Consider the following 252,014-nt stretch of genomic DNA (forward strand, 5'->3'; position numbering starts at 1 on the left):
AATTATTATTGCTATTGCAATAACATCTGGAGGCCTTCATTAGGATCTGGCCTCCCTGCCCAAAGACTCTGTAAGACACAGCTTTTCTGAGCTATAGCGAATGAGACCCCGCAGACTTCATCATGTAAGGGGATAGGAAGTGGGGACATGCTTCTGGCATCTGGGGCTGGCAGGCAACCAAGATGCTCTGGGATTGTCCGATGGGCACGTGTCCAGTCAGGAGAAGGGCCATAGCGCGAGGCTGCAGCTGAAAATAAAAACCTCATAAGGCTGCTTTCACACGCAACCCCATGAGGTGAAATACTCAGCTGCAAGGCAGGCAGGCGTGTGACGTTTCTCCTGCTTTGTGACCTCAGTTAATCCAGCGTGTAGGTTCACAGAGCAGGAGAGAGGCCACAGAGGTGTTCAATAAAAACAGGAGGTTTGGCCTTCCCTGCTCAGGAGTGATAGGAGCCTCACGCTTAGTGCTCAAGGTCTGACAGAGTTTACATAGAGGCATGAAGTGAGATGTCAATCTCTGTCCCACAAAGCTCAGCATCCCATGGAAAAGTTTTAACTTGTGGATTAAGAAAGCAAGGCAGGGAAGGGGGAAAGCTGACAAGAGAAGAGGGTATATTTACATATGTAGCTGGGTGCTCAACTCACAGACATGCCCTCAGGCAGTCTATACCAGCAAATGCAGCAATAAGCTGCACTTGTAAATATATATTTTTGCTTACTCAAACTGTAAACAGTGATGACAGCTGGGAGAAGAGCAAAGACGGGTAGGAGGGAGGAGAGAGGTTTTGGGTTTTTCTTTTTTAAATTTCTCGTGAAGAAATATATTTGTCAATCTTGGAACTGGTGAAAAAGTGCACTGGCATCAAACCATAAACAGTTCCAACATGACACATGCTGGCAGTCAAGGTTTCTTGTTTGGTTGGTTGGGGTTTTTTTCTGAATTATATTGTTTCACAAAGCATTGGAATATTTTCAGTTAAGGGCCAGAGCCTCACAGTGATGCAAACCAGAGCAATGATACTAGTCATTGATGCTACACTACGGAAGATCTCACCATCTAGACGAAATTCAGACACAAGTATTCTTAGAGAAAAAGGGCTTACAAGGCTTTTAAATACTTTTCCCTTGTGTCTTTTAGACAATATTGTTTGTTCTTTTGATTCCGCTGTAACGATATTATCCTTCAGGTTGCTGACTTTGTAGTATCTAGCGATCAGATGAGCTTCTCACTTTGTAACAACCACACCATACATTGCACCGCTCAAAACATTTTAAATCAGAGAAGTCCAATCAATTAAATTCAAACAGTGTGGAAGGGAAGCCTATTCACTTCAAACAATTAAACAATTTGTGTCTCTAAACATATTTTTGTTTGTTTATTTCTTTTAAAGTTCAAGTCAAGCAAGCTGTTTTGATCTGCTCAACCCAAAATATTTTCAGATGGTCAACTTGTAAACTTTTTGACATTGATTTATGTTATTTCTTGCTGAATTCATTACTTTAACTCTTTGAGACTCACTCAGCTTTTAGGATTCCTCTCCTCAATTTTAAATAGTACTTCAAAACCAATTTTATTTAATCTTTTAACTGAAACATACTCCAGTGATTTAAAGCCTCTTTGACCTTCTGCAATCCCAAGACTTAACTTTAAGAAGTTACCACTTGCTTTGTTTATTTGTTCTATGTGTTTATTCTTGATTCCTTCTCTATGTACACTGCTACTCAATATATGTTCCTATGCTCTTCTCATCCAAAAAGTATGTGACTGTTCTTTGATTTGGTGGGATTTAAAATTTTTTGTCACTATTTCAAATGCATATTCTTCTCTTATATTATGGGGGGGGGGGGGGGAGGGGAAAGGTTTGTGATGTAGGATTTATTCTCTATTTTTTTCCTGGGCTTGAAGTGTCTAGCATTGCAGAAGACACTTCTGTTGTGTGTGAGAGAGGATTTATCAGCCTTCATGAAGGATTTTCAATCAAATGTCCTATAGAAACAAATCAAGATAATGATATAGAAGAGAAATACCCAAAAAGCAATCTGTTCAGAGTCTGATTGTTGCACCATTCAATCTGCAATGAAAGTGCAGTATATGGAGTAGCAGTATTAAGCACCAGCTGAGCAAGCTGTCAGCAAAGTCCTGTGGCCTTTTTTTTGTTTGTTTTTAAATTGGTTGGTAGCAGCAGTGCTGAGGTACTGACAGGCTGACTCCTGATCTTACCTCTGCTGTCAGAGTGGTTCCATAGAATGTTTATCAATACGGTGATAGGCATGTTATATAGATAAATATAAATATAAATATAAATATAAATATGAATATAAATATGTATATATATATATATATATATATATTTATATATATGAACTGGGGTTGTGGCAGAGAGAATGATGTAACAGTTGTGTGCTACAAAGGCACAAAGGCTAAAGCACTGATAATGGGGCAAACCCCAGAAGTGTTTCTCTGTGTCTAAGCAACACATAGCTGATCTCAGCTTAGATTGTCACAGATGGGTGTTGGTCTCTTCACTAAAGTGACAGGTGATAGGATGAAAGGGAATGGACTCAAGCTGTGCCAGGGCAGGTTTAGATTAGACATTAGGAAAAAAATTCTTCACCAAAAGGGTTCCTTGGCTTTGGAACAGGCTGCCCAGGGAGGTGGTTGAGTCACCAGCCCTGGCTGTATTGAAAAGATGGGGAGATGAGGTGCTCAGTGATATGGTTTAGTAGAGGACTCGATCATCTCAAAGATCTTTTCCAACCTTGTGATTCTGTGATTTCATCCTACTCTCTGTCATACCGTTGGCCTCCTGCAGGCCTCAGGCAGGTTAGCTTGTCCCTTTGCCAGACAGTTTTTCACCTGTAAAACAGGAATAATTGTAGTACAGTTCAGTTCCATGGGAATATCATGAATGTAGATACTATAAAGGCACCAAATCATAAGTGTTATAAAGCTGAGGAGAACAGAAGGGGTTCACCCTTCTGATAGTTGCCTCTGCCAACAAAGGTCCCTAATGGGATGACAGCACATGACAAGGAAAGGGATTTAGGTACCAACAGAGCTATGCCCTTTCCAAGTATATGCTACAAAATACAAGGACTTTGCAGCAGCATATCTGTGTCAGCGTTGTACAGGTAGAGCTTCTTTTACAGATACTTTTATTTTAAAACCTAAAGAACTGTGAAGGAAAAACTCTAGTGTAGATCTGTCCCAGCCCTAACCATTGAGTATTTGCCAGGCTGACTCCATCAGCTGTCCTTGTAGGCAACAACCACTAGAGGCATGATCATGATTTGTATAGATATAAGTACCTTCCACAAGCAGGCTCAAGGAATAAAAATCCATTTTCCCCTGGAATGTGTCAATGGCAAGAAGTAGTGTGGTCCTTGACTGATCCTGCTGCAAAAAAACGCATTTGACTTGTCTGGCTCTTTGTGTAGCCAGGAGTTGGACTTGATGATCATTATGGGTCCCATCCAACTAAGGATATTCTATGATTCTATGATTCTATGATCTTTGAGATAAGCTCAGTCAAGATTTCATAGCTGAACTGGTATAACTGTTTCTTTGATCTTTTTTCCACCTCTAGAACAAGCACAAGCTAGGCTGATAGCAAGCAGGTTAACCCACTGAAGAGACTTTGCATCAGGATATAAATTTGAATATTTGAAGAATGTGCATATTGGGAGAAGAGACTCAGAGAGAGGGGGCACCTCTTTTGTCACTAGTGCCTGATTTGCACAATTTTAATTGCATCAGCTGCAATAGAGTTTCTCCCATTCTAAACTAATGTTATAGAGGTGAGGCACAGGGAACATCAGGAGAGGACAGTGAGAATTTTTGAATTAGTGAACTGAAAAGTCTGTGCATTTTTTGAGTACAGACATTTCTTACACAGAAGCCTTATGCGAAGGCATAAAGAAAATAATGCTTGTGAAGATGCTAAATGCAATTTATTTTAAGAAAAAAAATATCAAAGAGAGTATTTGCCCAGGATGAAATTTGTGTTTTATGCAAAGCATAGAAAAATACTTGTGAAGCCACTGTTAACAAAGAAAATCCTCTTTGGCATCTACTCCAGAGAATAATAAAGAAAAAGGAAGATAATAAGCTTCTGTGTTGCATTACTTTAAAGATTCACTTGAATGAAAGCAAGTAGTATAATAATGAACTGAGTCAGAAAGCACTGTTCAATTAGATGTAGAATTTAAGGGTATTTATAATAGCAACACTTACAAAGACTTGGTTTGGCTTATTGTTAAGAAAAGGGGGGAAAAAGTTGTGGCGAGTTAAATGACATTTATAACATAGGAGAGTCTGATCAAACTGATCCAGATTAGTCCTCCACAGCAGTAAGACCTTAAAATTAGGTCACAGGGATGAAAGGAGAATTTAGTCTAAACTATTTCATACAAAGGCTATGTGACATATGGAACATGTTACCCCAAAGAGTAACCAAAGCAAGGAGCATGAATGTTTTCAAGAAAGAAAACACTGAACTGCATAAGGAAATTTCCAACCATGAAAGCTTCAAAAGGAATACAGTACCTATTTATTTATGTATTTATTTAGGATAATCAATCATTGTCTGTGTTCTGAAGGGAAATTATGATAAGCATTATTTATTCTTCTTTCCCCCTTCCTAACTGTGGTGTTTGTGGGATTTAGTTTGGTGTGGTTTTATTAGAAGGGCTGCAATTTTGCCTTCCCAGAACACAAAGGGCAAGAGCTAATAAAATGTTAATGGCTATGTATTTTCATTCAATATGTAATGGTTTAAAATCTTTGTATTCTCTTTTGCTTTCACTAGGAGCTCTATGAGTGCAATGATTTTTTAGTAAAAGTCAGCACTTTACTTCTTTTTCATATCTGGAATAACTTTGTATCCTGAATGTGTTCTCATAGCTTAGTCTGTCTACAATTAGACACTGGCAACCAATCACCAGAACAAGCCATGGGACAATTTGTGATAGTACTGCTGGTCCTGTACTGCTGGTTCTAGCCTGCTGTGCTCATTCCTTGACCAAGCTCTTACTTAGCCTCCCTGCTAGGTATCTCAGATACTACCTCCTGCACTACGCATTGTCTGAAGAGGTACAATGCTTTTTTTGATTACTGTAGATCAAGTGCCAACCTGTAACATAACATTTTATGACAGAAGCAAGGACTAAATGAGGTAGAAAAAGAGAAGAGCCAAAACCAGACCAAAATTACAACCTCAGCCTGTAGGAGAAACCAGATTTCAATCCCAGCCTCGGTATGGCTAATTCACAGTGGTGCAGATTTGCTTCACCCAACACAAAGCATGCCATTTAGACGAGTCAGCACTCATAGGCAGGATGGATATTTGCTTTCCAGTGTGGACACTGGAAAGGATTTAAAGATAACCCGCAGTGATGTGAGGGGTTTAAATCCCTTAATGCAACTGTGGGGTTTTGGAGCTGAAACTGAAGGGAAATATTGAAAATTAATCCAGAACTTTACTTTCAAATCTTGAATATAAGACATTATTGCAGTATGAAAATTTCTCTTTGGTTAGAATCAAATAAAAGAAAATTGAAAGGCTATTGTCTGTATACTGTGAATAAACGTCTCTTTCCACTGCCAAAAATTGCAGATTAGGAAGAAGGCAACGTATTTTTGTGGAATGATACATGCATTTTAAGGTATTTCTTTCACTAGACTGTAGACAAACTAGCCCTGTTTCTTGCAGTACTGTTATTTTCTTCCTCTCACATAGCTATAGACCTTCTGACCCAGCAAAACAGATGACTCCAAGTTTCAGAGTACAGATTCACACTTTCCCCAAATTTAAGGGAAAGGAAAAAATTTGGAGAAATAACAATCTTAGTTTCAGATTCTTCATAGAACACTGAAAAGAAGACAAGAGGATACTTTGTTTGGTTTTACAGCCTGGCTGTTCAGAAATTTCCCTATGTGACCTTCCTTCACTTTTCCTAGTGATACAACATGGAAAGATCTAAATACATGCATATTTTCTTCTAAGTTGTACCAAGGTAAATCTGAAGTAGCACCACTCAAGTCAATAGTTATATTTAGTCTAAACAAGCAACTTAATCGTAAGACAAAGCATTGTTTCTTAAATGCCTCCAATTTATTTGGAAACTTGTTGATTGTAAGCATTAACACCTGACCCATTCCCTGTTGGATTTCCTCATAACAACTTACCAGTACTGACATTAGCTTAATAGAAAACCGAGCCAGCTCAGACACTATGCCAGATTATGACCTCAGTTATATGCAACTCAGTCTACAGTTGCCTGCTTTCTGCGTGACCAAAAGCAGAATTTGGCCTTGAGCTTTAACTTTTAAGAGCTGCATACACGCAATTGTCTCCAAGCATAATAACATTTAATAATTTAAAATGGCAATAAATGTTCTTTGCAATTTTCCTTCATTTCTAGCATTCCCAAAATATGTGTCTTATCTTTTGTAAATAACTCTAGCACACTACTTTGCTTGTAAATCCAAGGTCTGCACAGGCACTTGAGTCCTATAGTTCAGATGCTCTGAATCCCCCAGTCTTCACCTGTCAGGTTCTCTTCTGCTTTCTAATCACCTGTATCTTAATCAAAGCTACACTGAAAGTTTAAAATCACAGACTGTACTCCCATATGTATACTATCATGAAAGAGGCTTTCATGGTACAGTCAATGAAGACATTTCTGAGGCTTGATGAAACACATCAGCGTTCAGCCTCGAGATGCAGGTTTAAGGTTAAATGATGGGAGAATGTGTCAGAAAAGAGATATATCTGTGCTTTCACCTTTTTCTGAGAGGGCACAGGAGATAGATTTCATGAGTATTTGTAGGCTTCCCATCAGTGTCAACCACAGGAAAAGCTGCCTTGCTTTGGAAAAACTCTTTACTCCAGCTTGTAGCTGAGTAAAGCTCTGTGTTCCCATTGAGAAAAAGGCCTGAGAACTTGCTAACCCCTTCACATACAGTTAGCCTAAGATGTTGACTGACATCTCATCTTTAGTAGAGTTTCCCCATATGTCTGCCTCCCAAAAGTTCCTAAGGATGTGATTACTTTGTTTTGTTTTTGCAACGGGCTCCCTTCCATATTTTCTAGTAACAGACTGAGACCAGGATAGGAAGATGCTGGTCTTCCACCGGTTCCAGTGAGGATGCTGCCTCATTTTCTAGCACAGATAAAGTCCTGTATCATTTTAACCTGGGCCTGTAACTCAAAATCTGTATAGAATACACTTGCTAGGTTAAGCTTACCACATATTTCTAGGGCCAGTATCTAGACAGACAGGAATATAACAGGAAGGGAGGAGTGTCTCTCCACACACATACCCGCCTTCCGCAGCCTTGCTCTCACGAGTGTTCAGGTTCAGCTTGCGCAGTGTAACTCTGCCTTTAGCAAGGAGAGGAGGGACTGCTCACCCAGTACTCCCTGCTGAGAGGAAGTGAGTGTAGAGGGGGTGTTAAGATGACAGAAGTGCAGAGAGCCCAAGCTTCACCCCTTCACTTCCTTCATTGCTAGCCAAAGTAGCTGGCTGGGACCATGGGAGAGTAAACTGCTCCACAAAAAAAACCAACCCAAACCTGAAAAAGAAAAACAAAAGAAAAAAAGAAGGATGAAGTGAAGTAATTGACTCTTATAGCAGAGCAAAGGGAGTGCGTGAGGTGGTGAAGGGAAGATAGGGAGGAACTGTGACTCTGACTCACAATATATTCTGTGCTCTGCTCTTGGGGAGATGCAGCTGTGCATCTCCTCTTGTATAGGCTACACTGTAAGGTTACACCGTCATCCAAAGTAAGCATCCCTAATTCTCCCACTTCCTGAATCACAACAGCATTTGGCTCCTTTTTAATCAGGGATTTCTACTGTGCAAATTGAAGTCTAGGACCAAGCTTTTCCTATGTGCAGAATTAAAAATCTCTCCCTTGATTGTTTTGTTGGTTCCCGGGGAAAACTACCGAACTGTTACAGCCGATTTACATTGGCCTGCTCCTTTTCTAAGCCTGATTCCAAGTTATTCTTAATTCCTCACGGCACCTGAGATCTTCTACATGAGCCAGCCAAGGACACCTTTGGCAATGTTTTCCACATCCTTTTCCCTTCCTTTGCTTGCTTCCCAGTAACTTCTGCCTTCACTGGAGCAAGGATTGTTTCCCTTTGCTACCACTTCAACAGAAAGAAATGTGGCATGGAAGTACCTCTGATTTTGTCCAGCTGACTCATGGACTTTGCTTGGGGTGAGCAGATAGTTGGGAAGAGGCTAGTCCAGTGGGTAGAACCAGCCACAGCCTAGACCTCATGATGGGAAGGTCTGAATGTCCACTCTCTCACTCTTTTCTCACTGTCCCTTGGGCTCGCAGAACCTTGAAAAAATCACAACCTGTTAGGGCCTTAGTCTCCAAACTGTAAAATAACAGCAAAAAACACTTGATCACCAAACCTGCTCTAAATTAAGGAAAAAAAGCTTCATGCCACAGTGTTGCCATACCTGCAATAAAACTGCTAGCAGTCTTCCCTTATCCTCTGTTACCTCTCATGCACTCACCGCATCTGCTGTTGTGGGGCAGGGGGGGAGGGAGTTGTGCCCAAGCATGATTTCTTGCCTCTCCCAGTGACTAGCTGATGTCTCACAAGAAAAGTAAACTCCTGCAGAAGCGTCTTCATAGCTTGCATCTGACCTGTGATTCAATTATCCAATGATGCAACTGACCTTTGTGGTGATCAGTTGTCAGTAGGATTCTTTCATGAAATGTATGAAGTGTGCCGATGACAAGAGGTGAAAAAAGTCTACTAAAAAAATTAGTTTCTATTCCCAGTCCTCATACCCTGAGAGTTACTTTATTCCTGCCCTTCTACAGATAAAATTCCTCATAAACAGGATTTTTTCAGTAATAGGAAATTTTCTAAAAAGACATTCTAGCTAGTGACTGCCAAAGGAGAGGCAAGTCCCACTGCTGTACATCCCATTCGTCTCCTTCCCATGCCCAGTTTAAAGCACTGCTTTTCTACCAAGTATCTGGAGATAATATGTCTGGCGAGAGACAGCGTGTGTTAAAGTGCTCCCAGTTCTAAAATTCTTCTCTCAAAGATTTTTGGCAAGAAGGAGTGGAGGGGAGACATTGTGTATCAACAGCATAATGGCATCTGGATCGAAAGATAAGAAAAGCATTGTGGTTTCCAAAAAGCAAGGCAGTTTTCAGGCGAGCTTTGAACCTGGCAGAGGTGCAGAACCCGCATTAGCAGGATAGGAGAAACAGAGATCGGGCATTGACTTTGGAAGGTAGGGCTCAGCTCTGCAAATTAGCAGACACTTTGGATGCATTTTTAGCAGAGCATTCAACTGTGAGTTGAAGGAGTGAGCAATCTACATTTCAGCAGGGCAACTCACAAGCTTAAAAAACATACTTTCTGCTAGAGCGGGGACAGAGTGCTCTGCCCTTCCTTGAGGATTAAACCCTAAAACACAGTTGAACTCGCAGCAACGTGTTAACTGAGAGTTAAAATTAGAAAACTTCGGTGTCTCAAGGAGAACTGCATACTGGAAATTTTATCCACATGAACATTGATGAACTAGAGCGCTCACAAGCAAAGTTCCACTTCAGGCAAATTTTTACAAGGAAAAAAATGCAGAGTAGCTAGATTTCCTGAAACAGTTTTTACCCTCAGGGCAGGCCTACATGTAAACAATTTCCTATAAAGTAATGCCAATTAGTACAATGAGGTTTTTTTCTGTAAATGGGCAATGTTTTGGTTTTTTTTAAAAGATTCAGATGCAATGGGAAAAAGCACAACAGCCTTTCATGGACACACAATATATTTGTGAGCTCTCTGTAAGATGGCTTCAGAGGTCTCACTGTGCAGCTGGGAGTAGTTCTAGGAGAACCATTATGATTGCTGTGTGAAACTGCACAAGGTTGAATGGAGAGGTGCTCTCTCATATTAGACCATCTTGTCAGAATAGACTTCTAGACATACAAAGTCCTTTTAATCTAGAAGTTTATACGTTGTGTAAAGAAACAAACTTATAACCTTAAATTCCCCCCCCCGAACCCTTACCTTTATTTTATCAGAAATTCACAACTGCTTTTCTCTGAGAATGACTTTAAAAATGTAGTATTAAACTGGTTGCGAGCAAGCTACTGCACCTGTACAATTAATTATATACTGAAATGCTAACTTCTCACTATGGTCCTGATGCAACAATTGAGTTGCATGCTACATGTTTGATAATATAAGAATTAAATATCAGCTGTCTCCAGTCATACTGTCATTTCCTCACACCTCTTACTGTGCAAAAAACTTTGTCCAATTCATCCTAAATTCAGTGTGGTCTTACTGGTGGCTTTAAAGTATTTCAATCAGGCCGTGAGTCTAGTTCTTGAGAACTCTGCATCAGATACCTTGCACCTGCCTAACAAAACTTTTCTGTTCGGAGGTTCATGAACCTTTGAGGAACAGGGAAAGGTAATTCAGAAAGTGAACTTTGATTCATGAAGTGGCCATGGATGTATTTCTGTACGGCTTTAAAGAAACCCGGAGTCATGGGCTTTTTGCAAAGCAAACACAGGTGCAGCTTTGGCTGAAATGAGACAGGCCTTCCCCACCAAGCCTCTTGTGTGGTGGCTCACCACAATCCCAGTCCCGTGGAGCACATCTGGGGTGGCAGTGCATTGCATGTGGAGGCAGAGCAAGGCTCATACTTGGTGCTTGGGAGAAACCCTCAAGCAGCAGTGCTGTTCCTTCTCAGCAAATGGTACCTTAAAAATTTGACTGGGCCTCTTAAGAGGCAGTGTTGCCCTAACAGCATTCCTACTCTCAAGGCAAACATCTGTATTCAAGGGTCACAGTAGATCTGTCAGAAAACTAAAGAAATGCTCGTTTTTCAACAGAACTATCTCAGGTTCTCGTCAGGATTTTTTTTTTTCCCAAACCAAACAAAAGCTCATTTAATTTCTAACTAGCATTCTCTCTTAGCATATTTGTGTTTCCTTGTGAGTGTGAGGTCTTTCTGTACCCATAAACTACGTTTAGGGATGCAAAGTTTTCATATGGAGACTAACATTTTTAAAGCTGTAACCCTTGTTTTCTTGCTTGGTTTTCCTTACTTCATAAAAGAAAAAAGAAAATGGACAGTATTAAAAAAGATGAAAGAGGAGCTTTTCAGTTTCTAAACAAAACCAAAATTGAAGCACTTTTGTTTTCAATGTAAAATCCAGCCGAATCATAATCTTGAAATTCATAGTTTGAAACAGTTTTTCTCTTGAGTTTCTTAACATCAAAGCCACCTAAAAAATAGAATTTTAAAAATATCTCAATTTTATTCTTTATACTTTTTCCTTACAAAATGAGCTGTTTAGTGGGAATGTTATTGTAAAAACACATCAGAATATCCTATATCACAGGGTATCCAGAAGTCTGCTCTTTCATAGCCTAACAGGACAGGGGCAAAATTCTGATGATCTGAGAACTGTTCCACATTCTCTTCCTGATACCAAATTAGATAAAGCCCACCTCTGGCTTTTAAAAATCAAACAACTAGAGCAATCCATTATAAATCTAGATCACTTCACCTTAACCCTTTCCATGGCTTCCCTTGACCTTTCCAGAAACATACACCAAGTATAGTCATACCTCTGATATATCCAGAGGCCAGACTTGAAACCCCTGGAACTGTGTGGAGGTGAAAGAAGAGAGTTTCATCTGGAGGCTCTCAACTTTAATTACAGAAAGCTTAAGCCCTCAAAGTATCTCTCTGACAAAAATAAGAGGAACTGCAACTGTTGCCTGCCTTTAATATAAGACAGTTAATCAGCCCTGGTTGATCCAGAGTAGGTCCAGGTTGACTTGAAAGGTTAATGGATCTTCAAACTGTTTTTTAAAAAAAGAAAAAAAACTTAGATGGAGTTTCAGGGCTGCAACGAAACATGAAACCAGGCCTCTTTGGTGTGGCTTTGGGCTGGTTACAAACATCTTGCAGAGCTTGAAAACTGCTTTTGATGATCAGCCTAACTTCCCTTTCCTTAGTTTAATCCCATTTTTCCTGATTGTGCTCCTTTGCCCCACCCTAAAGAGAAGGTTCACTTTCACGATGCTTACTCTTTCCAGATCTTTGCACTAGGTTTTCTGTTCATGCCCTTTCTGTCAGCTCATAGCAAAAGCTTGCACATTCAAGAGAATTTCCTCAAGGGCCAGTTATAAAGCCTTTCTAGTAATTTTTGGTGCTCTTTCCTAATCTTCTTCTTATATGACAGTACCTTCCAACTTTCAAGCATCTTTCCTGATTTTTCTGCTGTGCTAGAAAAGATGACAATCCCTTCTTAGACATACAATGTCATGCCTCAGTATTTGCATGTATTAAATACTGTGCCTTTCCAAGGTTTTAGATCAGTCCTGGGTCTGACTAGGCATTGCTCCTTTCTAAGTTTCTTTTCTCCTCTGCATATCATTGCTTAATACCACTGTTCCCCCAGCATGCTAGCTTGTAATTTCTGCTTTGACTTTCATTTTGTAATTTTCTGCCAGTATTTTATGTCCCCATCTCCCCAGCAGAGATTCTATTTCTCTTTGCTCACTGCTGTTTGCATCGCCTCCAAATTCAGCCTCCAATTTAATTTGTTTGCTGCTTGGCCCTGCCGCTATTAACAAACAGTAATGAAAAGATTAACTAACACACAAACAATTTATCGGCTTAAATCATCCACTACCATGATTTAGTTCTGGTGGTTTCTATTCTTCTGTTTGCAAATGGCTTCTCAAAAAAAAAAAAAAAAAGAAAAAGAAAGAAAAAAAAGGAAAAAAAGAGAAAAAAAGAAAAAGAAAATGCAAAACTCTGGGCAAATCTTCTGGTTTTTTAAAACTAAGCACAGGTCTAGTCAAGCCATTGGAATTTTTTTTGATTTAGCTAAGAATATGACCACTAGATTTCTTGTTACTTTGGACAGTTTTCAGAAATACACAGTAAATAACATGTAGAAGTACTTCAGCTTTTGTGGGAATTGTTTATCAAACTACGGCTTTAACTCTTTTTCATGAATAAGATGCGGCTGACTGCTCATCTCAGATGGCACTGTTTTTATTTCCTTGCATTTCATGTTTGTCATTGATCAAACTTCCAGACAGAATTACAGATAGACTTTCCTGATGCAGACAGTGCAACATGAAAACACAGGGCCTGTTGCCCAACTTGCAGCAGAACACCTGTATGAGCTTGCAAACATCATCCGACTGCTGTGCATACCAGTCTGTGCTTTTAAAATGGGAACAATCATTAGTATTAACAAAATAGATGCTTGTGGAATGCTCAAATATCAGTGACATAAGGATGGTAAAAAAAACCCAGGATGATTTACACTGAGAACATTTATGGAAATATATTTTTTAAGATGCCTTGTTACTCTCAAAACAGACAGGCATCTCCCATGCAGCATGCAGGTCATTGCCCTGCAGTGCTGTCAGGGCGTCTGTAGAGAGGAAACGAAATCTTTACTTCTGCTCTCTTAGGGCAGCAAGAAGCAGCTCTTTGAGGGACAAACAAGAGGATGTCAAGGTATATATCTAGGGTAACAAAAGCCCGGCACCATTCCATAGAGTTCCTTACTTCACAGATGTTGAAAGTAATGTACAGGTTTTGACTTGAGCAAACTCTTCCAAAAAATCAGAGCAACCAGGGTCCTAGCCTCACAAATCATTGTCCTGACCTTCTCAACACACCAATTAATTAGTCAAATGGTTAATGCAAAATTAAACTATAGCAGTCCCTGGAGAGACCGACAGGTGTAAATATCATGTCACAAAAACATCAGTCAGGAAAGGTATAAAAGTAGAAAAAAAGACCTAGCAGAGACTGAGGAAAGTCTGCCTACTTCTATAGTTGATTATGGACTTGGGGATATAGCTAGTGCAATTGATGTTGCACTGGACATTATTAATAGTCGAATCCCTCATTGGGATTGCTGGGGGATGCTGGGGAGTGTAAAATGTCTCTAGGAGGATCTTGAGTGCCCTGAACTCCAGTCGATGTTGGTGGCGGGGGAGGAAGGTGTGGGGCCAAAACCTAACAGAATTAACTTTGCACAAGGTGTGAGATACAGCCGTGGTTCCAAGTAGTGAGGTAAGCACTGAGGAACTGCTCCTGACCTTTCTCTTGGAATTGGGCAGGTATATGGAAGACAATCACATTTTGATCTCCAAAAAGATGTATTTGTGGAAAAATCAAATGTAGACACACATGATGTTGAAATCAGCTGTGACTAAAATGAGTGGACATTGCTGCAGTTCTACACAGGGCATATAACTGTTCAGAAAACAGATCGCTCCTTGCCGCAGATGTAGTAACACAAAACTGTCCCTCAGAAAGATGTCACCAGTTGGGAAAGCTGTGCTCAATGACTAGTAGGTTCATGGTCACAACTGTAATCATAAACAGTAATGGAGTTCAGTTAGAAGTGCAGCTGAGTTTTTCATACTTGGGTGAACAGCTGTCTTTCTGTGCTTTGCTCAGCCCGTCATTTACAAAGGAAAAGGAAATGCCAATGACGTAGCAGACTGAACTCCATCCATTTCCATAAGAGATTAGGTATATACTGTTCATTGGAAGCTACTGGGGCTCAGGGCTGAGATGTGTCTTCTTTTTCGAAAATGTCCTTGAGTAATGCATTATTAAAAGCAAGTGACCTGCTGCAGACACTTAAGAAACTTTGGTGCCCTCATCCTCAGATACAATGTGTAGCCACACTCCCCAGCCCATCTGCAAGAGGAATGCATGAGTTTCAAATTGCATAGCTGTAACTTACGGTTTGGTTGGCCCCGAGGATGGGAGGGTTAACACTTAGAGCTGCCGTAACTCAGTCCCACTTGATTTTGTCTCTGAATTCTTCAGCTTCTTAGCGGGTCTGGCTCTAGTGAAAGCTTTAGCTTCAGTCTGTATGTGTTGAAATTTCCGTGTCTTGAGAAATGGAAATGTTCAGGAGGGTCATAACATCTCTAGGGGCATTCAGCACTCCACATCAATCTACCTTAACAAATTCTTATACAGGCACATATTGTATAAATAGCTCTTTAGTATTCTGAAATACAGTGCAAATTTTCGTATGTAATTATTTTGTGCTCCCATCTGTCTGCATACACAGAATACAGTGATACTTTTCTTGTTCTGTACCTTTTCACTGTACCCCCAAGCACAGAGGAGAAGGACTACATGTCTTCCATACCTAGTTATTAGGCTGAGGGAATCAACAGGGCATTCTGCTGTGAAAACAGCGCTTAGCAAGCAATGAGAATAATTACACTGTCGTCTTTGGCAAAAGCCTGAATAAGCTGTCAGCCACCACAAATGATCATTAGTTGTTCAGTCTGAAGAACAAAAGCTGCTCTTAAATATTTCAGAAAGTGCCAAATACTTCAAGCTGACTCACATAAATCATGTCGGGTATTACAACACTGAAAGTAAAATTCGCCAGTCACTTTTCCTTCTATTCCAGCTCCTTTTAGCAATGACTTATATTTAAATACCTAGGCAGCACCTCCCAGCACTTGAATTTCATTATTTTCACAGAACATATTCAATGACACTTTGGTCTTCAGCTGTGTGGATTGTTCAGAGACTGATCCAAATAAAGCAATCAGATTTTTTTAAAGAAATTTGTTTAAATCACCACAAACGAAAAAAAAAAAATCTAATGAAAGCTTTCCAAGACTGTGTAAAGTGATGAGTCTGAAAATAGCAGAAAACAATTTGCTGGAGTCTGTTGGGGATTTAATTTGTTGATGGAAGCAAGAGGTGTGCTTATTTACTTCTCCTAAATTTAGGCCTTCCCTGAGATACCTATATTAGACAGAATTAATACCCTAGTAACACCACAGTGATAGGCAGTTATACAAACCATTAGAGTAAAACTAAGCACTAAGCTACAGTTGAAAGATTGAAAAACTTTGCAATGCATTAGTTTTTCCTTTCTATGTTGTTCATTTTTATCCTCAGTGCCACAAATGTCAACAATCTCAAAATCAGACTTGGTTTGTGCAAATAAAGAGCTGGCTCTACATTACCTGCCATGCTGTGATGTGTGCTCCCAAAACCCCTCTGGGTTATTCATAATGTCTACTTGTCCCTTATTTCCACTCCTTGTTCTTCTTTGCTTCTGTTGCCATGTTTGCAATCACTTTTGAAAGCTGGGGTAGTATTGCTAAGTAAGGGAGCACTAGCACAATACAAAAGGATCTGCTCAAGGGGACTAATATGCCTTCCCGCCTCAATGTCCAGTGCTTTTCCAAATTGCACATAGCAGAGTGTTTCTAAGCACATTTCAAGGCTGATTTGAGAGCCATGTTCCCTCTGCACCCTTTTTAATTATCTCTAGCAAGACCTCAGAGCATCAAAGGTGCGTCCCAACATCTAGAAGGGCACACAGAATAGCACAGCACAAAAGCAGAGGTGGCCCAAAGTTTCCCAGCAGATCAGGGAAAACAGCTTTCTGGAATGTGTTGGCATTCCCAATATATGGAATAGAAAAGGAATTGCATGATGCCTGCCACTGAGTCCCCAGTCAAGTGCTGTTTGCCGCAAGTAGGTAGGTCAAGGTAAGATATCTTTTCGTGAGAATCCATTGATGTGGATCAGTTCTTCTGGATTCATGCTATCTAAACTGATCTGCTACTACATGGCTTCTAGAACAGGTATGCAGTAGGTCCTGCACAGTAAGCTGATTGTCCTGGTTCAAATGGATGCATGTGATACATCCAATATACATTGAAGACCCATTTAAGTCATGTGCTATTATACACTTTTCTGTTGACTAGGCTGTGTTTCACTGCTGACTTGACAGCTTGTGGAAACAGAAACTGAGCTCAGGAACTGCCATTAATGCTCTAGCACAGTCAGGTATCAGGCAGGAAGGAAGTGGAAGCAGGCATCGATTATGGCCTATTCGTCCCTAATAACATTACTTGAGCTGATACTGGACTATGGGGCATGCTGCTGGGGCTGTGCTCTTTGAGCTCACTGTGAAATGCTTGCCTATGCTTGTTTGGCACCCAGACCCGGGCCCCCAACTATGGCAATCTGATCTGTACTTCCTGCAAGAGTGTAAACAGCATTGTGTCAATTTCTAGGACCGCTCATCACACTCACTTGATTGTAAGCGGTCCACAAAGACAGCTTAAAATTAATCTTCTCAGGGATTTACACATGGAAGGTTTCAAGAACTTTGAAGAATAAAAGCCCCACAAGCCTCACAATATGCAGCTAGCTGGAAAAAGTTTAGATTGAACAAAATCAGGTTTTCTACCTGAAAAGAATAATTTTCATTTTAAGAATTTTTCATGAGAGAACAGAAAAGTTCATGTGAAGGACTAAATTCTTGGGGGATTTTTATGCTGTTCTCCAAAAGGCTGAAGAAGGAGCTACTGCTACTGGTGTTGGCGTAGCTTCTCATAAAGTCCACAGAAGCCTGTGCCCTAGGAGCCTAGAAGTTATGTCAGTCTTTTTTAGACAGGCCACTTCTGTTGAACTCTTTTCTCTGAATGCAAATCTCTACAGATAACTTACTTACTATATACTCAGTTGATATACTGAGTACACACTTTTTCTGTTTTGTGAATTACGTTGTCTAAGTATGTCCAGAAACATGATTTGAAAATATGAAAACAAAAATTTTTTGATGTTTTACATTTGTATCTCCTCTGTAATGAAAAATGAACAAAAACCCAACCAACCAAACAAAAAAATGAATAAATAATACAATTTGTACGAATTTCAAGTTATCCTAAATTTAGACGAAGTTCCATTTTGGACACAGAGACATTTATGAAAAGCCCTATTACCCAGCTGTCCAAAGCAACACACTTTTAGGGTTTTTAATACTCGACAGGCCATAAACCAGCTGCAATTTCCCAGTGACGTCCATTTCTCCTAACTAGACTAATGCCTTAGGCATATTCTGAGGTGCTGCAGTTCATCGGCAGCCTTGACATGTTCATCATGGACTGGAATTTCCAAACATGCTACTTATCAACTTTTTAGGTGAACTGCCTTGAAGGAGCTTACTGAAATCACACATATGAGTTCTGAAACATTCTTAATTTTGCAGGAAACAATTTGCCAAGTACAAATCAAACTACAAGTAAAATTTCAGAGTAGTTTAGCACTGTCCCGACCAAATCCACATGATGTTTTATGTTAGGTTCAGAACATTTTTTTCCACTAATGGGGTTCCTCCATGGATGAGAAAAATAATTTATTTGAACTACTCTCCTTCTGAGAGAGCAGTTCATTTTTGTGTGCGGCATGACATTAAAGAGAGTCTGCAGGAACTCCAGTCCTACTTTTCCCACCTCATCACCTGCTCCAACTTGTGTATTTTGCTAGTGCCACTTAGTTTTGAAACTAAGCAGACCAGTGATTACATGCAACTGCACGTTGGCATGAATAATGCTTTCGGCTTTTGAGCTGAGCATTGTCAGAGCTTTGCTCACCATCCTATGGACTGTGTGTCATACTGCGTTTGGGCTAGCCCTTCTGCGTGTTGTAAGAAATCTGCTGAATGACATCTGTTTTATAACATTTTTGCTGTTTTTCAAAGCACATAATTTACTGAGGGAACACCAAATTGCACACGAAGAGGTCTTGTTATGCAGCACGGTCTAAGCTCTGAGATCTCTACATTAAGTTAATGTTTGTTTAGGTATGAGAGTAATTGTATGGTAACTGAAAATCTTAGATTTCTTTTTTTTTCCAAAGCATAACATTGCTGCAAGCAACAGTCTAGATTTAGGTGAACTCATACTGTGACAAACTGAGAATGGAGAAAACACATTTCTTGTCCATAAAAGGGCAGATCACACATCCACAGAGGGTAGCTCTGATTTTGCTGCAGTTCCAAACTATGAAGTGGGGACTCACTGTCGCTGAAAGTAGTTTTGCTTAAAGTGGATAGATGATTCTCCAGTAAAACGTTTTTTCTTTGTTTCTTTGCCTTAAATAGAAAATAGTTTGCCTTCTTAAACACAAAATGGTGACTGGAACAACTGGGAAAAATTCTCTTTAAGAGGTTTGATTTCTTTGTAATTTCTTCTGGGAAAAACACAAAGTACTCAGAATGTCACCAAGAGGTTGAGGGAGGGGATCCTCAACTCAGCACTTGTGAGGCCACATCTCGTGTGCTATGTCCACTTCTGGGCTCCCCAGTATAGGAAACACATGGACATGCAGGAGCAAATCCATGAAGACGATTAAGGGACTGGGGCATCTGTCATATGAAGAGAGGCTGAGGCTTCTCAGCCTGGAGAAGAGATGGCTCAGGAGGGTCTTATCAAAGTGTAGAAATACCTGATGGTAGGGGTTAAAAAAAAAGAGAGAAATAGAGCCAGGGTCTTCCCAGGGTTGTCTCAAGAAAGGACAAGAGGCAATGGGTATAAACTGAGATACAGGAAATAATCCTGAAACATGAGTGAGGTTTTTTGGTTTTCCATTGTTTTTTGTTGTGAGGATGGTCAAACACTGAGAGAGGTTGTCTCCATCCATGGAGATACTGAAAACCTGACTGGGCAAGCTGCTCTAGGTGACCCTACTTTGAGCAATGGGATTGGACTAGATCATCTCCTGAGGATCCTTCCAACTTCATTCAACACTGTTCTGTATTCTGTAACTCCATGCCTTCATTCCAGAGTGCTAGTGGTCTGATATGTAGTGGGCATGTTTGTAGAGCATGAGAATCAAGTCCAAAGCTGTTCTGAGTCATTTGAAGCAGGGCTTCCCACATGGGATGAGAGTGCTCTAACATGACTTTAATATTTTCTCCTACAATACACTACTTGACCAACAGTTTCATTAAAATAGGTGTGTTTTGAAGTGATGGTTTGCTTCCATGATTTAATGTTTTACATTGAAAAAGAATTTAATTTATATATAAGTGCAAATCATAGAATCATAGGATGGTTGGGGCTGGAAGGGACCTTTAGGATCATTGAGTTGCAACCCCCATGCCATGGGCAGGGGCACCTCTCACTAGACCTGGCTGTTCAAGGCCCCATACAATGCGAAATATACAGGTATCCACAAAGAAAAAAAATATCAACTCCTTAGATGTATGCTCAGTTCTCATCTACACAATCAGGATGAAAGTAAGGTTTAGCCAGAAATAACAAAGTAACTTCTGGAAGATTCTCCAAAGATAGAATTACAAGGACAGTATAAAAATCTATATAGGGCAGTTCATGGCAAAGTACGGTACAGAGAAGAAGCACACTTTTATGTCCAGTTCTCAAAATATTTATCTTGAATTCGTTGTGATCTTTTGGAAGAAGTGTCTTCACTTTTTCAGGAGGAGGTCCTCCAACTGTCCTTGAATATTTATAAATACAATTGGTTTTGCTTCACTTCACATAAATGTAACAAAGGAACTTAATTAAAAACAAAAAAAAACAAACAAACCAACCAAACAAAAAAATCCCAACACTGAAAGCCACCAGTAAAAAATGTCCTGTGGATATTTATGAAGTTCAAAATGTAAGAAACCGCACTTTACTGCTTGACTGTGTCCTTTTCCTTCAAGAATATTTTTTTCTTCTAGCACCAGAGAGAAAGAATACCTATTGAAACACAGTGTTTATTTCCCAGTATATGATAATGCTCTTAAAGTCAAACACATGCCATTTGGTGAATAGTAATTTGAGGGATATGTGACACAGTAACACACAAAAATTCACAACACTTAGCAAAGTCAGAGCTTCTTAATTTTATATCATTAGATGATCTGCTACTCTGCATGCTCTTGCAATTTGGAAGCTAAACCACTCTCTAGAATAGACTCTGTGAAATTAACTCAGCCTCTCTCTATTGCTGAGGCCTAGGCACACTATCCCAAGAGTAGCTACCTACCTCTGTAGAAAGAGGACATAACTCCACTATGCATGGAAAGAGGAAAAGTGAGATCATCCTGAAAAGTGCATGAAATATATATGACATAATGAAAACTAAAAAGTCGGAAAATTTTTGCATTCATTATAAACTATAATGATAAATTATCTTGTAATAAGCATATAACCTGTTTGTATCAGTAATGTGCAGAAGATGTAAAATATGTTAAAAACATCTGAATTTGCATGTTTACAGTATTTATTAAACTTTCCTATTTAATTATTTTTGTTGCCTTTCTGTTTCTTTGCAGATCTTACAGGTGAACAAGGTGATGTCCATCTTGTTTTATGTGATATTTCTCACTTATCTTCGTGGCATCCAGTCTACCAACATGGATCAAAGGAGTTTGCCAGAAGATTCAATAAATTCTCTTATTATTAAACTCATTCAGGCAGACATTTTGAAAAACAAGCTTTCTAAACAGATGGTAGATATTAAGGAAAACTATCAAAACACAGTGCAGAAAGCAGACACTCAGCAAGACATGGATGGAGATGAAAATGTGAAATCAGACTTCCAGCCAGTTATCTCAATGGATACAGACCTCTTAAGGCAGCAGAGACGCTACAATTCTCCCCGAGTCCTCCTGAGTGACAACACGCCACTGGAACCGCCACCTCTGTACCTCATGGAGGATTATGTTGGAAACTCGGTGGTGGTGAACAGAACCTCCCGGCAGAAAAGGTATGCGGAGCACAAGAGCCACCGAGGGGAATATTCCGTTTGTGACAGTGAAAGTTTATGGGTCACGGACAAATCCTCTGCAATCGACATTAGAGGACACCAGGTAACTGTGCTGGGAGAAATTAAAACAGGCAACTCTCCAGTTAAGCAATACTTTTATGAAACGAGGTGTAAAGAAGCCAAGCCTGTAAAAAACGGCTGCCGCGGCATCGATGACAAGCACTGGAACTCCCAATGCAAGACATCCCAAACTTATGTTAGAGCACTAACTTCAGAAAACAATAAACTGGTAGGCTGGAGATGGATAAGAATAGACACCTCCTGCGTGTGTGCATTGTCAAGGAAAATAGGAAGAACATAAATCTGCATCTCTTTGCTATATAAATTATTACTTTAAATTATATGATATGCATGTAGCATATAAATGTTTATATTGTTTTATATATTATAAGTTGACCTTATTTATTAAACTTCAGCAAATCTACAGTATATAAGCTTTCTCTCTCAGTAAACAAGAGCAAAGGGTGTGTGCCTCTGCTGTGGGCAACTCCAGGTTTTTTTTTTAGACTGTTTGTGACACTGCTTGTTGGCAGCATACCATAACCTTACTGTAAAATCTGTGTAAAAATCAGTATTTTTCATTCAGTATTGTCAAGCCAGTGACTGTCATTTAGTAAACTTGTTAAAAATCAGATCAATGTCAAAGAGTTGTGTACATATTTATATTCCTCAGCCTATACGTTCACATTCAATTGGACTCCTCACCGCCAAACAAAATGGACCAAAATGTGTGCTGTAGCCAGCAGATCATGCCATGGCATCATGTTTATGGCAAGTAGCCATGAAATACAATTTCTGTGTATTATACCAGTTCTGCCACTGAAATGACCATTTTCCCTCTGTTAGTACTTCAGAATGGCTGCTAATAATCCAGCAACTTTTGTTTATGTTTTTGAAGCACATTTATTTTGCAACTGTTTCTAATGCTGCCAGTTCATCATAGGAAAAATATGAAAAAAATCTAAAATATTTGTAGCAGAAACTTACTGAAGCCAGGAACAAATCTAAACTGATCCTTAATATAATACATAAAAAGATTATTTCTTCAGAATTTAGTATTTATTGTGATCAGCCTTTTCCTCCTCACACAAATCAATTATCTTCTCTTTGCATTGCTGCATCATTCCTCTCTCTCCTAGTTTTTAAAGTGGAAACAAAGCTGGTGGTGTTTTAAGATTAAAATAGCTGTTGGCTTGCAAATTGTATTAAAGAAAGATATGATATCCTGGCATGGATATCAAAGCCACACGTCCATACAAAGCTGTTCTCCTCAGCAATCCATTCCTCATTTTTCACATGGGAAAAGTGGGTAGAACAGCTCAACCAACCCAGTAGCTTTCACAGGGACTTGAAATAAGAAATAATCTGTTTGAGCAGTATGGTGACTGAAATCCAGGTAGTCCATAATTATAATGAAGTCCTTCAATTACACAGGTGAGTGGTTACTTTGGACAGACAAGTGTAATAGCATATATATACCTCAAACTCTTTGTATTGTCATGTAGCTCCACTGGGAAAGGTAATAATTATGCTACTTGAAGAGTTAGTCTCTTACACACTAGCTGTATAATGCCCTGGATGCGATCCCACTCCCATAAAAGTAAATGAGAGTCTTGTCATGGATATCAACAGAGTTGAGATTGGACTGCATATGTTATCTATGTCTAGCTAGATCTTAACACGCAGTCAGAGCTGAAAAATGCCAGCCATTCAAAAAGCATTACAGCTGTAGTGGTCTTTGGTTTTTACAGCATGGTTTTCACTGTTGCAGCGTGTTCAGCATTGCAAATGAGAACGAGATCAGAGCACTCAAAACCAAGGTTGCAGGATGCCTTTGTTCACAGAGCTTTCACTACTGAGGAACCCGCTTCAAATTTGCAACAGGACATCAAAGGTTGCAAATTGGATGCTCTCCCCTAATCCTTTACAGAGAGCGTTGCACATCATAAAACCACCGGGGAACCAGACAGGTTGTTCATGAGGCCAAGCACCGGAATAGCAGTGACACTGAAACACAGGTTGGAGCGTGTAGGCATAATTCTGCAGGGGAGGCCATAAACAAAGGTTTTGAGAACCATCTCAACTTTCAACATGAGACCAGAGTATTTACCTCACAGGAAGTATCATCACCTCACAGGACTAAATCCTAACTTTGCTTCAAGCAATAATAACTTCAGAGGTTTGATACCAAGGCAATCATTAGAAGGAAAGAGAATATGTAATATAATGAGGAACTTGGTATCCGATCTGACTAGAATTTGTCCCACATTCTTCTTCCTTGGAAAACATTTAGAGAAAAGTAAAATCCTCAACAGAACTTTTTCTAGTTTTACTAGTAGGAAAGTTTAAGCTTCCATGTGGAAAACATAATCCCTAGCCATTAATTCTTCGGCTTGGAGGGACAAGCATATTTTTCAGAGTCCTGCCCCACTGAAAAATATTGCAAGCAAAAAACTAATTTTACACCCCGAATTCCCAAATAAAGATCATTTTCAGATGCTGTGAGAAATTGAGAGCAGATATTGTCATGGATCATTAACTTTAGAGATCAGGTCTGTCTGCATATGAGAAGAGGAAGTAAGAAAACTGAGTCTGGTTAGTCATTGGTGCTCACAGAACCTATATCCCATTAATTGGAAACTGCCTTGTCACTGCAGTGTGGATGCCATGTTTGTTTACATCACTGTAAATCCAGATGAATTGTACTGAATACCGGTGAGAAAATGTAGGATTATAGCAATGTAAAGAACATCAGAGTCGACCCTACTGCCTTTATTTCTGTTGACTGAAAATCAAGTGAGGTTCAGATAAAACAATTTGTCATTTTCCTCTGTAAATCAAGGAACAGGAACTGGACTTTGGCTCCTAACTTTATTAATGCATCAGGTATTTTACAAGCAGCCAGCAAAAATGTATCAGAGCAAATACAATGCCCGTCATCTGAAACACCTGAAACACATTATATGAGAAAGAAACATGGTGCATGAGGTTGTTAGATCGGCTGCCTCTTTCCCACCCCAGGATAACAACGGAAGTGTTACCCTCTGGATCTGATCCAGTTTCCACTAAAGTCGGTGGAAAAATTCTCACCTTCTCCTGTGGAAGCCGGATCAGGCCCTGAGCGAAGAAAAAACCTGTAGATCTCAACCAGAGAGCGGAGCAATTGCACACATCAGTTACGTGTTCTTGTAAATCCTGTGTACGCATAAGATGCTGTATAATTTTGTAACAAGTTTGTAAACAAAGCCTGTAATAAATTTGTTAAGGCCTGATCCTGTTTTCACTGTAGCTGGGGATGGTTTTTTTGTCAACTTTAGTCAAAGCACTATTAATTCAAAGTTCCTATCCAATGTTTTTGTATGTGTTTTAAGTAATTAAGCAAAATATTCAGCTCACAATGCTTGTTTAAATTGAATATTCTAAAACTCACTCCCATTAGGCAGCTTAGATGCTCTGTCAATATTGTTTTGCCAATAGCTCATTATAAACCCACTTTTTATTTAGCTTTTCTCCCAAACCACCAAATGCTATTCTGAAATTGCCTGTCTGTGTCAAACTGTATTTTCTCTATTTTTTTCCCTATTTTTTTTACAGTCCATTTAGTAACAGTAAAAAATGCTCCACTGAGGTTTTGGGAAACCATCTGCATTTATTTTATCACCTTTGAACATGTGTTCAGGAATGAAGTCTGTGCAGCGAGTTTACTGCTACCAAGAGATTTGTGCGGCTGCACCAGGAAGAAACTTTGACTGGACTATACAGAGTGTGTGCTCAAAACCATTCTACTCATACTCTTTATTTCGATGCTTTAGCAATCAGAGTTTTTCACTCGGCTCTACGCTGTGTGTCTTGCAGATGACACCAAGCAGGAAACAAGTCCGATCGGGAGTTCCAAAATTTAAAATTTAATGCTATTTCTGACCTTTCAGCATACAAGTTTGCACAGGGTAGTAAAGAGCATAACCATTCATTTCATTTAATGGAAACATTGTGGCAAAATCAATGGGATTCTGTGTTCTCCACACTTGGTACGCGTATGTAATTCATCATGCGTGTTGGGGGGAGGGGAAGGAGGAGGAGAAGGAGGAGTAGAGGATAATAAGCACTACAGCTTGTGAGAAGTAAAGGCTGTGATCCTGGTTGTAGCATTTTCAAGTGTGGAGGGTTTGTTTTCTAAAATGCTTTGCCTGTGTTTTGTTAAAGCAGATGGCAGAATGATGAAGCAAGTGCAGATGTGGTGTAAAAAATGTCGAGCAATATAAGGATAACGAAACCCTTCCTGGGATGGTCGGCCATTCGCTACTGCTGTAGGTCTCTGCAGTTCTGTGGAGGTTATTGCAGAACTCAGCAATGACATTTCCAGTAAAATTGTTTAACAAGCCTCTGTGGCAAAAAAATGTACTTTTTTTTCCTGAAACTCATTACAAGCTGGATAATTTTCTTCTTTTATTTTTTTTTTTTTGTAATTGCTAACTGCTTTGGTACCTCTGATGAACAGTGAATGGTAATGCTTTCCATGAAGGTCCCCAAATATAGATTTCTCCTTTGCTTTACTGCTGAGCTTTGAAGCCAGCGGCACCTGAAAGACATACTTTCACCATGGAACTGGCCTTTTGATGTCATGACCTCATGTTTCCGGACATTTTGATCACAGGATCCTATTTTGGAGCTGTTAGCCACACAATTAAGTGAGATCATGACCAGGCTGCTCTAAATCACTTTTGAGAAGCAGCTGTGTGCACAGCAGCCAAGGAGCGAAAAGAGACTGAGGCTGTCCGATGCCATCTTTATGTCCACCTTCCCAAATCTCCTGCTCTGCTTTCAAGTCTTGAGCTGCAAGTTCCATAATCAAGGGCTGCACAATCAAGGGTTTCTTCCAGCATGCCCAAGGGTTGAGAGGCAAGTAGACCTTTGACAGAAGGACAGCTTCACAGTTTGACTTTTTTGCCTGTCTAGAAACATGCCTTAAGTGAATCTGGATAGACCTTGTGTAAAAGGATGCTGTGGCTGCAGCACGTCAGTTGCTCCCTCTCTAAAACACAGCATGTCATTACTGTTTACCTGTGTCACAGAGAGGAGAGAGCATTACTGGTAGACCAGATCCATTATTTATAAATTATATTGAGACCATTTGACAGGAAGCACTGACGTGTCCAGAGGAGTCTGCTAAGGGAAAAGGTAGGATACTCCTTTTATCTAAGCAAAAATATTTCCACAGAGACTGGGAGAAAAGGAAAGTTAGTGCTGAAAGGAGGAGTCATAGCTGTTAGGTGCTAAACATCTTACATAGACCTAGGAAAGCCAGGGAGAGAGATCGTTCGACTATAACCTCAGATAAAAGATTCTTTCCCGCTATGATAATGGTCAGAGAAATACCATTAGACCATTTGAAACATGCATTCAAAAGGAAAACAAGCATGTATTAATTGGGGTCAATCCCACTGCATTGATTAGGAATTCATGCTCACAGAGAACAGATGAAGTCTTGCTCTCAGCTAGAACTACACAGCCCCTGTTGTCAGCACTTTGGACTATGAAGCTGTTAAGTGAGGGCAGAATTTGTCTCAGAAGGTATTACATTCAAATTGAATGCAGAAGGGGGAGCCTAAGTTGAAAGCATTATCCACCACACAAAGCAAGCCAAGGTTTTAATATCAGTGTCATAAAAATTGCTCATTACTTTGTCTAGTTCCAGGGATTTAAGCTTTAAAATATGTTTTGAACTGCCTGATATGACCAGTGCACATATATTTAGTGGCAATTTACAAAAGCAAAAAACCCAATCCTGCAAATGGAAGTATGCGGTAAAATACCGTGTCTAGCACTGCAAATAACTCGTGTTGATTCTCCTTTATGTTCTCAGTGTCTGAGAAAGGAATTTTAATACAAATCTTGGTTTTGTTTTACATGTGGTATTTTAGATAATAACAACCTCAATTTACTGCTTGTAGATGTTTGCAGAATGAAATCTTTGTGGATAGTGGAGCAGAAATGGGGCTCTAAAGTTGGTGGCCAATGTAGAAGTTTTGAATCTCACAGTTTTTTGCAGTAAACAGTTAAACCAAACGTGACAGTGATGAAATCTGCTTCACAAGCTCAGAGATTAAATGTGTTTTAAAATAACAAATGGCAGCTTTTGTCAAGTTATTACAAATACCTTGAGTTAGATTCATATGTGACGCAGCCCACTGCTCATATGGACTGCAATTTTTTTTTCAGTCTTTGTTATTGCATGAAGCTACTAAATGTGATTCCCATTAAGTACAGGAGATAGAAATTTGTTAATTTCTACACCACTGTCAGAGCATACACCATAACACCAATATATGAGCTAAATCACAGGTCAGAGCATGATTCCTGAATTTATGACCTAAGCAAAAAAACTTCCAGGAAAGAAATTTTGTCATGATATGACAAGGGCCTGTGTCTGAAGTCTCAAGGAGGTAGAAACTGTCTGACTGGAGGGCTGAAGGGTAGAAGTGGGATGAGTGAGGCAATAAGTATTACATTTGTTCCTTGAAAATTAGACCCCTCAAACACGTAAAATAGACTGTACAACCTTTGTGATCCTCCTGATCTCAGGATCTGACTCAGAGGCACATACCCCCTAGGTCAATAATCTTGGCTGCCTTGGATTCCTGAGACCTGGTGTCAGTGTCAGGACATGGTACTCTTCTTAGGCAGGCATAAAGGTGAAAAAAAAAAAATCCCTTCTGCCAGCATAATCAGATAACAGCAACTATGCAAAAGGGAGTTCTCATGGGAACAGTTTTGTCTCAAACTCCCATGGTTTTTCGTTGTCGGGTTTTTTCCACATAAATGGAAAACATGGGTTCCTGAGAAAGGCCTGCTGCAAGCTTTCTCAGAGGAATATGAGGATGCTGGAGAATATAAGTTAGACAGAAAGAGGAAAATTCTCTTTTAGTAGATTAATTTTTTGTTCTGTTTTCCTCTCAGGTTTACTCTTATCATTTGATGGTTCAGTACAAAAATATGTGGCAAAACCTTCTGAAGTAGATCCTGCCATGGGGAGCATTTATATGTGAGTTGGAAAGAGGAACACCACAGTACTATGACTGGACTGAAGAGGGGGGCTCAGCAGTCTTTGTGGCTCCTTCCTCTCTTTTTCTAAATAACACAGACACTGGGGTGTGCCAATGCAGAAAAAGAGCAATAGCAGTATAGCTGCACATCACAATTCCCCATTCACAACAGCCAAGCAAAGAGAGTGTGAGGTCAATGCCATCATCTCACAGGCTGGTCCTGGGACAGGTTCTTTGTCTCCTCCCATAGGAACTTTGAGGTGAAGAATCCATGCTGCCATTTCGTAAATCGAGTTTAAGAATTATCAAGGCAATCCTGCAATGGCTTGGACCCAAGTCACACAAAGTGAAAGAGTAAAGAGGAAAGCAAAAACGGGTGGGATTTTTTTAGCAATAATTACTCTTGAACAGTTCCAGTTGCATCCAGAATGTACAGAAAAAATTCAGTCTGAATAGTGGAAAGTGTTTAGGTCACCCATACAATTTTAGGGGAAACCACTGCGGACACAACTGACAAATGCACAACTCCACTCTGATCTCAAGCAGGTTTAATGCCTGACCTCAATAGGATTAGTCTGAGTTTTTCACTAATACCATAAAGCTTAGGGTTATGCCTGTGACATTTTAAAGCAGGTGGTAGGCTTTGTACTTAATCAGACTCTCAATATCTATATAACATGTAGCTACTGCCTACGTAGCGATATATGATGAATGGCAATGGAATTATTTAATGTGATATATTACAAATGCACACTTCTATGCTGTAGCAGCTTTAAACTACTTTTGCTCTGCATGGAGGGAAATTATTGTCTGACCTCACACCAGGTAAACCCAGGGGCTTTCCATGGCATCACTAAATAGTTTCCCCTGAGAACCACCATGCATAGCATTCAAAACTAAATTAACTTCTTCACATTTAATTTCATTAGGCCTTGTTTTGCTTGAAGAAGTGATGAGATGGAAGTAAAACCTAGATTTTCAGGTACTGGCTACCAGATTTAAATTAAAATTAAATTCTGAAATCCACAACTATTAACACAAGAAATAATACTGCAGAACTGAGATAGCATGTGCACACTATTGAGTCTGTGAAGATGCTTTTGTTCAGAAACAAAACTGCTTTAGACAACAATAATCTAATCTCAGCTAAGACTAGGAACCCTCTCCTGCTGAACAGAAGTGCCCAACTGAGTGTGTTTTTAATTCACAAAAAACTTCTTATTTTGTCCATCCCAAGCATTTTTGAGTAGGCAAATATTGAATATAATTAGGTTATAACTTTCAGAATATTAGATACATTTCAGAACTACAATCTGAAATAAACCGAAATGATTCATTCTGGGTAAGCATCACATCCTGCATTTTGTAGGCCAGTAATCTTTGCCATTTTGTATTACTGAGACTTGGCGTCAGGACCTGGAATTGTAGAACTATCACTGTTGGAAAAGACCTTCAAGATGGTCCAATCCAACCCTCATTGTTACACCACTGACATGCTACTATTCAAATATTTTTTTAATTTTGAGAGTTCTACAATTTTGTAGAATTGTGTTGTGATTTAGCCCCAACAAGCAGCTGAGCACCATGTGGCCACTTGCTCATTGTTCTAACTCCATTGAGATGGGGATGAGAATCTGAAGAAAAAGGTAAAACTTGTGGGTTGGGATAAGGATGGTTTAATAGGACGACAAAAGAAGAGGAAAATAACAAAGCACCTCCCCTGGTGCTTTCTGCCAGAAACTCCAGGTAGGACCATTCTCCTCCGCTGTGGTGTAGAGCACATTTTTAACATCTGGGCCTGGCTTGAGTGGCCCAAGGGCTACTGCATTGACTATCTCCTGTTTGATCTGTTCAAAGATTTATTGCTGCTCAGGGCCCCGATTAAAATCATTCTTCTCCTGGGTGACCTGATAGAAAGGGCTTTGCAATCAGACTAATCTGGAGTATGCACCCTCCAAAACCCCACAACACCCAAGAATTCTTGTGTTCCCTTTTTTTCAGTCAGTGGGGACATAGCTGCTGTTTTGTTGATCACATCCATTGGGATCTGATGACACCCATGTTGCTGTTTGATTCGTCAAAACTGGGTGTCCTGAGCAGATCCCCTGGCCTTACTTCGTTTTAAGGTGAAACCAGCTTTCAGAAGAATTTATGTATTTCATTCCCTCTCTCAGATTTGTTTTGTTGGTTTTTTTTTTTTTTTTGCTGAGTTGCCCCATAAAAAGATGTCATCAATGTATTGCAAGTTCTCTGGAACAGTGCAGTCTGGATCAGCAAATGGTGAGGCTGTGTTACCACCCCTGGATCAGTCAACTCCAGGTGTACTGGACACCCCTCCAAACTGTGGACTGCACTCTGCCACCAAAGGGGTTGAGAAAAACATATTAACAATACCAGTTGTGGTGTACCTCTTGGATGTCTTTGACTCCAGTTAATATTGAAGTTCTAGCACGTCCAGCATGGCAGCACTCAGCACCAGTGTGATTTTATTCAGACCACAATAGTCTACTGCCAGTCTCTACTCCCCACTAGAGTTTTGCACTGGCTATGTGGGACTTTAAGGGGTGATTAGGTTCTGCTGATCACTCCTTGGCTCTCCAGCTGATGAATCATCTTCCAGATGGGGATCAGGGAGTCTTTATTGATTGGTATTGCTGCCATTACACCATTGCAGTAACAACTGGCAAAGTCAGGTCTGTTATTATCTCAGTGCTTCAAGCTCTACACTGGACACATGGTTTAGCCCCAGCTGGCAGCTGAGCACCAGGAGGCTGCTCAGTCACTCTTTCCCCCCACTGTGGAATGGGGTGGACAGTTGCAAGAAAAGGGTAAAACTCATTGGTTGGAATAATGACAGTTTAATGGGACAACTAAGGAAGAGGAAAATAATGCCAACAATACTAATAAAAGAATATAGAAAGTGGGTCATACCCAATGCAATTTGCTCACCACCTGGAACCCAACCCCAAGCAGTTATTCCTCTCCCCCAACCAGCCCTCCCTTCTCCCCCTTCCCCATTTATACTGAGCATGACATCATATGGTATGGAATATCATTTTGGCTAGCTTGGGTCAGCTGTCCTGGCTGTGTCCCCTCATAGCTTCTTGTGAAAATTAACTCTATCTTAGTGAAAAATCGGGACAACCAGCCTTCAGTAATGACTCAATTTGCAAACTGGGGCATACAGCTTGACTTTGTGGGCTTGGAAAACTTCTTCAAGATTTTTCACTTCATCTGCTTTTCCATATATTCTTCATAAATGAAAATATTTTACAGTCCCTAACCATAACCTGAAATGTCTGTTTCTGTCAGTCTTAAGGTCGTTCGTAATTCCATGAATCATAGAATCATAGAATTGTAGGGGTTGGAAGGGACCTCAAGAGATCATCAGGTCCAACCCCCCTGCCAAAGCAGCTCCCCAGCTCATATTGCACAGATCGGCGTCCAGACGGGTCTTGAATATCTCCAGAGAAGGAGACTCCACCACCCCCCTGGGCAGCCTGTCCCAGGGCTCTGTCACCCTCACTGGGAAAAAGTTCTTCCGCATGTTGGTGCGGAACTTCCTGTGCTCCAACTTGCAGCCATTGCCCCTTGTCCTGTCCCCACAGACCACTGAGAAGGGGCTGGCTGATTCCCCCTGCATCCCCTGCTTAAGATAATTATAGACTTTAATTAGGTCCCCCTTTAGTCTTCTCTTCTCAAGGCTGAAGAGTCCCAACTTACTCAGCCTATCCTCATAGGGGAGATGTTCCAGGCCCCTAATCATCTTCGTGGCCCTTCTTTGGACTCTCTCCAGGAGATCCCTGTCCTTTTTAAACCAAGGAGCCCAGAACTGGACACAATACTCCAGGTGGGGCCTGACCAGGGCAGAGTAGAGGGGGAGGATCACCTCCTTTGACCTGCTGGCTATACTCCTCCGGATGCACCCCAGGATCCCATTGGCTCTCTTAGCCACCAGGCATACTGCTGGCTCATGGCCAACCTGTCATCTACCAGGACCCCCAGGTCCTTCTCCACTGAGCTCTTCTCCAGCAGGTCATCCCCCAGCCTCTACTGATACAAATGGTTGTTCCTTCCCAGGTGCAAGACTTTACACTTGCTTTTGTTGAACTTCATCTGGTTTCTAACTGCCCGGCTCAAGTGTTTACTAATTGTCCCATTGCCCCAAGGAATGACCTACTCAGTAGGAACAGTGCAGGCTCCAGAAGAGAAAACTAGAGCTAAGGATGTGTGACTACAGAATATAACACAAGCTCGTAACAAAGAAATTATTAGGAAAGCCAAAAACTGGAGTTTAGCAAGGACAAAAATAAGAGGGAGAAGCAGCAGTTTAGGCAAAAAAAAAGTGCAGAAGTTTGTAATCATAACAAAAATAGATCAGCTGGCCTTTGATAATAACAATAATTAATTTCCTCTTTCCTCCTAGGGTCATCCCCCTCTGATTACTGGCTTGTGAAATCCATTCCTTTCCTATGAAAATAAAACAGAATAGCTTGTACTGAAATGTTGCTGTCAGGGAGATTTTTGTGCTTAAAACATTTTGTGGGTCTCTGCTAATAATCAGGGTAACCAATCCTAACAAATTCCTCACTCAAACCTGCAATCCCACTCTGTCCATCTGGATGTGGGAGGGTTTTACAGATTCATTCTTAAAAAAAATACACAGTTAGGACTTACAGAGAGCCAGTTCCATAGCCCAGGCTTCATTTAAGTGGATTTGGTTCAGTCAGGCTGCTTGCATATGTCTCGATCCAAAATAGCCCTTAAGCATATGCCCAGTTTTAAAAGGAAGAATAGCTGTTGGTAAGATTAATCCTGCACATAAAGCTAAGTGCATGGTCAATTGTTTTTATGGAGCAGGGCAATAATAAGGTTCCTTAGTGATTTTATTGTTGGAAATAATAGCATTTCACTAAAAAAACCCCGAATGCAACAAGAATATGAGCAATCCTACTGGTTTTCTTAAATTTTGCTTAAAATTCCTAGGACCAAACCCCACAACAAGTAATCTGTAAACCTTTAAGACCTGATCCAAGGTCCATGTAAGTTTGTAAAAAGCTCCATAAATTTCCAGTGCGTTCTGGATTATGTGCTTAATAATCGAACCATGATCAATAAAATGCCATGGATTTATAGGATAAAGAAAAGAACACACCAAATAAAACTTATAGAGTGTTTTTTTTTTTTTTAATCAAAGAACAAAATTAGCAGATAAAAAAATATCTAGACTGCAGTAAAGTATTTGGCAGTACTTCATAAATTCTTACTTGAAAAAGTCATTTAAATAGACTTGGATATGAATGCAGTTACCTGGTGGGGAGCTGAGGAAAGGAATATGATTTACATACAAAGATAACTGGAAATGTGCTGAACCAGAGGCATTCAGTGGGTAACCTCAGAAACAGCTTTAGACATGGGGTGAAATGATCAGGACCACCTTATTGACTTAGGTGCCCATATCACTTATTTGAAGGCACATTGCACACTTCAATTAAGAGGTTTGGCAGCAGCACTCTCTAAAATATGCTGAGGAAACAGAAGGGAAAATGTTTTGTATAATAATTTGAGATTAATTTCTTCTTGCTTAGTGACTCTTACTGATTTAGCTGCTCAGAAGGCTGCTACAGCTGCAGTTTAATGTTCTAGTCACATGCCCAAAGAAATTTCATTGCAATTTCTCTGGATTTATCCCTCCTACCATTAACATGCCCTATCCAAGACTTAAGCAAGTTGCTACAATGAGCTTCCTAAGCCCTTTCAAGTCCCTGGTAGATGACCAGGAATTTATGGAAGATTTAAAGCAAACACATGGAAAGTTGAGGGAATTCCTCCAACATAAGACAGTTTATCTAGCATTTGGACTAAAAGGATTTTTGGCATACAAGTCATGTTTCTTCTCCCTGTATAGTAAGGGATCTAGGAGTAGAGTCCCCCAAAGCAAGGATGAGTACTTTTGCCTTCTCATACTGCTTTGCTCAATGTACATTGTGTTCAAAAGGAAGAAAGCAAGCATCCTCCACTTACAAATGGAATGTTCTGTATGAAAAACAGGCCCTATATTCTCGTCTTTCCACTTCTGTTCATAGCTGAGCTAAGTATTGTCTTAACCTCAGAGTCCAAAAACTGTACTGCTCCCACTAATAGAAGTGATTGTTGTTATAACTTTGTTGGCAGAGAGTAGGACACACAACTGAAGTTTGGCCACCTCCATTCACATTCATGAGCACTTTGCATCAAGGTGCCTGAATAGGTGCTGTAGGGGAAGGGCATCCCTTTTGGGAGAAGTAGGTTAGGCCTAAAGTGGGCTGACAAAGTAAATTATCAACAGCACAATATGATTGGTCCCCACCCCCCTGCACCCAGTTGCACATATATGGGAGGAGCATTACCGAAGTGATAAAGTAAATTTAGAGGACCTTAAATCTAGATATATCCACTGTTACCATGAACAAGTCAAACACTTCCTAGAGACAAGCAGTGGTGTACCAACTTTTGCATTAAAAATAGCTGATGCCAGCCTCCTGCCTTGCTGGCAGCAAGTGCCATGCAGACTTACTTCCCTGCCCAGTTCTTCCTCAGTCACAGCTTTTGATGGCTGCTGGAAGACAAAGGTATGACATGCTCTTTAGGAGTAGAAAGGTGAGTACTTATTAATGTGACACTTTGGAGCTCTCCACCCAATGCAAAATACTCTAGCACAAACACAACTTCGTTGGCAGCAGATGGAGAAAACAGGCAAGGAGGCTTTTCAAACACCAAACACAGAATTTGTTTAGGACCATGACAAGATCCTGTGAGGTTGATGTTGCTTATCAGCAGAGAGAGAGAGTAGATATTGGGAGAAATGGGTGGACGAATAGTCATCCTCTTCTGTCTCATGTGATCTGACTAGTAGTCCAGATGCATAAATTTCATGTGGGATAATGAAAATATTTGGGCTTTTTGCATCTTCCCCTGTGGTTCCTACCTCCATTTTTTTCCTTAAATGTGGATGTCATCTTCACTGTTAGGATAGGTGAGCTACCTTCACTGTGGAGATGCAGAGGTGTTAAAAGAAAAGGTTTAACACTTGCTTTCACATCTCTCTCCTCTCCAGTTAATTTCTGGTTCTTGATGGAAGCGTGTGTGTTACCTGGATGCATTGGAAGGGCTGGGAAACTGTCACAGCTGATACAGGGAAATCTATGAACTTACATGTTATGCAGCTAAAGAAAAAGTTACAATCTCGGGCACAAGAAACAACCGATTCTCTAAAGAAAGCCAAACAATTCTTATTTCTAAGTTGAGATATAGGTTGCTAGTCATGGTAAAACAGATTTCTGTTCCTTTTCTTCTTAATTAGTTCTTCAGATTAATTTATTAGTCTATCACCCACATGTGAGGAACTCTGAGGAAAGGTGGCCAAAACCAGACTGTGCAATGAATTGGCCAGCTGGAAACAGCTTGTATGCTGCAGGCTGGACATCCCTGTCTTAGGGAGTGAAGGATTCCATCACAGACTTAAAAGGAGGGACAAAATGAGGATATATCCTTTTTTGGTCAGGATCACAACCTCATTTTCAGACCGCTTTGCTTGCCTTCCATCCCAATGTGTACTGACAGATTATAAGTAGGAACTCTGAGCAGAAAGGGGATCAGGCTCATGAGAGAGACATTTGGCACTGTCAGAATCAGGTGCTCTGAAACATGAATCTAGCTTGTAGAGAGATGAGTTTTCCCTTAAAATAATGAATGATAATAGTTCATCACAGGTAAATATATATTTATATACTTATTGATTCCCTTTTGCCCTTGGTGCTAGATTCACTATAAGAAAGCTGTGATTCTTTTTTTTAATTGTTTTTTTTACAGGCCTGTGGTGTTCTGTAATTGCTGAAGCCTCACATGGGCTGGAAGAATTGTCCCTAGTATGGTTTACCTAGTTAGGTAAAGAAAAGAGGCATGGACTGAGAAGCACAAAACCACTATTTTAACTTAAGGTCTTCTGTGAAGAGGAAGTCCCAGGTGTTTTCAGCTCTGAAAATGAAGTTAAAGCTGTCAACATTGACAGAAAATGAAAGGGGTCATGAGACAGCATAAGCAGAAGGTAGAAATCCCAGGGTAAACAGCTTCAAAGAGTAAAGGAAAAGAGAGACAGAGAGAGGGTGGAGAAAGCAAGGGAGGAAGAGACAACCTCTTGGGACATTTGGCAGGGGGAACAAAATACCAGTCCTCAAATAAAAATGTGTAGTTTACAATAGAGATGATGAATTGGGTACAAGACAATCAACCATTTCTGGGCTGGGCAGGAGACAGGATAAACTAGTAGGAAGATTGACTAAGGTTAAGGAATAGTTGAGGCTAAGGAGCTGAAGGCCACCCACGCAGATCAAATGGGAAAGCGCTAATGGGAAAGACATTTTGCAAGTTAAAAATATAACCAATTCCTTAATCTGGGAACACAGAGCTGTAAAATAACAGCTGTACAGCAAGGCAGAACAAAGTTTTCTTCGGTGGTTGAATGAAAGGTGGTTGAATGGAAAGACACCGTCTGCTTTATCAGAAATAGGCCCTGCCAGGCCCTCAGCCAGGACAGCTTCGTGCAGAGAAAAGGCAGGGTCGCATTCTTCCGAGATGGCAACACAGCTCTGTCCCACAGGCCACAGCAGCAGTCTTCAAAGTAACAATGAAATATTAGACGTTTTAAAAGGATTTCCCACTATATTGATGTTGTTCCCACAACACAAGCCAAGGAGTAGGAAGGCAGCACATCAAAACACATTTGCATGCACTTGGAAACAGGCGTCTCTTCTGTACCAGATAATGCTTTCTACTGCCTGTAAAGACAACATGTGGACAGCAAGTCCATGGAAAATCTTCCTGTGGCACCTGCACCAAAGGCAGGATGTTGAGAAAGCAGCCTCCGTTGCTGATGGCATCTGATGTAACGAAGAAACACATGGGTGTGTCAAACCCTGTAGGGATGAATACTCGAGCTCTTCCCCAGCATTCAGCCTGGCCACTTCCATTGTTACTCGGGCCTTACACTTTAGGATTGCTATGACTGTAGTTCTTGGCCTAATAAGCATAGGCATGAAATATACTGTGATTTGGAGTAATTGCATAACCCTCATGTACAGTTCAGTTCAGAGGTACAACTGATGCAACACAGGCAAGATGCTGTCAAGGCTGTTGCAAGGAGTTCATTACTTGCCTCGAGAGTGAATGCTGGTAATGCTTAAAACATCCCAGAAGAACCACAAGTCACAAGATGCAGGAGACTGCAGGCTCAGGAGCAGAAAACACTCTCTGCACTTCCCAATCATCACATTTTACAACAGCACATAGTGTCTCCCTGCATTCCTCTTTCTGCCAGCTCAGTGTTACCCACTGTTACTGCTCTAATTTTTTTCTTTCAAGCTGCAATACATGACAAATACAAAACAGTGACAACTTGTACAGTTTTTTATCAGCTCTTCCAAAATCCCCTGCAAAGCTTGGAAGAGTCACAAAGCAGAAAAAGACCATCATCTTGCAGCAAAATGACCAACTGCTTCATGATGTAGTAGTTACTACTCACATACTCCCTTCAGAAAAGGTGTTGGCATGCCGGAAGAGAAGGGTAGCTTGCTGAGTTTACTTATTAATTTCCTGCAGCTGAACTTCATTCATGCAAGACAACCATGTGGATTGCTTGCTGCTTCATCAAACATTAATTTGTAGACAACCCTGTCAGTTCATTCTATTGAAACTTCTGCCTCATCACAGAAATCAGCCTAACAAATTCAGTATCTTATCTTTGCAAATTCTATTATTTATTATTCCAAAGTTATTATTCCAATATCTTTATTATTCCGGTATTCTATTTATTCCGGTGTTATTCCTTACTACTCTCCAAGAAGTAGTTCTAAAGCATTCAGTGGCATCCAGATTTTTGGCTGGTATAATAGGATATATATCAAGGATGAAAGCATTTACTGATTCTATTTGATGAATCAATATAGGATAGAGATCTGAGAACGGCATCCATTGAGAGGTAACACAGCTTTTTGCTACCCTGCTTTTTATCACCTGCAGCTGCTACCTTTGCCTTTTATTTTCAAATCAGAGAATACTGCAAAACAGAATCATGCAATAGATGGGGCACCTGTCTTGCACCTGTTTTAGGTATTTACCAATCACAGCAAAGCACTGAGCTGTCTGATTGAGAGGGAAAACAAGAAATATTACTTAAAATTGCAAGGGAAAGAGCCGACGGAAGACTACTTAATGTAATCTGGCAAAGTCCTGCATACTGGAACAGACCCTGCTCTTCGGTACTGGCTAAAGAATAGAGACAATTTTTCAAGGCTATGGACATTTCTTTTAATGCTAGCAAATGATGTGTTACAGCATTTTCACCATGATCAAACATAAAAGAAAAGTCTGACTTACCGCTGGATGAACCTTTTTCAATCCCATATGTGAGATGCAGGGATAAGAGGAGAGGGCTGCGGAAAAGCATACCAGGTACTAACAAGTTAGGAGGCAGAACAGGCACCCAGCACTCAGCAGTTGCAAAATGGCTACAGTAAGACTGGAGCAGTTCGGCTCTGTAAAGCTTAAAGGGCCAGTTTTATACAAGCACACTGGGGGAAAAGCCTGTGTAACAGCGTAATTCTCCGCTGGGAGAAGGCAGGCCTCAGTCCCGGAAATATTTAAGCATGTCCTTAACTCTAAGCATACGAGCATCCCTGTTGACTTCAGTCTGTGTATTCCTGTACAAACAATTAAGCATGTGTGTAAAAGTCTGCAGGGCCATATTTACAGACAGACAAAAAAGTCACCCAGGAAGGTGATGCTCTAGAATAGTGCCTGTTACAGCTTTATCACAAAAGGAGCGGGGTAGAGTCACAGTTACTTCCCCCTCTGGTGAGTTACCCTGATCACCAAATAGCATTAAGATAACTTCTAAGATTCCAGAAAGGAAAAAAAAAAAAAATCAAAATGTGTCCTCAAAAAATCCCAAATTCTTGCAACAAACATTGCTCAGGTATTCATTCCAATATTTTAATATTAATATTAATATCAAATATTTACATTTTATTCAGTGTAATGCTCATAATAGGACCCCATCTAATTGAAACAATTCCAAAGCATTTTTGACTGATCAAAGTGAGAGCAAGTAACCTCAATTACTGATTTCCAACTCCTCTCTCCTCTATAAGTGAATCACAGCAATGCAGTCAATAAAACATCAATGTTTTTAAAGTGTGAGCAGAAACATCCTAGAGGCTGTAGGTATCTTTGAAGGCTTACCATTGGCAAAGCAACCTTACTCATACCCATGCTCTGTTTCCATTTTCTGCTCTCTATGGAAGGAATTATAACATCTTTCTCACTTGCAGCATTCAGCGACTTTCATGATTGATAAGCATTTCAGGTCTTAGCACTTACTCTTGGAATGACCTAGATTAGACTTTAAAAGCAGAAGACACCAAAGCAATATCAGAGGATTTCAAAGTAGAGTTTCTTCTTGTTCTTGCTGCCCAAGAGCATAACAGTATGGCTGTATAGGACCATTGGAGCCTGTGCAGTGTCCTCAGCCCTTTGTGAACTACAGATACCCTAAACAGCATATCTGAGGTTTCCTTTTAGGTATGCCAGGTGGCATCCTGATTTTGGGACAGTAAATAGTGTACTTCTGCACTTACGTGATATAAATAGGCAACAAATATTGACTCAGGCTTGCTCTGAAGTGATGGTTCTCTATAGCCATAAAGATACAGCTATTTGGTTGCTGATGGGATTTATTTCCTTATATTGAATAGGTAGTTAAATGTTGACAGAATTGAAACTCCCTTCTTTTTTTTTTGGCATATTTTCCCCTATGATTTGAAGCTAATCTTAGCAATTTTCCCAATGTCATCATTTTCCTTCTGTTTCTGAGTTTTCCCTATACTTTGCTCAGGTTTTCACAAATATGAAATCAACATTAGAGTCTATTTGAGATATTTTACTTCATAAAAATTCATTAAAATTGTATCACCAAATAAAACCCTGTATATGCAATAACTCTGACTTGCACAGAACCTATAAACCACTCATCTTTGATTGCCTCCAGACATAAGAGGCTGTGACCTTCTCAAGCATCTTAGCGCCAGAGGAATTGCTTTGCAAATTTCATCTGCTACAGTATGTTTTAGTAAGCGTGGTGAGTTTTTCCCCACTAATTGAAATGTCCTGAAACATTGTAAGATTTATTTTGCTCCTACTTACAATACAAATCACTAATTTGTATTGTTTCACAGACAACTCAGTCAAGGTGATACCAGATCAGTAGTGGTTCCAGTGGTGTTCCAGTGGTGTTCCAGTGGTGTTCCAGTAGTTCCCACTTCATATTTTGTGTAGCTGTGTGAGTTAGAGGTTTTTTACAGTGTGTCATTAGCATGATTGACCACATGCTATTAACATGTTGTAACTTCAAGTTGGATTCTTAATGAAAGTCTGGGCCTGAATCTGCTTTTTCTTATACTGTGTTCACTCTGGGGCAGCAACTCTGAAGGCAATGTGCATTGGAGTGAGATTAAAAGGGACGCGTAGGCGGAATCCTACGCCCAAGAACAACTCTGAATATATTGGGTTGGGGTGATGGACATTGAACACGTGGCAACTGGAACCTGAATTTTGCTTGTAATATTACAGACTGCAAGAATTACTAATAGGCTAAGACTTCATGTATTCTGTAATCAATTAATGGGGTTAGGTTTATCATCTCAAGATGTTTTAATAATAGAAATTCAAAGCCAATCACTTCATGGGAATTCTTTATACCCTGCCATTAAAACAAAGTCTCCTTGTAAGGCATTAATACAGGTGGGAAGAATGTACCATACAGGGATAAGAAAATTGGACAGGAACTGGTCCAATGATTCTTTTAAATGTCTCTGGGTTAGGTAGCAGACAAACAGGGCTGAGGAACTTCAGAGAGTTTAAAACCTTTTGCTTTCTGAGCCAGACTGCACTTTCCAGAGACATACTCCTAAAAAATTAGGTACCAAAAGATTTATTAGCTGGAGAGGGAAAAAGTTTTAAAATATTTTTCTTCATTGCTTTAACATGAAGCAGCTCCAAGTGTGTGTGTCCCTAGACATGAAGGCAGAATAAGATTATTCTATGACACAACTATGCTTTGATACAACAGCTCACTTTATAGCTTACTATAACATTGGTTTAATTGTTTAAAAGCTGGATTTTTGCTGACTTGATTATATATGTAGATATAAGAATTTGGTTAAGTAAGCATATACTTGTACTGTATTGGAGCTTAAAAATTCATCTTTTGCCGTATCAAGTGCTATTGCATCCTTTGTTAGATGCTTATGCTACACATACATACTGATGCCTGGTATGCGGCTTTCTGCAGCCAGGGATGTCTCAGGCAATGTTCTACACAAAATGCAAGTGCTATTTAGCATACAGTTGTCTGGTGGTTGTTTTAGATTATATGAAACTGCCTCTTCACTGTTCTTGTTTCTAAAGGTAAAAAAAAAAGCAGCTTTTGTTAAAGACTGTTGGCTGAAATGCATGATGATAAGGAAGGTGGTAAAGTAGTTGCCAGCAGAAACCTGTTATATTTGCAAAAGGAAAAGCAAAAGAAGTGGCCATGATGGAGGAAAAAAAAGAGACTATAGAAGTGATTTCCTGTCCAGTGAAGACAATAGGCACTTGCTTGAGAAAGCAGAGTGGAGCAGTCAACAGCAGGAGAAATGTTTCCAGTGGTTCTCACAGAATTGGAACACAGAGTTTTCGTTGGCAAACGAATTAGCTGCAAGAGCCAAATGTCTTCAGAAACAGCTTATCCTCTGGTAGCTGCCTTTTGCTTAAACTCTCTAAAAAAGCATCTGTAAAGTACTGTGAAGCATGAAGCCATTCCAAATGCAATCAGTTAGATAAGGCAGTGTCCATTCGGACTTAGCCACTTGTTCTAACAAACTTAGTAATTCAAAGCTCTGTGGAGAAGAAACTTCAGGCTGCCTGCTGCACGGCAGGACGTCATGGATTAGGTTCTTATATACAGGCCAAGTGGTTTAGCAAGAACTCAGCCAAGATGCAAAGACCAAAGGGAAAATCCTGCTCTTAGATCCGCAGGGCTGATCTCAGACCCCCACATCTATGAAATCAGAGCACAGGTCTATTGCTGTACATTATTTTTTCTCCTGTTTGCATTCCTGGGATAAAGTACCGAGTGGAACAACAGCAGTTGCTTGCAGGAGGTTTACCCACTTGTTTTCTCTATCTGATATTTGATGGGAAGAGGGAAGAGCCTGCTGGAGAAGAAGCAGTAGTCTCTAGCATTCCACAAGAAAGAGCTTTTCTTCAAGGGAATACATCAAAGTTCACAGATAGTTGCATTTTAAATCCATTCCTTACAGGGCAATGATCTGATAAAAGAGGAAAGTCTCTGGGGACACACTGGCTCATGACAGGAAGTTAATGATTGGTGTGCAGCTTATACTCTGCTGGTTATGTCCTTCTTTGTCAGCTACCAGCAATACAGGCAATTAGAAAAATTCGACTACAGTTGAAGCCTGGATACTGGTTGTCAGTTTGGCACTAGCCTCCCTCCTGTCAGGTCCTAGTTGACAAAGAGTTCTAGTTTAAGAGTGACTCAGGCATTTTATCTCATATATATTTTATATAAATGGTGAAAGGCACCTGAAACAAACAAACAAAATTGCTAGCATGTCTCTTTTATTACCTAAATGGACTTGGGGTCGTGTATTCTATTTAATTCAGCACTGAAGTAAAATTTCACAAACTAAGTGGAGAAAAAAAAAGTTTTCAGAACCAAGATTCTCAGGATCCACTTACATGGAGACTTACATGTGTGCTTAGTTTCACAAAGTGCAAAAACAGTATAGGGCAACACTGTTTGCAGGTTTAAAATGATGATTCCTTATTTCCACACGTTTAACTTTCTCTGAAATATGTGTGGAATCAATTTTCCTTTTTAAGCTAATATTTTGCATCAGTTTTATTTCCCCTCTTTTGTCTTAACATTGTCCACCTCTATGAGAAGAAAGTTTTTCAAATATGAGACACAATGATTATTCTTTCTTTAAAGATGGAAATCCAGGGAAGCTTTGTTATTTGTCATAAGGAGGGTAGAAATTCACGTAGAATTTATTTATTTATTCTTTTAAATTTATGTACACCTAGCATTTCATGGGAAAAAGACACTGTCAGACAGGGCAGGGATCTAGCTCAGGATGTAAGGTCTTCCGCACCTCAGAAGTCCACGTTTCTGCCTTCTCAGCATGTGCAGTTATCAGAACAGAAGACTTGATCCCACTTTGCTTATTCTAACTTTCATCACTTCAGTTTGATTCCTTTTCCCCTTTACCCAGGGGACTTATAAAACAATCATGACCATAATCATACGTAACTATTGTTTTTGGATACCTCTGTTTCCAAGCCATGATGCTGTTTCAGTAGATATTAGAGTGTAATTGGAATGACTCCCCTGTAACATTGTTGTGATCAGATTTATTTACTCAGCACGGAGAGTGAGTATTCAGCTCCTTCTTGCCATGCATGGAACTGCCAAAAACTTTCCAAAAAGTAACACAGGTCATAAGCACCTGTATATGCTTCACTGTTAAGATGAAGATACTCTGTAAAGATTTTCATTCAGAGTTCTACTTATTATCCTGTATGTTCTGCCTCTTGGAAGTCAAAACAAATATTTAGGCCAGAAAAGAAGCAACCAAGTATGCACATCTTGGATCACAGGGCCAGTTCGAGTTAATGTGGGAGTCAACGGAAAGACTCTCCTTGGCTTTGGTAAGGTTTGGGTCAAGATAGAAGCCAAGAAAGTCTACAAATAATTGCCATAACAGCTAGTCTCTTCTGATGACCAAGCTTTGGAGATGATAAGGCAAGTTCTGCAACGTTTTTGCCTTTTCTACTTGATTAAAGAGTCTATATTTGGAAATGGAAAATAGCCCTATATAGAGCATTTTGTAAAAAATGTTAGTTATAGGCAATGAATTTTTCCACTGACTATTTATAGTTATCTGAAGTACTGTTATGTTCAGGTCAGGAGACAAAAAATTATTTAAACTGACTTAGGTCTAATGCCACACTGCAATCCTTTAACTCAACATCGAGAAGCAGTTGTATTCCATGAATGGTTTTAAAGTGTGTATGTCCTTTACAGTAGTGTTAGCACATATAATTTACCAGGATCAGCAGTCAGCAAACCTAAAAGTGTAGCCCCAGGCACAGTCACAGACCACCTTCGAAATACACGTAATTCTACATCCCAAAGGAGCAGGATACAACTTCATGGGGTTTTGATTCTCAATTAGGTAAGGGAATACATCACAGGAAGACCTAGATAGCCTCTAAGTGTGTAGAGCATCCATGTGACCACAGGTCTCATCTTAGTGTGCCATGTTCCTGGCTGCTCCTTGGACCGTGCTTTTGTATGCACAGCCACTGAGAACATTGCTTACTTTTTGTAAGATGAGATATACCTTGATCTGTGAAAGGATGCCATATTTAGTGCTTTTGATGAAGAACATTACTCTTGAAGCAAATTTCAAAGGAGTAATCATTTGCACAAAACTATGTGAAATTTTCTGTATTACATCGCCCCTAGTGCTGGGTGATTACTACAAAGATATTTGAGTGATGGATCTTTTCCCTATAGTCATACCAAACAGGATCTGGTGTTTTCATTGTCTAAACAATTAAGTCAGTGAATGTTCATTAGCAGTACCTTAGGCCTCAGAATCTGAACTGATATCCAGGGCATGACGCATTCCACAAACATAAGAGCCTGATACATTAAAAGGAAAAGACTCAAGGTGGCAGGAAAGGAACAAACCTTTTCCAAAGAATCAGAGAAAATGTTTGTATTTCTTTTTGATTTCCCAAAGTATCCACTGAGCCACCACTCACAATAAGGTACAGGTCTAGACAGGGCTTTTATTTTGGGGTTAGAGCAAGTCAGACTTGCATTCAGCAAGCAGCAGTAAGTGAAGTGACTTGTTTGAAGACACCAGAAGCTTAGCAGCAAATTCAGCTACAGAACTACAACCTCCAAAATCCCACTGTTCTGTTTTTTCAAAAATCTGATATTAACCAAGGTCCTGTGAGTGCATCCAGGGATTTGGGAATCTTTCATAGATGATTAATTCTCCGTTTGGTTACTTCACTGAATTAGCCTAGTATTTGATCATTCCAATACACAGAATTGGAATTAACCTTGTCCTCTCTCATGTGAAAATACACAGACAAGTCCTTTTCAGTCAATATGTGATTTTTTTTTCTCCATGACCTAACAGGAAATATTTCATGTGAAGTATCTGGGACAAAAGGGAATGCAGGAAGAACTAGAGTCACAAAGCCACCCTGGGAAGATATGCACCTGCGTTGGTCTTCATCCAGCATCTCATGAAGTACACACTGCTTTCAGCCAGGATGTGAAAACAAGAGTTCATTACTCTTCCTCCCACCCCAAAAGAATCTCACAGAAATGGTCATGCCCATTAGGCTGCAGAGTAATGAAGAGAGAAGGCAGTAAAGGGGTGTTCCTCTTCTTAATTCCGTACAAATATTCAGGGGAAGAGTTAATTATGTAAAAAAAGGTTGTTGTGAGCAACAGAGACTTGCAATCAGATTTGCCTGATTGTAGCCCAAAGCGGTAGGGTTCTTTGGGTACTATCCTGAGGGATATAGGTGGTGAAAATCTCCTGAAGCAGAGAGTTTAATATTTTTTTTTTATTCTGGGAAAATGCTCCAGGTGCTAACACACCATAGCAGCTTCCCAGCAACAAAAATATTGTTGAACTACTGTTCTCTGGTACCTATTCTGCTTTTCAACCAGGTTTTTTGAGGTTGATGCTGAGTCTCTTTGGTGAACTGTGCCTGAATTTGCTGGATGCATCAGGAATTATGGAACTGCATTTTTCACTACACTGGCTATGCTCAAGAACAAAATCCCACTCAGACTTTCATTAAAAAGTGAATTGTATTAACAAAAGAATATTTGCTAGGGTTAAAGACTCTTGAATTAGCCAGTAAAGTAATAGTTTAATCTGTGGTAGCCTGTGGGGTTGGTAACTTCTACTCCTCACGTGCCAAAGTCCAGTTGTGACAAACACTTTCAAGGAGAAGTTCAAGATGTTTTTGTAACTTTCTAATTCATCTCCGTGCGTTTGCTCTGGGTATTGCGTGTGTAGATGTCAGAATTTGCTATTTCCTCTCTTGCCTAACTCTGCAGTGGGTTTAAAGTTTACTTAAGGACACACTGACCAGTTAGAAAAGATTGTTTGAGTTAAATTTTGTCAAGGTGCCCAGAATCTTTCAGAACAGTGGGTGCCGGGAGTGGGGGAAAGAAAGGGGCACTGTTATTATTTACACATGCACTCACAGCTCATTTCTGCTGTGCCTCCCCTCAGTCTTTCATGTTTGAAATGGGCACACACTCATGGCATGTCTTCCCTGGAGTTAACTCAGATGCTTGGCATGTGAGGCTTTAAGATCGGGCAGTTAGCTTTGACTGAAAATGACACTCAACTGTGAAACATGCATTCACATGGAGGATCACACCATCAGTTATAATGATCTGCCATTTATCCTACCTGTCAATGCATTCCCAGCTTCATTGCATCCTTCTGGTGCAGGTTCTTGAGAACTCCCATAAGTGAACTCTCCCAGTGTCTCCTTCTTAGGTATCAGAACTCTTTTGCATCAACTTCCATGTACGTTTCAGTATCCAACTATCAGATTGGACTCTTGTCTGATGTTGCAGACACATTTGTTGACATTTATACTCCAGATCAGCACATTTCAAATATAGTCACATCAGTGAGAATAGTAGAATCACAGTACTGTCCCTTGAATGAGCTGGTGTAGAAAAAGTAAGTTTCTTGTTTCTTACAAGAAAGGCTGATACAAACCTCTGGCCACCTGGAAGAGACTACAATGAATTCTTTTGAAATCCTGGCCAGGCAGTGCATAGAGACAAAGGGAAGATGCCTACCTTAGTCACTGAGGACAGACTAGTGCTCTAGAAAGGTTGCTGGCCTGGTTTGGAGTGCATTTCTTCACAGGGAGTGCCAGGTCAAGCAGATCCCTCCTTGTGTCACCAACAGATTTCTATGGACCTGTCAAGTGAGATGGGCAGAGAAGCTTAAATTTAAAAGAAATTTTTAATAGCCCCGTGCAGTGTTGCACTCCAGTTAGTCATGCAGCTATTCAACCAGCATTTGGAAGGAGAAGAATTGCTTGTCACAGCACTGCTGCCAGAAGAAATCTCAGTGGAGTCATGGCCAGAAAGAAAAGTGTCTTGGAGTCCACATTTTTAATGAACTTACTCTCTTCTGGGAATGATGAGAGTTCTGCCTTAGTGTCTTATAAAGTGTAGTACTCAGCCCTGTTTACATGCAACCAGTTCTCCAGTACATTTCTATGTTATTCTCACCCTTTCATCCCGGGGAGGAAATTTAAGTTGCACTGACTTTGCCTTTTTTTCTCTGAAGAAGACCTCTGCAGTCATACAGAGGTTCTATCTCATTCTCTTATCTCCTATCTCCCCATCCGTACCCATAGGATCTTCACGCAAAGACTATGTGGCACTTTGTAATCACAAAGGAAACAAGCCAGCATGGGGAGCAAATTTCCATTCTTTTTTTCTAAAAAATGTAGTGGAATCAAGTCAAATGACCTCTACTGTCTCATGTCTCCAATGGGTGGAAAGCAGCAGTAGTGAGAGCACAAAGCTGGGAAATAGGGTACTGAATCTTTAATACAGAAATGATGAGATGGATGGTCATAACTCTGTATCTCAGTTCCCCACCTGTGAATTGGGAATAGGATGATGTACAATTAAGAAGCACTGTGTTAAACCTCAGCATTGCTTCATGACTGCAGAGAACAGAGCCTGGTAGGCTCTATCGACCGGTTCTTTGGAAGCCAGTTCCCTCTAAAAGAAGGAGAGGAGATACTTGCTACCTCTTATCGGGCAATTCAGTGACGCTAAGAAATCCTCACGCACTGGGAAAGGGCTACTGCTTTGGACAGGTTTTAAAAAAAGATAAAAGCAGACACAGCCGCATGGAAACACAAATGACATCCGTTCAGAATTATCTCTGCCCCTTTTATCTTCATAAGAAGCCAAGCTGAACTCCAACCTTTGGATTCTCTCGAGGCATTAGCTTTTCATTATGAATGAATGGCTGATCACATTATGACAGACAAATGATCGGCAGCAGGAGGGTTTACCAACATACCGTGCACTCCCACAGTCACTGAAGGGGAAGTCTAATGAGCAAATAACCTGCTGCAACTTTCTACATATTTCCTGTAATTGAGAACGCTTCTGTAATTCGTCTGGAATGCAGATGCCTGTCAGTCACGGGGTCATAAATAGGATTAGGGGCTGTTTCTGGAAAGGCAGGCAACTAGCTTGAGATGCTCAGTTGAAAATACAGATGTTTTCTGGCTGCATGGCTGTTAGGCGGTGGTATCTCCAAGTCTGTTTAAGCAGATTTGGCTACTAGCTTTTCCCTGAGGCCCCAGTCTTGCAACTGGTGCAGAACCTTACTAATTTTGTGCCTATGCAATCAGTTGCAAGATCCAAGCATTAAAAGCTCTGTACAGAGATATACAGTATATAACTGACTCTCCAGCCTCTATCAAAATGAGCTCCATCGCCTAATGGGCACTGAGACCTTTTTTCTCTTAAGAGACTTGTTTCAGACCACTGCAAGAAAAAGATTAGAAGTTTATTTCCCCCATAAGAAGAATCCTTAAATAACTTCCCTAAGTTATCCTGAGAAACTTGATAAAATAATGTAGTCTTCTGAGAATTTTAACCTCCTCCATCCCAATTATAGCTGCTGTGTGTGACAGAACTGTCTGAATAATTGCTATTTCCCAATATTTAGTTGCAGGTTCTTTTGGTGGTACTGGCCAATGCGACACTACATTTATTTCACCTCTACAGTTACAAACAGCAAATATTTCAAGAAAAGGAAGTTGGGCGGTTTGGTTCAGGGTTTTGTGTGTGTGGTGTTTGTTGCTTGTTGAAGGGTGGGGGATTTTGGTGTGTGTTTTTGGTTGTTTTTTTTTTTTTTTTTTAATACTGCAATGTGTTACTATGAGCTGTGTTGCTTGCACAGCTACTTCGAAAGTTGTATAACTTGTGTCAAAGTGACATGACCACTTAGGGTAACTGACAGGGTTTGCCCACAGCTTTGATATCCTGTTTGTTCCTTCCTTTCTATATCTATACTGGAACTTCTTTCTCGTGTTGGTAGAAGGTCTCTCTCCTATCAGAAAATCTGCTTTTAGGAATGTTGTAAAAGAGCCTTATGATCCCAACCATTCACAGAAAGAATTCTTGCCCCAAACAGCACTTGAATCTCAATAGCTGTGATACTAAGTGTATAGGATGAGAGCTACTGTAGGGAAGTAACTTCCTCAAGGTCACACAGGCCAGACCAGGAATAAAACCTTCACCTCCCACATGTCTCTGTCGTGCTCTGTTTTACTTTGGTAGAAAGGAGTGAGTGTTGAAGCTTACTGGTTTAATGCAAAGAAAATTGCATTGGATTTCATGGAAATGAAGGTGTGGAGAGGCATTATATCTACATTTATCGGCCTACCAAAGCTTACAAAACCCCTGCATGTAATGCATCTGGGTACAAAACCCTCTCATGTCAGCAGCGTATTCAGGATATGCAAACCAGATGGAAGTCTATCTATTACATGATTAAATATACTCTAGATCAGAAAGGAGCAATTGCCAAAATCATCCAAAGCAGTGGTATGAGAGAGGTCATTGTCTTCTATTCATCTATGTTAAGGTCACAAAAGCCTCCACGGAGATAAGGGGATGTGGTCAGTGCCCTGAAAGGCTGACACACTAATTACAGACAGAACAAAGGGGACAGGGGATAAAGCACAAGCCAGGGTAAAGGAATGACGAGGGGTGATGAGGATAAGGCCACAAGGTTACTCAGCAGAGACATGCTCAACAAGGCTGTCCGTGTCTCTGGCCATCTTTGGGTTGATCCTAGTGCAGACAAGGTTCTGGCTCTTTGGGGATATCATTATGAAGTGACCATACCCAAATGCTCTCCTTTGTCACAGGACACAGAAGAAGGTTTCAGAGAAATACTTCATTCTGCTAAACAGTGCTCCTGTATTCTGAGATGATTGCCTATCTCTAAATCATAGCCACTTTCTCTCTCCCCCACACAGAGATACATACTGCATTTACAGGAAAAAAGATGTTCTACCTAACTACCAGCCCTGCTTGTCGATTTTATTTCCAGATATCACCCTCTGCACAAATTAACGTTTTTCAGGTACAAGACACTTAATAAGAATGTTGAGTTGGCAGAATATTTTCCCTTATTACATTTTACATTATGAAAAATCACATTTTGGAATCTGAAACATTTGGATGAGTTTTATCCTGAAAGAAACAAAGACTGATTTTTTTCCTCACATTGTCTTTTTCCAATTTTTGATATGGCATCCTTCAAACTGCCATGAAGAATGGCTGTATTTTGTCCTGTAGCTAAGTTAAAAATTCTGTCAAGGATGAACCAGTCAGAGCAAACTTAGTTCAGTCTAGTTTGACATTTGCCTCAGCAAGATCCTGAAGCAAGGAGTTCCACTTGTCATACACACTTCTGCAGGCAAAAGGAATTCTTAAATTAGTACACAACATGTAATATTTCATACAAGGGACTAACTACTAGTCTCCTATGTATTTCCAGAACACAACTAATGGCAATGAGGCCTGAGACAAGCCCATGAATTATGTTAATGTTGTCAATAGCAGATTTGGATTCATACTTAAATACCTCCAGTTAATCAGAGGCTTTGAGGTGTGCCACAACATGGGCAGTGGACCAGGACCAGCCTCAGAAGCCCTCAGGCCTCATTGCCAGATTCTCAAATTTCACCAGTTTTCAGCACTTTCTTTCCTTTGCCCAGATAGACTCACACAGCCATGAGGACACTGAATTTCTATTAATTTGGGTCTGCCAAAGGCCAACATTTGTCCCTTGGTTTAGGAGATCTGTGTAGTAAATAGATGCCATATTTGTCCTTTCACTTTGTGACCAGTAACACCTTGTGACAATGAGGAGATGTGGAAAAAAAAAATGTGATGACTAAAGAAACAAGTGGAATTAGCCCAAACTACCAAGTTCTCTATGATCCAATGTCATGAAAACTATATTTCTCTGTCTCTGGGGAGGTACATTACTTGAGAAGTTTGACTTAGGAAAAAAGCAAGGTAAATAAACCGTTAACCCTCTCTGATTTTCAGTCTTGGACAGTGTTTGAGTTCATTAAGGAGAACACTCACATTATCTTTAATCTCATGGGGTTTTCTCCTGTTTATGGAGTATTTGACTATAAGCTTTCTTCAGCTCATTCTTTCTCTCAGTTTTCTGTACCAAATGTCCCAGATTTTTCATTACCCATGCTTGTGCATCTCTCAGCTCACACCCACACTGAACTACATTGACTAAAATCCCAGCAGTACGTGCATACCCACAAGCTTCTTAAATCCGCACGCTCCTGGGGTGGCCATTACCTGAGGTCACATACCTGGGCAATAAATTAAATTCCTTATTCCATCTCTGCTCTTCAGAGAAACAGCACCCTCATGCATTTCATGTCTGGAAAAGGACTGCACAGATAGAAAACTGGGCCAAAAGGAGAGACTGGTCATTCAATTCAGTTGCTTTATGTACTTGTCTCTGTCCTTTTGAGCTTTCTTATGGAAAGGCACTGGTCTCCCACTGGACTTGTGACAAATCAGAAAGCCCCATGAGGATGTTTCCAATAGCCCTGCAAATCTATAGGTGGCAGAATTTGATTGCATGGAGGCAAGGTAATTGATCCTTAAGTGACTCTTCTCACTTCTTATAACATCAAGGTGTGAATGTCTCAATCATAAACCACTGACCAAAACAGAAGCCCTGGAGAAAGACTCCTTTTGAAATGATGCTTTATTTGTGTCAGGTAGACAATGGAAGTCTAATGACTCAACCCTCAAGAGGGATGAGTCAAAGTAGAAAAGATTTGTGATAGTCACCAAAGTTGTGTTATGAAAGTACATGAAGGAAAATAAGATGACAAAGGAAAAATTAATAATTTATATATTTAATAGGAACAGGACCCAGGGGCAACACAGCTCTTTCAGCAGTCCTCCATCTGTGTTCATGAACTATCTGTACCAAATAGTAAATACATTAAATCTCCAAAGGACTGAAGGTAACATAGACCTCACTGTGTTTCCTGGCCTCCAGGCAACACATTTTCAAAATCAAAAGTGACGCCTGATGCCAGCCCTGCCTGACTGTAGACCCAGTTAAAAGCATGTTGTGCTTCTTTTACAAGGCTTTCCTGAGCATGGACGTGCACCTTGGAAGTGGATGATTACTGTGTTTTCAGCTTTCTTACCTGTGAACACTAAAACACTTACTACTACTTCAGAGGTAACTGGGATATAAATTGCATTAGCCCTGATACTTGAGCAGCGGGACTGCCTTCAGGGAGCAAGGAGAAAAGAAAAGCTCAATGATCTGTACCATTATTCCTTAACAAACACAGTATTAGGGCACCAAGCTGTTGATCCCAATATGTCCATGTCTCCATTTGGAGCTGGTTTGGGTACCTCTGCCTGGTACTGTATCATGGGGTTGTACTTAGAGTTTCCTGTGGGGAAAAACAAAACTGTATTTTTTGTTATCATTACCTGTTTTTTCCTGATTGTAAATTCATGACAAGGACATTATTTGGTTGTGAACACAACATATTCCTAGGCTAAGATCACTGCTGCTGGAGAACAATTGAAACATTGACCCAAAAATGGGTATGTGAAATATCACTCAAGGATCTCCACTTCCCTGACACTAAGATATAAACACTGAAGACTTACGGAACAAGTAGCTTTGGAGGAGGCTGAATGAGCTCATAAGATGTAAAGTGAGCTGATAGAAAGCATGATATTCTACAGTGGTGAGTTTTATCAAAGGGCACAGAGACATTACAGGACCTGGAAAATCCAAAACCTAAGATTGTTCTAACTACACACTTGGTAGGGGATAATTCTGACCATTTAAAAAAATAAATCACATTAAGCAGACAGAGGAAGATACCAAGTTCTCTGTGCTTCACATCTAAGGTAGCACATTTTGCACAGTGCTCACTAAAATTTTACCCTTCTAGAACCATGGTGGGTATACAGTTAAGCACTCCCAAGTGGATCAAAACTGGATGAAGTACAACAAGTGATGGGCAAAAAATTTGTATCTGGCACTGTTTCAAGCTGAGAAGCAGCATGTAATTAGCTACCAGAAAGGATTCAGTGTTAAACTTAGGCTTGGTAATTTTCTGATTAATTAAATGTAGCGTGCATTAGCATTATCTCTACACTTAGTATGCAGTTAGATTTTGATCTTGGCTACAGGGATTACTACATCTGTACCTTTTCTTTTTCTCCCTGCTGGCTGCCTGCACTGATAGCTGGTAAATGTAGAGGTGAAGATCGGCTCAAAAGATCCAGGCAGCTCTGTACCATCCTGCCTTCCACCCTTGTAATACCTTGTCTCAAAATCCACAGAGGTGGCTTTCCTCTTCTGCTCTTGCCTTACTAAACCAGGAGCCAAAGCCTGTACTCTTTTATACAAATGTACAACCAAAAGCATGCCTTGTCTGGGTGTTTTGCCATAGCCGTGATGCATCTGTTCCCCATTTTTATGCACATCTTTATCACTACAGCTCTGTTCTGATTTTGCCGGTGACTGGCACATATTCTGGCCACCTGGCACCTGTTTTCCTCCTTGATTTCAACTTGGGTCACTTTACACAGCTCATAATCTGCATGTATCTGGGGGAGGCTGGTGGTTGTGGGCGGCTGGGAGGACAAGACTGTAACTCAGGAGCTGAAAATCTTGCAGTTGTTTGAAGGATAGAAGGGCAAGCCTTTATGCTGCATCAAAGAGGATGGCTTTGAATGGAAAGTCAACTTCTCAATTTAAATATTCCTTTGAACTGGGGAATGACACTCATAGACCATTCCTAAGAATAGCACTCTTTTATATTTATTCTTTTTTAGTTCTGAAGAAAACTATTTCTGTCCAAGCATGGTATCTCCTTCACGTTTAGCACTGAAAATTATTTATATCATGAAATTCAGATTCAGGAAAGAAAAGAGGGAATTGATCTCACTGAAACAGATTCCTAGATGAATGCCTTCACTGACTTATTTTACCCCCTTCATTTCAGCTCTGTGTTGAAGGTAATGTCTTCATTGTACCTCCTTACTGTCCTTTGGTTCACTCTGCAGTGTGTTCTCACAGAGCATAGGATTAATTTTGGAGGAAAGAGGCATCAGAACCATACCTGAAGGGCTCCAGTCGTGAATCAAAACTCAGACTAGAGTCAAATTTGACTTGAAGTAGTCTGAAGACACCCACCTCTCAAACGTGTGCGAGGTGGGCTAGTCTGCTTCCATGGTCTGTATCGCTTGCTCATGTGGGTGTAGGCAGCATGATCCCCCACTCTTACAACATTTTAACATATTCCATATTCCTGGTCTTAATATAATATCTAAGGGTTTTGCATGGCTCAAACTGTAGCTTGTGGAGTTGGGTTAAAATTTTCAATAAGAAGCCACATGTAGGCTGTAGCAAGACAAGAGAAATTTACTGACCAGCAAAGAAAAATGCTGAAAATGGCCTAGCCAGAAAGGTTTCCAGTAGAAATTACTAGATAAATACGTTAGTACCAGAAACATCTCTATATATGATAACAGCATTCAAATGCTTAAAACGTGTTTGTACTGCTACAAAATTGGCCAGCTTTTGTGGCATCTGAGCCTACTCAATGACCACATGGTCAAAATCCTGAAACTACAGTTCATAATAAATTACCATCCCCTTCACGAACATCTATGCGTAAGTGATGCCTATTTTTTCTCATCATTCTGGTATATTTTAAGAAAATATGATGGTTAATTGAAAATAGATATTTTTTCCATATGGCCTGGAACAAAGTTTTGGATAAACATAAGACTGAACCGTCTGGAAACAACAGATGGCAGTGTTTTAAAGATGAAGAGATGAAAGCTTGGATAACTAGTGCTGAACGTCAGTAGTAACATATGATGGAGGCAGTACACTTACATCTGGGAATTTAGCTCTACCGTAATACCGCGGGATGGACGTGTGGTCCAAAGTAGAGACTTTTTAAAAAAATGTCAAGGAGGAAAGTGAGCTACCTGCCCTCTTCCAGCAGCCAGACACACAGTCTCCTTGTGTTTAATTTCAATAGTATCACTTTTGGCTGTAAATAATGCTCCCAGATCAGTTGGCAGATGTGTGTTTAGACTACCAGTGCAAAGGCTTAACCTATTTCTATTCTCTATTTACTTAAAATCCTGGGAGAAGTATTCAAAAGAGGACAGGAATAGGAAATTTAAAATGAACATAAAAAGATTCAAATGTGTGTGATAACTATGGTGTGCAACAAATAAATAAATAGCCTACCCCATCCTTTTGCATGTAACACAATCGAGCTTTCGTCTGTAATGAGTTACCATGTAATATATTTACCACACATTTAAGCCATAATTAAAAGGTCTATTTCCTTGACACAGTAAGATGAGTGTAGATTCATTTGAAAAGCACCACGTATGGCAAAGGGAGAACTGGTCCCAATTTTTACATCAGGTTATGCTAATATCAAAATGAGATCCCAAGTCAGCTCAAGGACTGGCTGAAATGATGCTTCCTTCCCCCAGTATAACACCAGCAATGTCTCTGAATTGTTTTCTGACAGATATGTAACATTTTAAAGAGAAACTTCCAAGGCAGAGAAGGAAACAATTCACCTTTTACTTTTCTGTCCAATAATTTGTATTTATTTTTGGAGACAGGAGAAATGGAGGTGTTGTGGGGCAACAGAAATAAGTCAGACTAAAGGATATCATATAAAGGCAAGAGAGTCATTTGTTTTAAAACTTCTAACTCACAGCAGTAGACCTCCTTCTGTTCCTCCAGTCTAAGGATCTGACCTATGTTACACTTTTTGTCACGACTATCAGTGTTAATGTATACTTAATACATAATGTTAGCGTGACATATAGAAGTAACTCCTCTAAGACTATATCTTAGACTATATGTCTTAGAGGACTAAGACTATGTCTTAGAGGAGGAGTAAGGAGGAGGGAGAAATAACTTTGTCATTAGCTTACAAAATTTTTGCAGATAAAGCCTAATATGGGACAACACTGCAATACTTACAGCAAAGGCAGTGTCAAAAATCAGCTATTGGACCTCCAATGCAGGGGTTCACCTTCGCCAGGCCAGACCCCATTCAGCAACCACTGCAGTCCCCAAAGGGCCATGCACAATGCCCCAGCAGCCCACCTGTGAGTGTCCACATCTGCAGGTGCGGATAATACTCCACAACTCCTTTTCTCAGATGCACCGACACTGGGATTCTGGGGATAACACAAGGCAGATGTGCAAAGGGGAAGGAAAAAAGAAAATCTTTCTGTGCCTCTTCATGCTTTCTTCACCTCAGTAATGTGGGATAGCTGTGTTTGCCTCAGCTGAGAAAGGGCTGGGTGCAAAATTTCCTCTTGAGCCTCACTCTTCAGTGCAGAGGCAGAAAAAAATCCATTATGCATTACTGGTATTTCTCTTCTTATTTTATTATTTAGGCTTCACTTTCAGTTTCAATAACCAATTCCTTCCTCTGTCTCTATACCCAGACTGTTAAAATACAGTCCATCACTCTCATGGCTGGATGCTTGAGTTAAAGCCACAGCAGGACATCTGTTCTCACTCTCATTTTAAGTACAGGGTGACTTTTTTGAGAATCTGCAAGTTTGTGTGGTTACAGTTTTATGCAATATTCATACGACTGTCATCGATACATTTCAGTGTTCACATTAATAGAAATTTTCTTAAAAGGCAGTATGTCTTACGCATATTTCATTCACCAGCAGAGCTAAGATTTGTAAAATGGTGGGGTCTTTTTCATTAGCATCCTTGGATTTCTTTGTATTTAACAGCATTTTTTTTAATTTCCTGGACTTGAAATGCTTAAAAAATCATTTCACTGTTCTCAAAACATGTTTTATTTATGTGTTGCGGGTATAAGCTCCCAAATCCTCCTCCCAGCTTCATGTACCTTTCTGTCTGGGAATCACACTAGCCACAGATAGACACAAGCACCTACTAAAAACACCCCCAACAGCATCTTTCCTAAGCAGCAGTGTTAGGAAGTTCAGTAACAGGGCAGATTCACAATCCACACAGGCATTTTGCACACTTACATGTCACCTTCACTTTGGGTTTTGTTTTATCTCCTTTACAGAGCTGGAGTCTATAGAGCCCCTGGTCTACAGAGAAAGGGAGCTGGAACAGATGGGGAGCATGTCTCAGCAATGACAGAGAGAGCAGGATCTGGCTTTTCTTACGGGATTTTTGAGGGATAGTCTCTTCTCACCTCTGCTTTGGTTTATGCAGCTGATTTATGCCAGTGTCTGAGAGAAGAGAACAGGTGGTCACTAAAAAGGGGTGTCTGGTCTTCATGATGCTGAACTGAGAAACCACGCGTTGCCTTCAGCACATGTATGTTTGAAGCCATTTGCTAGCCATTGGAATGAAAACCATTAGGCTTCAGGCAAACCTTGTTAGCAACATCATAAGGGCAGAGGATCCACTGGGCTGCCCAGATGGTTTGAACAGCAAGACTGCGACTAATAGATTTCCTCAGTATCAGATTAGAGATGATAATTGCATCTCTCTTTAAAATGAAGAGAAAAATCTTCCAGCAAATGCAGTCTTTCCAGGAGACCTAAAACATCTAAAATTTTTGGCAGGAATCAAAGGGCCTTTTCCTCTTTCAAACAGGTGAAATCAGGTGTGAGCCCCTTGCAGCAACAAAGAAAGGTAATTGTAAGATAAGGCAGGCTTCAAACATCAGGATTTACAAGGTATTACTGCTCAAATGACATTCAGGCTCCACATCACGTGTAGCTCCTTTTATCCACTAATTGTGTAATTCATTCAAAAGAGCAACCAGATTGGTTTCATCTGTTACATGTTGTATGGACCAAACCCCAGGAAAATATTTCCCTTGGCTCATCCCAAGAAAAACATTCACACACACTGTTTATTTTGATATTTGCAAATACTACTTTTATCTTATGTTTTAGCTAGATATTCCTTTAAACTTGCTTTTCTGATTCTTTGTCCCTTCGGTATCTCTTAATTAGACCTGGTGACTAATTCAGAAGGAATTATTTATTTAACAAATCCCACCCTTTCCTATCACAAAGTATCTACAAGCAAAACAAGTCTTTATTTTTTTCAAGTTGATATTAATTTAAGAAAAAAACTATTTACAGATATTCAGTGCAGAGTCCTTCTGCAGCTTTCCCCTTGTCCTTCTTTGAGATGTGCCATCAGTGCTCTGCTATGATGTGCCATTTGAGACAGTGATGTCCAAATGACTGACATGGGTAATAGCTATGCTGCACCTTGGAACAGATAATGGTTTTGTCCAGATATAGACTTCTCTACAAATACAGACAAATTAATAGCCTCAGACATCTCTTTGTTCCTTAAACAAATCTTTTGCTCATTGTTTTGCTTCCCCAGTTCCAGAAAGAAGCTATGGTCCTCCACAACTTGAAAAGGTCTCCATGCAGTTGTTTGTTCTTGCAGTGGCAGCCAACAGCTGCAAAACGCGATGTGAGCACAGTCTCCTCTCTCCCTGGCTCTCTTCCTTTGCTGATACGCTGGCTCTCGTCACTCAGACAACTTCTGATTTTACTGAAGGGAGAGGAGGAGGGAAAGAAAGTGGGGAGCTGTGTTTACTTCTTCATATTGGGTGTCCACACACCTCGTTTCACCCCTGCAATGCAATAATATGCATTAATGTGTATCTGCATAGGCACGACGATCCCTATGCCTTTCTGCTGACTTTCTTGTACACCCTTGCTCTGGGTGCAGCTGGAGGGGAGAACAGACCTCTGAGATCCCTGTGCTTGTGGCAGATACATGCTGGAAGACCACATTGAACCTTGACAACAAACCTGAGTAAAGGGTCATTTTGTAGGAGACAAGAGAGTTATTGTCTTTTCCCAGGGCTTTGAACCTAATGAAGGAGAAGAAATTTGTAGCAAAGCAAACTTTTTTTTTTTAATCAAAAGAAAGAGAAAATAAGAAACCATACAAACCTGCTGGGGTTACCTGCAGCAAGAAGCACCACTGTTGCCAGGACACTCTGCAGACACATACCCTTCTACGCTGGAGCTGATGCAAGCCTGATGTCACACGTACACACATCATCCTGTCCATATGGTCAGAAATCACAGAGGATACCCTGGAAGAGCATCACTGGAAGGAGGTGACAAACATCTCCTCACAGCATCCCCAACACCTGCAAGGGTTTGTGGCTGGAAGCCCCAGGGCAGGAGCTGCATTTTCACTACCAATGTTCTGAATTGCTGGTTGCAGCGTGGCCAGGCACAACTTGGACACAGCTTTGTAGTCAAGCACCAGCACCTCTCCCTGGTCAGGTCCTCCTATCCGACTTGCATGGGCATAAATAAAGGCTCTATTGAAAAGCCTTTTTAAAAAGGAGAATGTTTCAAAGGAGTTTAAACATCTTTGCAATGACTTTTTTTTTCCCCCTGAATTATTTCTTAAGGAAGTTAACCCCAAATCTTTACATAGCTTTCAGAATGATTTCTTCGGATCAATTTTGCCAAAAACCCTCCAGATGAGCACAGATGAAGCTGGAAAGCGAGGTCAAGCTGACCATCACTGCCAAAAGATAGCAGTGGAAATTGTCTAGAAAATACCTGCTGGTGGGGATGTTCACATAGGGCGTAGGGACAGTCGCTTAAGGCTCAGTCGCAGTCTCAGGAGTTAGGGAAGAGGCAAGAAGAGGGGCTCCTCCCTGTCAGCAGGGGAAGGAGCCGTGCTCACAGATGTTCCCCTTTCCCTTAAGCTGGGTGTCACAGACTTCCTGGGCCAGTGACGGGACACAGGCCTCGCGGATGTTGCTGGCCGACTGCCGGAGGCTTCTGTGATAAATATGTCCAGTTAAGAAGAAACAAAAAATCACTGGTTCAAGTGAGAACTCCTCTCATTCATTGTCACCAAAACCAGCATCGTTTGGGGGGGGGGGGGGAGGGTGTTGTTTTTGTGGGGTTTTTTTCCTCTAAAAGTTTTTCACTTGGGGGGAAGGGAAAGGAAGAAAAAAATCCAAACCCAAACCAGTCATTTCATCCCAAATGAAGACCTCGGTGTTGCTTTGGCTCCCAAGATGCCATGGTGTCTCCCAGGAACTTTGGCTCAGTGGTTTGTGCCTGTGCGGGGGCTCCAGCCACCTTTCCCGCAGGACACGATGCTCACTGTTTGTAAACAAGTAAAGTACAGCACATACGGAGTCAGGAGAGACAGGCGTTGGAAAAAAAGAGACAGAAGATCATATGGGATACGTGAAGCTTGTCTCATGTAATACTTCTCCACAGCATTAGCTTTTGTTGAAGAACTAAGCTGTCTTAATCTCCACTAAAGCTCAGAGAATAACAAGCCAGTTATAATTAATCTATTTTCTGGGTTTAGGAGAAAATCCCAAGTGGTTATTTTAATTCATTTACTAAGCCAATTCCAAGGAAAAACTCCTGTCAGTGTCAGTTATGTGAAAAGCATTTCTGACTGAATTTGAATCGGTGGAGTAGCTTTCAAAGTGCTTTCTCCTTTGATGGTTTTGAGGTGTGTGTGCATTTCATGTCCTGCCTCATGAACATGTCCACCTCCTTTGACTACCTTAGGTATGTGGCATTATTTTCCTTCTGCTTTCTTGCTCCATCTACTGGAACCAGTTCTACATGGCATATGAATGAACAAATCATATAAGTATATTTATTCATCCTTGTTTAAAAACAAACAAACAAACAAAGCAAAACAAGAACAAAAACTCTTCATCCAGTCTTTACAGTTTATTTTAGTTTTATAATGAAGTGCATATTTTTCAAACTAAATTGCCCCCTTCTTCAGGCTTCTAATAATGGCCTGTAAGAAGATTCTTCTGGATGTAAATGTACTCATGGGTTCATGTTCTTACTGAACTTTAGTGTTTCCTAGTACTTACAAGAATATGCTTGTTGATTCTCAAAAGATTAGATGTTGCAAAACAACAATAAGAAGTAAAAACCCTCTTCCAGCATCAGCAGACGGAAGCTTTGTGTGGAATCAGCCGAGATGTGAATTGTACCAGTCATATGTCACTATTTTTTAAAAAATAATAAGTAAAAAAAGCTTTTCAGAGCAGATGGAAAAGGACCTAAAGCACTAGATGCCAGAGGAAATTTTGCACCACATCTGTAAGATTCAAGATAACTTTGTTGCCACATTTGTTTGACATTTATTAATAGAAGTGGCTGGTGGAAAAGTTTTTGGAAAATAATCCTGTTAAGAATCAGCTTTTTAGGGCAGGGCTTAAACTTTCTGTTTAAGTGTTGGGTAGAGAATGTTGCAGGTTCTCTCTGTAATTGTGCAGTTAAAATCTCCACAGTTTTTGTCTTGACTTTGTGCTGCCTTTTCTGCATCAAATTCATAAGAGTAGTCAGGAATCACTCCAGAAACAGGCTTTACCTTGTGAGTCTGATTCAGGTAGCTTTGTGACTCCTGGTAATTTCCCTTTAAGCAGAGAACAATTTGTTCCCTTATCTATGAATTTCAAGTGAAACTGTTAAGACTGATGAAATATCAGTACTTTTGTTAGGGGTCATCCAGCATTAGCTTTAGTAGTCAGAGAAAGAATAGCAATTTATACTGAATGAACCAAGACATTTTCTGCAGCCAAGTTTAGAAACACTGGCAATAGTGAATCATTTCCACTCATCCTGTTATGGTAGTCAGAGCTCCAGCAAAGCATGAGGCTATGGTCTGGAATATGATATTGATAAGTTCTGAAAAGCATGTGCCGACCAACAAACAGCACGCAGACATCTTTCTTTGAACAAGAACTGTGTTATTCTCAGAGCTTCATGGGCCTGTTCACCTTCTCCCCTGGTTCCACCTCCATGGCAAGCTTCTTTCTAGTGTAAAAGGCACATCTTTCATTCTCAGAACAATCTTTCCCAAAAATGTGAGCTTCAGGGCTACAATGACCTTTCTGTCACATTAATTCCCTGTTTATTCTCTCCCTGAAATCAAACCACTGTTGCGTGGGGTAACAGGCTATTTGTCCCCAGAAGTTGTACGTTTTACAGAACCTATGTAGATTACACTAAGCTGTGGGTCAGTATTAGTTTCTTACCTAGCTTATGGTATTTGTAACAGCATCATGTACAGCCTCCTCTTTCATCAGAATGACATTGAGAAAATAATTATTTCATTCCTTACATATTTAAATTCAGGGATCACAGTTTTCAAAAGTGAATTGTAGTTGTGTCTGCAGTAAATCCGTGCCACATGGAAGCACAGAGTAACAACTGTTCTGAAAATCAAGTTTACTAAAGCCAGCCCTAACAAGACACCAGTATGAACGTGGACAAAATTGCTCCTCAGTGTTGAAGAGTGATCCAATCTCATGAAAATGTAGGGTCAAATCCCAAACTGCTGACTGCCCACATTTTCCATAGCATTGACATAGTGGGACTCATTGAAGACCATAGCAATGGAAGGGTTTGCACATTTTTTCACTGCTGTCACATTTCTCTGTCTAACTTTCCTACATTTGGTTGAAAGCTGCGTGCAGTTGCATAGAAGAAAAACTGTCTGAACCAGAGGGTACTGAAGTGAAAAGAAAATCTTCCACTGATTCTGGTGAGATTTGCATCTGGAGATGTTGTCTCAGGTGGCCACATTAGAAACAGACATAATATAATCCCCTGTTAATAATCATTTTTGCTCATTAAAACTGTATCTTGTAGAACTAGGACATCAATGGGAATAGCTTAGAAAATGCTCCATGATGAGTAGAATAGTCATCGTTACTGACTTTCTTAAGAATCAAGAGAAGTAAAGCTGCAGGACTGTGCTGACAAGCAGCCGGAAAATACACATAAAAAGATTTCAGTAGATCATTATGTATGAATAAAGTGTATTATCAGGCTGTCTCAGGAGTTGTTAGGGAATCTGATTAATTTTAACAATTCCATTGGCAGTGTGAAAGAGGCAATAGGGCAGCCTGTTAATTAATGCAATTATTAATAATTTAATAATAAATTAATAATTGAGTACATTTGTAGATGATGGGTAGAGGATGGGAACTGTAGGGAATACTCAGAGTTTTGGTAGTGCTGAGGGATTTAGGAAGGGTTGAAACACATTTGAAAAAACAACTAAAACAGAACCTTCCTCAAATTTGTTGCACATAGGGCATACAGAACTTATACTCATTTTCATGGCAGAAATATACCTCAGCCTCCATTGCCTGTGGGCCTTTCAGGTGGACCAATGTCCTTTACAAGGTAAGGACTGGGACTTCACATGTACACCCTACCCCTTCCGCCATACCTCTAAGTGCAATAAATGCCCTTTCCACTGGTGTATCTGGAAATCTCGTGTTACTGGGCACGCAAGATGTCTTAACCAGCACATGGTGTGGAGGAATTCACCTACAAGAATAGGTCACAAACAAAACTGGTTTATATTTTCTTCTCAAAAGCAAAAGAATTAGACCAGACGGGGAATAGGAAGACCATCTGTGCCTAATTAAACGGTGAGGCTGCATAACAGCAACAGATGTTATATTATTGTAGTCAGAAGAGTTTATTGCTAACAGTGGTAAATATTGTGCATGTTGAGTCGGATATTTCCAAGCAATAATTTAACAGACATACTTCTACATAGGCTACCCTTTTCTTCATGGTCTACATTTCATTAATTTTAGTGTCATGAAAAGTAAAAAAAAAGGTCGAATTGCGGAAGAGGTCTAGATAGCAGTATTTTCTACATCCTGAGAATGCTGAGGACTGAAAAGCCAATGATACCCATCACAAAAGGGCATCTAGTGTTGATGATTAAAAAAATGGGCAAGTCTGGATGAAGAAGACATGACAGAAAGGCCTAACATTCCTACAGCTCAACTCAGTTCCTGAAAGGTCTCTTTAAAACTAGAGATAATAATGGATCGGGGGGGTTCTGTATCTGAATGGTGTTTACATGCATAGATTGACTCAAGAGCAGGGACCTCCTTCAGTCTGGGTCAATTCCTTCTCCCGAATAACTTTCACACAATGTTTGACCCCACATCAATACTCCAAGGGAGAATTTGTGTGACATGGAGCAGCAAACTCTTTGGATTTCCATGAGTTTCTGCTAGCCACGGAGATGGACACACCTTTTGTTGCGTGACAGTTACATATTATAGCTGTGTTAAGGCTTTATAGAAGCTGCATTCCTTCATTTTGTCACTTCCTGTTCTCACTGTTCCGATCTGATGTGCAATTTTGTGCATTCTTATTAATCCAGGCCTAGAGCCTGGATTTGGTGTTTTGTGACTACCTGCAGCATTAGCTAATTGCATACAGAGGGGTGTGGGGTTTTGTTTGTTTGTTTATTTGCTTTAATTGAGCTTTTTACTTACTTCAGAGTTGGAGGAATCCAAAGGACTATGAAATTCTGAACTAAATGTGCAGGAACATCTATGCCTTCCCCCCCCCCCCCCCGCTTACTTTATTCTTTTCTTTTGTAGAGCTTTTAACTCTTTTTCATTGCTAAAGTGAGGAATGACAATAGCTCACAGGTTTTATTACCGCTTTGTGTTTCTGCTTGCATCCGTGTTCTCTTCTTCCCCAGAGAGATCTTTCCATGCATGTCTCTTGAAACAGTCATTCTCTGCTTCTGGGACACAAGCTATGGTAGGGGGGAGCTTTGTGGGTAGATTTACAAGTATCATGCTGATAAAAAGGGATCAGATAAAGTCTTGCTTTGTTTGAAAGAGATAAGTTAGAAACTGGGAATGAATGAATGCCCAATGAGCGATCTACAATTACAAGAGCTGATGGGAAGCAGTGTCAGGAGAATCCAGAGGCTGCCATAGAAATATAACAATGGGTGCAACCCTCAGGGACTGCACCTGAGTCAAGTACCAAACGTGCAGGAATTCCGGGTGAATGAAACACTCAAGTTTAAGAGAAAAATAGAAACCATATCACAGATAAAGATAATTGAGCTGTCTGTCCTGTTTGTGATATCATGGTAGATCCCATCTGGACGTCAGCCGTGATTGCTGCTATGCTGCTTTCCCAGCCTTGTTTGGGTGAAATATATAAACCTCAGGAGAACTTTCAGTGTACGTCTGCTGGCTTCTCTAGTTCCTTTTGCTAGGAAATCTAGAAACACATTATCATTTTTGGACCACAGCAAGGATTTCAGTTGCTCGTTATGGAAATTCTGTGTAACAACAGCCTAATGCATTCAACTTTGGGACAGCATTTTTCTGACTGTCTTTGAGCGGCTCACTGTTTTTAAAAAGACAAGAGGGTATTTCCTGGGCAGAGGGGAGGTGTACAAAAATTGTTCAGTTTTGAGAAGAGTCTTCTTAACTCTGAATATCTTTCATCCAACAAGCAGCTGGAAGAAAGCCATGCAACCTGCAAGTCTCTTTCTAAACCTACCTCCACATGCAGTCCCACATACCTGGAAAAAGAAATGGACCATTATGATAGCCTGAAGGCCTGCCAAGACTGATGTTTCTACTGTTTGGAAACATAAATTTTCTCCCCTTTAGAAGCATTGTGGAGTGGAGAAAAATGATTGCATTTTAATGAACTAGAGTTGTAAACAACAAATGTGGAGTTGCAAAACCCCAAATCTACCACCAGATTACCCCGTAGTGTAAATGAAGAAATAGATGTCCTTAATATTGACTGCTTTGATGTATTAGACCTTGCTATCCCTGACAGGGTTTGTTGGTCTTTTGAAAGTGGAGTGACACAATTTGGTTTTGAGGAGTTACATGGCCTCAATAAAAAGAGGGCGGGGGGTGGGGTTGGGAAACAAGACATGTCTTAGCCGAGTCACAGATTTCCAGAAGGGCGACAAATTCTTACAAAAGACTGATTCAAGAGCCTGGCAAAATTAAAACAAAACAAAACAAGCACATTTAACTGGGGATCCATCAGTCACTGATTCTTTCAATGATCTAAACATCTTAAGCACTCTGACTTGGGAGGTTATGTGCTGGACTTCTGCAATCTAAAGCCCAAGCACACAATTTAAGACAGGCATCAGGGCTCCTGCCAAAGTGCAGGGAAAGAGACAGGCATCTCCTGAGGTGATACATCTGCCCATCTCAGACAGCAGCTTGCCATTGCCTTTCTCTCTTTGGTGACTGAAAAGAGAACCTACCTACATTCGAACAACTATGCTTTGGTCACACAAATCCCATGCTCTCAGCTTCCCCAGATGCAATAACATGACTTTGGGGCCATGGTGACTATGATGTGTTTATACCTAGAAAACGTTTAAATTGTATTTAAGAAGAAGACTGTTTTCCTATAATTTCCCTACCTATCTCAATCCAATTAGAAACACCAAATATATAGTTTATACACAGTGCATTGAGTCAGGAGCTCTTCAAATAGCTTGCTTTCAATAAAGTATATATTGGAAAAGGAGAAACCTTTTACAGTACACATTTTCCCACATTAACAAACTGTATTTGTGGTCTTGATCGTGTATAGTCAAATTGAGATCTGGGCAATATCCCTAGCAAATTGTTATTAATTTTAAAAACCCACAACGTTTCAGAAAGGGGCAGAAATCTCTCTGAATTAATTTAAAATTCAGCAAATTAGTTTTGGCAGGAAAAAAAGAAGAAAACATTTGGAGAGGTCAGACTTTCAGTTCAACAAAGATAAACATTTGCAATTTTATTTAAGATGACATTAGTATTTAAAAATTGATCCACTACATAGGGAAAAATAGCCCCAAATGAAACTTTAAAAATGGAACTCCAGGATGAAACTTTTCCTTTCAGCCCACCCTGAAACTGTTCTCCCATTTTCATTTTCTTTAGTTTAGGCAATGAATAAAAAACCCCCACCCAACCAAACAACCCCCCAAAATTGAAACCAGATTTATTTTCACATTTCTCATTAAATTACCAAAAATTCTTATGGAAAAATATTTTTCCATCTAAGGGGACCAAGAAATTCTTAGGCTTCAGAATTGTGTAAGATATCATTTTAATGTTAAAGAGCAATCATATTGCATAGGATACCTGAAATGGAAACCCATCTTTTGATTTGTGTTTTTGATGGTTTTGAAAGCATTGTAGAGAAGACAAAGTGAGAAGAAAATCTCTTATAAAGGCTCCAAATTTCAAGCTGAGTTAGAGACAGAATCTACAGTACAGAAACAGGTTTTTTAAGAAAATTTTATTTTCTTTTACAACAGAATACAGTTATTCATTAAATGCTTGTAGATTAAAGCCTGGTTAGTGAACATGTTTATCTTCCAGTAAAATGCAGTTCTGCAAAATATTTAACTTTACAGTAAATGCACAACAGCAGCAAGTTTTGTTATTTTACGCAGTGTACATGAAGATGTTGCATGATTTCCAGGGCTTGATTCCATTCTCACTGGCCAGCTATCCACCGGTATTGGTTAGTGGTGCAATTCCTCTTGATACCGGCTGAATTCTCAGTCTAAATGAGAGGGGAATCAAACATGGAGGGTCTTTGGGGTTGGTTTTGTTTGGGGTTTTTTTCAGGACAATAAATAACAATTTAGCTTCCCTAGTTCTAGCAGTTTTACTTCATTCTGATGCGTAGGTTGTGGCCTCTCTGCTCGTTAACACACACATTCAGGCTCCTGCTAAGCAAAGCACAGTATATCTGCAGATGAAAGTGCCTGGTGATTTTCATTGCTTCTGTTCCCACAGCCCTGCATGCTCTACAAAGACAGCACCAAGTGGCAGTGTAGGCAGTTAGGAAGGCACAATGACTCACTGAGACTCCACATGCTTATGAACCATCCGCTCGCTGGCAGCTACAAGCCATGAGGCCACATGTTGCCACACGCTTCGCTGTGGTGGGTCAGATCTGCCAGAAGATAGATACTAGGGCAGGAGCGTGCCTTCTACGTCCCCATGTCCCATAGGATGTCTGCAGGACAGGGTATGGCTGCAGCCTACTGCTGAGGCCACACAATTTCCTCGTGCCTGCCCAACTCAGGTGCATCACCACAAGGACCAGCTACAGACACAATTTAGCCCTTATCTCACACTGGTAAAGTCTGAAAATGCTGCAGCCCAGATAGTGTATAAAATGTAATGGAGACCCTTGCATGTGGAGTTTCTAAGGAAGCAGAAGTGGCCTTCTTTTTGCTCCCCGTCCCTTCCTTGACTGTCTCTCCCTCACTTGCTCCAGGTTCAGAATCACATCACACAGTAAGCAGGTATTGCAGAGGTAAACACAGTATGTTACCCTTCCCTAAGGAGTCACACATCTGTGTGTTGTGAGCTAAAGGAGGCACAGCTGCCTTTCTGACTTCGGTTAAACTGACAGAAGCTGGCAGCCCGGATCCTTTCGCCTTTGGTCCCACTTTTGTGTTTCTGTTTGTCACGTGTGATAAAGCTTTCAATCAGCTTCAGTTTTTCATGCTCTTCCTTCAGGAAGAAGTCAACAAGCACGCTCTTCTCCTTTTTGATCTGTTCGCTGATGTCCTTGGGGATGTCAGGAATCATCCAGTCAACTAGAACACTGAGGAACATCACCAAATTCTGCAAACACAGCAAGAGATGTGAAGCAAGAAATATCCAAAATACACTAGAGCAAAACCAAAACTTTGCCAGAGCAATGAGGCAGGCATCAAACACATTTGGCTGACAGGATGCAGTATTAAGCAGTTGAGTAAGGCCGCAGTTCAAGAAATAGGTCATGTTTATGCACAACTTCCCCTGGGTAGAGTGGCTGAATTAAATGCATGCTTTGGTTCAGTTTGAAATGGGAAAATACTTGGATTCCTCAAATGATTCATGGCATAAACAGCTGAAGCAGCTTTATCCTTTACAGGTGTTTGAAGGTGTTCAGCTCTTCAAAGTCACATTCATTGAGATTGAGTTCAGCATCCATTACTATAAGGGCAGTATCATTGAAAGCATCATCTAACACAACCATACCATGCGGCCTGACCATACAGCAGCTAACTCCTGTGGTCATTCTGTCCTCAAGTCCTTCTGTCTGTTGACAAGCAGGATTTTTTTACACTACTGGAGTGTGCAAGCCACAACCTTGCACCTCAAGTGTCAAGGTCATTATAGTGATACTTTTAACACAGAGGCAGGAAGCTGACTGGGAAAAGTTTTCCTTGCTTGTGAAATTTACAAGTAAATTATGCTTTGGGGTTTATATTATCATAATGCTTTGAACACTGCTGCATTGTGTAATGTCTGAAGATGTGTGAGAATGTGTGCTGACAAGGCTACTACCATGAAACCTCCGTCACCATCTGAGACAATGGAGCTAATTAACCAAGGAATGTACTCTGGCAGAACAACAGGCAGGCTATTTGAAGCCCAGCATAACCAGTTGGTTTCAAATGTTTTGCAGCTAGTGGTGGAAAATTACGGAAGACTGAACAAAGAAGCTTAAGAGGGTAATACAAACGAGGTGCGACTCACAAGTTACACTTAGGAATATTTGGCAGGTGAGGAGGAAAGACAGGCAGGTTTCGATATGAGGGTTGGGCCTAGTTTGACAGTGGAGGGATTCCAAATCATGGGAGAGAACAAGCCACAATAGCAAATCCCATGCCAATGAAATCTCCACACTGGGGACAAGTTACTCAATTTACTTGTAGGAAGTAGCAGAAGACCTTGGAGGATTTATTACTTATGATCATTTCTTGCTTTGGGTAGAGAACAGCACTTCAGAAGCCTACATAGCATTTAGTTACTTTCTACAAGTGGTACCCATGAGTGTATAAAAGCTGAAAGAGCCCATTTAAATGAAACATGCAATAGCTTGGAGTGTTTTTGGAGATCACTGCCCGTGCCAGGGGCTATGCAGGCTGTGGGTCTTCCATGACAGGAGAGGAGATCTCTGCCAAAGGAGGTGTGCCACAGTGCTCGGAAGGGAGAACCTGCGCTGCAGCCCACTGACACCTCAGCGGGCTGGGTGCAAGAGCATCAGGCTGGGTATTTGCAAACAGAAAAGCTCTATAGGACACAGGCTTCTTTGACCTATGCATTTCAGACTACTTATTATAGTATTTCTGTGACTGAAACTGCAGCAGCTCAACAGACTTACCTGAAATAGAATAACAAAAGCCAAGCGAGCGGACAAGACCGCCCAGTACTGTTTAGAAAAGTCATACTGGTTTTGGGACCAAGGTGGTTCTCTGTAGTCTTTGAACCTGTTGATGGAGACAGGGTAGTTATCACAGTTCCAACAATCTCCTCCTGCAACAATTGCTTTGATTAACTTGATTTCCCAATCACATAAAACCCTAAAGAATCAAATCCTCCAGATGTTCCTACTTCAACACTTATGAAATACAACTCCAGAATTAGAGCTGGACTATCTCCACTGAATTTAGCAAGCTTAGTCTGGTTACCACAGTTTCAACCAAAATCAGAATGTGGTTTTAATTTTGGAAATTTCCAGATATTTCAGGATTTACAAATGCCCCCCCTTCTTTTTTTTTTTTTTTTTGTTAATGTTTAATTGATCTCAGTGTACAAGGAATGAAGTGTTGAAATTAAATCATATAGTCCAAAGTATTCTCAGAGTAAAAGAGAGAAGAGTGCATTCATCTCACCCTAACCTTGATTAATATAGGGGATAATTCAGGCCATGTAAAATCTAACACTTTGGTGGTTCCTGTCTTTGCATTAACAACAGGGGGAGCCACGGGAAAGGCACTTCCTAAATTAACTGTCTAGCCTTAGACAGGATAAAACAGAGCCTTAGTGCTTTGGTGTAGACTGATGCTTTTAGTATTATCATCAATCATTTGGAAGTAAACAACATGCTAATAAAACTCACAGATGCTCCTAAATTGGAAAGTTTGGCAAATAACAGGAAACACAGAGGGCAATAAGAAATACAGACAGGAAATACAATGAGAATAATCTGGGGAAATGGAAATAATTAAAAATAAAATAATTGAAGGATCTTTGAAAGGATAGGGTTTGAAAGAAAATGCAATGAAAATAGCCTGGGGTTTACAGTGGCCAACAAGTTATCACAAGTTTGAAATATGGCAGCAGGACAGTATGACTTGTGGATGTATAAACAAAAGTCATGATGGTGCTGGGGGGTATTAGCCCTTCTCTGAACAGCTCAGGTAAAGCCACACCTGGAATGCTGCATTCAGCCACTCAGATGGGGGATTTCAGAGGGGAAAAAACCCACCCAAAAATCAACAAGAAAAAAAACCCTAAAAACAGAAAAAGGAAAATACAGCAATAAATTGAAGGCAGTTCAGCAAAACAATCCAAGGGCTGAGGAGACTGACTCACCAGAAAAGATTAAAGAAGAGCACATGTATTGCTCCACTTCGGTAAGTAACAGCCACAGTTGGATATGATAACCATGCACAAATTGTGCCCTTAGGACTGAAAGGGATAATTTAGTGCTGTTCACAGTGTTTGACTAGGAGTAATGGGATGAAATTAAGAAAGGGAAAATCTGTTTTGAATACCACAAAACCCTTCCTGACAGTAAGATTCATTAGACTGTGGAAAAGCCTCCATCAGGGGATAATGGAGAAGGTTCATATATAAAATCTGTCAGCTTCAGTTTGCAGGTGCGCTTACCAAACTTACCATCAGCTTCTATCCACATGATTTTGCATGTGAAATTATGCATTTACAATCCACACCACCTCTACATCCCACACTCCCCTCCTACCCTCCTTAAGAAACGTGGTCTGAAATGCTGGGTGTAATTCTGTGCTACACATTCTGGAGACAAAGCACATGAGCTGCAACCCATGATTCAGAGAGCGAGGAGGGAGAGAAGGAGAAAACAAATTTAAATTTGGGGCTGTATTAATTTATGGAAGCACTGTCTGGGCTGTGTTAGATCCTGGATTATTTTTGTTCAGTGGTGCGGGCGCAGCAGCTGAGCTCTCCATCCTGTCTCACACAGGACTCCTGTTTGGTCCTGTGCTGTGCCAGCACCTTCAGATTCCCCCTCTAGTACCTGTCCATGCAGTGCGGCCTCCTGCACATTTCCAAATCTGTGTGCGAGGGCTGCAGGGAGGGGCAGAATCAGTTCTCTTGAATTCAATATGCTTGAACATCAAAGCCAAGGAAAACCACTGTGTTTGTTGTGGATTTGGCCTAGCACTATAAATCAATCCCAGTCTTGAAACAGAGCCCAGGTTCACCTGCAAGGGTCACCAACTGTGGTGGGTTTTCCATTTAATGTTCTCTGAGTTTCACAAACTATGTAAGTGTCTCAGGACATCAGACCTCATGGAAATTTCTCCTGGCTCAGATTGAAATCACACTGCTTATGATGCCTGAATCTACATTCAACAGAACACTAGCAAATGATTTATGGTGAAGGGAGATGTTGTCAGAGCTACAGACAAGGTAGCTGCGCCTCCTCCCTGACTCTCTTTTTAATTACGCTATGGCACATAGGACTTCGAAGTACAATAATCCAGGCCTTTTCTAACCAACACATTGTACAGGTAGTTTCTTTTCTTAAAAGTCCCATCTTTTCCCTCACCTTTTCAGTTCCTCATTCTTAAAAAATGTGTTTCAGCAGGTATGCTAGAAAGAGCAAACCGGTGGTCCAAATACTATTATGTTTTAAAACCAGCAAGCAACTCTAATTCCACAAGAATATGAAGTGGTTGGTGTGGTTAAAGAATAAAGCACAGAAAAGTTCTGGGGGGAAAAAAGAAAAATGCACACTGAAAGTAGAGATACACTGTAGAAGTCAGGATGCCTGGAGAAGGCCAGGCAAGACTTAGACACAACTGGACTGCAGGCAGAACTAAGAGAAATAAGAAAGTATACTTTAAGTTTATTGTATGGGAAAAAAAAGAAAGTTTGGTAGGGGGAAAAACAAAACAAAACAAAGCAAAAAAACCCCTGATCTGTTTAATTTCTCTTTTCAGCTGGTCTTTGACAAGAAATTGAAGAACACATGACCGAATCACAAGGAAGTAGTGCTTCAGTATAGCAGGAGTACATAACAATTGTTCAGGGAAAAACATTAGAATCCACCACTGATTACTTGGAGTAGATGAGATAAATCCCAGGGATGTTGAGAAAATTAATAAATTCAAATTAAATTTGAAGAATATTGGAGCAGAGTTGTGTTAAAGGAAAAGTCCCTTTAATGTCTCTCTATCTGCTGCTTTCTTCTTTTCAGTGTGTTCCCCATGCTTTCATGTACTCTATTATCATACCAGATTATAAAGATTAAAAGGCTAAACCGATAAAAACATCATGTAACTTAGCAAGGTTTGCTCTTAATTTGCCTTTAGCTACACAATTGTCATTTGGCTCTGAAAAAGCATAGTCACGAAAACTAATGCATCAGAATGGTGTTATAGCAAATATTATATTATATTATATTATTCCAAATAATTTGGAAGCAGCATCAAAGAGTTCACAATTTTGTCAAAAATGCTGCTCAAAATATTCAAAGAATGTATCTGGATGTTTGGTGGGAGAGTTGATTCTGGCTTGCTATGGTTATTTTTAAGATACCTTAATCTCTGGCAATGCCTGTAAGGAGCAAAAGGCAGGCTTATTGTGACCACATTTATCTCCAGAGGTCACAGAAATCTAAGAGTAAAAGAGGTCAGCTTGTTCCCAACATATTTGCCAGAAACAGAAAAGCAGATTTTAGTTCCAGCTTAAGGGACAGTGTTTGTTGCTTGTCTCTTGGGACACAAGCTAGATACCCCGTATTTTATCACAGTGATAGTTCTGTCCAAAGCTATGATTTTGATAAGATTCAAATGAGCAGGGTGATAACAGCAAAACAGAGAAAGTGGATGCTGGCATCTTTTCCTAATTAATTCCTGATAATGAAACAGAAATGCTTTCATAGTTGTTTCTCATCAGGACCAGTACACAAAGTTTTAGTATATGTTTCTTGTTTGTAATCACATTTTTTTCTTTGTTTTACACAGCGGCATAAATGTGATAGCAGGCTAGTGCTTATTGTTCCTTTCTCCCTGTATTTTGTCTCTGTTGAGTCCATGCTCATCTGAGGAGTGCATTTTGTCACTATTGTTAATGAAGAGATTTCCAAATACACTGGCAGACACACACCATAAACACAACCCAGTGTTTAAGACCAGGTACTTGGGGGATGCACATTTAAAAGTGCCAAGAATTTCACAGACTTAAGAGTCTATCAGAAGGTAGAGTGATTCTCAATACTCTTACAGGTAGCATTATACTAAGACATAACTTAGCAGTACACTGAAGTACACTGGTGTCATTTTGCAAAGAACAAATTGTGTGTGAGTGTTGATCTTCTCAAGGGTATAAAGTCTCTACAGAGGGATCTGGAAAGGTTGGATCTATGGCCTGAGGCCAACTGCATGAGGTTCAACAAGGAGAAGTGCCAGGTTCTGCACTCAGGACAGAATAACCCCATGCAACGCTTCAGGCTTGGGGAAGAGTGACTGGAATGCTGCCTGGCAGAAAAGGACCTGGGGTTGTCAGTCAATAAATGGCTGAACATGAGCCAGCAGTGTGTCCAAGTGACCAAGAAGGCCAACAGTATCCTGGCTTGTATCAGAAATAGTGTGGCTAGCAGGACTAGGGCAGGAATATTCACCTGTACTCAGCACTTGTGAGGCCACACCACACTGCCAGTTTTGGGCCCATCACTACAAGAAAGACTTTGAGGTGCTGAAGTGTTTCCAGAGAAAGGAAAGGAAACTGGTGAAGGATCTAGAACACAACTCTTACAAGGAATAGCCGAAGGAACTAGAGTTGTTTAGCCTAGAGAAAAGGAGGTTGTAGCTGGATGGGTGTCAGTCTCTTCTTCCAAGTAACAAATGATGGACAAGACAAAATGGCCTCAAGTTGCATTTAGATTGGATGTTAGGAAAAATTCCTTCACCAAAAGGGTTCTGAAGCACTGTAACAGGCTGCCGAGCGAAATAGTGGAGTTACCATCCTTGAAAGTATTTAAAAGATGTGCAGATTTGATGCTTAGGGTCATGGTTCAGTGGTAGGCTTGGCAGTACTGGGACATGGTGATCTTAAAGGTCTTTTTCATCCTAAATGGTTCTAATTCTATTCTATTCTACTCTATGCTATGCTATGCTATGCTATGCTATGCTATGCTATGCTATGCTATGCTATGCTATGCTATGCTATGCTACTAGATTAAAAATCTTGCATCAGAAAGACAGTGAGTGTATGAAAATATGCCTAAAAAATGCAAAACCCAAGGGAGGCCAACTAAAGAGCTATGTGAGGTAAAAGACATACAAATGAAGGCTCTCTTTCCAAAGAAAAGGGAAGAGCAGTTTTTGTGATTTCTTGCCATTGCAGATGCTAAGTACAGTCTGAGTTCAAAGGAGTCCAAAAGGAAGGAGAGACAGGCTGTTGAGGACTGACTCGAAGAACTCAGGTTTGAACACTCTTGAGTTGTACTGGCTTAAAACAAATCTTTGAATTTCTTTTTATTAAAAAGCAAGTTTACTTTGAAAGACCTGGAACCACATTATTGATTTCTCATGTAAACTGGAACCACTCCATAGGTATCTGCAGTATGGGACCAGTGAACTAGACACTTTGAATGTATTTTAAAAGAAGCAGATCATGGTTTCCCCAGTCTGAAAAGATCAATCTGAAAAATAAGACATGTAGATGGGGAACAGTGGAGGTTTTAAAGATGGGCAGGATATACTGAAAATTCAGATCTCATTAAGTGAACACTGAATTTAATAAAGAAAAAGAAAGCCTGGTTCTAATTAGTGGGTGTCCATTTTAAAAACTCATTGTTTTAATGGAAGTTATGTTTTTCAATAAAGAAAGGATTATATTTTTTTATTATTTTAGTAAGTCTGCCTAACTTGTTTATTTTGCCTTTTAATGGACTGGAAAAACCCCTCTAAGAGCCTTCTAACATACCAAGAACACTCTAAAAGCAGTATTCTTAAGCCCACCTTTTCAAAGGCACAAATGAGTTCCCACTTGGAAAAATTTTGTTTGACAAAAGACGAAAAGAAATTACCTTGACTATGCAAACTGTCATTAGAAGTACTTTACCTGCAGAATAAAACATCCTTTGCAAACAGGGAGTTTTCTGGCTGTGTTCCAGCCTTGAGATGACTGACATTGAAGTATGAGAGCGTGTGATTGATGAAGCCATGCATGGTTCCATTTTGACTGTATGCGTATTGATACATAAGGCGTGGAATGAAATCAGATGTGACAGCAATTACAAAAGCCTGAGAGACAGAAGAAAAAAAAAAAAAGCAACCACAAAAACAGCAGAAAGAAACCAAAACCACAACCAGACAACGTCGTTGTGAATCTTTTCCTAACATGTTTCATATTAAGTTAATTCAGGTGATAATTTTCACCTTCAAGTAATTTTTGAGCGGTCATGAAGTGAGTGTTAAGTAGCCAGAGCTGGTACAAAACATATACTTATATAAATCTACAGTAACCTGCTCTGTTTCTCCAGGGGAAGGTTGTAGTCAGGGAAGTGGAATATTTCCTAGATCATAGAGTAGCAAAAGCAATTAAAGTACCATACATTCTCCAACCCTTTCCATCCCTGGAGGCATCAGGAGGTTTATCACTGGTTTTAAAAACTACAAGATATAATAGCTAGCTGGTATAATTTGGTGTAGTTATCTGAGATAAACCAGTTTAGTGCAAGGTAGTAATCCTCTGTTTTCCCCTCTACATCAGGATTTACACATCTGACATCAGTGGGTCTCGTCCTTGTATAAGACTGGTATAATCATGAGGTGGATCAGACATGGAAGTATCCAGATCATTTCAATAGGAAAGAATTAGATTAATTTAAAACTATGTTTTGCTAGATAGTTTTTCTGCATCAATATTATTGAGATGGAGAAGCAGAACTGGGCATTCAGTATCTTTTAAAATTGTTTATGTACACATTAACATTTCTGCCAGCAAAAAGTAGCCAATTGATTTTAATGGCAGAAGTGTTCAAGAGCTTGCTTGACACAGAAAATAACCAAGGATCACAAATCTGCAAAGTCTATTCAGATACAACCAAGAGGCTTCAGAGTTTTTCTCATCCAGCACAGATTAGTGCTGGATACTTGAAATCTATGCCTGACAGCAAAATTATGAGTATGTGCAGGGCTGCACAGATTTCCTACCTTAAATCTGGAAACTGCTGAGCCATAAGTGAACAATGCTCAACCCAAGTCAAACACTGCTTCTCTGGAAGCATTATAGTTCTTCCAGTTCTCTCAGCTTACATACTGCTACAGAGTGATGTTGTGCTGGAAGGTATTGTACTACATAAATTGTGTAACACCTCTGCTCAAGTTTCCCCTTCAGTAATGACAATCATCTGCGTTTCCAAACTGCTTTGATATCTTTTATATTTTACAGTTTGATTCAATGATCTTAAAGGCCTTTTCCAACTCAAGTGTTTCTATGATCTGTGGATCAAAACCCCACTATTTAATATTATGATTAAAATCCTAGCACATGGGTCTTTTTTATCTTAAAGCATGTATAGAAAAATTTTATTTAAAGCCTACATGTAGAACAATAAATACATCTGTATGAGAGACACATTTAGTTCATGTAATAATTCCTGTCCTGAGAAAAATGTATTTTTCCATTAAGATTTTGTAGCTTGTGTAACCCAATTAAAAGGAAAACAAAAAGAAAACAAAACCCAAAAAAAGCTACTCTTACGTAAATACTCACTTGGGGAGGGGAGAGGGGAGAAATTATGTTTAGGGACATAACCATACCTGTAAGTAACAGAGCAAATGCAAAGCTAAGGACTTTATGCTCTGTTATATTTACCTGCATTTTATTCATACCAAGAGTTATACTAGCAGAGTAAGAGAAAAAGGCATGGGTATAAATCTACCAATCCTGTGGAGCATTGCCTGCTTACATCACTTTCATTGGTTGTTCTTATATGAATTAATCTTCCTTTCCTACATAACATGGGGTTAGAGCGAATGAGATGAGTGAATGGTCATCTTGTTTGCAATTCACAGAATCACAGAATCATAGACTCTCCTGAGTTGAAAGGGACCCATAAGGATCATCGAGTCCAACTCCTGGCTACACACAGGGCCAGCCAGGTCAGAGCATGTGACTGAGTGCATCGTCCAGACGCTTCTTGAACTCAGCCAAGCTCAGTGCCATGACCACTTCCCTGGGGAACCTGTTCCGGTGTCCAACCCACTCAGTAAAGAACCTCTTCCTAATATCCAACCTAAACATTCCCTGTCACAGTTTCATGTCATTCCCTTGGTTTCTATCACTGGTCACTAAAGAGAGGAGATCAGCACCTGCCCCTTCACTCCCCCTCATCATGAAGCCATAGATCATGATGAGGTCTCCCCTCAATCTGCTTTTCTCCCAGCTGAACAAATCAAGGGACTTCAGCCTCTTGAACTAAGACTTCCCTTCCAGACCCTTCCCCATACTTATTGCACTCCTCTGGACACTCTCCAATACTTTTATGTGGTGCCCAAAACTGTACACAGTACTCAAGGTGAGGGCACACCAGTGCAGTGCAGAGTGGGACAATCCCCTCCATGGACAGGATGGTAATGCCATGCTTGATGCATCCCAGGATACGGTTGGCCCTCCTGGCTGCCTGGGCACCGCTGCTGGCTCATGTTTAACTTGCTGTTGACCAAGTGCCCCAAATCTCTCTCAGCATGGCTGGCCTCCAGTGTTTGATCCCCCAGTCTGTGTGTGCGGCCAGGGTTGCCCCTTCCCATGTGCAGAATCTGGCACTTGCCCTTGTTAAACTTCATGCTGTTGGTGATTGCCCAGTAATCTGATCTGTTTAGGTCTCTCTGCAAGGCTTCTGCACCTTCAACAGAGTCAACAGCTTACCCCAGTTTGATGCCATCTGCAAATTTACTTAAGACACCCTCTAGTCCTATGTCCAGGTCATCTACGAAATTATTAACAAGAACTGGACCTAAAATGGTGCCCTGGGGAACCCCTTTAGTGACTTGCCACCAGCCAGACGTAACCCTATTTACGTCTCGCATCTGGGCTCGACCTGTCAGCCATTTGCCCACCCAATGCATTACAACATTGTCCAGTTGTATGCTGGACATTCTGTCCAGCAAGGTACTGTGAGACACAATACCAAAAGCCTTACTGAAATAAAAAAAAAATACCATAAACTGGGTTCCCATGGTCAGCCAGCTGGGTGACCTTATTAAAGGAAATCAGATTGGATAGGCAGGAGCTTCCTTTTCTGAACCTGTGTTGGCTGTGATCAGTGACTGCGTTGTCCTTTAAGTGTTTTTCAATTAACTCATGTTTTATAGTTCCACAAGAATGAACTGGATAATTTATATGTTATTGTATTTTGTAGTAATTTAGAACATTAGACATCACTTTTAAATTACATTAGAGGCACAATATAAGCTCCCAAGATCATGGTAAGAAATTGGTGTTGCCAAATACTTACATTAATGATAACCGAAAGCTTTCCAATACAACTCAAAATGTTATACCAAATTCCTGTAAGTGAAAAAGAGAACTTATTAATGGGTTTACTCTCATTTTTCTTCTTCCTTACTGAATTTTTTTGCTATCTTCATTGTAATGTTTTTTATTCCTTACTTACCTATATCTTTTGCTCTTACTGTGTCTGGCCTTCTCAGTTCAGTAACAAACTTTTTTGCATCAAGCCGGACTTCTATGATGTTGTTCAGAAGAGCAAAGAGAGGTGCCAGAGGGAAGGAGGCAACAAAGAGTGTGACAAAGCCAAACTGGATAACTGGAAGAGAAATATGCAATGGTTTTTGGTATCTTCTGAAGGAAGATGGTAAATGCAGCTGACAGCAAATCATTGATGGGCTTTGTGGTTAACAAAACCCATAAAATTCCACTTAAAATTTTGATCCCAGTAATAAATATCATAAAACAAGGTTATGAAAGAGAGAAAGGTTTTTCTTTATGCTTTATGAATGTTTCTAATAACTCTTCTAGTCTCTAGCATGTCAGCACAAGCCAAAGTAAATAATAAATTTAATAAAGACAAAGGGTTCAGGGTGTATCCTTCTGCATTTATATATAATTAACTGATTAAGAGCTGCTGTTCTTCTCTGTCCTTTGCCTGAAAGGAAAACGATACAGAAGTAAGCAAGAGGAGAAAATTTGCAACGTGGCACAGTTTCTTCCCAGCTTCCTTTGGAAAGCTCAGTGGCACTTTATCAAGAGCAGGAACAGAGTGTCTATGTAGATGCATGTGCCTGTGCTGTTGTATAGCATTTTCATCGTTATGTCACTGTTATACCCCAAAGTTAGAAATCTTACCTTTTAAGACATAGAAAAGGAGAATGAGATGTTCACTTTTTTTTTTTTTTCTGGCTTTGCAATTTGTAGTAGTTTGTGAGAAAGAAAGCACTAGGCCACTTGTCCTATCAAGCAAGTAGTATTACAATGAAGCACAGACACCCTGGTTTTTCCATGCTGGCTAGAACAGATGCATAAATAATAAACCTGGCCTCTTCCACAAGGGATAAAACCCAACCAACCAAAGAAATCCCTGACATTCTGAAGTAGACGGCACATTTTGTAACATCTTGTTCCCAGTACTAAACTACTAGCACCACAGAGTTCAGCTCAAAAACTGTAGTATAGTGATATTAAAAAAAAAAACCCAACAAAAAACCCAAAGGCTTTTTTTCTGAGTGAATTATGCCTTTTTTCCTAGGGCATAGGATGACCATGGGTTCCCAGTTAGGGCAACCATGTCACACTGCAAAAGCACAATGTTGGAACAACTGTGGTTTTCTGAAAACTCACAGTGCTCTTCAGATACTTAGAATAATGTCATAGAAAGCCAAGTTCATCTAAGGAAGTTTCTTTTGGTTTTGGATGTGGAGAGTATCCTTAATTCCCCCTTCTTTCAGTGGTACTTTAGGGCACACAAAGTCTACCTTATCTGGGTATATCCCATTTGTGTAAAATTTGAGTCTGAAGAGGGTGCATTTTTTATTCCTCCAACTTGCTGAGGAATTAACAAATTACCTAAACCACCGTGTCTTCCACGGAAAGCAAGAAGCATCATTAGTGAATGTTACTCATGAGACTGGATCATTTCCTTGCAAAAACGCTACATTATTTTAATGTAATACTTCAGGGAAGTGACAGTTGTTTATTACTCCAGAAAACTAATGAGGAATAGAAGAAAAGAGTCTGAAAAGCATGCTGCCCAAATGCAAAGACAGTAATCCCAGCAAAATTAAACTAATAAATCTAACTATGATTTACGCTTCAGAATTAAATAAATGGTAGAATAGAAAAAAAAGTTTGGTGTGTATGAGGCCCTATTCATTGTGGCTTCTTTTTCAGCAAATCCCTGTATAAGTTCTTTCTCCACTATAGGAGAAATCTGTTGCACTTATTTTTTATGTAGTACAACTGCAACTGTTTACTTCAAAATCATTTCCTTAGGCAATGTTGTCACAGCCTACAACTAACGGATAAAACAGCTTTCCCAAGGATCATCTCGTGCGTCCACCTTTTTTTCTGTGCAGATTGCAAATCTTCTGACTGATGTTCCTGCTTTTCTTGGTGACGATGTATTTGAACAGTAAAGTGTTATCTCTGTGCTATATATGTGCCATTTTGCTTGTCATTGTTTTGCTTTGAGATAAAGAGTATATCCTAAGATACAAGAAGACAGAGGTTTCTTGAAGCACACAAACATCCTATCCTTGAAATCATACTTTCCTGAATATTTTATGTTCAGAGTCAGGAAAAGGAATTAACAAGGAAATAAAAACAGATGTTTGAGTAATGTCCCAAAAAACTGTGAAATGCTTAGAAAAATTCATAGTGCCAAAATATGCCTTATTTGGTTTTAAGTGAATTTAGCAGGAGTAGAGCTGGGAGGATTCTAAAAAAAAAAAAAAAAAAAAAGAGGTATTTTTGTAATGCTTTAAGAATAAACCACACACATTTGCTTTGATGTTGTTTGCAGTTCCTTTTATTCATTGCCTGGGAAAATGCAGTTTAATTTTTTTTCAAGTTCATGAAAGAATGTTCAAGGTATGAAAAGGACTTCTGGACAATTGTGTAAATATGTCTTCACAGAAAACTCTATGCCAGAAGTGTTTGTGTGGCCATCTTGAAATCTCTTCAGTCTTACAGCCTCCTTTTTATCAAAGTGTGAATGATGCAAAAAGCAGGTAAAAAACCCCATGAAAACAAAATGGAGCATGCCATAATTCACATGGTCTTGAGTAGTAAACTAGCAAGCAACCATTCAAAACAAGCAGTCTATGAACGGCCCTGGCAATTTAACAGTACCTGTGTAGCTTGGTCATTATTTAGAGAAAGAAATATGTCAACAAAGCTGCATGGATTCAAAAGAGAAGAATGCTTGCCATACAGTTCAGGTCGCAGAAGCAATCTAGTCCTAGGGTTCTGCAGATGCCTGCCAGATCACAGTGGAAACATTTACAGTACTTTTAGGGCACTCACAAAGACTGTTCAGGTACAGCCTTACAATCTTACATAGAAGCCCAGTCTGACTAGGGTGACTTGAGTGCTTTGAGGTAAAAACTTAAAGGGACCAGTGCCAGGAATTGAACCAGGGGGCATCCAGCCTCTTTCATAGCATTCCTACCAGGCCAGCCTGGAGACAACAGAAATGAATGTCACTCAGCCTCATGGTACAAACTTGTGAAGAAAGTGATTTGGGGGTGTGTATAAAGGAAAGTCAAGGACATAGGACATAACACCTCCTCTGGGGCATCAAAGCAGGAGACTAGATGTACTGCTAGTGATACAGACTTTTTTTTGGATGAGAGAAAAAAACCACTATTGGTACCCAGGACAAGTCACCTTGACTGTCTGATTTAGGCAGGAAAGAGGCAAGGGCCTCAGAGCCAGCCCATGAGGTGCAGCATTCTCAACAACTGATGCTATGTCTGCAATATCTCATTCAGGCTTATGCTGGCTGGGCCTTGAGGCAAAAACTGTAAAAGACAAGCAGAGCCAAGAGAAAGAAGTCTCTCAGACCAAGGTGCTTTTCAAAGCTCTGCTTTTCACAAAAGGTGTTCCTTTGTGCACTGGGCCTGAAACAGATCAACCCCAACAAAGACATAGCATGCACTGTCCTTGTAACTCCGTCCTCCAAATTACAGTCAAGGCTTTTAAATTACTGATTTGGAGCATGCTGGCTACTGCCCTTGCATGAGGGATACAGAACCAGTTCACAGCATAAAGTTTTCCATGGTGATTATCACTCAGGTTCCACCAGGTTTACACGCTGAGTAGTGCAAGTAACCCTGGTATCTTTTACATTAAAATCTAACCTAAGAGAAGGTAATTGTTTATAATACTGTTGGGTTTTTTCCTTACTTCTGTATCAATATCTGTCATGGGATCATGTGTTACTGGAGATAAACAGTGGAAGAGACAGTCCAGTGCTAAATGACTTTCCAAGTCCTAAGAAGAAACTCAACAATGTAAAGTCTAGCCTGGCTGGAAAACTAAGGAAAAAAGTAAAGGTAATTTACTGGTCTTTGGTAAAAAACCTACACACAAGAGACCGAGTTGCTATTTTCAAATCCATCCTCATTATAGAGATTACAGAAAAATGCAGGTTTCTTTTCAATGATCCTTTTTTTTTTTTTTCTTTTGCTGCCTCACACATTGCCTTTTTGATGGCTTTTCCTGCTTTAGGGGAAATTCTTCCAAACCTCTAAGATTAAGCCTTATGGTAGTTGGTAGCTACACACATTGAATCTGATCATTTTCTTCTTAAAATTCAAAAGGAGGTTTTGCCAATGATTTTTAACAGAAGTTGGATGATGAAACCCTTTATTATTATTTCAGAAAAAAATGTTTTCAATTAATTGCCACATGAACCCCGGACAATTAGAGGGGATAGACTGGAAAAGGAAAGACCAAATGAAAGTCATTGCTGATGACAGTTTCTTCTCAAGAAAACAGTCAGTAGCGGTATAAATTTCACAGTCACATGCATCATTCAGCTGGGTTTGGAGCTGATTTCATAAAGTTTGTTTCATTAGCAATATTTATTGCTACTCTAAACATGAATTTCTTGCCAACTCCTATCACTGAAGTCTCATTACAGATGTTGCAAACTTGCTACCAGCCGGATGAAGAAATTGCTACACATGCTACCTACTTTGGGAATTAATGTGGTCTGCTATGTTGGGCTGGGTCAAAAGTCACTGCACAGTTTAAGAAGTACTAATGACAAATTTGACACATGTTAACAATGATAATTTATGTTTCGGGATTTCTTGAGCAAAATGTACTGATTACTCAGGAGCATTAAAAGTGTCTTTGGTGAAGAGTGTCAACTAAAAATTACAAACATATATCAGTTAATAATATCAAAACAAACAGTCATCAGAAATTTCACTGGTGCAAATCAAAACTGAGTGCAGACATGCTACTGACTGACAAGGCCTATTCAAGAAAGAAGTCCAGCACAGGCTGCTGAATGAAATCAGATTCAGACTTCAGCTCACTGAAGAAATGACCCAGAAAAGTTTTCCTCAAAGGAAAACTTACTTGACTTTTTTTTTAGATTTATGTATGACTTTTATCTTAAAACAAAATGCCTTAGTCTTGATGCTTGCTCTGTATTACATTAAAGTAATGAACTAAATGCTTGCGCTATGTTACATCAGTTGTACTTGATTTTGCGGACCTACTCCTAGTTATATGTTTTCACCTTCATAATTAGTAACTTGAAATGCAATTTTGTGCAAGGGTCAGAATCCATGAAAACATCTTTCCTACCGCTGGCTGCCATGAATTTGCTTGTAGGGTCCACACTGCAGCTGCTGACTCTCCATCAACCAGTTCAGAACTATTGTAGCCCAGTTTTTGCATTGCTGTTTATTAATAAGTTTTTTTCTAAGTAAAACAATTTTTTTGCCTTATCTATCCCAGCTCTGCCCTAGCTACCTATTTCATTATCTTTCTAATGCCTTGGTTTTAGAAAATTCTTGAGTCCTTATTTAAGTCCAGGAATCATCCTAGTGTTACAAGTTGAGCCCAAAGTCTCAAGAAGTCACCTTTCCTGTCTAAAAAAGGGTAAATTAAATGTAGCTGTTCTTCTCCAGGTATGTCTTGCTGGGGTAGGGAGAGCTCTCAGCAAGCTCATGTGTTTGTGAATGGAGAGGAGGGATGTGAAGTCAACAGGCCAGCGGAAAGTATCTTTTCCCCTTTCCATGACATGTAGCAGAAATGATGAGGAAAGCTGCTTACAGAGACATTTTCTTTGATTTATAAATCACTCCTGAAGTGATGGGCAAGGCATGATGGTATAGATGCTGGCTCAGGGACCACTGGAAGTGGGAATCCCGAGGAACAGGATCACCAACAACTGATTTAAAGAGCTGAACAACTTCAGGAGGCCTTCTAAAACACATTAACTGAAAGGTAACACTATTTGGGCATTAGAGTACAAGTTAGCTCTAAGACAGATATAACTACAGCCTGAGTGAATGAGAGAAACTCAGATTGTTCTTCTCTTGACATTTCCCTTTCTCACATTTCTGGTTCTTTGGGCTTACTCTTAACAGATCAATCATGATTAGAGGTACCAGCTCAGTGCTCCCATTAGCCATCACTGCCACTTTTTTAATGCTGACACGGACTAGAGTGGCTGCATTTTGCAGAAGCAGACCCCAGTGAACAAAGGTAGAACCACATTTCCCAACATAAAAATACAGGAGATTTAAAAAAAAAAAAAACCAACACTATTTCTACTAAATTATCTAGACTGGAACTATGGGGAAGGGGGAAGCCTCTCCAAGGCTTCAGGCCTCCTAGTATAAGAAATCGAAACAAAAGTAAATCCCAGAAGTTTTGAAAAGGCCATTCCGAAAGGGAAGCAGGATAGTTACCATCAAAATCTCCTTTACTTGCGGTATAACGTACTGCAGAGCACATCCTGAGATTGCTCCAGACACACTCCCTCAGACAAATGATGCCTCACTGGGGCTAATCTGCTTCATAAGGGAAGGCAAAGAGAATAAATTATTTGCTGCATGGGGAGTGGGCCATAGTCCAGGTTTCCTTTAGAATGGGCACGTCAACCCTTTTGATAGAAATTGGTAGATGAAACTCTATAGACAGGCACAAAAGGCAAGGACTGCCTGCCATTAGGGTACAGTCTAGTAAACAGCAGACCCGGAATGAGGAATCTCAGCTTGTTCAGTGGCCATCTGTGTAGTCTTAAAGATGTCACCCATCCTTAAAAGTAGAGGCATCCTGACAGGACCAACCAGAACCTAGTGAATATTCAGAGTTGCATGATCTGTCCATGCATGTGTCTGCATGAAGCCCCATCTGAAAGGAAGAACTCGAAAGCTACAGTAGGCCCAGCCTAGTTTCTTATTCAGCTGCTTCATTCTTAGTTGAGCAGATAGCTACTGATACCAGCAGAAGCTTGCCTGAGTAAATCAGAGTGAAAATTAAGACCTAAGTTCTAAAACAGCAGTCAGATTTCTTCTTTCTCCTTAATTTCATGCCTCTTATTACATCCTACTTATTCTGCCTTTTTAAGAGATTCAGGGGGAAAAACTATCTTCTTCTGCACTTGCTGTATTGTTTCCCTTCCCTCCCTGCCTCAAATCAAATTTAGAAACACAGGTAAATAAGCTGTGTAATTGCCTCTGGCCTTGCCTTTCCAGCTTGATGCCCTTCAGAACAATCCCAGATGACAGGTTCAGTGCTGAGCTGTATAAAGCGCTTCCTGTCAGTGTGGGTGGTCTGACTCACTCCGCAGTGAATCTGACAGCTGAGCGCGGTGACATGGACCCAAGGCAACACGCGGGCTGGGGAGGTGCAGCTTGGGTTTCATGTGCTGCGCGTTTGTCCCACGGGCAGGGCCTAGCTCACTGTGGCACACTACAAGGTTCAGTGAGCTACTCTCTTCACTTGAGAAGCTGATTCTCCCGTTGTAAACAAATGTTTAGATTAGTAATTCATCCATTCATTTGCAGGGCATCTGTCTAATTATCCCTGAATGACTGCAAGATGAGGCACTCAACATTGTTTATCATCTATGCACAAGGAAGTACAAGTTATTGCCAATGCAGAGCTTTGCATGTAAGTGACGTGCTCATCAATGACTAAAGGGGTGATCTCCTGCACAGATGTCTCAAATCGGGGTGACAGCATCATCTCAGACACAGTGAGTTTGCCACAGGTAACAGAAAGCGAAAATGGGATGCAGTGGTGAAACAGAGAGTGAAAAGAGTTTCGTCCCACACCTGGACTCTGTGTTAGGTCCAACTACATTTAGGAGAAAGCACCTAAAGTGGGAGATTCTAATTCATGACACGCTCAAGGGCCCATCCTGCTTCTGTATGTCAGCCATGCTTCTTGATTACCACAGAGCATATTTAGCAGTCTCTGGCCCGTTATAACTGGGTAGAAGTCTTGCTCTTCCTTACACTGCCAATGGTATTTGCTGTAATTAGCACTCATGCTGCAACAACCAATCAAGGGCTCTAACTCCCAGAATGAATAAGATCAACCACCACAGATGTGCAAGGGCAAGAAATTAAATATTTATAAACAGTTGTATTTATTCTGTTTGTTTATTACCAATAAGTAAAGCTCCTTGTCCTTAGAGAGAACTAGCTAACAAGGAAATTTTGGATGTTAAAGTGCAGACATTTCTGAGTTAATGCCTGAGCATAAAAACATATGAAAATGTTTACAAGGGGAAATGTCTATATTTTTTCACCATTGTTTAACTCAAAAATTGCAAAGAAGTTTGCTTAAAGTTTCCAGGAGGAAAAATCATCTTGGGCTGAAGTAATGCATGGAAAAAAATCAATCCTAAAGGAGAATTTTTCTAAAAAATTATCATCATGTGCAGAAGGGGATAAAGTAGTAGAGGCTGCAACACATCAATGGATCCTATAGTGAGTTGAAATAAACGAGGGAGGGATGATGTCAGGTGGGGGCTTCTTTTTTTCAACTTAATGGCACTGCAGAGAGCGAGATTCAGATCCACCAGCTTATCCATAAAAGGGATCCACAAGTCTGCAATTATACAAAGTACCTCATATACACTTACTTATTTATATATTTGCATAAACTCACCACTATATAAAATTTCATATATGCATTTATAAATATATATTTTATATAGCATATATTTATAAAGCATGTGTGGTATTCACTTGGGCCATAAAATGAGGTTTCTTTCAAATGTTTTGAGAATAGTGGCTTGTTAAAACAGGAGTTGTCACATACAATATTTAACAGATGTCTGGTTTTAGATAACATGCCCATTGACAAGCTGTGGTTCTCTCCTGAATACTTTTATGCCCTAAAGCTTGGGTTTGCCTATATTATTTCTCATCTTCCCCCTTCCTTACCCATATCATTACTCTTTTCTCCTCCCCTGCCTCTCTAGGGTCTACTCATGAAGCAGCTACAGGGCTGAGTGGTACACTGCAATCTTGGTTTGCATCTGGTGTGAAGAGCCTGGCCTCTTACTCACTCCCTAGCATCCCTGTGTGCTGCTTCCTCTCAGGTTCTTTTCCCTGAGGACAGCTGAAGTTGGATTGTGTCCCAGGGCTGCAAGACTGAGTTATTTGGTAATTATTTGCACCTCTGTCCTTCTGGGTTCTGTTGAGTCACAGAGATACTGCTTGTAGTTTGTAGAAAACACACTTAGAATGAGAAAGAATGCATGTATGTATTTAACTTTGGAATTCTCTAAATTCAACTGTAGTGTATTTCTTTATCCCTGTGCTTTACCTGGCTCTGCGGGAGCTGTGGATGAGTGCAAATGGGTGTGTGGAGATGAATGTGATTAAATAATCTCAGTGAAAGGTGAGAGGAAGCAAAAGAGGATTCCATACAAAGTGGGATTATATCAAAAATGCCTAGTTGTTGGTTTTGCTCTCTGTATCAGTTTTACATGCCTGGTACTGTTCTTAGAATTTCAAACATAATTTCATAAGTATCAGTTCAACTGTGGACAATGGAATTACATTTCCTCGTGAGCAGAGTGCAGTTGAGATGCGAAAGGAATCAGACTGCCAAATTATAACCAGAGAGGACCATGACACAGTAGCAAAGATGTTAAAATTAAAACAAGTTTTTAGTGATATTTTGTTTTAACAAACTCAGTGCTTTAAAGTTTCTTTCTTGACTGTTAACTTCCAGATAACACTCTGATACTATGTCTCAAATGTTTTACAATGGACACACTGACCTCAGATTCTAAATCAGAAAGTCTTTTAATGATATGGAAATGAAGGATCAAGTCTCTAAGATTTCAACAATCCACACTTGCAGATAACAAAAGCTGCATACAGTTCCACTCTCACAGACATTGGATCTTGAGGGAGGTATTTGTGTGATGTAGCAGATCCAGCTCCTGGATCCCACCTAGTGGAAAAAAGGAACTGCTGTCTCCTTGACCATGTTGCTACCGATTATATGACTGGTGCCATTTTGCCACTTCAAGAAAGGATTGCTCCTAGTTAAATATGGGTTTCCACCAAAACACTTCTCTAATGTGGAAAGGCAAAGTGTGACATAACCTTGAGAAAGCACTGATCTCTGCCATAGTTCAGCGGCAACCTAAGTAATTGTGAAAAACAGCAAGCACATATGTCCATAAAGATGATACACACAGGGCACGAACCAGAGATACAAAATTAGAATACTATTGACTCTGATAGAATTGCTCCTACTTCACATGGGTTTGAAGGATGACTCACTGTTTGGCAGTGCATACCACTGGTGTGGTCAGTCACCCCAACCGAGGAAGTATGTGTGTGCTGCTGGCATAGAAGGTGGGAGACTGAGAAATAGTGGCCACAAACTGCAATATAGGAAATGCAATTTAATTGTAAGAAAAACTTTTTTTTACTGTAAGGGTGATCAAATGCTGAAACAGGTTGCACAGAGAGGTTGTAGATTCTTCATCTCTAGAAATATTCAAAACCCAACTGTACAACTGAAGAAGTTCTTGAACAACCTGCTCTAGATGAACCTGCTTTGGGCAGTGGATTGTACTAGACGATCTCCAGAGGTCCCCTCCCCTTAGCTATTCTGTGATTCTGTGGCTGTATGGTTTCTATCCACTGTTGTGAGCTGAGAACACTGGACTTTTTACATTAGAAGTATTAACAGATAGCAGGACTAGCAATTCTTGTTGTGCTGGTAATGTGGTAGTCTCGTAGCCCCACTATCTTGTATGCAATTTCTGCAAAGCTACAAGTGTTTTGGGTTTTTTCCCCTTTTATCACGGTATGTTACAACATACAATCATAAAATATACAGTGATTGGTCCTATGTAAAGCTATGGTTGTTACAGAAAGCAAAAGGGAATTCAGAACACTTACTCATTTCCATGTACTCTGGAGTCAGCCCAGTGAAAGGTTCCAAGATGTAGTCAAGATCCCATTGCTGAGGGTCTTTTGAATGGTTGGTGTCCATTTCCTTTGGCTCAGCTCTTTCATCCTTCAACTTCCTAAAGAGCTTCTTTAGCTTCCTGAGGAACAAAAGTTTACATTGAATCAGTCTTTTTCTTTTCCCCCGCCTACAAGAATTGCCTTCAGTCTTTGCATGGCAACACAAACCGTATAGCATTTTACTTTGGTACCCCATAAGGTTAGTTTACACCATCTTCTGAAGTTCTGATGCTGCTTATTGCCAGGTGGCAGGCTGCTAGAGATAGAAGTTCCTGTGTTCCCATGTCAAGAGGAAAGTTACAACAGCATAATGCTGGTAAAATGGGGTCGAACCTAGTACCTTTTAATAATTGTTTTTCTCTTGATCTGTGTTGAATGGGCATTCCCTGAAGTTCAAGTACCTTGGATTTTAATATCAGTAATAAGTAATACTCTCAAAAACAACACACTGGGCACCTGTGCCTCAAGAAACCAGGAAAGAAACAAACATAATACCAGAAGGTTATGTGATGCCTTCATACCTCATGTCTAGCACAGGTTCCCTTTTGTCTCACCATGAAACTTGGGAACTTCCAATATAGTATACTTCTAAGGTCAAATGACCTGACCTATTGCCAACTAAAGAGGGTGCAAGAATGTACTGATTCCTAAACCTGGTGGAATTGCTAACATTTTAGCCAAAAAACTGCCTGTTGGTCAATGCAAAAGGAAGTAAGCCCTTCTACCAGTAAACACGCACCACCAAAAAAAGAAGCATCTCCAAGATCCTGATAAGTCCAAAGCCACTTAGGACTCTAAAAGTGAATGTTATTGGCTTAAAGCCAGCCCAGTGACCACCAGAAAACACCTGCAGTTCTTCAGGTTCCAGTGCTCTCTTGTCATGAGCACATATACCTGAATTTATCTCAATAGACAAAAATAAGATGCTGTTTGTGGTACATTAAAGGGTAATCACTCTTTAACCAAAATGATGCTACAAGTAATAAAAAAAAATGAAATATGTACCTATGAATTCTTAAGTATAAGCAACGTCTTAATTTTAGAAAAGGCCTTTCATCCTGAAGAAATTCCCCTGTTTCTGCCTAAAGTGCAAACAGGGTTCAAACTGACAGAGAATCAGATTCATGAGAGAGTTTCAGCAAGGTCAGTAGAATTTGGTCTCAGAGGTGTGTATCATCCCTGCCATGCACAAACAGAAATCCCACCTGGACTCAGTAACAAATTTTGCTAGGAAAGTGGTACATATGCAGTAACAGCCACTTCAATACACCTTAGTGCAGCCCATACTGGAACTCACTGGGGAAGAACTGAGACTTTCTGTAACTCTTATGCAAGTTATTCCTAAGCCACTGGAAACTTCAGAATTTACTAACATAAAACCTGAAACATTTATTGAATGCTTATGTGAAAAATACGCATTTCTGAGTATATTTTTTCCTGAGAATTTACTGATCATGTATAAGGCAAAGTATGCAGACCTATGTAGACCCCGTGAAACGTACTTCCACGGGAGTTAGGTGCTTTATGGACTAGCAGAACCGTTTAACTTCCTTCAGAGAGCAAGTAAACAGAGATCAGTTATATCTCCCAGCTCCCGTAGATCAGAAGATGTTTTATCAGAGGTTCTCATTTTGACCACATTTTACAATAACATTGTCCATTTTGGCCAGACTCTAAATTACTCACGTGGGTGAGCAATCATTTGTGCAAGTATTTATTTGGACCTCGGCAGGAATAGTAGTATCAAGCACTACCCACTGAGATGGGGATACAAATTTCACAACACTGACAAAAACACAAATTTCCTAAGAAGTATAATCCCAGAGTAAAATGAATCTGTCTCTAAAAGAAAAGTATTTCCAATGCCCCACCCCCACCCCCAGATTACATTTCAATTGCATATGTATCATTAACTTAATGTTATTTTACACATGGAAAAATTTCCATGGAGAATTGCAATAGGACAAGATAATTCTTCAAAACTGAGGAAGTGAAATACAGTTGAATCAATGTCAACCACCAAGATTTATACTTACTGTACATCTTAATTTTGCAGATGAAATTTACCTTTCACAAATATGCACATAATTTTATAGTTTCTCACATATGTGCCATGTGAGTGAAAATCCAGACTAATTCCAGTGATGTTTTGCCAGTAGTGTAACTACAAAATTTCCCCCCACAGCCTGAGATAAATCCTTTGAACTAGAGGTGTGTGGCCTGGAGACAGAACTGTATGGGGAAATGGTAGTAGTTTTCATTTGTACCTCCAGTTAAGCAGAACTGATTTCTCAGACTCTAACTTAAGTAGCAGGGCAAGACTAGCTGGCAAACACACTAAAGGCTTTGATGAGTAGGTTTATTGCTTTGTTCCTGAATATACATTGAACCACACAGGAACACCATGTCACCACAGAGCACAAGGCTCTGCAGCAGCCTGGAAATGACCACAGTGGCTGCAGAATTTCTACACCGACCAGTGTTTGCAGGACCTGTTCAAGTTCATCACCAATAGAGAGGAAATGGGGGTTGACAGGCACACTTAAAACCTATCTAGACTGCATCAGGCCATGCCAGTCCCAGGATCACAAAGCTGCAAAAATCAACAGATCAACTCCAGCTTTCATTCCAGGTACAGCTAAGATATAGGTCATAAACCTGATGGTAATGTCCTCAGTACTTTGGCAATACCCAGATATATTTGGGCTAACCAAATACTTTTTGTACCAAGAACATTCCGTTTGCATATTTTCAATAAAAGGGAGGGGAGATTTAAAATACTTTGCTAGAAAGAATTAGATGGATCCTTACAAAGACATTTACTTTCTACATCATGCAAACTCAGCCATTTCAAAACACTAAAATTCCCTTTCCCCCCCTGTGCTTTTATGGCAATCAAGGGAACTTGCCTGTGACAGAGGTGATGTAGTATTTAGAGGGTAGGAGACTGGGGGCAGGATTTAAAACAATCAAAGAATTCCCAGGATGCTCTTCCAGCATATCCCAATTAAGTTCCTAATGTGAGAGACTCTCAGAGGACAGTGAACAATAAGTTCAAGACAGTGCTGATTTCTGTTCCAATAAAATGATATGAGCTATAAATGTCCCTCACATTTCCGTGGGCAGATGAGATTGAAGAGCATCTTGCCATCACTTTGCAGCAGCTGAGATAAAATTTGGGTGTGTTTAGATGTGAAGCCTGTACATGTGTGATCTAATCCTCTGGTTATAGCACCACGGAGTCAAGTTATGGAGTTTAATGCATACACATAAGTCCCGTGAGAACCCAGTAACTAAAACAATAGTTGTTGTTTTTAATGTTTATTTGGGAATACACTAAGTCCAGGGCTCAGTTGCTCAGAATAATTTTTAATTTTTCATCTGGTTATCTATAAGCCAGGCATAAGGAGTGGCACCTTTAACTATTTTGAGTTAAGCTTTGCAGAGTGTTCTTATTGTTATTTTTATGCAATTTTTAAAGGCTAGACTAACCAAAAGCAAGCCAAACTAATTCTTTCAAATTTTCCACAAAAAAAAATTTACCTTTGTGTCATATCCAAGCATGTGAAGTTTCAGACCAAAGAGAAATGTGTCAGAACGTTAAAGGAACCAGAGAACAAGGATTTGCACAGTGTTATTCTCCAGCTATACAGCAGTAGGGCAATGAAAATGAGTTTTGCAGAACTCTATAGCTACACATATGATTCTGTTATTAAAACTGAGTGAGGTTTTTAAATGCACTTGTGTGAAACCTGTTCCTTAATTACTGAGATTAATGTTTTTAAACAAAGTTGGCAGACATTGATAATCAAGAGCTACTTTAGCTTCTGATTTCAGCATGCCAGGCAGACCCACCACTGAGAAAAAGCTAGGCTTGCCCATTCAGTATGAGTCTCTGAGAAGCTTTGTGCTGAAGAGGCACATGGCAGTAATGTTTCATGAACACACTATCAGCTACATGGATTCGGACAAACAGAGAAAACTGTGGAACTTAGAATAGCCCTTATTTCTGGTCCTTTTGCCATTGAATATAGAAAAGCAAGATACATTCTTGAGGAGACTGAAAAGCACGAAAGCAGAGCGAACACAGGATCAGGGAGAAAGAAAATGAACGGGGCTTTGTCAGATGGCTATGTTTAGACCAGTTAAAAATGGGGCTGCAGTTTCTCACAAGGGGTTGGCACCAAACTATTGTGTTAGATAAGAAGTGGAAATGTAATTTAATTATGCCATTTGTAATTCCAAATATAATCAACAAGCATCCCATTATGTGAGGTAATCAGCATCTGAAGAGAGCATAAATTCGCCAGAGAGAAATGCCCCACCACTGAAGAACCCATGAGATTTTAACAAAAAAGATGAGAAAAAGAAAGAAATCAAAATCAAGTGATCCTGGCTGGGATGCAAGCATACCATACACCTACACAAAGCCTCCTTTTAAAAAAAAAGCAGGCAAATGATTCAACAGTTGTTGTATTTATACAGTAAAAACAAGTAACAGGATTTGGGGGATCTAGGAGAAGACATGAAGGTGACTTGGGAAAAATGAGAAATTTGTGGAGTGAGATGAAGTGGCACTTGTAGAAACTGGAGAGGCAGGGCAGCTGGGAGGCAGGTAGAAATAGTACAGATGCAGGAAAATTACTTTGCTGGCACAAGTCTTTGTGTCATCATTGGCTGTACAGTCCTCACGGTGCATCTCCACCAGAGCTTGCCAGAAAGATTTGAAGTGAAGGTTAGTTTACCAGTTTCTCAAGACTCTCAGTTAAGAGTTGCCCTTGGGTACTGCAAGGCAGATGACTTGTAACAGTCACCAAGAACTGGATTTGAGGCATTGCAAGGCAGTACTTGCTAGAACACAGATGTAAATGGAGATGCTACATGAACGACAGAAGAATCCTAGAATCCAGCTGCCAGGGATGAATGATTATTTCTATCAGGTGTTTTTTTAAGGCTGTCTTTTCCAGTTGGTGTTTTGTTTCTTTGTAGAAAAATTGTACAGGTAAAAAGCTGAACAGAAAAGACTATTAGATTGAATAGCTGGAGAACTTGTGTCTAGAGAAAAAGAAGTGCATTGACTCAGACTGTTTAGTCCTTGGATGAAATTTTGTTTGCTGCTTTGAGAAAGGGCCAGTAAAGACCAAGGATTTTCTTCAGTCATATTCCTGCAGTCTGTTCACATAAGAACAGACCTTCTCATAGTCACAGGTAAGGGGCAGAAAGGGTGAGTGAAAGGACTTTAAACTCTCATCCTGTTCCACACCTTTATGGTATAGTCATGCTTCCTTGGCACACTCAGACCTCCTGAATTCTACAGGATTTTCAGTTGTGTTTGGGATTTATTGATTTCTCAAACAGAAGAAAAAACAAACAAGAACAGGAAAGAAAACCCAACCAACCAAACTCCCATTAATTAAGAATGATTTAATAAATGTGAAAAGCAACATAAAAGCTAATAATTATGAAAAGGTGTCTTTAATTTTTTTTTTTTATTAACTCTGGGTATTTTCATCCAGCAAAACTAAATACATTTTGAAGTAAGGGATGGAAACTGATGCTGAATAAAAAGTCTGAAATCATGGCCCCACTGAAGTCATTAGGAGTTTTGACATTGACTTCAATGGGGCCAGGATTTCACCTAAGGGTTTATCACCAAGGTCAAAGACAGAAAGTAGTAAAATAATCCCATGATTTTTTTTCAGTAAATTCAGAATAGCAGACCTAAAGAAAAGGAGTCTTAGTGGAACTCTAGGTTAAGACTCTTGGGTTCTGAAGCCTTTTAGGGTCAGTTCCCGTGGCAACAGAAAAAGAATTATGGTATGTAGCACATCTGAGTGAACTGAGGCATATTTACATCTGTTAAACTTGTGACTTCCAGACCCACACAGTACACATTTCAATTCAAGGGGCTTAGTTATCCATATTCAACTGTTATTGCATTTGCTTAACTGTTTTGATATTCTTGGGAGCTGAAATTGAGAAAGTAATCACAGAAAGGTTTGGAAGACCAGCAAGTCACATACGTTGTAGCTGTGCAGCAGTTTCTCCAGAAATATTGAAGAAAAAAGCAAGGATGTCTGCCATTAACCCCAACCAATGCAGGGGTGCCATCTGAAGTTTAACTCCATAACTCTTCAGCCACCCCAACCACAGATAAGCCAGAATGAAGACATTTGAATGATGGTTCACAACTGCAGCAACATTACGGGTGCTAGAGACAGGATGGCTGGGGCTTATAAACTCTATCAACCTCTATGAGATAAAGAAACAGCAAGTGGGAATAAAACTTCATGAACTTCTGCAAAGCAATTAAAATGTCTTGGGCTTTATGGAGAATGAAATCAAAAGGTTTTCTGAAAATTATCCTGAAATCCAGAGATATGAATAAGGAAGAAAACCCTTTTGATCTGGGTCATCATATAACATAGCAGAGAGATCTTTCCATGTTACAGACATATAGAGGACAGTTTCAGATTCTGAAGAACAAATTACCTTTTGCCTCCCCATATGGGCAACCTGTATGAGTTGATTGCAGCACTTGTACTCTGCCCTCAGTGAAAATATGAGGAACCAATGGAAGAATGTGTTATTTGCTCCAACTCTCATTCCCTCCAAAGAGGTACAAGGCAAGGGGACAAAAAATGCAGCTGCTGCAACTGGAGATTTTGTGCCACAGGAGGACTGCTCATCACAGTGTGTATGTAGCCTATGCAAAACTAGACACTGGAAAATAGAGAAAGGGCCCAATGAAGACAGAGATATCCTGGGAAGGAAAAGAAATAATAAAAAAATAAATGGTAGATAAAAGGTGTTCTAACAGAGATGGACTAACTGTAAGATCTCACCAAGGAAAATAGGCAGCAGAACAGAGAGAACAGGATATGGTAGGAAGCCAGACAAGAAGGCTGGAGGGTAGAAAGTGAGGGTATGTTTTCTATACCTCTGTCACACCTCTTAACTACAGCATGCATATACGTAGTAGACTGCCGTGCCAGAACTACTATTTGTACAACACATGCATGTTCAGAGTCCCTTTTGGTCTGGATTTATGTGTGTCCAGCAGACCTATGCACAACCCTCTAAAAATCTGATTGACTGGTACTCAAAATGCATCTGTGTGTCTGCGTATTGGGAGGGGCAGGGGGTGGGGGGAAGCAGATGAGGTAGAAGAAAGTACGATTAAGGATCCAATTCAAACCAGTAGGGTGGTCTATGCAGAAACAGAAGGCTAACTCTGATTTAATTAGCTTAAGTGTTCAGCAAAGCACTGTGCAAACAGGTCCAGTGAGAAGGGCCGAGCCCTACAGACATAAATGTGATTTTCTTGAGAAGGCAGGCAAGCAAAAGAAAACCAGATGTGCTTATTTCAGGATGACAAGATAGCATTGTGACTGAAATGAGGTATTTCTCTGGGAAGGAGAGGATGAAACTATGTTTGTTTTTAAACAGTTATTGAGTTTTAAAAATTGAGGCCACCATACATTGTTGGCAAAAGGGTGGAAGAAAATTTTCTGTTTGGACTGTATCAGACTCTGTTTTCATGAGTCAAAAATAATAAGTACAACATTTCTAACATCATAAAATCCCCCATACAAAAGTCCAGTAGCAGTAAGTTTTTGGAAAATGGGAAAAGAAATCACAGAAGGTTTACACTGAGAAAGCTTTAAGTCTTCAACATGTCAGATATTTTGGGAATCATTTACCACCCTTTTCTCAAAATAAATTGTAAACTCAATGAGATGTAGACAGAAAACAGGCCTCTCTATTGAACTTTGACATAAGAATATTGAAACCATCCATAACCCATATTTGATTTGTTTGGGATTTTTTTTTCTTTCCATTTAAATTACTTCCAAGAAAAAAGTTCCTGCAAGGAAAAGGGAGGAAAATGTCTCATTTTAAAAATATTTCATAACCCTTTAAGCATCACTCATCTTGGTTTCTAGTTAGCATAGTCAAGACCTTAGGGATGTGATCCAAAAGCTACTGACCGGAGTTGAAAGACTCTGACAAACTTCAGCAGAGTTGAGGCTTGCATCCAAGCCAGACTCTTCATCTAATGCAACATTTCACAGACCCCTACCACCAACAAGGATGATTCAGTTAATAGAAACATGAACAAACCTCACAAGGGGCAGGAGTGGGACATTTTCAGTGGATTCTCAGTGCCTGAACATCCCCTTGACCCTGGATACTGACCAAGACTTTGATGTATTTGAAGCAGACAACACTGTGCACTTAGCTTCCTGTAGCAGACAGGCACTGAGCAGCATGTCAGCATGTCTCCCGTACTCCAGCTCCTGCGTCACACTGACATGCACCTTAGAAATGTGTGGATTTCATCCGTAAACCCGTAAAATAGTCATAGATGAAGTAATACATTTTAACATCTTTTATGAGCTATTGCTTTTCTCCATGCCATCTCTCCTCCACTTTATACTCATTTGTATTCAGTACTGCTACTCTGAAAGCTTCTCTAAAACTTCCCAAGAGATCTATCACACCTTGCCTGTTTTCCCAGGTTTCTAAAATTAATTTAGATCAATTATTTAATACATTCAATCACTTTCTTTAAGCCATTTACTGCAGATATAGCCAATTATTCAACATAAAATACAGCCAGATCATTTCATCATAACCAAAAATGTGATTTATCATTACATTCAATTAGAATCCACTGAAGGCAGTGGCAAAAGTCCCATTCAGCTGAATAAAGATCAAACCTTTAATTTACTGTGTCATAGGTATAACGCTTGGTAATGGAGAAGGCTGGGATACATACGGGATTCCAATTTCAAATAGATTGTTTTGAATTAGTTGTTTTCCAAGCATGATGATGCTCAGCTGAATGCAGAGTTCCATCAGACAGCCTCCTGGAGCACACTGTAATTAAACAAAACCATAGAGAGTGAAGTGAGTTGAGAGAATTAGTTCAACAGTGCCCACTTGGGAGAGCTACTGATGTCAGTATGTGCCCGTCACCCCTGCCACCAATTTGTGCAGGAGCATGGAGCTTGTCGATCATTGCAATTCTGTGCTTAACAAGGTATTTCATCTCCACTCATAAAACTGCATTATGGAAAATATGCAGAGCTCTGAAATAACTTACTGTGCCCTGGGGCTACTATATTTCCTTTTAAAATATTTACTATATAATCAATGTAATAAACATAATGCAGTATCACCAATACTCTTCCACCATGATGTCTCCCAAGGGGGAAGAAAGTCTTCAACCTTACAAAGACTTATGTGTTAAGCTTTATGGTAAAACCTTGAGTACATCTATTGATTTTCACAGGAATACCCACAGCAGTAAAAAGACATTTTCAGGGAAGAAAAAAAAAAAAAAGAAAAAAGAAAAAAGTGTACAGGTTTAGCACAAAATAGTTATATTTTTTTAGATTATTAAAATTGCCAGGCTTCTAGTGATCTACAGCATGAGAAGCTAAATTCAAGTTCCATCTCTGCCATAGGCTTCCCTTAGTCAAATCATGTTATGTATGTGCCTTGGTGCCCATTTCTAAGCATAGTGATTTTGAAGCTTCATCTAAGAAAGACCATGAAGTCCTCAAAACAGCAGAAAGAATGAACATACAGGTGACTTAGAAGGAAAGTTTAGGGGTTCTCTATTTATGTTGAATATTTAACATCTTGTTTTAACATATTTTTATCTTCTGTCCATACTGTCTCAACTCCATGGAAATACACTGTACAGATATCTCTCTTTGATAAGGAGGTTTTTTGTTTCAATTTCTATGTACTTACCTCTTCCATTCGATAACCATCAAACACATAAACATAATGACCAGGACGACCAACAAATCTGAAAGTGATAAGAATATATGAAATTATAGACAAATAAGAAAAAAGTTAACTTTAACAATGTAACTGTTCATTCACATTAGCTGAAACATTTCAGAGCTAGCTACTTCAATGTGAGTTTAAAAATTTGATTATTTAAAATATATTTTATTATTTTAAATTATTTCAAAGTTGTAGCCCTCTATAAATGTTTCTCCACTACATCTTGATGAAATAGTTCTAATAAAATCTTTTCCTTCTCTTGAATCCTCCTTCTCTTGAGTAGAGATCATAAACAAAACTGGGAATGCATATCCTAATATTCTCTTGCATCTGACTAGTGCCCTGAATGAAGTTATTTATACTTCTATACCCAGTCCTCTGAATACATGGGGATAAACAGTGAGATTGACTGTATCATAATGGTAGAACATTAAAAAATGTTTAAAATCAAAAAAATTTGTGATATTTTTCATTAGTGTCTTAGAATATTTACAGCCTCTGGTAAAATGTACCATTAATTCTTAAATCAATGATGCTGAATAGGATTAGTGAAGAGTATAGATTAACAAACTTTACAGCCCCCAAAAGGAACAGAAAAATGGTATGAAACAGAATCCAGAGGATGTTTTATAGATTTTTGCCAAAGTTTGAGCAAACAATCATTTTAAGTTTCCCATTCAAAAGCATGTGTTATACTGTGGATAACTGAGTCCCAAAAGACAATGATTCTGAACCCATAGGAAGTCACACTTATTTAGCAGGACAGCTGAATTAGCATTTTGGTCAATCGGTTCATTTGCCAAAACATGCAACTTCCAGTTGACTATAACTATTTCTTAATTTAACTTGATACAGGCGAATACTGTGAAGCACTGAGAAAGCAGTAGAGAATGTAGTTCCATAATTTTAATTGAAAAAGGAATCTTCCCTTGCTAGAATATCTTCAAGAAAAAACTGATAAAATGTGGAAAGAGAAGACCTGTAAGCCCTATCATTCACTTACATAAGCAACACCCTTTTTTTTTTTTTTTGCTAAAAGGAACCGTTTTCTGAGGTGTTCTTATTTTAGAAATAAAATTAAAATGGTTGCATTTCAGAACAATGGTCTACTTAAAAGAGAGTTAGACACTACTGAATATCATGTCCTGACAGTCAAAAGACAATCCTGTTTGTGATATTTCTTCATAGCTGATGAAGGTGGCCAGTCCCAGACTTACTTAAGTAGCCCTTAGTGCCCATTCTTAAAGACAGTTCCACTAATATGGACATATAAATACACATTAATACTTATAAATATCTATATTTAAAGGAGATTTATCCTACCTTCCTTTAAAAAAGGCAACATAAAATATTGGTGCATAAGAATTCACAAACTTCAATAGGAATGCCTTCAAAATCAGTCTCTCCTCAAAGGTTTTCTCTGTTTTTGGTACCTCTGGGGGTGCGAGCAAACCGGAGAAATCCATTAGTATGTATAAATATTTATAAACATCCCTGGTATCCCTAAATATAAAGCCAAACTGCAAACTCTGAGATTATACTGATTTTTTTTTTATACTTTTAATGCTCTCACTGACTCCTGGTCTCCAGGGACTCTTTCCAAATTTCCAGATGGAAATTGAATAATCTTTGATAGAACCATTGATAATGTCAATGTAATGAACTTGATTCTCCAAAAGGTCTAAACCAGCTTATTCCAAGTTGCTCTTGGCTGCATATCCAATACCCTGATGGCAAGAAAACCAAGAGATCCTGACACCAGGTCCGGACCTGACAATTCCTCACTTTTTCAGTCTCTTTGATTACCCTGCTGAGAGACCTAGGTAGAGCACATCATCTTCCTCTCTTCAGGCTACATCTGTGATACCTTAGCAGAGACCTCCTCTGCCATTTACTTTGATATCTACTATATTATTAATATATAATGTCAATAAATATATTTTATTAACATATTGTTTAGTATTAATAATAACGTATATGAATTGTTATTATCTATTTCCATGGTTCTCTGACTAGCTCTCTGTAGCTCGCAGAAAAAAATAATTAGATATTGATAGTCAGTTGCATAAAGTTTAAGCAGTATAAGCAGCTTTAATGCATGTAAGTGTATCTCTATTAACATATATATCAGCTACACAACTGAAATAACAAAGTATTAACATTCTCAATTCATGAATAATGAAAGCAAACTGCAATGATGTTCACCCAGAAAAACACTTTAAAAGCCTTCTTAGCTGTGTGTGTACAAGCCTTTTTTTTTTCTTTAATGAGGTTGTTAAAGTGCTTAACACTAAACAGACCACCATTTCTGGATAAAGCATTATGTGAAGTTTTAATTGGTGTGCAAAATAAACGCACATTTTTGCTAATGGTTTTCTATTCACTATATATATGAATTTCTAGTCTTCTTTAGATCCCAATTTCCATGGAAATTTTCTAGCAACAATACAAATAGGTATAAGACAGAAGCTTTTCAGATGGACCAGAAAATTTTCTTTCAAAGATTCTGTATGGGTTGAACTCATGTATAGCCATGCTCATCTAATAGCAGCCGTGCTGCTAAGGAATGTGAGAGCAAATAATTTTGTTGTGGTGTGCTCTTGACTGAATTTCTGTAGCACAACCAAAGTGTGAAATAATAAGATATATCCTGAGCTCTGGCTTTAAGGACTTCATTAAAAATACTGCTGTACTCCTACAGGCTTTTTTTTGGGGGGGGACACAGTTTGAGTGTTTTGTTTGCTTTTGGATTTTTTCCTTAAAAAAAAAAAGGCATGTTCTTTATCTGAACACTAAATGAATAGCAAAAGTCTCATAAATCCCTGTTGCTCAACTTTAATCTGTGATATTTTCAACAATATTTGCATAAAACGTGAACACAAAATCTGATGATCCGTGAATCATCATTCACCTGTATATATAGAAAAGCTTAATTAAACCTTCCAAAGATTTGAACAATTTGTAGATGGCCCCTGTGCTGGATATATTCTCACGACAACAGCTCAGGGCAACAGGAATATCGAGTAACAGCAGTGCAGCTTTTAATTTGAGGGAGAAAAAATCCTAGCCTTTGCCTTATGAAGAACTCCCACAAAGATGAGCTCAGCCTCTGGATGAAAATTTACACACCATATATGGTTCCAGAGACTCTCTCAGTACTTCACTCCCCTCCCCACACTCAGATATACTATACCATACCAATAGAGGCATGCATAGAATTTGTCCTCTAGCTAGTGGAGTCTGTTACACAAGAGATGCATCCAGAGAGAATAGATGCATTAGTAAGAGAGAAAAACTTGCCCCCCCCCAAAATGATGCACACATAATATATGTTTGCTTCTGCAGCATGTTACACCAAAATCAGGCACCAAAACTTTCCAGGTAGAGAATGAACGGAGACAGCTGTGGCATGGGCCTTAGCTCACAGAAGGAGTTGCTGTCTTTGTAAGTGACAAAGACAAGTAGTTTTGATTTTGTCCCCACTTGACTGGGTTCTTCCTTAACCTGAATGAAGTGACAAATGAACAAATGAACTGTAAATAGAGTCTGACACCCCTGATTAATGAAGACGACCTATTCAACCTGAGAATACCAGGATATAATCTGCATTTCTGCTGCTCTGATCTGTGATAAGGGGGCATCACTGTACAAACTCTCTAATCTCTGCCCCCACCCAGCCCCAGCACTAATTCAGCAGGTATTGAGACACATCCTTACTTTGGCCTATGATGAATACAATCGCTATCAGTGGCACTATTCTTGTGCTTACAGCTGTGATTTTTGCCTAGAACAAAGTTTCAAGCATGCTTGGGGTTAAAACAGAAAGCTATGCTTTCAAGAGCTGGCCCAAGTCTGTTCCTCGGTTTGTCGATTAACTGCAGCGTGAAAAGAGAATTGAGTGTGTTTTGCTCTGCTCAGCAAAATGAAAGTTCATAAGGTAAGGAGCATTTATCAGCATGAATGAATTGCAATTTTTTTTAACACTTTGATTATATTTGGCATCTGAGCCTAGCACTGGAGAAAGCTGGCTGAATGAACTTTCTAAATCATGTAATTTGTAGCACTAGAGATTACTCAGACTGGATCCTTCTTAAACAAAACATCTGATGGCTAATAAGGGATGCTGACTAAATAAAGATAGCGGGCTTAGAATTAAATGCAGAGTGACAGAGGTGACAAAAATCGTTGAGTATGAAATTTTTGTTTCTTTCACGATTCAGAGTGGTGCACATTTCAAAGGGAGATTTTCTTTTGGTGCCTCCCTCAGAGAGGAAATGGCAGTGTCTTGCAGTTCCCAGACTTAGAATTCCCAGCCTAGAATCTCATCTTCATCTCTTCCTAGTCTTTCTGCATAGGAGCATCATGGTTGTGCCCTTCCTTACCTGGGCAGGGACAGTGGGAAGAATTGATCAGGTCACGCACAATTAGCAGTTTATCGTTTATGTGAAAGCTGAAAATCTGGGTACAGTTTTAGCCTGGACACTAACCCTGATGTTCCTTATGCCAATAGAAATGAGCTCATTTGTGTAACCCTGCTATATTCTGCCCAAAGCCTGATGCAAAACACAAACAAATAAATTAACCCTATATGGCGACATTTTGTGAAAATTAATTGCTTTGTCTTATTTTTTTTCAAATTTATGAATTTAATATAAACTATCAGGCTATCCTTACTGGTAAAACCGCAGGACCACATTTAAAAATTTCAGGATTGGACCTCTATCATGACAGCTACAAAACTTCAGTTTATGCTGTTCTTCAATGAGATATTTCACTTATGACTTTGAAAATGTCTTGAGCAAGGGAGAATAAGAAACACAACTCATAAGAGTTCCTAAGGTTTTAATCTGAAGTCTGTTAGCTCCAACTAGCTTCACATCCCTGTAGGTTTTACAAGGAGGGAATCTGCAATTTTAAATAACTTAGGCTTCAATTGCAAAAAGTTTCTAATTTGGATTTTTAAGCTTACATGACCAACTCAACAGGTAGAGCATTTGCTACTGTTAAAGCAATCTGTGGCTGCTGATTAATTTTCACTCTTTTGAATTGATTTTATTCTTCTAGACTTCAAAGCATCTAGAATTAGAAATGATGTATAAAATTGTGGGAAACAATACTCAAAGACAGCTGCAAGAATCTCATGTTAGGGCTCTATCAGTAAACATCTTTGGCCTAATTTATAGAACAAAAGAAAACCCTAGCCTAATCCCCTACAGTAGTTAAAGGAGTGACTCATCTTTAAAAGATATTACCAGCCTTGTGACAATAAAATGACAATTTAAAAAATATTTTAAAATCCACCCCCTATTGAAATAGATATTATTATAAAAAGTCCATCCCAGACAAGCCCTTGTAATGACAAAAAAAAAATCCTCTGAGTGGTAAGGACCTAGTAAAAATCACATCAGCACAATAACATTTCTCTGTGTAGCTTCACCAGAGCCAGCAACATCTTTGAAAGAACCCGATGACGTTCAATAAACTGAGCTCCAAGAGGTAAAGATATATATCACACTACATACCAGGTCAAAAATTCTCAACCAGCTCTAGATAAGTGGATCTTGGCACACAGCCAGTGCAATGCAGAAATACCAGCTGAGATCCTGTAAATAGTACAGCTGCGTTAACATGGCATTATGGCCAGGCTAATTAGTCCTATTAGTGGCACACTGCGTGTTGCAGCTCAGACCCCTAGTTCACAGAGGCATGTCTGAGCATCTTACCCCATAGGCCTGAATATTTTCACTGGCACTCTTCAGAGGGAAATATTCCTACTAGAACATCCTTGCATACTCTCATGTCAATACATGTAACGTACTAATGAGGAATGTGGTGAGATAGTTTTACCAATTTCTGTCAGCCATTTGGCAACAGCTCCATAAATTTCATCAAGTATAAGTATCACAACGAGGTTAATGATGACAGCAGTTGCGGTCACAGTCACTCGAACATTTGACCTGGTTGTCTCATTCGTGCTGAATGACAAAGCTGCTGCTGTTGTGATTCGGTACACGATCACACCAAACACCGCTGCAAACGTCAGCATAATCTGCAAGGAAAGGCACAGGTTGATTAGTTCAAGCTTGATACTAGCATTTGAACAGAAGCTTCAATGGGTATGATGGGCTTGTTCCATGAATTGGCATTATGTGGTTACTTCTGAGAGCAACAGTAATACAGAGATAATCAAATCGAAACGTGAGCATGCAAAACTCTCTGACCAGGATATAATAAAGAAAATGGGCGCAGAACTCTGAAATGGCACACCACTTCCTGGAGAATATGCATGTTCTCTCTGATTTAAAGCTGCACATGGTACTCATGCAGTACTGGAAAATTCAGGTTTACAAGTTTATACAGTTATTAAGGATGTTCTTTTACCCTGCAACAGGTTCAGATGGCTTGGATTGAAGGACCTACTTATATGCGCAGTCAGGTAAATAGACCTCACTGGCTGAAACAGCTGCAACTGTGCACAGGAGTGGCACCTTATTCTACAGTTGTGTGTGCTTAAGTGTTACCAAAAATGTAAAAACCAAACCAAAACGAAACACATTTCCTTTAACATTATTATTTTAAGACTGACCTAAACAGGATTACTTAGGGCTTCACCATTTCTGTCCTAGAAAACCATTGGTATCCTAGGCTGGCTTTGACCCATGAGATGAAAGTCAGCCCTGCTACTTTAGGGTCAAATTCCCACAAGAAGAATTTGAATTTCACAGGGCTGTGGTATTCTGGTTTCAGAAAAAAAAAAAAAGAAAAAAAAAACAACCAAAAAATAAACCAGCCAGCAATGAAAAAAAAAAATCAATAAAATAACAATAAAAACCCAGCAAATCTTCATAGCCATGGCAGAAAAAGGGGAGAAGGTACATTTTTCTCTCATTTTTGCCGTTGGCAAGAATTCCAATGTACATTCATTATTTTAGGCCAAACATCTTGAGATCCTCAGATGAAAGAGACTACCTAAATGTGAAAGATTAGACTATTGCAATTATTTCAATGGGCCTAGGGGCCTAGATTCACAATGCAGGTTTAAGGAAATTTAATAGTTCATTTTAATGACCCAGAAATAGTTTATTGAATTCCTGTATACAGAGGGAGGTTGTTTTATGAAAAACTACTATTGCAAAAGAACCAAAACAAGTATCAGAGCTATGTTAGAGGTTGAAAATGAAAACTAGTCACATTTAGTTCTAATAGAGAACTGGTAAACATACTGAAAAATAAAATTTTGGAGAAAGTTCTGGAGATACCAGACAAAATCACAAATATATTTTGTGAGAAAATAGTAATAAGATGTTAGATCTAGTAACACATCTGATACTGACTTTTAAAATAAATATTTCACTGATTTTAAATTAAATGTAGGTGAATGATTAATCTTTGCTTCATAATAATACTTTTCATTCAAATACGAGTCTAAAAGAAAAAGTCTAAAATAAAAAACTTTGAATGAAAACGTTTCAAATGGCATAAAATATTATTTCCTTTCCTTTCATAGTTTTCATGGTGCTGAGAAAGCACTTGTAAATTTTCTGCCAATTTTTCTTTTGACATACCTAGCAAACATTCAGACAATCTGATTTAGGTCAAACTATCTGCTAAGCTCTTTTTATGACAGAATTGGTTCAATTCAAAGATTGGAACTTTTACTTATCCTGTCTATTGCAGAAGCAATCACTGAAATACAGACCGATATCCTCAATAGACAGCATCACATTGTGATAATCTAATTCATCCTTCACCTCTACAGTCACCTTAAACTCTTTTTTTTTTTCTTTTCTTCTTTGTTTGGGTCACAGGTTTCTTCTTAATCACCTTCCAAATACTCTTTTTAAAAGTTTCTTTCCCCTGTAGATTTCTTTGAAATTTTTGCTACGATGGTAGACAAGGAAAACCAGCAAAGTAAACTTGTCTGTATCATTCTTGGGATGATTAGCTCTCTGGGCCTCCATAGGTACCTATTTCCTTCACAGGCTTCCACTTAGAAGTGATACCTTAACAACACAGGAAGAAGACTCTAAACAGAGAAAGAGGAAAATTCAGGTCACTGAAGTCGAATAGCAAACTCTTGACCCGACCAAAGGATTTAAGGGATTCACAGAAATGAGGAAGATTACTGAAGGATGAGATACTATCTGAGACTTGACATATTGCAGCTTCCTCAATTCTTGCAGTGCCATAGCAAGGTATACAACATTACCCAAAAATATGTTTTATTTGTTTAAAGAACAAAGGTACTGGTTTTGCAAAAGCACCAGAGCTTCAGGAACTCAGCTGTATTTAAACATCTGCTTAGGCACAGATGGAAAAACACTCCTTTAGGAGTCTTCATTATCTGTGCATCCAGCAACATGAGAAAATTGAGGAGGGCTTGTAGGAATGCACAGTAACTGAGAGCACAGTGCTTACTCCCCAGACAGTCACTGAAAGGGAGCGGTTCCTGTATCTTCACAGCATTTCTCCTGTTCCTAACAATTCCTCTTTTGACCACATTCCAGATCAGATGGTGACCTTTCATTCAGGTGCTTATTTTGTTGGGTTTTTTTTTTGTCACTGTCAACTTTTCATCTGGCTGGTTCTAAGCCCTACAATGGCAGTTTCTTCACTGAGTATCTAAACTAGTCTGTCAAGGACTGAATTGCTTAGAAACAGATGTGAAAATTGGCTGCAGAGAAAGTCACCTACTGAGCCTGGTATGAATGAAGACAAACAGGAAAACATACTAGATCTGAGAAGGAAGCTATAAAACCCTGTGGACTAGACTGATACCTTCATCCAAGTAGGATAACAATTTAATGTCCAAATAGTTTTTTTGCTCCCCAGTGGGGCTAATGTGGAGTCAAGTATTATGCCATGCAAGTAAGAATAGGGAAGTAGGGTCCAAAAGGAGGAACAGGCTGAACTTTTGTGCCTTGGCACATATTGGTTTTTTCCTTCCTCTCCCTGAGCCATACACAATGAACCCAAAGAAAGGCTCCAGTGATGGCATAGCTGCGTGTCATCCAGCTCGCTTCCAGCACCCATCAACGTATTCATCACATACTCAGAAATCTTTGCTTCAACATGTACTTTCCAAATGCAGAGTTTCTAAACTATGACATATGTTATTACTAATTACACACAAGCCAAACTTGCATATGCCCAGCTAAGCCGAGACTTCCTGCTACCACTGGTCTCACTGGGCAAAAATAAGACTTGTGAACTTCTGCTCTAAAGTTCCTGCAAAAAGTATTGCTTAAATTAAATCTTAAAATCATCTGTCTCCTCTGCGGTCAAGTGAGGCTTTGTGTGCCACAAAGGAGCTGTGACCAGGTTTTAAAGCATCTATAGATGTGCAAAATAATCCTTGGAATTATTTGATGGTGTAAAACATTAAGACCAACTGGGAAAGAGAACAAAATCCAGCAATTAGTTTTTCAGTCTGCACTTATAAAGAAACTTAATAAAGACAGAAGCAAAGACAGAAAGAAAAAAATACAACACAGTTCTTGAAAGATGATTCACAAAAATGAAGCACACAAAAGTATGCAAATGAAAAATAAAGAGAAAAGGCTTTACAATAGGAAACGGTTAGCAGCTTCAAGAATCATCAGTGAAAGTACAGCGTGTTAAGCTGAGGGAAGGAGGGACATAACACAACACAGAGGTGTCATTCCATAGCAGTGTAGAGATCTGCATGGAAAATACCTATGGCTTGTGCCACCAGAGCCTATGGGCCTGGAAAAGGTAGTATTCAGCAATTATTTCTGCAACACTAGAAATTGCAGCACGTGTGTGTGCGTGACTCTGTCTGACTACACCATCTCTGTGTGATGTATACGTGCACACGGACACATACATTCAAAGTTTCATCACCTCTTATTTATATTGTGCTTACAGCTAAAAAAATTAATCTGTGTGAATAATAATGAATGTAAAAGAGACCAGTTTAGTTTCCTGAGTGCAATTCTATTGAACAGACTAAGAGCAAACTTTAGTCTAGTGTTTCCAATTCCTGTTCAACTAATCCAGCAGAAAGGAAGGAAAAAAAAAAAAAGGAAACAAACAAACAAAAAAGGAGAAACATTGCACACAGTAAAGAGGAGACTGTAATTTCCACATGGGAAAGCAGAGCTGGTGCTCCCTTATCACGAGCTGACTTAAATTTCATGCATGATTTGTAAGTTGTTTCCTGTAGAGGCTTTCATATTAATAATGCTTAAAATATTCTAAAAAATTAATTGTGGCCACTTCTGTAAATGGCGAAAGCAACATAGTTCCACTGGACAGCAAGAGAAGTTAAAGAATTAGAGGTCCACGTTTTACCTTTATAAATCTCTCCAAGATGTTACAGTAAGCACAGAGTGTAATACATAGGCTATGACTCAGGAAAGCAATTTAAGCCCATGCTTAGGGGAGATTTAAACGTGGTTAAAGTCAAGAGCACATGTAAGCACCTTGTCTGCAAAAGAATGACTTGTAAAAGCTAAATCGGGGCTATATGCTTAGTCATACTCAGTATACTGTGCTTTAAGCAAAGTCCCAACTGATGCTAGTTAGAGGTTCTGACTACAAAGCAAATGCTTGGTATGGCCTCAGGATGCTGAACTCATTAAAAGTGTTATAAGTACATAGATTTATTTATGAATGACACACCTAATATGTACAGCAAATATATTTAATATACAATACATATATCTTCATAAACATATACACATAGATTTATAAAAATGCAGACCATTGTTTGACTTCAATGTGTATAGAAAATATTTTTGATTGTCAGAAAAAGAAATTAAATCTTCACAGGATATCTGTTGCAGTACATGCAAATTCCAGCGTGTTAGAAACACAGTTAGGTACTTTTAAATAATTTAGTCCCTATGTAAAACTCCCATGCCAGATGCTCCTGTGATGTAAACCAGCATATTTCGTTGCTATTTTACACTGGCTCTAGATGTCAATACATGTTTTTTGATTCAGTAATTCCTGTAACTGAGGAATAACGGAATCCTTGACAATGTCATTTAAGGTTTTATTGAGGTTTCATGGCAAGGTTTTGTTAGCAAGGTGAAGCTACAGGGGTGGCTTCCATAAGAAGATGCCCCCATGTCTGACCAAGGCCAGCCAGCTGCAAGACAGACCCGCTGCTGGCCGAGGCTGAGCCCATCAGCGATGGTGGTAGTGCCTTGTGGATAACAGAGGTAAAAAGAGGGGGGATAAAAATGCTCAACACTTCTGAATGTCATTCCGACAGAGCATATGCAACACTGTGCACACCAGCACAGTGGGCTTCCCTTCATCAGACAATGGATGGAGCAGAAACCCTGTTGGAGAGGCAACATCTATAATGAACTGCTGTCATTACAGCAAGTCATCCAGCCCGCAGCCCTCTCATGAGCAGCCTTTGGAAAAAGAGAACTATGCTGGAGGTGGGCTGTCAGCTCCACGAGTCTTCTTCATAGAACACATTTTTCTCACAAACTATAGGTTACAAACCTAGCTTTATTCAGATTTTTTAGCATCTACAAGAACACTAACTCAGGATTCCACTCGAGATGCTCATTGCAAAGTTTTTTGCAGCTAATAAATGTGAAGAAATGCAGATTATATTACCATAAATAAAATCAATCCAAAGTTTGCTGCATATCCAGGCATACGGTCACTCCATGTCAGCTTCTCCTTTTCAACCTGTGACAAAACACAAAGATAAAATAACAAACACTAGAGAACTGTACAATGGCAAATATTTGAGTTAATAAGGTCTGTTAGTGAAAAACCTTCTCAATTCCCATAGTCCTATTCAATTTTGAAGATGATTATAAGATTTAGAACACTAATATTTTAAGGTAGACTTTAATTTGAGAGAAAAGAGAGTAAGAGTGTAAAGACATACAGAAAATGCCTGCAAAAATCAGAAAATATCACATGTATCTACAATTTTAATATTTGAAAAATTTTTCAGCTTTCCCTAAATTTTATAATAACAGAAGGAAGCCCTAAGATTCACCTTAATTTACATTTAGGCAAAACGAGTTTTAACCATTTATTTTGACTTGTTTCTTGTAAAACTTCTGAAGAGTCGTGCTTGAGACAGAAATCATGAAAAGATTGCTTCCTACCTCTGAACCCAGATTTTTTTGTCTAATGGTTATCTTACCCAAAGGTGGTCCCAAAAATAGTTCTGGCAGACACCCCAATTCCTTCTCCTGGTCTACAGAAAAAAGAAACTACAAAGGCAAGCCCCCTCTGTAATCTCTGCTGCCAACCTTGTTTTCTTCATGTGCAGACAGCATCTCTCTCTTCATTGCATAATTCAAAGCAACTGTGATCAGTGAAATCTAGTATGCTTTTTCTCTCCCCACACAAACCTAACTCCATCTCTAGCAACATGTACATCTAAAGAAGACACTTGAAAGTGGATTTATGTAAGAAATACGATTCCTTCCCCTCAAAATAGGTTTCTTAAAAAAATAATAAGGTCATTACTTTGTTTAAGTTAAGCTAGAACTATATAATTAAATTAACTAAGGACACAGAGCCAGCTGCTGTTTGCATTTCTGTGAACCAGTCGCTATCCCATGGACTAGTACTTCACTTACATTGGCGTTAACCCAGAGTTATTCTGAATTTAAATCAGATTAGAATTCGGGTCAAAGGTTTCAAATAAACCATTTCTGAAGCACAATGGTCCTCAGATAGAAATAAAAATGTGGGAGTATGATGCTTTTGTAAAAGGCTTTCCCAAAGTAGGACTGGGGATACAGTATGTACTTCAAGCACAGAAATGTAGCCGTGGATATTCTCATGGAGCTTACTGGGCTGTGGAATTAGACTGAAGACACAATCCTGTCTACACATCCATTGCCATTGTGGTGGTGCCTCAAACGCTGTGAGAAGTAGTATTACTCAGCATCCCCTCTTCTCAGCTCAGCTGTTCAAACAGACAAGTTAAGCATGTCCCCTCTGGGAGAATGCTGGCAGGACTGGGCCATAGCAAACCCAAGCAGAAGCACAAATAATTTGGCCCAATGTATGCAGTACATAAATAGTCCATACAGTACATAAATGGAGTCCATCATTTAGCTGGAAGGCTACTTTAAAAAACATTTCTGTGAAAACACAGATGCATTTCATTTCATTTTGGCTTTTACCACACAGCGATTATACAGGACATAAAGAAGGTCTAAGTGATTATACTCAAGAAGGCCTGAAGGACACCTTGCCTAACAATTTCACTAGGGGAAGAACACTAAAAAAGCAAAGCAGCAGAATGAGTTAATGCTAGCCAAAGCAGATAAAGGAAAGATTAAAATCTTCTATAACCAGACTGAGGTGGAAAGAGAAAATCAGGATTTGTGCAAAAGGGCCAGTGAGAAGCAAAAATTACCAAGAAAATTGCTTCAAAAATCTCTCTAGTGGTAAGAATTTTGGAAAAGAAATTATAATATCACAATCACACTTTCACATGTCATGAAGCATGCTCACCAAATCCTGAGTGGCAAAATGACCAAGGGGTATTTTTAATGTTTTGGGGTGGGTTTTTTTTCAATATTTCTGGTGATTTAAGACAGTTTCTGTATTTTGAAACATCAGCTAGGATTCTGACATGATCTACTGCTTTCCTAGTCAAGAAAAAAAATTACTCCTGCATAACACCTTAGCAACTTAAAAAACTGAAAAATCATAAATACCTTAAGATAGAGCTGTCCATTATGAAAAAGAAATAGCTATTTGCTCTTTTTTGTCCCCACACACCCCCCCACACACCCACCCTTTCCACCCACACTCACCCCTTTTTTTTAAAATTAAAAAACTTAGGAAAATTGAGCAATGATTGACATGTACTTTTAGGGACGAATATCAGAAGCTAAGGTGTGCCTAAGCCTACATTTTTAGGCATTAAGAGACATTAGGATTAATCCATTTAAGGGTCCCAACTCCATGAGAGTTTAAGCACTACAAACTTTGTCCTCTTTAATCTCAGCATGTGTGTTAAGAACACAGGGGCATCTAGCATCACCAGTCATTTTGGAAGCCCTAAGTTTAGCACCTCAACTCTTGCTTTACATAATTATTACTTTTCCAAAGCACTATATGCCTGATAAGTTCAATAAAATAAGTTCCTGAAGGAAAGAGAAGCATTAACTAATTTTTAAAGTTTCAATTTATTGCTGGGAATAACTTAATGAAATATGGGCTGCCTCAAAAGAACAGGACAAAAATAGCCCTTTCTCTTGGGGTGGGTTGACCTTGGCTGTCTGCCAGATGCCCACCCAGCTGCTCTCTCGCTCTCCCTTTCAACACAGTATGGGGAGAAATCAAGATGAAAATGCTTGTGAGTTGAGGTAAAGACAGGAAGATATTTTGCCAATTGCAATCACAGGCAAACTAGACTCGAGTTGTGGAAAATAAAATTTATCACTATTTAAAATAGATTTGAATGGTGAGAAATAAAAATCAAACTAAGAACTCCTTCCACTTCACCTCCTTCCCAAATTGTTCCCAGGTCCAAGTCCAGTCCTTCATTCCCAACTCACCTAGTTTACTCCCATCCTTTCTCCTCAGTGCCAGGCAGCATTTTACCCTTTTTTAAGCACACTTTCCCAGTGGTGCCTCATCTTGCAAAGGGGCTCAGCTGTGCCCTGTGGTGGGTCCACAGAGAAGCCACCCCTGAAGTCACACTGCCAATGCCTGGGCACCAGCAGCCACTATATCTATGGAGTGAGGACAGAAGGAAAATCACACTGAACAAGGCAATGCAGATTGAGCCAGAGCTCAGTGGAGTGACAGACATGTCAGTAGCGCTTTCCCAGTCTCTTCTTGCAATGAATGACACAAAGGGGGAAATTAGGATGAGAGAGTAAGCATGAGAAGGGACAAGTGGATAAAGGAAGAGATTGGCATGACATCTAATCAGTTTTCTCTTTCATGCTTGTGTGCTTCCTTTAACCTTAGGTGACTTTCATGAGCTTGCCACCCTCTATAGCACGTAGCCAAACAACATACCCGAGTTGCCACATCATTATGAGAAGAAATAAAAAGCCGAATGACAGTATCACTGAGTTACTTAGCACACATGGCACAGACCAAATTCTCAAATTTAAATCATTATCTCAGGCAGATGAAAGCTACGTTCTGTCGTGGCTCTTGCTAAGAAAGTCGAATCTGTGAATTCACTTGGTATTTTCTATCACACCTGATTCTACTCTCTGGCAATAGTGCCATCTAGCCGCTAAAAGACTGTACTGTGAGGTACCAAGAACACCTTGTCAAAATATTACCCTTGCACATCGCAGCGAATGTGGCTAATTCTATATTAGCTGATAAATTCATTCACAAATTTCTCATAGTATATGGTATATGTACCCCTTTCTCACCAATGATGTGCATTCAAGAACATTGCATACATTTTAGACAGGGGCAGGAAGGATTTTCTGAAGGTTAATGAAAGTTCATCCAAGCAGCCAGGGAATCTGTCTGGAGCAATCCAGGAGGTTTATGCATTTTTTGATGAAACAAGATGAAACTGATCATCTGAACAACAATCTCAATGACAGATATGCTATTCTATGGAATAATCCCCAAAAAGAATCTGCATTGCTGGGAAACATTCATATGCAGACAGAAAACCTCATGATAAAGATTACATTTTTGTGATGAGCAAGGCAAATTAAAATATATGTATTTTAAAATCTTTCTTTCGATTTCTTTAAAAATGGTGATGTATTTGCAATTGTGTTGGAGGAAAAAGTAGTTGATGTTCTGGGTGTAGTGAAACATTCCTGTTTTAATGTGGTGTTTCCTATTAGAAAATAAAAGATAAAATGAAAGAATATCAGAAAAGAATAAAATAATTAAGTATCATCTAGGTTTTACTGGACAGTTTATTTCCTTATGAGTTACCTAACATGGCAAGGATCCAACATGTCTGGCTCTGCATCCTCAGGTGGGCCTCTGAGCTGTGGAAATGTGGAAATATACTGCTCTTGGACAGAACCAAGTGGCTTTATGCCGCTTCTGTGTTCTTCTGTGAGGTAAACCACAGCCAGTTTGCTCAGATCACAAGTATTTCAGACTTTAATTTGTATTTTCCCACAAGAGGACACCTCCTCAAAGCAGGTGTTTCCAACCATCAGCAATGCCAGTTCAACCTGCATTTGGGGAGTAAAGCAACATACGTTCTCTCTTCTGCACCCTGGTTCATAACTGCAGTTCTAAAATTCAGGCTTTTCAGTGCGGTTGCACCTGGGAAACCCCAGTGACTTCACTGGACTTGCACAGAGCTGCAGTTACTGACTGGAACTTAGTAACAGATGCTCGGGGAAGAATAGAATCCAGAGCTTCTTTCTCTTGTACAGGCAGCAATAGCAAAAAGCTGAAAAATTTTATTTCTGATTACAAAATCCAGAAGTTCATCTCTAATTATGCCCAGGAAATACCAAATAAGTAAGTGTAATTGGTTATACCTGCACTTTTCTTATTAGAAAGAAAAGATTTAACTTGTGTAAAATACCATGCAGTCCAAATGAGGATCTAGAAATAGGAACTGTGGCATGTAATAGAGGTCTTCTGTATTTGAGTAACATATTGCATGTGCATTGCAGGCTCAAAACAAGGAATGGAATGAGCTTCTTCTAATGTAATTGGTCCCTACAGTTTTACTTTTGGCATGAGGTAAGAAAAAGACAAGGGTAAAAGGATAATTCGGAGCTATTTTGACATTAAAAGATGTTAAGAGCCAGAAAGAACCTGCAGTACAGGCAGTTTGGTAAGACAGTTGATTCCAGGGTGATGATACAAAAAGAGACACAACCAAAGCACATCAGCATTTCTGTGATCTTGCAGTGGCCCACAGTGGTAATTACGGTTAAGAAACTCTTTGGACAAGTTCATGAGACTGTTCCAGGCTGTATTAGGGACCACTGGCCCTCAACACCTGAGAAGAAAAACAGAACTGCTGCCACCCTGGGCATCTGCCAATGCCTGTCTCTATTCCAGTCTGAATCTGTCCCTAGGAGTTGTACCTTCAGACTTATGCAGAAAATGAAAAAGGTTTTAGCTTAAGACCTGTCAAAAAAGAGATCAACCTTTTCTATTCTTCTGGCTTGGAAAGCAGTGATTAACAGTAAAGGTGGCTCTGGTTTTTGAACAATGTTTTGTTTCAGACTTACACAAGGAAAACAAACTGCCAAGACTCATTTGGAGCCAGCTGAAGGACTGCAAAGCCTTTAATTGAAAAAATTTTGCTGTCCTTGAAGCATGTAGAATAGCACAGATGCTGCAATAGCATCTGATGGACAGACTAAACGATTTGCAACAACAATGCAGAATAGAGACCTATGAGAAGAATCATGGAAATTATTGGAATGTAAGGCTAAGCAAGGTTATTGTTAACCATCCAGTCTTGGTTTCCTTTGGAACCACAGAACTTCCTTGAGGTGATATTTTTTTTTTCTATAGGGTTAATAAATGTGTTTTAACTAACATTTTTTTTGAGAAAATTCTCATTACAGCTTGAGCCATTCCATGATGAGCAGTCACAAGCCTTATTAGGTCATTCCAGTTGCTAGTTACCCTAGCTATTGAAAATGTATGGCTTATTTCCAAGCTGAATTTGCCTATCCAAAGCTATCAGTTTGGGCATGTAGCTGCAAATTTATCAGTTAAGAGCATCTGTCAGCAGACTTTAGGTTTTGTCTTTAGGTTCTTACTATGATCAGGCCATCTCTTGGCTTTTCTGCAAGTTTAGACCACTCAAATCAGTTGGAATGGGAACAACCAGTGAAGCTCACAGATATGTTCCATCCCCTGCAATATGATTGGAAATACATCTTCCACAGGCTACAGCCCTGACATGAACCACTCACTTGGCCAACAAGGCTGATCAAAGCATGTGTGAATAGACAAGTCCCTGTGCCTCACGACACGTACATGCACATCCCTTCCACCGGACCAGACATATGATGCAATGGTTACTGTGTTAGGTAAGGGTCATACTTACAGTCATAGAGAACAAGGAAGCCTGGCAAAAAAGATGACACCAGGCTCTTCCCCATCAACTGAGGCATTGGTGGAATGAAGAAGAGGATTTGCTAATCCAAGTACTTTCTAGTTTTAACACTATATTCTGAACTTTTTCAGAGTATGTTTATAAATATATGTTTATACACCTATTCACATACCACTTCAAATATATATGCACACAGGCACGTCCCCAAATGTGTATATCACATGATATGTATATCAAAAATGTTTATCACATGCATTTAATAAATATCTTGATAAAAGCAAGTTTTAAATTGGAAATGAGACATGAGCTACAGTTCATAGACAAAATCTATTATCAATGTTTTTCAAGGCATGCTGAAAGTGGACATTTGCCCAACAATACAAGTACTGCTGGAATAAGGCTAAGCTACAACATGCCAGGTAGATTTTGTACTGATTTTCCCTCTACAGCGACTGCACATACCTAGTCAATATTGGGAGATAACTATTAGCCTTAGCATATGTAGACAGGTAGGGCCAGAGAATCTCAAAATCACACACAGATATGACAATGTTACTGCAAATTTTACCTTCATTTCAAAGATGAAAAAAATAATGCTCCCGGCAGTAGTTTCAGGGAAATATTTCAAGCTGCTTTGTCCACTTAGATATAATGACAAAAGGTTTGAGGTCTGCTATCACTGTACTTTAAATTTGTAAAGCTAGACCTGGTTAATTTAATACATTGTAGTTTATTTGGAAATAAAAATGTTTTCTTTCTCTTCTGTGTTTAAAATTTATTTGTCTTTGATACGTATCTTAATGCATCCAGTGAGCTGTAGCATATTGCATTATTGTTGAAATGGCATTAAGGTGCTTAGTCTTTATATCACTGTTTAAAATCAACTTCTTGATATTTACATACGGTTCAAGTGAAAACTGGCAGCACTTCTTTTTTTACAATGACAGTTTAACATATGGCTTTACAAGTATGAATTATTTATGTAAACTTGAAGCCATTCAGAACATTACCAGAAAAACACTATAATTTACACAAACAATAGGGTTACATCTGTAGTCATAAATATTCATTGTTTATCAATGCTCTGTGTAGATGACTAATAAATCATAATGAGTCTGATCCCGAGAAGGCAAAGGGCCAGATGTACAAATACACTTAGACTTCTGGTGGGATTTCCAAAGCAAATGACTGACAATGGTACACAGGTCTCGCATAGTAGGGACGACCGTAATGGAATGCCACAAATAGCATGAAGGGATATTATGTCCCTTAGTTCATAGCATGAAGGGATATTATGTCACTTTCTCAGCGACTTTTTGGGGGAAGGGGTGTTGCTTTTGTTTTGTTTTGTTTTGTTTTATTTTGTTTAGTGCAAGTCCTGAACCTTCTTAGAGAAGTCAATGACATGATGCACATCGCTTTAAAATACACTTATATAGATACAGTAATATGTAAGGAAGATAGATTCTTCGCCACACAAGAGGCTACTTTAATTTGTGTGATGGTATCAATTTAATATGCTTTGATATTGGCTAAAAATGGAACAAGGTGAGGTTTGAAGACTGGCTTTAGAAAAAAATCAGTTCTCGGGAGTACTCACTAGCTAACGTTGTCCTGCAGTTAACTGGATTTGCAACTATGTTTTACCCTGACGTTCTGGTCAATGCAGTTTTGCAGCACTGCATGGTCTTACAATAAATACTAATCTTGCCCAATTGATCTCTAGATTTTCAGGTCCATATATCAAGTTATTTCACATCTGCTGAAAAAAGACCAAGCCAATGGGTGAAATAGCTTAACATCACGGGATGGTGGCAGTGGTCACACTGGTCCCGTACTGTAGTCTAGTCTTGCATGGGAGATACTACCCTGTAGAATGGAACTTAGTTTTCACTTAATTTTAGTGGAATACTAGTGCATTAAACTCTATAAATCTTTGCAGATACACCTGATTTATAGAAACTAACAAAACCTGTTACTGATTGCATTACTAGGAACACTGTTTACTTGTGTAGCTATTTTGGGGGGGTTGGGGCGGGACACAACAGCCTTGTTAAGCAGTTGTTAGAGATGCGGAGCGCTGAGATTAAGGTAGATGATGGATATTGCAAATTATTTGTTCACATTTATTGATCATTCTGTTCTCCACTTCGAGTCATTTATGGTACGGAGGTCATAAAGTTTATACATAATAAACAAGCTACCAGTAGCCTGCCAATTACATCAGGGCTCTGGCTTTCCTTCACCCAGACTCGTCATTCTAACACCAAATTTGTACCATTAGTCTAAAAGTCAATCTGGTTTCACACTTCCTCATGTAAACTATGAATGTCTGATGGAGAAGATAATGGAATAATAAATGAAGCACATTCTAAAACAGTGTAACCAGAGTAATTTTTCAGGAAAAAATTACGTTTTACTAGATCCCATAATTCAGCCCCATTTTAATATTGGCAGTGTTTTTAAAAGTTTCTCTCTGTAATTTATTCTAAGTACAGGCCTATCTTTTCTGTGTAAGTCCTTTTAAAAGGTGTCAGTTACACAATCAAATGTTCAACTACTTGCAGTATCTGTCCCTCGAATATAAAAAGGTCCTAAACTATGTTATCTTTTGTAACTTTAAGTCTATTTGCCTCAGACAGATAACAGTTTCCCTTAAATTTATCTCTGAAATCACTCATTTAGTCACGGTTACACACTTTAATATAAGCAACTTAGGCCTAATGGAACTAAGCCAGTTGGCAATTCTGCAATTTTCAAAGCTCAAATTACAGTTCTTTATGTGGGAGTCTCTTAGCAACATTTAATAGTCTTGTTACTTCTCAAAACTACATGTATTAGTTCCCTTAATGTGAAGGGAACACAATTAAAAAATTTAACTGAGCATATGGCTTCAGTTCTGGATGAGATGTATTTAGTGATAGATTCTGAGGAAGGATGTCCTTTCTACGTTTCCTTGAGGCTTGTCTGACCCAAATCTGGGCCAGTGTCCTAGTCTGAAGAATCTAGGCTGAAATTATTGCTGCTGTGAAATCAACCACAGTGACTTCAGTGAAGCAGAATCTCAACCCAAGGCTTTAGCATTGCTTTGGCATTGCTTTGGCATGGCACACTTAAAATCACATTCTTCATTGTCTTACATCATATGAAGTCACTTATCCCAACGCTAAGTGGGAGAAAAAAGCATGCAGCACATTATCAGTTTCCTTTGCACTTTCAAATTTAGCTTACACTAACTGTGAATGATAACACCAACAACAGAGGAGAATGAAGTAGTGTAAACTTTAGTAACAATTTTAAGTTGGTAATGAAATGTTTGAGAAGCAGGGAAAGAATTAAAAACGGGATGTGGCTATGCTAGATTCTTTCCCTGACTCCAGAGCATTTATTACCAGCTGTAAAATGTTAATTAAGTTTGTACTGTAACATTTGAATATGCTATAAAAATTGACAGTTGATTGCAGAGCACAATCTACAAAGGCAAACTTTTGCCAATAATATATGGATGGCGTGCAGAGAAGAGTTCTGCGTAAGCAACCAACAAATGGAAGACTTGAAGGATGGGAAGGGGTACAAAAGCAAAGAGGCCTCCTGCTCTCTCCACATAGGCTCCAAAAAGGACACATTTCAAAGGTGCAGGAGACCTGCATGTGCACAATGTCCCACTGACCCATTCTACCTGCTGCTTAGACCCCAGCAGTGAAATTTACCAGTACACCATTTCTGCATTGTATCTTTAACCGACACTAGGTACACATCACCATTCTGTGGGCACACAAAATGTGAGAAACAGAAACACCAGATGTGTTACATCTGTGTCACAGGGACAGAAGCAGAATAAGGGAGGAAGGTACTCACAAATTCTTGCTTCAGTATAGCAGAAGTAATTGTTACTGACTTGCTCTGCAGTCAGTGCAGAAAGAAGCACCTCCAGAGAGAGGAGTCAGGGTGTCCAACCTGGCTCTTGGCCTGAGCCTATGTCTAGGAAGAATATTTCTTTTGTCTGATTATGAAGAAATTATATATATTGAATAGATATCCATAACAAACACCTCCATATCCTCACACACAGCTTCCCCCAAAGCCCAATACAAGAGTGGAAGAGTAGCGAGAAAGAGATGTCAATGAAACACTGGAAGGCAGTGACAGAAATTGGAGACTGATGGAGTTGGAAGAGTAATGAGAGACATACATTCAATGATTTTTTTTTAAATTATATATATATTTTTGACATTATGAAATTGTCATGAAGTACAATATTTACCAGTGATCCCAAAGCTGGAGTTTCAAACCACCAAATCACAATGCCTGGTCACTTCATGCTGACTGACAAGCACATATTACCTGCTTTCCACTAAGCTGACAATAACTTCATAAAAAGTTGTTTAAATGTCACAGATCTAAACACAAGATGGAGAGCAAAAGTTCCTAGCACTCTAATTCCAGATCTTTTTTGATTTCCAAACAGGGAAATAATAACTACTCACACACTAGACTAAAGTAGGTAATATTTATTCAAGTTGTATATATGTGCTACAACTGCATAGAAAACACACAAAGGTCTCCAGGGAGCTCCTTCCCAACAGCATTCCAGATCATTCACCTTTTTTTTTTCTTTTCTTTAAGAAATACTTGCTTTGGTAGTTGGCAGTAAAATGTAGATCTATTGAAAGTTGCCTTGAAACACCCCAGTCAGATTTAATATAATATAAAAAAGTTGGCAGAATTGGAAACAGTAAGAATCAGTCTTTCACATTTTGTTCTCTTGAGAATATTGCATGATTCTTCTATCATTAACAAAAAAGGAGTAGATGTATCAGCAGAATAAATTTTTGCAGTCCCATACCAGAAAAAATGTTTAAAGGAGTGACAATCAATACATAAAATAGTGTTCTAGTACCTAGTCAGCGATCAATATATTATTTGTCTTATATTTAACATAGCGATGACTATGAAAGCAGTCTCAAATGAATTTGCAGATAATCCTAAATAGTGAAGAGGACAGAGATTTAAATACTGGGCTGTTGAAAAGTCAGAAATAAAAGCATGAAATAGAATGATATTCAAGTAGGACAAATTAAGGCTGATATAACCAGGAAAATAGAAACATCAATAATACTCAGCAAAGAAGAAAGTGTAGTATTTTAAATAGATTCTTGGAGAGCAATGAGTTACTGTATAAAAATTAATCTGGAAAGAATAGAAATTGTGGTAATTTATACTCATATAATCCTCACGGGTAGGGAAAAGACATGTTTTAAAGCATGTACAATCTGCATGGGAGTAAATTCAACATATTTCAATCCATGGAATGAACTAAGTGTGTGGCACGCAGAATATCAGTCCTCTAATGAACTGGATTAAAAAAACCTCTGGCATTCACATATAGCAAGGGATGAGACTGTGTTTATGGCAGTTTATACACATGAAAAAGCAAGAATAGAATGGGTACATAAATACCATCGGGTGAGCACAAGTTTGAGCTGATTTTACCTGTGATATTTCTGGAACAAAAAGGATCTCCAAGACAACTGTATATGATGCCACCAAGAGGACCTCTGGAAAGTCATGAATTAACCAGGGTCATTTGGGATGCTCCATTTCTCCTCAGACACTTGCTTAAAGTCCCCCTACCAAGCTGAATATTTTTCTGAACTTCTGGTGTCACACAAAGCAGACAAGATCCTGTTACTAAGATTACTAGGTCATTTAGCTCAGTTGTGGGAGCACGGTCAGAAATACTGGGGAGGAACAGACACCTTCCAATCAGAGGCAAGGCTAAAACGGAGCTCTCTTGTGCAGCATTTGTTGTCATGCATCCTCTGTGGCTTTAGACTGCTGAAATATCTTTTGAATCCTGGGGCATTACCACCCACTGCACCGGCCAGTGCAGAAGACTCAGAGGTCATACTGCAGTGCAGAGAAGAATGTAATGCTGACATGTAAATAAGGGCTTCTCTACATTTCTTCCTATTCTGACACTGTCTCAGCTACATCCCAAAGACCAAAAAGCATTTATAGTAATATGGAATTTTGCAAGTAAATCTTATTTTATAACCAAATTTCAACAAATGTTAAGAAAAAACATTTCTTCTGGAAAGCAGCTTTCAGTCTGAAGTCATCGATGTAGTATTTCCTTCAAGTTCCCATAAATATGCAGACTGATCCCCTCATTTGCTGCAACTGCTTTGCACTGGACTGCTGGAAAACTTTCAAGGTAGACTCTGTCCAAGGGAAAATTGCAGGGATTTGTTGGGAATCCTTTGTTGACACAAATCTGATATAAAGGCTTCCATTACACGTCCCATTCTTCTGTCTAACATATGATATGTGACTGAAATGACAGCAACAGATATGGCCTAGGCCACCTACATTGCTGGTTTGTCTTTGGATGAAGTTTCAGCTATGTGGCCTATAATTTGGGCAGCCAGACCTGTGACAGGCATCTTCTGAAATGTCAGAGCTTCATTTTATCATCACACGCACACAATTGCTATTATGTTCCCCAATGAGACAAAATAGTACTAAAATAAACAGTGTCTCTGAATTGTCTCATTGTGCAGTGTGGTGAGTCTCTGAACTTCTCATTCAAACGTGAGTTAATGGGAGGAAAGGTTGTACAAGGACAGAGAGGGAACTTCTGTGGAGACCTCACAGTCATTTTTCATTCTACATGCCTGGCCTCTTTCAAAAGGCAGAGGGGCACGTTTGTTTTTCACTCTTGAAAGAACATGCCCTGTTCACCAGTACACTTGTGGAGGCAAGGGAAGAAGGAAAAAGATCTCTGGAATCTAGAATTACTGAGGAATTCTCCATTATTTGCTGTTTTGAAATCAAGCCCTTATGCTTTTCTATTATTTTCTTTTTGGTTCAGTTGGATCAGTTGTTACAGGTTTGTTGCAGGATTCATTTAGTGACATTCTGTAACTTGCATAACAGAAGAAACCCTATTATATCAAAATTAAAGCACAGAAGTGTTGGAAAATAAATTTATGTAAAGGAAATAGATGAACAGTCTTTATTGCTGATATGGATACAAAGTTAGCAGGGGCTTAAACTACTACCAGGAAGACTTAGATTGGACATGAAGCAAAATCCTGGAACAGTAAATCCTTCAATCTTTCAAACAGGCATAGCTAAGGCCTGAGACAAGCTATCTAAAGAGTCTATGCCATCTCCACTACTGAAGATTTTTAAAAACAATTTAAAGAAACATATGGCAAATATGACCCTGGGTATAGCTGGTGCTGCTTTGCCACAGGGGGGCAACTCGATGTGTTCATGGGTTCCCTTCTAAGCTTAATTCCTGCATTATTTTTTCCCGTGGTGCCTATGAACTTTGTGGTCTTAAACTCACTTAAACTACTGAGAACATTTTATATTTCTTTTTCTTGTTCTTCAGGGAAATATCAAATACTGATAGATGTCATGTATTTTCCTCAAATTACCAGTAAGCAAAATTAAAATTTGAAGTAGTAACCAGTGGGTTAGTGATAGCATGTGAGTTGAGGTTCTATCACATATAAATAAGCAACTCTTTCATCACGTATCCACACACTAACTCATATAAGCAAATATAACTATTTGAGCATGATTTCAAGGGAAAGTTGGCCATTGAAGACATGCTCCTTATTATGTGAAAGAGGGTACTTATTAGATGATTATTACCTCACAGAAATCTATACCTGGAATATAACTAGGAAATTTGGATGTACCAGGCCAATGGCTTCACAGCAGCCATTGCCTTGACACAAAGCCAAGGAGCTAAAGACACTGGCTGAATTAGCACCTTATGAAGCTAGTTTCATTCATCCCATAGCTAGACAACCTAAAAGATCTGCTAAACCACACATTCCCAGCAAAATCTATCTTCATATGAGATAAGTAGCAATCCCAGCAGTGCTCTTTCTTAACCTCCATCTGAGAAGTATGACTTCCTGACCCAACAGACATGTAACTTGTGTCCTTGATGTCATCAGAGAAAGCAAGAGCAACTGATCTGTAGACCTTACAGGCAAGCAAACATGCCTTCCTATGCACCAAAGTTTTGAATCGATGATCTAAAGCATTCTGTTGTTTGATATCAGGCCAAAACCCAGCAGTGTGAAGTGTACAAAGTCTTGTAACCTACACACCACTCTAATGGAATGATTGCTCAGGGGTCTCTGAGATCCATGACTATCCAGTGGTTCAGACTTAGTAGTATCAGCCCAACAAGCTACAGCTGATCCAAATCAGCAAGTTCACAAGACTTTGTTATATGGCATTGGCTGATTGAGTAAAGGAAATGTCTGATGTCTCAGATACCAGGTGCTACTTTGTAAGCTGTGTTTATTGAGTAAGCTTCCCCTCCTCCTTCTACTGAGGGAAGCAAATTCTTCCTCCATCCCACAGCTTTTTCACTAGTCCATGACTCCTCAGGAACTTTAGGACAGAGACACTAAAGGATATTATCCTCACCTAGAGGGTTTATGAGCATCAAACTCCCCAAACTAAATTCACACATATGCAAGTGAGTTTATTTAGTGGGCTATGGTTTCATGTTGGAAATGTATTCTTTCTTACTGTATTCCTATTTTTGAAGATTCTTCTCTAGTTCTTTTATGCAAGATAATACATTATCCTTGGCCCAGATACATCTAATAACTAAAAATGAATATATTTCTACAATTAATTCAAGTTGACTAAAGTCCTGAGCAGATATATATTACATACGCACTTGCTTTCCTTTTTTTTTGGTGTGTGTGAAATTGTGCTACTACCAGTTTACATAGCTCATGGGATTGGCACTACGTAAAATTCACCAACTGCAAATACATGGAGGTATTATAATTACATCACCGATTGCTTAAAATGCATCAAGGCCATTTTTCTCATGTTTGTAGAAATGCCTAAGTGAACCTATAGGACAATAAAGAAGTCAGACTATATATTCCTGTGAATAATAGGATGGAATCATTCCTTCAGAAATTAAGCAATGTATTTAAGTCTAAACAAAAATGAAAAAATTAACAACAGATTAAGCATCTGGAACCTTTTAAATAATTTGACTAAATGTGCAGGATTATTAAGAAAAGATGTGGGGTTTTTTCTATTGGGATTTATGTCTAATATTTAGTTCACCACAGATGAGCTTCATCAGGCTGCAGGAGAAACAGCCAAAAGAAAACTGTTTGCTTGTTTCCTCAATAAATGAACTATTTGTTCTGTATTTTAAAGAAGGTGAAAACCAACACTGTGCTAATCCTGCCAGGCATGACCTGTGTGTGACTGGTCAACTGAACCCTGAAATCTGGTTCACGAAGTTTTGAAAGCAATACAACATTGACAGGTTCAAAGGAGGCTGGTAAACTCAGTGAACTCAAACTTTCAAATCCAAATTTTCAACATTGTACTTTGGAGCTTTCAGAGGCCCTGGCAAGGAATTTCAGATCCCACATTCTTACTACTATCCCAAAACACGGAACTTAGGTAGATGCTCTTCAGAGAAATTACATGAACACCACCCACATCTAGCCTTTTATTCTTTTGCTGAATTATCCTAATTAATCCCTAGCTCCAGGGATGCCAGGTGGCTATTCTTCATGCAAAACAAGTCATTCAGAGATGTTATTCAGCGTGGATTGCCAGCCTTTGAATCCAGAATGTCCTTTGGGGACAATGAGTGGGTGGGATATTTACCCAGCAATTACAAAAGAAGCTCCATCATAATTTCTAGCTCTGTGGACTTCTGCTACTCTAGAAGTAACCCAGACATCATAAGGCCCCTTTGTCACACAAATTTGGTGTGCATTTTTTTCCATTCCTGCCTTATTCTTTAGCAACACAGATATTTCCTCTGCCCTGCATCCCACGTGGAGTGAGGAGCAAACACCTCTGCAGCAGTGCCTCCCAGAACACCTACTAATGACTTTACATAATTCCTTTCTTAACATTCTTCTGGTCCCATTTCTGCATATATGCTACGTGGCCTCGTCTTAAAAGAACCTCCAGCATACACCTCACTCTTCCTTATCAAATTCTACTTCATCAGGAGACATCAGCCTCTTCCTGTCTTTACAAAGATCTTTGTCTTTGCTCTCCTTTTTGCCCAGTCTTCCCACTCTATTCACAGAATCACAAAATCACTGGTACCACTACAACAAACAGGCATTATGCTATTTTTTCTCTCTGCTCCTCTTACACATCCTTATTGCTCACCTGCTGTCTTCACGCATCCGTCTTAAACTGGAATCTCTCATTGATAAGGATGGAATTTTGGCATAGTGTTCTGTAAAATACTCTCTTTCCAAAATGTCTGTTAAAATGAAACTTAAAAACAGTAACAAAACTTTTCCTTTTCTTCTCCTGTACCCTGGGTGAAATCATAAGAATAATAACAGTAATGAAGTCAGACCAGAGAGTCAATCTCAATTGAGAAGTCAAGAGAGAAGTCAAGATATCTGTTCTGAAGAGGTGGAAATGAAAAGTTAAACTTCATAGGCACTTAATTAAGGTAAAAATGCAAGAACTACTTCCTTTTTTTTTTATGCTGCTGGGTTTTGGGGTTTTTTATCGTTGTTTTGGTTTTTTTTTTTAACCAGTGAAAGCTTTATAGCACTTCAGGAAAGGAAAAAAGGAGGGAGATATGTCCCAAATTAGGATGAAAATGCCAGTGTTTGTTTTCAAAAGTGTTTTTAATTACTGTAAACCAAATGTTTTACGTCAACAACTTAAAATATTTTGTTTTGATTTATTCTATTTTTAAAAAGCCTCTAACATAAAATGCATTTTGAAAGAAAAAGTCACTTAATAACAGAAGTTGGAAACTCCTCACTCTATAAAAGTTGAAATAAGATATTTCATTAAAATAAAAACATGTTTTACAAAGAAAAAAAAAGCTTCAGTAAACAATATTTTCCAGTGAAGACGGGTTTCAACTCTACAATTTTTTTAACTGTCCTGCTCTCAATTTTCTTCCAACACAGTACCAACAGGTGTTTATAGAAGGAAAATGTCATAGGGCATTTCCGGAGTTTGGTGCTCTGTGAATACCTTGCTGTTAATGCTTGTCACGCACGTTCCTTGTTTTTATGTCAAATGACTCCTAATGGTAATGGTAAGAATCTACATAGCATATACTTGTTGGCATTTGAAGACACAAAAAAACTACTTCAGCTCACTTGACCCAGCAAAAAGTCTTAATAGCCTTCCAGCCCGTGCTTTCTTGCATGCAGATAGGCTGCATTCAACATACTCCGCCAGCTTCAACAGCTGCTGATGAAAGGAACACTTCAGAAAGTGATGAGGAACTGTGTGGACCACTGCATATGAGATAGTCCCTACCTGAACCCCAGGACAAAGCTCACTGGTGCACCGTAATGTCCTTTCATTACCTTGTAGCTTTGTGAAAGACTGTCTTGCCCTTGACTAGGCCTCACAAATATAGAGGAAGTACGGCCCTCAGCTGTATTAATTTTGATGTTTATGTCTGGACAGAAAAGTGATGAGACATTAAGGAATGCTGTTCAGATGTGTCAGTCGCTGATGCCTTGAAAAGACTGGTAAGCAGACAATGAGTAGGAGGAAGAGAAGGAAACCTTGCAAAGACCTTCTCCCAAACCTGTAAATGGATTGTGGCAACATACTGAGCAAAAATTCAACATTTGCAAAACCAGGTGTATTTTGTCAGAAAATATTTTACAAATTTTTTGTCAGCATAGAAAAGTAGTCTCTGTACCACCACAATATATGCCCATATTTGTATAGAGAAGCCTGAGAGAAAGCCAGAAAAAAAATCTACCTCATGTAATAGTAACAAAAGACCAAGTATTATGCTTTTATCATGACTATGTTAAGAAAGGACTTGCCACATGCTTGCACTGACAGAAAGAGGGAATATGCTGAGCTTTAACTGCTGTAGGTTCAAAAATTAAAAATTCTAGGCCATATTAAAAAAATAGTACTGCAAAGGTCCCACTATAGCTGAAATCTGTTATCCCACCCTCGAATAGAAGAGTCCAGTCACTACATTTAAATCCCAACCTGTAACGTTTTGAGAGAACTGGAACTTCTGTGTTTAGCTAAAGCTATTTGAAATCGGTAGCTGTTTCTTGCAACACTCACTATTTAATACAACAGCTCTCTCATTATGTTAATGCACTCTGCTAATTGAACTCAGAATTGTGTTCAGTAACAATCACTGGTACAGCTCAAAAGGAGTACACTGGGACAAAATCCTTTTCCTGCAGGGACACAGCATGCTATTCCATAAAGCAGGCAGAAAACTCAAGACATGTCACAGTTCTATTCCTCCCCAGGCTTTACAATCAAGAAAAGACACAGACACTCATCTGGCTGGTGCTTTCGTTCTCTTGCATACTTGGTATCAGATCCTGTTCTGCTGTTGTCTGTGGGATTCAGTCTCCTCTTGGATTCCTCACGTGCAGGAGGATCCATGTTTTGCTTAGTTTCCTGTTCACCATTTGGCCATAACATAGACAGCCACAGAGTAACACTACTAATCTGAAAGCATCTTCTGGTGGGTTTTTTTTAAGTTTTCCTAGTTAGCAGAATCTGTAGCCCAAAGTACCAATTAAAACTCTGAGGAAACTCTGCTGCAGATCTCACACACATCACAATAATTGATACATTTCACAACCTTTTGGAAAGAGCACCGTGAACTATGATATCATACATCATCTGAAACAAATCTTTAGTCTTTGTTTAATAGTTTGATAACACTTGTATTAATAATGTACCCCATGCCTAATACTTGACGCAGGGAAGTTGTAGAGTCAGCAAAACATTAATTGTAATAATAAGTCTCTTTCACAGTATCAGCTAGTTGCTCATCAATCTGCCTAATCATTACACTCCTCAACTGTACTAGATTGGTTTCTGCTTCTGCCATATATAAAACTATGCAAAAGCTGCGTGCCAGGGCACTCGTCAGCCACTTGAGCTATTTAACACCTATGCAGAATATATGTGCGTTTTAGGCAAAGGAACACAGAGAGTGCTTCAGCACAGGAGCAGTCTCCACAGAAGCATCACATGCTGGGGAAGATGCCAGAAACTCATAGAGGGGATAAGAGGTGTGGCCTTATAAAGAAGTGACTGTGATATAGAAACTTAAGCATAATGAAGAGAATGCCAGACAGCCACCTTTGAGACAGTCATTTAGAGCTCTTACCAGTGACAGAGAAGTGTTCCCCGAGAGTTAGACATGGATTTAGAAGAACCTGATATGATGGCAGCAAGAAAGACCAATGACCAGTGCAGACATTTTATATTAGAAAACCTGAATTTTCAACACCTTCAAGTCCATTTTTCTAAACCAAAAAATTTTTGCTTTAACATTTTTTTGTTTTGTTCTACTTTCCTTCTGGGTTTTGAGTCTTTGCTATTTTTCCCATTTTCTTTCTCATCAAGATATCTAAAGTAACAGTTTACCAAAATAACATGATGTTTGTTAGCTGTTCAGGTGACTTCTGAAAATAGGGCTTTTTAAAAGTGTCAGATATTTGGAGGCATGTAATAAAACTTAAAGTGTTAATAGCCTGGAAATTTGTTGGAGGATTTTGAAGATGCTAATCCTTCATAGACAGAAAATTTGACTATACTTTGGGTTCAGTGCTGCCACTGACTCAGCAGCTCATTTCGCCACACTAACAATAGTGCGCAACACTACAGGCAACTTAACGCTGGCATGCCCAATACGCTGCTCTCTTCTTTCAAGGCTTGAACACGGGCCACGACTCTTACAGAAGCTGAAGTCCTGAGAATGGAGCCAGGTCACTGAAGTACTTCCTTTCCAACCCCGAGTCTGGAATGGAAAACTTTTTTTGTGTCTGCATTTTGTTGCTGTACTGGTGTTACTGGGCTCTATATTTCAAGCTGATTCTTGTGTTTTCCTGGTTTTGGCTAGGATACAGTTAATTTTCACAGGAAGCTGGGAGGGGACACAGCCAGGACAGCTGACCCAAACTACCCAAAGGGATATTACATACCATATGATGTCACACTCAGCATAAAAGGGGGAAAGTCAGGGAGAGGTGGGATGTCTGTGGAATTAGCTGATTGTCTGTCTGGTCAACACCATGCTTCTGAATACACATAAATTTGTTCTGAATATGTTCACCTTTGTACTTTAATAAAGGAAAATAGCACAGCAGTAATTGAAATTATTCTTCAACATCTCTTTCCTGATGAAAAAAATCTGTGCCATGTGTCCTTTGTTTTCTCTATTTTTCTTCCATTTTGCCAAAGGCTGCTGTCAAAATCCATGTTGTCGTTGATACTGCAAGAGCCAACTACTCCAAGAAAAGCATCTATAATTGGTTGACATGTTCCTTGTGAATATGTAACAAAAGAGAATAGAAAATGTCTTTTGGCATTTTGCATATCATTTTCATGCCAAAATGTACAATTTAATAATATTCATTTAGATTTTAAATGCATCAGGGCTCAGGAGGAAATTTGAATTATTCCAACTTATAAGCATAAGTTTGGTTTGGCTAAGTGCTGAAACTGAAGCTGAATGCTTTAAAAGATGAAGTTAGAGCTGGTCTGTGCTTCTCCCTGAGTATTTGAAAACAGCACTCAAAGAGAAAACTTACAACTAGAATAAAAGATGGTCCTTGGGTTTTGTTCAAAGCTATTTTATCCTGCTTGGAAAACAATAAAAATAAATATTAAAAAAGTCTTTATAGCAGACATATGTGTATTCTTATGCTGACAGAACAAGAAATTCTCTATATACATCTTGTGATCCTTGAAATTCTATCCCATTGGTTATAAATTAAGAGAAAAAATAGTCATTTTCCCCCAACAATGGTGTCTTGTGGAAAGAGGCAGGGCAAGACCCTCCGAGATAAGCAGGATGAAACATCTAAATAGCAGTTACCTAGAATAGAAATCAATATAAGAGTACGTGCAAGGAGCTGCCCAATGGTACTAGAAATGTCTCAGCCACACAGTTCAGACATGATATGTTCTCTGAAAACTTCTGCAAAAACACCATTATGTACAATACAAATGACAATTTTCCCCCCCAATGGGGAGGCATAGCACAGAGAATGCTCTCCAACAGAATCACTCTTCGAAACATCAGGATCACATCAAAGCATAACTTACTCAGGAGCTCTGGGTGCCCTATGGAGATCTAAACATCCAATCTAATGCTGCAACCAAATAAAGCCATTAGCAGTGATTAGCAATATGAGACATTTTTATATGTAGAAAATCATCAGAAATAAAGTTCTGCATGAAAAACTGAATTCTTCTCTTACAATGAAGTGAAGGACGTGATTTCATGATACATCTAGTTACTCTTGGTAAAAATAAAAACCCCCAAACTGTCATTCTCATTCATCATATATTACTGTATTGTGTGACAGTAATTGACTCAGGGTGTATCCTATGGGATTACATATGACAATTTTATCCCTGTTAAGTAGAGAATTACTTACATATTTATATTTGGCCCACTAAATGGGCCCAAATATAATATATCATCAAATATACCATGTGAATCAGGAATGTATTTTGTGGAGCTCTGGATTGGTAACTGCCTAACTTGACTGGATTTTTATGAGTGAAAGAGCTAATATGAATAGCAGCAGTATAATTAAGAAATATAATAAAATGCTTAATTCAAGCTATTAAAATATTCTGCTAACAAGAGATCAAAATATAAAGTCGTCACTCCCATGTGTATAAACAGTTCTGGAAATTCAGAAGGGGAGGGGTTGGGGGTGAAGGGTGGAGGCTATTTGGTTTCAACTCTTTTATAAATTAAACTGTCCTCTGAACACCAAAACTGAACAATGTGAGGCATAAATTGTGGAGTTCATATGTGAAAGAAATCTCCATTATTCACTGACAATTCAGTTTGGTTTGCTTTCTTTTCTTATACTGCATCATATGCAGAGGGTCAGAGTTTGATTTCAGTTCCGCATAAGTAAATTAGAAGGACTTTCAATTAAGCCTTGTGAATTGCTCCAGATTTATACTAGTTTAACAGAGAACACAGAATCACAGACTCACGGGTATGATGAAGGTATTATTCAGAAATGATGGCTTACACTAGTCAGGAACAGGCTGGGACAATTACAGTTAATAGGACAATTACGGTTTGCATGCACATACATTATATATGATGATAGGAACCTGCAATTTCAGGAAAGACGGTGTATTCCTCACATAATTGTAACCTTCATCACTACCGGAGATTAGACTCAGGGGATAGCTCCGCAGTGAAATGATCATAGTTTTGACAAGCAGAGTGAAGCTAATGCACTGCACAAAAACTTACGCAGAAACAGAAATATGTGCCTGAATATGTGTAAAATACATACTCCATATGCCAGAAGCAGGGATCTGGAGATGGCATCTGCATTCAGACCAGCACATGTAGGTCTGCTACAACAGTGGAGATGGTCTTAACCTCAAGGAAACAAATAGGTATTTAAAAAAAAGGGGATCTTATTCTTGGGCATCTTAAAAGTGCATATCCTCGTCCTACAAACACACACACACACGTGAAAACGTACTGACATGTGACGTATGCACCAGCTTATATTTCTAAAGGTCTCCCAATGCTGTTCATATAGGATAGCAAGCCTCTTTTTAAACCAGGCTTTTAATGCCAAGTAAAAAAAGAGTATTTCAGTAATGGGGAATGTTTTTATATTCAGGATCTCTAGCGATGACTTTCATACTGCAGTACAGTAAGTGATTTTGCTTGCATCTTCTACTAGTGAAAGATGGGATATCTAACACTCTAGGCAGTTGTGATCAGCCAGTTACCTGCTATGCATTTCCAACAGCAAGAAAAGGTCTAATATTAGGCCAGCAGTACGTTTCTAGAAAGGTGGAAGTTCTATTCCTGCTGCTTGCAGAGGACAATGTGAATAAACACACAAGGCAATCAAGGTTATAGACATAACTGTCTTTTTTTATCTTCCCTTTACCTCTTAATGAAAATACAGCGGTAAGCTTTTTAGTAGCCATTTCTGTGATAAATTACACTGTGTGAAAGAGCTTTGAGGTATTAAAATGCTTTTCTATAGTTGCAGTTTGACTCTAGACAATTGACTCTCATTGCAATACAGATGATACTTTTCACAGATCTGAGCTCTTCCTCTCATATTTAAATTTCACTCTATATTCCTTCTAAACTATGATGTCCTCAACTGTTGTTTGTGCCATATTCCTTCTAAACTATGATGTCCTCAACTGTTGTTTGTGCCACAGCACTCAAAAGTACTCCCAGCATCTGTATCATGAAATACTCTTTTGCTCAGGAAAACCCTAGTTGAATTTACATATGTAAAGCTATGTCTCCTAATGCTCAGGGGTATTCAGTGAGGGCAATAATATTCTCTTTTCAATATGAAGTACTTCCATGATGTAAAACAGATGAGACAAACCTGTATACTAACTTGATACCCAATTTCCTTCATGACCTTGGCAGGAATATCTGAAAGAAAACCCAACCTATATTGGCTTAATATTAAAACCAAGTTAAATAAATGTGGTGGGTTTTGTTGATTATACTGGTAGATGTCATCTCAGCTAATTGGCATGTTAAATCTTATCTAAGAAGCAAGGGCGTTTTTGTGAATGCAGTCATAAAACCCTTACCAACCCATAACATTTAGTTATTTTGGGTTGATAGGACAAATAATTTGGGACCTTTCGGCAAATGTTTACATGAGAAACAAATCACATTCTTTTCTTGCAGTCTTCACCAGAAATCTACCTAATAGCTGAAGTATTTATCCAAATATACAAAGAAAGTATTCCAATTAAATTTGCAGGATTATTATGAGACAAAATGAACTTTTGTTCTTTTTAAACCAGATAAATATTCAAACCAGTTTACTATGAGCCCATAGCATTTATTTTGTATTGATACAGAAAGAAGATGCATTGGGTGCATATATGGTGGAAAGCCATATATACAGCTTTACTGTATACTAAATATGCAATTAATTATTCTACCATAGAATACAGTATAAACTCAGATTATCTTAAATTTCTGGGACTGATAGTTTTTAAGCAGGGATTGTACAGCCATTCAGTGAGAGAATGTCAATGCTACAAGAATTATCTTGCATTAACACTGCCTAACTTTTCCAACAGCAGAAGCATCTCAAGAAGATTTCAGTACAAAAGTGGAAAGCAAGACTTATGGCATTAGGCATTAATTGGCATCTTTTTAGTGTTCACTTGTATGATCGAAATGGAATATAATCCTCGCAAACCTGTTCATTAATGCTGTGATACACAGAAAAGGGAATTATGCACTTTAACTCCAAGATAATTCACTGTCAACACATTTTTGACATAAAATCTTTTAAAATATAGATATAAAATACTACTAAGAAGTATTATTCTTTCCCTTCTACTTCTGAAAAATTCCACATTCTCAGAAACAGCCCTATAAAAGAAGGCTATTGAGTAAAAAGCTTACTTAACAAACTTTTAAAGGAAAATCTGAAATCAATAAATTTGAAATCAAATGCATATTGATTTTGCCATTTTCCTCTTGAAAAATAAACTTGTTCAGTAAATTACATGGATCTCTCGAGTCTTGACATTATCCTTAAGACTCTCAAATTCCTCCTACATATGCTTAATTTTACTGCTGTGTCTAGTCCCCAGTTAGCATGATTGGTTCTTGTGGTAAAATCGTGCACATGCCTTTTGAAATTCTTCAAGTTTCACCGGTCTTTGTTCATAAACTATTTTTGATGAAAACCTGTAACAGTTACATCATCTGTACAATCACTATTTCTATCAACCCAAGTCAAAGTCAGGTGAAATGAAACAGGACTTTGTCTAGAGAGTAATTCCTACTGAACAATTAAATCAAAGCCAGTAACTTCTAATGTATGGATAATGGGGGTTTTAATACCCTGAAAAAAACCTTTATAAATATCTAATTTTAATACTATGGTAAAGACAGATATTATGGTTCTGCTTTCTACGATAAAGCTTTCCTTAATGCTCTCTCATGCCAGGACCTTTTCTTACAGGATTTCCATTTGCAGGTCTCCCTTTGACTTCAGTAAGGGCTCTGGAGAAAGGAATAGCATAATCAAACCCTTAATCAAGTTTATTAAAATCCTGATGATATACAACCCAATTAAGGAAAACCTCTCCATTCCATAAGAGCTTTTTACGTTCCCTATAAAACATTTTCTTCCTCACCACATAAAACTTACTGTATGTACTGCCGTCTGTCAATATGAAGTACTAGCATTAGAAATGAAAATGGGGTAATTAAATCTACACAGTATTGCTGATTTAATAATGAAAAGATAAAGCTAATTGGCTGAAGAACTTTCAAGCAACTTTCAATCATGCTATTAGCCACATTGTGAAAACCACAGCAATATTGTGCTATGAGAGTTTCTAAAAATAGGATCTTCCTATCTCATTTGCTGGTACAGTACTTCCCTCAAGTGATAAATGTATTTCTACATGTTTTGAAGTTTCCTCTATGATATCAAACAGTAGAAACACATATCACATTTCCTAATCATCTCACATACTATATTATTACAGAGTTAACTTTTTTTCCCCTGTTGGTCTGGGTTTCAACTGCTTTGTTTCAGATGCAAAATATTTTAGTTGTGCCAATCAGAGTCCTATATAGTGAACATTATCAGCACATCTCTCTTTCAGATATATATTTTGACACATTTCAGAGCCCAACATCCTGGCTTCTGTTAACCTGAACCTCACAAGAGGCAGCTCACCAGTTCTGACATGATCCTAGTTCCATACCTCGACCCACCTCCTTATCACTTTGATTCAATACTGGATCATCTAGGGAAAATTCTGCCAGTCTGTGATAGAGCTCAGATTCCAGGAGGGAAAAAAAAAAAAAAAGGTTGTTTAACCGTTAAGCTCTGCATACTTAGAAATTCAGTATTTCCTATATTGATATAGTCTACCCTCTTCTCTGTAATCATCTCTCTCACCTACAATCTTTTCTTTTCAGATAGACCACTTCCTCTCCTTTAAATACCAATAAGATATGACTCAATATGGTTTTTTTTTCATGTAGATTATCCTGGGTGAAAGCATACTTAAAAGATTTTCACAACCCCATATACACATCTCTTTAACTTGTTTCTGGTTTTGGCACTATTTTTTCCATTGCTTTGTATCTGGCTGGACATGTGTCAGGAAAAAAATGCTATGAAAATGCTATCAATATGCACTTGCTCTGCCTATGTAAACTTTCAAAAATAGAGGTAAAAGGCAATGGATATGTGCTTCTGAGTCCTAGTCATCCATACAAAGTCTTCTTCAATGGTTCAGAGTTTTCTAGAGAAAGACAACTGTTCTCATAACAAATGTAAAAATGTACCAGTAACCTCCATTATGCACTCAACCAGGAATTCTCTATCTGGAACTTCACCAATAGCTTCCATTCAGTAAAAACTTCAATATACTCACACATTACAATTTCTCTAGTGCCTTTTCAGTATTGCAATCTCCCACGCAGCATCACATCAAATTCAGGTAAGCGATTCATCTCAAATTTTCTTCCCAAATGTTCTGTTTCCACTGTCAGATACCAGATAAATCAGGCATAATCTACTTTTATAGTAAGTTAATGTATTGATTCCTTTTCTCTTTTAACATCTGTATATTGAATTATTGATAGCTTTAAATTTGTTATGCATCTGGGAATAGTCCTCAGATGACGATTGCAGTGTAGGTAGCTCCTGACGCACTCATATTTTATGTGTCTGTCCCTCCATATGTGTGAAGAGGGTGGAAGTGAGAGATGTTCAACTTATTGTTTAACAATAACTACTTGTTATGGGATTTGTGACTGGGAATAATGTGTTAAAGCTCGTTGGGTTTAGCTTGTTGTAGAATTTCCTCAGTTGTAGAATTTCTTCCATTAGTAGTCATCCTATCCTTGCTCCCAATTAATTTTTTCCACAACCAGGGCACACCATCACAGAATCTGTATACCACAGTATTTTTACAGTCAAACCAAGTAGATAGGGACTGGGTAAGCAAAAAACAAGGTGTATAAAAGCAAATTGTATTGGTGATTGATTGACAGCTCTGTCTTTCAGCAGCTGATACTCAGGCAAATACAAATACATTCATTAAACACTAGGATGCTAGGAATCTTCAGAAGTCTGCAGATTATAATAAAGCGGATAAAGTGATGCACATACTCAAGAGCAAGGATACTATTCAGGAAGACCTCAGCAGACTGGAATAATGAATCAATAAAACTCATTTACAAACCCTGCATTTTGATGAAATGCGTAGCATATGGCACAAGTGGCAGAAATCGGTTTTGCCAAAAAAGATCTGGTGGTCCCCCTATGTAATAATAATAATCCAAACACAACTCAGCAGTGCACCCTTGCTGCAAAGAAGGACAACCACATAGCAGGCTGTTACTAAAGAATAGCCAGCAGGTCAAGCAAAGAAATTCTCCCACCTTATTTATCTTTTCTGATACTGCATATAAAGACCTATGTCTTGTTTTGAACTCCCCAATACAAAAAAGATATTTATACAGCAAGACAAGTTGAGCATAAAGCCATTGATATGGTTATGGGGATACAGCTTTCACACAAAAGGAAAGGATGAAAGAAATGGACTTGATCAGTCTTGAGAAGCAGACACTAAAGATGTTATTTCTGTAGACAACTGCCTAGAAGGAGGGTATAAGGAAACCAGAGACAGAATCTTTTTGCAGTTGCAGATTTGAGAAGCAACAGACACAAGCTGCAACAAGAGAAATTCCAATCAGATATCAGAAAGGTCTTCACGATGAGATCAATCAAGCATTGCAGCAGATTTCTCAGAAAAGCTGGAAATTTCCATCCTTGGAGATTTAAAAAATTCAGTTGAACAAGGTCTTAAGCAAACAGCTCTAAAGTTGGCCTTGCTTTGAGCAGGAGAGTAAACTGGAGTAGACTGGGAGTAGATCCTTTCTAACCTATAATATCCTGTGGCTCTATGATTAATTTTAATACCATAACTAGATTATCTTTAACATTTTTTATCTTTAACATTTTATCTTTTTCAGCCCCACTGAACAGTGCCCACAGGTGTTCATTCCATTTTCTTCTCTGTATATGTGCACTTACAATTGGTTTGGGGATGTTTGTTTTTATCTTTTGTGGGGTGGGGTGTTTTTTTTATTTCCTTTAAAAAATTTTGCTTAAACTTGACTTTGGGCAATCCTTGTTTACTCTGCTCTCTGTCTGCCAACATAAAGTTTTCTGTGCTGAATTATTTGTTTTTCTCCATTACTATTCAGTATTCTGATTGCTTTCAAAAATCCTCTTTAAAGGAAAATATTCATTAACTTACCTCAGTGATCTTATTCATTAAATTATACAGAACCTTTCTATATAAGTAATTTCTGTATGTTTTTACAAATTTAACTTGAAAAAAACTGAAGCCTTGACCACATTTTTGTCTGTGATCACTTCAGACATAGAGAAGTGACATAGAAAAGCAGAGGGATGAAAAAGAAGAACCAGAATTACGGAAGTGACACCTACCTAACCAGGTAAACAGTAATTGGAGGTTAATGGCAACAATGCAGGAAGTAAGATAAATTAAAAAAAAATAATCCTGTAACTTGAATAATTACAGATTAAAATTAGTATTACTAACTACTGGTTTATTACAGACAGTAAGAGATTGATACAGCTCTTTTCCCAATTAATTTTTTCTTTCCCCATAATCTGTCTTAGATAATATGATCATGTTGTGACAAAGAAACCATTGTGCAATGAATGCCTGAAATGGCTTTTGGGTTGGGTTTTTTTTCTGAATTCAGACAGCATCCTTTCCCTTTTCCAAAGCATCAGAATGTGGTACCTCCTGATCCTGTATGCCTATGTCAACTTCTTTTGAAGGTATACACAATCCTTAGGCTGCATATACCATTTGCAACAGTGTGATGCCTGGCATCAGGCTGTGGATCACATCAACTTTATCATAGGGTTACTACAGTTTCTTGTAGAGAAAAATGTCTTATTCTCCTGGCATTTCAATACTCCAAGCTTATATGTTTTTGGGAATTAAAAATTCCAGAAACTTTCATTGATAAATCTTGCCAAACTACATTTTTCTGCCCTTATCCAGCTAAATAACATTCTAAAGCACATCAGTTATTTTTAAAGAAAGTTGAGGACTAATCCTCAGGCCAAAACAGTCCAACTTTTTCCATATGCAGATCACTTCATAATTAAGAAAAAAGGAGAGCACCATACCTCCCTGTCTTTTCACTGGTTTACCTGATATTTCTAATGACTATCAGTTGGACTCCATAGAAAAACTACCAAAAAAAAAACCCCACACCTTGCTCAGATGTTAGGATGATTGGGCTATTTAGAACATGATGCTTACAGGATATGAAATTTGGGGAGACTTTCTATGCAGATGGTGGTGCAAGAAAAAACAGAATACTGAGAAGTTAAACAAAGGTCCTATCAAACCATTGTGAAGCTCGGTGGCCTTGCTGTAATCATTGGGCTTTGCTATAAGTTCTAGTTGGTCCAAAAGCAAAAACTAGCAACTCATAACCTCAAACAAAAAAACAACCGACTAAACTACCATCAAAACCAACAATCAAGTTTATTAGTTTTCTTGTTTCTTCAGTGAAGTATTGATTTTCTGCTGCTGTGGCACTGGACTGCTTTGCCTGTTCATTACTAGTTTGCCACCAGAAGGCATTTCAGCATCAGGCTCCAGGCTCAAACAAAACAGATCAAAAGTCACATAATGCAGTAGCTGGGAGGGGAATGAATATTATTTATACTTATCACTTAAAAATCAGACAATAGAAATCACTTAAAAACCAAACAATTACTTATGATTTTAAAACCAAACAATACAAATTCCACTATCAGGAACCATCAATAAGGCAAATCCGCAGAAGACTCCATTTTAAATGAGACATATTCTTGCTGCAAACATACTCAAGAAGTCCAGGACTCAAGAGCATAACTACGGAAGTTTTGTTTGGCTTTTTGTGGCTTGTTTGTTTGTTTCTTTTAATCCAGATTCACTTTATCTGAATTATCCACAGCATTAGATTCTGAGCAGATCTGAGAGAAGGTGCATAATGCGAGACAGAAGAGCAGAGAGTAAGAAGATTTACAATGCATAGCCTATATTTTGTTATACTGCTGTTGCAGTAGATAATGTATATCTAGACAGCATGTTTCCTGGATTCTTAATACTCACTGACACAATGCCTAGTGCAACTCTGAGAAGGAAATATGTCAAACCTAGCTTCTTGCACTAGTAGCTTGCTAGTAGTTCACAGATCCTGCCTCCTGCTTGACATTCCACTTTAACACTCTGTCCCATCAGGGTGGTACATGGGACCCAGCTGGCTTAGACATAGCTGCATTCTGTTCTTTATTTTCTACTCATTTTGAAAGTAATAGGACATTTATCTTGGGTAATATTAATAAAAGCAGTTGTTGACTTTGAGCACTTGCAATTTCTGTCCATCGAGCACTCAAAGCAAGAGGCAAAACCAAACCAAAAATAATTATTACATGGCTAGTAATGCTGGGCAACATCTCACATTAGAACCCATAGATTTCCACAGGCTCAGGAGGGGTGTTACTACTTGCTGCCGGCCCCTTATGTTATCTACAGTCAAAATGTAGCTCTGGGGACAGTGTTTCACAGTCTCTCAGAGGAAATAATTTTCTTTTCATGAGGTATCTAAGGCAGAGACACAAGATGAGTATAGATTAATGTCTATCAAGTAGAATATCCATGTACCACTAACAATTTGACCAACCTAAAGCCTTTTTGCCTTGAAAGACTTCTAGCATGTTGTAACAGCCTCTTTCATAAAACAAAATATTTAGACAAATAGAATTGACTCATCACATCAGTCCATCCAACACTGTAGGCAATGTAGCTGCACATGCGATTGAAATTCACTTAAACACCACATGCTGTTACCTTTGTTTTCCTGCTATAATTGCCTCAAAACAGTCATAACTGCCTCAAGAAAGTGGCAGCAGGGCATTCAGAATTATTCCAGAGCAAGGGTTTTACTTGTGGTTCTACACCCATCAGAAAACCTTAAAGCACTAATTACACAATCTAGCCCTAAATTAAAGACAGTACTATACTGAAATTGTAACCTTCTGTGAGTCACGGAAAACAGTATTTCAATAAAGTGTTTATTTGGCCACTAGCAAGAAACAAGAATGTGAATTAGACATTTGTTTAAAATGGTAATAGGAGCAGATGTTAAAATTCACCAGAGAATTAAAAGTTCGGTTCTAAGAATTCAAACCTACAGAAACATCTCTAAGACTTCTATTTGTACTGAATGGCCACACTAGGATCTAGCAGAGTAGAAGGAACCAATATTTTGCTTAGTATTCGTTAATGTCTTAGGGACAAAAGCTTTGGTGAAATGTTCAAAATACTGATGAAAAACTTAGAATTGAAATAGCTGCACTGGAATTGCAATGGTAGCTTCATTTTTCATCAATGGACAAGCTAGACTTGCATTTTAGAAAAGTTATATTTCTGCTTTCTAATTTGCAGCCATTCAGAAAATTATGACAGAAGATTCTTGCCAGGAGTGTTACTGGTTTTTATACAGCTGTATACTACTGAAAATAGACAAAACTTTACTAGACCCCATGTTAAAAATGCCACCTGTAACAAAAGGTTAAAATGAAAATTAACTAAAATTAAAATTGTACAATGGAAAGAAATGAAATGTCAAGAGGAAATGAACATACTTTTACTATGAGCAGGTTGAATACTTTTTGTTGATTAGAGTTTACATTTTCTTGCTTGTCAATGTATAAGTTGTGCAAAAGCATTAAGTGTTACTCTGTGCTTCAGTGGTTAGTTAAATTTAATCCCACACAAAAGCATAGGAAATGGCAGAAAATGTAAGCTCTGCTTTGTCAAACTAATACAGTACCAGAATCTATAATTCATGTACAGAACCTCTAAGGTCCAGGGAGTGTTTCATCTTTGCAACCAGTGATGTTTATCTTCTCTATCAACTACACCGCTTCATGTCAGCATATACCTGAAGGTCAGATTTTATTTAATTTATATTTAAGCCTTACATTTCAATGAGCAGCATGTAAGCAGTCTTCTTAACAGGTCTATAATTATAGTCTTCCCTCAAGACCCAAGAGAAACTGCAGTAAGTTTTAACATTTTCTTCTAGTGCTTTCTAAACCAAGACCGAGCATCTAATTCTTTCCAAACCAGGTTCAGTAAATGTTTATGTACATGCATAAGACTTCAGGCACCCATAACTGCTTGTAAAGCAGATATTAGTGATGTGGAATGGGAGGCGATGAAGGAAAACATCATGCACTAACCAATGGAAAAGTAAAGCCAAAATGGAAAACACTTATTCCCAGTGACTAAATTAAACCACCATGTTACAAAAAAAAAACCCCTCCAATACACAAAAAACCCTCCAAAACAAAACAAAACAAAACAAAACAAAATAACCACCAAAAAAGTGTGTGGGAAGACATGGAGGAGGGAACAAGTGAGGAAAAAAGTTACAGTACTTAGAACATCAGAGTCACACAAGAAAACAACTCAGACAAAGCTTGGTTTTGGCAAGACAAAAACTATATATTGTTCTGCTCTGTGACAATACATCATGGCATGGTGACAAAATCAGCTAGCAACAATGTCTTGGGAGCACAGTCTTCCCCTCTGCCTCATCATCTACAAGGGGTTTTTTTTTTCATTACAAAAAACTGGCACAAGTAGCTGGAGTGGAAGAATGTTATAGCAAGTTTTATTAGTTCTTCTCTACATACACCATTGTGGGTTTTGTCTACATTGGTTTTGGCCTTATGTTTCCTAAGTGGTTAACAATTAGGTTCTGTAAGTTTTTCATAATTACTCTTTTCCTCAAAAGTCTCTGATTATTTTTACTTTTTCATTAAATCCTCTTCTGGTCTTAAGATTTTAGCCCTGCTTCTAATTCTGCACCTTAATTGCTCAGGCTGGTAATGCTCCAGCTCCCACACAAACACATTTAGACTATCTCTTACCATGTACTACAAACCTAGGAAAAATCAGTTTTCTTTTATAAAAATCCAAAAGTAATTTTTAAATTATGCTTAAATGTATACTTTATTTGTTACTCTATTGTAGAAATTCTGGAAGTTAGTCAAAATGACAAATGTCTACTTTCTTCTACAACCTGTTAAAAAAAATATATTCAAGTTCGTGTTTGACTTCCATTTTTTCTGATTCAATTTGGTGGGTTTTTTACTCTGAATCTCCTCTAGATTTTCCATTTCATAAGGAGAAACTAAGCAGTAGAAGTGGTCTTAAATGTCTGTGATATTCCCTGGCTTGGCATTTAGGTGAAAAGGGGCTTAATTGTCATCAACAGCAATTTTATACGGGAATAAATGAAAGTAGATGAAAAACTGGCTTTTTAATGTAGGAGACTTCTAAATGCTGAAGAACAGAGTGGCAGAACCCAGACAGATTTGAACAAGCTTGGGGTAGAAATCATTAAGGAACAAACATTTTTGTTTTATTGTATCTATTGGGAAACAAAATCTGTCAAGAACAGGACTTATGTTCTTCTTATAGCTTTAGATACTCAGATATTTTTTAAGTGATCAGATTACCTGCAAAGCTTCCCACATTCTCTACAGTATTATTTCTTCAAGTGAGCTATTCTGTCCTGGTTACAGCTGAAATGGAGTTTGTTCTTTTTCTAGTAGCTGATATAGTGCTGTGTTTTGGATTTCAGATGAGAATAATGTTGATAACACACTGATGGTTTTAGTTGTTGCTAGGTAGTTCTGCTTATATTAAGTTGAGTACTTTTTGGCCTCTCTCACCTGCCAGGTGCACAAGGAGCTGGGAGAGCACAGCTAGGATGGCTGGCCCAGCCTGGCCAAAGGGATATTCCTGACCATAGAGCATCGTGCTCTGGATATAACTGAGGAAGCTGACCAGGAGGCAGGATGGCTCCTCAGAAAAGATTGGACATAGGTGGGTTTTTTCACATCTAGTGACCAACTGCATTCATGCACAACATCAATGACAATGGTGATGATTCTTCTTCTTCATCATCATCATCATCATCATCATCATCATCATCATCATCATCATCTTCCTTTGTTACCCTATTATACTATCTTTATCTCAATCCTCCGTGAGTTTTAGGGTTTCTTTTCATTCTCCTCCCCATCCCCTTGGGAGGAGGGGTGACTGAGCAAACTGCTGCATGATTATTGGTGCCAGATGGGGTTAAACCACGACATACTCTCAACTCTACAGCACCTTTCAGTCCCTTTACATACACAGAGAAGAGGAAATATGTATTGAAGTTCAAACAGACAAATTCAGCATGACAGTTTTTCTATTGCACAGCCTTATACTTTATCTCATTTCACCTGGATGAATCATGGGACATGCACTTGAATCAACAGGTACACACTTGAACACATAGAAAGATGAAACACAGAAAGAAAAAGAAGCCATGTCATACACTTAGAAAGACTCAGCTGCAGTTTTGAGTGGAAATGTAGATACAGGGGGCAAAATTAAATACTAGGATGTGAAGGGACAACAAAGAGCAAAAAGGCCTTATGGTACACTACCTGAAATGCAAACATTAAAAAATTGATCACATAAATAAATAAAAGCAGACTAAACAGACATAGCCTGAGCGCTAATCCAATCTCTTTCACAGGTAGTCCCATAAACTTTTAAAAGTTATCACCCTGCAGTGATAATGATATGCACTGAATCCCTTGCCATTTGCCAGGAACAAGAGTAGGAAGGCTGTGCACCTCTACCCTGCCTCAGGTACCCACGAGAGACCCTCTTCCCTACCCTTGAACTAAGTAAGTAGCTGCCCTCCTTACTCACAGCAAACTGTCTTCTATGTTTGATCCAAAAGAAAAGAAATGATGAAACAACATCACATGAAGGACAGAAGAGACAAATGAGGCATGAAGCACCAAAGTGTAATGGCTGGAAGGCACCATAGTTGCATTGCCAAATTACTCTTTTTAAAATAAGATTTTTTTTAAAACGAAACTTCTAATCACTATTTTTCCAGTCAATTACGGTGCAATATATTGATTTATAACCTATTAAATATGTGATATTCCCCTTGAGGCATAACACTGTGTGAGTTTATTGAGGTATACTACATTTCCCTTCCTTAGGGAATCAATTACAACATTAAAGACATCAGTTTAGATGGCATAATCTGCCTTTAGTCAACCCACGTGACATTTTGTCTCATTTCTCAAGTACTCCTAGTAAAGTTCAAATTACATTTTCTTTCAAAAAGTGTCTATTGTGGTCAAACTAATTTGTCTGCACTTGCTTGGATCATTTCTTTCCTGCATTTTAAATTGCACAACCAGAGTTGGAAGGCACCTTTGGAGATCATCTTAAAGCTTAAAGCAGGGTAAGTTAGAGCAGGCTTTTCGTGCCTCTATTAGGATTTAATTATCTCCAGGGATGGAAACTCTACCAATCTGAGCATGTTGTTTGACAATGCAGAATTAAAGAGCTTTTTTCTTTACTTTAAATGGAACTTCCTGCATTTCGGTTGGTGCCCATTACCTCTCGTCCTTTCAAAGGACACCCTTAAGACAAGGCTGGTTCCATCTTCATGAATCCCTCATATTCAGGTATTTGAACACACAGACAAGACCCCCCCCCAAGCCTTCTCTTCATTAGGTTCACCGATCTCAGCTCTTGGCCTCTCAAAGGCTCATATAAAGGCATGCCACATGCTCCAGTACTTTAATCAATTTAGTGACTCTTCAAGGGGCTCACTCCAGTGCGCGCATGTTTCTCTGATACAGGGAGGTACCTGGAACTGGGAATAACACTCCAGCTACAGTACCACCAGGACTGAATAGAGAGTAAAGATGCCTTCTCTCAACCTGCTGCCAACAAACTTTGTAATGCATCCCAGGAGGCTGTGGGACTCTGCTGCAAGGGCGCTTTGCTGGCTCATATTCAACTTATTTACCAGAGCACCCCAGTCCTTTTATAGCAAAGACAGCCTGTAATGGTGTGAATTTAAATATATATAGATTATACAGCTGATATCTTTCCATTTCTTTTTTCTGACTCGTTTTCCTGCCTTTGTCTCTAGTGTTAAAAACATCAACGTAATGGAGGAAATGTATTGGTTTTGGCAATTAGAGTCTCGTTTCTACTACATAGATGTATCAGTTAATGGAGCGGGGAGGGCAGAGCAGGAACCTGTTATCAGCATGTTTAAAGAACTTTCAGTTGCTTTAACTTTCTTTTAAAACTCCTAGTTCATAATTAATGTTTGCAACTTTTTATTTCAACTTTACAGCTATGAAAATACTTTCTTAATCATGAGCTACCTTCCAGCATCTAATATCTTTTCTCAGGTGATAGAACATAATTATATCCAGAGTCCTTTCAATTAATTTTTTTGCACACTTTGGATGCAAACAATAATTTTTAAAACTTTGGAATGTTAAGCATCTTCCGTGTTTGACATCCTTCATTTCTCAAAGATTACCTTATTGAAGTAAAAAACTTCATCTACGGACTATTTTTCATTTATTGGATATGGCGTATTTGCTGTCAGTATGGCTTCCAGAATGGCAGACCAGCTGAGAGGGATTTAGGGGTCTTGGTGGAGATGTAAAGACAGTTATATGCAACCAGGGGAAAGAGGAGAATACGATTAGAAGAGGATACGTGAGTTGCAGAAAATAGGAATCAGTATGAAGGATGGAAAGGTTGAAACCAAGTAGAGAGGGAGCTATAAACGAGGTGCAAGAACTGAATTCACTGGGTAGACCCGGAATTCTGTGGAAAAAAGAAATAAATTCTCATCTGACTTAAGGATGGCTTTTGTAATTCATCAACAGAAAGATAGAACTGAAGCTGGACTACTAATCCAGCATTTGTAAAAGAAGGCAGTCTGATTGAGATATTGAAGATTTTCAAATATTGCAGTAGATTATTTTTAAAGATCTATCTGCAGTGTAAGAGAAAAGCATCCACACTTACAAAATTGTATTTAAGTTATTTCAAGCAATGAGGTTCAGCCTGTTTTCCAATCAGTTAATCTCAATAGGAAAATCAAGCACACAACAGAAAATGCTGTCCAAAAGAAACACAGCACAAAGCAAAACTTGGTCCACCAGGTTGTCTATGCTTTCTCTAAGACATTGCAAAGCAAAGATGGCAACTGGTGTCTTTGGGCTAGGAAAGTTTCCAGATTGATATTCAAAAGACCATCACGTTTTAAAACAGTCAGGATGATCTTCATTTTGTTTGTGAGGAAAAGGGGTTCAAAGGGTGGGGATTACACAGAATGCCATGCCAATAAGGTGGCCATTTTAAACACAAGACCAATTTTCACTCTTTATAAAAGGTTATACTCCATCTTTATTTATAGCATTGGTTATGCACCAGTCACTGAGGCTAGAGATGAAGTATGCCATTTGAAGTTGTTAAATTAGTCCATGCATTCAAACAAGCTTTACATTTTCACTAGATGAACAATTAATAATTAAAAGTCTACTCTCACTAAAATCAGTTGTACAACACCCAGGAGACATTAACAGGAGAAAACATTGACTTCAATAACATGGTAAAAATTCAAGTTTATCTTTTACATGAAATATCATGGTGTGAAGGAGCTTCCAAACACAGTGCCATCTTATCCCTTAATTAAGTGAATCATGAAAATCAGCAGATCAGCAGGCAAGTGTTTTTGAATTAAGCATGGTAATAGCTGCAAAAGTTGAGCAGTTCAAACTGACTACTTTAGTTATTTAAGCTTGGAGTATGTGGAATTTCAATCTTCATGGGACAGATGTCCAAAGGAATTTAATGTAAATGCAGTTTATTTCTTTAAAATTGCAGACAGGATTGCAGTATGCATCAAATAAAAAATTCCTGGCAACTAGCTTAACTGACTGTTGTTTCCTCAGCCAATCTGTGTAAATTTTGTCCCAAATCTGGGCTTCTGTTTGACCTTGGAGATTAATAGCATGAAATATACCCTATAAATATGCTCAACAGAAGGTAAAAAATATCCTCCAAGATACAGGACTTTGTCACCAGCACACAGGAAAGGGGAGCTTCTTAAATTCGAGTATCTGCATTAAATTAAAACTCAGTAGACTTCTGGAGATATAATTTTCAACCTGAGACTTTGCTGTAACCCTCTAACCTGTTATTATAGTGTTTCACTGGGTACAATGTGATAGTAAGTCATCCACAGTAACTGCAGATTTAAGGATTAATACTTTATTACTTACTCAGGCAGAATTCCCATTAATTTCAACTACTGATGGATAAAACCTGTAAGAATGAGTCTTTCCATTCAGTTTAATGGGAAAGAGACCTGTATCATCTTTAATGTTGTCACTAAGAAGCTTAGGCCTCAATTCAAAAAAGCACTTATTTGTATCTGCATTTAGGATGTTCACGTGCTTTACTTTAATCATATGTTTAAGTCCCAGTTACATGATTAAACAATGCAAGCATCAGCAGTGCTCCAGAAAAAAATCTTCCTTGAGCCAAAATTTTAATACGCAACCCAAATAAGATCAACAAACAGCAGCCTGCCTTCTCTTGTTCAATGCTTTCTTCTGAAAAAGATCACTGATTTTTATTTTGACAGAAAAAAAAGATCTCACAAGCATTAGATACATTTTTGTGAAAATTCTGGCTCTGATCTGCACCATTTGGCCTTCAATAGTTGAATAAAAAAGCATACAGATTTCCTAATCACCATTTTGATGTGTAAGCAAAACATGATGATTTATTCCTTTAGAAAAGAGAAGCAGTGATTTCATTTACCTATACATTCAGAGAAGAGGAATGGAAGCTAGAGGAGCAAACTGATGTTACTGCGGTGTTGATCTCCATCATCTCTGGAATGACATTGAGATCAGGGAAGGGCCCTGGCAACTGGAGAAAGAACAAATTTTTTTCCATCTTCAAAGAAAGGAGAAAAGGATAATCAGGGAGTCAGCCTCACTTTGGTCCCTTGGGAAGTGGTTTTGAAACCCATTTCTGAGCACATAAAGGAGAAGGTGATTGTGAGCAGTCACAATGATTTATGACTTGAATTTACCAAGGGTGAATCATGCTGCACCAACTTGGGAGAAAATGATTATACTTATGGACAAGAGGAGACTTGTCAATGTCATTTGCCCTGACTTCAGCAAAATACAAGTTAGATGGTATGGCTCAGAAGGTATTAGCTAATGAGTCATCCTCTATCTGAAGCCCTGTAACAGCTGGAGTATTGCTGGGGTCTATAGTAAGACTGCCCTGTTTAACATCTTTAAAGAAGGACCTGGAGGATGTAATGGAATGTTTGCTCATCAAGTTCGCAGATGACACCACACTGGGGGGAGATCAGTACATGACTGCCATCTAAATGAGAACAAGGTGAAAGACCAAGCCAACAGTCTTTTGAAGAAACAAATTCTGCCTATGAACACTCTGATATACAACTGGTGCAATCCAGAACTCAAGTAAACATTAAAATAATCATAATTATAAAAATTACCCTTCAAATGTGACTTGATCCAATTAGCCAACCCAATATTGGTACAATAAAGAGAATGAGTTCTCTCTCTAAGATTATCATCATAACTGTCCTCATGTATTTTCTGTCATTCTCCATTTTTTATCTTCAAAAGTTAATGATGCAAGGAATAAGTAGAAAAGAAAAAAATAAAAGATCAGTTATTACATGTTCCTCTTACTACCCCATTTGCTAGGAAAGTTTTTTGTCAAAGTAAAGCAATGAAACAGGCTGGAAAAACATTGTATAATTTAATAAATACTGGATCAACATTGGTGTTTTTATCACCTTGGTGATATGGTCCAATAAATGCTAAAAAATATATTCTTAATATCAGCAATTAAGGAACTCTGGGTTTCTTCAGTTTTTTTAGAGTTCTGATTGTATAAATTAGCATTTATAAGCAATTATCTTGGTTTCTTCTACAGAGTTGCAGCTAATATATAAATAATATTTTTTCCCTTCAGTTAATCTTATCAATGACTTGCATAATAAAGACATGAACTTCAACATCTGAGGTGTTTCTTAGGTATTGTGGGAGGTTTGCTTATGCAGAGCCAGGTAAGGAACCAACTTGTCACAAGAATTACTATTTCATGTTTTGCAATGCTGAGAATTTTAAATAAAAATATATATTGAAAGTATTCAGCAACAATATATAATTCTACCTTATATTTACCTGTGTCATCCTTACACTAGAAACCTTCGTCTTCAAATGATCTTGCTTTAATTCAGTTAGTAACTGAAACAACAGTTTGGAAATAATTTGGGGTTTTCTTTCAATTACCAGTTGAATTAACAATTTTTATTAGCAACTAAGTTATTCTGCCATTTTCATATTCAAAATTACTTAAAGCCAGGATAGAATGACAGATTCTGTTATTTCCAGAGTTTGCTCCAAGTAACAACAGGAGCCAAGAAACAAGCACTTTTTTCTATAAAGAAAGTTCCTTGCGAAGTATGTAGAATGAGTTACTTGGTTTCCTGCCAAATAGGAAAGATAAGAATATATATGATGTTGCATCATGTTAGCCAGATCAGATGGACATTTAATGAAAAGTAGTAAGGGCCTGATCCATCCCTCCCAGGAATGACTGGAAGGTTTTCTTTCCATCCGCTCCAGTGAGAGTTGGATGTAGCGCCATCTGTGTGATATCAGGCACAAGACCAATTTTAATTTCCTGACCTACATGTATTTCCAGTGAGAACATTACTATTGCAGACAGAGAGACAAACGGCTTATCAGAAGATTACAAATATCCAACACCTTTTTTAGTTAACATTCTGCAGATATAACAACTTTAGCTTTATTTGTTAAATATCTCTATCCACACCCTCAATGTTACAGTGTATTAAACAAGAACAACAAAAAATAATAGGAATTGCTTTATTATGATAACTGCCTCTGCCATATTTGGATGAATATATGATCAGACACATGTGCACTCAGCTCTGCTGCCAGGACAATGAAGCCTTTGAATGCACATGAATCAAGAAGCTCTTCATTGCAAGCCTTTATTTACATGACCACTGAGAATCAAACAGTGCCACAGATTATAAACCAGATCATTGCAGGTTTCCAAAATCAGTCCCTTAGATTTTGTCATTTTTCTAAACGTATGTTTTAATTCATAAAGTCTATCTGTTTATGCATATGCTGCCTAACCTGAGGCATTTCATGTAAATGCTTAAACTCCTTTAGATTTAAATTACTTCTGAAACAGTAGAACCTTAGGGTGTTATTGTAAGAGCAACTTCACACCAGTCTTTTGTGAAATGCTCGAAGCCCTTACAGTTTCTTTCCCACTTTCAAAATAACCAATAAAATATTTATTAAAACAGCCTGAACCACATAGTGTGGTGTAGGCTGAATTTTTTTTCTTTGCTTATTACAGTAGCCAAAATAACCTAAGTAGTATTTGTATGAAAGCTATTTTCTGTAACACAAACCCCATTGGGCAAGTAATACATTAGATCTGTAATACTTTCTATTGCCAGTCTCATCAAGCTGATTTGGAATTTGTTTCCTGGGTAGAGTGACTCATATGTTTACTGGGCCTGACAGGTGCTGGGCATCTTCCACGCTCATTAAAGTTAATGACTTCAACAGTGGACAGGGAAAACTCCATGCTGAAGTAGGTTTCCTCCTAACAGGTATTCCCAAGCTATCATTTAAGAAGTTTATGCAAGTGGTGTCAATTTTTCCTCAGCAATCACAAAACCAGTCCATAACCAAACCATTATCCCTTCATTGCAAAAATAACCCAATTAGCTTCACAGGCACTCCTTGCTGGAGTAAGACAAGGAAAAAAAAAGAAAAGGGCTGTACACAGAGCTTTCCACATAAAAGCTCAGTTTCTTGCCATAAAACTAGCTATATCCTCACCGGAACAGGGGAATTAACATACTGGAAATAGGCCAGTAATTTTATAGAAATATATGCCTTTAAGTAAGCTCTAAATCAGTATTCTCACAATAGCTGCAGCTTTGGCATCATTTCTGTCCCAACAAGCCACAGCTGCTGAACTGGATACTTCTGACTTCATGTTAGATAAGTAATGAGAAGTTTTAGGCAGTGGTGCCAGAGCTTGTCCTTTGATATCAACACAGCACACTACAGTTGTTGACCAGCTACACCCAAAACATAAGCCTTTAAATTACACTAGTTAGCTAAAAATATTCAGGCGAGAACTTCACAGAGACGTGTGCCATAACGTTATACTGTCGATCAAGATATGATGAGACGGACCTCACAGGCATCTGTGTACTCATAGAACACCAAGAAATTAGGAGGGCTGAATCTTTAACTACTTTGATACAAGTCCAGACACTAGATCTGCACTATTAATATGACAAAGTCCTGTACCCTGGCTTCCACTCAACAAGACAGAAGTAGCAGGCCGGAGACCTCACAGAAATCTGTGCCTTAATATTAACCTGACATTCAAAAGCTCCCGAGCTAATGGTCTTGCAATCAGTATAACATATGTCCATCTGAAGCAGGAGAAAGAAAAGATTAAGCCATCTAAAAATTAGGCAGAAGACCTACTGCAGTCTTAAATACTCATCAATCTCAATGTCTAACTTTTTAAGATCTTCCAAAGGAAAATGTAATGGTGCATTTCCACAGTTACATTAAACATATGATTTCAGTTAAAGAACTGTCCTTTTCCTCTTCAGCATGTCTCACACAAACATTTCTCTCTCTTATAACATCATAACACATTGAGATACAAACCTCTAGCAACTCATCTGCCAAACCTGGACTAGTGTACTGTTTGCTGGTAAGGATTTGCAGGAAATAAAAAAGTGATTGCAACAAAATTAGTAAGCAAAATATTGACTGCTGGAAGGCTGCTCAGAAGTTTGCAATATATTTCAGCAATTTGGGAAGAAACGGTAGGCGGTAAATTGCAGAATTAATACATTTATTAGAATTTTACATTAATCAACCCAAATTAAATATTCTGCCATAAGAAATTACTTCAGAATTAAATACTACTAAATGTTTTTTACACTTTTGCAGTTTGAGGTTCAAAATGCCTAGGTCAATTTCCAAAACAAGACTTTGCCTCCTGTAAGGGCCCTGAAGAAAGTTTGCATTTGCCTGCAGATGCCTAAAAAATCTTGAAACAAATATATTTCTTTTTGAGTGCAGTTTTTCCGTAGACATCAATATAAAAAGTAATTGGGGGAAAAATAATCCGAGGAAAGCCTTTCCCTTCGTGATATCTGAAAGGGCTGCTTCACATTTTTATAGTGCTGAATCTTCACATTGTTTATTAATTTTTATTGTTTGATTTTAACTTAAATTAATTTCTAATTTATAATGATGTAATATATTTGCGTGTCTTTTAAGCAAGCTAATTATCTAAGACTGCCTCATGGCAGCAGGAGTCTAATATTCTACAGCATCAATCCCTGACTTGTTTCCTGATTTCACTTTCAGTCAGAAAAGCTGAATGGCAGCAGCTGCTTTATCTGTCTTTTACAGTCTTTGATCCTTCCCTTGGAAGGCCTAGAGAACTACTTAATGTGTAAGGAAATACCTCCCCATAGCGCTATGTCAAAGTCCTTGCTCGTATTGGGCAAGATCCAAAGCCTATTAAACTAATTGAGAATCTTTCAGTTGTCTTCCGTGACGCTTGGCTAGGCCCAGCAGATGAAAGGCAATCTCACTGAGATGAAATGTTCACTGGAAATACTTCACAATCTTGACAGTGATCAGCAGAAGAAAGGGATGGTTAAGTTAAACTTCAAGGCAAAATTTGTTGGACCAAACCTGAAAACAGGAGCATTCTCCAGATGCTGGTCCATGATGTTTAAACAAAGCAAGCTGGTTTCTTCTACCTGGAAACGGTTTTGGAATGGTTCGGCTTTGGTGCCGCATGCGGTGTACAGGAATAAGGAATGTTTAACCAAGCCTAATAGAAAAGGTCCACAGGAACTTAAAAGTTCTTAGGAAATAGATGTTTTTCAGCATTTTACAACAGGGGATTGGAAAAAAAAAAGCCTCGAGTATTTCTTCTTAAGTTTGAAATAGCCAGAAAAAGCCTAAACACACTTCAATGTAAAAATGTTATAACAATTATTATTTTTCAACTTAAAGTTCTACCAAAACAGCACAACTGTGTAACTGTAACATGACTAAAGATGCCAATGTTACGTATGCAAATGAAATAACTATAATAAAAGCTTTTTTCATTATTATCCACAAAGTAGTGAAACTCTAGGTCATTGTTACAATAATTCTTGTGGTGATTATCTTACTAATCATTCATCATTCTACAGGTTATATCCTGAATCATCTGTCAGCCATATTCCCATGCAAAATGCTTTACTTTGCAGAGCTACCAAAAATCATGACCTCAAGCCCTTCAGTGGCACTGCATAACACCATAACCATAGCAAACAGCTTTAAAAGTTGATTAAGAGAACCAAAAAAGTGTCCTCTGCAAACTATCCATCAGAGACAAAGATAATCACAATTAACAAATAACAAAAAAAAAAATCCAAAGTAATTGAAATAAGTAATTAGCATCTTACTTTATTTGAATTTTCTGCAGTCGTGTTTTTATTTTTCAGCTTTTTCTGCAGCAGTTTGGTTTCATACTCTGGTCTGGGATGCTCCTGAAAAAAAACAAACAACAAAACCCAAAAGTGTGATTATGATTAAGAGAAGAGAAAATAAATTAAAAAAAAAAAAGCTTCTGGACACTTATTCATGATCTAAGGTATTAAGATGATTCAACACCACAGCACCTTTTGAACTAGGGGGATCACTGCCTGGAGGTATGGGATGCTTTATGGGTTGCAGGGGAAGAGTATTTAATGATTGCACAGGACTTGGTATGGGATGCTTAGTGGAAGATCCAAAGGTGAGGAAGAGAGTCATCTAGTTCACTTGGAGTGTGGAAAGTAGGGTGATAAGAAGATAAAAAGGGCTGGTCACATGTGAATAATTTTCTGGTCTGTATGGAGGACTGAACACCAGCGAGAGCAGGTGTGAGACTGTGTGTGTGACTAATAGTGGAGGTTGAACTGGAGCAGCTGGCAAGTAGCTGAAGTGCCTGAAGTCTCTAAGGGTGAGACATTGGTGGAGTCAGTTATGAGAGGGACCAGGGGAGTCCCAGCAAGCTGCCAGAGAGACCACAGGGTCCAGGGGTCTCTAGTGGTGAGACTCGCCTGTGTGCATGTGTTTCTTTAAGGTCAAGACCAGGGTGGGTTGGCTGCAGGGGGACCAGTGAAGTCTCAGCCAGCTCTGTGGGAGCAGAGTGGATGTGTGTGTAAGGGGCTGCAGCCTCACATATTTGTACCTCTAGTGCCAGCAGATGGGGACACTGGTGTCCACGGTCTGCAACTGGGCAGACTGAACGAGCCCAGCTCCTGGGATGAATCTGCATTGTATATTGTATATGTGCATATATATATTCTCACTAATAAACTTTCATCCTGCTCAACCAGGGAGAGGAGCAGCAGGATGAGGTCACTGTGCTCGGTGTGTGTGCTGGCTGTTTCTATCTGTGTGATCTGTGTGACTGGACATGTATATATGCACATATGTATGTATGCTTGCTGGGAATACATGCTTAACCACACTATAGCCTGGAACTGGGAGCATAGACCTGCAGCTGCCTTGCCTCTTGTAGGCTGTTGGATCCAACCCAATTTCCCTTATCGATAATCTTTTAAGGTTTGCTTCCAAATGATACTGTTTTTTCCCAAATCTGTCTTCAAATTCTCTTTGGTACCAAATGTCACAGGTCACTAACCCTGAAAAGACTAGAAATAGTGTATAAGCGGTATCAGCAGTGCTTTACAGTCAGTCACCTCTGAACAGTCCCTATCCTGTTTGATTCATGCTATGGAAACTAGCTAAAGAATTCATTTCATTGTATCGAAATATTAAAAAATAAGTTTGGGCTTCTACAAGAAGGTAGGCCAAAGATGTGTTGAATGACTTCAGAGGCATCATGGGAAAAACATTCACTTGTCAAGGCTTTTGCAGAAATGCCTGTGTACCATGACTTAAAAGTTTTATTTCCCATAGTTAGAATATGTTTATCAGCCCAGTCACAAAATTGACTTACTCACAGTTTTTAATGAATCCAATAGCCATGAAGAGAATAAAAAACATTTAAAAAAATTAATCTACATGGACAGTAGAACAGGAATTGCATGGAACACATGCCATTCATTTACTGTTATCTGATGTTTTGACTACACCAGTCACCGTCTTGAGCATTCTCTTTTGCACATGAGTATGTAGACACAGAGAGACTTCCGATATATTGTTTATCCTGATCATGAGATTGTCCTGAGGCACTGAACAGGTATATGAACACACTATTGTTTAAATGACTGCTTTAAATGCATATTTCCATATCTTTTTGAACTCTATAAACAAGTCATATGAATGTCTGCCCTATATGTATGTCAGTCCCACAAATGGTACATGTATTGTACTGCTCCGCAGGGGACTGATACTCATGTGACAGGCTTGAGGGAACTTTTATTCTCTAAAGCTCAAGTATGGCTATGCCTCTGAGACTCTAGTACTACCATGCTGTACCAAACAAATACAATTAAACTGCTAGCATGACAGCTTGTTTTACACTTATAATTTCATGTACTATTCAAATTAATAATACATGTTGTAAGGGTGCAATTGTATAGAAGTCCAAGAAATAATGAGTCACAGGTCATCACTGACATTACTGAAGTTGATTATCAGAAAAAATGGCAGTGAGCAGGTGGGGGCAGGAAAGGCAAAGACACAGTAATAAGTGTTTAAATATGCTGTGGTGAATGCACATATCTTGATGTTTTGTAAGTTTTCACCAGCTTGTTGATTTCCATTAATTTGTATCATGCTTCCTTAGATAAGGTTCAGAGGTCAGATGGAAGAAACATCTTTAGACTTAAAGGAAGAAAGGATGCAGGCATCAGGCACGGATAGCTACATGAAAGGAGACACCTCAGTGAAAGTAGGGAAATGAAATAAATGAAGCTCTAAGAAACTGAGGAGATGTAGTCATACTATGGGAGCACCTGCAGAGCTGAATTGGCTTTCTTCCTTTTTTTATTTTCTGCTTAGCAAAGAATTCTGGGAGACCAGGGCAGCTGTCAGGGGTCAGAGTAACTTTTGAAAACTGGCTTGAAAGGAAACAGGGTGAGAAAATAAAATGCCAAGCAAAATGCTGTACTGTAACTTACTTGTGTGCTGCTGCCAGTTCTGCTTTGAGTGCATATTCTGTTCAAAGTTGGTCATGCTAAGTTTTCCTACTAAGACACTTCAATGTCCTTTTAACTGCATTTCATACGCCTACATCTGGATTGGAAAATCAGTTGATCTGTCTGCACTGTATTTGCCAAGTCATCTTACTCTTGACTGAACAGATCACAGCACCTCCTGGAATGCGTGTTATCTATGTATTCTTTTTATGAGTATATTGCATGAAACATTTCTTTACAATACAGATTTAGAGATACTTGATCATATATACATGGATGTGAAGAAGCAATTCCACTCTGCTGTAAAAAGATTGTGATTCAGAATCAATTTTTTGTCTGAAAATGGGAAGAGTTCTACACTTAGGACAATAAGCTAGAAATAGTTGTGATGACTTGAAGAAGGCCAAATGTCCATGTAGGGATAAATATGAATCCCACGATGCTGGAGTTTTGCCAGTACAGCTGCCAGACACTTATTGAAAACCATGTGAGCCAAGGTACTTTGAGGCCAAACGAGTGCTCAGAGTAGAAAATGATAATTCACATCCTGAAAACAAAGATCTAAATCATGAAACTTTTACTCAGACAAAACTCAGATTGACGTCAGTGGGAATCTTCCCTGAGAATGGTCTCCAGAATTTGCCTTAAACATACAACACGTGTATCCACTATACATTGCAAATTAAGTAAGTAATGATCCAGTTTGATAAGAATATATATTCTGATATTATCTGGAAGAGATATACGTGAACCTCCTTAGATTAACAGACCAAATTAATTATCAGGAAAAAATAAGCCAACATACTACTTCATTTTTACACTTTAAGGCAAGTCAAAGAAACATTGTGAATTCATTGAATAACCTTATCCTAATATGCTGAAAACTAGCAGATTAGCAAAGCAATGCACGCTGGTAGGAAAGAAGGTTTCCACAAACAAGACTGGAATGACCCAGCTACTGTCCCAAACCAAGCTGGAAACTTGGAATGAAGAGAACAGAGAACCCAGATGTTTTCTGCTGCAAGAGGGTTAGTTATTACATATCAAGGACTAAACCCCTCTACTTATGATGACAATGATGATGACACAGTAGATAGTGGATAGAGAATTCTAAGAAAGAGATTGATCTTTCACACCGGTGATTGATTTAGACTGGGCTGGTAATGGGAGGTTCATCCAAGGAAAAGTACTTTTATATCTCAGCATGTGTGAAGGTATCACAGGTAGATGTTGACAAACTTTTTAGACCAGATCACGTGCACAATAAATTTGATTTATGTAAAATTAAAACAGAAGTTTAAATAAGTCATCTAACACTATTTTAAGTTTAGGGATGTTAAAAGACAAAAGCCCCTGTACAAGTACATAGGAACTCAACTGTCAAAGGTATAGTAAAGCAACATAGAATGTAAGTATTCAAAAGAACCCATAAGATATCCTATGGAAATATATTTGATGGATGGATGGATGGATGGATTAGATAGATAGATAGATAGATAGATAGATAGATAGATAGATAGATAGATAGATAGATAGATAGCTTTTATTTGCTCCCACAGAGCAAGACCAGTAGTAGTGCTTTGCAGCATGGCCTTCAAAACTAAATTTTAAAATAGGACCTCAAATATTTAAGTGCCCTTAAGACCAAAGAACAAAATCCTTCCATTGCAATGTCAAGATGTCATATTTTATGAATAACTGCAGCAGAGTATAGAAACATTTAATTTTGTTCATTATTCAATTCAAATTCATCACTTTTAAATACTCCTACATTGCTAAGTGGAATTCTGTGAACATCCCCTGAACTATGGTATTGAAAATTTTGCTTAAAATTATTTATTCTACTGCATAAGTTATAGCTGAAACAAATGAGCTGACAAACATAAAGCAAGCCAACTGTTGCATGCTAGCCTGTTAAAATGGGGCATCACCCAGCTTGCCAGTGGAATGACTACCATCTTACCCTATTGCTCTGCAATATTACCTGGACTCTAGAAAATGTCTGTGCATATCAGTGTCACATATATTGTTTTCACTTGGTATGCTGGTATCAAGTAGTTGCAGTAATGAACTAAGACCCTATCACTGTAGCCATTAATATCAGCATAGAACCCCTTCTCCAAAGAAATATTCTTAAAAAATGGATTGTATCCCCTCTAAGCACTGTTCTCTTTTATTTTATTTTTTTTTGGTATGATAATGTGCAACAGTGGGAACACTTGGCTGTGGAGGCACTCTTTAGCAGAATGTGTTTATTGAAATTTTTCCCTGTCAATATTTAAGATTGAGTGTACTTTGGATGGATTACAGATTTGTAGCTCTTGCAAAAAGAAATACAATAAACACTGCAAAACCCTTCAAATTTAATTTAAAATAGCTGTTTCACAAATTATAACATTATGGTCTCAATATAAAAAATATCCTACAAATTAGCAAGGTTAGAAACCAACTGTTTCCTCCAACTAGGACGAGGTATTTTTCTTCTAAGCAATATCAAAATGAATAGACACTGGGCCTTGAACTTTTCATTGGCCTAAGGCTACTTAGCGCACTTTATACACCATGGTGATCCCAAGAAACTTAAAGAGAAGTTTCACTGATGCATGCAAGGGGCAAATATTTTCTAAATTCATCCTGCTACAGCTTGTCAACTGTCATCCATTTTAGATCTATGATTGAGTGAGCAAATAGCTGTCAAAGTTGAATGCTAAATCAAACTTAATACTCAGTACTTAGATCAATGTCACAGACAGAACTACTGCAGATTAGCTTCCCTGCCTTGCCTTTACTAGGGACAGATAAGTGAATATAAGGTAAGAAAGTTTCTAGCATGACACATCTCAAAGTCTCTATCGTTTTAATAAGGATGACTTGTAAATAGGCCAGGTTTTTCTGCCACACAGGAAATTCTCTTCCAGGTACTAATAGATTGGAATTTTTTTATAAAATAGTATTTTCTCAGCCCTGGCTATTTATGATATTTCTGGATTTTCAGTTCCCTGGGGTTTTCTTCCTTTCAGCCTGTGTGTACCTAGGACCCACGGTTTTCAGGCAACCTGGCTTACTAGGTAAAAACTATGGGACTTTATATAGCATTTTATGGTACATTTCCTAAAGTACATTTAACTACATACATTGGAGGCAAGCCAACAAAAACCTTAAAATATCTATAATTATCTGGTGCTAGGAGGTGTATATTCTCACCAACTACTCTTTCCAAACCATTGTGAACTCACCAACTTGAACCATGATCTAAAGCAGAACATTGGTTCTTCCCTCATGTTGAGAAAATCCACATTACTTTAGCTGTTCTGAACTAAAAGTCTGTCTTTCACCATAAATATTTGTTCAGTCTTTATTAATTTGTTTCAGCCATACTAGTGCCTCTTTTAATTGTTTCCCATAAATATCCCAACTGGATCTACAGGCAGGAATGTTCATGAAAACTTATTTGAAGCAAACACAAATGATGAATTTGTAGTCAAAAGCTTTTATATTTTGGGTTTGAGTTTCACAGCGGCGTAAGCCAATCAAGCCTGGGTTCCCATACTCTGAGACTCAACTTCACCTTGTGCTAGCCACACATTTCCATTTCTGTCCTTACATGGACACCAGAGCATATGCAGCCGCATGATATCACCAGAAAAAAATCTACACCTCACACCCCCGGATACCCTTTAGCTGGATCAGCTGCCTGAACTGTTCACCACTCATTTGAGTGATTGCCAGCATGCATGTTAGAGAAAGAACATGATTTGCCCCGTCCCTGGAGGTGTTCAAGGCCAGGTTGGATGGGGTCCTGGGCAACCTTGTGCAGATCCAGGCCTGGAGATTGGTGGCCTGTGGCAGGGGGGTTGGAACGCTATGATCTTTGGGGTCCCTTCCAACCCAGACCATTCCATGATTCTATGATTGCATGGATGGGATAATAGCACCACAGTAGTGTTGAGTTAGATTACCTTAGGCTGCTATGCAGTTGCAGTCTGTAAATTAAGTTGCATGATAGAGATGAAAGGTTTTAATGGGTCACCATTGCTAAAAGGATCTTCCTATTCCACACATTCTTCACATCCACTGCACAATGCACAATGTGAAAACATACCTAATTGGTATCCTCCATCACAAACATTGTCCATTTCTGCAATTACTTCTTCACATGTTTAGTCAGTAGTTTCAGGTGATAGAGAAGACACTAGAATGGTGTAACATAAAAGTAAGGAAGCGATCTCTACCTAGTGGTATCTGTGACCTATCGAGACATTTTGTGCAGCTTCACCCTGGGAGTCTAGAACTTCCAAAGAAAGATTTCAGAGAAAAACAAACAAAAGAAGAAAAGTTTTTTAACACATTTCCACATTATTTCATTGGGGTTAAAACAAAGACAGCCTCCATTCATACACACTAGTAAATGTAAAATGCAATTTTAAAAGAAAGGACTTCCTTCAAAAAGAAAGTTCTTTCCCAACACAAGAGAACACATAGTGATGAACTAGATGAACTTTAAGGTCCCTTCTAACCACAGCCATTCTATTATTATGTGTGTTGCTGAGGTTCCTGGATTAACTGGCCAAACTAGGACCAGACTCTCATATCCTTGTTAACACCAATAGCAAGGGAGGCTGTCAGGGTGTCTAATGTACCTAATGCAGAATCAACTCAAAACATCTTCAGTGCACAGGAAAACTGGTCATGTTAGGTACAACAGAAGAAGACAGAGGGGAGGAAAAATACAGTGAGAAAAAGCAATGGTGTCTAAGAGGCCTTTGTATGAGAGAGCTGGGAGATGCAGCACTATGACTTTGGGGGACCTCAAAAGAGCGTCTGTGAGGTTCTGAGATAAGAGAAGGTCCTTTTCCACCTATTTCCCTCAGAACACACACTCCCTTGCAGTACCTGATCCGCTATCCTCACTCCATATCTTGCTGCTTCTGCAAGAAACACATCACTGGCAAACCTTACTTGTCCAACTGGTTCTCCTGTGTCACTGTTAAGGAGTAGAGGAAGAAGGAAAGGCCTAGAGATGCTCCCTGAGTCTAGAGGGGCAGTGTTGTATAAAGATAGAGAATGCAGTATGTCAAGACAGAGGACTATTGGAAAGCAGGACTTTCCCCCCTGTTGCTCCTTTCCTCTACCAGGAGCTACTGTTTTCCATTATAAATGACATGACCATACCCTGGGCAACAACAACCACAGCAGTGAGATGTGCTGCACTGGAGGAGAGCCCACAACATCCTGAGGAATCAAGACTACCTACCTATAAGGAATCAAAGAGCTTTGAGGCTTGTAGACAATTCTGTCCTAGAAAGGACATGAGGGGTCGTTATAATCGCAAAGGAATAGAAGAAAGGAAATGAAAGCATGTTTATATACTTGGTAGAAGAGAAATAAAAGAGGAAATCAACCAGATTCCCAGTATACTGTGACACATTTCTGAATCAAGTCTTGGAACAAAAAAAATGCAAACGTATGTCATTACTAACTTGGCAATCAAAGGAATTATCACCTGCTTTAGTTCTTATAGTTTACAAATTAAAACATGTTTAAGGTATGCCTTCATGTGTAATTTTTTAATGGAGCAACAGCTGGTACGAAGTAGTTCCCCCCAAAGCCTGAGGTAAAACATCCGTTTTTCAACATTCCTTTACCAACCATCTTTAAAAAGCCCTCTCATTCTCCTAAGCATAACACTTAAATCTAATATTGGAAGGACTTGTTCAGAAAATAGGGGCTATCCTAGGATCATTAGATAAAATGTGTTAATGGAAATTTAATGTAGATGACAGAAGTTTTACTAGAAGGTGTGTTGAAACCCAAGAAAATGTAGTAAAGAAAACGATACAAAACAATCAAAAATATTTAAAACCATGAGCCTAACAGGAAAATCAGAATAGACATGGGAAAAATGTGAGATAATGCATCTGGGGAAAATAACCCAAAATTAAGATCTCATTGGCACAGGAAACCTGAAAAGTAGTCAGGATGAAAGAAGAGATTTGAGACAACACAAAATATTATAGCAACATATTCCCCTTTTACCATTACCGACCATTTTTTTCCCAAAAGGACAAAGCTGTGAATATAGCTATTTTATTAGAATCTGCTTTTCATTCCTCCAATTTTTAGGTGAACAAAAATGTCTTGTACTGCCTGTTTCAGTAGACACTATTAGAACTTCAGAAAAGAAGTCTGCTCTTATAATTTGCAAATTGGAAGACAAGCTGAAAATATCAAATTAATCACATCACAAAACACTGCAAAAACATAGTAGAGAAGATCAAGATAGGCCATGATCGAGGCAGGAGAGAATGTAATATATCTATAATCATATTTAATGTCACCAGGTCTGCTGGCTATTTAGTTTTGTTTTACCCAACCTGCCCTGCTTATTTCTTTATCTTAAATTAGGGATAATCCACACAGTATCTTAGGGTCTTCCCTTAAAGGGTCAATAATATTTACTTTTTAAAGTCACTAAACAGCAAAAAGAGAAATGGGACTTTGGGAATAAGTTTGATAAGAAAGTCTGCAAATGTTTTACAGTGTTTAGGACTGTAATTTAAAACTGTAGCTCACCAGACAGGTTTCCAGCAAAGACAGACACCTATGTTCCTCCTTGTTATACTGAAACAGTATAACAACATGACTATTTGAACAATAACAAGATATCAAGTCGTTGGAATTTCAGTTAGTGTAGACTTCTGTCCTTGGTTTTTTTTCTGAGTTCTGCTCCAAATTCTAAGATTTCAAATCCTAAAATTGCATTTCTATTACAGTTTCTACAGGACTGTTGGTGAGATAAAATATCTTCCACCCGGAAAACCTAAGGCAGGAACATCCTGAGTTCTAGTAATACAATTTCTGAAGATTCATGGGTGCCCAATAGTTTCCTCACCCCACATCATTAATTAAGAGTTCCTTAGTATTTCTTCACTAGCTCCTACACAAGTAGAAGAGGGTATGGGTTCTCCCTCCTCTATACCAGCTTGATTGATGGCTATATCCCTTATTACACAAACTGAAAAACAAATGCACAACCTGATTGACTGGGTTACCCAAAAATTTATCTGTGGCGTGACACAGTGAGTGCTTATTCATGATATTTCCAAGGATTTGTCTGGTTTTGTGGTTCTGGTGTGTGATTGTTCTTTTCTCTCCCCCTCCTATTTAGTTACCAGTCATTGAATTTTTCAAAACAGTTATCTACTTTATAGTCCAGTACCCAATGCTACCTATCATTTTTGTGGATTTCAAATGTGGAAACGCAAATCCTGAAGTCTGTACAGCTGCCAGCTGCAAATATGCACACAAGCCTTAGGGAGTCTGCTTTCTCAGACTGCTGTTGCCAAAACATTTACAAATAAATGGACTAAATTAATCTCTCATGTGATGCTTTTGAAGCAAAAGATTTGGCCCAGTGTTTTTAAAGAAAGTTATTTTATTGAAAAATTTTTAATCAAGAGTCCACAAAAAATACACTGAAGGCATTTATCTCAGAGTAATTCACATAATACACTCTCAGCTTTTCAACTTTTATGGTTGTTTTACTCCCCGGTTTTGGTTCCATAATTTCCCTTTCTAAAAAATTAAATAATAAATAACTTAAACACCTACATTCACCTACTCACTTATACATTCTGTCCCTTTCCTTTTTGCTCTGTTAAGCAATCCTGTGCCTTCCACAGCTAGTTCTTTCTGACCAAACCTGACACAATTTTCCATTTTCCATTGTAATTTTCCACATCTGTAAAGACTTGACCACCAGTGAAATATGGTGCCAGTATCTGTCTTACAGACAAATTTATCCTCATCTTTATGAATCTAATGGATAAAAGGTGAACAAAACATGATCTAACTTTTGCAGTTTTGCTCTAGAACTTGAAAATGTTCAGAAGGTAACAGGAATATACAGATATCTACAAAATTATTTAAGAAAAGAGTCTGAAAGAGCAAGGCTAGTTCATCTTTTTTAAAAAAAAGGGAGAAAAAGATGTGATATTATGTTGAATTCTTTCTAAGAACAGGACAGAGGCAAACTCTACGTTTGAAAGAAAGAAACAAGAAAAAAAGAAAAAGAACATTTAGCAAGGCTGTTTAAGTTAGACACTAGGAAAAGCTTATTAGCAGTACAGATAGATAAGTATTAGAATAGATTGCCTAGAGAGGAAATGACAGCTCCACTGCTGGATTTATTTAAGAACAAATTAGACAAACATCTTTTCATAATGATTTAAGTAGAGTTGATCCTACCATGCACAAGGGATGGCCCCTCAGGTCTATTCCAGTCTTATTTTTATGATTCTACATTCTTAATTCTTCAACTTGTGCTGAGATGTGTCTGGCACTCCTACACTTGTCATAAAAAAAGGATTCTTTCTGATCCCACAGTTCCTGTCCACAAACTGTTACCACTTCAGAGCTCTTCATCACAGGACCTCACAACTCTATAGATTCTTTACGGCATTTTGCAAAAATCTTTATATTTTGTCCAGCAACTGATGAACTTGAAATGTAATAAAATCTGGTAGGTTCATTGAGTATGCTACAGAGCCAAGACAAGGGAGTCGAGCATGCCCACAGTAAATTTTCAGATGACACTAAGATTGGCGGGAGTGTTGCTCTGCCAGAGGGTAGACAGGCAGTAGAGAGGGACCTAGACAGGCTGGATCAATGGGCTGAGGCCAATTACATGAGGTTCAACAAGGCTAAGTGCCACAATAACCCTATGTAAAGCTGCAGGCTTGGAGAGGAGTGACTTGAGAGCTGTCTGGAGGAGAGAGACCTAGGGGAGTTGATCAAGCAGTGTTCCCAGGTGGCCAAGAAGGCCAATGGCATCCTGGCCTGCACCAGGAACAGTGTAGCCAGCAGGAGCAGGAAAGTGATCCTTCCCCTGTACTCAGTGCTGGTGAGATAGGACCTGGAGTGCTGTGTTCAGTTTTGGGTCCCTCATTACAAAAAGGACATTGAGATGTTTGAACATGTCCAGAGAAGGGCTTCAAGGCTGGTGAAGGGCTTAGAACACAAGTCTTATGAGGAGCAGCTGAGGGATCTGGGATTGTTTTGTTTAGTCTGAAGAAAAGGAGACTAAGGGGAGATCTTATCACTCTTTACAACTATATGGAATATAGTTGTAGTGAGGTGGGGATTGGTCTCTTCTCCCTGGTAGATAGTGACAGGACAAGGAGAAATGGTCTGAAGTTGCATTAGGGGAAGTTTAAGTTGGATATTAAGAAAAATTTCTTTACTAAAATGGTTGTCAGATATTGGAGGTGGTTGAGTCACTGACCCAGGAGGTGTTTGAAGGAAGAGTAGATGTTGTTGGTGATACGGTTGGACCTAGTAGGGCTGTATAGACATAGTGTTGGACCTGGTAGGGCTGTATAGATGGTTGGACTTTATAATCCTGAAGGTCTTTTCCAACAAAAACTATTCTATAATTCTGTGATTCTCAGTTTGTACTATAATTAGTACAAAGCTCTCCCAGGCAGCTGTATGATGCTCTACATGGGACAAATAGTAATTTCTAACGTGCTGATGCATTTGTTTTGAATCACAACATATAAAGTGTTAGTACTGGGTTATACTTTGAGCTTCATCTACTTCATAACTGAATGAAGTGTAATGAAAAAGCTGAGAAACATGAGGCAAAATAGGGGAAGTTGTAGTGAAGCAATCAGTGATAGAATACTTGAGGTGTCTCCCTTACACTAAAGACATTGCTAAGGGCTGCATCTTGGAACAGTGTTGGAAGAAGAGGAATACTGAAATCTGATGTGTGTTCTCAGGGTTATGTTTTCATTTTATAAAATTATTTTTATCTGAGGAATAGACAAAAGTGGAAAAATATTATTCACATGATGTCAGCTAGGTTATTTTCACTCTGCTGCCTGTTAGAACTCAGCTCAAGCAATAGGGTGGGAGGCATGTAAGTGGTCTTTTGCTTAAGAAACTGTTCCAGAACATGAAAAAATGGTTTTGAATCCTCCTACCAAACCAAGGTAGGCTTACAACTCACCTTCCAGAAACCTGACTACAATTTATTAAGTTGATGAAGACAGCAAGGCACACTGTATTGTTCCATACAGGTACTCTGCACACCATTAAAACCAAAAGAGAATCTAATCACCACAGTTCTGAATTACTGAATATGACCCAGTTTTAGAGCCATTTATTGCTAAGGGATATGTAAAGGAAGCTCCAAGTTCTACTTGTACTTAATATGATATTTAAGTCTAGTAGCTGCACTTCCTTTAGTCAGAATTAGAAAATAATCCTCCAGTGAAAGTCAACGATTTAAATAGACCACAAGGCATGACATGTGAAACAATGCCTTAGAACAGAACTAAAAACAAATTCAGGGACATTGTAAAGAGTAATGAACAAATCTATCTCACTTTTTTGGTGAACTCAGGTACAGCTAGAGGCCCCATGAGCTGATTGCAAAGCATTTGAAAATTGTTCTCAAGAAACCAACTCCATTTGGTGATTGTAACAGCTCTGTGGGTGAGTACCTAGAGCTCAGCCATCACAGATGCAGCACAGACCTGGACACAAATATTATTTACATTATCCTGACATGTTACAATCATCATCACAGAGATTTTTTGTTATACATAATGAATATGTTCTGCATCATTATGTTACTGCACTCTGTATGATGGCACATGGGCATTCTCAGCAAAGAATGATCTGCTGTTATCTTCTAATCCTTTTCAATGTTAGTTATTAAAATTACAGTGCTGACCAGTAAGATTTAGGTGGGGATTTCTTTAATGATACGTTGGGACTCAAAACTGTATCTGTTACAGTAATTTAAAAAACACGGCATTGCGCTGGAGAACACTCATGAGAAATCTAAATATCAATGCATATCTTTGGATATAGAATAATTTATACAGTAAATTAGCACAGAGAAAGGAAACTTACCTCTTCTTCCTCCAATCCAGTTAGATCCCAGAAGTAACTCAATCTCATCTGCAAACGCTTCCATTGTTCAAGGAACATAGTAGCTTTTAAAAAAAATGTACAATTTTAAAATTATAAATCTAATGCACTAAGGTGAAAGTTAAAATTATAAATTCACTGCACTACAGTGAATTTTTGTGTTACTTATAAGTCAAAAATTATATTAGAAGCCCATTATGCTAGGCCCTTTATAAATAAGTACTAAGAAACATCCCCAGGCCCATTTTTAAAGAAGAAACACAAGCAGTGTATGGAAATAATAATTACTGTCTTTTTAACACACACACACAAAAAAACCCAGAAAGATTGCCCAAAGGCATTGATATGTTCTTGTCAGAGGCTGGAAATGAACATATATCTCCTGATATCCACCCCAACAACATCAGCTCTCTTAATTGTAACGAGTCATTCTATAATTCATTAATACAAAGCATATGCTGAAACAAAATCTAGGTCTAAATATTGATTTGCAACTCTTTAACTGGCCAAACAGATTTTGCTGTGTCCATGTTTATAACCAGACAGAAACAGCATGAAGAGGTAGGCATAGCCTGCTACTGAAACAAGTCATCAATACAGGAAAGTGGGAGAGGGACTGTTAAGCATGGAGTGTATTGCCAGGACAAGGGGCAATGGCTTCAAGCTGAAAGAGGGCAGGTTTAGATTAGATGTTAGGAAGAAATCCTTCACTGTGAGGGTGGTGAGGCCCTGGCACAGGCTGCCCAGAGAAGCTGTGGCTGCCCCTGGATCCCTGACAGTGTTCAAGGCCAGGTTGGATGGGGCTTTGGGCAGCCTGGTCTAGTGGAGGGTGTTTTTGCCCACGATAGGAGAGGTGGAACCAGGTGATCTTTGAGGTCCCTTCTAACCCAAACCATTCTGTGATCCTATGATTCTATGAATGCTTTTGTCCTGTATAAACACATAGTGATTGTGTCCTGAAGGACTGGCCATTAGCTCAGTCTTCTGCTTTTTCTTTTTCATTAATATAAAGGAACAGATGCTATACTGTTGCCTCATATTTAGAGTCTCCTGACCATCCTCTCATAACTCGTTTCCCCTAGATAGCATTTTCCCTAGATGCTCATGATTTATGGGCTTACATATTTATTAGAAGCGCTTCTTACTCTTGACTTGTGGACACCTATTTCCAGGTAACTACATCAATACTAAACCAATATATACCAACTAAAAATCTCCACCATACCAATAAAAGCTATACCTATAACAACTGGTGGCACTGATTTCCATTTTCTTGTGCTTCATTTCCCCTTTTCAGTTGGTGAAAGGGGGATTGTAAAAATGCCATTACATCACAGCAGTCTTTTCATCACTTTGACCATCTTGTAGATATCTCCACAAGACATACAACAGTGGAGAACTAGATCCAGCTTCCTTTCACTGCATCTACACTTGGTGTGAGCTGTACAATAACACTGGGAAAAGTTAGATCCCTATTACAATAACCTGACTCATACAAGACAGAATCTACTCCCACAGCTGCAAATATTTTCTGTACAGGTATCCTCCCATAATGTAAGAAATAAATATGATTTAAACAGCAGACTAAAAGTAAATCGAGACATTAAGTAATTAAGTTTCTACCTCAGTTCCTTCCTTACAGAGGAGAGGACATATAAAAGCTATATTTAGCATGTTTTGAAAACTCAAGAGGTTTTAGATATCCTAAATACAAAAACATTTGGTTATTTTATAGGGTGCTATTACTCATTGCATTTTTTCCTGTTATTCAAAAAGGCAGTTCCACATTTAGCTCCACAAGAACTTATTTGGCTAGATGCAGTAGCTGTTCCGAAATCAGCAAGTTTGCACTGACTGACGCTAGCAGAAAAACAGCCTCATTATATTCAACTGTCCTTCTAATAAACACATCTGACAGCTGAAATTCAGCATCCCAGAACACATTAAGCCAAATTAGCCAGGCACTAATCCATATTTTTGTGAATATGGTCATTTTGCAAACTATTGCTGGAATCACAAAGACACTTTATGAGACATACGGCTCAGCTAGTAAAAGCATTATTCCTTTCAAGAAACTAACCATAGAAAGTCATCTGCCTTTTACGGAATGGGAGAAGGCAAGTAGGATAAAAGACTTCCTGTGCCCAACACAATTATGACATGAAGCCAGCTCTAGTAACCTTATTTTGCTCTTTTAAGTATACAGTTGTAAGTCATAAGACATGGTGGTTTCCTCATTACTATACTCTATCCTTCAAAAAAGCATTTGGGCAACATTTATTCAATATGCTTTGAGGGAAGATGATTAGGTGTGTAAATGAGACCTGTCATTCAGCAGAATGAGCTCGAGATGTAACCAGTACCGTTTCCTAGTAGTAAAGCAACAAAATTTGGTGGAGTCTAATACTTAGCAGGCAAGCTGGGCAGAGTTAGTAAAGGATACTTCCCTGTTCTTTGTATAACATGGCTGTATTTTCTTGCACTGACAAGCTCAGTTATCACTGTCCCAAGAACAGACTTTTCCAATCTGTGGGGAACTTTTTCGGGGGAGGAAGGAGGGAGCTGAAGTTCAGAAAGAATGTTGTTATTCTTACATGCCTTTTTAAAAAAGCATTGTATAAGGAACTTTTTGTTCATTTCTGTTCCTTTACAGATTCTAATTTATCTTAGTGCAAGGATATGTCAGCATTTTGCTTTGTGCATTGCATTGCCGATGCTAAAATAATATTTATTTTGGATGAGGCTGCACGGAAACGATCATTTGCATGGATGCAAGTTTACAGTACAGATTGTCTGTTGGGAAAATACTATTTACCTATGAAAGAGTAAATAAATTGTGATTCATACACATGCTGTCCACACAGGTACACTGAAACCTGGACTAGGCAGTGCGTTGCATGCTTCTTGGCAACAGGTAAACTGTGAGCCCTTATATGCCAGCCTACACTGATTGGCAGCAATGGGAAGTAGGGAAATAAGTCATCCCCCGAGAGTATATAGATTCATTATCCTTTGCCATTTCTCTCAGGCATGGTGTGTACATATTCTCTAATTTGTGCTGCAGGGTTTCCAGGAACTGGTAAACAAAAACCTACTTCCATGATCTGTTATGTCTGCAAGTCCCTTAAAAACCTTATGATAATCCGCATCCAACACCAAGGTACAACCAGTCATTTCTAAAACAAGCTGTTGAGGGATGGCTACAGTACAATAATGTAAATTTCATATTAAGAATGAAAAATTCATTTTGTGAACGCTGAATAAGGAAAAGTAAATACATTTTACAGTAGCAATAGCATCTTTAAATTTCATAATAAAAAAATCTAGAGAGAATGAGGGCACAACAAGGGCAATAATCAGTGAAACACAATGCCCACACTTTTCAGGGCAGAGGTGAGGCCAGAAACAATAAGAATAATACTACAATGAATTAATTGGTAATTATGAATTGTTTTGATACCCTCCGGGAGACAGAGTATACTTGCCATTACAGAAAACTAAGCTTTTTCAAATTGAAAATGTTAGAACATATCATAATTAAAACAGTAACAGTAGTATTGTTCTTGGAATCCCATAAATTTTTTTGATAAAATTATGTGACTAAGTTGTCACACATGGAAGTGCATTCTGTCCTTAAACTAAACCCATTCAGCTGCCTGCATCATACCAATCCCAAATACATTCCTGCCCCAAATGCGTGAGGTGTTAAGGGACTTCCCATGTCAACAGAAAATGAGGGAAAACACGGCAAAACTCAGAAGTGTTATTAACCAGGGCAGCAGAGGAGAAAGGACATGTTTCTCTTCCCTGAACTATCCAACTCCTCTCCATTTAGTCAAAAGCTTGCTGCTGCCAGCAGAAAGCCTCATAATATTGCCTTCTCCCGTCCCAGCACAGACAGCCCCTGGCTGGCCCTCTGATGCATGCCAGCTTCATAAAGCCATATGCATCACAGTTAATCTAACAGTACTTCGTTATATGTGAGGCCACTACTTTGCACTACTGTTCACCGCAGCCTTCATTTCCATCAGCAGTGCAAAGATCGAGCAATACTGTTAGCACACAAAGCAATACTCACCCCAGAGAGCCATAAAGATGGAGAAGAAGACAGTGGCAGGGTTGTCAAATAAGTGGCTAGCTCGAGCGGTAGTACATGCCGAGCTGAGGTTCCAGTAGTCACAGAACTTGTCACACAGGGGGCACATGGTGAAGGCGTTGCGTTGATCGCACATTTCTTTACTGTGAATGACAAGTGCACAAGTTCTTAGGGTACTGCTACTCAGAAAAGTGGGCTGTACGTTAGTGGTATTAAGTAGCACCTCATAGCTATTGGAAGGTACTTGCAACATATGTGGCTTGAAGTTACAGAGAACAGAAGATGTATTTCTCTTCCAGGTGCATTCCCATGTGCTGGAATGTTAAAATATTTACAGGCACCTTACAGAAAAACAATGCAACACAGAAACCAATCTAGTCACTAGACTGTTTTAGTGAATTTAGTGACCTCAGTCTTCACAACCACACTAAAACAAAATAATTAAGACACAGTCAAAGTGGAATTTTTCATGTCTACACACAGTTGCATGATTGGGTACAGTTCAGATTTAAATTAATGAGAAATAATTCTGAAGCGGGCATAAGGGAAATTCTGTGCCCTGGACAAAACAAACATTTTAAAACACAGTGGCACAGAGATCCATGTCAAATGCCATGCTATGTTGTGTAGTGGGACTGGCCGTATAAGTCTGCATAACAGCGAGAACCAGCACACAGGCTGGCTGGTCACTGTCACAGACAAAATAAATCTGCAACACCATTTGCAAGAAGCACTAGGTTGGTTTTCCTTTAAACTGACATACGTGCACAGAACTTAAAAGACTTACACTAGCCAAAAGCCTTGTTATGGGTGTTATATTTGACATTGACTTTGCGATTCACCTCTACCCTGCATGTTATTTGTGAGGTATTTATAAAAACAATGGTTGTTCTCCCAGCATAGAGCTTTAACAGCAATTCCTATCTGTGCTGGCACCTGCTGTAGGGTTTTAGCTAAGTTCTTCAAGTGTGAGCAGTTATTTTTGGCACTCGTACTAACATGTTTTAAGGTTGTTCAGACACTGTGCGCACAGTAGTTTCATGAAATCAGATACTTCTACATTTCAGGGTTCTCTAGTTTGAATACTGAGTATGGATATGGTATTCCTGAGCTCCATAGATCCTTGTTCTTCTAGTATAGAGTAGCAACCTAATTTTCAAAAATAAAAAAATAAGGCAAAATGCCTCCTCCTCCTCAGCAGTATCTCTTACAAAAACTAGAAAGCTTCCACTTCTACCTCATATATTCAGATGTATTTCCCTTCCCTCAGTTTACAGCATTTGTTCTGCTCTCCTTTGGGACATGCAAGATAAGAGACTCAAAGATATCAAAATCTGTAAGTTAAAAAAGTTCTTATTTAAATTCTTAGTCTTATTTACTAAATATTTACTCAATTTCTAAAAATCTTTTCAAAAATCATCATCACTGTCTCTTTAACAAGCCAAACCCTACTTGACACTGCTCAGTATGCTTCCAGATTTTTTAATAAGGTTTGTGTGTGAAAGACCTTCATACCCGCAGTCTTACTCAGGTGAATTATTATGATTATTCCTATATTGACCATCATTAAATAGCATTTTTTTCTGTGACTTTAAACAGAAAAAAGCCCCCATTCAATCTGTTGTATCAACATGTTTAATGTTATATAGTTTGAAAGGCATACAGCTGTTTCCAGCTATCATATCACTAAAGTAATGCTCTCTTCTATCTGAAGAGGCAGTAGAGGGTGCTGCAGAGACATTTTAGCCATAAATCTCACTTAAGTTTAAATGTTCAGACAAGCTCTCCCACAGAAAAGCACAGCCCATCAAGCTTCATTCAGATCTAGCTAAGAAAACAAACCCTGACTCTTGTGTTGTTATCCATCATTTACCTATCAGTAATAATGTCCTACTGCAGTAAGCTGCCAATTCGTCTAAGAGGGTGTGGGATGTCTGCCACAATGAGTGTCACCAGCAGTACTAGTAATCCCGTATCCTGTTTCCACAAGTCACTGAGAAGCAGACATTAATATCACAGTGCCAAATTGGCAATTTTTGTTTAACATAACACCCGGCTCACAGCACACAACTCAGCATGGCTTTGTAACTGTCAAGAAGGAGAATAATGTGAATAGCAAATATATGTGCTAACTATTGTTTGTCTTGTGCAAATAGCCTGATTTTACTAAGAACAGCTATCCAAGAGTAACAGACAGTGTGTTTGCATTAACTTCAGTGAGGGAAATTCTCCTCCCCCTCTACTCTGCACTGGTGAGGCCTCATCTAGAATATTGTCTGCAGTTCTGGGCTTCCCGGTTCAAGAAGGTCAGGGAGATGCGGAGAGGGTACAAAAAAGGCATAGAAAGATCATTAAGGGACTAGAATTTCTGTCTTAAAAAGAGAGATAGAGGGACTTGGAACTTTTTAGCCTAGAGAGAAGAAGAGATCCTGCACTGGCAGGGGTGTTGGACTAGATAATCCTCAGAGGTCCGTCCCAAACCATTCCCTTCTGTGATTCCATGTGATTCTGTGAGTTCTGCATAATGTCTTTCTGGGTGAGCGTGGAGAAATGTGAATTCATAAAAAAAAAAATTGTCATAAAAAAGAACTCAAAATAATGCAGTGAATACTGCAATAATAGACTCTGAACAGTTCTGTCTCAGGAGCTGCAGTCCCAAACAGCCAAATAGATGTATGTCATTCAAATGTCTTGTCTACTTAACACATTTGTATTTCTAATGCTCACAGAGTTGTCATTGATACAACACTGCTATTCAGATATGTTAAAAGCAATTATTCTCGCTAGGAATTATGAACAAAAAGGACAGTCTTACAATTTTCAAGCAACAAATTATTGGACACAGAAAAACTTACCTAGGAATGTCACTCTCAATGGTTATACATCCATAAAGAAATACAATAATCCCGACTACTGAAGATGGAATGAGGAATTCTGTATATAAGCCCAGCCATGCAAAATAAAGTCCTATCTTTTCTCCAAAATACTTTCTGAAAAAGAAAAAAAAAAACAACAAAAAACCGCATGTGTCAGGGGTATGATTTTCAAGCATGTTTTACAGCTTCTTAACAATTCCTGTACAATTACAATACTAATCGTCAAAGGCCTGGAAGAAAACCCTGAGTATCAGGGAGGACTCTGGCATTTGAGTCTCTTAGATGAAGTCAGTGAAATATCCCTCACTTCCATCTAGACTAGCAGAATTTAAATCAAATATTTTGCAGAAAACATTGGAAAGGGTTAGGCTGTTTACAAGAGTATCTAGATAAGCCATCATTCTTTGCCTCTGCAGTCCTCCTGGATTCAGTTGCTGAAAGTCATAGAAATTACATCTATGGGAACATGCTGACAGCATCTTAAAAGACTAGTGATCTTGAATTTCTATTAAACCATGAAGGTTTACTTGCACACTTAGCACTGGCTTTTCAGAAAGAATAAATATTTTTGACAAATTAACAGTCTCTGGACAGCTGGTTTGAAAAGAACAGTTTCTGCTCTGAGGAACGGTTCATAGCAGATGTTGATAAATACGTGCTAGTACTCAGCCCAACATCTTCATGAATCACACTGCAAGAAGTAAACTAAACATAGATGAAACTTACTGATCATTCCAAAGCACTGTTACAAGTGATTACAAATATTGCAAAATACAAAGAGCTTCAGAGACCTCAAGAAATCACCACCATTAAAATGAGACTAAATTTAGATGAAGCACAAGACAGTTAGAAACATTTTAGAAGCCAGAGAATAAGATGGAGGAATGCTGGACAGAAAGCAGCTATACAGAGAGCACTCAGGGCATGACATTGCGTTTGAACCAGTGAGACAATCATGTCCTGGCAGTACAAAGAACAAAACAAATTTCAAGATAACATTTCTAACAAATGAAAGACAAGGCTTGCTCCTCATAAACGCCATGCACAACCCCACTTTGAGGCTGATTCTGAACTCACTCACACAAGGAGAATGTCACCCAAGCTTAGCAGACGATGTTTTTGGAGGCTCAGGACTTCTTTTAACAGATGCAATTCTATTCTGACAGAATTTATTGACAAATCTCCATATTCGTAGAGCTGAGCTCAAGTCCTATCAGAAGCATGGGCAAAACAAATCTCCTCTAGAAACTAGGTCTCAGAGGCCAGGCTGCTCTGGCATAGGATAGACAGGGGCAGGAGTGTAACCAAGGCAGAGAGCCATGGGACAATGAGACAAGCCTTCACAACCAAGATTTCAGTTCAGATGAAAGAAGCAAGGGTAGCAACAGTGTTTTGTTTTGTTTTTTTTTATTACTACAGTTCCTGCTGTTGTCTTCATGCCACCACAGCTGCAGATAACTTTACATGCCTAGGCTATCAGATAGGAAAGCAGGCAGTGCGGTCACGCACACGCTTACGTGAGAGCCTATGTTTGATTACATCTAGCCAATTGTGTCTAACACTTACCCTTTAAGAAGAGCACATGCAATCATAAAAGGGAACAACAGGGGGGAAAAAAAGCACTTCAAGATGATACACAGAAAACATTGTCCTTAGTATAATAGGATGCCATAACTCAGAGAACCCGCACAAAAGCAAGGGAAATTTCAAGGTTCAACTGAGAAAGAAAGTACACGTCCTACAATAGGCTGTCATAAGCAACAGATGTGAAGCATCAAATACCACAAATGGCACAGCAACAGAGTGATTCGAATGGCAATAACTTTACTAGCTGTGTCAGAAAGACACCTTGCACAAGTCAGAATAGGAAAACTATTTGCAGTTACCAATCCTTAAACAATATATATGAGCTTACGATCTCTACATTCACACCACAGCATAGTTTTTAAGCACCTTGGGACAATGGATTATCACATTTGCAGATAATATAAGGTACATATGACACAGATTTTTTTATAAAATGATAAATATTCATGTTGTAAGCATAACCTGAATCTTCCAGTACTACCCTGTAACCTGACACATGCCTGGTAATTTGGGAGGAGAGGCAGTTTTTCTTTCTTTTCACATATATTGTTTTGTTGGGGGTTTTTTTAAGATGAAGCGAGGAAAGAAATATTTGATTAAAATTTAGAAATAATCAGATGGCCTGTAGTTTATCTTCTGTGACCGTGAATCAACATACAGTGGCCTAGGAGCAGCACAGGACACAGGGAGGACCAATTTCCTCTCAAGTCTCCTCCCAATTAGGAAGTAAACACTTTGTGTTTGAAAGCAAGGCAAGCATCACTGAACACATCCTAACAACATGGAACAAGAAAGAGGAGAGGGGGATTATTCTGGTTATCTGTTTTCTCACTCCTTCCTTGGGCAACATGCATAGCTAGTACAGTGCTCCAAAGAGGTCAGAGCAGACATGAACAACAGTCTACAATATCTGAGCCGTTCTAAACTGTCTGACAAAGGGCCACAAATTCACACAGACAGTGTTCAGATCCCAGAAGCATTAAAGACCAGCTGACCAGGGTCAATGAAGTTGAAGTGTATGGCTCATGAGGCTTCCTCTAGAATTTTTAAGCCTTCCAGTGATAAATGCGATCTGTAACCTATAAAGCAAAGGGTTGCTATTTGTATCCATGCCAAGAGAAAGTGAGAAGAGCTCAAAAATGTCCTGGCAGTATGGAAAAAAGAAGTTGCCAAGAGGAAAACTGCACAATGTTCTGTGGCTTAACTGTTTTGAAAAAGAAAAATAATTAGGACTGCTGTGCCCAAGCTCAGTCCCCCAGTGTGTCAAAGTGAAATAATCAAAGGAGAAGCAATGACAGTGCTTGGAAGCTTGATGACAAATATAAATCCTAGCTGAACAAGCTAGAAAGCCACAGGATGTGGACATGCTTCTTCCTTTTTTGACATATCCCAAGACATCTTCTCCCATTGCTCTGAATAGGAGTCAAGCCTCTAAAACCCACCTGTGATCAGCTGTCATCCACTGCAGCTACAGCTGGATTCAGTGATTTTTGGCTCAGACTTTAAGAATACCTGAGGTGGGCTTCTTTCTAGCCCCTCTCTAAAAATCTCTGAAGAAAGGCATACTCGCAAAGTTTTATAAGGTTTGAAAGCATTCCATCCCTACTCAAGTAAATAGTTTGATGCTAGAAAATTGCAATGCTATTTCACTTGGAAAGCAGGATGGTAAGTTTTCTCAAATGTGGATGTGCTAGTCCCTCTATATTTATCTCACTAAATGGAAAAAAATTAGAATGACTGTAGTGAATGAAGAGGAATAAAATGTTCTTCGAGGGTAGGGTAAAGTAGGATGTACATCAAGAAAATGAATTTTTACAAATTTTTGTATATTTACACCAAGAACTTGGCATCTTCTCTCATTTACATTGGGATAAAATCAGCCTTACTTTATTATAATCAAGGAATTATGCATCATTTATGCTGGCATGGAAAAAGAGAACTGAGACAAGAGTTTCCCTACCTCAGTAGCTAACTCGCATCTGGTTCACATGTATCCAGACAAATCTAAGGACCAGTCCTTTCCAAAGTAAGGTCATAGGTGGCAACACTGCAGAGTTACACTAAAAAAAGTATGCCTTCTGCATCACATGAACTTTATTTCCAAATTATATGTATTTTAGTGTAGACATGACCCCTTGTATAAACATATGTGATAAGGACAGCAGTTCTCATGCAAAACAAGCGGCAAATGTCCTTCATAATAAATGTGTAGTTCTCATCAGAAACAACACCCAAGAAGTTTGTTCTGTATGTTGTTCTGTATTTTGCCCTAAACTTTAACAAGTTGGTTACAAGGCCACTAAGTTCTCTTCAGCAAGAATCATGTCTCTAAGGAAATATTTGGCCAAATCATCCATGACTTCTTCAAGCTGATCAAAAGCTGGCATTTCTCCTAACTTCCCAAGATCAAGCAAATGATCAGAAACAACACCAGAAACAACAACATCAGAAAACACCTGTATAATCTCTATCAAGGCACAGTTAGAATAAGAAGTACTGAGAATGCCACAGTAAAAATGTTTCCTCAGTTCCCTCCACTTCACCCACTTGAACCAGACATCTGCAATGCACTTCTGTCTGTCTGGTTGCCAAACCAACATCAAAAAGAATAACTGATAATTAAACTCTATGCTTGCACGTTGGTCACAGTGTTTCCATGCCAAGTTGTGCAATTTATAAATAGAGTAAAATTTGGGGGAAGGGGGAGAAAGAGAAAAGGAGGAAAAGACCAAAACCAACTACTTAGTTTTTGATCCTGTGAAAACAAGTGTGGGATACCTGGAATGTGAATAAAGCATGTGGTGCATGACACATAGTGGAAAGAACTCTGGAGTTGTTCAGGAACAAAGTTAAAAAGGCAAGGAAAGGATGCTATGGACACTGAGTCACCTAACCGGGAAATCTGTTCTAAACTCTTTTTTTTCATTTCCACACCCCATTCTAGGCCAGCTGTTATTTCATGCATCGCGGTTTAGCCCCAGCCAGCAGCTGAGCACTATGCATCTGCTCATTTGCTCCTCCTCCCCAGCAGGATGAGGAGGAGAATCAGAAGAGAAAGGTAAAACAAATTTAAAAAATCGAAATTAAAACTAAAATAAAATAAATTAAAAATTGTTTGGGGTGAGGACAGTTACCAGGACAGCAAAGGGAGAGGAAAATAACAACCTCAGTACTTAGAATATACAAAATAGGTGGTATACAATGCATTTTCTCATCTCAACTGTGAGCCTGTCCTGAAGTTGCAGCTCATCCATGACCAGCCCCCTTTATAACCAAACCATGATGCCATGGTATGGCATATCCCTTCAGTTACTTTGGGACAGCTGTCTTGACTGTGTCCCCTTCCAGCTTCTGGTGAAAATTAATTTTATCCTAGCTGAAAACCAGGACATCATGTTTGCTATAATTCATTCCACCACCCTGTGGTACAGTTACTTATTGGGTAGGCTTTTCCCTGTGCAAATGGTCAAATAAATGACATCTACTACTTATGCCTTCAAAATAAATCTATATGTGCAGATTGTGGACAAATTTCCTCTGGTGTAGGAGAAAGGATAAGCAGTCCTATCAAATACAGTTTAATTTGGGAACATCTCTGCTATCAAAGCTAGTTAAAAACTGCTGAAATGTAGAGAGAACCCCAGTCACTACAACAAAATCTGGAACAGGATGTAACATCTCTTTACACCCCACCATTTCACTCCAGGTAGAATTGCCTATGTCCAAAGATTTCTGGATTTGTCTTTTTTCTCTACTTGAAAATTTTCTCAGGGCAGGATTGAAGCATTTATTACAACCATCTGGGACACCTGGGTGGAATTACTGCTCAGCAGCAGCACTGAGGTTGCTGTTCATCCAGAGATCCCAGAGATTTCAACTATGTTTGTTTCTGACAGCATATATGCACATATTCTGTCCAGACAGTCCCAAGAAGAAACATATCAGTGCTAAATCCAGATATACAGAGACTGCACCAAATAGAGCAATATGGAAGCCAAAAAAGGTTCCTGGCATAAGACAAACCCTCTTAGAACAACTTGCCAAGACACTGAAAGACTATGTTTATTAAAATTTAAGAGGACAAAAAAACCCAACTGCAGAACCTCAGCTAAATTACAATGCAGCTGAGTCTGAGGCAGGATAGAAAAGTGTATTAGAAAAGCCAACTAGTTCCACATACAGGAAACAAAGAAAGGAGCCTCTGTCCAAGGTAAGACCACATGCTTTTCCCTAAACTGGAGATAAAGATCAAGACAGTCCAGTAGAGAGTGATTATGAGAGTGTTTGTGAAAATAGTCACTAAACCAGTGCACAAACCCTAAATCAAACTCTAAATGCTGAAAGCTAGCTCCAGCATTCATATTTGTGTCCAAAGCTGCAAATGTTCCTTATTAATTTTGGAACACTTGGTACCAGATTTGTAAGACCTGGAAACAAGTTTAGAGCCACCAACTGTCTTGATACCTATAAAAGACTTCATACCCCATATATTTTTTCTTGTAAGTAATGTACTAAGTCTTCTTCTGACTGAGAGTATTCACCAAAGACCAACAGAGAAACTACAAATAGGACCATTTTTAGAATGAAGCAAAATACCACAAGTGCTATTTAATCAAACCCTTTTTGCTAATGTTCTCATTTGAAAGCATTAATTAACAAATATTTGCTGTCTCCTCCAATGGTACCTGAAGTCTGGAGCCAAAACTGCCTAAATTACAGTTTATACCAGCCACAGACATATTTTCTTCCAAAGCACTGTGAAATATTTACTTGTGATCCATTATAGGACAAAAAACCACTTCCAAAATATTGCAACTAAGTCCCTAGAGAACAGAAATTTTGAGGTTTGCTTAGATGTAGAACTATGTTCTCCCCTAGCTTCTTGGCTCTCGACAAATAAGTACTATTCAACACAGTAACAGGGTACTTTTTAGGAAGAAGGTGATGTGGCTGGAGCGAGGGAATGGTCAAACACTCAAATTCAAATGTATTCAAAAACCTTGGAAATATATCTAGAAGAAAACCCACAGAATTTGTATATTAACTGCAAATTAAAACAGCAAAAAATAAACCCTAACCCATAAAGAAATAAAACTAGGGCATGGCACTCGCTGAGCTTCATAGATTCACAAACTTTGCTGCTTCCATTCCAAGAAATTGTCAGAACACAGCTGAAAGGCCATAGTTTGTGGTGATGGATTATAAACTGAAAAAAGCCCTTGTTTTCTAACTGTAATACAAAGAATAATAGAAGCATAATAAGTAGACATGTAATGTGACTGAGACGGGAATTAAGTCTGACTACCTACCAATTGTGTAAGTAGGCAACATGGTGCTGGTTAGTCACAAGCACTGTGACTGTGCTGTCCACTACAGTAGAATACAAAGCTTCAGAGCTTCTACAGAGCATTTTTGGATTTTTACATGGCCTTTGTAAGGTGTTCAGGTCCTCATGGTTAAAGAAACATTTTAAGAGAGAGAGACATAAAGAGAATGTGATTTACGGGAACATAAAAATAAGAATAATGTATTCACACTTAGCACTTTAGGTGCAGTAACAGCAGGCCTTACCCTTATGTAGTGTTTGAAATCAAGTGCCTAGTTAGGTTATTTAGCTGATGTCTGGATTTGCCTATCATGCTCTTTGCCTACAAAAGTTCAACATGCATCAGACTGTAGAGGCCACAGCACACCTTACTAAAGAGACATCTTTTAGAAGATTCAATGTCAGGAAACAAAATTTCATTGAAAGAGTTGTCAGGGCCTGGAACAGGCTGCCCAGGGAGGAGGTTGAGTCACCATCCCTGGATGTGTTTAAAGAAAGGGTAGATGAGGTACTTAGGCATATGGTTTAGTACCGGACGGGAATGGTTGGACTCAATGATCTTAAAGGTCTCTTCCAGCCTTGTGATTCTGTGATTCTTCAGCAAGAGTAGAAATGCAGAGTTTGTTCTGTCTCTTAATAACTCACACATAAGACAACTTGCATGCCTCAGTATCTTTCCTTAGCTTTCTTTACTTTGTTCATTAGCATAAGCTAGCATTCAAAAATGTCAGTAAACCTCTAAACATGGTAAATTTAAAATCCACAGCAGGCAGCCTGGCTACTTGATGCTGAGACATTCAATACCAATGTAAACCAATAGATGTTACCTATGAGAAAGGGAGTACAGTTTCACTTCATAAACTTCTGAACGCACCAAGTGACACTCTACATAAGAAACAAATAATCTAATTCAGTTATAACATTTTATCTCATAATAAACTCTACCAACTCCTACAAATAAGGAGTAACCTACTTAATATGATACAGTGAATCAGTCCTTCTTCTAGACTCTCAGGGAGGTTACCTAGTCTTTCTAAATTCCTGTTTTCTGAACAAGTATTATGCCTTGCTTTTCTGGCTTTTCTCTACTTTGAAATGAAATGTTTGCCCAAATTTTTACCTTGAATAAATGTGAGGTTGCTGATACTTAACAATTTTCATATTCCTCAGTTTTCGCAAGATAATTTGCACAATTTTCATAATTTAGGTTAAGAGAGCTCAGAGCTCAAATACCAACTACATTTCATAAATAACTTTGATTTATAAAAGTAGTATTTCATTAAAGCTTTCTTTCTTTTCAAATTAATAAAGCTAAGCCTTACTAGAGAGTCTGATTTAATTTCATATATTTACTTTAGTAAGTAAATACTTGTAAGTACACACACTGTAAGTATTATTACTGTCAAATAGACACCATCTAGTGGTTAACATACGGATGTATCATTTCCAATTAAAAAAAAAGTATAATAAATTGGGGTTTAGTCACAGTATTACTGCACACCTTGAGACAGCAAGGCTTGCCTGTTGGCATCTTTAGACTATAAGAGAGTTAAAGAACTTGTTTTAAGTAAAGATTTAAAGTAAAATAAACTGCTAGTCCTTGAGGCTTCTGAGACTGTGACAAACAGATAAGCAAACAAAACATATTAAAATGCATCCTGTAAGTTAAATGCATGCAAGAGTTTCTGGTTCATAATCTTTCAAGCCTTCAGAAATCCCAGGTCCCAGAGATCAGGGGAGAAGTTAGAGCAAGGAAGATGTAGTGTTGGTGAAGGGGATCAGGTCAGAGAATACTTAAGCTAACTAGACATATGCGAGTCCATGGGCCCTGATGGGATGCAACCGCAAGTGCTGAGGGAGCTGGCAGCTGCTGAAGTATGGGATGGATTAGCAGTGAGCTTCATTGAAAGCTGTTTGAATGGCAAGGCCCAGAGGGTGGAGGTCAGTGGCATGAAGTCCAGGTAGAGGCCACTGACTGGCAGTGTACTAGTTGCATTGACCAGGGATCAATACTAGGTCCAGTGCTGTTTAACATCTTAATTATCAGTGATGGAGCAGAACATACTCTCATCAAGTTTGCAGATGACACAAAAGTGGGAGTAGTGGCTGATAAGCCAAAGGATCATGCTGCCATTCAGAGCAACCTCGACAGGCAGGAGAAATGGCCTGGCAGGAATGTCATGAAATTCAACAAGGACAGGTGCAAAATTCTGCACCTAAGAACATTCTCATGCAGCAGTATTTTCTGGGGGCCACATAGATGGAAAGCAGCCTGGCAGAAACGAACCTGGGGGTAATGGTCCATACTAGGTTGAACATGAGCCAGCAATGTGTCCTTGATGCAAAGAAGGCTAATGGCATCCTCAGCCACTTTAGACAAAGTATTACCAGAAGGTCAAGGGAGGTGATCCTTCTCCTCTGCTCAGCACTGGTGATGTCACAGTGGGAGTACTGTGTCCAGTCTGCATAAACCTCAACCATTCTGTGATTCTGTGATCTTTAAACACTTCAGTTGTGACTGTTCCAAGGTAATAATACACATGGGCAGTAATTACCTGCTCAAATATTGCATTAAAATGTTTGGTTTTCTGCTCTGTGTACTGACTGTGAAAGTTCAGAGATTTCTCACATTGAACACCTTCCTTAGGTGTGTGTTTTCTGGCCATAATTGTTACATGGTTCCTGGTTGTTAATTTCTTCCCCTGCCACTTTCCTTTTTTTCACTGTTGGAGACAGGTTATTCAATCAGACAAAGCTATAATCTGTTCTAATGTAACTTTTGTATAGGGTCAGATAGGATACTCATACAAAGCATCTTAATATTGGGGTGCACCTTTAAACTAAATGACAAGGGTTGGTCTTAATCCCTGGTCAGTGCTCAAGGAGTCAGAAAAGGACCTCCTCTCCCACCAGCATGCCACAACCAGAACTTTCTACTGAGATTAAGATGTCAAGAGCAGTTTTATGACAAGATAAGAGGACCTGTAACCACCCAAATGCAGCAGCTGCTTTCTACTTCCTGCAATTTCCAGAGATACACACCTCTAGATGCCCACAAATATTTGTATGCATGTGTAAAAGAATGCACAGGATCTTCTCTTTTGTTTCAGCGTGATGTTACACCTCTGGCATTTGCTTCTGCAGTTTCAAACCACAAACTTTCATTTTCTATCAAAATACACTGATATCACCTCCAAAGATACCTTTTGGATTGGGACCTATCACTTAAGTCCATTTAGAGAAATACGTTTCTGACTGGCATCATACAAGCACTGTGGAACTTTGCCTAAGACAGTTCTGCAAACAGATAAAACCAAACTCCATCCGACTGCAAAACTGGACAGTCTGAGAAGGAGGCACCAGGAAGCTGTGCAGAAACAGGGACAGTCTTTGGAGCCTTGGCTTTGCCTAAGTGCTGATGTAGATGTTCACATCCTTTGCTGGATCTAGCATTTGAAAATCCCACCAAAGGAGTCAGGAATCTGGATGGTAATGAGGATCGTAGTGTTCAGTTACCTGAAGCCTGGGGATTATGTTTATCAGAAAGCAGGGATCTGGTTTTCCTCAGCACTGCAATATAAGTCTATTGGTTTAAAATTCCATCTCTCATACAAGCACCAATAAAAACACCAAGCTCTTGCCAAAACAGACAGAGAGAGAGCCACTTCCTACAGGACTGGCAAATACTAAGAAATGCAGAGCTTTAAGTAAATCATCTCACTCCAGTCACAGTCCTGTACCCAGAAGAATAACCCAATACAAATTCTTCAGTGATTTATGCACCATGAGCAGACACCCTCTGCTTTGCAGTAAACACAGGCTGAAGCACACGTGTAAGCCCTCTAATCAAAAGGTCCAGGGACAGAGGGGAAACTCGCTACAACTGCAGATGAAAAGTGCTGTCCTAGCTTCAAGCATCTAATATGCAGTCCATTTAATGGATAAAAGTCCATTCATAAATAAGCCGGGGTTGTGAGGGGTAATGAGGTCACACAGACACAGGAAAGGGGAAAGAATTTTAACGATTCCTTTCTCATCGGCTAAGACTCTAATCCAGGGTTCCAACTGCTTCTGACTCTCTCCAGGAAGCTCTCCGCTGTGAAAACTGGCAAAAAGGACAACATCAAGGCCGAGTGGATGCTGGCATAGTTTCCCACTGTACCTACTGCTTAAATAACAAGGAACTGTAAGTTGAACACACCACTTTTTGGGATTAAATCTTTGTTGTACGGTTCCTTGGAACTATAAAAAGATGGTAGACTCAAAATGCAGAAGGGTTACAGTGAGAAGTTATACTCGGTATTGCCTCAGGCCTATTCTCAGCAGAGGTTTGGAAAGGAGTTAGATGGGCTGCTGCCAAGGTTACTGGTAGAGATCATGGGCATTTTTCTACTTAGTGCTATGTTTGTTCGATTACTGCATTTTCCCAGGCCTAAAGCTGTTTTCTCTTTTTCCTAATAAAGAATTCTTTGCATATAGCCTCAGCATCTTTGTGAATGTTGAAGATATGCCTGCTAACGACAGTCAAGGAAGAACTGCATAGTGTTCCCATATTTCTGTATGGGAACTGAGTCATTTAGTTATTCACAGAGATGAAATGGTTTTTACTGTCATTATCCACCTGGCATAAGGGGACCCTCTCCAGGAGCCCATGAACCAGTGTGGTCTCAGAAGAATGCTACAGTAATTCACCAGACTAAGGGGGAAAGTGTAACACTCTAAACACACCAACCACTAACACCCCAGAAGAAAGCAAGTTGGTGCCTTATGGAAGCTGGTGATAGCCATATCAGCCTGGCAGAGTGAAGGTGTGACGGGACCTCGTGAGCTGCTGGTTATATATGGGAGGTAGGCCTCATCCATTCCTGACATCAGAAAAGATGTAGACTGTAGGACTTACCTGCTGGGTCAGCCAGTATCTATATTGGTATAGATGAATATACACCTGTATATATACATATCCTAAAATATTAGTTTGGATTGATCCAGCTCTAGCTCGGAGGCAAGAATTAGTCAGTCACAGTGAGATAAACACATACTACAAGATTTCTTTCTGTTGTAGTTGCTTTGCACAAAAAATAAAGATTGGGCATTTGGTTCAGTAATTAACAACAATAACAGAAGGGTGACAAGGAAGCAGAGGAATTAAAACATACAGAAAAATCTGCATTTTGAGGATCAACAATCCCAAATTTAGCACAATGACAGGACAATGTTTGAATGTACCTCTAGAATTAGAGAGGGCACCACAGACCTTTATCTTCAAGGTCTTAAATTTCTAGACAGGATGTGGAGACAAATGTTCTCTCTCCAAGGATGGAGATGTGCCTACAAAGAATGGTGGTGAAAGCAACAGTGACTTGCTAATGTATTAAGCAGGGAGGATAGCCACGGTTAGGGGAATGCTGTAGCAAATATTTATCCTCACCACACACTTGCCAGGGAAGAAACACATCTCTAAAGACAGCAAAAACACCATTTCAATGTGATTTCCATTTTTCCTATTTTATTGCTCCTTTAAAACTACCCTACCCTAAGAAGGGCAAGCAGATACACCCATTTTTTTTTATCTAGTGAAGACTGAAGAAAAAAAGGGGAAAAAAAAAAAGGAAAACATGGCAAACCAGTAATAATACTTTGGTATGACAGCTTACATTGAACACTGGACAGCACAGGCCCCAAGAGACTGAAAGTGAATGCAACAATATCCACAACTGGGACAATCAAACTTCTAATATCATAAGTCTGTCATCATAGCTTTAAAAACCTCCAGGAAGAGACAGTTACAGGCTGCTCTACTTTAGGAAGACAGGATTCAAATGCAGGAACATGGGAGAACTGGTGACTGTTTGGTCAAGAGCAAGTTCAACCTGGGCACACTGCAATGACGGGCCAGAATTCATTACGCATGAAGCTGGAACATTTTTCCATACAAAAGCAAAACATAGTTAAAAATAGGAAGGAAGAAATATATTAGGCAGACAGTTTGAGTAACAGAAACTCCCAAGCTTTGATTTACATGCTACACACTATAAATAATACTTTGGTTAACACACTTTTCTACCTACTCCTGCAAGAAGAGTTATTGCATACATAGTCTTTACAATGACCATGACTTCCCAGCTTTAGGCTTTACAGTAAGATAAGCATATACAGGCCCTTGGAGCTTTGAAAGTAATTATGCTATACATAATGCAGCCTGCTAGCTATTAAGAAGTTAGGTGAAGTCCTAGCAATAAAAACATATAAAAGAAAACATGAAAAAGGAGATGTTTTAGAAGGGGCTGATGAGCTGGGACATTTAAGAAGAATTAATATCAAAATAAGTTCCGTCACAACTAAAAGTCAGCTAGTTTTGCTTGATTTGAGTCGGAACTTGATGATATTTAGGATTCCTTCCTACCCAAATCATTCTATAATTTATGATTTTATGACTTCCCTAGGCTAAGGTAATTTTATATTATTAAAAAAATAAGAAAAGGGGACCTCTCCTTTATGAAGATGGATGTCTATCCAGAATTTCAGTTCATACACAAGTTCCCATCTGCAGGTCCTTCAGATGTCCATGAAAAAGATAATTTGCTAGTTTTCCAGGAGTTAAGTATGCTTTTGTCTCAGAAAGATAACCACCTGCTTGCGATATCCATACCTTTAGCATACTCACTTCATCAATTAGAGGTCCTCAGCAATAAAGTCCAATGAGAAATATAATTCATTATAAATTCTATTGCACTTTTTATAATTGCTGCATGTTTTCTTGACCTGCTATAATTCATTAGAGGTGGATTGCTAAAAGATAAGAGATAGTGTCTGTAAATTCAACCAAGGAAATTTTGGTCTAGGATGCCGGAAAAAAATTCTTCCCTTCTCCCTGAGTGTGGTGCAGCACTGGAAAGGGTGCCAGGAAAATCCATATGATCTCCATTCTTGGAGATTTCAAAACTCACAAGTGACTTGATCTGGCATTCAGGGCAACCCTACTTCGAGCAGAGTACTAGGGACCTCTACAATCTATTCATTCTAGAATCACATAATTAAAACTTTATTCAACATAGTATAACATTTATTTAAAAAATCATAAATCTTGTTTTCCTTATGAAGGTTCGTAAAATTCCTAGGGAGTACATTCCTTGTTTCTGGATCAAAAGTTGTATTACCCCTTAGGAAAATTTACATTAACTGCAAAAATTGCCAAACACTGGTTTTGAACTCATCTTCATTTGAGGAAAGACCATCATTAAAATAGAAGAAAATTAGTTAACCACAAATATGTTTTTATAGCACTTTATGGAACATTACAGGGATTGAGAAATGCTACCACTGATAAGTACATTTATACAAGAAAGCTACCGTAGAAACTCTCTAATAGAAAGGATGAGGAAAAAAGTGTGCTATACGAGGCAAACCTCTGGAGCCCTTCATATTCTATGGGGCTTTCATTCTTTACCTGTTAATGTATCACTCATGCCTCCTAAGTCTCAGGGTGACTGAAAGAGGAAGTAAAACTTTTTCTTGACTTCTAAACTAAGATATTTGTCAGCAAATAATTCATAATTTCTCTCTCAAAAAAATCTATTGTCTTTTTCATCTGAGCTGAAAATATACATATATGAAAGGCAAAAATTGAATTAATATGTCTATACTTAGATATTCATATGCTTTTGAAAATAATGCACTGCATTAACCAGGCTTTGCTTTTAGCAATGTTCATACCTGGACGTGCAACTGAGCGACTTAATTCACACTGTATTATCTGCATGACCTGCACTATATATTCCCTTAAAGTTTTTAACTGAAATGTTTTGTCATAGAATAGAGATATGTAACACCCACATTGTTCTCATTTGGTGAAATCACACACACTCAAAACTGCATTTCACAGTTTGCAAAAAAAATTCGCTTTTCACTATAGCAGAAAGAGGTGCATAAAGCCAGAGCAGAATTTGTCTACAGATTAAGACACAGGGGTGAATGGAACCAATTGCAGTGAATATTTTAGTGGTCCTTTATTCAGTGTTATTTTTTTAAGAACCTGAAAATATTCTAAGACCGAATACGTGGTTATCAATCCTTCAGGATATCAGGCTTCTCAAGGGACCTCAGAGAATCCCTGGTCTGTGCCAAGAGTGAGCATAACACAAACGAGGTCACTAGCTTTAGTGTATAATCACTTGGAAACTGGCAATAACTGCATGATCAGAAGCAAGGAACTGAGGCACCAGGAATGATTTATAATAATAATACAGTGCCATATCCAGTCTTCCAGCATAGGTACTTCTGTTAAAGATTTACTTTCAATTTGCATTCTTACTGTATAAAGGTGAATGGGGAATAGTTAAGAATATTTGCACTACTAAAAGTTGCATTAAAAAATAAGCTAAAATATAAGTCTAATGAATTTGGGAATGGTATTTAAGCAGCATACTTCAACAGAGTAAATGTATTTGAAAACATCAGGTTTTGAATATAAGGCAAAACAAATGCTGCTTCTTCTATCCTTCAAAACCTGAATATAGACTTGTTAAGTTACACATAAGCAGAAAAAAGTTGAATATAATCTAATCAGACTAAGAAAGAAGTATCACAGTAAATTATCAAAATCGATGAAATGTGACTGATGTTTGCCAAGAAAATAAGACATCATAATGAGACTGAGCTCAAATCCCTCCCATGGTACAGAGGTGCAAAAATCAGCTGCAGAAAGAAAAGGATGGTAATTCTGCAGGTATATATGCTCTAAAGCTCTAACATTACCCAGAAAATAAAAATCACATTTATTTTACTGGTAACAGTAAACTTGCAGTCAAGCAAAGTATGGAAGATAAAAGAAAGCAAGAAAAATCATCTCTTAGAACAGACAATTAGTTGCACATGTCTCTTCCTTTTTTTCCCTTTCTCACAGAAGCTTAAACCACAGAATTTCTATGAAATCATATCGATATAGTGAAACATTATAATGGAGACAGCAAAATATAAATGAAGATGGAGTGTAAGCAGAAGTACCTCTATTCAGCTGAGCTGTCAGGTCTGGTAAAACTTGGGGATTCCTCTAGCCAGTCATAGTCTAACTTAACATTTCTAACAACAACATACCAGGTGTTGTAATCTTGTTCTGATTTACCTACTCCATACAGTAGCCTGTCCTGGAATAACTGGTATTCAAAAAGTACATAAATCCTGCACAAAAACATTCAAGGCAAAGAAGAAGGCATTTCAGAGCCTTGCAGAACCCCAGTGAGATCTGATCTTCTAAATACCATTTTCCAATTTGAAACATCTTGATCCCAATAAAGAGCAATTCTGCTCACATTGCAAGTTAGCTGTTAAGTCTTCGCTGTATTTCAACTTTAACTCAAAATACAAACAAGAAATGTTAGAGAGATTATTGATTATCCATAGTACTAATACCAGTTTTTGCAGAGAATGATGTAAGGGAAGATCGTATAATAAAACCTAGTTAGAGTTTGATTATTCGAAAGATAAAAGGTAATGAATGTCTTCTTTATTATGTATACTAATTATGCAGAAACAGATTTGTTTGTTTGTTAATATCACAGATCATTTGTTCCTAGACAGATATATTATGTAAAAATATTTCAATTCAGGAGTCTCACAAACATTTCCTTTTCTTTACTCACAATCTATAGTGTACAACAAAAATTGGGTTAGTTTGGTTTTCTTGTAGACATATTGTGGAAATTCCTTAAAAAGCGTAGTTGTTTTACTTTGTCTTGTTTTAAATACAACTTCTATGTTTGTACATACATTGAAATACAAAATACACCAAAAAATCCCCCACTGAGAACACATATGGATGTGTTCAGATGAATAAAACTTGTAAAACCAGGAGTAAAAAAATCAAATCAATTTCCAAACTGTCATATACTTTCACATTGATTCATGATGTGAACACCAGCTTCTGATTATTCACCAGACTTTGTGACCATACTCTCCAATAAAAGTTAATCAGTGTAAACAGAAATTCCTATTTTTTTAGAGCATTAGTGCTTCTTTTTGTCTTTTTTTTAATAAATCTGAGGTATGACATTCATTCAGGAATACGCACTATACAAAAACAAAAGCATATCATACTTAGTATATTTTTGTTATAGTAGATTATCATCAGAGCTACAGAAAAGCAGTGAGAGCATTATTTTTAATACTCTGATCAATCCAAGATTTCATTTGCTGAAGTAAGTGGAAGGAACTTAATTAATCTGCATCAGCTAAGAACCAGATCCCTTAGTATTTCATACAAGTCCATATTACCTTATGAGGTCAATAGGCTGAAACTTGTAAAATGCTCCGTATCTTGCCCATTCTCGATACAGCAACTAAATTTAAAAAAGCAGAAAATTAATTTGAAACAATTGTGCCCATCTGTTTTTTACAAATGTTTTATAAGAGTCAAGAATATATACCAAAAAAAAAAGCAGTTTCCCATACATCAATACAAACTTCCAAGTACATTTTTGGACGGTTACAGAAGACTTCAACCAAACCAGCAGTGCAAGGATGCTATACATACATCTTTCTCCACATACCTATCCGCTCCTCACCACATTTATTAGATGGAGATGCTAAACAGAAAGGCCTGTGGTCTTGTGGAAGTCTTTTGAAAGATGCTAGAAATTACCCTACTTACAGAGTGGAATTCTTCTGTGATGTCATTTATTCAATGTCTGGAATCACACCACAGGTAAGTACTGACCAGTGTTTCCAGGTCCAAGGTGAAGTGAACTGAGATAAGAGTTCGAAACTGACAAACTGGTATGTAAAAACATACCACAAGGTAAGAAATGTGGCAAAACCAGCATGCTCTCCTGCTCAGCTTCTGAGGCTAGAATATCCAATGAGGCCCATATAAAGCCCTCTTCTCTCCCCACATGGGTGTTTACTGCTGGAAATGTAAATTCATCCAGTTTACAGACAGCACAAAGGAAGATGCTTATCCTACAAGAACTTACTATGATAGAATGAATCCAGTGGGAACAGAGTAAGGGATAAAAGGAAGCATTTCAGAACCTGTGGTATATTAACCATAACATCCTCACTGCAATAGCCAAGGGACTCAGGATAATCTTCCTCATTCCCTCTTTCATTACTGTGACGTATGTGACACAACTTTGTCAAATTTTCAATAAGTAAAGGCAATCCTTTGATAGTCTTTTCCTTCACTCAACAAGCTGTAAAGGAAACCAGTAATTTTTGTGGGAAAGACATCACACTGTTCTGAAACATTCAGATAGAAATTACTATACAATTAACATTTTCATACAAAAGTTATTTTGATAATGGGACATTAAAAAACAAAGCTTTCCAGAAGATCAAAGGAAGCTTAGTGGAAACATCATCAGGGTCTAACAGTTAGAAAAGAAAATTAAAAGCTAGGAAAATAAAAATGAGGGAAGTCCCACGCAAAAGAGTACATTTTTCTGTGGAACCACCTGAATTCTTTGTATTCTTTTCACAGTTTTATGCTATGGCAAGACTGGAGACATGCTCACTGAAATCTATTCCTTGAAGTATAGAGTGCATTAAAAATAATAAACAAATAACAAGAATATGATCATAAATGAATATAAATTAACCATTTTGCTATTTATAGATTATACATCATCCAGAAAGATAGATATCAAGCCTTTTATCCCTGTTTTCAAAAAGGCGAGGTGGGGGGAAATGGGGGAACCGGGGATGGACATAGGGAAAAAATAGCACGTGAAAGCTGGAGTCAGTTCCTTTAAAATAAGGCACCACATAATTCCTAGTAATACTGGAGTAGTGATGAAACTGTGTTTTGAGAATGGGCTTCCGTGTGAAATATCTATTGGCCTCAAGAGACAGCCTCATACTTCAGTTCCTCCCCTTCCGTTAGCACTGACTGACAGTCCCTCGCCTGTCTCATGGAAATGGTAGCTAATGTGAACTGATATAATTGCTGAGTGAATACCTTGGAGACTCCTATTCTACTGTAAACTTTGGCTGGGATTGGGCAATAAGTTCTAAAACTGCTGTGGAGGAAAACACAAACCAAGCAACACATGCACATGAATACACAAGTGGGTACAATCAGAGGATATTGTGCAGAGTTCAATTATTTCTTTGCTTAAAGGAACTCAAAAGATAGTAAAAATCTGTCATTTTAAAACTGCAAGAGATTTTTTTTTTTCAAAATGTGTAATATGTGAAACTCATCAGCTTAGTTGCAGACTAGATTGCAAACGTTTAGTTCATTCTGCAAAATAGATGCTCGTTAAGCCTGGTGCCTTTTTTTCCAGTAAATATTGTTGCACGTTGGAGTTATGTAAGCATGCAAGAGTTGCAGAGGATGTTAGTAGCAAAGTACATACACTGTTTGCAATTATCAGTAGTTGCATCTGTCAAATGGTTCATTTTGATGGCTAACAGCACGCTACATCATCTTATGAAGTTAACAGCACAATTAAAGTAAGTGTGGAGAAATTTCGGATCCTGTAACTAACATATTTTGAGGTTTTCCAATCACATTTTTTTTTCTACTGTTTATAAAGCCTCTCTTCCTGAAGATGCTATGTGAGAGAGCTGAATAAATATCAAGTGAGCAATGAATACCTGGATCATGGAAACCTGTGCTCAATGAAGGATTATTGTTCAGAATATAGAAACAGCCATTTAAGTGAACATCCCTGTGCCAATGCACACTCATTAACAATACAGCATAAAGTGTTTTCTGTTCCTAGATCAGGGACTAAACCCTACACCGCTGTAGTAATTCGGAATTCTGTAAAGAGACTGGAGGAGTGTGGAGTCTTGGCTTTTAGACTGCTGCAATCACAGAGCAGTCTTGCAAAATGCTTTGCACTTGCTGAAAGAAAAGATGAGATTAGGTTTGATTTTTTTTGGCTTCAACAGGAGCTGAAGGGGATTGCCCTGGCTGCCTTATTGACAGTTTCACCTGAATACTTATGGTTACCAATTCAAAATCACCCTTTGCCATTACCCCACAGAATTACCTAGTATATTATTTATGCCCATAAACAATCACACCTATAAATGCATTCACTGAAATATACAAAGCAAGAAAGTTAAAGCTATTAAATTATTAGAACTACTGAAAAGCTGTTTTGAACAGAGTTACAGAAAGGAATTTGAAGAACAAAAGGAAAGGTCTTTTTAAAATTGCAGTCACTTCAGGAACAGGTTGCTATGGCATTATGTCAGACTACAGAATCACATTGGTTATTCTGTTTCCAAGGCACTGAAGGTGAGTTTATGGCACGAATATTTTCCATTCACATGTGTGGCCCACACTGAACCTCAGTCTCAACACTGCAATTTTACAAGATTAAGCTTAATCTGGAAGCTGGAATGTGCTTCCTTTCATGATATTTATTAAATCGAAAGGAATTCCATGAAGAGTTTTATAATATAATTTATTGAGTTTTATCAGCTTCACTTAAAAGCATTACTTTTTCTAAGTTTACAATAATACTTTCTGATCTGCTTTTAATATTCTGGGGATGTTGCTGTAGTATATGATAACAGTGTATTTCTCAGATATGTAACAAAGCCCTTCTGTATTCACAATGTCAAACAGATTGCTAGCAATAAAGGGTTACAAGTTGCCAGTGGGCTAGAAGCTTAGGAAAGAGAAAGTCAGTGTTTATATTCATGGAGAGTTATTATCATGCTGCTCTGCAATAGCTTTTTAATGAGATATTTTTCTAGAGCAGAAGTCACACTAAAACAGGGAAATCCCTGTACTTCAATCAACAGTCTTAGAAAAAGAATGGATTTTGTTGACTTCAAATTTCTAATTCTCATAGGATGTGACAAAAGTATCGTTTCATGGTGCATTTTCTCTAAGGAAATCCTGAAGAGGGTTAATAAGGATTAACCTTTTATATTATGAACTGGTACGTAAACCTTAATTACTTGTGCTGCCTTGTTGGCATAAGTACCCGACTCAGTTCATCATTCTTTGGGCTTAGACAATGGAAATGGAAGATACAGTAAATTAAAATGGACAAAATAAAAAGGGGCAGAGAAAAATAAAAGTGAAAAATGCCCCCCTTTCTTTAAACATGATTGGGGCTTTTCAGGAAATTAAACACTGAGACTATTAGATTCAGATAGAAAACAGATGATGTTATGCATAGAAATACTACAGCAGATTCAATGGCTAAGCAGCAGAGACATATGTGAATAATCAATGAAGTATTTCTGGAAAGAACCTTTTATGTTTTTAATACTTAACACTTCATAACTGAGCCTAATAGGCAGAATAAAAAGAAGGCAGCACAAAATGCAAGTAGGAGGGTGAATATTTTCCCAGACACTACTCCTTTTAGGCCCTCTTCCCCTCTTTTCCACAGTACTCAATCTTCCTCCATTGACTAATGTCCATTTACCATTCTTTTCTAAATATTTACTGACCTTCTAAGTCAGAAAACTGTGTAGCTGACTCTCAGAGTCCATTACTGCATCCCTATTATCACTGAGAGGAAAATCTGCAAGTGCACAATAGACAATTTCTTGATGAAAAAAAGCTCATAATAATAGCCACAAATATACAAGGTTCTTATAGTTTGTTTTCCATCTTTGTCTCTTTTGCTTACCAAGGTTCATGTACTAAATTCATTTGTCTACTGCACGTGAAGACATCTAGTGGCTGAATATTGATACCCTTTACCAAAAGCTACAAAGATTAGGATTTCAAAGATTTACTAACCCAGCATTGGGGAAATAAAATGTATTTGTATGATCTATAAACTCAGTCCTCATTTCAAATGTTCAAATAATCATGATTTCTAGCAATTATACTCTTTAGAAGAACTACACTGTGTTTTGTCAAATTAATGGCATTTTCTTACATATTCTTCAAGCAAAAGATGGTATATACCAACGTGTAATACCACAGAGATATAAAATTTTGTGAAATTATTTACGAGTCACTAAGAATACATGCATTTGAATTTCTAGTATAACAAATATTTTAGGCATCCAAACATTCTCTTTTTCTTCATTTTTTCCTCCCACCCTTTCTCTCATCACATTTTTCCCTCTACATTTCCTGTCCTATTATTTATATATCAAGAGGGGAAAAATAAGATCCAACATTAGAGAGCAATATGGAATGGATCTTAATGGATTACCATAATTAACTAGTTTGCTCATTTGTAATCATAAGCATATATATTAAAACATTCTGAATTCATATAGCCTTTGATTATGCATTCATTTCTCTTGTGCAGACACTTGGTGGGTGATATATTTTCAAAAGTCATTTGATAGCTCAAAACTTTTCATTTAAAAATAATTGGAAGCAGATTTTTAGAAATTGCATTTAATTTAATTGGATGCACAATAAAATGAACAATACAATTACTTTTTATTTTAGTAACTATGGTTCTTTAGTACCATCTGGTTATGGAAAGAAAATAATCATATAAGTTATTTAACAACTTTTGCTTCCTGACAGGTTAAAAAATCTTCTCTATGCATGAGGAGGGAAAACTGAAGCATTTCAGGATGTAAATATCAAATTAAATTCCGTCATAAGAAGGCTTTATAAAAAGTCTTGTAAAAAATTTTATGCAGAAGTAGAGGAAAACAAATAATGCAAAAAAAAAAAAAAAAACCCTTTGCAAAAACATTTATTTAATTGAACACCATCTAACGCTTTAAGGTAGCGTTTAGGATACTATTCTCATTTATCCTATTCAATCTAATGTGAAATTAATTTTGCAATGTATTTTACCTTTCTTTCATTCATGTCATCATTTTGGCCTTCATATTCTCCCTAGAGAAAGAAAACAATTTAATAGCTGATGTAAATCCAGATAAAATGCAATAAAATGCTCCTCAGTTGTTCCCGCATTGTTGCCTTTAGCTCACAACTTGAAAAGTACTCGTGTAAGAGTTTTCATACAAGAATCACATACTTTATTTCTATTGTCACAGGCAATAAACATACACACTATTGAGTGATACTATCACAGAAATAGATATTCAATAGTATATACGTACATCATGAAGTGGGTATGCTGCATCATAAACATTGTTTGCTATTAATGTGCCAATACCTAAAAGAAAAAAAAAATCCACAAACACAGTCAATGGCTAGGCACAGCTAAACAGAGAAGATTATTACAGATTTTACTTCATGACATTACAAAGGCAACTGAGCTGCATTGATGAAAACATTTGAAATCATGTCAAGATGAGTATATATACCATCATAGAAGTACCTAACTACGGAAAACGTGTTTTCTTCAAAAGGCTCATTTCAAATAGTGTTTTTTCTTGAGTGAACTAGTCTAATACAAAGACTTTTTTGTCCACTTTCTCATCCTGTTAATGGAGAGGCATGTGAGTGAAGAAGAAAGCATCTGGGTAGTCCTTCTAGAAGCTTGACAGTGATCAAAATCATGGGCTCCCACTAATACTAAATCAAGTCTTGCTTTCACTGAACAAAGTGCTGGGTTTTCTACCCTCAGCCCATCAAATTACAGTCCTAAAAGTTTCAACAGGTTCTACACAGTCTCTCTGGATCCCTTGGAAAAGTGTCAGCTCTGGGGTCTGGCTTTTATGTTGACAGATTTAGTGTCCCTTCTGGATTTCAGGCTTCTTGTTTTATATATGCCTTACACTGCCTTATCTCTATAAAGTCCTGCACTCTGGAGACATCTACACCAGCTCCACAGCTCACAGGGAAGGCATGGTCTCTGCAGTCACCAGGAGGGTTCCCTCGCTGCCAGCTAGAGCAATCCAGAAAAAAATTCCAGTAGCATTCCTCTTTACTGCCCTGAAAGAGCCCTTGAGCTGATCAAAACATAGAGCAAGGCAGGGCGAACGGTGAACAAAACAGAGACCAACTGAACAAAGTTTTAGAAATGAAGAATGCCTGTCTCTTTCTGAACCATCTTGCCAAGTTTTTTGAAGGCAACAGTGTAATAATCATAAATTTAAATGTTTGTTCTGGTCAAAGCCAAGTATTTTTAATTGAAAAACAGAACGTATTTGGGGTTTGGGTTTTTTTTCATGTAATTTGAAAAAAATAAAAATATCTCTACTGCAGGGAAACCTAAATTAATCTATTTTCCACTCTAGTTGCTGTACCAAAGAAATCTGTTACTGCAGCTTCACTGCACCAAGTGACACAAAGACTGAACAGGAATCGGTTGCTACAACAATTTATTCTTTTCAAGTAAACTACCCTGGGACGTTTTGACCTGCACATAAGTGGTGAAGCTTACAGGAGGACTTGCAGAAACTCTGCAGACTATCCCTTCTGCAAGATATGTGTCATGCAATCACAGTGGATGAAAGAAAAGAGTAGAGAAAAGAAAATAAGTACACTTGTACATATTCTGCACCTCAAGAAAACAAAAGATCCAAATATCTCAGGGTTTCCCCAAAAGTGTCACACAGTATCTTCAAATCAGTCATAGTTAAGCTATATATTTCACTATGCAGTTCATGGAAATATTTTAAAGGTTCAGTGATAAAAATAACCTGGAAAGATGTATTATTCTATTGAAATGGCAAGAAAAATCTGCTTCTGGAAGAAATAATACAACATATTGTAGCTGACATCTGAATTTTCAAAAGCAGATCATATAATAATCAAATTCAATTTTATAGCAACTCATGAAATGCAGGTTATGTGCCAGATCCTGCACCTGTAGAAATGAAAAGCAAGCTCCCATTACCATATCCTATCCAAATCATGGACCAGAAAGTCTGATTTTATTCCTCAGAAAAATCATTTGTTCAATCACTATTTTTTGTGGAAACATGCCAGCATACTTTTTTATTCTGCTTTAAAAAGAAATATTCTGTGAGGTACCTAAACAATTCCCTTTAAAACAACATACATCATTATCTTCCCTCCTTCTTACCCATGCTGTTTCTGGCCTTTGTAGGTGTGCGCTTCAAAATTTCACGCACCTGTGGAGAAGAACAGTGATATAACACACAAATCATCTTTTAGCGTTATTTACATAATGGACCTAGCAATAAAGCAAAACATTAAAATAAGAGGCTTCTGTAGAGTTTATTAGCACACTCATTTAAAACATACATTTCACTCATACATAAATGCATGACTTGAGGCCACTGGTTAACGCAACAATGCTATGGCAAGTCTTACTAGTGGATTATCTTCCCTAATATTTGTAGTCAAAGTCCCGTGGTGTCACACCCTTATAAAACTGTATGAATGATAAACACTTCAGGCAGAATCAGAATTTTACACTAAAGAAAATCACAGCAAAATCTGACCTTAGAAAAAAACGCATTTCATTTCCACATTTGGAAATATAACATCGAGTAAGTATGCTATAGCTATGAAACCCAAGAATGTATGGATGAACAGAGCATGTTAGGGAGGAGTCGATATTGGATGTATAAAGTGGAATCTTGCCTCACCAACCTCCTGGAGACCTAGCAGAATCTCAGGAACATTATACAAGGTTTCTCACTGAAGACTACTGGAGCTCGGAATTTACTATAAGATTGTAGAGGAGGTATTTTTATGGGACAAAGTCTTTTTAAAAATTAGGAAACAGGGCTTAGTAACAACTTGAACAATGAGAAGGAATCAGTAGCAGTGTTTCCCTACACAGCATGCATACTTATGAATGCTTAGTGTTTTGCAGGAACAGAGAAATGCATAAACTGATGAAATTAGTGAAGTAGTTCACTGACACTTTCTATTAAAGCAAATCCCATTCAGCACATGAAATAAGTGATATGTTAGTTATGTTTACTTACTATGCGGCTCCGCGTAGCATTGTCAAAAAAGGTGTCCTTGTCTTTAATGTTATACCTAAAATGTTGACAGGAAACAAAAAAATCAGTTATGTTTTCAGACATGGTAGTAATGAGGAAGACAGCAATAAGATTCTGATTTAGAATTCATTTAGATACCATAACAAGTAAGAAAAACAGATTTTTAAAGGAAATACAGTTGAAAGAGAACAGCTTAATACAAGACCTCGTCATTCAGAGATCTGCCTGGATTGCAACAATGGTTGGCATAAAATACAAAAAATATCAAGTAAAATGTCTTTCAGGTAAGAAGAGCTTATGTATTGTTTACACAAGATGACCTTTTAATCTTTCCCTTATAACATACCCTCAACACTATAACATGAAGGGGTTATGTTATTAGGTTTCAATTAGCCTAATGCAGATGTTCATTACTCTTTTCCAGGTGGCTAACCAGTCAACATTTCGCTTGCTTTCAACTAACAGTTCCACTGGAATTATGCATTCCCTTAAACCTTAAAATCATCAAGTGAAATTATTCTATCCATTTATTCCTCTCAATAAATTTGATTTGTATTCAGAATTAATCAAAATTTTCATAGTGGACAGTACATCGTATAGTGGGTCATTATATTTATTATTGAATTTTATTTATCAGGCATAAATCCAAGGAGACACACATAAGGAAAAGAGGAATGTTTAATGTCAAACTGGGCCCAGAAGTATTACTCTGAGTGAAAGGGCAGATAACAAGAATTCCTTATCTGCATATTATAAGCCAAGTTTTAATTACTATAATAAATCAAGAGGAAAAAATGTCATATTTCTACTTTCTTTTTTCAAAAGAGGCAGTAATATCCTTAACCAAATAATCAGGAATTCAGTGCTGGGATTTTTACAGTTCAAGATAAAAACATAGATGTTTTATTTATTGTGTTGCTTCCTATACCTTATCCAGCAGAAGGAAGTAGAACAGTGGTAGAAAGTCACAGCAATTTAGATTTCTGTTAATTCACTGGATTCAGCGCCAATGCATGTTCATTTACTTTAGATCTATTTACTTGTTCTTCAATGTTTTTAGTTTTATTCAGACATATGCTTTAATGACTTGGAAATAATCAGGAATAATCTGACAACTGGGATATTTCCTTAGGATTTCCAGAAATACTCTTTGAATGTCTGAATTTTCATTGAAATATTGTAAGAAAAAAAAAATGACAACACAAAAATGGTAAGTTATAGCTGTCTTCATTCCTCATCATAATTTAATGTACTCACAAATATATTTTCTCTCTGGAAAATGGGTAAGACAGGCTTTTCATTTTGGTATTTTCTTGTGGCACCTGGGGTTGCAGAGGTTCAGTCAATTTGCACCATATTTCATTTAAAGTTTTGAGTATTCCCCCTTCTTCTGTGATTTCATACATCTGAGTAAATAAAATATTGGACGTTAGCATGTCACTTTCAAAAATCCAGTAAAAAAAAAAATTTGCTATACACATCTGTTTAAATCTCTAATTAAAATAAATGCCTTCTCTGAAGATATATTCCCATATAACAGTAAGTACCTGAATCCCTAAGGGTTTCAGTTCCAAAAAGAAGTTTTGTCCCTCACAAGATGTTTTCAGAAGAAAACTTAGTGCAGAGTTGCTAATACCAGAAACATCCATGCTGACTAAACTAGAAGTTCCAAACAGATGACAGGCAAAGTAATTATTTTGATTTTGTAACTGGGAATAGAGGCAAAAGATAAAGCAGGAAGGGCTTTTAACAGTTCCTCAATTAAAACAATGTAAAATTTGCTTTGGTGTATCTGCAGAAATCTAGGAGAAATTTAGGGAAGGAGAGAGAAATGAGCAGGCACTAAAAATGAACATAAAGAATGAACCTGGGAAGGAATCAAAGAGAGGACATGAGTACAATCCATTTCTAGGAAGTGTCTGTCTACCCATGCATTGTCAATATACCAGAAAGGACAGAGATACTGTAGCTTCCCAAAGCCTACTCATTTTCAAAAGCTGTTTTCTTTTTTTCTGGAATGAAACACAATGCAGTAGGAATCTACAGGATTGGCTTTGCCAAACCCCTGACAGTGAGATCTTATACCACCACCAGATGCAAACAACACTCAAGCTTTTACTGGGTGGAAACAATCAATATAGAAAACCATGACAACAACAACAACAAACAAACAAACAAACAAAAAAACTAATAAAAACCGCAACAAAAACAACCTGTGGAAGAAAAAAAATTAGTCTGTTATTTAATTCTAATGACAGTGTGATGAAGTAAAGGTTCAGTAGTGCAATTGGTGAGTCTATGTGAAAATATTAGGCATTTGCTAATGTCAGTGGAGTTGTTAGCCAGTGTGCTAAATCATTGCAGGACCACAAATTTTGGGATCAACTCCTCAGAATTTACAATGTTTGTTTGCAACTCTGCTTAAATGCTAGATACTCTCATCTAGTATGACTGTAAAAAAGATAATGAGCTAAAATTTTAATAATAATGGGCAAGTCTGAATGCACTAAGTCATCGATACCACCAAAACAGACTCTCTCAACATCCCCCAACTTTCGTGAAACCTTAAGGCAATGACCAGTTATCATACAATCTCCCATACTGCTCCTTTACCTTTCAGGAAAGTTCCTTGACAAAAATCAAAACAGCTACTGCCTTCTCAGCTTTTAAAGTCCCTCTTAAAACTCACCCCTGTCATCACTCTTCTCATTGTAGACTGTGGCCTTTAAAATCCCCAATGAAAATCCCATCTTAAATCTAACTCTGAATACTAAATAATCTCAAAATAATTAGTAATATGAAAAAAATAAGCTCTGATTTTTAAATAAAGTATCTCTATAGGCTTGTGTATGTACATATCATATATACCTTTCTCATCCATCCTTCTCTAGTCATACAACCACTTCATAGAAGATGGAACATACTTACCTTTTTGGTGGGCATTTTTATTTTAAGGAGTTCTGCTTCTCGACTAAGTACTTGCCAAGGTGCATGTATACGGACAAAACTCAAGCCTTGACTCTTATTCTGGAACATAGAATAGTGAAAACAATATATTTCAATATTATTGAACAGAATACAGTAATAAGACTTCAAGATGTCAGCTCCAACTAAATCACTCAACAGTGGGCAATTACAGTGAAAAAACAACTTCTGTAATAACTGGGCTTAAAAATGACCAATTTAAAAGCTGAATCTTCTAATGCTCTAAAATCCATTAATCTACCACCCACAGTGTAGCTGCATATGTACCATGAAGGCAAAAACCTGTAGTTCCAGAACTTGGAACCATGTGAACCAAAAACCGCCAAACTACAGCTTCCATACTCAGATGTTGTATAAGTCATGTGACTTTATTAGTGGGTTTTTGTGACTATCTGAACAAAAAAAAAACATTTCCTCTGCTGTGGATGGGATTTACTTTAGGTTCCCATTTTTGGTTCTGCCCAACAGTGTACTGGACACTTCACCAGTTTAGTAGTTCCTTACAGGGAATTGGGCACAACATTTACTGCCCTAAATATCTGCAGCTGGAATAGCAACCCTAAACAAAACTTTTAAATTTAACTTTTGAAGTGAGATCTGAGCTTAATGTTTATGTAAATAACTGGTTATTCTGTGCAGAGTCAGAAGACTAAGCAAGAAGGCATCTGCATGTCCAGTTTCCTGCACTCTGGGCTGTTGAGAGGATACACTCCTGATAGAATATCTGAGCTACACAAAGGCACTCTAAGATCAGAAAGCAACACCCCTGGCAAAAGCATGAAAAGGAAACGTATGCATGTTGACACAGAAGTTTCCTCAATGCACACAAATCAGTACATTATACAGATGAATGCTTACTGTGGAAATTAAGGGAATAAAAATTGGGAGGGAGATTAGAAAGAGGATATGAGGATGTATTTTGGAAAGTATATGGAAGTGTACAAGGGAGACTTTAAATGCTTGATTAATGCCAAGATTAATAGTCTTTGTGTAGCTCTGTGCATGTTGGGGCTTTGGTGCTAGAGCATACTGTCACTTTGTATTTCCCCACCCCTATGCGTGTAATGATCAGGACAATCCCTTCCTTTCAGGGGATCATGAACCTGTATTTGTCCTCCTTCCTATATCCTGAAATTTAGAAGCGAGACAATTAAAAAAAAACCCAAAACAAAGTAGGGTGACTAATTTGATGAGAAACATAGCTGTGTTACATGTTGGGTTTAAATTCAAAACTCAGGTGTCCCACCCGTTACGTGTGAAAGCAATTACAGCTAAAAACAGAGCCTCTCCTATCAGCCACAGTGATTTGTTTGTTTATTTTGCATACAATTTATATCAATATCCAAATAAATCTGTATGATATCACACTGGTATCAGCATTTTACAACCAGAATTTAATATTTTCAAAGTGCTCACAATTTCATGTTTCCTAAATCTTCTTGTTTGTTTTGTTGAGGTTTTTTTAAAGAGTTTGATGGAAATTCTATTATTATTGCACGCATTTTGCTCTTATTTCCCTTATAACTGCAACATGAACTACAAAGATGCTACATCGCTTTCAGATAACATGTCTTCAGTGGAATGATGTTATTTTAAAGAGCAAAATGAGTTGCAGAACGTATCTTTCATCAGCCCACTGGGGAAGTCAGCTTTAAGAGAAGGAAGTAAAAATTTACTGGGCACAAGCAGATGTTCTGGTAATCATTTGCTGAAAATATATTAATAACAGATGAGAGTTTAAATTTCAGTGGGTGAAGATCAGGAGGCTTCTTCTCAGCTTTTGGCTAAAATCAAATGTGTGTCCTCTGTCTGGGGGACTATATTCCACATTGGCAAGAGGAGGGACAGTCTGATCTAATTGGTTGTTTCCAGCTCAGGCTCATATGACTACACAGATTGAAAATAAAATCAGTCACATAATTTGAGAGAAAAGACCAGATGAAGAATAGGACTGTTGTATATTTGAACAAAAAGATGTTGGAAAGTTTTCCGGTTCATGAAGCAACATCAGATGCTGAGGAATCAGAGACTTAAAATCTTTTAAAGCCTTAAAATCACCCCATGATAGGAAAATGAGGTCATTTTAATAAAGACTAGTGCAAAGTAAATAAAGTAGGGAAAACAGAACCAGGTGATTCCTGTTGCACAGTAAACAAAAAGTGCAGAAGAACAGACTGCTTAATATATATTTTGGGATTATTAGAACCACTTTTCCCACACTCCCCTACATTTTCCTAATATTAAAACCTATTGAAGACATTTAATATAATTTTAAAATCATCCATCTCATATCATATATCAAGGGTTCAGCTATCTAGCTAGATTTCTACTGAGCCACTGATATAAAAACGTGTACCAGCTTCTCATCTGGTAAGGCTTCTTTGTCCACTTTTCAAGCCTTCAACTGCACTGGGTCCAGCTGTCGGTTCACATGCCCTTTTTGTCATTAATCTTGTGATGACTGGTGAAGTTCAACTAACTTATTCCCAGAGTGTTTATTGTATTGTGAACATTATGAAAAGTTAGAGCTTGTTTTTTCTCATTCCCAGAGTGGATTTATAGCTCTCTACTGGAGACATCCACTAAATGGTGTCATTTGGTTAATCACCTGAAATGACCAAGGTACATATGTTTGTGAATATGATTTGTTATTTACTCTAATGAAATGCTGTCAGTCTTCTATGTTCAATACTCACGATCACCATTGCTTATTCACTGTACTCTAGATGTATCACTAAAGCAAACATGTTGAGCTGGCTAACATTATTTTTGTCTGACCATTCACTTGTTATTTAATACAGCCGTCCTTAACCAAGTCCTTTTTCACCTACAGATGATGTCCCACAGGAGTTTATTCTTGGCCCTGCATTGTTCTATGTCTATATCATTGCACTGCATGACTATATTACTCAAATGACTAAGTATTGCTATGCAGATGACAAAAAGATTTGTTGCTCTCATGATCCTTTTTTCATCAAATCTATATTCCATATTACAGAGTTCTTCCAATAAGTTTCAAGAGTGGAAGTTTTTCTATAAGTTGGTAATTCAAGATATATTTATATCTCAGCTTCTTTCCTATTTCGTAAAGTTGAATTGGGCCTTTCCATTTCAATTGGAAAACTCAGCATAAAAGTCAAATGGAAGAAAATCTGGAAGGTCTGGTTTGCTTTTCAATCAGCACATGAAGAAAAGTACATCACAGATTTCTTTCATTCTGTCATGTATTCCTGGTAGTTTAAAGCAGGACTTTGACAGCAGCCTATAATGTTTGGTTTTTTTTTTTTTTTTCCCTGTCTTAGAATGGAAACGTACAGGATGAATAAAATTCAAATTTCTCCAAGGAGACTTTTTCTATCTTTCATACCTTTACAGTAAAATACATTAGCACCTGCATCAACTGCAAGTCTAAAATTTATTGCAAACTTATCATCGGGGCCATAGCAGAAAAAAAAATATAAGTATGAAAGCTCTCATATAGATGCATATAAAGAATCTAGTTCTATTGATCTGACTAATGAAAAGTCAAAAAGGGATTATTCTTTTTAACTAAAAAGTGATTTTTTTTAGACATGGCTATACATGCATAATAGCTAGATTAAGTAGAAAAACTCTCTCTAGCCAAAAATTTAGATTTGCAATTGAACTTAGCTTTCTACAAAATTCAGGTAATAAATGAAAATTCTGTGATTCTAAAGCCAGTGGCATATCTGTATTTCCCACCATGAAGCATTCTCTATTGCAACAAGAGTTTGTGAAGAAGTCCTGTTGCTCCATAAGAACACAGCATGTAAAAGGTGGTGTACTGTGTATTCAGTTCAAAGATGCCTTATGGTGCCATTATTTTGCCAGGCCACTTTGACTCCCACTTTACCTCATTCAGACAACGCATTTTTCGCATGTCATTCATGTCACTCCTAATATAAACTGAAGTATAGGATGCTAATGCATATTTTTCAGCCACAATCAAGACAACAAAAAGGAAAAAATAATTATACTGTGGGAGAGCCTCAGACTTTTTTGTGGTTAACATATTGCTCAGAATAACTCTGCAAATATGAATTTCATTACTGAATGCTAGATTTTATTCTCTCATTTTTTCCTCATCATGAAATCACTCATCACTAATCCTGTATTAAAGAAATAAAGTTATATATAACCTCTATATTAAAGTAAATGTTATCTTTAAATACTTGTTCAAACAGACATATTTCTGCTCTAAATCTTAATATGAAGAAAAGAGGCTGAACAGAAGTGATTAACTACTGACTAAGGGAGTCCAAGGAAATTGCTAATCTTTCTTACGATTTTAAAAAATATACATACGAAACAGAAAGGCATAAATTATAAAACCTGAACCATGTAAACTTCCTTCATAAAAAGACAAACTATCTGGGCCTTAAACATTTTATCCTGCTGTGATTATTAAACAGACAGAAAAATACCAGACACATACAGGCAGCAAGTTGCTAATGGCTTCAGTAAATATAATCAGACGACTCGTGCTGACAGTGGTAATATCAGCCACACTAGGAAAGCAACGGTGAGACAGTTTGTAGAGAAGAGAAAGAAAAAAAAAATTAAAAAAAGAAAAGAAAAAAAAGACAAGTTCTAGTAGCTCCGTAAAAGTAATCATCTTCCCATTTATTCCGTCACCAAATGGATCAGTCACGTCTGCAAATGTAATTGTTCAAAATGAATGTCTACTCTCCTGATACCAGCCCTGGAAATTGAGGCAAATAACAATGTGATGTGACAATGCAAATAAAATGCAATTTCTTGTTGCACTCACAGAACGCCAGCCACATACGTTTTAGGAAAGCTGAGCCAAATACCGAGCTGTTGGCCCCCTGCACGGGCAGCGCGTGATGGAATGACACAGCATTGCCAGATTCAGACAGTGACTGTGAAAGCGTCTGTGTTTTCTGCCAAACGCATTGAATCTCTATCTGAACAAGGATTGGCGTTCTGCTGATCTTAATGTTTTGTATCCAAGATACAAAATCGGTTTATCGAAAAGCATGCACAGCAATATGTATTTCAGATACAGTACAAAAAGGAAGGGCAGTGCACTAGGCTGGGAGAGACCTCAAGAGAATGCCTTGACAGGGAGATGTCATCCCTGAGCAATTCCCTACTCATGTTGTCTAAATAATTGTAGGCAAGTAATTTAATTCTTTCTGTCACCAATTAAATGAAGATAATAGAACTTCCCTCTACCAAAAGACGTTTGTGAAGATGAATATGGTGCAGATGCTCAAATAATACAGAAAACAAATAAGAGTGCATGGCTATGAACAGTAGACATACTATGCATATATATTTTTACCTTTTGCCAAATTTCCCCTTTTCTGTTTTCATTATTTCATTAGGTAAAGTTTTGCCATATTTTATGGCTGTTTAGTGCCTATCATAATGAGATCCTTATTAACGACTGCAGATTCTCTTGCAACATGTTACAAATGATTAGCAGTGATCAACAACAGCTCCAAGAAGTTGTCCCACTCCTGACAGACATCAGTCACACATGCCACGAGAGTAAAGATGGAAAGTATAGGCTTGCTCACCAATGGCAATGGTAAACTCCATCATCATCTCAGAGAGTTAGGTTTATTTTTAGCTGTTCAACAATATATGAAGCAGACATGCTTAAGTCCAAGTTTCAGACCTTAAGCAAAGATGTAATAATTTACACATTTTGACAGCTTGCTTTTATCTTGCTTTATTTCTACTGACAGTGGAGGTGTTAATGTCCTGTTTATTTTACTCTCTTACTCCCATCTCTGAACATAAACAGTTAAAGGGTATACTAGCATGCGTAAGCAAAGAACAGAACACCTTGGAATGAAAGATCTGGCCAAAACACTTTAAAAGAAACTATATAACTTTAATTCCTTAGATAAAGCACTGTGAATGAAACAGTTGACTTTGCACATCCTTTGCAATGTTTCTTCATGGCATTGCTACCTTTCCAACCAAAATCTTCCCACTCATCTACAGACAGAAAGCATCTCTGAATGGAAGATGATACAGGAAGCCTAAAAACACAGGCATGCTTCCCCTGAAGAAGATGGAAATATTTACTGGCACACAAGAGAATGAAAATGAGCTGTTAGAAACTCAAGCACAAATGTAGAATAGATTGTTAAATCTGCCAAACACAAAAAAGGCACAGACTTCTGCATTACTGCAGAACTCAATGCCGAATCTATATGGAGAAAACAAATATGGCAGGATTGCCATTCATTTTTAATTCTTTCTGAATGCAATTTCTGGATTTGAAAATTAGTCCATTTTCTTTGTTATTTTCCAAATATATATCGATGGCCACTGATTGCTGCACCATGAAAAATGTGACTTTCAAATATAAAGCAGTATCTTCGCTATTTGTTTAACTTTATCAGAAAATTTCTCCTATGTCAATGACACAATTTCTTGTTACAAAAGCATATCATGATTTGAGTACACATCCTGAGACTAAAAATACAAGAAATAACAATAAAATGAATTAAAAAGAAAAAAAACCACCATCAGTCTTCTTCAAAAAGTAAGGGAGGAGTTTGTCTACCATGTCCTGTATTTTGGCAGTGTCAATGGAAAAACACATAATCAGCTGGCCTGGCTGCATTCGGTGCCAAATTAGCTAGCAAATAAGCCAATATTCTGTGAAATACATCATACCAAACTTGATTATCAATAATAAAATCAACAAACTTCTTGAGGCCAAAGAGTTAACATTAAAAAAGGCAAAATGTAATTCCTCATGAGAGAATGAGACATGCTAATCTGGACAGAGATTTATTCCCTAAACAATTTTCCAGATGAAGCAGCAAGATCATGGAAGTCAATCTTTAGACCAGATAACAGGCAGGTTACCAGTAGGTGGATTAATGAAATAGAGACTGAACACCCATCTCGAGCTGACTTGATATCAAGAAAAAAAGGTGGAGGGCAAAAACAAAAAAAGAAAAGGGTGGGGAAAAAAAAGTGGTTAGGATACCAAACTGAAAACCAGAGGAATTCCACCTTAAAATATCGCTTCATCACTCGATACTTGATCTAGAATATTAACAAACAAGCATATAAAGGGATGATTCGATTTTGGGTTGGAAGATTTCAAATTTCAATTCATTCTTATGAAAACTATTTTAGAGGGTTTAATTTAAATGTGTTATACAAATATATTTATTTTATTAATTATGTTTTCCTAATTATATGCTACAAGCCTTTCCAGGACAGTATCCCTTTGAGGTCTCTCACCAAAGATCAGTGAAAGGAAGGTTGGCTGTATATGCAAAAGCTTGATTGGGAAGCGATTAAGATGAAGATAATCAGTGTTCTGGTTGCCTTGTTTGCTGGCGGGAAATTCAAAACCTCCCTGAGCAGTCTCAGCCTCAGTATAAACAAGGAAAAAAGGGTGAAGAAGCACTGGCAGTCACACAGTAGCATCACGTGACACATTTAAAGAGTCCCCAAAGACAGAGTCAGCGCTGTATGGCAGCAACATAAGTGGTCTGGAAAAAGAGATAAGCAGTGAGAAGTCAAGCTGCACTGATTAAGTTTTTCAGGACGGCAAGGGTAAGGTCAGGCTGTGAAAAAGTGTAGAAAAGCTTTGTAAGAGTAAGAGCCTGAACACTGGTAACGGGTTTTCAATGTAAATAAATATAAAGCACTATCTCTATGTTAAAACCAGTTTCGCATATAACATGCTGGGCTCTGAATTGACCTATACCATTGAGTAATGACATCTTGGGGTTCAAACAGAAAGTTCCTTGAAAATTATCAGCTCAGGATTTTGCAAGAGCCAAGAAGTAAAGCAAATATTATGCTGCATCAGGAAAGGAATAGAGACTAAGGAAAAAAAATATTTAAACATAGCAATCTATGCTTGAACTCTGTCTGCAGTCCCTGTCTTCTCACCTCCAAAGAGATAAGCTAGACCACAAATGGATTTGGAGGAGGGCAGGAACCACCATAAGAACCTTGCTATGTCAGCAATATAGAAATCACTGAGAAGACTGAGACCCTTCATTCTGGGAATAAACCAATCTCAAGGAAGATGTTGTAGAAGTCTATAAAATCATGCATGAAGAGAGGTGGTGTGGGTAGACTGCCTACTGTCTCTTTCAGGCCAAGAACTAAAGGGCCTCACACAAAGCCAAACTAAGCTATTGGGAGACAGATTCAAAATAAACAAAAGAACACAGATATTAGTGAAGTGGGTAGTGCATCCGTCTTGCCAAAAGACTTTGTGGGTACCAAAAGTGTCTGATGTTTCAAGAAGAAACTATACCAGACTTTGGAAGAGAAATCCGTGGAAGGTTACGAGATAGAAAAACTGCATCAAGTGGGGGAAATTATCTGAACTGAAATCAGCTGTCAGCAGGAGAAAATTAGAACAAAAGTATCATAAAAGTTTGCACCATTCCTCATTTTTACTAAACTTTTTACCATTGAACTGTGAGAGACACGTTAACAGACTTGTGCAAAGCATTTGACACATACCACATGACATCCTTGTCTCTAAATCAGAGAAACATGGATTTTGCAGATTCACTACTTGATGAATAAAGAATCGCATGGATGTTCACACTCACAGACTTGTGGTCAAAGAGTCAATGTCCAAATGGAGATCAGTGACAAATGCTGTTCCTCAGGGGTTGGTGTTAGGATCGGCACTGTTTAATATCTATGTTGGATTGGATGGAGAGTGGGATTGAGTGCACCCTCAGCAACTTTGCTGACAACTCCAAGCTATGTGGTGTAGTTGACACGCTGGAGGGAAGGGATGCCATCCAGAAGGACCTTGACAGGCTTGAGAGGTGGGACCCATGCAAACTGTAAGAAGTTCAACGAAGACAAGTGCAAGGTCCTGCACGTGAGTCAGGACAATCCCAAACACAACTACAGGCTGGGCAGAGATTGGATTGAGAGCAGCCCTGAGGAGGAGGACTTGGGGGCATTGTTTGATGAGAAGCTCAACATGAGCCAGCAATGTGCGCTTGTAACCCAGAAAACCAAGGTACTGTTTAACAGAGAGTGTAGTAATAGGACAAGGAGAAATTACTTTAAGCAGAGGGAGAGTAGATTTAAATCAGGTGTTAGGAAGAAATTCTTCATTGTGAGATACACTAACAGTACACTTTAGCACTAAAAAAGTCACAATACTAAGTATAAAATATAACCTTTTTTATGTAAACAACATTACAATTTAAACTCATCTAAAGCACGTGTTCTTTAAGGGAGTTCCTTTCATCTCCAAACCACAGTACTTGACTGCGGTTAGTTGCAAGAATGATACGCTTTTGATTACCATTAGGTTGTACTCAGACTCCTGGTGCTATTCATTTTAGGTTGCACAGCCAGGTGTGGGAAAGAGCGAAGACAGATTGCAAAAGAGTACGATGGTATTTCTTGTACTTTTTCAGCAAACAGGACAACTAGATTCAGGTAGGAACATCCTTTTTTCTTCTACTAAACACCCATAATGCAAGGAACCAGATTGCATTTGCAACCGCCCAGCATCAATGAGTATAAAAGAGACACAGTGACTCTGTCTCCCTGTATCTGAGGTCTTCTTAGAGAAGCAGTTCCCAGCCAGTGAGGCACAAGTATGCTTCATATGAAGCATGGAGGCCAAGCTGACAAGCTCTGCTGGATGCTTGCAGGCTCTGCAGATGATTAGAAGGCAGCAGCAGCCCTGCAATCTGAGCAAATCATCAAGCAACAAAAAATAATCGCTTGAAACGTTGCAGCTGAGCCTAACACAAGAAGCTTGGCAAACAGGCTGGGAATCACTGTCCAAGACATACGTCGTTCATAGATGGAAACTGCAGTATTGTACTATTTCTGGAGTCTCAGCTTTTGCAGCCAATGTGGTACCTATGCTGGAAATAATATCTTCCCACAGGGACATGATCATCACTACTGAAATCATCCAGTAAACGGACAATACTGGATTTTCAGAAATGTTAATTAACCAGAACTTTCTAGTGATCTCTGTAGAACATGCTGAATTCCCAGCACTTTTGTAAATTGGCTTTCATCAAGTATCTCTCCCATCTATGCTGCTAGTCTCAGCCCCTCAAAGGACTTGATAGATACCAGAACACCTACTGTAACACATACTGCTGTCTCAAAAGTGGGGTCACTACCCAGTGTGCAGTACACCAACATACACACAGAGAAAAGAGATTCTATATCTGTGCAGAGATGGCTGCTAGTTAGTACAAAAAAAGCCAGCACCACAGTGCACAGAATCTGCAACTTATCTATGTTGCTACAGGATTAGAAAGACCTGCCTAAATTTATACTAAATGGTTAGTAATCATCTACTATTGGTCAAGCCTACTTAAATTGGCACTCATGCTCCTTGAGGGTGTGGGCAGGCAATTTAATTGGGAACTCCCCCTGCCATCTTTACCTTGCCCCTAGTTGCTCCTGATTTTTGCTAACCTCAGGCTTCTCTGGCCATACCCCAGCTCTCAGCACCTTCTGGGGCAGAAATCATAGAATGGTCTGGGTTGGAAGGGAACCCAAGGATCATATAGTTCCAACCTCCCTGTCACAGGCAGGGCCACCAACCTCCAGGCCTGGATCTACACAAGGTTGTCCAGGGCCCCATCCAACCTGGCCTTGAACACCTCCAGGGACGGGGCATCCACCACCTCTCTGGGCAGCCTGTTCCAGCACCTCACCACTCTCCGTAAAAAACTTCCCCCTAATATCTAATGTAAACTTTCATTCCTTTAGCTTTAATCCATTTCCCATTTCTTCTTTTTCAGTCTTTCATCTCTTCTTCAGAGATTCATTCATTAATAAAGCACGGTAGTACATTATTATGTAGGTTGGGGATGGATCTGTTGGAGAGCAGCATAGTGAAAAGGGATATGGGGGGTCCTGGTGGACAGCAGGATGACCATGAGCCCCCAATGTGCCCTCGTGGCCAAGAAGGCCAGTGACAATCTGGGGTGTATTAGAAAGGGTGTGGTTAGTAGATCAAGAGAGGTCCTTCTCCCCCTCTACTCTGCCCTGGTGAGAGCACATCTGGAATGTTGTGTCCAGTTCTGGGCCCCTCAGTTCAAGGGAACTACTTGGAGGAGTCCAGCACAGGACCACTGAGATGATTAAGGGAGTGGGACATCTTCCTTATGAGGACAGGGTGGGGGAGCTGGGTCTCTTTAGGCTGGAGGAGACTGAGCTATAACCTCACTAGTGGCTTTAAATATGTAAAGGGAAGACAGAGCCAGGCTCTTCACAGCAATGTCCAGTGACAGGACAAGGGGCAATGGGTGAAAGCTGGAGCATGGGAGATTCCATGAGAACATAAGGAAAATCTTTTTCACTGTGAGGGTGACAAAGCGCTGGAACAGACTGCCCAGAGAGGTTGTGGAGTCTCCTCCTCTGGAGACATTCAAAACCCACCTAGATGTTTTCCTGTGTGACCTAATCTAGGTGATGCTGCTCTGGTAAGGGGGGGCTGGACTAGATCAACTTTCGAGGTCCCTTCCAACCCCCTAACATTCTGTGATTTAGCCCTAAAGTAAACAATGTCTAAGCATTAACCCAAACACATTTCTGTCCCTGTAAAATGGAAAATTCTACTTTATTAGATACCAATACTGCATTCATCCATCCTAGAAGTACTGCTTTGTACATGCTATAACCTATCTTCATCACCATGAATTTGGAATCACTCTGAAAAGAAAAAAATACTTGAAGAGGCAGCCAGTCAGGATTTACAAGTTTCAATTTGCTCCTTTGTATCACACCAATCAAAGAAGGATTAGCAATCAGCCATATTGCTTATTTGACCAACCATCTGCCAGGTAAGAAAAGAAATAAATCAGTTGCCAAATCAGTGTGAGAAGAGAGCTGCAATTTCTGTTACAACTGTAAGAATAAACCGCCAGCAAATGTTGTTGCTATAATGGTGTTTGGTAAAGCTTGACATGTTATAAATATTGTAGGTTCTCCAATACATTTCACAGCAGCATTCAACCATAACATATTTTAGTATGATTTTATTTTGGGGGTTGACATCAAAATATGAAGATTTGTATGGAATGTTGAACAAATCACTTGTAGAGATGTAAGGGTCAGGTGGGCCAATATACTTTCAACTATGTAAAAGAAACTTTGTAGATAGAATGTAGTATATGAATTTCAAACTGATACAATGCCAAAGTTTCCTGTGCCTTAAGGGAAAAAAATTAGCAAAGCAAAAACCTAAGATTTCTTATTCCAAACCTGGTGGTATTGCACAAATTGAAATTTAAAGGAAATCACTACCAGATTTTTGTAATAAATATGGTGCTTTACACTGACAGCAGTAAGTAACTTCATCCACATCTTAAAATGGATTCTATGCCTCATTAGAAGTATTCCTCATTTTGTCATTTTCATGAAACTTTTTGATTGTTTTGCATCAGTATATTAAAGAGAATCACATAGTACCTCTGTCTAGGCAGCCTTTAAAATACATATATTGCATCACATTGGACACTTTTCTATCTTTGCTTCAGCAAGTTTCTGCCATATTTTTCCTGTATTTTTGTCATACTTTTTTCCGTCATACATTTCCTGTATTTGTCATATTAGAAAGTGCTGGTTTTTTTCTAACAAACATTAGAAGTTCAGAAAAGAGAGGCTATGTAACAAAGCCACATGCACATTAGGCTGTGACTTAATAAGGGGAAGAAGGTATGTTCAGCAGCAGACCACCCAATTCTTGCACAGCAAAAGCCAACTGCTTTCAGGAGAGTTCTGTGAGGTCCACCTGTTGCTCAGAGGCTAAGGATGCTCAAGTCAAATCTTTCCTGCAGGTTGGACATGTCTTGTAATACATTTACTCTCCAACATTTTTTCTTCTATACATCATGATAACTATTCATGAGCACTAAGTCAAAGCTTTCCAAAATCAATGGGTGAAAAGTAAAATCTCCTTACAGTTATTAAGGCTTCTAAAATCCAGACATTGTTGTCAAAGCTCTGATAGAGTCAAACACTTAAGCTTGCATCTTAAGTGAGAAATTTAAGAGCATTCACAAAAGGAACACACAGTAAGTCATTCCTGTAGCAAAACATCATATTATGCTAAGTTTTGAGTGCCTCAATAGGGTGTGTTCCTAAGGATTTCAGTCATTGCTTGCTTGAGAAAGAGCCTCAGGACACAGTCTCACAACAGAAACTGCTTCAGCATTAGTTGTCCTCATGCCTGGTACCGCTGGGTAAATGCTAACACAACTGAACAGTGATACATTTAACTCTAACATGATCAGAAAGAATATATCTGGATTGAAACAAAAAAACTGAAACAAAAAGTATGCTGTGGGGTTTTTTTTGTTTTTTATCTTTAAATTTGTTTTGACAGTCTGCAGTAAACATGGCTGTCTCAAGCAAAGCTCTGGTCCATTTGCAGGGGGCATCATTGATTGTATCAGTTTAATACTGACCACAGGATGCTTTTTATTCTTGGCATTCAGTAGGGACACTATTGTGAGATGAGAAACTCAGTTATTCTGCAAAACTGGGAGTAAGAAAAACAAACAAGCAAAAAAAATTAGCAGAATTAAACAGTAATTGGAAAACAATAAGAAATGTGCAGACTGAGGCATGGCAATAAATTAACTGCATATTTTAGCTCACTAAAGAAACAATACAGAAAACTGTGTCTTTGCCTTCCATTGCTACATATCCTTACTGGCATTTATATTACACAAATACTGCATTTGTGGTCAAGGGTAATTTAAATGTGTTGTAGTATCTTGAAGCATAAGGTTCTTTGATCAAATCAAGATCTCACACAAGTTTGAGAGAACAACACATCTTACTGATTCTTTGCACTCCCATGGCCATTTGTCTTGGCTACTCAGTTCTATCTCCTTACACTCCAATGATAAACTTGTTAATAGAGGATCCATCTTTTTCTCCCATGTTTATTTTCAGAACACACTGGATTTTCATCTGTCCTACGCCCCAACAGTGGTATAAATAGCAGTAACCACATAGATCCAGATCTGGTTATATAACTTTTGCACATGATTCTAAAACATTAAAAAAGAAAAAAAAAAAACCACTTTATCATTCACTATTAAAAATATTGAGTGGGGCCTCTGCCAAAAATTTCACACATCAATCTGAGCAGATGTTTTGGCTGAAACAGGCTTCAACTGGAACATTCACACATACACAAAATGACCTCTTAATACTGGTAGGATATTATGATTTTAGAGCTTTCTTAAATTTCATTTCAACAAAGACCTTTAACTAAATATTTGCAACATGTGTTAGCCCTTTTCAAATATTTATAGAGATGGTTTACAAAAAAACCTCAAAAAGCCCCAATTAATTGCAATGCTTCCTTTTGACTAAAAGCACAAATACACATACACAAGTTTATATAACTCCAAAAGTCTAAAAAGTGCCTTAATTCCCCTTCAGTCCACACGTTAGTGTAGATATATGTATACACATGCACAGAATACACATACAAAGTATTATCTATATATATATATGCAACCAAATTAGAAACCCCTGCTTGAACTTTGACCCTCCAGGGAGACTGCTTTGGCATTCAGAACTTCTCCCTGTGCCTCCAGCAAAGGAAAAAGCAAAAAATACATCTAGGCTTCCCACAGATCACTGTGGGAATACAGAGAGTAGCACTGGGAACAAGTCTTGAGCAGGAGCTCTGTTACTCACTAAGGCAGCCTCTGCTGATCCCCTCCCTCTCTGCCATCCATCTCAGCACCTCATTTGGCAGGCTCACAACTCACGCTGGCACTTGGTAGGCTGACATCTCATATTAATTCAGGCTGGTGGAAGTTACAGAGGTTGTAACTTCCTATTATCACTGCTTACAATTACCTGAAAGGAGATTGTAGAGAGGTGGGAGATGGTCTTTTCAGCCAGGTGACAGGAGATGGGACAAGGGGAAATGGCACAAAGCTGTGCCAGGGAAGGTTCAGATTAGATGTTAGGAAAAAAATTTTCACTGAAAGAGCTGTCAGGGCCTGGAACAGGCTGCCCAAGGAGGTGGTTGAGTCACCATCCCTGGATGTGTTTAAAAAAAAGGGTAGATCAGTTACTTAGGGATATGGTTTAGCATAGGATGGGAACGGTTGGACTCAATAATCTTAAAGGTCTTTTCCAACCTTGTAATTCTGTGCTCCCCAAATCCTTCCCGCCTCTAGCCATGTGACTACATGGTACCAAGCCCTCCACCCCCTTCAGCCAATGGTCACATTTATGTAACTGGGTAGAGAGATTCTTTAACCAAAAAAGACCAATAAATTTTCAACTGGATCCACACTTTAAGTTAGCAACTCTGAGCAGGCAGGACTATGAGACAGAAGAACGTGCAAGACATGGTGCTCAGGGCAAGAAAGATGAGGGCAGATTCACAGAATTGCTAATTGGGATCAGCCTGTCCCATGCCTTCAGGATGCTTGCAAAAATGAAAACAGCAAGAAGAAAAACCCTTTGCTTGACTCAGATTTGATTTGGGGTTTTGCTTTTCTCTTTTACTTTTTGAAATGTCTGAGTTTGAATAGCACCTAGGCAAATCTCCTCTTGAAATGGCATTTTGAAAAAGAACACAAATGCAGCCTGTAAAACTGGATAAATAAAACTTTTTTCTAAAACTTTAGGGTTTTCTCCCTCAAATTAATCATTGAGTTATTATGAACTCCCAAGTGCTCTTGATCAATTATAAATATATTTTCCAATAAAATCTCATCACAGTACACTATAATGGTGTGGTGGTTCAGCCCCAGCCAGTGGCTGAGCACCACATGCTGCTTACATACTACTGCAGGAGAAACAGACAGAACCTCCATGGTTTGGGACAAGGACAGGTTACTGACAAAAATCACCATGAATGTAGAACAATAATGGCCAGTTAGACTCACGCCAAGTGATAACAGAGTGCCTTACTGACCCAAGAGCCCGACAGCAAGGACCAACTCAACACCCCAGCTGCAATCAGACTGTCCTGGAAGCACCAAGGCAGTGCCCTTTCCCAACCAGCCCCTTTTATGGGGGCATGATGTCAGGTGGTGTGGAAAACAGTCCAGGCTGACTCAGCTCACCTGTGCTGGCTGCCTGGGGAGGTTAACTCTGGCCTGGCCAGAACAAGGAAAGGTGGTCTCTAGTTATGAGGTATCTCTAAGCAAAATATATTTGCCAACCCCAGCTTTTTAGAGAAAAGTAATATTAAATTTACAGAAGTAGTGTACCTTTTGTCATCAACTGAACAAAACAGATTGGCAAGCAACATTTAATAACTATTAAATAAATGTTATTTAATTGGTATTTGTTTTATGATTAATAACTTAACCTTTATAATTCATGAAAAGCAGTCTGTAGTAAATTCTGCTGTTGCTGTGGAGGTGGCTGTTGTGTGTTAATGTTAAAAAAAGTTGTGTTAAGAACAGGAGCTGTGGGAAGTACATTTTAAGTTGTAAGAGTTAACTGTAAAGATTAATACAGTCATATTGGTAAGACACAACTTCCTATACTTCAGTCTCACCCTTCAGGTGAATACTTTCATACATTTGAAAATCTCTTTGCCAGTGAAAAGCATTTGCATTTACCTAATTCTCACCTCTGCTTTTCTGTTGTTTCCTGTTCAACAATAAAGGACATGAAAATTGGAAACCAGACCTCTAAGGAAACCCAGACAGCGTGCCAGGGGACCAAGTGACAGGAGGGCCTGTTCCTGCTGGTACCTTCAGATCCAAGGTAGCTTCTGGCTAGTTTTGTTTTATTCCTGTCTCTATCAGCATGTATTTAATGACTTGGAGTAGCATTTGCTTTAAGTTCTGCTCCTTCTAAAAGGCTGAAATGTCACAGCATTTTTGGCATTGACGTGGAGTAAGACACAGGTGTGAATCTTGCCAGATTTTCAGCCTAGCAGTCAGTCTTCACCAGACAAGTGCTAACTATTTTGGGGAGGCCAAAGGTGCAGTTCACATGTGGGATGTAACAGCAGCTCCTCAAGCTCCTGCCATTCCCCTGAATGAGGTGATGGGGAGCTGAGAGCCAGGATTAACTTTTCTCTTCAAACATGCCTACCCTTTATACTCATTATATGATCATGTCTCTGAATACAGGCACCCCCCTTTAGCTATTGATCACATCAGATGATGTAAATTTGCCCTTTTCTTCTTCTATTGGGAAGAGCGCTCAGGTTTTACACCAAGGAAATGGCCTTCTTGCTCGTACATTTCTTCCACCTTTCCTTCTGTTTTCAAGGGCCCAGGTAGCAGGAAGTTACCCACTTCCTCACTGCCTGGATTTGTCCTACAGCTTTTGATAAATAGTTCCTTGGCTACATTTCTCTTGATTTTAAGTACACTGGAGTGCTCTGTAATTCTATGCCAATTATTTTCTTTGATAATTACCACTGACACATAAAGTGAAGGAATACATTTTAGAGATGCCTATTAGTCCTCTGTGGTAATTAAAATTATACAAAATCAACAAAAGTGGTTTTACATTACAATTACATTTACATATTTTTCTGAAATAATGGAAATTGAGAATTACATGGAGACCAATACATCACTACAGGATAACTATACTGGTATTGGGAGGGCTACCAATCACTACATTATAAAATACACCTACTTTTGAATACATTTGATAACATAATCCAGAAGGTCCTCTGATAGGTGGATCTGTGAGTGAGTCTGATAATGCCAGCACAGTATTGTGAAAATCTGGAAACTAACAAAAGTTTTACAGCTGGATTTTGGAGCATTTAAAAACTTTCTTCATGCTGACTTCTCTGTGAAGAAACTTGCCAGCTGGTGGCCAGATGTGACACAGTGCCCCTAAACCAAGAAATACTTTCCAGGAGAGTCACTTGTGAACCGTGGCTCACAGGTGAAAAACAAACTGAGATCCCTTGTGGTGCAAACTGTGACTTATGTTGTTACCATGGTGCTCTCAAATGCCTCCTGCAACAGATCAGTTTGAAAGTAAAGCAAGTTCTCTAATGAGCAAACTTCAGTGCCTAACTGAAGCCGAGCATCGCCAGCTTTGGGTGAGCAGTTTCTTAAGGACAGCGCTACTTTAAAACAGGAGAGAACAAGGGACAAACTAAACTTGAAAAGGAAGTCTTTGAGCTGACAAGCAGTCATGAGGTGTGAAGTCCTCACCTATGTAGCAGTCCCCAGATTTTCAGAGGAGCAGAGGTCTTGGACATTATGACTTCATGTAGGCCTGCCTGACTGATTGTAACTGGTAGGCAGCCCGGGAGGGTGAGGCACTGACTTCATGCAGGCCAAAGACAGATACATATGTTGAAAAGTGGCAGGATTGCTACAGGTGTAGGATACAAAGATGAAAGAGCATCATGGACAGACGTGGAGAATCCAGGAAAGGGCAGTGGTCTGTGTTGGTTAGGTGAGCGGTCCTGAAGACGATTGGTGTGAAAGTACAGCAGGGAATATGCGGAGGCCAGAGATAGGTGAGCAGGTCAAGCACTGGTGAGCTGAAGCAGTTACCGTGCATTATTGACCTGTGAAAACTGAGCAGTGCCACTGAAGGTAGAGTAAACATTATCCAGTGAACTCACAGAGACCTGTGACAAGCAAGTATGCTTGCCAGAGGTGCAGGGCACCACAGTGGCTTGACCTGTCCTGCAAAAGCCTGAAAGTACACCTACATAACAAAGAGTATCATATGAAAATTCCCTATGTCCCACTGTCCAGAGTATGGACAATGAAAGCATGCAGTGGCCTTCCAAAGACCTTCCATAGGCACACAGTCTTTAGGATAGTACTTTGTTTTAATTGCCTAACAGGGTCCAGTGGCAGTTGAACATGTGTAAATGCTAAAAGGCAAGCAAAGAACTATTATTCAAAGCCTGTAAAATGAACTATGGAAAATGTGAGTTGAAAAAAGGACTGCAAGTTTTCAAGATAGGATTTACAACATACAAATGAGTGAGGACAGTGGGAGATAAGCAAGCCAAGAAAGGGATAAAAGCAATTACACATAAGTCCAGAAAAGCTGATGACCTACAGAACCTGCTTTGTTTCAAAGTATTACCAAAGAGAAGTAATCCTTCACATCCTGTGGCCAGTTTCAATGAAAGCAGAGTTAGGAACCAGAGTGATCTGGAGAAAATTCCTAAGCATAGGATGGGCAGGGATATCCTTCCCCATTTTGAAAGTACTAAGGAAAAATAACAATAGCTTGAACTAATACTTTGGAGGCGCTAGCTTGAGGTTTGCTCAAATATTTCAAAGACCTTGAATATATTGTCTGAGATTCTATATTTTCTTTTTATTACCAGATTACTCCAAGTAAACCATGACTAAGTTTGGTAAACATGTAGACAAAGTCTGTAGACAAATGCCCCATCTCCCAGCTGGAAAAATGATGCCATGACTAAGGTAAATGCACTGTGCTGCTCTAGAAAAGAAAGACATTGGTATTCTTCCAGTGTACTCAGTGTTAGCACTAACTAACAGAAAGTAATGGCCACCTCTCCATTTTCAGAAGAACACTTCAAAGTTGTGTCTTTGTGTTCCCCCTATAAAGGTTGCTATTTCCAAAGGTAAGAAGCAATATCAGTCTACATAGGTTCATTTAACTATTCTAAATACCAGTAGCTCATTTGCTCTTAAATACATTTTGTTCATCTGCTTCACCACTAGACATATTATGAAATTCCAAGGTCGTCCACTTAACTCCACCTGAAGAACTTCTTTAAATGTATAATTGATAGATCTCAATCTTTTTTGTGAATTCAGGAATGCTCTAATGTTGTGACAGAGATCAAAGAACTGAAGGGAAAAGCCAGCAGTGAACTGATTAATTCCTATGTGATAGAGCTTGAGTGTGGAGCTAAGCAAATATACCAACCTTCTTAATAAAACAATTTAAAAAAATCCCCAAACAAACAAAAAGAGAAGCAGCCCCACAAAAAAAAGAAAAAAAAAATATAAAAATCCATACACCTGTCCACAATAAATGTTTTTGTCCAACTTTTTGAATCCAGTGAAGACACCATTGTTACATTGACACTAAACTGGAATAGCACAGAAATCAATACCTAACTCTTACATTGTATTTTCTTTGGCCTATCACCATGAATACATACCTGTACACATAAGGGAGACTTAGTAGTGTGTACACAGATATTGGCCCTGTGTATCAAGAAGAGAATTCACCCCACTGGGTAAACTTTCCATGCTGTGCATGGGGATTTGGTCACCTAACTCCCATTAACGTTAATGGGAATTGTGCAGCCTGACGCCACTCTGATATTTTTTTGACTCGTTCTTCTAGTCAGACCAAAGTAACTGCTGATCTGGCCATCAGAAATAAATATCTGATACATTTTTGATTTCTTTGCCCTGTCCTATGATATAAAATACCTTACAATGACTGGCAAAGATATTTCCAGCTGAAAACAATCTGATTGCAACCTTCTACGTAGTTTATCATAGAATCATAGAATGTGTTAGGTTAAAAGTCACCTTTAAAGGTCACCTAGTCCAACCCCCCTGCAGTAAGCAGGGACATCTTCGCTACATCAGGTTCCTCAGTGCTCCATCAGGCTTGACCTTGAATATCTCCTAGGATGAGGCCTCCACTACCTCTCTGGGTAACCTGTTCCAGTGATCCACCACCCTCATATTGAAGAATTTTTTCACTTGTGTAGCCAAAGAACTTATATATATCAAAAGCTGTAAGACAACTCCAGGAAGTCAAGCAGAAAGTTTGACTGCTGTTTCCAGTGGCCAAAACAGATCCTGTGGCAGCTGCAAAATAACAGAACCACTCTGAGCTATAGGTGACCCTAGTCACCATCAGCACAGTCCAAATATAAGCAAAAACTGGACTCCTTGTAAGCTGCCCAGAACACAGAGCAACAAACCACAGTCTTCATTTCTCCCTCTACTCATACATATCTTTAGATTCTTGTCATCTTGCAGTGAAAGTCTGACAGTTAACTAATCTTTCCCTTTATGACCACTTCCCAGCTCTAAATCTGTGCTCATCCACACAAACTACTGCTGGAGTGATGGAGCTTAACCCTACCAAGACTTAGGTCTATAAAGGATTTGACGAACAGTTGGTGTTGAAGAGGACATTCTGATTTCTAAGGCTTTTTTTTTTTTTTTTTTTTTTTTTTTTTTTAAGAGCTTTGCATGCTTAACAGCTTGGACATGAATCTAGCTTTCATTTCAAAGTGCCTCCCTCTCACTTACAATATAACATTCTGAAACGTACACACTACATAGTATCTAGTTGTGCATCTGGAGGGGAATAATTCCTTCCATGTAGAGGATCTTTTCCTGTGGAAAGACGCTTGCCTGTCTGGTCACAATATCATGAACAACAGACCTTTTTAGAACTTAAATGTGGGCAGAATGGCACATATAGCCATTAGTGTCATCAGTAAAGCAAGAAGACCTTAAAAGAGTCCAAAACATGTGAAAAGAAGCTTGAACCGTTATTTATTTTACCTTCCCCTGGATCTGCTAAGGGAGAGCAAATTCAAGCCCATCATTCTGCACATGCACAAATAGGAGAGTCCTGTCCTTCAAAGACTAACTTCCATAGACAGATACCCCACAACCTTTTCTCTGCTGGAATCCATTCACAAATCTGAGATGGCAGGAGCTGGTGAATGCCACTTTATGGTATTGCCTTGGTACAGGTGCCACTGGTCGGTTGGTTGAATGGATTTTTCTTTCCTTTTCATGTTCTTGCAGGGATTTTTCAATGATCCTTCTCTCTATCTGACATTCCAGTTTTCATTTCTAAATTCTGCTGTATCCTTACCCCTCGCTAAGGCATTTGAGAGTGTTTACTGGAACTGAAGTTCCAAGAAGTGACTCAAGAATAAATGCTATTCCCTGTTTTTTCCATCAGCATAAACAAAATAATTTTGCCTCTTGTTGCTGTCCTTGCTTCTCATTTTTTGACTCTGAGACACAGAGTTTTCAGACTGAGAATACCTTTTAATGTGCTTTCATACAAGCCAGAATCATGAAGGGAGAACTGAGAGGCTCAGACCTTTTAAAGCAACAGGATAAAACAGTACATAAATGCATGTATATGTGTATAAAAGCAGTATATTAAAACCAGGGAGCACTTATCTACATTCACTCCCAGGTAGAATTCTCAGCAGAAGTGATCGCTCCTTTGGTATCAGAAATACCTGTAGGGCTGTTGGTTTCTGTAGAGAAAGTGGGCAGTTACCTGGGCACTGCAAAGCAAAGTCCCATTTCCCCTACAACAAAATCTCTGAAATTCAGGATTCTTCTGCCAAAGAATAGGTGGACTTGCATCAAGCAGCATGTACTGTAGTTGGGACAGTCCACACCCAGCACCTGAAGGAGGTGATTTGTCACCCCAATCAACAGCAGCATGATTTCTGTCCTTTAAAACATCAGAAAAGCAACAAATCCTAGGACCCAAATCCCCAAACTATCTTGTATTTTACTACTTTATTTTCATGAAACTACTATTCAAGCTGCACTGGCCTAAACAGCTTACAGGAATTATCACTGCTTCAGCCTCTGAGTCTCCTCTGCAGGCACTCTGGCTACTGCAGCGTCATCAGCGCAGTGCACCCTCCCTCAGGGCTTCTTATATTGCTCTTCAAATTGTCTCCATGGATTTAATTTGCAGATTAAAAATTCTGCTGCAAACAAGACCACTGATAATTAAAAGATGTTTTCATGGATTCAACTGTGAGCAAGCCAAGCAGCTGGTTTGGTTGCTTTTCATCTCCTGTCCTACAAGTGTCCGGTTGTCTCCCTGCTCTGACCTAGCAGAGATGTGTAAGCCATTTCTGCAGGCTTTCCATCTATTTAGCAGTTCGTAGAAATGGAAGCATTTTCTCCAGCATGTAACAGAACTCAACACAGAACACAGTCAAATGGAGACACAAATTTGGGAGGCTATTTCACATTTCTACCAGGCAAGCCTGATAGAAGCAGCAGAATGTATATATATATGTAAGATAGGATGCTTCTTCCCCAGTTCCCATTGTAAATATGACCAGAATGCACACCCAAATCTGACATCATCTGAAATTCAAGACACTGATGCCTCCATTTCCCAATCTCAAATGATTGATGAGATACATCATTGCCCACCCAAAGGTTCTATAAATGTTATTGATAGCATACAGTCTCAATTTTGTACACCTCTTAAATTTTCCTTAAGACCCTTGGAAATAATTTTGGCTAAGGTACCTAATAGCTGAGCATTAGGTGTCTGGATTTTAATTAAAATACACAGAGTCTGTCTATCCATTCATCTATTCAAGTAACAATTCAATCATTAAAAACAGGACTCATAGTATGGATTTCTTAGCCTTGACAGCAGAGCAATTCTACGGAGCCACCTGTTATCATGGATCATTATTTTAATACTGACAGAATCACACCTAACTCCCACAGGGCTACTCCAAAGTCCTCTCTAAAATGGAGACATAATTTCCCCTTAAATAGTTAATCAACTTGCCAATATTTTCATCACGTCCACTTCACTATCACTGAAAACCTTTCCTTGTCTGTTCAACTTTAATTTTATAAGAGCTGTGTATTACATTTCAGCCCCATATAAGTAACATACAGGTGCACAACATGTTTTAGCTAATTAATGCTTCTGTAACTAGAGTCGTTGAAAAATAACCATCAAATATTTATATAATTGCTACACTAAGAGGCCCTCAAAGAAGTATTGCCTTGTTCTGACTGCCATGCTAAGAAAGTGAAATACAAAGTCCAGAGACTTGGAGTACAAAAGACCCCAGTCTGCTCCCAATACTACATTACTCTCTGTGCATTCTCATTGGCTTTGGAAGGCATTCATTAACACGGATAATGGTCTTGGAGTCATATTAAATTTCCCTATCCCTTTAAAATTAATGTTAACTACTATTAAACTTTCCTCTGCATTTTAGATGAATGAACATTTTGAGACCATTATACCATTCACTCTGAGTAGCTGCAAGATGCCTCACATGTACTAAGGGCAGGAGATGCTTTTCTTGGCATTATGCACAAATCATATTGATAGATTTTGGAAAAAGACCTCTTTTTCAGACTGTTAATTTCCACTAAATTAAGCAATATCCATGATCTTTTATTTAAAAGTTGAAATATTTTATAACAAAAATATTATTTGCCAAGGAAAAAAAAAGGTCTATCCAAATAAACTAAACTCTTGGCCATTGGAATTCCACTTTTTTTCACAGTGAAGAATATTAACATTAATGTAAGCTATGCATGACATAAATGTGAAGTTAGGAAATATAGCAGATGCAAGAAAACAACTTGTATAGCAAGAAAATTGGTGGCACTGCTCAAGAGAAATGTCCGCAGCTAGAGGTGGGCATAAGAGGCAGAGAAAGAAAAAGCCCCTCTGCATTGAATATTTTACCATGATATTATTTTGGCTACGCTTGGCCTTACAGTTGACAGAAGGGAAAAGATAAAGGCTTCTCCACTGGCCAATAAAATCACCTTAGTGTGATAAAATAGTGCAATTCTATCCCATACATAAAATCTAGCTGCAGTTCTTTTAGTTGGTTCAGGTTGGGGAGGGGTGGTTGATTGGTTTAGGAGTGAAGGTTGTTTACATTTGGAAGTTAGGAAATTGGAAGTTTGTTGGTTTGATTTGGTTTTTAGTTATGTTTTGTGGGTTTTTTTCCCCCATGAAAATTCAGAAATATACCTTGGAATATCAAAACAGAAAAATCCAGTCTCAACCACCATCTTCAGTAGCGTTGCCATCAACAGTACTGCATAAGCTGATACACTGAGGACCTTAAGGACTTCCTTACTGCAAAATGTAATGTAACCAACAGAGTTTAATGAGACTTTCTTAAAGCTATGCTAGCTATAAAATTCAAGTTAGATGAGCTTCTTGGTGGTCAATTTACAGTTCATTTTAACATCATCACCATCTTCCCCTCAAAAGATATTTTCATCTCCTAAATGCTTCTTAGCAAAGTACATTTCATTTCTGACATGCTTGAAAACGATCCTGCTTTGTCAGAATGCCAAGGTGCATCTCCAGTGTCTTATTCTAGTCCTGTTATGCTTTCCCATACATACTAATTGAATACCATTCATGTTGCTTTTGCAGTCATTAAAGCAGCTCTACAACTTCAATTTAAGTGAACTACTGGCACTCCATATTAGGTGAAACAAAACAATCAGTTTCCCATAGAACAGAAAAAAGGTTTTAAAAAAAAGTAAATCCAAAAAACTGCCTGTAATGTCAATGGTATTTATTGCCCTTCCTGGGAATCAAGGTGGAATATTTGAGGTTACTCTTAAGATGGCCCTATCTCAGGCAACTCTTTGTGTATCTGATGCAAAATTTGACTCGTACCACTACTGTTAAATAGGGTTTATTTGGAAATGACTGTCATGGCTTTGGCAGCTGGCTCACCAAGGGTCAATGTGACCTGCTGGCATTTCTTCACAGTTTACAAAGACATGCCAAAGAATCTGGCTTCTGTCATGGACATCTTGGAAAGAGAGCTTTACTATGTTACTTTGAAGCAGAGGAAGCAAATCCTTCAAATTCTTAACACTATGCAGATTAGGATAAGTGTTTACAGAGTCTGTCTTAGTGGATTCTGTATTAATCACAACGTAATACTGTACAATACAAGGCAGTTAATTCTATGCAAGAGTCACCACCCAGTTTATTTTATCTAGCTTTGTAGACAGGCTAGTCTCAGATGGAAACAATATTTTTACTCATAGCAAACTATGCAACCAGTAGTTCCTCTTCTATCCTATTCTTTCCACCAAATATCACTTCCACGTAACCCTAAATTATGCTAATTCAGTGGTTTTCATGGGAACAGGCTACACTGGACCACCCATGTTTTGATTTGAAGAGAAGATAACCATCCAAATAGTTCCTTAAACTTAAACTGTCAGCTGTGGGCTCTGACACACAGAACATCAGACTCAAGGTCGATGGTGGCAGTATTTGTTATAACACATTAATGCATGCTATGGATCAGGTATGACTTTACCAGGGAGCACAGTAAAAAGGTTGTCAAATGTCATTACAACCACCCATCATTGTGGGTACCCAATATCACATTAGAGAGGAAAAAGTTCAACTACATGTCCACTGTCCTTTTTTGTGCAATTTTTCTCAGACAGGTAAAATAATAACCTGGTTTAAAAATAGGGGGATGGGGGAACAAAACAAAACAAAAAAAACCCCACCAAAACAAGAAGCCTGTATTAAGAAAACAGTTTCTCTGGAGGACAGAAATAACAAATGATAGAAAGCTATAAGGAAGTTGAAAGCTATTCAAAAATTCCTTAATTCACAAATCATGACTGGGTAGATATGGAGACAGATCATAGACTTGCCTATTTTACACATATTCAAAAAAAAGTAATACTTCCCTCTCTACATAAAAAAATAAGGTTATTTGTTTAGTTCCTTGTCTCTGTTCTTTTACACAGTGAATTAACAATACTAATGAGAACTGTGTTTGTCTCTAGTTATTCAGTATATAGCAACCATATTAACACCACATATTAACAAATATATTAACATCATGGAAATTCCCATTTTTTAAAAAATGTAGCTGTAGAAATAAATTTATCACAACACTATCCTGTGCTCCTAGGGATGAATTTCCTGATGTCTAAATAGTTTTAGCCTACAAAAGCAGCTTCTAGAGGAACTCTAATATCCTGTGAGGTTAGTAGACCAAGTAGATGACTGCAAAAGATGCAGTGCTTAGTTCATTTAGGTTAATCAAGCTTACAGTCTTTACAAAGTAGGGTTAACTGAGATCATAGATTAAGCAACTTTCCAGCCACAAGACAACAGATGCCCTTAGAAGTCATTAAGTGCTGAATCAGCTCTATTACTCAGTGAATATATCCTTCATGACTCCCACAATATCAGTAGAGAGGACAATGGCTTGATCCCTTTTGGAATTTGCTTGTTTCTTTGTTTTTTTCAAGCAATATGGTTAACAAGAACCATAACTACATAGGCCCTATCAAAGATATTTTTTTTTTGGCTGGATAGTTACTATAGGCCACCTAAAAATGTGATTTTCACTGAAGACCACAGACACAGCAGATAGTCTTTTGCCCTCTTCCTTTCTATTGCTACTGCTTCAAGTAGAATCTGATGCTGTTTCAAGAAACAGAGTGTGTTCAGGTTATACTATTGTTTTTAAATGAGTATTTTTCTTTTCAAGAATGTATGCAGGTGACATAAGGTATAGAAACCAAGGTCGGGTCTAACCCAAGGATCCAAAAGTGGATCCCCTCATGCAGAAGCTGCAGCAGAGAGGAATGTTTTGAGTTACCTTCTAGCCAGCCCTCTGAGATCAGACTTATCTTACGACCTGGTCACGAACATAAGGTAAGAGTGAGATATGTATTAGAACTCAATATGTCTGAATATGTCTCAACTTCCAATATGAAAGAGATTTACTTGTTATTTTAGGACAAAAAGAAAACAACAACAAAAAAACCAACCTCAACCAAAGACGTATGCTCAGCATAAAACACTAAACTGTAGTATTTGAAAGTCCACTATGCTACACACCAAAAATACAGCATGTTATGATTAAGACAGTTCTGAGTTTAGTGAACCTATAGACATATATTTTTTCCCAGGACTAAAATCAGAAGCTGTACTCGTATGAGCTCATCATACTATTTTAATCCACATATAAAGCCACCTGGACCCTTCATGTGTGCTTGATAAGTATGTTCTATGAAATTCATAGAAAGGTAACAAACGGGGTAGGGGGGAGGGGAAACAACACACACACAAGTCCTTTTCCTCAGGGCTGCTTTCAAGCACATCATCTCCGAACCTGTATGGATAGCGGGGATTGTCCTGAACCAGGTGCAGGACCCTGCACTTGGCTTTGTTGAATCTCATGAGGTTCACTTGGGCCCAGTTTTCCAGCCTGTCTTGGTCCCTCTGGATGTTAACCCATCCCTCCATCCCATTAACCTCACCACTCAGCTTGGCATCATCAGCATAATGCATAGGCCCTTTCAGTTTCTCAGGAGAATCTGGAGGGAAAAGCACTTTCCACTTTCGATTAGAAAGGTTCTGTGTTGGGGGGAACAGGAATGACTACGTACATGCACATATACAAATAGAAAAATGATGGGATTGCATTTTTTTTAAAAATTTCTAATTTTTTTCCCAAAAAAGAACTGGTCACCAAATAATTTCCTCAGAACTTTCCAGTTCATTTACAAAAAGCCTTTTCCTCTTTAGAAGAAAAGCTATGACAGGGGTTTTTTTTCTTGATCAGATCTCTATGACATCATTTATTACTTGTATAGTATTTAAAAGCACATGTCATCACTTGGAAGGGATCTGAACCATAATTTGAATTCAGCTGGACTTTGGGTAAGTAATGAGTCTCCTGTTGGATTTTTCAGGTTCTGATGAAATTCAGAAATGAAAGAAGCCTCCAAAAACCACTGTTCTCATGGGTTTTATGTAGTTTGGTTGTAAAAATCACAACAGCAAGATAGTCATACATCAGCAGCATTGAACCTTAAACCCAATGCTTAGTATAAAAGAATCTGGTTCTGACATCACTTTTCTGTACAGTGCAGGGGTGGCTCAGCCAGGCGCTGCCATGAAATACAACCCATAACCACCTGCAATGCAGAAAACTGAACAAGGAAAACATTGAGCCAAAAGGCCTTTCTATTTTTTCTATTCCTGCCTATGATTTAACATCCATACAACTATGACAAGTCAGCTAGACTCAAATTTTCAGATGCAATATGCAATTCGGTCCATATTTTGGAAGTATTTACTGGTTGCACTAAAAACAGTATGAATTCTCATCACCTCTGAAAAGAAGCTCTAAGTTTCTTAAATTTGGTGTCAAAAACAATAGAGCACCTAAAACTAGAACCCAGTTGGGACTTCTCATCAACTGATAGATATAGATATATCCATGGCTTTCAAAGAGGTACAGAGGAATAGCACAGTGCTCAGTGCATCAACATGCAATTTGGAAGACCTGTGCTCAATTGACCGACCTGCTGCAGTCAAGTAACCTAACCACAGGTCCCCCCTGATATGAGCGTAGTTCTGTCCAATATCACACACGTGGTGAAAATAAATACATTAAAGGCTGGGTGGTTCTCCCAGTTGCAATGTAGAAGCTGTTCATTTTGTGGGTGGAATAAAGAAATTACATAAAACTTACATAAGCCTGGGAAGAATGCTAAGAGTCACACTGAGAAGTTCTCCTGATGAAATATGAAATGTCTTAATAACACTATGCATTCCAGAAAATTACTTACAAGAGCCTTTCTGCATTTTAACAATATTAAAACATAAACACTCTTTTTTGTAAGAAAGGTGTGTTCACTGCATGCCGTAAGAGGAGAAGGACTTGGGATTTTGGTTGACGAGAAGCTCAATGTGAGCCAGCAATGTGTACCTGCCGCCCAGCAGGGTAAGAGATGTGATTCTGCTCCTTTACTCTGCCCTGGTGAGACCCCACCTAGAGTACTGTATCCACCTCTGGGATGCCAAACACAAGAAAGATATTGAGCTGTTGGAGTGAGTCTATAGGAGGCCATGATCAGAGAGCTGGATTGCCTCTCCTATGAACACAGACTGAGAGAGTTGTGGGGGGTGTTCAGCATAAAGAAGAGAAGGCTCTGGGGAGACTTGTAGCAGTCATACCTGAAGGGACCCTACAGAAAAGCTGGAGAGGGATTGTGGACAAGGGCATGTAGTGATAGGACAAGGGGTAATGGATTTAAACTAAAAGGGGGTAGACTTAGATTAGAAACGAGGAAGAAGTTTTCATTATGATGGTGGTGAAACACTGGAACAGGTCGCCCAGAGTTGTGGATACCTCCTCGCTGGCAGTGTTCAAGGACAGGTTGGATGGGGCTTTGGGCAGCCTGGTCTAGTGGAGGGTGTCCCTGCCCATGGCAGGGGTGTTGGGGACTAGTCCTTTCCAACCCAAACCACTCTGTGATTTGGACATATCACATTTGCTGCAACTGCAGCAGCAGTTGGGGAAGTCAGCAAGACTCTGTTAGAAAGAGTCTCACATATTTTTAAGAGATGGCACAGGTGTGATTTGCCTCTCAGCATTAATGCAGGATGAGACAGGAGATAGGTTAAGCCAGGCACTACTGCATGTCCACAGTAGGTTCCTGGACTCCCTGCCAAAAGGAAGAGCAGGCAGCCTTACTCTGAGCACCCAGTCACTGCCAGGCTGCCCTGCTAGCATGGCCTGGCCATGGCCATGTCCTGCACTTAGTTACCACCAGCACCAAAATGGCCATTACCTGTTGTGGCACCCAGTGCCATGGATGAGGAACATGTGTCTCCTTACCTCAGGATCTTTCTCTATCTCCAGCCCTGCTTCCACCAGGTTGTGTTCATATTCCTCCCGCTGCAGCCTCTTCTCCTCCTCCAAGTTGTCCATCGGGCTGAGCTCGATTACCTCTGGCCCTGGCCGCTCCTGCAAGGCACGCTGGCCACCATCTTGCTGCTGTGGTTCAGCACAGCCCTTTGCAGTCCCTCCATTCAAAATCATGGCCAAGGAGGCAGATCCACGTGTTGGCGCTGGTGAACCCACACCAAGTGGGTGCCGAGTGAGGCGTTTTCGGTAGTGGTAGGCTAACACATAGTCGACCTTTCTCTTGCTATCCCTGAAGCGCATGCCACTCTGGAACATCTTGTCCACAGCCCCTTCTTGCGTCCTGTCCAGGTAATTGTTTATAATCTGGGAGAGAAACACATGAGTCTCACAGACAAGAATGCCAAAACACCCAAGAAGGCGGCAGGCCCAGGCTCTATCTCCACGCAAGCACATAAAGCTGCGCAGTCAAAATTGGAGGTCAGCCAGGGGTAGGTATGACCTACAGGCATGCACTCTGAAAACCAGATTAAGTCATGCTGACCTCTTCTGACTGTAAACAAATAGTGGCTAAAGATAGTGGTCTTATCCCAGCACACTGCATACCTACAGAGCTGTCTTTTGGTCCTGCGTGTACACAGACCATATAGAAGACACCTGCCTTTTGAAATGGGATGGAGAATTGAGGACAAGGATCAAATTGCAGATCAGGATATGGGAAAGGATGTGCTGTGGAGCAAAGCTGTGCAGGGGAGGGAAGTAAACAACTGCATGCCGAAAGAAAATAAACTGATCTGAGCTAGAATGGGAGAAATATCCTCAGTGTAGTACAGGAGCAAGCAGGGCAGGGCTGGACAGAAGCACTTTGGAAAATACCAAGGATTAGAGAGGACATGCCCCATGGATGCCTAACAATGCCAGCTGATCTGTACTTTAACATATTATGAGAAGACTACATGACTGACCAGTAATGTTGCAAAAGGAAAACTGTAGCTAAACTCAAACTGCCTATGTTGCACTCAGTCACTCCCTCACACCATCGCTGACTCCTTGTGTCCACTCTCCAAACGCTACCAGGTTGAAGCTGCCTCAATAGTAACCCCACCATTCTGCCCCAGTTTGGATGGCAATTCTGTAGGACCACTTTCCAATTCTGATACTAAGCATAAGGCATTTAATTTAACTTCTCACTCACTAAGAAAACTTAACAACCACGATTTCCAGCTCAGCGCTGTAGCTTAAAACCCTCCACAGAGCTCTCATTCAGTAGAGCGGCACCAGCCCTCCAGTGACAAATAGGTTAACATGATCCAAAGCAATCAACCCAGAGCCTAATTTCAGACATTTACAGTTCCCATAGATGGCTATACAAGCAAAATCTTGACCAGTACACTTTACAGCTTGCTTTTATATCCTCTTCCCTTGCATGTGCTGGTAGTCCTGAGTGCAAAGTTGAAGCAGCATGCTGTATAGCAGTTTTCTTGTTCATTAACACAATACAAATTTTTGAAGGTGTTGTATAAATGTGCACATTATACCTTCAGAATCTCCCAAATTCTGTTTTACAGTGCTTGGCTTCAGTTAGCTTCCCAGAAAGTAGCTTTCAGTCACCGTATCACTAAGTAAATCTTGGGTTTATATGCATGCTACATCCTCCATTCTTTCACGAAACTATCACCAAATAATCTGTTCTGCACGTTGCACTTATCACACACTTTATGCATAATGTATGTATATATAGTCCCTTTAGGCATAGCTAAACTCACACTCAGCACTACACTCTGGCAAGGTACAAAACAGCTCAGGAGACAGTGTTTTATCACAATTCCCCATTTCCTACTTAGAAACACTTTCACACAGTACTCACTGGCAGTCCATGCAAACCTCCTGGATCCATCTCTGCCATAGAGAAGAAAAACCTGCTGCAGATTTCTCCCTTCCAGAGAGCTTCACACTACACAGCACAGGAGTAACGATGCCGCCACCACCACCACCTGGCCACTGGCACAACGCAATATATTCGCTGACTCTAGAGAAGGGGAGCTCTAAGCAGCCTCTCCTCCCTTGCTGGTGAGCATGGGTGGAAATGAGAAGTGCAAACAAAATGCAGGAGAAGGAGCACGGAGGTTGAAGAACATGAAAAGTCACTGAGAGGTTTTCCTGTTTATTACAGTGCATAGCCAGCTGCCACATCCCAGCCACCTGAGAGAGCACCATAGCAACATTTGATGTTGCTGGAGTTACACAGAATAATAGCATGAGAAGATACAACAATGCCTCTCTCTCCTTCCCTCTCTGTTAAATCTCTTCCTCACCCTTGGCAGCAAAGAGTCATTCTCATTATTACGGGTGTCTATTACACGTGAAAAAAAAAGAAGAAAAAAAGGAAATTCCTGCAAATTCCTGTAAGTGCATTTTCTGGCCCTAAATTTGCACTCCTTTCCTCACCATGTGACATCCTGGCACAAGAATACCTTATTAAGGAGGAACAAAAGTTGCTATTTTCAAAATGTTACTGAAGAAACTATCAAGATCTTTCTCTCCTCTCACAGGCATTGTAAAAGTGACAATCAATGATTTCAACTACAATCTTCAGCCCCACATTCATCGCTCCTTGACATTTCAAAGACAAATAGCTGGCAAACCAAGCAATAAGAAAACAAGAATATAGGAACAGCATTTCATGACGATTGCGTTCTAGTCCCCAAATAGTCAATAAATCACTATAAACATATCCTGAGAGGTAATTCCTCTAACAAACCTCTGCTTTGAAGACCACAGCCACACTACCCCTTCACCTTCCTACCCAGCCCCTGCTAACACCTGAGCACATGCTGGCTTGGGGTTTACACAGGGATAACCAATTTAGTCATCAACCTGCAGACCTTTTCCTTCACTAGGGGTGGTAGCAGTCCTTCTATTTCTGTTCTGAAGAATTTTGGCTAAAGTAAATAGTTGACAAAAGCTTGGTGAGACAACTACAGTAGCAATTAGTTCTTGCTATATGCTAAGACCCTACTGAACTACCTAAGGCTGCACTATCAGCTTGCTTACATAGTCACCTTTCCTAGCACAGCATGGGTTTGCCTATCACACAAGAGTGCACCATGTTCTGCTCACCGTCTTCCTCATCTCAAAGGTATCAGAGTTAAGTCATTGAACACGAGCTCCTACTTACAGAACTGCTGAAGGATTCCATACAGCTTGGTGGTTGAAAAGCTCCATTGGTCCTGTTGCTGTGCAAGGAAGTCCGGTTTTGAGGAACTGTGAGGTATTTGCTGTTGTATGCTGAAAAAGGGTCCCTTGCTGGTTTTTCTGTCTTCTGTCTGTTCAGAGTTGGGTGTGAGGAGGCTAGAGGAAAGTCTGAGAATAAGACATGAGTGTTGTTATACAAAGCAGGTTTTGTGCTGGTAGCTTCCTAAAGGAATGGGAAATACAGCAGTTAACAGGCACTGTTCAGTTTCAGTAAATGGAGAGGGGTGTGCACAGCCTACAGGTGTGAACTGCTGGGGAAAGGGGAACAATGATATAATGCTGCACTCAGCTCAGCATTGCCCTGGTTGGTCTACAGCATTTGGTTTGGGCACCCCAAGCACCAGGATGAGGTAGAGACTGACCTGCTGGGAAGCAGCACTGTGGAGAAGGACCTGGGAGTCCTGGTGGACGAGTTCTCCATGAGCCAGCAGTGTGCCCTCATGGCCAATCCCAGGGTGTATTAAAAAGAGCGTTGACAGCAGGTGGAGGGAGGCTATCCTCCCCCTCTACTCTGCCCTGGTGAGGCCACATCTGGAGTGCTGTGTTCAGTTCTGGGGTCTCTAGTCTGAGAAAGACAGGGAAGTAGTGGAGAGCTACACAGACAATGAGGGGTATCTCTCACAAGGAAAGGCTGAGAGAGCTGGATCTGCTTATCTTAGAGAAGACTGAGAGAGGACCTTTTCAATGCTTCTAAACATCTTGAGGGTGGATATCTGGAAGATGGGATCAGACTTTTCAGTAGTGCCCAGTGACAGGACAAGGGGCAGTGGGCACAAACTGGAACAGAAGAAGCTCTGTCTGAATATGAGGAAAAACTTCTTTACTCTGAGGGTGACAGAGCACTGGCACAGGCTACTCAGAGAGGCTGTGGAATCTCCTCTGTAGATCTTGAAAACCCACCTGAATATGATCTTGTGCAATTTGTTCTAGGTGGTCCTGCTTTAGCAGGGGGGTTGGATACGATCATCTCCAGGGGTCCCTTCCAACCCCTACAAATCTGTGATTTGTACTCCTGCACTTCAGTCATGAGGTTAGGAGCTGGAAAGTCAGCTTTGCAGCTAGCTAAGCACCCCCAGGACATGAGCAAGCTGGATGTCTGGTTTTCTGGGTGCAGTGTTCATGCCAGACAGAATCACTGCAGTCATGTCTTCTTATGGCTTACAGCTAGGCCTGAAATGGGTTGTGGTTTTGTTCTTGTGTGATGTGAACAAATGTAGTGGCATCGGGTATGGATACAAACTTCAAGCTGATGGCACTTCTACATTAAGAACCCTTAACTTATGGATATGTAATGGCATGAAATTCTCATAAAACACATCTAAGTTTATACCTACATATTTTAGATTAAGAGACTAATTTCTTGAACCCTTTAATTTCAGATGTGCTTCCCATCTCTTCTATTGACACATTACATGGTCAGAGTGCAGCATAATGGAGGGTCTGGTGGGGATGGGGAGTTACATACCACTCCCCCTTCACCACCACTGGTTAAGCCTCTGCCATACAGCAGTGTACAGCAACAACAGAATATGAGGAGAATGCTTGGTCATGCATAGGAAATGCATCAGGTCAATCCCATACATGCAGTAGCATGGTAAAAAAAATGATGATAAAAAGTAATGGGTACAGCCACTGTTCTGACATACAAATGTTTCATACTCTTTCTCCCTCTAGTGGTGCTGTAACAGAAATGGGCTTGATAGATCTTTACCCATAGCTTCTTTGAGAACTTTATTCCGGTGGAAAAACTATGGCTTGGTCCTTCAAGCATTAGTGTTGTCTACCCAAGAGAATACTTAGGCATAGCAGACCCATCTGCCCTGCTGCCACTGAAGAGACAAACCACCATACCTCTCCTGTCAGGACATTTTTTCTTCCCCAGGAAGAAGAAATAACTGAAACATCCATCAGCTCCTGTACATCCTGGGCGACACTACATCTATAATATCTCTTCTTGCCTTCTTACTTGGCAGTCCTAGCAGTGCTGCAGTTCTTTCCCCCACCTTATGTTTAAGGATGAAAGGAGCTTCAGCAGCATAGTCCAGTTACCTTCCAGTCTGGGAGGAACTCCCTATGAGGTTTGCTGCACTCTGTTACATGACAGCAATATTGCCCTTCTCTGCTGCAAGAAAGCACTGGGAAACGAGCAGTTTCTTCCTGGTGGTGATGAAGATAGGGGAAGAGGGAAGGCAGGAACAGCTGTGGAAATACTTTGCAATGCATCTCAAATGATGGAGCATTGAAGGAGGGGGCTGTGTGCAGTTGATCATCATCATCAAATAATTCAAGGAAAACCTAAAAGGATCCATCTGTGTGGATGGTGATAGCAAAATTTTGATTTTTTTATGTTTTGGGCTTTTTTGAGGGTGTTTTTGCTAAAACCTGGAAGTCATATTTCCCTCCTATTTAATTGACTTCTTTCTTCTTTCAGGAGTCTAAGGCAGGTGTTTTGTCCTACTGCTAATCTTCAATGCCCTCTATATAGGCTGAATCTACTTACCCACAATCATGTGCTGAAAGAGGAGCCAGTGAAATGCTAAAGAAGAAAATGCTTGGGGAAGGGGGGGACCTGACCCCTAAATGTTATGATTATGCTTATGTTTCCTATCAATAATAGATTAAGGTCCTGCAGCACTTGAACAGTACATTAGATTGACTCACCAGTCTTCTTTTTCTGATCTCTCAAGGAGACTCACACTTGGTTTACTTTAATGAAGCATATAATGATGCCACAAGGGAAACTCCAAGGAAAATAATTAATAAGTGAAGGTTTCATTCCCAAAGGCTACACACAATGTTTCTCCAGTATTTTCAGACTAAGCCTGGGATATCTCACAAGACCTTAGCGGAGTCAATTAAAGACCTTTTTTTTTTCCCGGTCCTTTTAACTAGGCTTAGGAAAAAAATCTGCAGTTCATTTATAAAAAAATGATTTCATTTCCATTATGCTTCCCAACCTCCAGAAACTGTGGCACGAACCTGAAGGTTAACACTGGTAAACTGGTGAGGCAGTCAGGGACTTCTTCTGACTGGAAGTTTTTTTGATGGAAATGCAATTTCCATATCTGAATTTGGAAGACTCCTGTTCTCCCAAAAGCTTTTCATCTTCCACTCAAACTGAGTGGATCAAAATGTTTTCCTCTGAATGAGTTCCACATTTGACAGCGCTTGCCTTTGGTACTGCAGTGCCTCAGGGATTTCTGCTTCAGATGCTGCCTGACCTCATCCTACTCGTAAGCCTTTATGACATCTGGCCTTACATGTTCTCATTCTGTAAATATTCTAGAGGAATTAGTATCAATAGAAACAAGCTGTGCATGTATGTGCATATATATATACATTTTTATACATTCACACATGCACAGCCTTATATAGGGGGGTGTGTATTCCCCTCCCCCAAGAGAACAACAGTAGAATGAATCGTTAATTCAACCTGGGAAGCAAATGTGCAAGAACTACATTCATCCTAGAAAAATAGCCTGGGACCCATCCCTCCAGTTAAACTTCATTAAGTTGTAAGTGGCTTCCAAGGACAAGGTACCTCCGGGACAGAGTTCAGTGACCAGCTCTAATTCCCGTGCTGATTCGCACCCAGTAATCATCTGCTTGCTTGCTCAGTCTCTGCATTCCTTTGCTTTGGCTTTTTCTAAATTAAGGGCTAGCTGCATGTGCTCCAACTGGCCCCACCAGTTTCCAGTTCCTTGCCTAAGGTGCAATGATGAGGAATCTGCGCATGCTGCCAAAAGTGGTAGGACTGAGGCGGTGTATTAAAGGACCACACTGCTTCTGAAATATGCAGTAAGGGAGTCTGCCTAATTAGGAGCTCTGCATTAATCCAAGCAGTCCAGATGATCGGATTATCACAGGCACAACTACTTGCAGAATGCACTGTAAATGGTTCAGCCCCCCAGGGTGCAGACCCCAGCCTGCTTTCATTTATCTTTCTGTCTTTCCTGTTAAGTATCAGCCCTGGGCTGTGTTTCCAAAAGACACCACAGTCAGAAGTATATACCTACACTTGCACGGACTCCTCTGCAAGTCTCTTCAAAACTGCAGCAATTTAGGAGCATTGTTTGGCTAACTTTTTTTCCTTCCACTGACCAAGTAGGTGTGAAGAACAACTATTCCAATCTACCGTTTCTATGTAGCTTGACTTAAACATATCTTATGTAAAGGAGCTATATATATATGTAAAAATAAAAACATGTCCCATGGTTATACATGTGTTTTTTAGGTCCCCACTAAGCAAATGACTTCTCTTCTGAACATGGGCATCTAGAGTTGTGTATTTCAGTGCAGCCAGTCATGCCCACTTAAGTGTGTGAGTATTTCCATCATGTTGCAGTTTGGGTTGTTTGGGGCTTTTTTTAAGCTTCCACTCCTTGTCTCTTCAGAATACCACTTATTATTTAATATTTCAAGTAAAGAATTTCAGATATAAGAGGATGCATGTTAAGTGAATAAGGTTTGGTCAAGCTTAAAGGAAGCAGGCCACCAGATGAAATGTCTAGGCATAAGTTTTTGTGTATGAAAGCCATTCTTCATTCAGTATAACTTGAGAAAAAAGTCCAGTACACTTCATTGAAGATAATTTAGATTAGTGCAGTGTTCTCAAATGTCTTATCTAAAAGAACGATAGAATTTGACCAGTAAATTTCAGATATCTGATTTTTCTTTCTTCATGGTGGTTTAAGAACTATTTAGGTGTTTCATCCCCTACTAATCTCCTTCTACTAAAAATCAGTCCCATAAATAAATTCAGCATTAGACAGCTTTATCTATAAAGAGTTTTTCTTCTATGATTATATTCTGGAGGCTGGGTAGGAAGGGGGAATCAGTGTTACATGCCACCAAATGCAAAGGGACACAAGTGAGATACTAATTCCTACCCAAGAGATTCTCCTTGCTGGGTGTCCCGGAGGCTCAGGATGTGGTGCTAGAAACTGATTGTTCCAACTGGATCCAAACAGGCAGATGCACCCAAGATGTCAAAGGAATTAGCCAGGAAGCCTCGTGGATTTTTTTTTCCCTTCCCATCTGTGGTTGGTAAGGTACTGCATGAGCACTCAAACCACAGGCTGCAAATTTGCATCTTGTGTCTCTTGGTGAGGCAACAGTTAGGAAGTGGCAAAACCTGAAAAATTTTGTTTTCTGCTTCCAGCTCTACTACTTCTTTCCCTTTGGCTGCATCCCCAGTTTCATTCCCCAGGTGATCTGCTAGCACAGGGCATGTGGGTATGACAGAAAGTACTTGGGATTGTGTGGAGTTGTGCTGCCTGCCGTAAGCCTCAGCAGGACTCTTCCATTTCTGATCTTGTCTTAACCCTTCTTACTCTCTCCAAACTGCACCTATACTTCCATTGACCAGAAGCTTCCCCTAGGTTCCTCCTCTCCATCTTAAGCTTTATACCCTCTAATCTGCAATTTGATTTAATTTGTGCCATGCTGCATTACAGAGCATTAGAGACAATCCAAAAAGCCTGGTCTGTCTTTAATTCCTATCATTCTTAAAGGCACTAATGGCAGCCTTGAATACATAGTGGAGGAAATCACACAGCACCGTAGCTGCATGGAGTTTGGCGGAGCTGTGCACAGTCAGTAACTCTGGCACAAGGTGAGCTTCCTCCCACAGCACTGTGCACTTTGAGGCTGTGATTCAGGAAGATATGTGGTAAACAGAGAGACTTGTCCATAACCCTCTGTCCCTCTGTGTGAACGCATATTTACTGATTCCTTAAAGGAAGAGTGTCGTGGTTTCACCCCGGCTGAGAGCCGAGATCCACGCAGCTGCCTGCTCCTTAAAGGAAAAGAGCAGGGAAAAGGGAAGGGGGGGGGGGAATGTGAGAAGTAAGGGAAGGGAAAAGGAAGAGGAAGGGGCAAATAACCCCAAAACCAAGAAATTAAGAGGCCCGTGGGTTGGGATAAGGATAGTTTACTAAGATAACAGAAAGATACAATGTAACAATGCTAACAGGACTTCAAAGCAAAAATATATGAAGCTGTTGATACACAATGCAGTTTCTCACCAAACCACACAACTCAGGCCGTGCCACCCAGAGCCGTCCCAGAACCCGACCGTCCCACCAGAACCGTGCGTCCCGGAGCCGCCCTCGGCCTTCCTCCCATCAGCCCCCGATATCCTGGGCAGGACGTAACTGGTGTGGAATACTCTCTTTGGTCAGTTCGGTCACCTGTCCTGGCTTCGCCCCTCCTTTCTCATGAAGAGCTGAGAAAGTCCTTGACTGTCTGACAGCAATTAACAACATCAGGGTGTTATCAGCACTACTCCCATTTTAACTCCCAAACACAGCATTCCATCTGCTGTTACAAATGAATTTAACTCCATCCTGACCGAAACCAGGACAAAGAGTTACTGGCAAAATGCATAATTGCAATCCCCATACAGTCATTTTAGGGAAAAGGAAGCCTATGGCCATCTGTTCCATGAGGGAAGATATGCCTGGAGCAGAGCCGCGAGTGACTCCTCTGACTAGGAGCCCAGATGCAGACCAGTAAGTCTAGGTTAGGACCAGGGCTGGAGACAGCCATCAGGGCCAGGCACGGCTCAGGCAACAGTGATGAGGAAGGTCTGAGGTCAAGCTGGGAAGCAGAACTGCTGGGTCTGGGTCAAACCAGGAAAGGTCTGAATCTGAGTGCAGATGTAGCTTCTGCTCAGCTGTGAGCTTCTGCTACTGCAAGCAAGGGTGATAGTAAATAGCTTAAAAGGACTTCCCCAGGCAAAGAAAGGCAGGCCCTCACTTCTGGCTTTCTTCGTAACAGCTCTGGTCAGTCCAGGAGCTGGCCTTGGACTCAGACAATAAAATTCTTTAACATGGCCTAGAAGGGGGATGCTCTCTGGGCCTGACAGTCTGCCCCTGAACTGCTGCCAGAAGCAACAGCACTGCAGCACCTCAAGTGGACTGGGGCAGGCAAGGGGGAACATGGCTCCTTGCAGGCTTTGACTGACCTCAATAGCTTATGGACACAAGTGTAAAAACCCATGGCTGTGCTCCTTTGGGAGCCAGGAGACCTCATCTGGAGCATCAGGAGCAGGAAGAATGCACCTGAATGAACAGAGATGTTTATCGCCTACCTCTGGAACACACCAGGAGCCAAAGCATCACTTAAAGGGTGGAAGGCTATGAACCTGAACAGTCAAGAATGAAGGAAATGGAGTAGGACTGTGCAGATGGATGTCAGAGCCACACAGTTTTTAAAAAAGCCTTAGCTGCCTTATGAATGCTTGCTTTGCCTGAAGATTTAATGGAGCTATATCCACATAATACATCTTTGTAGACTGCTCTCCTTTTGCCTTTTTGTTTGTTGTTCTTGTTTGTTGTTTTGTTGTGGGTTTTTTTTGTTGTTGTTTTTTTTTTTTAAATTCTACTCCACATGTAAAGAAACAGAATAGAAGTTACCTGATTTTTCCTGACAGGAAGTATATATGAATAGCTCCAACAGGATAGAAAAAGGACACTGGAATAACTCAGCAAAGATCAGCAGCAGGCATTAAATCTGAAGGCTCTTTGCACAGTGTGGTCTGCTACACAAATAATTTTAGGAAAGGGACTGCATGGGAGATTCGGTAAACTGTGGGACAGTTCAGAGTGCACAGTAGAGCTACAGCCCCTAAACAATGGGGTAACGTGGAAACAGCCACGAAGCTTTCAACTGTATCAGTAAAGCAACAGTGACACAGAATCAGCGCTGAACATTAAACTTGTACATTGGGAACGCAAACAAAAGGTTTTATGCACTGAGCGGATTTGTTCCTTGCATAAGGGAACTGAAAGCTCACTGCTGCACATTGTCTTCTGAAAAAGTACATTGCTCGCTCACTTCCCCCTGGTTGCATTGCAATAAGGCAAATGCAGATGGAAAGAGCAGAAGTCCAGCACAAGGCAATTGTCAAGCAATTGTCTTTTCCACATGAATCACAGCACTGACCCACGGCTGTACTCCAGAGGCTTTGGGAGAAATGAACTCTGGGTGAGCTGTCTGTACTTAAACCTGGGTCACAGGGTTTTCTTATTTCTTTTTTTTATTTAGTTTGGTTTTAACTTTTTTTTTTTTTTTTTTTTTTAATATCCTGAATGAAGACCAAGTAGTCTTTCAAAGTCCTTTCTTTCCCCACCCCCTTTCCACCTATTCAACTTCATAGGCAGCAATTAACAATGAAGCAGAGAACAAACTTACCGGGTGCGCGTGTTTCCATGTTGTCTGGAGGTTTGGCTGGAAGTTGCGTCAGTGCTAATAGGATGTGGCTACACTGTTCGTGTGCACAATCTGCTGCTGCACTGGCTTAAGTAGTGAATAGCACGAGCAGCTATTTCCATCCCGGCTTGATCCTGCTTTAAGCAAACCACAAACTGAAGCTAATTAGCGAGACCTTCTGTTTTGGTGATTACCATGACCAAGGAAAGAAAAGGGAAAAGGCAAAACTCCCATGACCTGAGAGGCCATGGCAATTCTTTGCTGGAAATTCAGCATCTTGTCTTCACGCTCCATAGTGCCTCAACAAGCAGCATAACAGGAGGTATATTTTCTTCTAACTCCTCAGAAGGCAATTGGAGAGGGAGTAGAGGAGAGGAATAATAAAAAGCTAATGTGGAACCACAGCTCTACAACAGAGCTTGCTCTGTCCAAAAAAAAAAAAAGAAAAAATCATTATTCAAGGATTAGACTATTTTAGAGGTGTTTTCTCTGGGGAAGAATGTCTTTATATCTGCAAAGCTTTAGAGTGTTCCCAGGTAGGAGGTAAGTGCAGAAACCTTTTTATAAGGCTCTATCTCAACTGCTCAAGTTACCTTACTGCCTGGATGCTGCGCTGTCATTCCTGCATGAAATATTCAGTGGATTATCTTGTAATCAACTGTCTAATCAGAATAGGTGATGGATCCTGCTTAGCCTTCACCTTTATAATTTAAGCAATGTATTGGGAAGAAAAGTTGTTGATGACTAATGACGTCTGAGAAAGGACTTGTGTTTGCTGATGCTAATTGGAGGAAAGTATAATTTTTTGTAGTTCAAATCTTTCCTTCACCTTATTTACGATATTACAACAGCCTCTTGTGCAAGGGGGGAAATAGATTTATTGAATGACTGAATGCCATACAGTGTTTCTACTAGCTTGTGAATTAAGATCACATGCTTTGTCATGACTGGCAAAACCCGAATCAATCTGTATCACAGAGTTGTACTGATGCATTGTGACTACCCCACCAAAGATACTGAGTCTATACAGTGTGGCTGTTGTGTTCCAAAACTTGGGCTAGGTGGTATAAAACTTTCCCAGTAAGGATAAGAGATACATGTGGTGGTTTAAATTCTGTGCAAATTTTCAAAGCAGTTGCCCTTTACATGAAACATCTACTGACAGACCAAAGAGAAAGAGATTAAATTAGATTTTGCTGGTCTGTTCTTCACTCAACTGAAGTGCCACACGTGGAATATATCGTGTAACATACGCTAATGTTATATGCCTGGTTTTAGTTAGACGGGAGAGGAGTCAGGAGCTCTGACTCCATCTTGAACAGGTTTATACAGGTTAGACAAACTTTCCTGTGCTATATTTTACCTCTGATAAAAGGGCAAAAGGAATTATAATGTCTTCCATTGTGCATACAGGGAAGACAAGTACATTAACTGTTTCCTGAATACTTTCTTTCAGCCCTTGCTTTAGCGCTTATATAGATTTGTGTCTTCAGATAGAAGGGTAAGGTGATTAAACTTTTCCTTGGTCCCTCCTTTGGAATGGCATTTCCTAATTTCTAAGTAATGCGTCAGTAGGTATCAAATCCTTGTCCTTCTGCCTGGCTCATGTTTTACCTTAATCTCAGAACTTCATTTAGACACAGCCTTCAGTTACAACACAAGGAATAAACTCAATGCCTCAGCTTCCAGACTGGCTAATCTGAAAACTATTAGACTGTAGCAATTAAAAAAAAAATAAGGAAAAGGTGTTCTCAGATACTGTAAATTCTGTAGTGTGGGATGCCACTCATACAGGGTTTTGTTTGCACACTAGCCCATGCATACAAGTTTCGAGGTGGTATGTCTGAAGTGTTTTTCTTTAATTATTTTTTTGATTGCATAACCACCCCATCCATTTAAATAAAAAAAAATGCTCCTTGATTGATCACTTTAATGTGTCCCCATCTGCTTAGATCTCCATGTAGTTCAGACTTACCTGGCACAGGGCAACGGTCCAATCACATACAGCTCATGGTAAATCTTTGCTTATGAAATGGGATCAGAGAATGCTCCAAGGGAAGCAACTGTTGAACTGCTTGAAGTTTTATAACCAATTAATCTGCTCCCTGGATAGACAGAAAACTTACTGCTTTGTATACACTTATCTCTGGGAGAGGGGAATAAAAACTTGCTAAAATTGTGCTATTTTAGTTATTTTAATTATTCCAGTTATTTTATTATCATGTATATACATAATATGCTGCACCAATTACATGCTGAAACAGAAAAGCACACTTGCTAATTTTGAAATAGTATAGGAATGTAGAATGTCCTGCTGGGATCCCTCTGGACACAAAGCTTTACCTGCACAGGTTCAAATTACGAGCTCCTATAAGCCATAAGGATGGGTCCATTACAGGTAATAGAGTTAGCTCAAGTAATAAATAATATACACAGGAGGCAATATGAGGAGGAAGCAATATCCAGCTGGTTAAAGTGGAGCTGGGTCTGTAGTCTATTTTTAAGGACATTTTTCAGTAGAGAAAATCATATCTGGGCACTGGGTTTCCTGGGGTACCTGGGTAGGGTGTTAATTGATATCACAGAGCTGCAAGAAATAATGCCAATAAACCAGATTGTGTTTCGCCTGCTGTAAAGGAGTGGTGCTTGGAAGCCTGTAAATATTAACAGAGAAATAGGCTGCATTTAACGCCCCTCTAAGTTTATCCTGTAGCATACTCAGTGGTCCAGCCAGTCTTCTGAAGCAGTGGGGTGTGTTGTGAAACACTAAGAGAAATGCAAAGACCTTCTTTTGGTATTGCAAAACCATCAAGACTCACAAGCAGCGAGTACAAACAGACAAACAGCGTTCCTCAAAGCCTGGATTCCGCTGGCAAATGCTAACCGAGCAATCTGATGTCCGGCACTGTCTGACCTGACAATGGCACACAAATACTGTTTGCACGCACAGCACTCTACTGAGCAGGTAGATTACAGGCCTGATCTTGTTCTCCACTTCTGCCAGGAAAGAATGCTTCTGAACATAGCCGAGATGTACTGAACAGCTGTGTGAAAGGCAACTGAGACCTGCATGCAGCCCACTGCCTTACTTGGCATCAGGACCTT

General features: G+C 39.0%; 2 protein-coding genes across 2 annotated transcripts; one reads left to right on the top strand and one right to left on the bottom strand.

Moving 5' to 3' along the window:
- Positions 1 to 21,178: 21,178 nt before the first annotated feature.
- On the top strand, positions 21,179 to 21,952 carry NTF3 (neurotrophin 3; the record flags this gene model as incomplete). The annotated part of the gene is made up of 1 exon (XM_084260094.1): positions 21,179 to 21,952. The coding sequence occupies one exon, from the start codon at positions 21,179 to 21,181 to the stop codon at positions 21,950 to 21,952; it is 774 nt and encodes a 257-aa protein (XP_084116220.1).
- A 47,227-nt stretch (positions 21,953 to 69,179) lies between these two features.
- On the bottom strand, positions 69,180 to 237,743 carry ANO2 (anoctamin 2; the record flags this gene model as incomplete). Its single annotated transcript, XM_084276614.1, has 23 exons — positions 69,180 to 69,461; positions 70,990 to 71,095; positions 76,944 to 77,125; positions 80,344 to 80,396; positions 80,503 to 80,655; positions 91,253 to 91,401; positions 100,104 to 100,204; positions 101,087 to 101,144; positions 102,449 to 102,560; positions 106,973 to 107,174; positions 112,727 to 112,801; positions 157,765 to 157,848; positions 171,376 to 171,458; positions 175,472 to 175,632; positions 178,345 to 178,479; positions 195,548 to 195,612; positions 201,018 to 201,059; positions 201,287 to 201,342; positions 203,161 to 203,209; positions 204,035 to 204,089; positions 205,310 to 205,458; positions 206,981 to 207,079; positions 237,414 to 237,743. 23 exons carry the CDS (start codon positions 237,741 to 237,743, stop codon positions 69,180 to 69,182), a joined length of 2,781 nt encoding a protein of 926 aa, XP_084132740.1.
- Between the last annotated feature and the right edge of the window lie 14,271 nt (positions 237,744 to 252,014).

The sequence above is a fragment of the Gallinula chloropus genome (genome assembly GCF_964237585.1).
Source record: "Gallinula chloropus genome assembly, chromosome: 1".
In the NCBI taxonomy this organism is placed as follows: domain Eukaryota; kingdom Metazoa; phylum Chordata; class Aves; order Gruiformes; family Rallidae; genus Gallinula; species Gallinula chloropus.